This window comes from Schistocerca gregaria, chromosome X (genome assembly GCF_023897955.1).
Source record: "Schistocerca gregaria isolate iqSchGreg1 chromosome X, iqSchGreg1.2, whole genome shotgun sequence".
Lineage (NCBI taxonomy): Eukaryota > Metazoa > Arthropoda > Insecta > Orthoptera > Acrididae > Schistocerca > Schistocerca gregaria.
In genome coordinates, this window is record NC_064931.1 from 578,172,236 (window position 1) to 578,460,593 (window position 288,358).

The following is a 288,358-nucleotide window of genomic DNA, read 5'->3' on the forward strand; positions in this document are numbered from 1 at the left end:
GTGATCATTCAGCTTAAAGTCGCTCTGGATAGTTACGACTAAATGTTTTGCTGCAGATAATGTTTCCAGCAGTTTCTCATCAATAGTGCAGTTGTACAGTAGTCGCTTTATTTTCTGATGGATGTGTAGTAAGTTTACAGTTATTTACGTTCAATCCTCTGAAGGTCATTCTGCAAATCGATGCTGCCATCTGGCGTTGGTATTTTCTTAGAGACAATCGCAACACCTGCGAACAGTCTTAAAGAGCATCCGACTCTTTCAACTAGATCATTTATATCAACTGCAAACAGTAATGGTTCTTGGAGTACCCCCGAAATTAACTTTATATTTGTCAATTTTGTTCCGGCAAGAGCGATGTGTTTAGCTGCGTCTGCAAGAAAATTTGAATTCACCTGCAAATTTGGTTCGATGCTAGATAAGCTCGCACTTTTTTTCGCTAAACGGCAGTGCGGGAGGGTGTTTAATGCATTCCCGAAGTCAAGGAACACGGCACCAACCCGAGCGCCGGATGTCATGGAGGGACAGAACGAGCTGAGTTTTGCAAGATTTCTTTTTACGGAATCCATATTGATTTTTATAGACGAGACTTCCGTTCTCCGAGAACGTCATAATTCTTGAGCATAAAACATGTTCCATATTTCTACAACAGATTGAAGTCAAAGTTGTAGGTTTATAATTCTGTGCATCTTCATGTAGCCCTTCTTAAAAACGGGAATGACCATCGAGTTTTTTCAGTCACTAAATAACCTTCTTTGCTCCAGCGATCTACGATAAACTGCTGCTGGAAGGGGACCACTCACAGGTATCTGGCCTTAACGTCTTTCCTCTACTAAGCTATTTTAGTTGCTTTTCTATTCCTCGATCAGTTGTCTCAATATCTGCTGCTTCGACGTTCGTACGATGATTGAAAGGACTGTGTTACCTTCTTCCATCGAGAAACAATTAAGGAACACCGAATTCAGTTGGTCGACCTTATCTCTGTTATCTTCCGTTTCGATGCCGGTATTGTCTTTGAGTAAATTAATAGGTGGTTGCGAACTGCTTACCGTTTGCACATAAGACCAAAATCTCTTAAGGGTTTTACTTGGATCGACTGACACAATTTTACTGTAAATTCACTGAATTGTTATCTCACTGCTCTCTTTACGCCCATTTTCGCATCGTTCAGACTTTGTTTGTCATCTAGGATTTGACTTCTCTTGAATCTGAACTGAAGCTCTCTTTGTTTACGGAGCAATTTTCCAACACAGCTATTAATCCAATGTTGTCCTCCACATATCTTAAGGGGCGGCGTTCATGAAATTGACCGAAAATGTCAATTTTCAATTTATTTTTTAATTTTTAGTAGAACTTATGGATAATAAATTCGCAAAGTGTCAGTGATGAAATCGTATCCGAAGTACCTGAAAAAGAATTAAGTCATCCTGTCTGCCAAACCCACTTTTTTTGAAGCAATGCTCCAATATATACTGGCTCGGTGGGATAACAGCCCCTACATTCACAAGGAGAGGCTACCAAATTGTATCTTGGAAGATGTTAAGTCTTATGGCCAATCTTGAACTTCTAAAACTGTATTGATGGCGAAAGCCAGAATCCAGATGACTCTCTAAATTTACTCATATGGAAACGATGCTCTAAAACCACATTTTCCTCTGCAACAGTCGTCAGAATTGCTACTTATGATGCAGTTCTTGCATTTAATGGTGGGAACATAGGGAGGTATTAGCGAGAATTGGCTTTAATTTAGAACATTTCACTCAAGACATCTTGAGAAAAATAAATTCACTGCGTGTCTCTGCAGCTTTTTAAAGTCAGTTGAAGGCCTAGTAAAGGAAAGAAGGCAGAAAACAAGAAACAGAAGATAAATCTTGAAGGGAAAGAGGACGCTGAGCATAAATCTGGGGCCTTTTGAAGAGGTGACATAGGAAAAAACGTTTGGTTGAACTTAAAATTGCATTTCCTGAAGATTATGTTTTTTTAAAACTTTATGTGCCTTTTTCTCACAATCTATGAAGGCTAGAATTATGTACGCTTATTTTTATCAACCCAATAAATCTTGTCTCACGAGTAAATTTTGAAATTCTGAATGTAAGCTGAAATATGGGACAAAGTGCTTGAAATTTTGCACGAATTTTATGTTAAACTTACAGAATTATTGTTAAAAATTATTAAATTTCTCCTATTCGATGTATTAAAAAAATAGAGAGAGAAGCTTACTATATGCGAAGAGATTAGGCAGAGAAAAGTTTGTATAACCTGTCGAACAGTTTCTGAGAAAAAAGTACGCAGATTATTTTTAAATATTTTTTTTTAATTTCCGTAAAAAAGTTAAATATACATAATAGAAGGAACCTCGGCACCTATGAACTTCATCAGAACCGCCGCTGCTGTCAAGCGTAACACAAAACTTCATTGCCGTATCTGTAAAATTGTAGACTTGATGCATCTTTTGAGTAGTATGTGTAATTCATGAACCTCCTGTATTAAGACGTTGCTCAGAAAACGTACTTGTCTAAGGCATATTGAATGATGCTTTTGAATTTTTTCCATTTGGGCCCCACATCTTCGCCCTCGTCACTAATATTTGATGCTGACTACTCAGATACTTTGCAATTTGTATCCTGTTACTCATGCTAAGTAAAAATATCCTCTGCCTTTGTTAACACACTTTTTAATACCCGTAGTTATAATTACTATCACAACCTTATAGTGTGGCGCACCTACCGCAGAGCGCCAGGGGCCAGATGTCTGCTGGCCACAAAATTCAAATGTCCATGGCTCCATTCCAAGACAAGGGTCAAGAAATCGGCAAGCGGACCATCAGAGGGCGACAGCGGCCGCCACACCTAAATCTCACTGGTGGGCGCCAATCGTGACATAGTTCTACTTCTGTGATCTAGCCAAGTACCCAATCAGAAAGGTTCAGAACTCCAAATATTGAGAATTTAAGGTCGCGCTGGGGCAGCAGAAGGCAGTGATATCTCCTCCTCGGCACCTATGAACTTCATGAGAGCCGCCGCTGCTGTCGCCGTCCAGTCCGCCGTCCACCACCACTCTTCAATCAAAGACGTCTCACCTTCAGGGACCGAACTCTGCCACCTCGGCACGTCTGGACTTTTGTCATCGTTCAGTGGTTGTAGCTGGGAACATTAAGTTTTTCATGGCTCATGCTCGACTGACTTAGCTTTCACGACGATTGTACTCGATAGTGGCTTGTCGGAACTTTAACACTTGTTTTACATTTTTTCCAATTATTGACGTTTTGTAAGAATGTATTGGTTACTGCAGTGTTCTACAACAGCTCTTCTTGACACAGTAAATTTTATGAAGAGATATTTCATTTCTATGATGTTAACTGTTTAGTTTATGAAGACACTTCAAGAAATATTTTTTGTGTTGTTGCCAATATTTAGCTAAAGGCTCAGAACTGTGCGTATTCAATACATTCTTCCTGTTTAGATTCTGTGCATTAATTATGTTAGACATAATACTTATGATCACTGATACCTTCCTTTGCAGTAACTATCTCGGTAAGTTCAGGTCTGTTTGCTGCTAGGAGATCTAAGACGTTAGCTTCACGAGTTGGTTCTCTAATTATCAGCTCAAAGTAATTTTTGGACGAGATATCAAAAATAACGTTATTCATTTCCTTGTCTCTGGCACCAGTTTTGATAGCATGACTCTCCCAGTCTGTATCTGACAAGTTAAAGTCACACCTCCCATTACAAAATCATGATCAAGAAAATTACCAACGATATTCTGTAAGTTATCTCTGAAGCACTTTACCACTACGGCTCCTGACTCAGGCAGTCTATAAAAGCATCCAGTTACCGTTTTGACCCACCTTTGATGCTTACCTTCACCCACTAATTCGCATTCGGAATCCACGATTCCCTCGTTAGATATTATAGAGCTCTTTACTGCAATGAATGTGTCACCACCACTGGCGACTAACCCATCTTTGCGTTAAATATTCCAAACTGACCTAGAATTTCATTGGTATTCACTTTTAGTTTCAACCAACTATTTTCCTGATACTATCTGGGCGTTCTAACCATTAATAAGCGGCACTAATTATGCAACCTTTCCTTTGATGCTCCTGCACTTTATCAGTATCATATTTAACTTTTCTTATGTCGATTAAGCGAGGACAAGCATTCTCTGCGAACATTGTGGCTGATTTATCTTCGATTTTGGCCAAAAGTTCGTCTCTTATTTCAAAGAGGGTTTCTCTAACCTAGAAAACCCGCATGAGCACATCATAAATACTCTGCTACCCTAATAGTCGCTCTCAGCGTGTATCACACGCCTGCCCTATTAAAGGAAACCCTACAATTATCCACCCGACAGTGGAGGACGAGACACTCGCATCTGATACCGTTGCGTAGTTTCTGAGTCTGTGGTTTAGACATTCCACTCTACTCCAAACGAGAGGACCACGATTGTCCCTGGTTACGATGCCATAAATAGAGATTAGCCTGTACCCCACCTGTGATGCTTTTGGTGACTTGATCATATCAGGCATCCACTGGTAATAGCCATCGATGGCCTCAGACCTCAAGTGGCAAGCGTCATTCATGTCAACATGTGCCACTATTTTCAGCCGGTTGCAGCCTCCTCCACATCACAGACGAGACCACTAAGGAAAGAAACCGAGTCTACATGGCATTCTTCCCTGGCCTACATGGTATTTCCCTCAGGGGCCCCACATGTGCCTAATGTTGGAGCTCCCAGTGACTAGCATACCCAGCCTCAGCATTTGTCCGGTTTGAGCAGGAGAATCGGCTTCTGACCCAACAGGAGAAACATCCTGTGCTGGCTCGGAAGTATTATCAACACTCGGTAGCACCTCGTACCTCTGGCTATGGTGTAAGGATCCAGCCATACAGGCCATTCTCCCTGTCACCTTCCACACAGAGATATATGAACACATCACTGCCTGCCCCTCACAGACCGGTCATATGTTGCGTATTTGGAAGACATAGACACAACCAGATCACCAAGGGATTCCAACACCACCAAAGATGTCGTAGGTTCCATACATGGCGCCCCAATGTTGCCGCAGCTTTGTGCGTTACCCAGGAATCTGCTGACTTTTGTCAATGCGACTTCTAGTTGTTTACAGACAGCAGTGAGCTCTCCTTGTGTTTGCTCACAGCAAGCACATTCCCTAGTCATATTGCACAGTATAAAAAATTGATATGAGTTCTCAAGAAATACAAAAAAGATAGTGAAGACTAACTTGGAGATGCAAAAGTGAAAATTGCCGAACTGTGGTACTACTGAGGTTTGAATGTACTCAAAATAAAATTTGATCTGCAATGTTTTGACTACAGCCTGAGACCGTAACACCCACAAGCTCTTAAACTGGATGGAAAGTTCTCTACTTGAAATGTATGTATCAAAAGCTACTATGTTGCAGCAGGAAGTAAATATGCACTCTTAAAACGAAATGTATGTGTGAAATCTTAAGGGACTTAACTGCTAAGGTCATCAGTCAGATATGCACTCTCCAGTGTATTCATATAAACTATATGCTGTGTACTAACACGAGATTTAAACATGAAGACGCGACGTTGCGCTTCTAGTGGTGGAACATTACACAAGGAAGTCGCCTCACACAAGGATATGACTAAGATCAACGCAAAAAAAAACTTACAGTTATTTTCTAATAACTAGTCTACGCAGTAAAATACACAGGTATAGTTCACTTCTTCGCAGAAGTACACGGGAAAAAATTTAACTAAGTTACTCAGAATCAGACAATTGCGACTGTTGCTACGGCTACAGGTTCGACTACTCGCCTCAGCCTCAGTCGTTGGACTGCGTGTCCGAGCCGTGTTAGTTACGGTCACCTGATTAAAACTGAGTCACGTGATGGGTGACGTGGCGCTCCTGACGGCGGAATATTGTACCTGACAGCCGCTTCATACAAAGTTATGGAAAAACAAAAACTTAGATTAATTTGCTAAACACTAGTCTACACAGTAAAATACACAGATATACACTCCTGGAAATTGAAATAAGAACACCGTGAATTTATTGTCCCAGGAAGAGGAAACTTTATTGACACATTCCTGGGGTCAGATACATCACATGATCACACTGACAGAACCACAGGCACATAGACACAGGCAACAGAGCATGCACAATGTCGGCACTAGTACAGTGTATATCCACCTTTCGCAACAATGCAGGCTGCTATTCTCCCATGGAGACGATCGTAGAGATGCTGGATGTAGTCCTGTGGAACGGCTTGCCATGCTATTTCCACGTGGCGCCTCAGTTGGACCAGCGTTCGTACTGGACGAGAAGACCGCGTGAGACGACGCTTCATCCAGTCCCAAACATGCTCAATGGGGGACAGATCCGGAGATCTTGCTGGCCAGGGTAGTTGACTTACACCTTCTATAGCACGTTGGGTGGCACGGGATACATGCGGACGTCCATTGTCCTGTTGGAACAGCAAGTTCCCTTGCCGGTCTAGGAATGGTAGAACGATGGGTTCGATGACGGTTTGGATGTACCGTGCACTATTCAGTGTCCCCTCGACGATCACCAGAGGTGTACGGCCAGTGTAGGAGATCGCTCCCCACACCATGATGCCGGGTATTGGCCCTGTGTGCCTCGGTCGTATGCAGTCCTGATTGTGGCGCTCACCTGCAAGGCGCCAAACACGCATACGACCATCATTGGCACCAAGGCAGAAGCGACTCTCATCGCTGAAGACGACACGTCTCCATTCGTCCCTCCATTCACGCCTGTCGCGACACCACTGGAGGCGGGCTGCACGATGTTGGGGCGTGAGCGGAAGACGGCCTAACGGTGTGCGGGACCGTAGCCCAGCTTCATGGAGACGGTTGCGAATGGTCCTCGCCGATACCCCAGGAGCAACAGTGTCCCTAATTTGCTGGAAAGTGGCGGTGCGGTCCCCTACGGCACTGCGTAGGATCCTACGGTCTTGGCGTGCATCCGTGCGTCGCTGCTGTCCGGTCCCAGGTCGACGGGCACGTGCACCTTCCGCCGACCACTGGCGACAACATCGATGTACTGTGGAGACCTCACGCCCCACGTGTTGAGCAATTCGGCGGTACGTCCACCCGGCCTCCCGCATGCCCACTATACACCCTCGCTCAAAGTCCGTCAACTGCACAATCGGTTCACGTCCACGCTGTCGCGGCATGCTACCAGTGTTAAAGACTGCGATGGAGCTCCGTATGCCACGGCAAACTGGCTGACACTGACGGCGGCGGTGCACAAATGCTGCGCAGCTAGCGCCATTCGACGGCCAACACCGTGGTTCCTGGTGTGTCCGCTGTGCCGTGCGAGTGATCATTGCTTGTACAGCCCTCTCGCAGTGTCCGGAGCAAGTATGGTGGGTCTGACACACCGGTGTCAATGTGTTTTTTTTCCATTTCCAGGAGTGTAGTTCACTTCATCACATGAAAAGAACATAAACTAAACTTAATTACTATGTATCAGACAACTGTTGCTGCTCCCGCTAAAAGCACATCAGCTCGCCTCTGCCTCTGCCGCTAGCCTATTTCATTACTATACTGCTACTATATGGATTAAAACGTACTTTGCTAACTATTCTTGATCCCAAACGAGACCAACATATGGAACTTGACGAAAAAATAATTAACAAATGGAGAAGCTAAAACCTGTTGCTTCTGTATAATTCTGATCTGTTGCGTTAATCCAAAAATTCAGTCACAAGATCAGATACAAGCAGACAGCGATTTGTGATGAAAAAGTCGTTCACTCCTCATAGCGTTTTCAATTTTAACAAAGTTGAGTTCGTTTCAGGTAAAGTAAGACTTATTACAATTAAAAATCGGTAGAACAAGTCGAAAATTAATGTTCCATAATTGCAAAATAACTAAATTCCGAATGGAGGTTACACCAAAAATTAATCACAGGGAGGATTTTGAAGTTCAGACTGAACTGCCTAACGTAAAGTATTCAAAGAACACACATTGAAAATAATTTAAATTGTTCGCCAGCAATGCCCACGAATACCACAAGTCCATGACAAAAAGCTTAGAAATATGCTGATTCACTCGCAAGGCGATCTACTGTTGCATATACGTACTGTCTGTGCCACATCTCCACGCTCTCTACCAGACTAATGTCGAAACGCCAAAGAGCTTCAAACAAAAATAGACACCACTATGTAAGCCCTTACCTTGACATGAGTCAAGCTCACACACTACCGAATTCAGAAACGTACTTAAAACTACAAGTTCCACGCTAAATACATGTATTATACTTGAATTACACGTAAATTTCGTCACCTGTCTAGCACTGTTCTTAGTTCTTCTCTAACATAAACAATTTATTAACGTATAATGGTTCTGACCATGTAAACGCTACTTTACGTTGCTATGTTACTAATAAATATAAACAATTAAATCGAAGTACAATAATATATTCTTAATTATATCTACTTAGTAAACATGCCGCTTTTTCAATATTTCACATCTTCCTTCTGTGACATTCAGGTTCTCGTGCACAGGCATAATTCAGTACGGTTAATATTTATAAAGAAACTGCTATGACAGTTCGATAGTGCTCACTGACACCTGTCTGTGCACATCTCGTTTGTAAAAGTCGCTTTAGACGTTATTGCGATATAAATTTTTAAAATTTATTACATACATTAAACTAGCCTTAATTTTGTCTTTATAACCATGTTTCTACCTCCTCTGTTACAACTTGGATTTAGTTTTTATTAGATTTAGTCTTTTTTGCTATTTTATTCTGGCCAGCCACTTCGGTCATGGTGGTTATCTCTTCCACATTTTACGCCATTGGTTGGTTTTCCCAACTACGCTGCCGGACCCTCCATTATCTTAAATTCTTACACTCAGAGAATCTGCCAGTCACTGCACCTCAAAGGGTGCCTCTATCTATTGATCTATTGATGACATTGTTAAGCTCTTGCGGCTACTGAGCCCAAGGAGAACGGGGTTACCTGGAAGGTAACTCGTCAAATTGCTTCATGTATAACATGACCAGTGAATTTGAGATAACATTGTTGTTTGTCTCTGAACCTGGACTGCTTCTCTGATGCTTATCAGGTGAACTTGTACATTCCTAGCTACTCGATTAAACGCCATGGCACCCGGTTATACACACAAAAGACACTAACAATGGATTGGGTGTACGGTCCAGGAGAAACGAGACTCACTCAACCATTAGGGCTTCAGTCCAACGAGAATTTCAGCTAAGTTAATCATCATCAGGATACTTAATATGTCTCAGAATGTATACCTGATGATTATGAAAAAGGGAGGTAGTTTCGAAGATGTGTTGCGTATCCATAAATAGTTTGCTATTTACAGCACGTACACCAAAAGCTGTTTATTGCTCAAGGAATTGAACAGTGCTGATGGGAATAACCGTCAAGCTAAACAGGTACAGATAGCAAAAGTGGTAGGCGAGCACCACATTGGGACTGAATTTAGCAACCCGCTAAATTATAACAATGGAGCCATGCTATACAGAGATTGCACACTGACGTGCAGGAAACTGAAGTAAAACTAGGGAAAACGTAGAAGTGACAGAACTGAGGGACGTAATGAATTGGGTGAATGGTGAACCAGAAAAAACAGCTGCATTTGTTTTGACCTACGATTCTCGAACGTTGCCAGAGTACATGAAAGCTGAGTTCATTCACCTGAACCCAATGCAAGTGTCTCTACAATGCACACACTACCAAAGTCTATAACTGATGTACAGCAAGTGCAGAATGTATTCAAGCTGACATGAAGATTGATTACCATGCCCAGATCTTCTATTCTGAGTGCATTTTAAGGGCCGCCATGCTGTTTTACTTCAAAAATGGCTATGAGCGTTATGGGACTTGACTTCTGAGGTCAGCAGTCCCCTAGAACTTAGAACTACTTAAACCTAACTAACCTAAGGACATCACACACATCCATGGCACAGGCAGGATTCGAACCTGCAACCGCTGTATTACTGTCAAGTCACTGTGCACGAAAACGAACTTCAGGAGGTAAGTGGCAAGGACTGCCCTATTTGTAAGCCAAATAATTGTATGATACTCAGAAACACTGATGTTTGTAGCATCATAGGCTTCAGTGTCCAAACGTCGTTCAAAAGCTGAATTCGTGAATACAGGTTCTACCAAACGAAGCTGTCATGAACACTCGTACATAGAAATGCACATGCAATAGAGGAATTGCCATGATAGCAATAACTTCTTCGAAAGAACCGTCAATGATAAATTTACCCCTCAGTCCGTAAATTCCTATCCACGAATGGGTTCACAAAGTTAAACAGCGTATCCACAATGATGAAGTCACCATCATCTTCATTTAGGAGAAAGGCGTAGGTAAGAGATCTAGAATGAAAGAAAAGTACAAAGTGCAAAGGCTTTAGACCAAGTTGAACTAATTCTGGATACCAGGCCACGATGAACATGGACGTACAGATGGTTGTTGTTGTTGTTGTGGTCTTCAGTCCTGAGACTGGTTCGATGCAGCTCTCCATGCTACTCTATTGTGTGCAAGCTTCTTCATCTCCCAGTACATACTGCAACCTACGTCCTTCTGAATCTGCTTGGTGTATTCATCTCTTGGTCTCCCTCTACGATTTTTACCCTCCACGCTGCCCTCCAATTCTAAATTGGTGATCCCTTTATGCCTCAGAACATGTCCTACCAACTGATCCCTTCTTCTAGTCAAGTTGTGCCACAAACTTCTCTTTTCCCCAATCCTATTCAACACCTCCTCATTAGTTATGTGATCTACCCATCTAATCTTCAGCATTCTTTTGTAGCACCACATTTAGAAAGCTTCTATTCTCTTCTTGTCTAAGCTATTTATTGTCCATGTTTCACTTCCATACATGGCTACACTCCATAAGAATATTTTCAGAAACTACTTCCTAACACTTAAATCGATACTCGGTGTTAACAAATTTCTCTTCTTCAGAAACGCTTTCCTTCCCATTGCCAGTCTACATTTTATATCCTCTCTACTTCGACCATCATCAGTTATATAGCTCCCCAAATAGCAAAACTCCTTTACTACTTTGAGTGTCTCATTTCCTAATCAAATACCCTCAACATCACCCGACTTAATTCGACTACATTCCATGATCCTCGTTTTGCTTTTGTTGATGTTCATCATATATCCTCCCTTCAAGATACCATCCATTCCGTTCAACTGCTCTTCCAAGGCCTTTGCTGTCTCTGACAGAATTACAATGTCATCGGCGAACTTCAAAGTTTTGTCATCGGCGAACTTCAAAGTTTTTATTTCTTCTCCATGGATATTAATACCTACACCAAATTTTTCTTTTGTTTCCTTCACTGCTTGCTCAATATACAGATTGAATAACATCGGGGAGAGGCTACAACCATGCCTCACTCCCTTCCCAACCACTGCTTCCCTTTCATGCCCCTCAACTCTTATTACTGCCATTTGGTTTCTATACAAATTGTAAATAGCCTTTCGATCCCTGTATTTCACCCCTGCCACCTTCAGAATTTGAAACAGAGTATTCCAGTCAACATTGTCAAAAGCTTTCTCTAAGTCTACAAATGCTAGAAACGTGGGTTTGCCTTTCCTTAATCTAGCTTCTAAGATAAGCCGTAGGGTCAGTACTGCCTCACGTGTTCCAATATTTCTACGGAATCCAAACTGATCTTCCCCCAGGTCGGCTTCTACTAGTTTTTCCATTCGTCTGTAAAGAATTCGCGTAAGGATTTTGCAGCCGTGACTTATTAAACTGATAGTTCGGTAATTTTCACATCTGTCAACACCTGCTTTCTTTGGGATTGGGATTATTGTATTCTTCTTGAAGTCTGAGGGTATTTCGCCTGTCTCATACATCTTGCTCACCAGATGGTAGAGTTTTGTCAGGACTGGCTCTCCCAAGGCCGTCAGTAGTTCTAATGGAATGTTGCCTACTCCCGGGGCCTTGTTTCGACTCAGGTCTTTCAGTGCTCTGTCGAACTCTTCACGCAGTATCGTATCTCCCATTTCATCTTCATCTACATCCTCTTCCATTTCCATAATATTGTCCTCAAGTACATCGCCCTTGTATAGACCCTCTATATACTCCTTCCACCTTTCTGCTTTCCCTTCTTTGCTTAGAACTGGGTTTCCATCTGAGCTCTTGATATTCATACAAGTGGTTCTCTTTTCTCCAAAGGTCTCCTTAATTTTCCTGTAGGGAGTATCTATCTTACCCCTAGTGAGATAAGCCTCTACATCCTTTCATTTATCCTCTAGCCATCCCTGCTTAGCCATTTACACTTCCTGTCGATCTCATTTTTGAGACGTCTCTATTCCTTTTTGCCTGCTTCATTTACTGCATTTTTATATTTCCTCCTTTCATCAATTAAATTCAATATTTCTTCTGTTACCCAAGGATTTCTACTAGCCCTCGTCCTCTTACCTACTTGATCCTCTGCTGCCTTCACTACTTCATCCCTCAAAGCTACCCATTCTTACTGTATTTATTTCCCACATTCCTGCCATTTGTTTCCTTACTCTCCCCCTGAAACTCTGTACAACCTCTGGTTTAGTTAGATTATCCAGGTCCCATCTCCTTAAATTCCTAACTTTTTGCAGTTTCTTCAGTTTTAATCTACAGTTCATAACCAATAGATTGTGGTCGGAGTCCACATCTGGCCCTGTAAATGTCTTACAATTTAAAACCTAGTTCCTAAATCTCTGTCTTACCATTATATAATCTATCTGAAACCTTTTAGTATCTCCAGGGTTCTTCCATGTATACAACCTTCTTTCATGATTCTTGAACCAAGTGTTAGCTATGATTAAGTTGTGCTCTGTGCAAAATTCTACCAGGCGGCTTCCTCTTTCATTTCTTACCCCCAATCCATATTCACCTACTACGCTTCCTTCTCTCTCTTTTCCTACTACCGAATTCCAGTCGCCCATGACTATGAAATTTTCGTCTCCCTTCACTATCTGAATAATTTCTTTTATTTCATCATACATTTCGTCAATTTCTTCGTCATCTGCAGAGCTAGTTGGCATATAAACTTGTAATACTGTAGTACGCGTGGGCTTCGTGTGTACCTTGGCCACAAAATGCGCTCACTATGCTGTTTGTACTAGCTTACCCGCATTCCTATTTTTTATTCATTATTAAACCTACTCCTGCATTATCCTTATTTGACTTTGTATTTATAACCCTGTATTCGCCTGACCAAAAGTCTTGTTCACCCTGCCACCGAACTTCACTAATTCCCACTATATCTAACTTTAACCTATCCATTTCCCTTTTTAAATTTTATAACCTACCTGCTGACATTCCACGCTCGGATCCGTAGAACGCCAGTTTTCTTGCTCCTGATAACGACGTCCTCTTGAGTAGTCCCCGCCCGGAGATCCGAATGGGGGACTATTTTACCTCCGGAATATTTTATCCAAGAGGACGCCATCATCATTAACCATACAGTAAAGCTGCATGTCCTCGGGAAAAATTACGGCTGTAGTTTCCTCTTGCTTTCAACCGTTCGCAGTACCAGCACAGCAAGGCCGTTTTGGTTAGTGTTACAAGGCCAGATCAGTCAATCATCCAGACTGTTGCCCTTGCAACTACTGAAAAGGCTGCTGCCCCTCTTCAGGAACCACGCGTTTGTCTGGCCTCTCAACAGATACCCCTCCAGTGTGGTTGCACCTACGGTATGGCTGTCTTTAACGCTGAGGCACGCAAGCCTCCCCACCAACGGCAAGGTCCATGGTTCTTGGGGTGAGGGTACAGATGGTATGGACATGAAATAATGCCTCAGTGAAATAACAAGCAACGCGCAGCTCCAAAATAACCTATCTTGTAACAACTTACCCACCACCACATAACTAAAACAGTTCATAAAATACCAAATGTCATCGATAAGATGGCTCTCATTGTACAGCGAAACGTAAACGAGTTTAAGACAAGGTAGGTGACTTTGGAGCTGCTTATTGTTTGTTAGTTATTCCAGGCAGTATTTAATGTCCATACCACCAGTACTTCCATGTTCATCATTGTCAATGAACCGTTAGTGGACTTGTAAGATTTCTTGTCTTTTTTTATACCCTGAACTTGACTGTATTTCATCATAGTTAAACTCTTAAACTTGACTTCTTCCTTGGACTTAAACACAGCCGCGCGAGGTAGCCGCACGGTCTGTGGCGTCCTGTCACGGTTCGCGGAGCTTCCCCCGTCGGAGGTTCGAGTGCTCCCTCGGGCATGGGTGTGTGTGTTGTACTTAGCGTAAGTTAGTTGAAGTTAGATTAAGTAGTGTGTAAGCTTAGGGACCGATGACCTCAGCAGTTTGATCTTACCTCAAATTCCCAAATTTTTTCAACTCGTATTGCGCCTAGGTGTAAAAAACTTTAATTTTGGACTGTCCCGTTGGGACTTGAACTTTGGCCAGCCTCGTGCATTGTCTGTTTAGTTGTCACTGATATTTTCTAGCATTGTTTATTTGTTCCGTGGGCCCTCAGCCTTATACAGTATTTGTGTTTATTCGTTCTTTCACAAGAAATGACTGCACTCGTTCGGATGTTTAGCCTCGCTAATAATGCTATTGTCATTTTAAAACTAGAGAAGAGACTTCCTTTTCAATACTGTTTATAATAATTTAAAAAGAAGTTTTCTTTCTAAAATAATCAACTCTTACATTGTACTAAACACACAGCAGAGAACGTATTGTTAAACAAACGTGTTCTACCAGATCTCTGTGAACATTTGTTGTCCACCAGAGCAGGAAGGACATAACAGATGGGCACGCTTGGTAAATTATCCCATGTCTGTTGGCGATGAGGTATTTCTCTATGTTTCAAGTGCGTGTGACTTTTTTGTATTTTCGGGCTGTCTGCTGCTAGCTTCTCGTTACAAATCTCCAGCATATTGTCCTATCAATTGGCAACAACTATTTTCGGCATGGAAGCGACTTCCCAGGTCCTCTCTCTCACACACAACATGCATCAGATGCAAAGACGCATTTTGGAGAAGCCGACCAGCATGAACGTGACACTGGAGGTCCCAGCCACCGTCCCCGAGACTCCACCAGAGCCGACGACATGTAGAAACCATCGGCACTGCTTCCTGCTTCTGGCGGTGTGTTGCTCGACCCCGTGGCCAGTGTCATCACAACACCAGATGCCTCAGGCCAACAATGCTGTCGCTTCGCCAGGGACTTCAAATGGTTTAAATGGCTCTGAACACTATGGGACGTCTGAGATCATCAGTGGCCTAGAACTTAGAACTAATTAAACCTAACTAACCTAAGGACATCACACACATCCATGTCCGAGGCAGGATTCGAACCTGCGACCGTAGCGGTCTCTCGGTTCCAGACCATAGCGCCTAGAACCGCAGGGTCACTCCGGCCGGCGCCAGGGACTGCTGCCAACAGACTACACTGGCGCAGCTTCCTCCTCTGAATGCAGCAGCCGCATCTTCAACTCTGTCGATCCTCCCTTGTGGTTCTTCCTCCTTCTGTTCCCAAAATACTTCCATCGTCACATCTCGTCTTCCCTGCTTTGCCCCAGTCCCTACATACAACAAGTCCATATTTTTTGCTGCTTTCGATGCCTAATACTTGTACAAGTTCCACGATTTCCGTCTCTCTGGGTAATACACACATCAAAAAAGGTTTTGCATCACCCCGGTTCCCAGAAATCCTGAAGATAGACGTTGACTGTGGATATTGTATCACAGACACAGTCACCTTGACTGTTCAGAGATGACACTAAGCCAGCCCGAAGATGTAAACAACCATGAATGAGCAGTGCCAATTAGACGGAGGGGGATAGCCGAACAGTTCCAGTCATTCCACCAGGAAGGAGGTCTGTCGTTCAACCATACCTAGACGGTCAGTATCGCTGTTTGGTCGCGTCTGCGTTGCTACTTTGTGCCAGGAAGGGCTCTCAACAGAGGAAGTGTCAAGGCGTCTCGGAATGAACCAAAGCGATGTTGCTCGGACATGGAGGAGATACAAAGAGACAGTAACTGTCGATGACATGCTTCGCTCAGACCGCCCAAGGCCTACTGCTGCATTGGACGACCGTTACCTACGGATTATGGCTCGAAGGAACCCTGACAGCAACACCACCATGTTGCATAATGCTTTTCGTGCAGCCACAGGACGTCGTGTTACGACTCAAACTGTGCACAATAGGCTGCATGATACGCAACTTCACTCCCGACGTCCATGGCGAGGTCCATCTTTGAAACCACGACGCCATGCTGCTTGATACAGATGAGCCCGACCACATGCTGAGTGAGCCGCTCAGGATTGACATCACGTTCTCTTCACCGACGAGCGTCGCACATGCCTTCAACCAGACAACCGTCGGAGACGTGTTAGGAGGCTACCCGGTCAGGCGTTCAGCACTGCCCAGCAAGTGCAGCAAGATGGAGGTTCCCTGCTATTGTGGGGTGGCATTATGTGGGGCCGACGGACGCCGCTGGTGATCATGGAGGGCGCCGTAACGGCTGTACGATACGTGAATGCCATCCTCCGACTGATAGTGCACCCATATCGGCACCATATTGGCAAGACATTTGTCTTCATGGACGACAATTCGCGCCCCCATCGTGCAATTCTTGTGAATGGCTTCCTTCATGATAACGACATCGCTCGACTAGAGTGGCCAGCATGTTCCCCAGACATGAACTCTATCGAATAGGCCTGGGATAGATTTAAAAGGGCTGTTTGTGGACGATGCGACCCACCAACCACTTTGAGGGATCTACTCCGAATCGCCGTTGAAGAGGGGGATAATCTGGACCAACAGTGGCTTCATGAGCTTGTGGATAGTATACCAAGACGAATACAGGCAAGGGATATGCTACTGGGTATTAGAGGTGCCAGTGTGTACAGTAATCTGGACCACCACCTCTGAAGGTCTCGCTGTTTGGTGGTACAAACTGCAATGTTTGGTTTTCATGAGCAGTAAAAAGGGCGGATATGATGTTTATGTTGATCTGTATTCCAATTTTCTGTACAGGTTCCGGAACTCTCGGAACCGAGATGATGCAAAACATTTTTTGATGTGTGTATATGCACTCAATATCGTAAATATTTCGCTCCCAAGTGCTTCCTCACGACATGTTTCCCTTCGAAATGCTTCCACATAACGCATTTCCCTCCCAAATATATCCGCAAAAAACAATTTTAACTCAAGTGCTTCCGCAAATGCAACCACATCCCAAGTAATTGCGCAGTTTCCATCCTACCACACAACAAATTTTCATCGTAAGAGCCTTCGCTCAATAAATTCTGACCCCGAGTACTTTTGCGTGATGAATTCTCATCCCTAGAGCTACCATACACTAATCTTCCATCTCCATCTCGAAGTTTTCTGATACAGATTTCTACCCTCGATGTCCAGTATGTTGCTTACGTTGTATGGCCTCCTTATACAATGGATCCAGCCAGCGCACTCCTCAACCACTGCCAGAAATGCCGGCCGCTCCAGTCCACCCACACCAGTTGCACATATGAGGCCACTGAACTTCTCTGCTTCTACCCCAAACTGACCACAGATTGGTGGGTGGGGGGAGGAGGGCCAAGGGAACAGGGATTCTTTGCTGCTCCACACCCTACCTGAGGAGACCCAGCACTCTCCACAGTCGTCTAGATGCGATTCCACCTCTCCTTCCTTTTGGGTTGGGTGGGAGAGGGGAAGTGTGCTTTAAGTAGACCTAGCGCCTACCCAGCCGGCAGCCAACAACACATCCGAGGGAAGCGATTTTATAACTGCTAGGGCCCAGCTTCTCACATACACATGCAGCTTGGCAGTGATCCACCTGGTCATCAGACGGCATCCCCCAGGCGCCAATGGTGTTCACTGGCGGCACGAACTTATTTGTCCTCCATGGGCCACATGACTGAACGTAGTGCCCATGGTTTCCTGGTGCCCAGTCTGTATTTATACGTCCGAGAGTGTTTACTGGGTGAAGCGCCATATGCGGTCCCATTCCATTATTCAGGAACTCATATTGGCACCTCGACAATGATGACTCTTTGTTTCGAGTCAGTGATCGGTTAGTGCACTTGTAAGATTTCTTGTCTTGGTTTCCACCCTGAACGTGACGACTGTGTTTCACATTAGTGGAAATTTGAAACTGGAGTGTCCTGTCGGAATTTTAACTGGTACTAAGAGTACAAACTTTAGCTTTAGACTTTTCCATTGCCTCTGACTTTTCTATCAGAGTTTGTTAGTCCCAAGGCCTTCACCCATAGACAGTATTAATGTTTATTTCTTCTTCCAAGAGAAGTGACTGTTTTCGTTCAGGTCTTTGCCCTCCATAGTAATATTATTATTATTTCACTATTTGAAAAGAGGATTTCTTTTCAGTACTGTTTGTTCCTATTTAACAACAAAATGTCTTTCTACAGAAATTAACTCTTAGGTTGCATTAAAAGTCATGTCAGAGAAGACGTATTCTCTCTCATTAAAAAGAATGCGTGAACCTGGCTGACACATCAGAAAGTAATAGAGTGTCTACATAGCATTCATCACTTCCCGATATAGACATATCTACCAGACAGTGCAGTGCTCAAGAGAAAGCAACTAAAATGGACGTTGAGTAAGGCAGACTGAACGTTGTATAGGCAACTAGCTGTGTTAGAACCAATGCATACACCCAGAATATAATACTAGTCGTTTGTTTTTTGCATGGTGAATGGTATTCTACGCGAGTACAGTACATAACATTATAGAAAATCAAATTCTTAGCTTAGCATATATTACAAAAAAAAATTATTTCCCAGAAATCATAAACGCAGTAAATCTACAAAGTAAATGCAAAGTGAAATCATGTACAATACGTAAATATGTATATGAATTATAAAACTAACTATGCAGCCGAAATATTGTAGCTATGGAGTATTTTGAAACAGTTCATATGCCAAAATTTAACTGTGGTCTACCTCAGCACTATATATAAAATTATTTTATCACTGTGGTATGATTGGATACAGGTATTAAAAACATTAAAGTGTGACGAACAGTTTTATTTACAAACAAAACAGAGACATCATCAGTCAATAACGGAGTTACTTGATCTAACCGGGATAAAAATGATCGAAAAAGAAACTGAAGGTACCCATTGCTTTCCTCTGTACTGGAACATTTGTTGCGGTCACTGTGTTCATTGCACTGAAGGATCTGACACGTTGTTTTCACTTATGTAGGAGGCGAATCTTCCATTACACTTGTACCTTCTACTCAGGATTTTGACCCAATGTCTCAGGTACCTTTATGAGTGAAATGAAATTGACTCATTGAGGATACTGATATGTAAATCGCCCCATGTTGCGCACCAAAACGTAATGACTTGAAATTGTTTTGATTATTGAAAATGAGGTCACAGCACATAGGCTGTCAGTGTATAGTAGACTCAATTTGATTTGAATTGGAAACGAGCTTATCCCACGCTGGGTACTGAAATGTAGTAAATTGGAATTGAATAGATACATGGAGCTACATCGTTGTCATTCTCACACCAAGAATACAAATTTAATTTCAGAGTTGATTTCAATGATCATAGACATGATCATTGAACGACGGATTGGCAGCCGGCAGCCTTCGTGTCCTGTGCCCTGGCTCTGAGACAGCGATCTTCCTTTTTCACTGGCTGACCGCTGGTTTTAATACCTTCAGGTAGAGCGCGGTCTTGCAGCTGGCGCCCTGTTGAGATACTTGCACACGGCGTCCGTTGTGTGCAGTGATTATTTTGCAGAGGCGGTTTCATCGTAATGTTTTGAGGTAGACAAAGAAATGCAGCTGTAAGGTAAATGATTTTGTCACAGAGTGACGACAGACAACGGAATGAATGCAGGAATCTGAATTAAAGCATGAAAACTAAGTCTACAATAAGCTGACATGCCTCCAGAAGGCATAATTAAAAAGCATCGTGACAGAAAATTACGAAATTCGTTTCTTCTCAGGTATCTCTGGGCCCTCCTCTAACTTATCGATGATCATTATCTTCATTTACTGATTGTCAGATCCCTCACTGACTGTCTCCTCCCTCTCTCTTCATAGTATTTGGCTGTTTAGTTAATGGTCTTCCACTCTGTGCTCTATTGGGCTGAATTTTCTTTAGTATCGTTTTTGTCACTGGTGGTGGTGGCGGAGGAATAGCTCAAACGTTTGGCTCCATTCCTAACTTGTCCAGACGGCTGCGACCCAATAACCAACTTGTTTGTTTGTAACAGGAATGCTTGTGCTTTTCACAAGTGTTCTCAGTTGTTCGGCACCTTCCCTCTGCTGTCAGTCATACTTTAAAATGGGTTAAGTGGTTGCGACTTAAGTGGACCCATCATGTCCTGAGCGCCTGCAGGCAAAATATTATAGTGCGTGTAATTCGTGCATTAAATCTTCTCGCCCTATCTTGGACACGCGCTGACGTGGTGTTTAACCATAATTCCTCTTGACAGGTTTACCACATGACTGCTATCGTATCAGCCAAAAAGAAAAATTTGAATAATTAACGGCAAATTTTTTGATCTAATTTAAAATAAAGCTTCTCTGTGGCACATTAGTTCTGTTGTCTACTGAAGTTTCTCACAGTAGTTTAGAGCCTTTCGGTGTAACGCACTACTTACGAGGGTGAGTCAAATGAAAACCTTAAATATTTTTTTAAATATTATTTACTGTGCAGAATTGGTACAAAGCTGTGTCACTTTTCAACATAATCTCCCCCACGCTCAATGCGAGTCCTCCAGCACTTACAAAGTGCATAAATTCCTTTAGAAAAAAATTCTTTTGGTAGTCCACACTACCACTCATGCACCGCATGGCGTACCTCTTCATCAGAACAAAACTTCTTTCCTCCCATTGTGTCTTTGAGTGGTCCAAACATATGGAAATCATTTGGGACAAGGTTTGGTGAGGAGGAATGGCGCCACTCCTTGCTCGCTCTCCTCGTTTCCGGTTGGTGGAAGTGAACCCAGGTTTCGTCCCCAGTAACGATTCTTGCAAGGAAACCATCACCTTCTCGTTCAAAGCGCCGAACAAGTTCTTCACAAGCATTAACACGTCGTTCTCTCACTTCAGGAGTCAGCTGCCGTGGCACCCATCTTGCAGACACTTTGGGAAACTGGAGAACATCATGCACAATGTAGTGTGGTGACCCACGACTATTCTGTAAACATGCTGCAATGTCATTCAGTGTCACTCGGCGGTTTTCTTTCACTATAGCGTTAACTGCTGCAATGTTCTGTGGAGTCGCAACTCGTTGTTCCTGACCTGGACGAGGAGCATCTTCCACTGAAGTCACACCATTTGCGAACTTCGTACTCCATTCGTAGACTTGCTGCTGTGACAAACATGCATCACCGTACTGAACCTTCATTCGTCGATGAATTTCAATAGGTTTCACACCTTCACTACGCATAAACCGAATAACAGAACGCTGTTCTTTCCTGGTGCAAGTCCTAAGTGAGGAGGCCATCTTTATAGTGATACTGCGTAGGTATGTGTGCATCTGCACTATTCTGCCACCTACAGGCCATTCTGAACGCTGTTTGTAGCACGCTTACCAACTTACAGGATAACGGTGCGAAGTTTCGATTTGTTATTACAAATTTAAAGTTTTCATTTGACTCACCTTCGTATTCGTATGCACAAGAATATCGTAAATCTTTTGTTCCCTTATCTAAAAAAATTAAAATTTTTATTTAAGTTCTGTGGTTTATATGGTGACTTCTTCCACCAAACAGTAACTTCGAATCACGCTGTCCCTCGGAAACTGAGAAGACTAAATATATCCAGCCGACGTCCATAGAAGTTATCAGTCGAATTATCTCACTGTATAGTATGTAGGACATGACTTCCATAGTACAGGCGACCCAAAAGTATGCTCTTATAGCGATCTGTCGTTAATAGCGGTATAGGTCAAAGAAGCAAATTTCGGTTAGAAGCTGTATATGCCGGCAGGGTTATCACCTATTGACCTTTCAGTTTCCGCTTAACAGTGAGTTTTCGAGCTAGCTACAAACGTACACCACGCAAGGAGAGAAGTCATCACTCTGCTAGTAACAAGTGCGATGCAAATACACCCATCACTAAGTTCACCATCTGCAATGTGCTTCTTCTGTAGAAGAAGAAAGCGTCGTACAAGGTATTATGTAATGCTCAAGCTCACGGATACAGACGTGAGTGTGTAGCGCTAATGGGGAGAGAGCACTGCAACAAACAAAAAATTCTTTTGTAACGAATAAGGAATTGACTGCTCTGTAAGGGCCTGATGCAAATGTTATACCTTTTCCGAAAGTTCTGAAAGAACTTGTGAAGTGTAATGTTGTAAGAAGAGAAGGAAGGCACGACTAGCGTTCAGTTGACAACGAGGTCATTAGAGACCGACACAACTTCCTATTTGGCGCGGAAAATCAGGCGGGTATTTGTCCAATGAAACGTTCGAGTATCTTCCTTAAGCAGTTTAGGGAATACACGGAGAACATTAATTTGGATGGCTGACGGGGATTTGAAAGGCCCTTCTTCCGAATGTGATCCGTAGTGCTAACCTCCGTGCCAATTCGCTCAATACGTATAGTTGTGTCCTAGGTTGTTTTAAATGAGTATAAAAACAATTAAAGGTAAGCTAGAATAGACACTAAATGCCTCTGGTCGATCAAAGGCAAACAATTTCAATTCGCAGACTCGAGCCGAGAAATTGGACTACATAAGGTGATCTTCCCGCCGTATAAACCTCAGTTGCAGAGCCGCATGTTGTCTACCAACCTATAATGAACTAAATTTTCTTTACCCGCCTTATTATAATGTATTAGGCATCAGGCTGTGATCATTGTGGTTGTGCAGTGATCTTGCTGGAACTTACAGATCCCCAACTGAAAATAATTCACATTGCCCGTTTAATTTAATCAGCCCTGTTAATATCCGAAACTCCAATAGGGATACCCAGAGCCACTATATGTGGGGCCATTAAACCATAGATATATCATGTGAAAATATCATCTGGAAAACACAACAGTGTGGAAAACTAATTTGACAGGTTTTTGTGGCAGTCTTACACGGACCTCATATATTCTACCATATTCGTATACACAAATTACATACCCGCAACTATAATGTATAGTGTTTTAATAATTGATTCGTCTCACTGGACAAAGAGATATAGAACAATTCTTTACTTGTGGGAGTAACGAGGTAAAATCTTGAACCGATAGATACACAGGGAACAACATTCTTCTCGAACAGTAGGTGTCGCTGAGAATATTTTCGATGAGAATGTTAGTGGTTGTTCTGTACTATCAGAGAAAGAATTGCGCGGGTACATTACCGTATAAGCACAGCGATAACTACCAATGGTTTATCAAGTGTACACGAAAACAGTTTTAGAGGGCACTTAAGAGCTGAGAACGCTTAATCACATTCCTTGGATCAAATAACGTACTCTTTCTTTGCAAACTTAGTTTAAGTGGTACATGACTTAGAGGATTTTGGATATAAATCTGTCATTGTAGTTTATCTTCCTGAGGGAAGACGAAAGTTCTTTTAAAAGTGTGAGGGCGATTGACAAAAATATTTTTTCGATATGGCGTGACCCCAGTAAAAATTCATTGTTATTTGCAATATTCACTAAGTAATAAACGTGTTGTCAACAGATACAGAGAGATAATAATTAAAGATAAACTTTCAAAATGCTGTAGAAATAACACCACTGGTAATAATGACGTCAAATCGCAACGGAATATTATCGGAGAAGCGGTAAAACGTATGGCAGAAGATAAAAAAGTAGTGTGAAAATTGATCAATAAATGGCGCTGTATGTTTCAGAATACGTAAATGAAAACATCTGCCATGCGTACGATCCATTGAAATTGGTATATACACGCCGGATACACAGCTTTTCCTTCTTTCGCGTCTGTTGCTTTCGCCATAACTGTCTCAATGCCGGATAGCGCTCTGTTTGTAAAGCTGTGTTACAAGAATTATGACTGTGCAGACGGCGCTCTGCAGAAGTTCCGGACACTGAAGGGTTTGAAAAACGGCGTTGGTCTGATGACTGCCGTGGGTCTGGCGAAAATAATTAGGATATTCGAAAAGACGGGTTCTTTTGGTATGCAACCTGGTGGAGGGAGGAAACGAATTGATTCGACGTCAGTGGAGGCAGTGGCCACAGCAATGCAGTAGACGAGTTGTGCTGCGCAAACATATAGTGAACGGAGAATTGCCCTAACATTGGACATACCAGTGAGCACGTTGCGCAAAATCCTACGAAACATCCTTCTCTGCTATCCATTCAAAATTACCTATGTGCATGAGTTGCTTCCTGTTGACCTGCCAGCAAGAGAGACCTTCGCTTTAGAATTTCTTGCTCGCATGGAAGTGGACAATGATTGGCCGTGGAAGATTTCGTGGACAGACGAAGCCCACTTCCATCTGACAGAATATGTCAATACACATAATTGCCGAATATGGGCAACGAAAAATCCACACGCAAATCAACTAGTACCATTTCATCACCGTGCAGTGCGAGTTTACGGCACCATTTATCATAACGCCATATTTTTTTGAACAGACAGGTGCTTTCGGTCCTGTTACCTGTCCCGTCACTGGTAAGCGCTATGAGCGTCTTTTGCGCTACCACTTCATTCCAACTTTCCAACAGCGTGGATGTGTGGATGGAATCATTTTTACGAAAGATGACGCACCTCCACACACTGCAAATCCAGTTAAGCAGCTGCTGAAGCGCCATTTCGGAGTTCTAGAATTATCAGCCGCCATTTCCCAACAGCCTGGCCATCCCGATCACCTGCTTTTAATCCGTGTGACTTCTGGCTGTGGAGCTATCTGAAAGATGCTGTGTTCAGTGTTCCGACTGCAAACTTTGCTACATATCAGGCAGGCACTGCGCAACACATTCTAAACCTGACCCCGTAAACACTTCGACAAGTTGCGGAATATGCTGTTTCTATATTTCCACATGTTGCAGAAAACGGTGGACAGCATATTTAACATGTTTTGCTCCAGTTACACGGAAATTAATAATCCGATTTGATTTTGATTGATGCTTTTTATGCGGTTTTTGGTCTCAGGAAAATTAAAAACCGATGTCATTGCTGCTTTTCATGCGCTTTTTGGTCTCAGGACAATTAAAAACCGATTTTTCCCATTCGATGTGATACGACCTAACCGTTGTAGATGGGCCCACATAACTAACGGTATCACACCTGTACACCCATGTGCACTGAGTAGTACAGTTTGTTTGACGTCAAATGTGCACCTTAGGCATCGTTGTACGGTTCATTTGTCATTTGTAGTCGACTACCATCAAATTGTGATGCTTACAGCACCGTCTATTACTACATTTTGTAACTATTTATTTTGCTTCTTCCATACGTTTTCCCCCTTATCCGATAATATTCCGTTGCAATTTGACGTCATTCTGACCATTGGTGTTATTTCTACAGCGTTTTGAAAGCTTACTTTTAATTATAATTACCCTGTACTGCAGTTGTCGTACCTGCAATGTTTCCCAGCATGCTAATCACACCAAACAGTAAGCGATTGCAGCAATACAAGCAAAGGGATATTAATAAAAAATAGAAAAAAACAAGACTCTCATCTAGCGTAAAGTGTAAGTAATTGTTACCTCAAAAATATATGCTGGTTTTTAACTTAGCAATAAGTTCACCCGGAGTAGGAATAGAGACCTTATAAATTTGTGAATCTTCGCGATCAGTTTATTTAAAAATTACAGCAAAATTGAAACAAGCAGCTGGGTGTCGATATCAGTATTAACACCGTATCCAGAATGGTGGAAAGGTAGTTCACCATAAATTCTGTTTTACTGATACATAACCGTCATAAGCATTAGTACAGCTTAACGAAAATATCGGCACCAATGCCGTATCAAAATGAAGGACTCTTCAATAGGAATTGTGTTATAAATTAAATGACCTCATTCCGATGAAACCGGTGAATGCGCCCAGTCATTATATCTATGGTGAATGACCATCTCAATATAAGGAAAAAATACTTTCTAGCTGCTCTCTGTAAGATAATTTTATCTCAAAAAAAAATATTTTCAAATGGCTCTGAGCACTACGGGACTTAACATCTGAGGTCATCAGTCCCCTAGAACTTAGAACTACTTAAACCTAACTAACCTAAGGACATCACACACATCCATGCCCGAGGCAGGATTCGAACCTGCAACCATAACGGTCGCGCGGTTCTCTACTGAAGCGCTTAGAACCGCTCGGCCACACCGGCAGGCTAATTTTATCTCGTACTGTCCCTTTAGGAGAATTCTCAGGTTGTGAAAAGTATCAAAGTGTTGGTAAATTAAAAAAATTTGCGGGTACCTAATTCATGAAAAATACGCACGTTTATAAGCAAAACTTATGCATCAGGGTCCACTTGATGTCTGTTCTACTTCTGCCGAATTTGTAACGAAGTAAAGCGTTTGGTACGTATCGGGCTTCCCATGTGATCTAATGAATTCTCTAATTTACATGGATTTCTTCTCCGGTCTCATCAAACAACTTCGTTATCCCTTTGTTAGTGAGCCCGTGTCCGGAGTCCAGATGAAAATGCATAGGAATACGTTAAAACAATCCGTACGAAAGACAACGCTTAGAAACCTACTGTTAAATACTGAAGTACTGTTTATTTATATAACTTCCTCGAGGGCTTGCAAAGAAGTAATACCTCCAAATTTTTTGCGTGAAAACTCTTAAAGCTTTTTAAATAAAACAAGCGTTATCCACATTCTACATATTTATTCTTTATATCTACATTTTTGCACTCCTCTGCCGCTAGAGGGCTCCGAATTGTAACGTGTAACACGGCGGTTCGTAACGTAACTATGTCGGTGCGCGAGAAACAGCGTGCTGTTATCGAGTTTCGAATACGGAGAGTTTATTCACACATGGAGTACAAAGCTGTAGAATGTTAATAGTATTTGTTTTATTTAAAAAGCTTTAAGAGTTTTCACACAAATTTCGGAGGCATTATTATTCAGCACATCCTCGTATTATTCACTCTGACAAACCTGCTAAACATTATGAGAAAGATAATGAGGTCCATTCCGGTTCACTGTTGTGAGTTGTGCTGCCTGCAGCGTTTCCTTACAACGCTAATTACAAACATCACCTAATTAAAACACCTGCACAATTCTTAGAATCACGGCAGCTAATGGATTTTCGAGTCTGAATGCCTGCGGGAAGAAAACCTGAAAACCTTTCATCTACTCGACTTGTTGCACGAGTTTCCCGAATAAGCTTCAGGACTACTTGCAAGCCTGTTACGGTCTTGCTGTAGCGGTAGTGACTGTTTACAACTACTGATCCAATAAAAGTACTACCAGGCAGTGTATTTCACTACAACGCGGGAAAACGCGCTGTAATATGTAACACTAAAGACCATTGTTTCATTACATCCTGAAACAGTATGTAATTGACAAATAGTGATAGTGCATACTTATTAAATTATACTAGAGCTTTTTGGAAAGAAAGGTACGTTTAGACGCGAAATAGAAACCACAGCTAAAATCCGATAAAACTTTGCGCATATACACTCCTGGAAATAGAAATAAGAACACCGTGAATTCATTGTCCCAGGAAGGGGAAACTTTATTGACACATTCCTGGGGTCAGATACATCACATGATCACACTGACAGAACCATAGGCACATAGAGACAGGCAACAGAGCATGCACAATGTCGGCACTAGTACAGTGTATATCCACCTTTCGCAACAATGCAGGCTGCTATTCTCCCATGGAGACGATCGTAGAGATGCTGGATGTAGTCCTGTGGAACGGCTTGCCATGCCATTTCCACCTGGCGCCTCAGTTGGACCAGCGTTCGTGCTGGACGTGCAGACCGCGTGAGACGACGCTTCATCCAGTCCCAAACATGCTCAATGGGGGACAGATCCGGAGATCTTGCTGGCCAGGGTAGTTGACTTACACCTTCTAGAGCACGTTGGGTGGCACGGGATACATGCGGACGTGCATTGTCCTGCTGGAACAGCAAGTTCCCTTGCCTGTCTAGGAATGGTAGAACGATGGGTTCGATGACGGTTTGGATGTACCGTGCACTATTCAGTGTCCCCTCGACGATCACCAGATGTGTACGGCCAGTGTAGGAGATCGCTCCCCACACCATGATGCCGGGTGTTTGCGCTGTGTGCCTCGGTCGTATGCAGTCCTGATTGTGGCGCTCACCTGCACGGCGCCAAACACGCATACGACCATCATTGGCACCAAGGCAGAAGCGACTCTCATCGCTGAAGACGACACGTCTTCATTCGTCCCTCCATTCACGCATGTCGCGACGCCACTGGAGGCGAGCTGCACGATGTCGGGGTGTGAGCGGAAGACGGCCTAACGGTGTGCGGGACCGTAGCCCAGCTTCATGGAGACGGTTGCGAATGGTCCTCGCCGATACCCCAGGAGCAACAGTGTCCCTAATTTGCTGGGAAGTGGCGGTGCGGTCCCATACGGCACTGCGTAGGATCCTACGGTCTTGGCGTGCATCCGTACATCGCTGCGGTCCGGTCCCAGGTCGACGGGCACGTGCACCTTCCGCCGACCACTGGCGACAACATCGATGTACTGTGGAGACCTCACGCCCCACGTGTTGAGCAATTCGGCGGTACGTCCACCCGGCCTCCCGCATGCCCACTATACGCCCTCGCTCAAAGTCTGTCAACTGCACATACGGTTCACGTCCACGCTGTCGCGGCATGCTACCAGTGTTAAAGACTGCGATGGAGCTCCGTATGCCACGGCAAAGTGGCTGACACTGACGGCGGCGGTGCACAAATGCTGCGCAGCTAGCGCCATTCGACGGCCAACACCGCGGTTCCTGGTGTGTCCGCTGTGCCGTGCGTGTGATCATTGCTTGTACAGCCCTCTCGCAGTGTCCGGAGCAAATATGGTGGGTCTAACACACCGGTGTCAATGTGTTCTTTTTTCCATTTCCAGGAGTGTATATTGGGTAGTGTCTCTAATTTATCTGTCGATCGCGTCACGTCACTCTTTTGAATTCTAAGGGCACAGTGAGGACGTATAAATGCCTGGAAAATGGTGTCTCCTTCCAAGTATAGGGGCCTGGTGAGAGATTTCGCGTGATGTCATGCAGCGCACGTAACATAACTGTCATGCCTGTCCTTCGTGACAGTCCTCTAGGTTTTTGATGGGAAATGTTCGATCAGCCGCAATACACCCCGTAATTGGCTCCCCTTAGTTTCATCTCTACTCACATAAACCGCTGGCTATGAAGACAGCATTTCGACACAAACAAAGAGCTCTAGACCAGCGTAGACAATTGAAGGAAACCACCGGCGGCTGCCTTCTATGAAGAGGGTATTAGAAAGTTGGTACAACGCTACGGCATGTGTCTAAGTCGGGGCGGCGATTATGTAGTAAAGTAGATGGTAGGTCTTGCTATCTGGTACATATAAAATGTTTTCACGGTGGTTTCCATTTCGCAACCGATCGGACCTTACTTTTCGAATAACCCTTGCGTACTTTCATACTAAATGCTGGCCAACAAGTACCTTAGTGTTTATTAAAACACTTGCACAGGTTCACATTGGTCGAAAAGCGTTTAACAGTGATAGCGGTCAAGTGAACTGGTTTCTTCAACAAACGTGGCTGGCACTGCTGCAGTACATTGTCACTGCCTAGTGCGTTTGATGCAGAGACACTCACCTCCGTCCAGACAAATCGGCTACGCAGGCGATGGCAAGAAAATATAGCCTTTGATCAGATGTGATCTGTAAGCTACTTGCCTACAAGAATCGTGTCACCATTATGTCAGCTGTCGGGAGATGCACAAAAGTATTAAGATAGTTATCTAACGTGACCATTCAGCAGATCCTTAAAGTCCACGTCGTATTTTCCCTCAGAGCTGTGGATTGGCAAAAGCACCCGGTGAGGCTTTCCACAACAGATTGAATTACGTTTCTAAAGGAATTTTCATTTAACGATAGCAGGGGACGATAGAGAGAAGAAATACAAGAATCAGGGATGAAACAGGTTCATAGAAGGAAGCATTGGTAATAGCTACCAGTGTTAGCCGAAATGCAACAAGACTCTTCCCAATCAAATGGGGAGAACGGGCAATCAAAAAGCTAGGTGACTAACTGAGAACATGAGATGAGTACGGGAAACAGAAATTTTTAATATCATACCTCAATACACGGATTTCATTCTCTCACTCATTGAACTATTCATTCTCCAATTTGTCTTAGTTTCGGCACAGCACATTTTTTTGCTGATTCTCAATAGCGCCTGTGTAGTACACAGCGAAACATGGTTATCAATCTGCAGTCTGTAGCTGTCAAATAATTCAGCTCGGCGGTTTCGCTAGTCTCTGTACACGTTTAGTGTAGGCAGAATTCCACTGAGCTGTGCTCCGCACGTCAGAGAAAAATAGCCTACCCATTCTGTCGAGGTCACAATCGTTGACTTTGAATGCTGGCGCGTGGCTCCGCAGTAGCGGCCACCAGTGCAGCGCATAGCGACCGCACAGAGCAGGAATGTGGCTTCAAAGGCTCCCCGCGGCGTACCGCGATTACCGGAATGACCTGGTTCGCTTGTGGTCCCGCCAGAAGCAAAGCAGGTGTCGACATACCGCCTGTTTGCCGGGGCTTCGACAACCGCCTGCTACCACCGTCATTACGCATCAGCCTATATGCCAGATGCGTTAAACGGAATGCTCACGTAATGACACAAACGAACGTTTACACGCACAGGGACTGCATGCCCCGTATCTCGCTAAACTAGGCAAAGTATCTTGAGAGTTAAAATGTTGACAGATATCAAATATTTAAGAACTGTTTCACATTCATATGTTTTTATTTCTTGTGTCTATTTACGTCCCTTTGATCAAATGAGTGAAAGATAACTGTCGTGTTGGAACGAAAGCACTTCTCTCGCCACCTCGAAAGGAATAGTGCGGTGTATCACACGGCAGGTTTGTCACCATACCTCGCAGTGACATATGGAGTGATAGTAGAATGCAAGTAGGGTATATGCGCGAATTCAATTACTTTCATTGCGGCAAGTTCGTGGATGCCTGATGCATGGCACCTACCATCATCCAAGTCGTGCAGGTCCTTGACATTCGCGTTATACCGTATAAAGGATGTTTTACGTCTTGTTGGTATGGACTCAGGTCTGCTAACTTGGAATTGAAGCAGACTAAAATTTTTCATTCTTTTAACCTACAGTGAAAACAAAATTTGTGCCAAACAGGGACTCGAACCCGAATTTTTCTACTAATCGCGAGCAGACGTCTTAACCCTTATCCTGTCTGAGCACGTTTCTAGGTTTGAGTGAAAATTTCATTGTCGCTGATGTTTACAGCTATGCTTCACGAACACCACTGCCAGAGGACCTCCCGCAGAGACCGCGGTAGCTGCACTGGAGGAAGGGGCATTTTCATTATTTTGCAGAGTGAGAATATTCAGATGGTCCCCACTGATATCATTTCAAGCCAATACAGCTTCATGAATTTCGTGCCCAGCACTCATTTCTTTCATTTCCATTCAATTTATTCATCTCACTTCATTGTTTATGATAACTGTTGTTCTATAATTTTATTTGGCAGTTATTTTCAGCGAAATAATATTCCCAGTCAATTCAGTAAATGCTGTGATACCACCACACACTAAGTAAATTTAACTAAAAGCTACTATAACAACTTGTTAACTAAGATGTCTGTCCTTTAGTTTTGATTGAATCCCAGATTATAATTGACCGCATGTGTTCACAATAATAATAATTACTATTATTGTCTTTTTCATGATGTAGTTAACATTTGCACCTGCAGTGAAGTACGCTATCTGATCAAAAGCAGTTGTGATGCAGTAACAGCAGAATGACTAAGTCTGGAGAGCTCAGTGACTTCCAGCGTGAACTATTCACTGGATGCCACCTGAGTAACTAGTATATCAGACACATTTCAACCCTTCTAAACCCACTCAAGTCGACTGTTCGCGATGTGACTGTGAAGTGGAGCCGCAAAGAAACAAGCACAGTTAAACCAAGACCAGGAAGTACCACTCGTTTAGTGGCGGATAAGGACTGTCGAACATTGTGGAGGATGGCTGTAAGTAACTACATGAAATCAAGAAATCACTCGTGAGTTCCAAGGTTCTGCCGGTAGTTCAGCTAGCACAACGGTTGTACTTGGAGAGTTAAAAAGAATGGGGTATAATGGTGTAGCAGATCCCGATAAGCCATACATTTCAGTAGCCAGTGCCAAGCCAAGATTGAGCCTCTGTACACAGCGAGGCATCTGGACTGTGGAAGACTGGAAAACCAGTGATTTGGAGACGAATCACGCTATAATCTATGGCAATCCGATGGAAGGGCTTGGATTTGGTGAAAATCTGGAGAATATTATCTGCTCTCATGTTAAGTGCCAACAGTGAAGGACGGAGGTATGGGGTTATGTTACGATATAGGGGGGAGGGCGGTAGATTCATGGCTATGGTTTGCTCCCCCTACTGCTCTTAAAGAAACGCAAAATGCGTAAGGATATGAATAGATTTTAAATCATTGTGTACTGCATGCAGTAGAGGAAGGTAGGGACAGCATCAGTGAGAGAATATTTTGTGTATAATAATCTTCCTGAAATGGACTAGCCTACCCAGAGTGCGATCTAAACGCAATGTAACACCTTTGCGTTGAGTTAGGACATCCACATTGCTTCCCACAAATGGCTCCAAGAACTATGGAACTTAGCATCTGAGCCGGATTGTGTGACCGAGAGGTTCTAGGCACTTTAGTCTGGAACCGCTACGGTCGCAGGTTCGAATCCTCCCTCGGGCATAGATGTGTATGATGTCCTTAGGTTGGTTAGGTTTAAATAGTTCTAAGCTCTAGGGGACTGATGACCTGAGCTGTTAAGTCCCATAGTGCTCAGAGCCATTTGAACCATTTTTGAACTTAACATCTGAGGTCAACAGTCCCCTAGTCTTAGAACTACTTACACATAACTAACGTAAGAACATCACACACATCCATGCCCGAGGCAGGATTCGAACCTGCGACCGTAGCAGCAGCGTGGTTCCGGACTGAAGCGCCTAGATTCGCTCGGTCACAACGGCCGGCCGTTGCTTCCTACCAAAGCGTCTAACATCACTAACTTGGTTTTGGCTCTTGAGTAAGAATGGGCTACCATTCCTCCACAGACTTTCAGACGCCTAATTAAAAGTGTCTCCAGCAAATTTACAGCCATAACAGCGAAGGGTGGACACATGGCATATTAATGTCCACTCATGAACAGGCAGCACGCGGCACCACTCGAGCTTCTAGGGTCCATTTTCCTCCTTGTGTCCTCTGGTCTCTGTCGTGCAGCATATCGCGGAAAGAAGTTGTAACTCCTAGCACTCCCCAATGGCAATCACCCCACCACACGCCACTCAACACATGTCTACGCCACAGTCTTCACTAGTATTTATTTACATAATTAGTCCTTCACTGTGGCTCATCGCTCTCCTCTCTCTTCTTTCAAGAAAAATCTGCCGCTCCCTCATGGAAACCTTCTCGACTATGTTGTTTAATGTGTGTCATAGCGATTAGTCTCCCATTCAGCTCATTCGTATTTCATGTTACGTTTCTTAAATTTGGCTGGAGGATGAGCTCTTTTAACTTCAAGGGAAGTGTTTAATGACCTTCATTGAGGGGAAGCAGGCCCATAATTCAATAATTAATCGATTATATATGAACTCAGTTTGCTGTAGATGCACAGTTTCGCATTTAGTGTGGCATATTAATTGCGGTTAATAAGCAATTTTTTTTTGGATATAGGCGATATCCACTATCGCAAGACAACTGCTCTTAGACACGAAGAGGCCCCATTCCCCATTCCTTGTCATGCCTCACAACAAATAACTTCAACCACCGACTTATACAGCAGCATCAATAGTCTCAAGCAATTTACGCCAAATATGTACAGCTCCATTAAAATTTCTAAATTACGAGTCCATCAAAATGCCTTCCAGTCTAATTTCAGTGCTCATTACATCAGGCATGTCTTTCTCTTCGCCTATGGACAAGTGTGTTGGTGTGTTGTTTAGAATACTCTGAGGGCGTCAAGTGGAAGGGAACATATTGTAAGTACCGGATGTGGGACGTTTGGCACAAAAAAGTATTGGCTCGACAGCTCGGAGTTTTCAGATTCCCACACACGTCAGGTAGAGTGAAATCCGACCGCGCGCGACGGTCAAACTTCGGCATGGCCACTGGTCGTCTGAGCACGTGTTATGCTAGTTTTCGAAACGTTCAACTTATCTCTTTGTATCGTGGCAACCATATAATATACAGATTACCACGATACGACATTTTCCACACTGTGAACGCTGAACAGTTCGATACCACATATGCACCGTGACCAAGTAAAGTAACTGAGATTCGTTTGTATGATGACAACTAAAATGGATACATCTTCTAAAATTAATATTTAATTACCTAAAGAAGACACATAAAATCAAGGTATCAGAGTAAAAAGCTTTGCAAGATGATTCAACTAATACATCTCATTTTCTTGAAGAAATGTATAAATTCAACCAAAAGCGTGATTCATTTTTCAAATAAGACAACTAGACACAATAACAATGTAGCATATGATAGGATCCTGGTTTAAACACAACACACGTTTTGTATGATTTATTAAGTTACTTTCCGTCAAATTTGTTGAAATAGTTAGCAATTTTAATTCCATTCAAATTACGAGAAACATGATTGCACTATCAGAAAGTGGAGGCAGTTACCCATCAGAAAGATGGCACTATTAATAACTATTATATTGGTGTTAATTGCGGGCAGGGCAGTATTAGAGTGGAGTCCTACAGAAAGAGGAAGACCACAAGGCAGACAGTCAGACTGCAGGAACAAAAAATTGAAGAAATTTGCACGTCGCAGGCTTCAACTAACAGAGAGCAACAGGAAACGGAGAGGAATGTAAACAGCGACTGAAATTGTACTTGTTACTATCAAACAGGTCATACTTTGTATAGGGCGAATTAACTGAATAATAAATGAATAATTGCACGAGCTGTTGTAAAGGTCCTGTAATCGATACCCTTAGCATCTACCAGCACCAGCAGCTGGCGAACCTTAGTTGCAGAACAGCGCGAAGTCAGTAGTGGTTGGAGTCGGTCGAGTGAGCATTTGATGAAAGAGTTTGGGGACATGAATACGCGAAATTAAAGTTGAAAATGTTTATTAGTTGTACTGAGGGGCGTACTTAATTGATACAGGAATGTTTTGAGGACTGTGGCTTTTAGGAACGAATGGGTTTGAGATTTGTGAATTTCGTCAACGTGAATGAGATGGGTATTGTTAGGCGTGTTCTGTTAACGGAAGTTCAATAAACTGAGAAGATGGACATCATATTTTGTCGCAGAAGACCATTACCATAATTTATGATGCTTTTTGTGGTAGATATTTACAGAGACGTCACATACAATTCGGCTACATTTCATTAGCTATATCGATCGTAGTTTGTTGTAAGTCATCTCAGTTGTAGGTCCGACAACCGAAAATCTTTGGAACACAGTAGTTTTAATTAGAATTACCGAGCGGTAGCTTACACTATTCTTTGTACAAATTACATAACTCAAATTAAGCGGAATTATAACGCACATCTCCTAATGTAATTAGATTTCAGATATAGACACTTTAATTTTGTTCTGAGCCTAACGACAGGGCGGGCCTGAGGAGTGGTTGTACTCAGTCGTGTACCACAGTACACACTGGAACTGTGCTACAGAAGTGTACGTGTAAGAAGCCGGTTGGTGGTGAAATGCGAAATGGCAAGAGCCAGTGTACCAAGTAACGCTTTAGCCAATAGCATCATGCGGCCACTTCCGTGGCTAGAGTACGCTTCAGTTGCGGTGAACATTCATCGTCGACTTCTGTGTTAGCTTAGGTATGGTGCAGGTATTTAAGTATTTAGTGAACAGCGTTCCTTATGAGTGGCATAAAGCAAACACGTCAAATGGTTCAAATGGCTCTGAGCACTATGGGACTTAACATCTGTGGTCATCAGTCCCCTGGACTTAGAACTACCTAAACCTAACTAACATAAGGACATCACACACATAATGCCCGAAGCAGCATTCGAACCTGCGACAGTAGCAGCACTGCGGTTCCGTTCTGAAGCGCCTAGAACCGCTCGGCAACAACGGCCGGAAAAACACGTCAAATATAGCAGTAACAAGCGAAAGCGATTGTTTTGCGACCATATAAATTTTTCCAGAGAGTGTCAGATGCATAAACACTGGCTCACTGTGGTGCTAACTCCAGAGTTACTATTTACTAGGGTAGACTGGGGCCGGGGCTTGTGACGTGGGACAGCCAGAGATCACACTTGCGACGACGAAAAGTATTCTCTGTCCCTTTGCGTGAAGAAAGCATCTTACCCACAGCTTCTTACTTGTACATCATTATAGGGTATCGGCTGTCCGTCTCCGTTTGAACTTAGAGCTATTGGCCAGTATACTCTCATCGCTTACAAACATTTTGCTGCTGAGTCATAGTGTGTTTATGAGAATTGTTTAAATAAACCTTCAATTTTTTATTACAAACAGTTTCTCTCGGGTACAGTGGGTTGTAGTTGTGGTGGTGGTAGTAGTAGTAGTAGTAGCTTACCCCATTATCAGCATAACATTAATTTTTTGTGTCCTTTCAGGAAATCGGATGTAGTTGTAGTATTCATTGAACTGAAAGTAAGGGATACAGCCAACCTCCATTGACAAGGAACAGCCGCAAACAGTTATTGTTTACGTTTTAGTTTAAACGGCGATATCAAAGCCAGATCACAGGGAATGTTTGAAAATCCCAGACACAGGCAGGGGTAGCGTCGCACAGCGTGTGTTGCGTGGACGTCAGAGATGATTTATCGAGTTTCACAATGTTGTCTTGCTTGATGAATCAGGGGAGCGCTTCCTGCCCGAAATTTCTGAACATGATCGATACCGCTTATGGCTGTCAATATACGAGTATTTAGTAGCAGCAATTGTGTTTTCAGCGATTTGTCAATTACAAGCAAATGTTTTCGGCCTTCCAACAGATCAATTAGTAATGCAACAGCTAAACGAAGCAATATAAGTGATGGATTTGATTCCTCTGTGATACCTGTTTCTCCCGCCATAGGATTCGCAGATTATGTTCACTTGCAATATTGCTAATTTGTGCCACAACATTAGATATGTATGTTTAAAAATGACAAATTGTCGAAATTTCAATAACAACAAATAAATTTGTTTTTTTGATTGATGGGTCTTCTGACCACTTCGATGCGGCCCGCCACGAAACGAGAAGTGTAATGACAGATATGGGCATTATTTATCATACTTAAAACACCGGTGTCTTGTACGGCCAGATGCCGCATATACCTGCATCTGTTGGCAAGCTCGCTTCAATTATGTAACTTTTTCTGTCCTCGTCCTCTGTATTCCTGACCTCTCACAGTACTGTCGTTAGCAGGGTATCACCTATTTACTCGATGTAATCCCGCATCTCGTGGTCGTGCGGTAGCGTTCTCGTTGCCCACGCCCGGGTTCCCGGGTTCGATTCCCGGCGGGGTCGGGGATTTTCTCTGCCTCGTGATGGCTGGGTGTTGTGTGATGTCCTTAGGTTAGTTAGGTTTAAGTAGTTCTAAGTTCTAGGGGACTGATGACCATAGATGTTAAGTCCCATAGTGCTCAGAACCATTTGAACTCAATATAATAAAACACCAATTATTTTCTTCATTTCCTAGTCACGCTCGATCTCTCACTACCTACTGCCTTAACAGTCCAATCGTTATTCGCTACGCAATTTGTACGTCGATTCATCTCGAAAAAATGCAGTTGAGTTTATGGGCTGGAAAGTGACTAGCGTTTGATTACACAAGGCGAAGCAGATAGTACAGGCCACCCCAGATACATCCAACACGAAAAATTACATTGAGCTGCTGTTGTCGCTAAGGTAGAGAGGACAACGTGGAGGATTTTCTGATGTACGCAATTTATTTTTAGAGTTTGTAGCTGCTGAACTATTTCTCTGTGGAATTGGAAATAGCTTTTGAAGATGACTTCATCAGCATAACACCTGTCGATCTTCACGAAATAGTAACAATATAACATCGCCATTACCCACTATTCCGAGCCACAGCTCCCGGCTGGTATACACCTACAGAGCGGCACGTTAAGTGTTTATCTTTTCCTGTGTTTTCCTAATAGTATATTTATTAAATTTCGTGCGTGTTTCTCCTGTTTAAGAGGTTCAGTCTCGCGTTATTGTAAGGGTGGATTCATTCAGTCGGTAGCGCGATAACTGCTCAACGAACAGCCAACTACATAGCTCATTAACACATCAGCGTCCGTTGGTGACCTATCAGGAGGATAACAAGTTGCATATCTAGGATACTGTCTGCTTTCATAGTTTACTTCTTCAGTTAGTCTTCCTAGGATGATTATGAGGTGTGCATGCTGGATGTGTGAGGATCAAGGAGGAGCTGGCCGCAGTTCGAGAACAGCTGAGTGCGCTATTGGCTGCGGTCAGTCACCTTCAGGCTGCTGCCTCGGGTTGTAAGGAGATACTGGCGCGTCACATGGGACACCTCAGGTGACGCTTGTTTTGACCACGGGCTCTGCTTCTGAGTCACTTCCTAGTGCGATGGATCCGGAGTTACTTCCTAGTGTACCAGACGCGGTGGATCCGTCCTCATAGCAAGGTGAGTGCCGAGTGGTAACTAGTTTGCATCGCTCGAGGCGGATGGGCAATGTGGAGACTAGCGGCCTGCCCTCGCAAACTTATTCTGAGGCCATCCTCAGTTCATAAAGGTGGCTGGCGGAGGTGATGAATACTGTTGGCCTCGCACTTGGGGAGCAAGCAGAACCCCCAAATTGCTGCATTGTTCCCAGAGTTGATTGGGATCGTTTGGTCTGGAGACGAGTGAAGGGTCTCAACCAAAGGCTTCGTCGACTCTGTGACAGTCTTGGCTGTACAACACAGTTGGGTGCCTACGTAAAGAAAGCAGCTACTCGGGTAGCAGAGTGCTTGTGGAGTTCACATCAGCATTTTTTATGCTGGAGAGTAATTTGAGGTACTGTCATGAACACTCGACAGTCGATACGTAGCAAGGGAAATCAGACGGCGTTCAGAGTAAAGACACTTCGACTGTCAAAATTTTGTAAGTAAACTCTCAAAGTATTCGTAACAAAGTTCCCTAAATTTATTGCCCGCCAGGAAAATTCTAGAGCTCAAATTATTCCTGTGAGCGAGAGCTGATTGAAACACGAAGTGCAAAGCTGTCAGACATTTGGCGAGTAGTGGAACATATATCGGAAAGACAGATTATAGGTCATAAGAGGCGGACTGCTCATTCTAGTTGGCAAAAATATTGTCTCTGTTGAGGTCAAAGTGGAGTGCGACAACAAAGTTATTTAGTCACGTACAACGTGTCTTGGTGGAAACAATTGTCGGATGTTTTTACCGACCATTCGATTCTGGTGTGACAGTTCTACACTCATTCAAAGAAAGTCTACGGTCAGTAGCGCGGAAATCTCAGTTCATGCACCACAAATTGGAGGTGATTTTGTCTTAGCAAGTATAGACTCGAATGTCAATGGGATCTTCTCAAGGGGGTACAGACAGAAAGTCATCCGAATACTTTTGAACATGTTTTCTGAAAACTGTCTTGATGCAGCTAGCTCGGCAGCCCACACGCAGTGGAGATATATTAGACCTTATAGGAACAATTAGGCCGGGTCTTATCGCCGATGTTAGTATGGAAACGGGGGTTAGCGATCATTATGGCATTATAGCAACTGCAGTTACGGAACTTAATAAATCAGTCAAGATCGCTAGGAGAATGTTTCTGCAAGACAAATCAATAAGCAGTTGTTGGCATCTCATTTAGACAGTGAACTGACATCAATTAGATCCATTAAGATGGACTTAGAGGAATTATGGACAAAGTTTAAGCAGACTGTAAATCGTGGCTTGGAGAGTTACGTACCTAGTAAATGGATAAATGATGTAAAAGGCCCGCCATGGTTTAATAATGAAATTATAAAGGAATCAGAGGCTTTGGCACCCTCGGTTCAAAAGAGAATGCACAAATGACGACAAGCGAAAGTTAGTAGAGATCCGTGCGTCTGTGGAAAGATCTGTGCGCGAAGCACAAAACAACTACCACCGTCACATCCTAGTAAAACATATGGCAAAGAACCAGAGAAAACTCTGGTCCTATATAAAATCGCTAAGCGGATGGAAGGCTTCCATTCAGTTCCTTGTTTACCCGTTTGCTGCGGCAGATGAAGATAACAAAAAAAAAAGACGAAGTTTTAAATTTCACGTTCAAGGAATCGTTCACACAGGAGAAAAGCCCAAACGTACCGTCTTTTACCCATCGGACGGACTCCCACCTGGACGACGTAGTAATAATCGTCCCTCGCGTAGGGGAACAGGTGAAAGATTTGAAAGCAAATAAATCACCAGGTCCGGATGGAATCCCAATTCGGTTTTACAAGTAGTACTCTATTGCACTGGCCCCTTATCTGTCTTGCATTTATCGTGAATCTTCCGCCCAGGAAAAAGTCTCAAGCCTGTGGAAAAAAAGTGCAGGTGACTCCAGTGTATAAGAACGGCAAAAGAACGAACCTTTAAAACTACAGACCAATATCCTTAACTTCGGTTTGCTGCAGAATCCTTCAACATATTCTCAGTTCGAATAAAATAAACTTTCTTGAGACTGAGAATCTTATATCCACGAATTAGCATGGTTTTAGAAAACATTGCTCGTGCGAAACTCAGCTTGCCCATTTCTCACATAATATACTACGAACAATGGATGAAGGACAACTGGCAGATTCCATATTTCTAGATTTAGTGAAAGCATTTGACACGGTGTCTCTTTGCAGATGGTTAACGCAGATAGAGCATATTTAATATGTTCACAGATATGTGAGTGACTCGAAGACTTCTTAAGTAACAGATCCCAATATGTTGTCCTCGACGGCGAATGTTCATCAGAGACAAGGATATCGTCAAGAGTGTCCGGAGAAGTGTAATATGTTGTTGTTCTCTTTATACGTAATTGATTTCGCGGACAGGATGGGTAGCAATCTGCCGTTGTTTGCTGATGGTGTTGTGGTGTACGGTAATGTGTCGAAGTTGAGCGGCTGTAGGAAAATACAGGACGACTCAGATAAAATTTCTAGTTGGTGTGATGAACTGCAGCTAGCTATCAATGTGGAAAAATGTAAATTAATGTGGATGAGAAGGAAGAACACACCTGTAATGTTCGATTACAGTATTACTACTCAATTCGTTCAAACCTCTGGGCGTAACGTTGCAAAGCGATATGAAACGGAACGAGCATGTGAGAACTGTGGTAGAAATGGCGAGTGATCGACTTCGGTTTACTGGAAGAATTTTAGGAAAGAGTGGTTCACCTTAAAGCAGGCCGCATGTAGGACGCTGGTGGGACCTATTCTTGGGTAATGCTCTAGCATTTGGGATCCGCACCAGGTTGGATTAAAGGAAGACATCGAAGCAAATCAGAGGCGGACTGCTACATTTGTTACCGGTAGGTTCGAATAACACGTAAGTCTTACGGAGATACTTTGGCAGCTCAAGTGGGAATCCTTGAAGGGTAGGCGACGTTCTTTTCGAGAAACACAGTTGAGAAAATTTAAAGAACCGGCATTTGAAGCTGACTGCCGAACGAATCTACTGCAGCAGCTTACAATGCGCGTAAGGACTACGAAAGTAAGATTCGAGAAATTAGGGCTCATATCGAACCATATAGACAGTGGTTTTTCTCTCGCTCTATTTGCTGTTTAAACAGGTAAGGAAATGATTAGTAGTGGTACCGGGTACCTTCCGCCAGGCACAGTACGATCTCTTGAGGAGTATCTATGTAGATGCAGATGTAGAGACATCCCACCGTCAAGAGGAAAGATTCCATGACCGGCTGCTCTAATGCATCAAATGTAAGTAAACACGTAACGCAGGTCGGATTAGTGTGTTTACCTGTGCGCTCGAAGGTCAGCAGTTCCGCTTTTCTTATTGTGTCTACCACAGAACCTACTCATAATGCTCTTCAGACTTTTGCAATGTATACGACAGTTGGGAAACTTTATAAGGTTTAACTTTAGGCAGAATGCCGCCAGACTGTTAAAGCAATGGTGTGGTTATATGCTAGAATGCATGCCAGGCGTACCAAGTGATCATAACCTGTCTTTGAAAACGTTATAAAAGAGTTCATGAAAATGAAAGTGTGAAGAGTAAAATACGCAGGATGAATAATCGTTTACAAACCATTGATAGGTCAGTCTTCGCAATATGAACTATTCGTCAGCTGAAAATTCACACAGGTTGAGAGGTGGATAAATGACGACCTTGGTCTGTAAGATTGTGGCGCAACCGTTTCAAGAACTGAATCCATGATACCCTCTTTTATTTAAGGAACTCTAATCAGCCAAAGCACCTGCTATTCCTAACAGAAGTCCTGTAGCAGTTAGGGAAAGATATCCCACTGGACCACACTACGTAAGACATCATATGGTATCATCATGAGGATGTAGCGCCCATTGCGCATACAGGCTTTTTTAAAAGAATATTTGGTGATCGTTGGACCGGTCGTTCGGAAAACGCTGAGTGGCCTGTATCTTAACGAGATTTAACACCTCCGGACTTATATCTGCGAGGAAAATTGAAACGAGAGGTCTACAAGGAAACCGACGAATCCTGAAGGCGTGTTATGTATAGCAAGGGTGTGTACTGCGTCAAGTCCAGGTGAAACTCAAAGTGCAGTTCTATAGTACTGAACCGCTTTATAGCATGTGTCAGTGCCTAAGGTCAACATTTTGAATAGGATTACTTGATACGAGTCACAATAATAGACACACGAACGGTACCTGAGTAACGTGAGTTAAGTTTTCACTTCCATTTGCTATAGTAGGGCAGACCTTTATGCGATCTCCTCTCCTAATACCGATACATTGGTTTGTGATGCTGTTTTCTGGTTACAATTTGCTCAAGTTCCACACGTGTTATGTCCTCGTCCACGTCTCTTTCCAGTACCACAGAAAAAAACATACTGTTCTGTATTTAAAGTGAATGCCGTAGTTCAGCAGCTTACATACGTCAGAAAATTTCCTGCATTGTCTGTTATAGCTTTGCAAAATCCTCACCTCAAAACCGGTACGCATGCGTTACCAATATGTTCCAAAACGCCGCGCATAAAAACGGAATACTTCCGGAGCTCTTACCTCGGGTTCTGTTGCTGACAGAAAGGTAGGATCAAATGTTTTTGCTAGACCTTGGGCTAGGGATAGTTTTTCTACCCTACAGCAGGATCGGCTTACTGTAACTATTCCACAGTACAGGGTTAATTTTTTAATATTACGCATTCTTTCAGCTAAGCAAATGGAACAAATCGGTTGCTTCCTTTTGCATTAGATGTGGTCTAGGTGCGCCTTAAAAAGGGCTTATGGCGGAACCATTTAGTTCAAGAGCGGGTCTTGAAAAAACCATTTCGCCGTCGGTAGAGGATATCTAAATAGCTAACTGCAGAAAATTGTTCAAAGTTAAACGCTATACTCTCTAAACATATGTCTAGGTGTGACATCTTCCCGTTTCCATCCATTATCGAGAAACACGTCATGCACTTGGTTCTTTTGTACCAACACCGAACCGCGAATTCCAAGACGCTTATGCACACACATGGCTGTAATTTTTACGATATATTCGTAAGATCCCAATCTAGAACAACCTTCACAATTTTCTTAATATGTTTATCCGTTTCCGAGGTACAATGGTTTCAGTTTACGCTACTTGCACACGTAAAATACGCACGTAACATCCGTCTGAGGTGAAAACGTAGTTTATGCAGTGACGCATCACTCAAAAATATACTGTAAAGTGTCTCCGTTATCATCAGAAGGTTTCTAGGAACTCCATGTTGTAGCAGTGAAGCACATCCAAGTTTTTGTTCACATAAAATCCGGCCTGAGGTGTAAACTTATTTTGTGTTATTTCACAGTACTAAACTATCAAAATTTTACTGACTCATAAAATTCTTTTCATGTGAGTGACATGCCCTACTGTAGTAGGGAAAAGAATGGAGCCAGCGGAAAATGCTACTATGAGAGCACAAAAAAGCGAATATGCTCTTGTTTAAAAGACTCTAACTGAAAAGTGGTGTGTCAGTTGCACTCAACCTTCCTCAGCGTCTTTAAAACATTTTCCAAAAATTTTGGCATGCGAACATATCTGGGTTTCTTATGCTCAGAGAGAAGGAGACAGTAACAGTAGGAAAGTGACGGGGAAAGTAATATATACTAGAAGATAGAAGACTGTGGTATTGGTCTAGAAAGAGCTAAGGAGATAATGGCAATGTGAGAGAAAGAGAGGGATACGGTGTCAGTTGAACAAAGATGACAATGACAGTAGTGTTAGGGAAAGGGTGAAGGAGACAGTGCCAGTTGAAGAGGAATAAGGAGAAGGAGAATGTGCAAGTGAGACCCAATAATAATGAGAGACAGCGCCTGTGACAATGACAACGAGGAAGAGAGAGTTAGTGACAGCGAGAAGAGACAGGAGCAGTGGGAAGGAATGGATGAGACAGTAGCTGTAAGAGATAGCAAGAGGGAAACCGTGAGAGTGGGAGGAGACAGTAGCAGTTGGACAGAAGGAGTGAGACTGTGGCTGTGAGACATGTGGCACTAACAGAGAGACACAAGGAAATATCGACAATAAGTTGCGCTGAGTCAGTGGGTGAGAATGGGCAAGTGGGAGTGGATGGCTATGAGCGACTTACAGCCATGGACTAGTGGGTGTGAGTGAATTACAATGAGGGGAGATCGTTGAAGTGAGAGGTGAGTTGCATGTTAAAAAGAGAGCGAATACCCAAATTTTTGGAACATTTTTTAAAGGTGCTAAGGAAGTTAGAGTGAGGCAACTGGTACCCAACTTTTCAGTTAGTCTTTTAAACAGGACCGTATTCCCCTTTTTTGTTCTCCGATAGAAGCGTTTTTCAGCTGACATTTACTAGTTTCGAATATATTTCGGGTGTCCTGCTCTGACTCCCTAGCCTTGTGTGTAACACGTTAAAACTCATTAACTCAAACACGGTCACCTGTCTTTCATGGGAAGTGCTTTAGTACCTCAGCCACCCGAGAAAGACATGCAGACCAAACCGTAGGATTAACTGCACATACTTTTCTCATTATTTCTTCTGAATTCCAGAGAGGATCTGCCACGATGCTATCATCGCAGTACCTCCAACGAATTGGACGTATTTGTAGCCAGGACTGAGTGGGAAGCTGAAGCCCTGAAACGGTCGTCAAGACGTGCCCCTTCCCCCCGCGGCCTTAATGCAGAGGTAAGTAAACGTGCCGCGACGTGCAGCACGTGACTCGCCTGCTGATGCGGCCTCCCGCACCACAAATGCTACGGCTCGTTCGGCTTCAGAATTTTGCGAGAACGTGGCTCGAGGACAATGCCGCGTAGTTCTGCTAGTTATAAGCACAGCAACGTCTTGTCGACGACTAGACATATGAATTCTCAAACCAGACTTCTCACTGACTATTTGCTCTTAGTAATATAACACGTCCAGTCACGTTAATTGCCTACACGTGAGAGGCAGTTTTCAAATTCACGTAGCGAGCTTGGAATTAAATCGATCTTCGCCTTTCAAAAATCTCGCTGTCGGCGCTCTCCAACACGATTGTCGTGGTGGCTATAAGTCAATTTTTAGACAACTAATAATATAACGAGTATGCATAAAGTTTCTTTTTCCTTTTCCTTTAAAAATAGAGAGGCTTTCTCAACTGTTATCTCTGCTACTAATAACCACTATTACAACTTATTATACTTCGAACCGTTCAATCAGAGAACTGTCTACTAGCATTGCTATCGTTAATACGCTACCGAAAGCCAATCGAAGCGGTGATCGCGCGATTACCAGTATTTTTATTTATAGTGGCTATGACATAAAGATTAGCTTCCGAATTTCTCCATAGAACTGAAATTTCAAGAAACAACGCAACTTCTTCCACAAATTTTTGTTAAGAACTTACGAAATACAAAAATTCTCTTAGTTCTCATCATAATAATTATAATTAGAAGCTTCACACCCATTGATGGACAATCACTGTACTGAGCATTACAGTCATCAGGTATAGGTAAAGGGGTAGTAAAGTGAAAACCAGATAGATGGAAAAAAGTGTAAACTGTTTATTTTTTGAAAGTAATCGCCGTAACTGTTAACGCATGTATTCCAGTTTGAGACAAGACGATCAGCGCCTTCATGGAAAAATCTTTGCGGTTACCTGCGGAAGCCCTTCGGCCGTAGCAAATCGACGGCCACAAACGTCTTTCTTCTGGGTGTACGGAGGACGTGTAAGGCCTCCCTGCAAAACTTCTGCATCTTACTTTAAACAACCTTAGCAACATGTGGTTATTATCCTAAACCTAAATTTCAGTCTTACTTTGTTCCCTTGTAGTAAAATGTAATTCCTGATTTTTATAGTCTGTAACCGGCCTACGTTTCTTCGCCATACATCTCATAATCCCACAATATCATTCCTGGCATAACTTAACTGCTCTTCTAATTCTACTAGCATATCCTCGGATCATGAAGTTCTTAAATTCATTCTCCTTAAATAAAAAGTAGTTGTGGCAGTTACTACCTGAGGTCCATGTCATTGTTTATTTAGCCAAATTTTGTGTAGCCATGTGCAGATGCAGACGTAGCTTACTCCGTGGCCTGAAACCATTGCATAATTTTCTATAGTCAATGTGTTGTGTAGCAATATATACAAACAGTTCAGTCTTAAAGGAAGTTTTGAACCTCAACACATGCTATATGGAGGCCGGCCGTAGTGGCCGAGCGGTTCTAGAAGCTTCAGTCCGGAATCGCGCGACTGCTACGGTCGCAGGTTCGAATCCTGCCTCGGGCATGGATGTGTGTGATGTCCTTAGGTTAGTTAGGTTTAAGTAGTTCTAAGTTCTAGGGGACTGATGACCTCCGATGTTAAGTCCCATAGTGCTCAGAGCCATTTGAACCATGCTATATGGAGAGGGGCACAGGCAGCTGGTTCTCACAGTACGCAATGAGTTATCTGCCATGTTGCAGCGTACGTAAAGAGAAACTAAAACATACAACACACTGTGATGCTACTTCCATTCTTTTCCCTGCTGCAATATTAATGAATCTTTATAATATGCGTTTATGTAAAAGTATGCATTCACTGCATAATGGTCTCCTTCCCCAAAACACAGCAACAACAACACTGCATAAATTTACAAGACTAAATTTTCTGTAGTTAAAGGCAAGTTACAGTGTACATGTTATTACAATGTGCTTTAAGTGAATAGTAAGTGTACGTGAAGAATGAATCTTGCACTTGCGAGCAGTTAAGAACATCTGAGAATGTGAAATAATGTTGTGCACTACTGAAGTGAGTCAAATACACTGAGCGAATGGAGAAGTGTGAAAATAGCTGGTAACTACTTCGGAGAACCAATATCATCGAGCTGATACGTGAGACAAATAAAGATGTAATTATTGGAAGTTAATTCGGCATTTTGGAAATAATATGTTGCGAATTAACATAAATTCCGTTTGAGATGTATAATTTGTCACTTAAGGGAATTCTCTCGTTTATATGTGAATAAATACAACTCTCGTTGGCCACAACTAGAATCAAGCAATCAAAGAAGCGCACATTCCCGTGTTCTGTAGCGAGGAGGTACACTATTACAACTACAGATGGGGCTAATGATTAAACCATCAGTGCATAAGTTTGTGTATACAGTGCCTCCGATAATTTCGTTAACATGTTCCTATACAGTATTCCAATGAAAACCATAAGGTTGTGAACATTTAAAAAGCACAGAGGTTTTTGATGTCCAATTTTAACGAAAGTACGGATAAGTATTTTGATGAAGTGAAATAAGCCTTTCTTAGTACATGTCGTAAATTGTGTGACGTATTTCGCAAAAGTCGCCCATAAACGAAGTAACAGACTGCTTGGAATTTTTGGCTAGCATGTCAACAAATTGAACATCGAGTGAAATGATGGTTATTTATAAACTAAGTTGGGATTTAATGTCAGAATGCTGTGAGTTATATGTAGCTATTGGCTGTTAGTGTGAAAGTAGCAGCTTATGTTCAAGTAGCCAGAGGAAGACAACTTTAGTAATAGGCTACGGTTACTCTGGTTCATTGTGTTTATGTTGGCTGCATACATTAACATATGTTCAGAGGCAAACATATTGTCCAGTTTATTCATTTATGACCCCCACTCTCGCTTAATCTATTGTCATGCTAACTGGTTTATGACCCCCTGGGGATAACCCATCATTCAGAGAAACCCTCTCTCCCTCCCCCTACCCTTCCCTGGGAAATTGTCAAACCTCCCCCCTCCTATTCACCGATACAAGGACACTTTCGATGTATAATTAATTGAATAATTAATTAAACTGATCAATTAATTACCCATTATCATCTTGCGAAATTCCAGCCCTCCCCTCACCTCCCTATACTTCCTCCCTTACTGTCCATAACGTAATTAATGGAAAAATCTCTCAGTCTGTGTAGAGCTGCTGGTGTTGAAGGTGCAAGTATTTTCTGTCCACCAGCTACATGTACTAATTACGTAATTACACTGCTGCAGATTGCAGGTGTTGTCTTGTTGGAAAATTTTCACATGTATATTCACCTTGGTGTGCACGAATTGGCTGAGCTAGTGCACAATGCTGCCACCAGAGGATGCAGGCCTTGTAAAATACGTTGGAAAAAAGTAACTAAATATATAAATAGATCGCTTTTTTCCGATCGCGCAAGGGAACACCTCATTAAATCGGTGTCTACATAACTCACCGCATGTAATTATACTGTTATAGATGACGATAAACATATCTAGCGAAAAAGCAACTTCCTGATTGCACACACTTGCTTCTTCGAGCTCGCTGTCCACAGGTCTACCAGGCTATGACGGGGTCGCGAGCGCATACTCGTTGAACACCAGATAACAACAGCGGGAGTGCTGGGCTACCGTCAATAGCTGCCCCGGTGCCCTCCTACCTAATCGCCGAACAAAATATCAGATCCTGCCACCCCTTCGATAGCAGACTTACTCCCTGTTTTGCTCCCAAACACACATCTTCCATACCAGATCAATCACCTTAGTCCCCACAGACACGGGCAAGAGCCGACTAGCCAGTAGCCGGAATCCTTTCTCTGTACCCGCTGGTTACATGAGAATAAGCTGCCACTTTCAGTTGACTGCGGGCCAAAGACATTGCGAGACAAGCACTCACGGCTTGAACTTACGAGGAAATAAAGACAGAGGCAGAGTTTCTTATTGACCAAAATGTGGACCGAATTGCAACATATGGAAACTGGAAAACTCCGCAGCATTTTGGAGCGTCCCCAAACAGCTCTCGAACAGTGATGACCTCTACATTTAAACTCATGTTTCACAGTGACAGTTTAGCAGATACCCTGGTGTTTCATTTTCAAAGAGACCAAGAGCATAGATTCCTCATATTGGCAGAGCTTATTGCATCCAGTGATATGACCAGTGTTTCAGTGTCCTAGGAGGCAGTCACATAACAGCCAAGTCTTTGGATACTGTGTGTTTCGTTTTTATGGCTTACACGGCATAACCGCATGTGGAACGAGGGGTATTCTTCAGGACTTAAACCCATAGGTCATACATAGTATGGACTGTCAGTTGTCAATTGCATCGTTGGAGGAATGGAATGATTTTCATACTGAGCATGTAAGTATTCTCATTCATCTTCATTTTTGTCGTATTTACCTCAGTTTTAAGCATTTTCCATCAGTTTTCGTAATTTTACCAGGTTTCCCGTAATTTAAAAGTATTTTACCCATTTACTCGAGTCCCATATCACCATTCTCGATGACTCGTCATGTCAGCAAAACTTCTCGTCTCGTCGATCTCGTGATGCTATCAGCCACTGACATTACAGCATGATTTTTAATTTCTGTATCGCTGCTAAACCACCGCCGCCCATTAAACTGCGAGGTATATATACATGTGGACATATTGTAAACCTGTTACACTGCGTTCACCACGTAAGGAAAATACTACACTCCTGGAAATGGAAAAAAGAACACATTGACACCGGTGTGTTAGACCCATCATACTTGCCCCGGACACTGCGAGAGGGCTGTACAAGCAATGATCACACGCACGGCACAGCGGACACACCAGGAACCGAGGTGTTGGCCGTCGAATGGCGCTAGCTGCGCAGCATTTGTGCACCGCCGCCGTCAGTGTCAGCCACTTTGCCGTGGCATACGGAGCTCCATCGCAGTCTTTAACACTGGTAGCATGCCGCGACAGCGTGGACGTGAACCGTATGTGCAGTTGACGGACTTTGAGCGAGGGCGTATAGTGGGCATGCGGGAGGCCGGGTGGACGTACCGCCGAATTGCTCAACACGTGGGGCGTCAGGTCTCCACAGTACATCGATGTTGTCGCCAGTGGTCGGCGGAAGATGCACGTGCCCGTCGACCTGGGACCGGACCGCAGCGACGCACGGATGCACGCCAAGACCGTAGGATCCTACGCAGTGCCGTAGGGGACCGCACCGCCACTTCCCAGCAAATTAGGGACACTGTTGCTCCTGGGGTATCGGCGAGGACCATTCGCAACCGTCTCCATGAAGCTGGGCTACGGTCCCGCACACCGTTAGGCCGTCTTCCGCTCACTCCCCAACATCGTGCAGCCCGCCTCCAGTGGCGTCGCGACAGGCGTGAATGGAGGGACGAATGGAGACGTGCCGTCTTCAGCGATGAGAGTCGCTTCTGCCTTGGTGCCAATGATGGTCGTATGCGTGTTTGGCGCCGTGCAGGTGAGCGCCACAATCAGGACTGCATACGACCGAGGCACACAGGGCCAACACCCGGCATCATGGTGTGGGGAGCGATCTCCTACACTGGCTGTACACCTCTGGTGATCGTCGAGGGGACACTGAATAGTGCACGGTACATCCAAACCGTCATCGAACCCATCGTTCTACCATTCCTAGACCGGCAAGGGAACTTACTGTTCCAACAGGACAATGCACGTCCGCATGTATCCTGTGCCACCCAACGTGCTCTAGAAGGTGTAAGTCAACTACCCTGGCCAGCAAGATCTCCGGATCTGTCCCCCATTGAGCATGTCTGGGACTGGATGAAGCGTCGTCTCACTCGGTCTGCATGTCCAGCACGAACGCTGGTAGAACTGAGGCGCCAGGTGGAAATGGCATGGCAAGCCGTTCCACAGGACTACATCCAGCATCTCTACGATCGTCTCCATGCTGCGAAAGGTGGATATACACTGTACTAGTGCCGACATTGTGCATGCTCTGTTGCCTGTGTCTATGTACCTGTGGTTCTGTTAGTGTGATCATGTGATGTATCTGACCCCAGGAATGTGTCAATAAAGTTTACCCTTCCTGGGACAATGAATTCACGGTGTTCTTATTTCAATTTGCAGGAGTGTAGATTCTTCCAAGCATGCAGGAACTACTGTCATGAAATTAAAGTCAATGTAACTTTCTTTACGTAATTACACTGTTACAGATAGCCCTAAAAAATCTGGCGAAAAAACAACTTTACGACTGCACACACGTGATTCTTCGCCTATGCCATCCGCATACTGCCAGGCGATGATGGGGTTGCGGCTATACATCTGTTGAACGCTGGGAAGCAACAGTGGGAGTGCTGGGCAGCCATCGATAGTAGTCCCCTGTCGTCATCTATTTCATCCCTTTGATACCAGACTCACTCCCTGTTTTGCACCCAAACACAGATCAGTGGAAGCAGCTGCTCTATGTGTTCACCCTGCCGTGTAGATACTACTGAGTAAGTTAAAAATGGTTCAAATGGCTCTAAGCACTATGGAACTTAATATCTGAGGTCATCAGTCCCCTAGACTTAGAACTCCTTAAACCTCACTAACCTAAGGACATCACACGCATCTATGCCCGAGGCAGGATTCGAACTTGCGACCGCTGCAGCAGCGCGGTTCCGGACTGAAGCGCCTAGAAACGCTCTGTGTCTGTGGTTCTGTCAGTGTGATCATGTGATCTATCTGACACCAGGAATGTGTCAATAAAGTTTCCCCTTCCTGGGACAATGAATTCACGGTGTTCTTATTTAAATTTCCAGGAGTGTATTTATGTATTTAATTACTTTATTTCTTCCGAAACAACAGAGAATGATGATATTTTCATTCCACATTTAAAAATATGACTCTGACCGCTATGGGACTTAACTTCTCAGGTCCTCAGTCCCCTAGAACTTGGAACCACTTAAACCTAACCAACCTAAAAACATAACACACATCCAAATAAAAGAGAGATCCAACCCCTGAAAATTGAATTTTATAAATAAACGATATATTATTATGCCCTCTGTAGAGTAGTTGATTTTGCTGTTGTGTGATCCTTTCATTCCACCAACTCTGCGACTTTTCTGGGAGGTGAGGGGATCGAATGGGCGAGAGGTCGGGTGTGTAACATCCTCTGGCAGCAACATTGTGCACTAGCTCGGTCGATCAATGCACATCATGGTGAACACACATGCAAAAATTTTCCAACAAGACAACACCTCCAATTTGCAGCAGTGTAATTATGTAATTAGTACATGTAGCTGTTGGACAGTGTAATACTTGCACCTTCCACACCAGCAGCCCTGCACAGACTGAACTATTTTCGTAAGTTTTCTTTTTTTTTTGGTTGGGTAGGAAGTAGGACGAGGGAAGGGGAGGGTTAGGGTATTTCCCAGGACCGGTAGGGGTAATTAATTGATCAGTTTTATTAATTACTCTGTTAGTTTGATATCAAAAGTGTGCTTTATTGGAAAGGGAGGGGGAGGTTTGGAGATTTACTAGAGTGGTGGATTAAGGGGGGAAGAAGGGGGTGGATTATCCCCAGTAGATCATAAAGCAATTAACATAACAATAAGTTTCCCTGTGAATGTATGCTTGCCCCTTAATGTATGCAACCCATAAAAACGAAATATGCCACAGTGAATTAGTCCTACTGCTTACTTCACACACAAAATTACCTACACATCAGCCTGCTGAACTTGCTCAGTTAGTTTTTCGAGAAACTGATTCTAAAACAATTTACTAGGTATGCATCAACGGCAATTTGGCTTCAGAAGTCGCCATTCTACAACGCGACAACTCCTCTTGTAGTAGAACACGTAACAGACAGCTCCAACACCAGCAAAGCTACTCTACTTGTGTTCCTGCATACTGAAAATGTCATCGATTGTCTCTAGCATAACGCTCCCATCCGCAGACCTAGAGACGCTGCTTTCCACGATGGAGTTGTATATCTCATACATTTGTATCTCACAAACAAAAGTGTCAACACTGACATTCAGGACAAATAAGCAACACGACGTGGTATACAAGTTGGAGTACCCCCGAGGCAGCGTCATGGTTAACCTCTACATTTAAGATGTTCTAGCAACACATAACAAGATGGTTGTGATTTATACAGGCGATACTGCCATACTAGCGCAAGACTGGAAACCATTGACCTATCGACCCTAGGTTGGAGAAATGGCATGTCAGTGTAATGGTCGACAAGTTTGAGGTAGTTCTGTTGACGTGTAGAGTGAAGAAACTGCACAAACACCAACACCACTGGCGTATTTACCAGAAGGCTGAGTAGTCTGGAGATTTTAGGGGCAGCAAATCTGGGGCCAAAATTATTTATGTCTTACAGAAATTAAAAAGATTCATATTTATATGCCTATATGTTATTACGCCCAGACAAACAATTCAACATGTAATATGTTTCACGACTTAGGGAACTTTTTCTACAATTTGCGTAGTCACCTTTGGTTGCGGCGCTGGAACGAGTGACATGACCGTTCACTAAGTGTGTGTGCTCGCACGAGCGCGGCGCGGCCGCCGCCCCGAGGCGGGGTCCTGTTGTTGTAGGAAAACGCCGCGTGGTGGCATTCAGTTATAGAGAGATTCATATAGAACGGCAATACAAACAAGGATGTCCTGTCCCGTATTTTTTTCAAATATAAAAGTCGCCTCAGTTGACTGCGTCCTGAAATTTCTAATATTATGTGGCCACGATTTAACTGACGATTCGCGCGGTGGTTCCTGGGAACGGCCTTGTCACCACATTAAAGTTGTCGAGGGGAGAAGAGTGGCAAGGGGAAGGAGCGTCCGCTGCATGCAAAAGTGCTATCACCATTACCCTTTAGCGTGTGTACAGTACTAGTTCGCATCTACGGGCAACTTAACCTTGGCAGCGCTCGGAGACAAATTACTATCTTTCAGCTAGTGCCGGTGTTCTCTGCTTGTGCCGGCACAAACGCAGTCGTCAAGCTATTATGATAATATAATACGTACGAATATTTCTCTACCACATTTTTCTGGTTGTGTGCTGTAATTTTTCATAGTGTTCAGTGGACTGTATGAATAATTTAATTGCGTAGCATCACTGGTGAATACAAACTTATAGTAAGTAAGTAATCATAATATATTACAATAAATAATCCGTAACGAATCAGTACGACGTCGTTTATTTGATGAGTAGCTGTTTCGGAAGCTATGCACAGAATTTTTGATTATTTTGTTATTCATATTTAAATAAATTCCTTGTCCTAATGTTAGGTTATTATTCAATGTCCGATGTCTGAACAAAGAATACTTCTAACTACGTACGAGAAATAAAACTCCCGATGTAATCTTTTTTATTTCAGTTTTTGAATAAAAAATGGTTAGAATGAGTAAAGTGAGAAAGCGACTTAGTGGAGCTGAGTATAAAAGAAGGCAAAAAATAAAAATGAAGAACAAGAAAACTGACAGTTTTTTTAAAAGAGGAAGAGGATGTAGTGTTGAATGACCAGGATCTGACACAATATAATCTGGAAATGATGAAACTAGTTTGAACTCTGCGGTCCAACAACAGCAATCATCAGTTGAACGTTTACTTTTGAAGAAAACGGATATTTATATTTTTGGCGCAGAGACGGTGGAGGAATCATCAGTAAATATGGCAGTTGAAGATGCGTCTCCGAATCAGATGATAAGTAATGACCAAGTACAAACAACAGTAAATCTGAACAAAGATCCAGCAGAAGAGCTTCTGTAAAGTTTGGAAGGTAGGAGACGGATACTGGCAGAAGTGAAGCTGTGAGTACCGGACGTGAGTCGTGCTTCGGTAGCTCAGTTGGTAGAGCACTTGCCCGCGAAAGGCAAAGGTCCCGAGTTCGAGTCTCGGTCGGGCACACAGTTTTAATCTGCCAGGAAGTTTCATATCAGCGCACACTCCGCTGCAGAGTGAAAATCTCATTCTGAAAGATCCAGCAGTTCTCCCGTGTTTTCATGAAACAATCAGTACGCCGGGAAAGCTTTAAACTTTACATCAAAGATCCGGCTTTATGAGAACTCAACGATACCTGAAGGGACATTATCACAAGCTACTGCTTCGAACAAATCAAGTCCTGTGACTCTCTGAAAGTGAAAAAATATATGCTGATCAGCGTCGTTTCTTGCCAGTGAGTATCTTCCAAAGAAAGATGAAGAATAATGAACTGAATGACCGAAATTGGCTGGTTTATGGATCTGTATATTGCGGGCTCTGTTTGGCGTTCAATACATTGGAGAATAAGACTCAGTTTGAGAACGAAGGATTTAATAGATGGAAAAATGCAGAACACCGAGTAGGTGAGCATGAAAAGTCTGTATGTCATAAATCTAGTATCCTTGGTTTGAAAGTCAGAAGTCAGACTGACGGCCGAGTTGACAGTTTACTGCCTGTTCAGATTGCCCAAGAAATTATTTATCGGAGCAACATTTTGAAGAGGGCTGTTGTTGTGATAAAGCGACTGTGTTCACGAGGTCTCGGTTTCAGAGGAAAAAATGAAAAGTTCAGTTATCCGCATACCGGAGATTATTGTACGATTTTGAGACTGTCAGCTGAATTCGATCCTTTTCTATCCAGTCGTACTGAACGATATGGGAACCAATGATCTAAAAGTACCAGTAACCTGTCAAATGCCATTTGCAATGAGTTTATTCTCTTGATTGGTCATGAAGTCTTAAAACAGATTGGAGACGAGATAAGGAGGGCGAGACAGTTTTTCCCAACCATCGATTCAACTCGAAACACTGAGCATAAATACTGATGATTGTTGTGAACAATTAGGGCTCGCACAGAAAAATTTAAGTGCTCGTTTTTACCGTGCGCCGTTCGATAGTGGAACGGTAGAGAGACAGCGTCAAGGTGGTTCATTGAAACCTCTACCAGGAACTTTATTCCGAATGGCAGAGTAATCATGTAGATGCGATATGATAATGCCGCGCACCTGTCTGGTGTGTACAATGGCTTAAAGCCCAAAATTCAAAGTCAAGAACATATTTGCTGTTTTCGTTCCTTGCTCTGCCCACTCTCAAAATTTTGTGGCAAGTACGTTGGTTCAAGAAATCTATCTTTTTTTTTTAAGTCCGACTCAATGCTGGCAAAAATTAATGACTGAAACCCAGACAGAGGAAACGCTAGAGACAGTGAATCTGACACGATGTTCAGCTAGAGGACGCATGTAGAAGTCTAAGAGATTCTTGGCATGAAGTCCTTAAAACACTGGCATCAATCAAGGATTATTGTACCGAAAAACCTACAACTCGAAACGAAGCGATGGGAATACTTTAGAATTTAGAAAAACTGGAAACGGGTATAATGGATGTTGGGTAGAATGTTTTTTTAAGAATAAACAAAGTTAATGTTCAAATTGAGGCTTCTACCGTAGATTTGATCACTGTTGTCGAGATAAATGAATCTCTTTGCAAGTTTTTCGTAGCTGAAAGAGAAAATTTTAATTATTACGAAGAAAATACTATGTAATTAAGTGTGTCGAAGTAGTTTACAAAAAAAAAAGGGAAAATACAACCGAAAAGGAGAGAAATTTATGATGAAACACCCAATGGAGAAATGAGAATGACCGCGAGTGATACTTTCAGGGTTAAGACATTTCTCGTCCTCATTGATAGACTCGCAACCAAATTATGCAAAAAAAAGGTAAAACGACAGGATTTGTACTACAGGTTCAATGAAAAATTTTCATTTCTGATCAAAATCAGTGAACTGTCATCATCAACCCTTACGGAATAAGCCCTTTTCTTGGAAGAAATGTGTAATAATGATTCAGAGACTGACAGTTTAAGAATGCGCAAATTTTCCATGCCACCTTTCTTCTGAAAGAATGTTAGTAAAACCTATCTTCGTTTCTGTGAAAACAGAAGTTGCAAAACATTTATCCAAAGGTGGATATAGCAGTTCGTATGGCTCCATGTCTACCAACAACAAATTGTTCTGGTGACAGAAGTCTTTCTTGTTTAAAACGGGTGAAAAATTATCTAAGATCCACCTTAAGCCAAGAAATGCTAAACACCTTAGCTCTTTTTCGCATAGAGTCAGAACTAATGAACAGGATTTCATACGACAATATAATTGGTGATTTTACGAATAGAACATCGCGCAAAAAGGTATTGTAAAACTTCCATAACTTAATAAATTGAATTTCATCGCCATAATCAGTCGAATTGTTACTAGATAACTGACTATATTATTTCTAAACTGTAAATAAGCGGAATAAAATTACGTTTACCGAATGTGCATTATTGTGTAAGTAGTATTAAGACATCCTTTACCGCGCCTTATTAGTAATACATGATTGAGCTTCTTTTAGCTGAGAAATATACCCAAAAACTATTTCTTGTGCAGTCTTAACTAAATTTTGGTTGTAAAGATAAGCTACGAACTGACACACAGATTCCCCAGTTCACAATCATACTTATTTCGGTAAAAAGGTGATGTAATTACGACGATAGCACACAAATCATAAAGTTACAATTTTACTGACAAAAAGTTGTAATTAAAATGATTGTAAAGTAGGATATCGAAGTGTAGAGGTCCTTAGGGGCAGCGAAATTTGAATAGGCTACTACGCTACTGGCGGCAAATGTGTAAATCCGCCAGTGACGAACACCAAATGTCGTCCAAATATGCAGCTAAAATGATAATGCTAAAATGAGTGAGCTGATACAGTGATGGTTAAGCTGATGGTGCATCAGGCACTTTCATCAATGTAGTATTGAATAGTGGCTGTACTAGTTAACTGCTTTGGTGAAATCTACATTTCATCTGTAGACGGTAAATGGATGCCCATACACCTAGTGCAGGAATACTAAAGCATGTCGCGCATATAGCAGCTCAAGATATGCCGGTCTACTGTTACCTGCACTCAGAGACTCAGATGAAACCCTCATCGCGCATAAATTATCTTTCAATTCATGTCAAACTCAGGTTTCAGACAAGTGAACATAGCGAAATGATAGTCGTAAGACTCTTTCTCGAGCAGCGTTAGTGACCACTTTTGTAAACCCTCATAGCCAGTTTTGTAAACCATCGTCGCCAGTTTTCTAAAGGCCTCGTCGTTACCACTATAGAGGCCCAGTTGCCACTATTGTTACGGTTGGCCGAGTTTGTGAGTTCGACTTCTGGTGCAGTACACCGCTAAGACAATTTCTCTCTGCCACCTTATACGGATATGCCCTAGGGTAAGGTAACAGGATGGGAGGACAAGGGTTCTACAACACTCCAACAAATTGCTAACAAAGTCACACAAATAAGCTAAAAAGGTTCACTAATCTCTATGACTTGTTGAACAATGAAGTCTGCAACACTGCATGTAATATAACACTATAAAGGCCCTCAATGGCTAAGTGCAAATAATCGTAGATAAACTTCACAGTACATAGCAACTGCAATTTACAACTGTCTGTTCAATTCTAAGAGTTCACTAAACGACGTTCCCTGTCCAAGTCGGCCCTGGACGATGATCTATAACCAAGTGAGCGAGTGCTGCTCTTCTATCATTCGACTAGGCTTCTATCCGTTGTCGTCATTGGCGAATTGTACTCGGCCGGAAATTCGCCGAAGCGAAGTCGGTATCTTCATCCTCAGCGCCGCCCGTGACGCTGGCAGAACTCGCGCATGGGGCGAGTCTCTCTGACACTGGCTCCAGCTCACATATTTGCCCCAGTGGTGCTTTTGCTCTGGCTGTGTCTTGTTCAGTATTTACGAAGTGACTGAATGTCAAGAGCGCAGATCAGCATTTTCCTCCACTACACAAAAGTAGTACTTTAAGTCATTAGTGCCTGAATTAATTTTTGTTAATTTTTTTACATTGATTACTTCCAGCTTGTTTGTTACATTGAAAAGAACATTTAAAGTGAAAAAATAATACCATGCCACATATATGTAATGCTAAGCACTGTTGTGAGAAAATGAGACATGCATATCAAAAGATTACACATTTTTGTACTGAATGAGATAAATTATACATGAGTACAAATTAAAAATCAAAAACAAAAAATTACATGGTAGGATAGCAGCAAAACATTCTAAACACTGCCCTAAATTACACAGCACTGGGTACGTGCTGATGTCTTACTGTTTGTTCCAACACATTGTCTTCTTTTTTGGGTTCCCATATTTTTGCAATCAGGTACTTCATTCCATCAAACTGGATCCCATCTACTTTACTCCTGCAGTACAGGTTATGCCCAAGCACTCCTCAAATAGAGATGCACAATTTATGTTTGACACCTTTTCATTTTTTGTGTTGGAGTATCAATACATTGTGTATTGTGGCATCCAATAACCAACTGTATTGCCCAGTACTATTTCCTGTTATGGATATTTATCCTGTACTGATTCACATTTTGACAAATTCATTCCATGCATTTTATTGTTGTATTCTGTCAGAATGGAGCACTGAGGAACCTTGATGTGTTTCCTTGACTGCTGGAAGTATCTTTTAAAATTCATTATTGGGTTCTTGCAGGTTATATTTGATACTGGAGAAAAAATTGAACTGCCATACTGTTTATACAGAAACAGACCATTTTTCCATTGTATGGCAGAATGATTAGTCTCTCTTCCATCTTTCTCTGTTTCTTTCTTCTTTGGAAGGGGGTGTTTGGGGTCTTCAATTTTCTCTCTCTATCCAACTGCCTCCAATTAAAAAATTAAAAGGTGTGAACAAGTTGTCAAAATAGAAGTAAAAATTATTAAAAGCTAACGGCTATAGAAAGAAACTCTGTTGCCTGATGCTGCTACTTTCGGTTCTACAGCTTCATCGGTACTTCGCAGGCTACTTGATGGTGTGTGGCGGAGGGTACTTCTGCTACCACTAAGTGATACCCCCTCCCTATTCCACTCTAGAACGGTGCATGGGTAGTATAGTTGTCGGTTAAGTGTCTGTATTAACTCTAATTCCTCGAATTTTCTCATCGTGGTAATTTCGCAAAATGTATGTGGGAGGAAGCAATAACATGAAACTTCCTGGTAGATTCTGCTAAACAGGTCAGGTGGCCATTAGACGCAGAGGCGGCTACACGGATAGTGGGGCCTGTGTGGCGTGGACTGGGCGGTTTTTTTTAGGTTAGAGGGCCTCGGGGAACACAGAAAGCGTGCAGGTCGAGCACAGGAGGAAAGTAGATACAGGAACCATCGGTATAACAGTTGTAAATTGTCGTAGCCGTATTGGGAAAGCATCAGAGCTCTAAGCGCTAGTAGAATCACGGATGCTCAAATCGTTATAGAGAGTGAAAGCTAACTGAAGCCGGAGGTAAGCTCAGCTGAAATTTTTGCAAAGAACCTAACGGTGTTCAGAAAGAACAGGCTAAATACGATTAGCGGTGGCGTGTTTTTGTTGCTGTTAGAAGTAGTTTATCTTGTAGCGAAATTGAAGTAGGTAGTTCCTGTGAGTTAGTATGGATAGAGGTCATTCTTGACGACACGAACATAATAACAACTGGATTCTTTTACCGACCTCCAAGTTCAGACGGTACAATTGCTGAAAGCTTCAGTTAAAACCTGAGTCAAGTTTCAAACACGTACCCGACTCGTACTATTGTAGTTGGTTCAATTTTCCTCTCGGTATGTCGGCGGAAACACATGTTTAAATCCGGAGGTACTCTTCAAACATGATCAGAAATTGTGCTAAACGCATTCTCTGAAATGTATTGCGAGCGATTATTTCATGAGCCCACTCGAATAGTAAACGGTCGTGGAAATACACTTGACCTCTTAGCAACAAATTATCCTGAGCTAATAACGAGCATCAAAGCGAATACAGGAATTATTGAACATAGGGTTGTCGTTGCGAGACTGAATACCGTAAATCCACCAAAAACAAACGAGAAATATGTCTACTCAGAAAAACAGATAAAAATTCGGTGCGCGTTCCTGAGAGACAATCTCCACTCCTTTCAAATTAACTATATGAGTGTAGAGCAGATGTAGATTGAATTCAGAGAGGTAGTATAGATAGCAATTGAGATATTTACACCAAATGAATTAACAAAAGAAGAAGCTGATCCCTCATAGTATGCAAAATGGGTCAGAACAAGAGAACACTGTTGCAGAAAGAACGAAAAAAGCATGCCCTAATTTAAATGAATGCAAAAAAAGCCAATATTGTCGATCTTTAGGAAGAGCTCGAAATTTAGCGCGGACTTCAATGCGAGATGTTTATATCAATTTCCAAAAAGGAAATTTTATCTGGGAACCTGCCAGAATACCCAAGGAGTTTCTGGCCTTGTGTAAAGTATGCCAGCGACAAGACACAATCAATGCCTTCTCTGCCTGATAGCAAGTGAAATACGATCTTGACAGAGCTGCTAAAACAGACTTACTAAACACAGCCTTCCGAATTTCCTTCACCAGCAAGAAGAACTAAACATTCCAGAATCGAACCAAGAGAAGCTGCCAACATGAATAACTTAGAAGTAGATACCTTCGAGGTAGTGAAGCAACTTAAAACAATAAAAGTACGTCTTTTGGTCCAGACTGTACACCAACTAGTTTCCTTTCAGGATGCAATAGTTCCATACTTAATCATATACAGCCATTCGCTCGACGAAAGATCCGTTCCCGAAGACTGGCAAGTGGCGTAGGTAACGCCAATATTCAAGAAAGGCAAAAGGAGTAATCCCCTATATTACAGGCCCATATTACTAATGTCGATATGCAGTAGGATTTTTGAATATATATTGTGTTCGAAAATTATGAATTACCTGGAAGAGAACGGTCTATTGACACATAGTCAACATTAACTTAGAAAACATCGTTGTTGTGAAACAGAACTGGTTCTTTACCCTCTCGAAGTGTTGAGTGAAATCGGCAAAGGATTTCAAATTGATTCCACTACTTCTAGATCTTTAGAGGGCTTCTGACACCGTATCTCACATGTTGCTTGTAATACGATTGCGTTGTTATGGAATATCATCTCAGTTATGCGAGTGGATTCGTGATTTCCCGTCAGAAAGGTCACAGTTTGTGGTAATTCACGGAAAGAGATTGAGTAAAACAGAAGTGATTTCTGGCGTTTTCATGGTAGTTTTATAGTCCCTCTGTTGTTCCTTATCTTCTTAAAGGTTTTAGGAGACAATCTGAGCAGCCATCTTAGGTTGTTTGTAGATGATGCTGTCGTTTACGTCTAGTAAAGTCATCAGAAGGTCAAAACAAATTGCAAAAATATTTAGATAAGATATCTGTATGATGAGGAAATTGGCAATTGACCCTAAATAACGAAAAGTGTGAGGTCATGCATATGAGTGCTAACAGGAATTTGTTAAACATCGGTTACATAATAAATCAGTCAGATCTACAGGTCATAAATTCAACTAAATACTTAGGAATTACGATTACAAACCACTTAAATTGCAAAGAACATATAGTGGATGTTGAGGGGAAGGCGAACCAAAGACTACGTTTTATTGGCAGAAAACTCAGAGGATGCAACAGATCTGCTAAAGATTCTGCCTGCATTACACTTGTCCGTCCACTTTTGGAGTACTGCTGCGCGGTGTGGAATCTTCACCAGATAGGATTAACTGAGTACATAGAGAAAGTTCAATAAAGGGCACCACGTTTTCTATTACCGAGAAATAGGAGAGAGAATGCCATGGACATGATACAGGATTAGGGGACAGCATTAACACAAAGGTGTATCTCGCTGCAGTGGTATCTTTTCACGAAATTGCAGTCTCCTACTTTCTCCTCCGAATGCAAAAATATTTTGTTGACGCTGAACTACGTAGGGAAGAATGATCATCATAATTAAATAAGGGAAATCAGAGCTGGCACGGAGAGATATAGGTGTTCGTTTTATCCGTGCGCTGTTCGAAAGTGGAATAACAGAGAACTAACGTGAAGGTGGTTCGATAAACCTCTGCCAGTGTGATTTGCTGAATAGTTGTGTAGCTGTAGATATAGATGTAGATCTGTGTGCCGTATTAAAACTCCAACTCGGGACCTTTCTCTTTCATGAGACAAGTGTTCTACCGACTAAGGTACCGTAGCACGACTCACGTCCCGTCATCACAGCTTTACTTTCGCCAGTATGTCATCCTCTACTTCGAAACTTCACAGAATCTCTTCTCTGAAACTTGCAACAGTTCCATTCCTGAAAAAATGATATTGCGGAGACATGACTTAGCCACAGGCTGGAGGGTTGAGTTTTTCACTCTGCAGTAATATCTCGTCCGACTCTTCCTGGAAAATACTCTTTCCAAACTTCAGCGGTAAACACCTCTGTGATGCATAACGTGTCTTTCGTAGTGTCCGCTATTGGAGTCTTTTGAGCATCTTTCTGACGTTTTCCCGCGAACTAAACGATCCCGTGATGAAACACGCAGCTCCTCGCGCGTCTTCTCAGTCTTTTTTGTCTGGTAAGTTCCCAGATTGATGAACAGTACTCAAGAATTGGTCGAAAAAGTGCATCGCGAGCCACTTCTTTCGCGGATGAATTACGTTTCTTTAGGATTCTTCCTATGAATCTCAGTCTGGAATCTGCTTGTCCTACTATTGGCTTTAAGCGGTCACTCCACTTAAGATCGTCTTCCTTGATATTTTACGGTAGATACTACTTCCAGCAATTTGTCATTAATTGTGTAGTTGTACAGTAGTGGATTTCTTTTCTTTTGGATGAGCAAAATATTGAATTTATTTATGTTCAAGGTCAACTCCCAGAGCTTGCTCGATTCATCAATCCACTGCCTGTTATTTTTGAAGCCGATGTCGTTTCCTTGGGTTATAAATAAACGCTTATTCTGCGAGCCGTCTTAAAGAGCTTCTGACCCTTTCTTCTTTCACTCTAAACTGACATAGCGTTTTTACTATCTCGTGCGTTATTCATAGATCAAGAATCGATTATCTACAGTCCCACATTACTGCTCTTATACATTTAACGACCAAACAGGAACTTAATACACTGGTGTGCAAAACTTACTGACTAATGTAGCTTTCGCATGATGTGTCGCTGTCAAGTAACATAGCTGGATAAAACATACACTATACATATAAAACACAGCTACAGTATAGCACATAAGGCAACTGAAAGAAATAAATACTAAGACCAACAGAAATAGAACTTTTATTCGAATATAATAATGACACTGAAGTCACCGGGATTTATGATGGTCTGCTGCACATAAAAAAAGCGGATGTGGTTCATAATAGAGCGTGTGATTACCACGGACGGCAATTCATACTGTGCCACGCGCTCACAGTCTGGCCACAAGGTTGACATGGGCTTCTAGTGGTATGGTACTCCATTCCTCCACCAGCGCGGTCGACAGCTTGTCGACGGTGCATGTGGACGTGCTTCAATATACCTCCCCAACGCATCCCACACGTGCTCGATGTGGTTTAAGTCCGGCAACGTGCAGGCCACTTCATTCGAGGACTATCTTCTCGTTCCAAGAGTTCCTCCACCCGCGCCGTTCGATGCGGTCGAGCATTATGATCCATGAAAATGAAGTCAGGGTTGAACACAAATCTGAAAATATGCGCACTGGGAACGAGTACAGTGTCACGATAACGTTGACCGTTGTGTGCGCCGTGTACAAAGATTTGGAAGTGAGTAAACCCACTCAAAAGTATGCCTCCCCACTCCATAACACATGGACCACCAGACAATGCTCGACAATGTTCCTGGGTTTATGCAAGGGTACGTCCAGAATCAATACTTAGACTAAATCTGCTCTCTTTTGAGAAGAGCAGGCGCTACCATTGCCATTTGTTTCAGTGCCTATGCTCTTGGTACCATCGCAAACGGTACCGCCGATGAGCGGGTATCAGCTGAACACTATATACCGACAGTCGGGTAAAAAGACCACTCCCATGCAGCCGCCGCGCCACTGTGGAGTTTGAGAATGCGTGCTTTGCAGTCCTCTTAAATATGGTTGCAATTGCACCAGCTGTTTAACATGAGACGCTTCTTGCGATCAGCAGTGTCTGTGTTTCGGAACGCTCCCCTTTGCACGTGAATAAATGCTGTGAGCGATACCAAACTTTTGGGCAACACTCGTCACACTTCGTCCCTCTTCTAGTTTCCCAATGACTCTTCACCATGTGAAATCATCCAATTGTTGTCTCCAAACAATGTCATAATAGAGAAAATCACCACAGCTCACCCTAACTGCTCGCTAATTGACTCAAAGTGTCTTTTCCCGTTTATTTAAGTGCATCGTATAGCAGGGCCAGCCCCATTTGACCTCACGCCACATGACGTCCAGATTTTTGTGCACGACTGGGAGACCTCTGGCAATATGCTCCTGCACTTTTATTCATTTCTACCGAGGGGTTAACATGTACTGTTAGTTTATCTAACTAGTACTTAAGTTTTTCAGAATAGTGTTCGTATCTCACTCCTGATTCCCTGTTAGGTTTGCTATGTAATTTTTCTCCTGAATTAATCTGTCGCTTACAGTTAAAAAGCTCTGCCCCTTTTTAGCTTGCTCAGTTGTGTATTTCCTCATTAGGCTGATCTTTCACGAATGAATTTCTACCTACACTAAGGTACGATTAATACTCAGGATGTGTTGGACACCCTTCATGATCGCGTGTGTTCTCGTGGAAATTTGAGAAGATTCAATATGGGCGTGTTTTTGCGCTGGACAGTTATTCCCTCCCACGTAAATTGTGTGGTTGACTACTTCTGCACATTTCCCGTCATTATTTGGTTGGGACAACATTGATTCTGGTGTGTGTTGTCTCCATCTAGATGGTGAAAGAAAGGTGGAGCAGATGTATACCGATTCTCTAGACATGAGATACACCTTACTTCACTTTGTAAAGCAGAAGATGATCTGGAATCTGTTATATCATTGACATCGGTATCTGCTTAAAAAAAAAAGTGGCGCTACCATTTTCCTCTATTTTTTTCATGCAAAGAGCTTCACAGAAGAGATAAGTTTTCTAGTTACTCAGTGGTTTGAGCACATTCCTCCTCACTGAACGTTGCTAAAGTTTCGGATTTCTAGAGAAATAGTTTCCAGTCTTTATCTTCGGATTTATACTATGTAAGCGGTGGCTAGCATACTAGTCTGTGATTGATATCGAGAACTATCGAATAAGTTGTGTAATATTCTGGCAAACCATGTGATAATACATATGTTCTTGTAATCCCAGAGTATGGAGAAGGGTGTAGAAAACATGGCACAAAGGCAACAGGTCAGGGCTGCAAACTGTAACGTCTGTGGGCCGGGGGAATCAGCCCAGCCGTTGTACAACAGTCTGGACAGTGACCACTGTCCGTGGAGGGAGCTTTGAAAGCTTGTCAGACCAGTGTGTGTTAGGGGGCAGTTGACTCGTGACCGATGGCTGTAGTGGATGACCGACCGACCTTCTAGGAAATATGTGGTACTGCGACTGTTTGTACAGTGCATGTGCTTATCTTGTTTTAGGATCTGTCTGTCTTTGAAGTAGATGTAAGAGTGTCTAAGTGAGGGTATCTGGTGGTCACTAACTATATGTAAGATACAGAATAATGATTTTGTATGACGCAGGATACTACATAAATATGGTACATGGTGATATGGCTCTGTTGGAGATTGGTCTCACGCTAAAAAATTCGAGCTCTCCTCGACATTGGCAGAGCAGTGTAATTGAGGAAGTGTCTTTGGCGGTAGTTTCCGAATTTCATGATCTGTAGACCACTTTTCCTGTATGTTTTTTTCTATGTGTACGAAATAGTTTTGCTGCTGAATGTCTCTTAATTGGTCTGTCCACAGAGAATTACAGATGGTGGTCCCACAATGGCAGCAGCAGTTTGGCGACTTAACTCAGTGAGAGCCAATTGGAATGCTCCATTCATAAGACATCCTTTGTGTGGGGCATAGGAGCCTGCACTGGCTGGTTCGAACAAGAGGGGGAAAGTAATCTACAGAAAGTTCTGAGAGTAACATAATATCTTCCTTGTTCAAGTGTTCAGAGACATGGCACGATGCTGTCTCGCATCCGCCATTGCGGCTTTAGATCATCCCCTGAACAGCAGCCGTAGGACACCGAAAATTCACCAAAAATTCGAGCCATTTTTTCCATCTGTAGGCCACTGCTTCGAATTCTGGAGCCACGCACATGCTACAGTCACAGGTTCGAATCCTGCCACGGGCATGGGTGTGTGAGATGTCCTTAGGTTAGTTAGGTTTAAGTAGTTCTAAGTTCTAGGGGACTGAAGACCATAGATGTTAAGTCCCATAGTGCTCAGAGCCATTTGAACCATTTGAGAAGCGAGGAAGATAACGTCCCTGACTCCATATAAAACTAAGTCCACTCACCGTTTCAGAAAAGTGGTGAATACCACAGAAGCTGTAGAACTCAGAAATTTTTATCTCTCTTTGACAGTGCCTTCAAACGAGCAGCTAAACCTCGAAAAGTTGTGAGCATCCTGTTTAGAGCTACACATATATTTATTTCAACTTCCAAATATCGTCGTTTTCACGTGTAAAATCAGATATTTTGTAGGTGATATCGGTTTCGGGACCTGCTTCCCATAAAAGCATTTGAAGGGTCTCAGAGAGGTTTCACAAGTGTGCAGCAATCTTTTTAGAGTTCGTGTTCAATCGTGACGGTGGAGGTATTCCTCGAAAGAATGCGTGTAATTGTATAAATATTCTTGTACAATCTACAAAGCTTTCTCTCTCTCTCTCTCTCTCTCTCTCTCTCTCTCTCTCTCTCTCTCTCCTTCTTTCTCTCTCTCTCTGTCTCTCTCTCTCTCCTCTCTTCGTGCAGTGGCACATTTAGTTGCTGTGTCATCTTCAAGTTATGCGTGTGACAATATTCTGTAACACCAGATGTAATATCTCCCACAGAAGATTGTGTTCAATGACAAAGGATATCCGAGTGCAGGGGATGGGAAGGAGGAAGGCTGTGGGTATTTCCAAAGTGCATGGGCATTCCTATGGCTACTGTATGACTGTGCCTTAGGCCGATATGTGGCCTCTGGGGGCAGGGAGCACAGTACAGACATTTTGTCAACTGAACATAGAAAACAATTATGTCCATCAACCCAGTCCAGCGCTCAGACACAAACTGAATCCAATTCCCATCATTTTTCCCCAAACCGCCATCTTGGATTCTGTCACAGGATGGGAAAGGGAGAGGGCTGACAGTGCCCTCTGGTGGTGGTGTTTTAAACTAGGTCAGTTGGACTTCAGACCTCATGGTGAACACAATGGATGGATCTACCGTCTACAATGACTCAACTTGTTTAAATAAACAGTGCACGCTTACGTCTGTCCTATCTATCAGCCAAGTACAAACTAAGGCCTTTTACCATCAATTTCCAAATGTGGGAGGGGATGGGGAAGAGGAGGAGGGAGGAGGAGAAAGGGATTAGGTTAGTTGAGGTAGCCCAATTGACCTGTTTTACCACAAAAATTTGAATTTTCCACTTGATGTCACTGTGACATTGCCACTTCTATGGCCGCCATGTTGGACCCGCCATCTTGAATAAATTTGGCAACAATGCAGAGTGGGGCCACACAGGCTTTGCCCTACTACTCCTATTCTGTATACTCTTACCTTTGTTAACAGTCTGCAGTGGGGCACTGTGACAGATAATTTCCAGAAACCTAAGAATATGGAATCGGTCCTTCATCCTGGTTTGCAGCATATCAAACTAGAGAAGGTCAAGCTGATTTTCCCACTATCGATGCTTTCTAAAACGGTGCTGATTTGTGGACAGAAGCTTTTCAGAGGAAATTTATTATACTCGAACTGAGAATATGTACAAGAAATCTGCAGTTAAGGATGTTGGTCTGTAATTTTACAGTGCCCTTATTTTGCCGTTCTTATATACAGGAGTCACCAACGCTTTCTTGCAGATGCTTGGGACTGGTGCTAGGCGAGAGATTCGCTTTAAATACAATCTAAGTAAGGGGCCAGTGCTGTATGGCACACTTTGTACAATGGAATTGGAATTCCATCAGGACCTGGCAGTGTATTTGATTTTCATCTCTTTCAGTTGCCTCTCTACATCGGGGATGCCTATTAGTTCGTCCTACATCTACATCTACATCTACATGACTACTCTGCAATTCACATTTAAGTGCTTGGCAGAGGGTTCATCGAACAACAATCATACTATCTCTCTACTATTCCACTCCCGAACAGCGAGCGGGAAAAACGAACACCTAAACCTTTCTGTTCGAGCTCTGATTTCTCTCATTTTATTTTGATGATCATTCCTACCTATGTAGGTTGGGCTCAACAAAATATTTTCGCATTCGGAAGAGAAAGTTGGTGACTGAAATTTCGTAAAAAGGTCTCGCCGCGACGAAAAACGTCTATGCTGTAATGACTTCCATCCCAACTCGTGTATCATATCTGCCACACTCTCTCCCCTATAACGCGATAATACAAAACGAGCTGCCCTTCTTTGCACCCTATCGATGTCCTCCGTCAATCCCACCTGGTAAGGATCCCACACCGCGCAGCAATATTCTAACAGAGGACGAACGAGTGTAGTGTAAGCTGTCTCTTTAGTGGACTTGTTGCATCTTCTAAGTGTCCTGCCAATGAAACGCAACCTTTGGCTCGCCTTCCCGACAATATTATCTGTGTGGTCCTTCCAACTGAAGTTGTTCGTAATTTTAACACCCAGGTACTTAGTTGAATTGACAGCCTTGAGAATTGTACTATTTATCGAGTAATAATCGAATTCCAACGGATTTCTTTTGGAACTCATGTGGATCATCTCACACTTTTCGTTATTTAGCGTCAACTGCCACCTGACACACCATACAGCAATCTTTTCTAAGTCGCTTTGCAACTGATACTGGTCTTCGGATGACCTTACTAGACGGTAAATTACAGCATCATCTGCGAACAGTCTAAGAGAACTGCTCAGATTGTCACCCAGGTCATTTATATAGATCAGGAACAGTAGAGGTCCCAGGACGCTTCCCTGGGGAACACCTGATATCACTTCAGTTTTACTCGATGATTTGCCGTCTATTACTACGAACTGCGACCTTCCTGACAGGAAATCACGAATCCAGTCGCACAACTGAGACGATACCCCATAGCTCCGCAGCTTGATTAGAAGTCGCTTGTGAGGAACGGTGTCAAAAGCTTTCCGGAAATCCCAGAAATACGGAATCAACTTGAGATCCCCTGTCGATAGCGGCCATTACTTCGTCCTCCTCAATGAAGCCTGTGCGATGCTCAAACGAAGTATGTTTCTAAGCTATTACTGCTTGAACGATTTCTTGAATTTGAAATAATAACTTCAGCTGCCAAACCAGACTGATCAACGAGTGACTGAATATAAGTGTCTGACCTGCTTAGCGATTTTACGTAGTACCAGCATTTTCTGGAACCGCTCGGCCACAGCGCACGGCACTAAATGATGTCCAATCATTGTTTAAGTTGGGTCCTAACAACTCCTTGCGTGCTCTTTGTAGCAAAATTTAATTGACCTAATTACTTTAGTACTACGATGAAATCATGATCATTAACCTCTGTCTCTATACTGAGACCGTCGGTAAGGTCAGGCCAGTTTGTAGCTACTAGGTCTAAAATATTTCCAATGTATGTGGATTGCTTAGCTCTTTGTTGAAGCAGCTTTCAGTAAACAAATTCAAAAGTAGTTCAGAAGATTCCCTGTCAATACCCCCTGTGATCAATACATAGACGTCCCAGTCTATACTCGGTAGGCTAAACTCACCTCCAACTAATATTGCATGATCTGGGAATTTCCATACTGCCAAGCATAGACTTTCATTTAATTACTCTAAAATTGTTGAGACGGATTTGAGAACATCCAACAATTAAGTTTATTTGATCTCGACCTCTTATGCGCGTCCAGACAACTTCGCAGTGACACTCAAATTAGGTCTTAATAGAGACAATATTTTGTCGACTACAATGAACACTCCCCTTTCTGCGGTATCTAATTTGTCTTTTCTGCATACATTCCATGCCTCGCTAAATATTTCAGAGCTTTCTGCTTTGGATTTCAGCCAGCTCTCGGTTCCGAAAATTACATTACAATACTACTTGTTCCATAGATCATGAATACGACATTTCGTAATGATGTGGAACGTGTAAGTTTAACGTAAGTATTTTTTAAATTTTTTTTCAGTTATTACTTCACATCTAAAACTCCATCTGTTGAGTAGAAGGAGTTGTCATTCAGACAATCTTTTAATTTGTTTTTGAAAGTTGGTTGGCTCTCTGTGAGACATTTAATGGTATTTGGCAAATAACCAAAGATTTTTGTGGCAGCACAATTCACCTCTTTATGTGCCAAAGTCAGATTTAATCCAGAATAGTGAATCTCATCCTTCCTTCTAGTGCCGTAGCTATGCACTTCGCTCTTATTTTTGAACAGGGATGGGTTATTAATAACTGGTTTCATAAGTGAATATATGTATTGCGAAGGCACTGTGAATATCCCGAGTTCCTTAAATAAATGTCTGCAAGGTGATCTTGAGTGGGCTCCAGCTATTATTCTAATTTCACGCTTTTTTGCAATGAATACTTTTTCTCTTAAGGACGAATTACCCCAAGATATTATGCCATATGAAGCAGTGAATGGAAATAGGCATAGTAGGCTAATTTACTGATATGTTTACCATCAATTTGAGGCTGAGAAATTTCCCGGAAGACGGTAAATTCGGAAACGTTTTTACGAAAAAATTCAAATGGCTGTAAGCACTATGGGACATAACGTCTGAGGCTATCAGTCCCCTAGGCTTAGAATTACTTAAACTTAATTAACCTAAGGACGTTACAAACATCCATGCTCTAGGCAGGATTCGAACCTGCGACCGCAGCAGCAGCGCGGTTCCAGGCTGAATCGCCTAGAACCGCTCGACCATGGCGGCCGGCCTTTGTTACGAATACTGCAACGACTTACCGATAAAAGTTTGACGGTCGAAGTGTTTTTTCTCCGAACGCTGTTTCGTTTGCTGGTTTCATTTGCTGATTAGTTTTCATCAGTGTACCTCAATCTACCCACCTAGCTTGAGAAACCTCATGTGCACCCACAAGTACTCTCCTACCCGAGTAGCTCCTTCCTTTGTGTGATGCACTCCTGGCCTGTCTAGGGGAGTCCTACAAATCTCCACCAGATAACGTAGGTCCAGATATCTGCAGCCAAGACTGTCATAGAGTCGACTGAGCCTTTGGTTGAGTCCCATCATCCAGCTTCAAACCAAAGGACACTGATAAACTCCGCGAACTGTGCTGCAAATTGCGAGCTTTGCTTGTGCCCCACGCACGTGGGCAGTAATCTTCACCATTTTCGTCAGCCACCTTATGAAATGAGTATGGTCTCAGAACCGAAGTGACAGTAGTCATTGATGCCGACGGGATCCAATACTTGCAAACGACTGCGCCCTACACGCTCGATGATCGTAGGCGAGGCCTCCTCCACATTTCGGATGAGCCTCTCCCCCCCCCCCCCCCCACGCACACACAGAAATACTCAACACTAAGGGCAGATGCACCGCCTATGGATCGCTGCAAGGTGCCCATGGACGAAACAAGTTATACATTAGGTGTCCCATGCGAGGAGCCAGATCCTTCGACACCGATACAGCCCGAGGAAACAGCCTTAAGACGGCTGACCGTCGCCAGAAGCGTCTTCAACTGTTTTCGAACTGCGACCATCCTGCGTCTGTACGCAGCATGCACACATGACGCGCGGGGTAGCCGCACGGTCTAGGCGCCTCGTCACGGTTCGCGTGGCTTCCCTCGTCGAAGGTTCGAGTCCTCCCTCGGGCATGAGTGTGTGTGTTGTCCTTAGCGCAAGTTAGTTTAAGTTAGATTCAGTAGTGCGTAAGCTTAGAGCCCGATGACCTCATCAGTTTGGTCCCGTAAGACCTTATTACATATTTCCAAAAAATTTACATGCTCACATTCCCTCCATCCCAACACGACTAAATTATAAGAAACACACAGTGACACCTAAATATGCGACTTGCTACCCTTCTGACTTGTCGCTAAGTGAGTCTGAATCCTTATTGAGCAGTCTGCTTGCCGGTCAAAAGAAACGACAACTGAGCTACAGACTACCTGACTCTACACCTTACAGTTACAAAAAGGCGAGAATGCACCCCTTAAATAGAAACATACGCATGGAATATAAGAAATCATTACGAAGAAAACAATGAAAAATCTAAATACGTAACTTGCTTGTGTGACAGGCGACAGTAGAACCTGACTGAATGACTAGGCTGAAACGTACAGTTGCTGGCTCTTCAAAACAATACTAGTGACAAGCCCATTATAACCACGTTGTCTACAGTTGCAACTGGAAAGAAGACAGGTGCTGACAGGTGCAAATATTATTGAACTATAAGTTCGGTAAGTGATAGCTGCTAAACACTGAGTGGGATTATTTACAGAAGACTGGAAAGACTATTAGAAGCCAAAGTCGTGAAAGATCAGTTTGGATTCCGGAGAAATGTAGGAACATTGCAGGCAGTACTGACCTTATGGCTTATCTTAGATGATGAATTGAAGAAAGGCAGTCCTTGGTTGATACCATGTATAAATTTAGAAATAGTTTTTAACAAATTTGCCTGAAAAACACTCTTTGAAATCTTGAAGGTACCAGGAATAAAACATAGGAGTAAAATGTTACCTATAACTCGCACAGATACCAGCTTGCATTTATAAGAGTTGTAGGACTTCAAAGGGAGACAGTAGGATCTTCTGTATTATTTAACCTCTAAACTGGAGCAAGCAGTAAATATCACTATACTGAAATCTGAACAGGGAGTTACAGCCCATAAAGAAGAAATTAAAAATTTAAAGTTTGTTGATGCCACTGTAATTCTCAAAATACTTGGAGGGATCAACTGAACAGAATCGATACTGTAACTCTTCAGGCTTTCCTGGCGAGGCGTTATGCCGGCAGAAACTCGATTGTTCGGGAATTGATACTGCCTTGAAAGAGGTTATAAGATGAACATAGATAAGAGTAAAACAAGATTAGCGCAGTGTGTCCAGTTACATCAAGTGACGTTGAGAGAATAAGATTCGGAAATCTGACAATAAAAACAGTTCATGAGTTGACTGCAATGATGAATTACACCAGACGCGTTTCGCTTTTATTTACAAAGCATCTTCTGTGGTATTCTGTAAATTGAATACACACGTTTGTACATTTATTTAGCAAAAACTGCAGATGTGAAATGAAGCTTGTCGACAGCAACCACAGCTAGCAAGAGGGAAAGAAGCAGATTATGTAAAGTAACAGCGTAAGTAGCTTGCAGACCAACTTTTTAAAGAAAACGCTGTTTTTAACATAAAAGAATCAAAAAATAAAAAATAAATGTACAAACGCGTGTGTCCAGTTTACAGAATACCACAGAAGTTGCTTTGTAAATAATAGCGATACGCGTCTCGTGTAATTCTTTTTAATTACATTACAATCAGCTCAAGACAGATAACCGATAATAACAGATGTTAACAGCTGCTGCGGAAGATGGCCACACAAACAAACGTATTACAGTTCATGAGATTTGTGATTTGGGCAGCAAAGCAACTGATGATGACCAAAGAAGACAGGATATAGAAGGCAGACTATCAATACTAAGTAAAACTTCTCTTAAAAAGAAAAAAACATTTTCAGCATCGAACATTAGGATTTCTTTTCTGACAGTATTTGTCTCGAGTGCAGTACAATAATTGTGGCAGCGAAATACGAACAATAAAGAGTACAATCAAGAAGATTACAGAAGTTGAAGGGGCACTAAGTCCAGCCGGAAAGAAAAACAGATCTTTATGGTACAATTTGACTAAAAGAAGGGATACGTTCAAAGGACACCCTGAACTATCAAGGAATCGTCACTTTGGCAATGGGAGGACATGTTGAGGATACAATTTGTAGAGGGATCCAAGCGTTGACTGTGACAAGCAATATGAAGTGGATGTAGGTAGAGGTAGTTATGCAGTGATGAGGCTTTCACAGAACAGAATAAAGTGGAGACCTGCGACAAATCAGTCTTCAGAGCTAAGAGTACAACAACAAAATTTCGGTTGTTCAGAAACATTAAATTTATTTCGATATTTCCCTTTTCGGACCTTATGTTAGGGTTAATTTGTATAAATTCAAATTTCCCATTCCAAAAGTTGCATGGAATTTCATTTCATGCATCAAAAAGGCTTCCACCCAAGACAAAATTGATACTATTTAAATTTACATCACGTTACCCGAAAATATTGAAAAATATACACTCCTGGAATTGGAAAAAAGAACACATTGACACCGGTGTGTCAGACCCACCATACTTGCTCCGGACACTGCGAGAGGGCTGTACAAGCAATGATCACACGCACGGCACAGCGGATACACCAGGAACCGCGGTGTTGGCCGTCGAATGGCGCTAGCTGCGCAGCATTTGTGCACCGCCGCCGTCAGTGTCAGCCAGTTTGCCGTGGCATACGGAGCTCCATCGCAGTCTTTAACACTGGTAGCATGCCGCGACAGCGTGGACGTGAACCGTATGTGCAGTTGACGGACTTTGAGCGAGGGCGTATAGTGGGCATGCAGGAGGCCGGGTGGACGTACCGCCGAATTGCTCAACACGTGGGGCGTGAGGTGTACATAGTACATCGATGTTGTCGCCAGTGGTCGGCGGATGGTGCACGTGCCCGTCGACCTGGGACCGGACCGCAGCGACGCACGGATGCACGCCAAGACCGTAGGATCCTACGCAGTGCCGTAGGGGACCGCACCGCCACTTCCCAGTAAATTAGGGACACTGTTGCTCCTGGGGTATCGGCGAGGACCATTCGCAACCGTCTCCATGAAGCTGGGCTACGGTCCCGCACACCGTTAGGCCGTCTTCCGCTCACGCCCCAACATCGTGCAGCTCGCCTCCAGTGGTGTCGCGACAGGCGTGAATGGAGGGACGAATGGAGACGTGTCGTCTTCAGCGATGAGAGTCGCTTCTGCCTTGGTGCCAATGATGGTCGTATGCGTGTTTGGCGCCGTGCAGGTGAGCGCCACAATCAGGACTGCATACGACCGAGGCACACAGGGCCAACACCCGGCATCATGGTGTGGGGAGCGATCTCCTACACTGGCCGTACACCTCTGGTGATCGTCGAGGGGACACTGAATAGTGCACGGTACATCCAAACCGTCATCGAACCCATCGTTCTACCATTCCTAGACCGGCAAGGGAACTTGCTGTTCCAACAGGACAATGCACGTCCGCATGTATCCCGTGCCACCCAACGTGCTCTAGAAGGTGTAAGTCAACTACCCTGGCCAGCAAGATCTCCGGATCTGTCCCCCATTGAGCATGTTTGGGACTGGATGAAGCGTCGTCTCACGCGGTCTGCATGTCCAACACGAACCCTGGTCCAACTGAGGAGCCAGGTGGAAATGGCATGGCAAGCCGTTCCACAGGACTACATCCAGCATCTCTACGATCGTCTCCATGGGAGAATAGCAGCCTGCACTGTTCTAGTGCCGACATTGTGCATGCTCTGTTGCCTGTGTCTATGTGCCTGTGGTTCTGTCAGTGTGATCATGTGATGTATCTGACCCCAGGAATGTGTCAATAAAGTTTCCCCTTCCTGGGACAATGAATTCACGGTGTTCTTATTTCAATTTCCATGAGTGTATAATTAATTCTCACAATTTGTTTAGCAGTGTTTTCATGTTCCTGTGCCAGATATAAACAACATATTCGTGAATGTCTCCGTCTTGTATTGATTCTTCAATGACATTCTCTAATGGTCTTCATAGAAATTCGTTAAATACCATCACTGAATAATCTTCATATGAATTTACCATGATGATGTGGCGCTCATTTGAGCCAAATGTTATTCATGAAACAATGTACAATTTAGTGATAAGCATTTTACAGTTTATCCATCAATGACACCGTGTCTACCGGTAATCATTCTGAATTTGGTCCAACTTACGTATTGGAGGAAGCATCATCATAGCATCTACACAGTAATTTACTCGCACCTCTATTTTACTCTTTTGAGTGCATATATCTTCACTCGTCAAAACCTTGGTAAATCACTACATTCACTTCCGAGACGGTGATGGTACGAGTCTCCATCTAGACATAGGTGAAAGCCAGGATTTTTCTTTTCAAAAGGATACAATCTGTTTCCTTGCCCATCCTTCCCAAACCCAAACTTGTTCTCCATCTCTATCTTCCTCATCATCGATGGAATATTAAGCCGTAATCTTCCTATCTTCCTTTAAAAATATCACCTAACAGTAGTACGAGCTGCAGCAGCACAACTTTTATCTTCGAATGCAAATAACACGCTAGCCTCAATTGCAACTGACATAGTAGCACAGGTTTCTCTACATCGGTAGCATCAGCACCAACTTCACCACATCAACATAGCACACGATGAGTGACATATCAAACTGAAAATCCCAATACTTTGAACAACCAACTCACTCAAAAAAACATTTTTTCAAGTCTTCCAAATAAGACGGAATGCTGACATTTCACGCATCCGTATAGCCAGAAAACTGCTCACAAACCTGACAACACTAAACCATATAAATCCATCCAATCACAACTAAAACTCCTCCAACCCATTATTTTCTCCTATCCTAAGCTCACCAAAATCTCCTTAACTGTGGAACATTATTTGAAATCAAAATGTTTCTCCCAAATTTAAAATTTTCTCTGCTTGCATCATGCAAAGACTCTGCTCCTCTGTAATCTTTGATCGCGTGCATCTTTGCACTGTTCTGGTCTCATAATCCCTAAACCTCCCGAACATCCATGGCATTCACTAACCTTCATTTCAGTACCAACGGGGTAGGCCCTGAAATCACGTCTGACGAAATTGACTGAGAATTTAATTTTATCTTGTATTCCGAATCTGTTATCCCTTCTGCATCCCTAACAACTGATTCTATATTCCTTGTCCGTTTTTTTTCCATAATCCACATCAACTATACACTCCCTAATTACCCATGGCGCCCTCATCTACTACCGCAAACGTCTAGTAATTCCTACTCTGACTAAATAACAAGCATACCACTCCAAAAAATTCCTTACATAGAATAAGCACCTAACACAATAGTGAGGAACCCACCTGTCTTCATTACAAACCCCTTCATCTACTATAAAAATATCCTAACCTGAAAATTCGTAGTGATACTCGTTTAAATTAAAGAAACAGTTGCATCGGAATCACAAAACATCAGAACCTTAAAATTGGAAACATAAATGACCTCGATTTATAGCCATCTGGACTAGATTTGTAACAAACAAACTGTGTGATATATATAACAATAAATTACGAAAAGTACTGATTTTGTTGTAGGTAGAATGCTTGATCAAAGTAAACAAAATCTCATCTTCTTGTTGTACACTTATTCCAGCCGTTATCAAACGTTGTTTTCGGTTTAGGGTGTTGCATTTGTGTATAATTCAACTGTACTGGCAGTACTAGTCTGGAGTTAGCCTTTCTGGGACAGATCGTTGCTTGCCACTTTTGCATCAGCCATGATGAGCTCTTAACCTCTTGTCTTCCATACTACATGCTGTATTTCGATGATTCTTATAAATGAGACGTCTTGTTTTAAACTAGAAAGTCCGTGGAAACTGATTTAAATTGTTTTCATATTGAAGTATTTACACTAAAATACATTCCTGATTATACTGCAGTCTGAGGTGTGAATTAGTCGAAAGACTGCTAGAAAGATATATCACCGGATTGAACAAAATCAGCTTTTGCAAGGTGCTAATACACTGGGTATTAGAAAAATATATCTTTGAATTCTATTGAATTCCTAAAAGTATCAGCTCATTAGACAGATTCACGTTCTGAAATAAATACCTTGTTTCTTTGTGCAGCCTGAACCATATAGAATGGGCGAGGAGATCGACTGGGGAAAATATACTGGGCGTTCGCCATTGCGAGTCCTAGAATAGCAGCAGAGTCCAGGGAAGCGTAAACGACTTTGTTTAGGCCATAAAGACAGCACTAAAGTTTCTGCCGCCACCTGCAGATGGCAGGCACCGTGCCCTCTTATATTTATGCCAGGGAACAGCCAAATGCATGCATCTGCATGTTTCACTATCAAACTTTAATTTTGCATTTAATTTTCAACAAGCGGCAGAAATAACGTACGTCATTTCTGTGAGTACACTACTCACTTATCATATCGAAAAAGGACACTAATTATGATATAAAACAAAGGTGTACTTTTCTTCTCAGTTGCGTACATATTTAAACCGTAATATTATGACTCAACTGAAAATAATTCTTAAAACTTCTATAAGTGACCTTAAGATGATAAATATTTTGTGGTCTCTTAAAACTTCTGTCTTTGTCTCTCATAATACCCAACAGCCCGTGCTTGGTTTTCTACTGTGCATAAATAGCGTCTTCCTGGTGCTGTGAAATGACATTGTGATGTATCACTTCATTGTGAGTGAGAGGGTTGTAGTGAGCAGGAGACTTATGAAGACAGGAAAAGATACAATAGCACTCGTCAACTGTACCGAGAGCGAAGTAAAGCTCCAGTGTACTTGAGGCAGGGACTTGACCCTCGTTGTTCTACAGATGGTGACGGACAGAGCGCAATCTAGCGAGACTAAAGAAGGTTGGCAGAGATTTTGGTAAAATTAAAAGTGATTCTAGAATTTTTCTCAGGGAACAATAGTTGTCAAGTGTGTGTCCCTACCTTTTCGTGTGTAGTGTGGGAAAAGAGGGTCTTCTCCATAATCGAAAAGTGTTACTGACAAGCAAATCGATTGACGGGGCTCAAAACCAGATCTCGAAATCGAAATTAAAAAAGTCCTAGGTCAATTACATTTCCTAAATGCTTGGAGAGGAAACAAGAACACATTTACCTTACACTCCTGCAGTGGAACACTTTGTTTCTGCTGTTGATGTGAGAGACAATTCTACTTCTGTTGAGATAAGCTTTCTGTCTTTTCTGTGTAACTAGAACATAGTGTATGATCACCTACGCTGGTGGTGATGCAGAGACTAATGGAACAAACAGGCGGTTCCTGTGTTCGATGACGGTGGAGTTCGCGAAGTGAACGCCTAGCCAGAACCAAAATCCAGAGAGCAGCTAAAATTGACGTATGTGTGCAAATAAAGTCCACGGAGCGATCCAAATCAAAAAACTCAAAAATGGGCAAGGTAAATAACTCTTATATTTGCTACATACTGAACGCTTCAATTAACAGCGGGAACTAACGAATACGTGCGGGGGAAGGGGGGGGGGGGTAGGTGACACAGGCAGACAAGATATGGCTCGACCTACATATTTTCATTTACTTCTGCGTTGACTTCGAGTGTTGGAACTTTAATAGTGCCAATTATTTATTTACAGCTCGTACAAATACGGGTTTCAAAGTTTTGCTGACCTTCTAAGTAGTCACTAGCATTGTGTATAACCCGTTGCCAGCGATGTGGAAGTCGTAGGATACTCGTAGTAGTGCCCGTTGTGTTGACAGTTCGAGCGGCGCGGTCTATTGCCCGACGAATTTTTAGCATTTCTGAAGCGAGTGCCGTGAAGTGTTTCCTTCAGTTTAGTAATCTAATTGAACTTACGAGGGCTTAAGTCAGGGGAAAGCAGTAGTGGTATAGCACTTAGCAGCCCCATCAGTCAAACAAATCAGTGACAGTTTGCCCTGTACGTACTTGAGCATTGTCTTGCAAAATTATGGTCAGGTCCTGCAGAAAGTGTCATCACTTCTGTCTCTATGCAGTTCATTTTTGGAAAACAGCCTACGACCAGTTTAGAGACAGAAGTGATGACACATTCTGCAGGACCTGACAATCATTTTGCAGGACAATGCTCAAGCACGTGCTGTGCAATCTGTTACTGTTTTGTTTGACTAATGGGGCTGCTAAGTGCTACACCACCTACTGCACTCCCCTGACTCAAGGCCTCGTGAGTTCAACTCGATTTCTAAACTGAAGGAAACGCTTCACGCAATTCGTTTCAGAACTGCTACAAATTCGTCGGGCAATAGACCGCGCTTCTCGAACTGTCAACACAGCTGGCACTAAGATCATATTGTGGCTCTGTGGCTCTGAGCACTATGGGACTTAACATCTGAGAACATCAGTCCCCTAGATCTTAGAACTACTTAAACCTAACTAACCTAAGGACATCAGACACATCCATGTTCGAGGCAGGATTCGAACCTGCGACCGTAGCGGTCGCGCGGTTCCAAACTGAAGCGCCTAGAACCGCTCGGCCACGGCGGCCAGCCACTGATAAGAGTATCCCACGACTTCCACATCTCTGGCAATGGGTTATACCCAATTCTGGTAACTACTTTGAAGGTCAGTAAAAGTTTGGAACACGTACCTATTTTGTACGAGCTGTAAATAAATAGTTCCAACCCTCGTATGTATATGTGTCTGCATTATGATTCCTCGTGTTTCTGCTGCTCTTGCTACTAATTTTAGTGCAACTATTCTTGCTTCATATCCTCTTTTACTTGATTATACTACTGCGACTAGGAATGGGACATAGGCTGCTGTGAGGTACGTTGGCGTAATGGTTGGCTTTTGCTTCGGAACGTGAGCCACTGTGTTCGACTTAGTTCGTTTTTAGGACGTGCAAGGATACACGTAAAGGCTACGTTTGTGACGTTTAGTCACTCCTTGCACATTTAGGACGTTGCAGGAAAATGCTAATAGAGCCTTCGGCGCCTCACCGATTTCCTCCACTTAGCCGAAATCCTTCCTGCTCTACCTCTATGCCTAGCTGTTTATCTGCCTTTTGTGTTGTCACTTTTGAGACCTTGTGCAACACGTTACTATTATTTCTGTGCCTCTGTTAAGCCTCCTCAAGTCTTTCCTGGGTGAGCCGCACTGTAGACCCGTCTGCCCACTGACGGGCTTACCGCTCCTTTTGTGTATGTGGGGAACGCGGCCTCAGATTCGCTAGCTTCGGGCGCTGTCATATTTCCCTGATCGGTTCAGTCGTCCCATCAACTGTATCGTTCCGTTTTGCCGTCATTGAATATCGTGCCATCGTGCTGCTATCGTCTTATTACCTGCACCCACTAAGAAGTACAATTTTAATCACTGACATCTTTTTTACATGAGTTTATACAGGGGCACAAATATAATATACAATATTATTATTTGAATAAACAATTAGTCAATAGCGAGGTAATTTAAATTTACATATTTTGGAAATTCTATTTGTTTGCACAAGAAATATAAGAATATATAAGATTAATTTTTGGTTATTATTAAGTACACACAAAATATTATTTGGGCTGCTCCCCTGTCCTCCGGGTGCCTTTCATATTTAGGATAAATATTTTGATTAGTACAAACAATGTGTATTTCACAACGAAAGTCATTAGCATTGACTAAATTTCAAAATCTATGACTCTCGTTAATCATTTCGAAAATGTACCGGCCAGCATTTCTACTCTACTCTTATGCTAGTTACCCTCTTTTTGGTAGATGCTGTATGCTCGAAAGCATTGGCTACCTCTTTATCTTAGCTGGACAAGGATGTCATGTAGTTATTCCTGTGAACATAAGAAACAGAAAGTGCGACTGTGTGCAGATTTTATAACTGTCCAAAAACTTTTATTCTCGTTTATTGCCCGCCGCAGTGGCCGAGCGGTTCTAGGCGCTTCAATCCCGCCTCGGACATGGATGCGTGTGATGTCTTTAGGTTAGTTAGGTTTAAGTAGTTCTACGTTCTAGGGGCCTGATGACCTCAGATGTTAAGTTCCATAGTGCTCAGAGCCATTTGAACCAGTTTTTCTCGTTTATTCCCAGCTTCCAGTGGTCATTCCTCCAATGCTGTCACTGGTATCGGTTCTGTTTCTTCACGATTTTTTATGGCTATAGATAGTACATGTGACATAATTTCTGGTATCAGCAGAAATATAAATTATTGGTACGATACCATGATCACTGCTCCAAGGCACGATTGCCACGATCTCGCTATTATTACTTCATACATTTAACAGACATTTCCGGAACTACTTCTGTGACTACTACTGTTATAAATCCATGTTACCCATCTTTATTTAATGACGCGCGAATAAAGTACTGCACTTAACGTCCTCACGTCAAGTTACAACAATATGACATCCCTGGGGCGCGTTCTAACGCCATGGCGCAGATCATGCCATCTTACAAGTCTTCCGCCTCTGCTCGACGATTCACAACTTCAGTTTACACAATTAACGGTGCGCTCTTACGTCCTTACGTTGAGCAGGCCACCTTCTCTTACACGTCTTCCTTCTCTTCTAATAGTAATTCCTCTAAGTCTTCATATTCTAAATTACTGACAAGACTGAATCCGACTTTCTTTTCGGGCTGTTTCTTAGTCCTGCCCAACCCATGGCCCAGTCAGTCGTGATTATCTACTTCTTCAATTCGTACAGGACCCAGATTTGGCGGTATTGTCTCTATTCCTAGTTACCTATTATCTTGGTGGTTGCCTTGCCATCCTTGGTTGTCACGTGGGCGGTTGCCACCATTATTATTATTATTATTATTATTACTTCACTGTGCCCCATTATTCCAAGATTTCCACTTCAGTTCATGTGGTTCCTACTGTCTCTTCCGTAGTTTTCCAGTTGGAATTGTTTCCGTCTTGTTTTCTTGGATTATGATTTTGTTTCTGCTGTCTACCTCTATCATTTTGCCAATTTTGGCCTCTGTTATTTCCGTTGTGATTCTCGCGTCTCCCATCTGTGTTTCCCACTGATTTCTCTTGTTTCTTACCCGCTGTTCATTAAAAGCAAAGTCTTATTCCCATAACATTTCTTTAAATAGTTCTCTATTGTGGGATACGGAAGTTCTAAGGAATGACGAGATACGTTTGAAGTTCTCTAACACTATAGATACAGCAATAAGGAATAGCGCAGTTGGCAACACAGTTGAAGAGGAATGGACGTCTCTAAAAAGGGCCATCACAGAAGTTGGGAAGGAAAACATAGGTACAAAGAAGGTAGCTGCGAAGAAACCATGGGTAACAGAAGAAATACTTCAGCTGATTGATGAAAGGAGGAAGTACAAACATGTTCCGGGAAAATCAGGAATACAGAAGTACAAGTCGCTGAGGAATGAAATAAATAGGAAGTGCAGGGAAGCTAAGACGAAATGGCTGCAGGAAAAATGTGAAGACATCGAAAAAGATATGATTGTCGGAAGGACAGACTCAGCATACAGGAAAGTCAAAACTACCTTTGGTGACATTAAAACCAACGGTGGTAACATTAAAAGTGCAACGGGAATTCCACTGTTAAATGCAGAGGAGAGAGCAGATAGGTGGAAAGAATACATTGAAAGCCTCTATGAGGGTGAAGATTTGTCTGATGTGATAGAAGAAGAAACAGGAATCGATTTACAAGAGATAGGGGATCCAGTATTAGAATCGGAATTTAAAAGAGCAGAAGGGATAGATAACATTCCATCAGAATTTCTAAAGTCATTAGGGGAAGTGGCAATAAAACGACTACTCACGTTGGTGTGTAGAATATATGAGTCTGGCGACATACCATCTGACTTTCGGAAAAGCATCATCCACACAATTCCGAAGACGGCAAGAGCTGACAACGTTGTTCTGTCTGGAGTCCCTCCTGATTTCTACTGTGCATTCCGTACTATTAACCAGGTGTGCAGTAGTGGCTGCCATCTTCAAGTCACCTCCCCTCTCGGTTTCGGCAGTCGTGGTACTTTTCGTCTGTGATTTTACTTCATCAGCTGGTTGTTCCACTTTGTTTTCCAACCTTTGTTTAAATTGTTCTAATTACGCAGGTTCGTTCGGCGCAGTCTCTTTCATACGTAGTTGCGTCTCTTCAACTCGCTTTACTCTTGTCTGTAATTCATATATTAAGCATTCTCCTATTTTTTTCTACTTTGCGTCTCCTCCTTAATAGCACGAACAATGCGTTTCGCTTTTATCGCTACCTATTTCTCTTCTTTCGCCGTTCATTTTTCCTCAGATATCTCGTGTTCTTGTCTCTATTTCCAACCAACTCCTCAACATGGACAAACAATACGAATTAAACTAAGTGTACTTGATGATGTCAGTCACACTGATGATTCAGTAATGAATTAGAACCCATTTGATATCTCCTTGTAATCGCTTAATCAAGTAATATTGGAAGGAAATACTTCTTGTAAGGTGAAAAAGTTCTCAGATATGCAGTGTCTAGAATAAGAATATTCCAGTGCAGAGATTTAGGGACACTGATTTTTTTTTCCTGCTGCTTGATAAAATTCAAGAAATTGTAAAAAAACTTTACGAAAAAGTAGACGGGATATCACAAACAGATTGTACTGTTTTCCGGGTTTCTTGTTTGCAAAATAAACATCTCGCACATTTTTCACAGGAGATAAAAAACATGAACGGTCCAGATCACTAACGACTGTATAGCCAAAGCACTATACTTTAGGGAAACGGGATATTAGACAAGACAGTGCTTATCGGCAGTCTATCTAAATAGACGATGATCATATCGTTACATACTCTCTACAAGTGTATACTGTATTAAAGTCTGTGGTGTTTCTGAACTCGCATTTCATGGACTTTACGAATACAGTGACTCATCAACTCCAGTTCTCTCGATTTCACTACTGAATTTGATGGTGCGCTTAGTGATTATCTTTCGAAGGCAACTGATTTCAAATGCACATGTAAACATAATCAAAATTTTTTGCTTACAAGTATGCTGGAGATTTATCATGACCGAGTAATATATAAAATTCCTGGCACCTATTTTGTGTCACTTATCTCTGATAAGACAATGATATTTCAACAGTTTCACAGTTTGTCATAGTTATTAGATTTATTTTCTCTGAGGGTAAACCTACAGAAAGGTTTGAGCCTTTCCTCACTTCTCGCAGAAATAACCCAAAAACGTTAGCAGAGTCGCTCAAAGAAATTATACTGGATATTTCGGATAATCCAAATAAAGTTATTCCTCGGAGCTATAATGGTGCAGCTGTTATGAGTGTTCATTATTCAGGTGTACAGACTCCTGAAACAACACTTTAAGTATGCCTATTTTGTTCTCTGTTATGCCTATAAGTTGAATCTGATTTTAACCTAAGCAACGAGTCAGAATATGGACGTTTGAATTTTCTTTGCTGACCTCAGTGAGATTCTCAGTTTTTTACATCGTTCTTCACAGCGAACAGCTATGTCAATTGACATACTGAACAGAAAAGTCCCTCGTGTTTAAACCAAGAACTGTTCAGCATGTGTAGTAAAATAGAGATTCACTTGTAGAATGCCTGGAACAAACTGAGCTTACTGAAGCAACAGGGTTCTGTCTGAAATCAAGGCACCCATCATTTCAATTTTTGCTGTCTGTATTTAACCATACTGTGCCACATGTCGCTATATTGTACAGTCAGTTACAAAAATGAGAAGCTGACCCACTGACTCTACAACAAGCGGAAGAACATTTAAAAAATGTATCCGAGATAGCATCATTGACGTGACTTTCACATGCACAGAGCTACTACATTCCACGAAGAGACAGAACCAGGGAAATGTATTCCAAAAACTCTTGTTGCAAAAGAAGTGTGAGCTAATTATCACTTAGGTTGCTGAACGCTCTGACTTTACAGGGTATCTCGTCGCTGCAAATTTATTGAATTGCGAATATTTTGTTTCGTATGTAGATCAATTTCCGCAAACGTTGCTGCACAGACCTTGCAAATTATATCTCTTCCTTCAAAGCAGTTAGCTCAGAACAGGACTTCAAATACTGTATATGAGGAATGAGTTAAAAACGCTCACAGGTGCTGTTCCCCTTCTGTAATTCCTGTTCGAAAATAATTTGCAGGATCCTTTTAGTGTAAGAATGAAACTCCTGAAAGAGATTGTTACCATATCGTCTGTGGTGGAACGATGTTTCTCTATGTTGAAGAGAATAAAGGATTTGCGAAGTCCTATGAGTCAAGAGCGGCTGATAGCAGCAGCAGTGCTCTCCATGGAGAAGGACTTCGTGTATAGCATCGTAGACTTCAATGAATGCATCATTCAGACTGTTCTTAATGGCTGGGGAATGGATCTATTATAGAAACACTCATTTTAAGGGAAGAGTATTTTCAAACAGCAACTATTTTTTATTCACTATAGTCTTTGTGTGTGTGTGTGTGTGTGTGTGTGTGTGTGTGTGTGTGTGTGTGTGTGTTTTAGAGCTTACATGCACTCAATGACGAAGATATCATCGCCATTACTAGCATTTTTACGTCAGTTTTTTGTTTTATGGAGCAAAAACAACTAAGGTCATACGCACCCTCTTCAGTTATTTGAAACATTGTAGCGAACCCCCTAGAAAAATATTCCACCAACCACCAGTAAAGGATAATTATCTAGTATAATTATCCACGGTTTTCTCAGATTTGATAATAGTGATTCTACGAACCACTTTGTAAAGGTAAAGTGGTTCGATTTTTCATGATAATCTTTTATATTGTTTGATTTCAAAATCAGGTGATTGTTTTGGAGGAAACTTTGCGAGGTGGAGTCATGCAGAGTATCGTTCGTCCAGTCCTGCTTGACAATATGACTAGAATTGATCCACGTTTCATTAGGGTAAACCATTTTGTCGATATTCATGCCACAGGTCTGTATCAAAAATCAGCGTCACCATGATTTCTTCATCAATAGCTTAAAGCCACAGAAATGGCCATAGTGAAAGCCAACTGCAGGCTGACTGAAACTGAAGCACAGTGCAAGCGGGAAGTGTTGTGGTGCTGTGGCTAAGGTTTGGTAACTTCGATTGTTTGATGTGGCTACAGGTCTCGTGAATAGTCTTAATGTAGTCAGCGCCTCTCACCTGGACTTTCTCCCTATCACTTCAGTAGTATCTGTCATTCCTCAAGTAATTTTTAACAGACTATAACGACACGTACAGAAATTAATTAAGTAATAGTTGATAAGTACAAGTTAGTATAAAATTAGAATTATACAGCATGAAAGCTGAAAAGGCACGGTGTATAAATACTAACGGGGTAGCCCCTATCTGAGGAAAAAGGCGACCACAGAAAATATAAAATTTTATTCCTCTTACCGTTATTGTGTCAAGATATGTTAATGTAAGAAGTGTTACTCAGTAAACCAAGGGTTTCCTAGAATACGGTTCGCAAGCCGTTCTCTGGCACGAGTGCCATAGCACTTAGCCTTGCTTCACATTTCTCACACCGTCACAGCATAGTGTGAGGCCGAGGAGAGGGAAGAGAGGGAAACTGGGAACGCCGCATTTAAATGGCAGTGCAGTCGCGCTGGTTTTTTATTTCACCTTTTGCAACAACATAGATCACAAACAATACAAATTTGCAGTATTATTTCATTATTCTTAGCGCAGTGAAGACATAAGACACGTTTTATCTGGTACTAACAGTCGAAATACGAACAGACGCAGACAGTTTCATAGATTTTCGCACTCAGTTTATCACATCTTGGACAGCGTTAACGTAACAAAATTTGTTATTCAAACAGGAATTGCCGACCGCGGTGGCCGAGCGGTTCTAGTAGCTACAGTCTGGAACCGCGCGACTCCTATGGTTGCTGGTTCGAATTCTGCCTCGGGCATGGATGTGTGTGATGTCCTGAGGTTAGTTAGGTTTAAGTAGTTCTAAGTTCTAGGGGACTGATGACCTCACAAGTTAAGTCCCATAGAGCTCAGAGCCATTTTTGAAACAGGAATTACCACGCAGGACAGTCAGTCATATCTGCTCATACACAGTGGGTATTTCAATTGCGAAGGCAAACAGTCTCGAAAATAAGTGTAAGATTCACAGTGTCCTCTAAGCGTCTAGAACACTATCCTAAACTTGCACGACAACAATGAATTCTTCAAGCCTGGCGTTCTCTTTAACGGCAGTGAGCTTAGGGAACTGGAGTGTGTTTGTCAGAACGCGTCAATCCTATAACACGACTTTCTTTTTAAATGCATCTTCTTCAAATCAGAAAGAAGTTTTTCTCACACTGCAATGTCTTACTGTGGCCAGTGAAGTCCATTTAAATGCGAGGTCCGGAATCGATTCCGGGTTATAATTCTCGATCCTGCTCTCCTTTTCTCCTTGATAAATGCGACAATAGCATGTTTTAAATCGAAAGATCGTTTCAGGTCTGTTGTTTGACTTAACCAACGTACTTAGCTGTAATATCCACTGTCCAGTAACATTAATGTGACTGCCTTTCAAAAGCCCGAATTGCTACCTTTTGTAGGGCGGACCGCTACCAGACATGCAGCAAGAGAGTTAACCAGGTTCTGGGAGGTACCGACACAGATGTGGAGCCACGCCTACTCCAGTGCCGTGGCCAGCTGCACTAGGTTTCTCGGTTCCGCAGACAGCCCTACAGAGGTGGTCCCACAGAATCGCGATTGGGGCATTTTGTGGCGAGGGAAGTACAACAAACTCATTCTGGTGCTCTTCAAACCAAGTACGCACAGTGCAAGCTGTGTAACACGTTGCGTTGTTCTGCCAGTGGATGCCATTGTTCTGAGGAAAAACAAACTGCATGTAGTGGTGTACATGGTCCCCAAGAATAGATGCACGAGTAACAAGATCACCAAAGGAATGCAAGGGATCATTCCCCAGATCAAAGCACTACCTTCTCCAGCCTCAACTCTTCCAACGATCCGAGGATGGAGCATAAAACGTTTTTCATTGAAAAGACCACCTGTCGCCAGTCAGTGGACGTCCAGTTACGGTACTGGCGTGAAAATTCCAGCTTTGTCGCCTACGAACAGCAGTCAGCGTGAGTGCATCAACCAGGTGCTTACTGTGGAGACCCACACGCAGCAACGTTCGCTTAATGGTCCTTGAGGAGGCACAGTTGTAAGCCCATTGTACCGTCTGGGCGGTCAGTTGCTCAACAGATTCATATCTATTCACCTGTACACATCTCCGCAGCCGTGGCTCACTACTCTCCTCTACGGCCAGTAGTGCGTGACACCTGCCTCCATGCCGGTTTTGAATAGCGCCATTTAACCATTCACGGTACACTTTAACCACGACGCCACACAAACAGTTTACAGCCGGCCGCGGTGGTCTCGCGGTTCTAGGCGCGCAGTCCGGAACCGCGCGACTGCTACGGTCGCAGGTTCGAATCCTGCCTCGGGCATGGATGTGTGTGATGTCCGTAGGTTAGTTAGGTTTAAGTAGTTCTAAGTTCTAGGGGACTGATGACCACAGATGTTAAGTCCCATAGTGCTCAGAGCCATTTGAACCAAACAGTTTACAAACTTAGCCGTTTCGGATACGCTTCCAAATTTTCGCCCGTAAGCCAATGATCAAGCCCTTTTGGACGTCAGATAAGTAGTACCGTTTCCGCATCATGACAACCACTGCACTGTTATCCGTCTTCCCCCCCCCCCCCCTCCCCTGCTCCCCCTTCCTCTGCCCACCTTATATCGGTCCGTTTCCGCATTACGACAACCACTGCACTTTTAACCGTCTCCCCCCCCCCCTTCCCCCCACCACTTTTCCTCGACACACTTTATATATTGTCCATTCTTAGTGCTGCCACCTGCCCTCTGTGAATGGTTCTTCCACCTTGATGTCTAACGGAAGTGATGGTCACACTATTGTGACTGGATTATGTAAAACGTCACCATAGCGTTCGTTCAGTTCCATCGAAAACTGTTGTAACTGACAGTGGACTAATGCGTGCGACTTTAGATGTTTTACTGTTCATACCAACAATTTCTTCACCTGCTGCATGCCGGCAAATTTAGCACAAAGTTCCTCTTGATGTTTCACAGCAAATCTGCAGAATCCATTGCTTTTGCGACTGCATAATACATACTGAGAATTCTCATCCTTCTCTTGTGTCATCATCATTCATTGTCAAAGGCTTGTGACGACAGATCGCTGGACTGCCTCACATAACAGCAGGGGACGAGCGGTCGCCTCTTAGACCCCATGGGAAAGTGCAACGAGTCTGCTGAGGCACTAAAAGGTTGTGTTCCAATGGCTACTGCAGTGGCGAAGATCCCCAGTGTAACGATAGTTAGTCGCTGTCGGCTAGAACCAGCTGCCACCATCCAGGTGTGCGAGTGGGCCCCACCAGCTGTTGGAAGCCCTATGGCAGCAGCCTGCCTAGAGAATGGTCCAGGCTATGCCGAAGCCTCAAAACACTCCTCTCTACCTTCACAGAGACTACACAGCTGTCGTTTTCATAACAACGAGGCCCCCAAATACATGAGTAGTCTGTTGTGAGTAAACAGTGCCCCTTATAAACTATGCTCACGAAACCTGCGTTGAAGTGCACCCACCTGGTGGGGCATATTCAGACTCCTGACTACAAAATGCTATCTGTGGACAAACTGTCCTCGAATAATCGATCAAATATATGAACGCATTCAAATCAAACCAACTGTGTAAAACGTCATAAAAGTTTTTTTTTTTCTTCAGATCAAAATTCAATTGAAAACAGCCAACAACGGAAAGTGTTTCATTTGTTGTAATAAATGTCAATTTTCTCCTTCTAAAGTGTAAATAATTGTAAACGGGTAACCATTGATTTTAATTTTGTTAAGATTATTTCATGTTTGTTGTCTTTATTAGTTTTCGTTCATAACTATGCAGATTTAAAATTTCGTAAATACTGACGTTTGTGCTGGTTAGTGAGAGATTATGAGTCCTGAAAAGGACGTGGACAGACTGTTACGCGACCGTTTTTTTCAAAAACTCTACCGTAACTGATACAAAACCAGAATTAAAAAGACGAATCAAATCGGAGTAATTAAAACCCATGGTTAAATGAAATGTGCATTAGTACCAGTGATTGCCAGTAGTTAATTAAGAAGATGGCAGTTTCATAATGAATTACAGGTTCACCTAAACAAGAGTCTCCACGTGAGTACCGAGTGAGGTTTTATTTTTATTTACACGCCAGGTTCCGAGGGACCAAATTGAGGAGCAAATCCTCACGGTCATGGAACGTGCCAGTACATTAAATTACAGTATGAAAGTAATAACAGATAAAAATAAAATGTTTATGAACCCGAAAAAAGTCAAGCTATAAATATAAGTAAACGCAGTCAACAATACAACAAGTATCATCTCAATTTTTCAAGGAACTCCTCGACAGCATAGAAGGAGTGACCCATGAGGAAACTCTCCAGTTTCGATTTGAAAGCGCGTGGATATCTGCTAAGATTTTTGAAGTCTAGTGGTAGCTTACTGAAAATGTATGCAGCAGTATACTTCACACTTTTCTGCACAAGAGTTAAGGAAATCCGATCCAAATGCAGGTTTGATTCGTGCCTATTATAAAAACTGAGTGAACGCTGCTTATTCTTGGAAATAAGCTAATATTGTTAACAACAAATGACAGTAAGGAATATATACATTGAGAGGCCAATGTCAAAATACCCAGACTCGTGAACAGGGGTCGACAAGAAGTTCGTGAACTTTCACCACTTATAGCCCAAACCGCCCGTTTCTGAGCCAAAAATATCCTTTTAGAATGGGAAGAGTTACCCCAAAATATAATATCATAAGACATAAGCGAATGTAAATAAGCAAAGTAGACAAATTTTCGTGTCGAACGATCACTCACTTCAGATACCGTTGGAATAGTAAAAATGCCACCTAGAAATTTCAACTTTGCAGTTTCACTAATCACATGCCCATTCTGTGAAATTAAAACGCCAGGTTTTGTTGAATTGTGTGTTAGAAACTGTAAAATCTGAGTCTTACAGAGTGGTTAGCACATTGGACTCGCATTCTGGAGGACAGCTGTTCAAACTCGAGTCCAGACATCCAGATTTAGGTTTTTTGTGATTTCCTTAAATCGCTTCAGGTGAATGCCGGGATAGTCCCTCTCAAAGGACACGGCCGACTTCCTTTTCTATCCTTCACTAATCCGAGCTTCAGCCCCGTCTCCAGTGACCTCGTTGTCAACAGGATGTTAAATACTAATCTCCTCCTTGCCTGTGTGCGAGCAGAAGTGCCGCAGGTCATTATAGCCAGGAGAACTCAGAGAAGATATTGCCAACACTTGTGGGGGTCAACGCAGTGCGCTCAGTCAGACTGGCCCACGCTTCGAAGAGCCAATCTGGGTGTTGACTGGTGGGCTGATTTTAGGGAGGGGACCGAACAGCGAGGTCATCGGTCCCATCGGATTAGGGAAGGATGGGGAAGGAATTCGGCTGTGACCTTTCTAAGGAACCATCCCGGTATTTGCCTGAAATGATTTAGGTAAATCACGGAAAACCGAATCAGGCTGGCCAGACGCGGGTTTGAACCGTCTACATCTACATCTACATACATACTCTGCAATCCACCATACGGTGCGTGGCGGGTGGTACCTCTAGCATATTCTCTCCCTGTTCCACTCCCAAACAGAACGAGGGAAAAATGACTGCCTATATGCTTCTGTACGAGCCCTAATCTCTCTTATCTTATCTTTGTGGTCTTTCCGCGAAATATAAGTTGGCGGTAGTAAAATTGTACTTCAGTCAGCCTAAAATGCTGGTTCTCTAAATTTCCTTAGTAGCGATTCTCGAAAAGAACGCCACCCGAGTTCCTGAAGCATTTCCGTAACACTCGCGTGATAAAAAAAATGGCGTGTGACGACGGCCTCCCGCCGGGTAGGGCGCTCGCCTGATGCAAGTCTTTCGATTTGACGCCACTTCGGCGAGTTGCGCGTCGATGGGATGAAATGATGATGATTAGGACAACATAACACCCAGTCCCTGAGTAGAGAAAATTTCCGACCCAGCCGGGAATCGAACCCGGGCCCTTAGTATTGACAGTCCGTCGCGCTGACCAATTTTTTTTTTTTAATCTCATTTTTGTTCGCTTTCGTTCGTTGCATCTGCTCGGGGCGGACGTCACAATACATCCGTTTAAGTTCGTTGTTGATCGATTAACTCAGTTTTTTTATTACAGAGGGTTGCTAACCCTCTGACCGAACACGCTGAGCTACCGTGCCGGCGACCACTCAGCTACCGGGGGCGGACACTCGCGTGCTGATCAAACCTACTAGTAACAAATCTAGCAGCCCGCCTCTGGATTGCTTCTATGTCCTCCCTCAATTCGACCTGATACGGATCCCAAACGCTCGAGCAGTACTAAAGAATAGGTCGTATTAGTGTTTTATAAGCGATCTCCTTTACAGATGAACCACATCTTCCCAAAAGTCTACCAATGAACTGATGAAGACTATCCGCCTTCCTCACAACTTCCGTCTTCCTCCCGAATGCGAGTCCAGTGTGCTAACCACTGCGTCACCTCGCATCGATCAATCTGGGTGTCAGACGCTAAAAGTCACAATACATATGACATGTCTCATGATGACAGGATACTGTAGTCTATTTTTAACGAGTTCTGTGTGGAAGGATGGATGTGAGATTATTGGCAAAGGCAAGCAAGAAAACTTTTGTGAACAGTACTGTAGAAAGCATTACTTCTTAGAAATACACTGATCACTATACAGGGTGTTACAAAAAGGTAAGGCCAAACTTTCAGGAAACATTCCTCACACACAAAGACAGAAAATATGTTTTGTGGACATGTGTTCGGAAACGCTTACTTTCCATGTTAGAGCTCATTTTATTACTTCTCTTCAAATCACATTAATCATGGAATGGAAACACACAGCAACAGAACGTACCAGCGTGACTTCAAACACTTTGTTACAGGAAATGTTAGCGAGGATACATGCATCCACCCTCCGTCGCATGGAATCAATGATGCGCTGATGCGGCCCTGGAGAATGGCGTATTGTATCACAGCTGTCCACAATACGAGCACGAAGAGTCTCTACATTTGGTACCGGTGTTGCGTAGACGAGAGGTTTCAAATAGCCCATAAATGAAAGTCAAGAGGGTTGACGTCAGGAGAGCGTGGATGCCATGGAATTGGTCCGCCTCTACCAATCCATCGGTCACCGAATCTGTTGTTGAGAAGCGTACGAACACTTCGACTGAAATGTGCAGGAGTTACATCGTGCATGAACCACATGTTGTGTCGTACTTGTAAAGGCACATGTTCTAGCAGCACAGGTAGGGTATACCGTATGAAATCATGATAACGTGCTCCATTGAGCGTAGGTGGAAGAATATGGGGCCCAATCAAGACATCACCAACAATGCCTGCCCAAACGTTCACAGAAAATCTGTGCTGATGACGTGATTGCACAATTGCGTGCGGATTCTCGTCAGTCCACACACGTTGATTGTGAAAATTTACAATTTGATCACGTTGGAATGAAGCCTCATCCGTATAGAGAACATTTGCACAGAAATGAGGATTGACACATTATTGAATGAACCATTCGCAGAAGAGTACCCGTGGAGTCCAATCAGCTGCTGATAGTGCCTGCACACGCTGTACACGGTACGGAAACAACTGGTTCTCCCGTAGCACTCTCCATACAGTGACGTGGTCAACGCTACCTTGTACAGCAGCAACTTCTCTGACGCTGACATTAGGGTTATCGTCAACTGCACGAAGAATTGCCTCGTCCATTGCAGGTGTCCTCATCGTTCTAGGTCTTCCCCAGTCGCGAGTCATAGGTTGGAATGTTCCGTGCTCCCTAAGACGCCGATCAATTGCTTCGAATGTCTTCCTGTCGGGACACCTTCGTTCTGGAAATCTGTCTCGACACAAACGTACCGCACCACGGCTATTGCCCCGTGCTAATCCATACATCAAATTTACAATTTGATCACGTTGGAATGAAACTAAAATGAGCTCTAACATGGAAACTAAGCGTTTCCGGACACATGTCCACATAACATCTTTTCTTTATTTGTGTATGAGGAATGTTTCTTGAAAGTTTGGCCATACCTTTTTGTAACACCCTGTAGATAACGCCTGAGAGAGGAGTGAGGAACAGCACAGTCTATGACGCCTCTGAAGTGGTGGGACTCCACTATCAAACTCAGACACTGCAAAACAAAACGGTCAACACAATGAAAAAACCGCTGTGATTCAGTAACTGAGAAGTGAGAGAGAAACACGGCTGTGCTTCAGAGGTCCATCTTCAGAGTCTACAGAAAAAGACAGGAAAAGAGAGCAGAATACATTTTTTTAGTGTCAAATGTTAGGTAGCTTGTTACTGGTTAACCGCCTGAAATGACAGTAAGAGTAGGGTGGCAGCATCTTTCAAAACAGGTTTTCAGTAGTCGGCACTCTGAGTATTTATCGCTCAGGCAGTCAAGGTTTTGTGACGATAGACAAACTCATGGAGAGGAGTTTTCCTTCTAGGAAGCAGACGGGAGTAAGTTACTGCTCAGCCGAGACTCCTCAGCTGAAAGTCTTTCTAGCCAGTCGTCTCTCCCCCCCAGGCGGCTCTTCGAGCAGACTTGATGAAGTGGGGACTTAGGGTACTTTGCCGGCTCATTCGAACTTCTGTGCAGACGCAAGTTGTTGGTACTAAACCAGTGTTCGATTTTGCAACCACTTTATCCTCCATCTGTAACATGGTGAAATCTAGTCGCTACAGTGAGACGAACTGTAAGGAAAGTCCAGGCATTTTCTAGGAGATTCAGTAATTTCAAGCGTCACTTCAAGTTTATGGATCAATATGTTTTCAACTCTGGTCATAGATGCAAGCGCATACCCTTCTGTTACACTCTCTGTCTTTAAACACTACCTTTCTACAATTACAGTACAATTTTCTCGAATATAATAAATTTATCTTGATACGCGTTTATATGAATCGCATTCCAGATTTATTGTCCAGGCTTTCCAAAGTTTATCAAATTATTTTTCATTCATTTTAATGTAATAAACTGAGTTAATCGTTATTGTTGTTTAATTTCGTGGACAAAGAACGCCTTGATCGTTATTTTGGAGGGAAATGTTTTGATTCTCAGATAAATAGGGCCACTTTCCATACCTCTAATTTACATAACAAGCATTTCCCCCACCTACCACTAACAAGACACGGAACGTGGTGAGGCCACGTAGACTACCATTTCCAGCACCAGGAAACAAGGAGAGAAAGTGAAATAAAATTAGTCCGCAACATCCTATTACAGATTCATAATGCAGACGATATGACGAGCTTATTGGTCCCGAACTCGGTCCTAGTAATTGCCTAATTAAAAAAACTCACTAATTAAATCAATCAGTTTGAGTTTTAAAACTAATTTTCTACTGCCAACAAAAACCGCCGATGTCATGCCTACAAGGTGAAATATTTTCTGGCTGGGACTAAACGTTTTCCCGTTCACCATCCAATTAATATTAAAATTGCTCAAGATGGCGTGTTTTCTTAAAGTTGGAACTATTACTTTCAAACCCGATGAGATGCCGCGCCGACACCAACTGTATAAGAGTTAGAAGATATGGTCCACAAACAGGCGTTGTAAACTTAACTCCAAACGGTTGAGCGGCTCCGCCAGACTGGGGCTGCCGGAACCGTCACCGCCTCCTTCCAAAGTTATGTTAGCATTGGGAACCTCTTCGTCTCCGGCAGAAGTATACTGTGGTACCGCTCCCAACGTAAGAAAATCGTTGAAAACTGATTTCTGGGTCCAGTCATATGCAGTTGCTTGAAGGTAGAGGACGTATCTCTCCATCAGTAGTCGCAACGTGGAAGTTAAGGCTATCTTAGCACACGCTTGTCTCTCTATCACCTTGGAAGTATGAACGTCTGTGCAGTAGATAGCACTCGAGTAGTATGATAGGCGATCGCGAGCTTTTAGCAACTATAATAGCTGCTGTCACTCAGTCACACCGATTTCACCGCTCGCATTTGGCACTGCCGTAATGAAGGAATACTTACCGTGCCTCCCCAATTTATGCTGACGTATCTCGACTTCCCGTTCATTTCTCATTTTCGAGGTTCAAGTCTCTACATTAGTCCTCTCTCCCTCGCTCTCTCTTTTCTGGTTTTCGATTTCATTGTGTTGTTGAACTTCCTCGCATTATACATTTTGGATTTACAATATACTTTCATGTTAAACCTCACCGAAGGCCTTTTATTTAACTACATCTTTCCCTTCTAGCTTTTTTATTGACTATATCATCGACTAGACAACCAATTCCTGCAAGTAGATGACGAAGATGGATGCCTACACAGTCTAGGGACAGGAGATTTGCAATGTCAGATGAGAGAAACGTGCTAGGCTATCCTTCACTCCTTTAATCATATTTGACACTGACGTGACTACAATATAATCGCACCAACAATCTATGACGACCCAGACATAAAAACCAGTCCCTACAATATGACGTGTTGAAAAGAACCTGTTCACTTGGCACTTTAATTTTCCCCTTATATTTTGTTTGAAGTAAACTGCGATATTTATCTTTGCCATAATTTATGCGGGTCTGCTATAATCTGTTTAGATTAATCGTCAAGTCTGTAGCTACCACTTTGTTAGGTCACTGACGCAAGTTTGCGTCTTTGGCGATTCTGTTCGCTTTCCACCAGTGGGTATAGATCACGGGTAGCAGACCCTGTCTCTCGTCTTCTTTGAAAGAATATTAATCATTTCTATTTTACTTTCGAGCATAAGTGCTGTTCAGGATCAGTTGGATGCTTCTTGGTGGACCCATGTTTTGACAGAGAACAGCTTTTGTCTGGTGGGGTCCATGTTCTCGTGTAAATACTGTCATGAGTAAGGAATCCGGTGAGACCAGTTCAATCTATTTTTTGTGTTGAAGTTTAGTTCTTGTGACGAGGTTAGATTAAAGTTGCTAGCTTGCGATTACTCTACTCGTAGCCTCGGGCTAAAGCGTAGTAACAAGGGAGCTCTTATGCCGCTAAAATGTAACTGGATGGAAACTGATTGTACCATCGTACATTATTTTTAACTTCGTCATGCTCTGAGTTCAAAAGTGTTATCCTCTCCAGATGTATAAAATAGTTGTTGTGAATGACAATTCGCAATTTTTCACAAACACAACTTCTATTTATGTAAGTTTACAAGGTTGATGACTGAACAGCAAGGGAAAGGTAACAATAACGATGCCAGTAAAAGTCTCCTGATTGAGGCAAACAAAAGTTCACTTCTAATTTTCCACAAAGGTTCGTGGTAACACACAAACTAGTAAAAGTCCGATTCAGAGACTAAGACGTAATCTTCAGTGATCGAAATCCATGTGGTCGGCATCCGGAGTGAACTGAACTTCGAGGCTGGTTCTAGTCCCTAAATGGCTGTCTCCAGCCAATCAGGTTTCGGCGTAGTGTTACTTCCTACAGGCCATGGCTCGAGCTTCCCCTGCAGTAAGTAATGCTCGGAATATCTGTTTCCATTATCTTGTATGTAAATAGCCGATGTTTACCATGGTGCAAAATGGTTCACATGGCTCTGAGCACTATAGGACTTTACTTCTGAGGTCATGAGTCACCTACAACTTAGAACTACTTAAATCTAACTAATCTAAGGACATCCCACATATCCATGTGGGAGGCAGGATTCGAACCTGCGAACAGACTGTAGTGCCTAGAACCGCTCGGCCACCCCTGCCGGCTTTACCATGGTGCTTTTGGTACGCCTTGGACATAGACAATCCGATCCTCTGTGGTGTAATATGGGTTGCCGGGGGGGGGGGGGGGGGCTACCTTGGCTCCGGCATAACAATAGTTTTCACTTATTCGACAAATGAGACATAAGAAGACAATGTTTCTATTATTTGGCTAAAATCTAAATCTTGTACTTGCACGGCTGCAAAATCATTTCCTTGTATTCAGTGACTATATACACTCCTGGAAATGGAAAAAAGAACACATTGACACTGGTGTGTCAGACCCACCATACTTGCTCCGGACACTGCGAGAGGGCTGTACAAGCAATGATCACACGCACGGCACAGCGGACACACCAGGAACCGCGGTGTTGGCCGTCGAATGGCGCTAGCTGCGCAGCATTTGTGCACCGCCGCCGTCAGTGTCAGCCAGTTTGCCGTGGCATACTAAGCTCCATTGCAGTCTTTAACACTGGTAGCATGCCGCGACAGCGTGGACGTGAACCGTATGTGCAGTTGACGGACTTTGAGCGAGGGCGTATAGTGGGATGCGGGAGGCCGGGTGGACGTACTGCCGAATTGCTCAACGCGTGGGGCGTGAGGTCTCCACAGTACATCGATGTTGTCGCCAGTGGTCGGCGGAAGGTGCATGTGCCCGTCGACCTGGGACCGGACCGCAGCGACGCACGGATGCACACCAAGACCATAGGATCCTACGCAGTGCCGTAGGGGACCGCACCGCCACTTCCCAGCAAATTAGGGACACTGTTGCTCCTGGGGTATCGGCGAGGACCATTCGCAACCGTCTCCATGAAGCTGGGCTACGGTCCCGCACACCGTTAGGCCGTCTTCCGCTCACGCCCCAACATCGTGCAGCCCTCCTCCAGTGGTGTCGCGACAGGCGTGAATGGAGGGACGAATGGAGACGTGTCGTCTTCAGCGATGAGAGTCGCTTCTGCCTTGGTGCCAATGATGGTCGTATGCGTGTTTGGCACCGTGCAGGTGAGCGCCACAATCAGGACTGCATACGACCGAGGCACACAGGGCCAACATCCGGCATCATGGTGTGGGGAGCGATCTCCTACACTGGCCGTACACCTCTGGTGATCGTCGAGGGGACACTGAATAGTGCACGGTACATCCAAACCGTCATCGAACCCATCGTTCTACCATTCCTAGACCGGCAAGGGAACTTGCTGTTCCAACAGGACAATGCACGTCCGCATGTATCCCGTGCCACCCAACGTGCTCTAGAAGGTGTAAGTCAACTACCCTGGCCAGCAAGATCTCCGGATCTGTCCCCCATTGAGCATGTTTGGGACTGGATGAAGCGTCGTCTCACGCGGTCTGCACGTCCAGCACGAACGCTGGTCCAACTGAGGCGCCAGGTGGAAATGGCATGGCAAGCCGTTCCACAGGACTACATCCAGCATCTCTACGATCGTCTCCATGGGAGAATAGCAGCCTGCATTGCTGCGAAAGGTGGATACACTGTACTAGTGCCGACATTGTGCATGCTCTGTTGCCTGTGTCTATGTGCCTGTGGTTCTGTCAGTGTGATCATGTGATGTATCTGACCCCAGGAATGTGTCAATAAAGTTTCCCCTTCCTGGGACAATGAATTCACGGTGTTCTTATTTCAATTTCCAGGAGTGTAATTGCTTATCAGTATCCTTATTTCGATTTTTCTTCAAAATATAAACAATCATTACTTGTATTAAGTCAATAGAGCATACCACGTTGCATGGGCGTCATGTTATTGAAACCTGTGGCATTGCTTTATGACGCACAACCACTTGAAGCTTATCACAAGTCAATCACTGAACTCCAATCTCACAAGACACAGATAATAAGTGACTCTTGTTCGCATGTTATCAATTTCCATTTGAGTCAGACATTGTGTTACTGAATTTTGTTCACTATTATGATGTTACGTAAGAATGAGAGTCAGGATTTAGATGCTCATTCAGGCCATTTATCTATTTTTGTATGTCAGATCGAGAACTGAGGATACATCGTCACTGCACGGATAGTTATCATGAGAACAAAGCTAAAACATGTTCAGATCGGTTCACTGAGTTTACTAATCACTGCTCATTGTGGCAGATACACGTATAGCGATACAAATCTGTATATTTCCCGTTGCACTGAATTCAAAGATGTATTTCTATTCCATTTCTCGCGTCAGATAGCGTCCCCAAATAGTTTCTGGGCATGAGAATTATACATTTGCTTCATCTGAAGGTATCAGCGTTTGATTACCGCTACTTATTGATGATAGTCCTTGCTTTCTGCGCCACATACACGGCTTTCATTACTGGAGACACCGGCGATGATCTTGAAACGTCTCAATGTGAGCCCTTCAGTTGGCTCTATTGAGCTGATTTCGGTCTTTCTACACTTCTTAGCACTTCTGTTTGTCGGGGCATCTATGATTTTGATTCTGGGGAGAAGGATGAACAGCAGAGTGTTTCATTAGACATCCACAGTGGCACTTTCGTACTCAGATGATATATTTCCTCAACGTATATTATACGTTTCACACATCTGTAGAAACGTTAAGTGTGTATATGCTCCCATAACGATATTTATTACTTATCCGTGCTATATTTCTATTGTCCATGTTTCCCTTTTCCTACCCCGTATTTTCATCTACTAGCCAGCTTTTGTGTAGAGCTTATATAGCTTTCTGCTGAGCCAAAGAGACATTAGGGGATACTGGCCAATAGCTATTGTATACACTGATGAGCCGAAACAAAATGACCACCGACTTAATAGCTTATTTCTCTGCCTTCGGAAAGAACTAAATCCCTGATTCTGCTTGTCACGGCTCCAACAGTTTGTTGCTTCAACAATGCACTATGAACAGCGTCCTCTGAAACACTAATTTGTGCACTATCACTGTGCTTTTTCGCCAGAGATGCCACAGATCACCATCTATCTTACTTTTGCTGGCCTCCAGCCACCACGTTCTCTGAAGAGTCGTGGACATCCAACCATTTAGTTGCAAGTGGTAGTTTCACTGTGCTACGTCTTTCGGATGCTCACGACAGTAGCACGTGAACATTCGACCAGCTTCGCCGCTTTCGAGATACTCGATCACAGGCTCTGCGTAATAATAATTTTCCCTTTGTCAAAGTCGCTTATCTCAATGGATTTCACCATTTGCAGTCTATATCTTTGCGAGGCTGATCCCCGTCCGTGTCCGCTCCTCTTACACACGCTTGATACCGCGTCATGTGCCCACAACGCCACCAGGCGGCATCGAACGTCGATGTGGGCAGGGTTCATAATGTTTTTAGGCTTTATCAGTGTAGGCTGGTAAAGGTAGCCAGAACTTATTTCCCCTGGCCATTTCCGCTGCTATCTGAAGTGTCCACAATTTTCAACACTTCTACAACAAACACATGAGCATGTAGCCAATCGTCTATATGTAAGAGTACAATGAATTCAACACAAATGGTCTTCGCTGACAGTCAAGAGAAACAAGTAGCCAACTTTGTAACTCTTCCCTAAATAAGTTCACAACCAAACGGAAGCCCTTGAAACAAAATGAAGGCTTTCTCAGTCAGAGTTCGTTCTCTACTAGTTGACTATTAGATGTTTAAATCTTCGCTCTCCTCCAGCGGAGCACATTGGATCACATTAACGTTTAAATTACCATCTTTACGAGTTCACAGTTTATACAGTCTTGTCAAGTGAGTCTGACAGAATACCAATAGGTCCGCGAGCAGGTCCCGAGATCCCTAGGTGGCGACCTGGCATGCGGTCGTCAGTGCTGGATCCGGAGCAGACTTCCTCTCTTCGTAACCGCCGTGGTCGTCGCGGACACGGATATGAATACCCGCATGGAGGAGGTACACTTCTTCCTCATTGGCTGCTCGTGACATTGCCGGATGCAGCAAAAAGTTCGTGGTATGACCGACCTCTCTTGCTGACTTACACGCCCTCCGTACAGTGATCCATGTGCAGGTCGCTCTGCACTGAGTCGGAACGTCGTGTCGTTGCAGGAGCTAAGCTGGCAACCAACCAGACGGCAGTGTATTGCCGTATGGCGTCGGCGCTTGACGGCTTTTGCGATACGGCATTCCTCTTCCCCTCCCAGAGTGACAGTGGCGAGGCGAAGACAGGTGTTTGGGTCCTCGACGAGGTCAGTGGTGTTTCCCTGGCTCGGTCGGCGAAGTGAAGACGGAATAGGATCGACTTCCATCGGAGTGTCAGGCTGTGGCATTGGACGCGTCCCGTCCCACTGAAGAGGAAAAAAATGGTTCAAATGGCTCTGAGCACTATGGGACTTAACATCTGAGGTCGTCAGTACCCTAGAACTTGGAACTACTTAAACCTAACTAAACTAAGGACATCACACACATCCATGCCCGAGGCAGGATTCGAACGTGCGACCGTAGCGGTCGCGAGGTTCCAGACTGTAGCGCCTAGAACCGCTCGGCCACACCGGCCGGCACTGAAGAGAAGCACCGAGGTTGACATGTCCAGGGAGCCTGTCGCCATGCTGGGCGTCTGGAACAGAACATTGAGACGAATTTTTAGGCGGTGGGAGAGAGCTACGCCGCTGTCGAACCTGACATGTGTCTGCGACCATGGGAGCCGTCTTGGAATGTAACTTCCAACATAGCACGGCCAAGGACGCGGGACTCTGTACCGGGGAGCCAGCTGGGATGACTGCGTGCAAAGTGCGGAGCGCACACTGGGTCCTGCAAGAAAAAGCAAACATCAAGCCTTTAATTGAGTACTGCAGACGCTAAGGCTCGTGAGTATCAGAAGAAAAATGAGTGGTATGGTGTCGCTTCCTCTAGTAATCTAGCAATGATTGATTCCTATTGTTCATGCATATCTCACTGAATTTTTACAATGAATCTGTAAGGTTCATGTAATTTGCCCCCCCCCCCCCCGTCCGCCTGGAATTGTGGGAAAGCTATGAAATACGAGAGTTTGTGTTCCTTGTCAAAACAATGTAACAAGTTGATCCAGTAGTTATATGTAAATGTGAACAGAAGAGAGAGGACCGGTAATCATAGACCTACTGGTTGTCTCATGTGTTATTGATAAGTAAGAAATCCAAGATTTATGTTCGGAATGAAAGTAGCTGATCCCCTGGCATACCGACTGTGGTGAAAAAAGATGGCGGGAGAGAAGATCCTTAATCAGTTTTTTACGAGATCGGTTACCATGAAGGTGAAGTATATCAGGGTGAGGATAAGGTGTCCTTAGCGATTCCACATAATCTTTGTGAAATAATTGTATCATTAATAGAATTAACTCTAGAAGAGGTGTGTGTTACTTACTCTGTGTAGTAGCTTAGATGTATGTGGATGTGCTTGTGACGTGCTAAGGCTTGAAAACAATTTATTATTAATTAGTACTAACAATTATGTTTTTCTATTGTGTGAATAATGTGATAGATGTACGTGTGAGAATTGAACAATCAGGTGCGAATGAGTACATGAAACTGAATACACAGTGATAAGGCATAACAATATGAGGTATAGTTGATACAAATTCTCCCAGCAGGCGATAGCAGCGTCACCTGGCGAGGAATGACTGCCGCTCAGATACACGCACGATGTATGTAGTATCAGTGAGCGTGCTTCCCGTGTGTAGAATGCGTATGGCGCGCGATCTATCTGAGTTTTACCTAAGACAGACTGTGATGAGCCAGAGGCTCGGCACGACCATTTCAGAAACTGTACGACTTGTCGGCTGTTCGAGGAGTGCTATGGTGAGTGTCTTCCACGCGGTGAAAACAAGGTGAAGCCACCACAAGACGTCGTGGGGTTGGGCGGCCACCCCTCGTTACAGATGTCGGACGCCGTTGGCTGAGCAGACTGGTAAAAGAGGACAGGCGGCGAACTGTGACGGAACTAACGTCAGTCTTAAATGCCGGGCTGAGTACAAGTTCGTCTGAACACACAGAGCACCGAACACTCCTAACGATGGGCCTCCGCAGCCGACGACCCATGCGCCATGTCACAAGACCAGCAACGTAATGGAGTGGTTCAAGGAACACAATGGTAGGTTCCAGTTGATGTGCTGGCCCCCCATTTCGGCAGATCTGAACCCAGTCTACATCTACATCTACATCTACATCCGTACTCCGCAAGCCACCTGACGGTGTGTGGCGGAGGGTACCCTGAGTACCTCTATCGGTTCTCCCTTCTATTCCAGTCTCGTATTGTACGTGGAAAGAAGGACTGTCGGTATGCTTCTGTGTGGGCTCTAATCTCTCTGATTTTATCCTCATGGTCTCTTCGCGAGATATACGTAGGAGGGAGCAATATACTGCTTGACTCTTCGGTGAAGGTATGTTCTCGAAACTTCAACAAAAGCCCGTACCGAGCTACTGAGCGTCTCTCCTGCAGAGTCTTCCACTGGAGTTTATCTATCATCTCCGTAACGCTTTCGCAATTACTAAATGATCCTGTAACGAAGCGCGCTGCTCTCCGTTGGATCTTCTCTATCTCTTCTATCAACCCTACCTGGTGCGGATCCCACACTGCTGAGCAGTATTCAAGCATTGGGCGAACAAGCGTACTGTAACCTACTTCCTTTGTTGTCGGATTGCATTTCCTTAGGATTCTTCCAATGAATCTCAGTCTGGCATCTGCTTTACCGACGATCAACTTTATATGATCATTCCATTTTAAATCACTCCTAATGCGTACTCCCAGATAATTTATGGAATTAACTGCTTCCAGTTGCTGACCTGCTATTTTGTAGCTAAATGATAAGGGACCTATCTTTCTATGTATTCGCATCACATTACACTTCGCCACATTGAGATTCAATTGCCATTCCGTGCACCATGCGTCAATTCGCTGCAGATCCTCCTGCATTTCAGTATAATTTTTCATTGTTGCAACCTCTCGATACACCACAGCATCATCTGCAAAAAGCCTCAGTGAACTTCCGATGTCATCCACCAGGTCATTTATGTATATTGTGAATAGCAACGGTCCTATGACACTCCCCTGCGGCACACCTGAAATCACTCTTACTTCGGAAGACTTCTCTCCATTGAGAATGACGTGCTGCGTTCTGTTATCTAGGAACTCCTCAATCCAATCACACAATTGATCTGATAGTCCGTATGCTCTTACTTTGTTCATTAAACGACTATGGGGAACTGTGTCAAACGCCTTGCGGAAGTCAAGAAACACGGCATCTACCTGTGAACCCGTGTCTAAGGCCCTCTGAGTCTCGTGGACGAATAGCGCGAGCTGGGTTTCACACGATCGTCTTTTTCGAAACCCATGCTGATTCCTACAGAGTAGATTTCTAGTCTCCAGAAAAGACATTATACTCGAACATAATACGTGTTCCAAAATTCTACAACTGATCGACGTTAGAGATATAGGTCTATAGTTCTGCACATCTGTTCGACGTCCCTTCTTGAGAACGGGGATGACCTGTGCCCTTTTCCAATCCTTTGGAACGCTTCGCTCTTCTAGAGACCTACGGTACACCGCTGCAAGAAGGGGGGCAAGTTCCTTCGCGTACTCTGTGTAAAATCGAACTGGTATCCCATCAGGACCAGCGGCCTTTCCTCTTTTGAGCGATTTTAATTGTTTCTCTATCCCTCTGTCGTCTACTTCGATATCTACCATTTTGTCAACTGTGCGACAATCTAGAGAAGGAAGCACAGTGCAGTCTTCCTCTGTGAAACAGCTTTGGAAGAAGACATTTAGTAATTCGGCCTTTAGTCTGTCATCCTCTGTTTCAGTACCATTTTGGTCACAGAGTGTCTGGACATTTTGTTTTGATCCACCTACCGCTTTGACATAGGACCAAAATTTCTTAGGATTTTCTGCCAAGTCAGTACATAGAACGTTACTTTCGAATTCATTGAAAGCCTCTCGCATAGCCCTCCTCACACTACATTTCGCTTCGCGTAATTTTTGTTTGTCTGCAAGGCTTTGGCTATGTTTATGTTTGCTGTGAAGTTCCCTTTGCTTCCGCAGCAGTTTTCTAACTCGGTTGTTGTACCACGGTGGCTCTTTTCCATCTCTTACGATCTTGCTTGGCACATACTCATCTAACGCATATTGTAAGATGGTTTTGAACTTTGTCCACTGATCCTCAACACTATCTGCACTTGAGACAAAACTTTTGTGTTGAGCCGTCAGGTACTCTGTAATCTGCTTTTTGTCACTTTTGCTAAACAGAAAAATCTTCCTACCTTTTTTAATATTTCTATTTACGGCTGAAATCATCGACGCAGTAACCGCTTTATGATCGCTGATTCCCTGTTCTGCATTAACTGATTCAAATAGTTCGGGTCTGTTTGTCACCAGAAGGTCTAATATGTTATCGCCACGAGTCGGTTTTCTGTTTAACTGCTCAAGGTAGTTTTCAGATAAAGCACTTAAAAATATTTCACTGGATTCTTTGTCCCTGCCACCCGTTATGAACGTTTGAGTCTCCCAGTCTATATCCGGCAAATTAAAATCTCCACCCAGAACTATAACATGGTGGGGAAATCTACTCGAAATATTTTCCAAATTATTCTTCAGGTGCTGAGCCACAACAGCTGCTGAGCCCGGGGGCCTATAGAGACATCCAATTACCATGTCTGAGCCTGCTTTAACCGTGACCTTCACCCAAATCATTTCACAATTCGAATCTCCGTCAATTTCCTTCGATACTATTGCACTTCTTATCGCTATAAACACGCCTCCCCCTTCACTGTCCAGCCTATCTCTGCGGTATACATTCCAATCAGAGTTTAGGATTTCATTACTGTTTACGTCTGGTTTCAGCCAACTTTCTGTTCCTAGTACTATATGGGCGTTGTGACCGTTTATTAATGAGAGCAGTTCTGGGACCTTTCTATAGACGCTTCTGCAGTTTACTATTAGCACATTAATATTGTTATTCCTTGTTGCATTTTGCCTACTCCTGCCTTGCCGCGTCTCAGGAGGCGTCTTGTCGGGCCTAGGGAGGGAATTCTCTAACCTAAAAAAACCCCATGTGCACTCCACACGTACTCCGCTACCCTCGTAGCCGCTTCCGGCGTGTAGTGCACGCCTGACCTATTCAGGGGGACCCTACATTTCTCCACCCGATAGCGGAGGTCGAGAAATTTGCACCCCAGCTCTCCGCAGAATCGTCTGAGCCTCTGGTTTAAGCCTTCCACTCGGCTCCAAACCAGAGGACCGCGATCGGTTCTCGGAACGATACTACAAATAGTTAGCTCTGATTCCACCCCGCGAGCGAGGCTTTCCACCTTCACCAACTCCGCCAACCGCCTGTACGAACTGAGGATGACCTCTGAACCCAGACGGCAAGAGTCATTGGTGCCGACATGAGCAACAATTTGCAGTCGGGTGCACCCAGTGCTCTCTATCGCCGCCGGTAGGGCCTCCTCCACATCTCGGATGAGACCCCCCGGCAAGCAGACAGAGTGAACACTGGCCTTCTTCCCCGACCTTTCCGCTATTTTCCTAAGGGGCTCCATCACCCGCCTAACGTTGGAGCTCCCAATAACTAATAAACCCCTCCCCCCGTGTGCCTGCTCGGACCTTGCTGAAGGAGCAGCCACATGTCCACTCACAGGCAGAGCGGGCGATGCCACACGGCCAGCCTCCACATTGACCCTCCGCCTCGTGCGCCGCGAACGCCGCTGAACCCGCCACTCCCCTTGGGGAGAGGGTGGCCCAACCGCGCCCGGTACCATCTGGGCTGTGATTGGACGTGGCTTCAAGACGTGGTGCTAAAGGTGTGTTGTTGTTGTTGTTTTTGTTGTCGTCTTCAGTCCTGAGACTGGTTTGATGCAGCTCTCCATGCTTCTCTATCCTGTGCAAGCTTCTTCATCTCCCAGTACCTACTGCAACCTACATCCTTCTGAATCTGCTTAGTGTATTCATCTCTTGGTCTCCCTCTACGATTTTTACCCTCCACGCTGCCCTCCAATGCTAAATTTGTGATCCCTTGATGCCTCAAAACATGTCCTACCAACCGATCCCTTCTTCTAGTCAAGTTGTGCCACAAACGTCTCTTCTCCCGAATCCTATTCAATACCTCCTCATTAGTTACGTGATCTATCCACCTTATCTTCAGCATTCTTCTGTAGCACCACATATCGAAAGCTTCTGTTCTCTTGTTGTCCAAACTAGTTATCCATATTTCAGTTCCATACATGGCTACACTCCAAACAAATACTTTCAGAAACGACTTCCTGATACTTAAATCTATATTCGATGTTAACAAATTTCTCTCTTTCAGAAACGCTTTCCTTGCCATTGCCAGTCTACATTTTATATCCTCTCTACTTCGACTATCATCAGTTATTTTACTTCCTAAATAGCAAAACTCCTTTACTACTTTATGTGTCTCATTTCCTAATCTATTTCCCTCAGCATCACCCGATTTAATTTGATTACATTCCATTATCCTCGTTTTACTTTTGTTGATGTTCATCTTATATCCTCCTTTCAAGACACTGTCTATTCCGTTCAACTGCTCTTCCAAGTCCTTTGCCGTCCCTGACAGAATTACAATGTTATCGGCAAACCTCAAAGTTTTTACTTCTTCTCCATGAATTTTAATACCTACTCCAAATTTTTCTTTTGTTTCCTTTACTGCTTGCTAAATATACTGATTGAATAACATCGGGCAGAGACTACAACCCTGTCTCACTCCTTTCCCAACCACTGCTTCCCTTTCATGCCCCTCGACTCTAATAACTGCCATCTGGTTTCTGTACAAATTGTAAATAGTCTTTCGCTCCCTGTATTTTACCCCTGTCACCTTCAGAATTTGAAAGAGATTATTCCAGTCAACATTGTCAAAAGCTTTCTCTAAGTCTACAAATGCTAGAAACGTAGGTTTGCCTTTTCTTAATCTTTCTTCTAAGATAGGTCGTAAGGTCAGTATTGCCTCACGTGTTCCAACATTTCTACGGAATCCAAACTGATCCTCCCCTAGGTCCGCATCTACCACGTGTACATATCTAAAGGTGTACACAAAGGCTATTAGGAGGTTCTTGCTGATCAGTGTACGTGTGTGTGTGTGTGTGTCTGTGTGTGTGTTAACGAAACATAATCTTACACCCACATGAGCTCACCCTGTCCAGTAATATATTTTGTGACGTTATTATAATGGGAGAGCAAATGTAGCCTTAAGATGTTTCTGATAAGAAGCTCACTTATGAAATTATACTTTGGGTAAAATAATTAATGTATTATTGGCTTAAGATAATTTTTTGAATTATATCGATGTTGTGAAGTCTATCCTGTGGAAATATTTCGTATTTCTGTAAAAGTGTTATATATGAAACATTTATGTGGATAAATGTATATCACGAGACCTACGTGGTAAATGATAAAGTCAACATATACAAGTCTCAGCTGAACTGTCACCAGAACTGGAGCACCGAGCCAGCCCCGGCAGCTCCGATGTCACGGAATCTCCCATCTGAGGGTGGCCCAGATCTGCGGCATTCCAGTACCCAGAAGACATTAGACGTCTTATCCGCCGTGGGAGATCAGTCAACACACTGCCCATTAATTTGTCGTTTCTGTTTACTGACAGACAATGACTGCAGACAGTGTGTATGCACTGTATGTTCAGTTCCCATTAAGAGACGTGGCTGGCTCGACTAGGCAACACTGGGTTGTGAAGGAACAAGATATCCGTTACGCTCAGGAGGGTATGTCCAAGGAGGATGCTGTGACTGTCTCCATCAATCAGGGACGCACTGCCAGCCAGTCACACGAACTCTCGACCCTCACAAAGAATGCAGCATCGCACATGCACGACTCGCAGACACACAATTGCCATCAAAAGGCGTGCTTGGCTCGGCCCGGCAACTCAGTATTATGGAAGAAATTGGGACACTGAAACAGGTGTGGCTTTGACGGCGGGTGCCATCGGTGACGTCACACCCCATCTGTAAATGGAATGTCAGTGGTTGTCGAACTTGAGACAAGCATGGCTCTCCAACTCAGAGGCGTATCACACAGCGCGCTGATGTATCTCTTCAAGCCTCCCCAAAAAATCCAGTGAAGCAGATATAAGAGGGACGTTATCGGAGAAGAGATTTGAGTGATGAGGTGGCAAATGTAGTAGCTGGATGTCAATAATCACTTCCAGGTAGTCCCTTCGAGAACGGACCTTTTCCCCAGGCCCCCTGTGCCGTGTAACTGACAAGTGAAACATTCAGTGCAGCAATAAAATCAAATAGCCTGTGTGTGCGCGTGTGCGCGTGTGTGCGCGTGTGTGCGCTTGTGTGTGTGCGTGTGTGTGCGTGCGTGCGTGTGTGTGTGTGTGTGTGTGTGTGTGTGTGTGTGTGTGTGTGTGTGATCTTGAATAGAGTTTTTAAAAAGAGTTTGGACTTCAGGGTTTGGGTAAAGCAAAGAGACTTTACTGAATTAGCATCCTCAAGTAAGGTTATTAATTTTTAATAATCATTGATGAATTTATTTTACGTTGGATCAATTCTTGATTAATGTGAAGTGAAGGAAACTAGTTGTCACAATCCACAATACAATATAATAGAACATATTTATTTTTATTGCTTTTGTACTTTATGGTATGTTATGTGTCACATGGTAGATAATTTTTTGCTTTTTTTCATGACTTGATTTTATTAACAAAAGGATTTCTCCAAAAGTACGGAGTCCATAGTCACAATAAGAAATTGTATGGTTGTGAAATCAAGTAGTTTGTTGGGTTCATGCTTTTCATTGTAATTACCTTAGATTATCACTGTTTTTTAATACAAGCCATACTGTATCTGTTTCGTGAAGGTCTTAATTATGTAGGGCATGTTGAACATACATGGTATTTTCTACTATTATAATTTTGTGAGTATACCTTTGGTCCAAATGTAGTGCATATTATGCCTGTATATTAATGTAACTTCTGATGTATCTTGCGTTGTTGTACAGTCTGTGTATGTTTATTATTATTATTATTAAATTTCTGTGGAATTTCTCCGCTTAATTGTTCATGAATGATGGTTTTGTTGGTGTGCCGTAGTTTTTGCTGTTCGATAGGGGGTCTATATTAATATTCACACTTACAGCTAAATAAAGAATTTAGACAATAGTGATTAATTATAATATAAATTAGATTTGGAGTATAGGATATGTTTAATCTGCTTCACGAATTGTTATTTTATCTGTTGATTCTATGGTTATGGCATTGCAGATTAGTAGAAAAATGTTTGGTATTTTCTTCCCAAGGCAAGAGCACTTCCTGCTCATCTTTGGTAGGCAGGGTGTTATGAAGCATCTCTTCATAAATCACTTCATTGACTTTTAAGATTGATACCTACTTTTATATTTCTGAACAGCATCGCTTATGTATCGATACTTCTATAAATTCAAACTTAGAGAAAGATGATCAGCTGTTGTGGCAGCCATACTGATATTTCGATAATAAATTACCATTTATGAATAGTATTTCATATCTCAATCATTGTCCAAATTAGATAGATATATACTAAGATTTAAATTTGAGACAGAAAATCACTGATCGCATATTTACGTTGTCACCCTATCTTTTCCTTGTTCCTCGTTGTCAGCTTGGAAGCGTATCTATCGTGTGCTGGAGTTTCTATACTATGTCTATGGACTTGCACTAATTTTCTCGGAATGTAGGGACTGCTAAACCATCTTTGCGAAGTGGAACTCTTCTGAACCAGAAATACACCGACGAGCAATGAAAAGTCGCTTTTGTTAAGTTTGCACAGGTGGAATATGCATATTGCCTGTGCGCCAAGCTACGGACGGCAGTAGGGACTGTGGATGAGTAGCGAACAGCCTCATTGCTCTGGGAATCGTCGAACCTGTAATAGTGAATTAATAGGAAATATTTAGTTAGGTTTATCTCTTATCAGCTGAAGTTCAGTAGTTGGACTTTTATTGTGCGTTTTTTCTTTGTGGTGTAAATTATGGATAAATTACTTAACAAGTATGGAACTTCAGACGGTTTGGCACTTAGGAGCAGGTAGACAATGATAGACACTGTAATTGCTCAATAACTAGCTCGTGACTACGTAAAGTCCCTGTTACAGAACGAAAAATTGACCCACCACTGAGTTTTTAAAAGTGAGGGCATGTTTTAGTGCAACAGAAGTACTCAAATCTTGACCGATTGTTTTTATCTCTTCCATACTTTCTGATATCTCCTCCTCTCAACTAATTTTCAATCATCAATGTTCAAGTTGAGTTTCATTACCTACATGCAGATTGGCAAATTGAAATCGTCAAATTATGCAACTTCTAGTGTTTTACGTTACAAATTGCTCCCTATGTATCTAAGGACCACTAAGCACGTACGTTAGTAATCTCTAAAGAAGACGATAAACTATCATATCAAACTTTTCGAGACATATATTATTCGACATTAATATGAGATTTGTCTACCCTTCACCTATATGACGGCTTGAAATCTGCTGGTGACACTTTCAATGAGGCATCTGAAAGTTTGTGGAATAATGGCCACTCATTCTTCTTAACGGGCCGAAACCAAAAATGTAATGATGCTGAACGCTAGGGTCTGGAGGGACACGATAACTCATCCCAAAGGCGTTCCATAGGGTCCGGGTTGGGACTCGGGCAGGCCGGTTCATTTCGACGATGTTTTTATTCACAAACTGTTGCCTCACAGGTAATGATTTATGACAGTGTGCATTGGCATGCTGATACGAACAATCATCGTCTCCAAACTGTTCCTCTGCTGTACGAAGTATACAGTGCCCTAAAATGTGTTCGTATCCTTATGGATTTAGCGTTTCCTTAAGAGTAGTAGGAATACCCCCATACCGTGACACCGTCTACTCTGTACTATACTGTTGCCACTACACGTGATGGCAAGTAACGTTCCCCAGGCACTCGTCAAACCTAAACCTTTCCATCGGATTGCCACAGGATGCAGCGCTGTTAATCACTCCAAATCACTGTTTTCACTCATTCACTGTCAAGTGGCGTGGCTCAGCACTGACCACTGGAATGTGTGGTTTATGAGGAGCTGCTCGGCTGTTGTAACTCATTCCCTTTTACTCCCTACGCTCGTCATTGAGCTAGCTGGACGGTTGGTAGCACTTTGGATTCCTTTCGTTTATTTCATGTGACTTTTTACACTCCGGAGAAGTCGAAGGTTCTTGTCTGTCAGTGCATGTGGCCCACCTAATCTTGTTTTATCTTCGGTTGTTCCTTCGTGTTTTCACTTTGCAGTCACGTAACCAACAGTAGACTTGGGAAGATCTTGAATGGTTGAAGTTTCCCTGGTGGGTTTGTTACGGAGTTGACATGTAATGACTAGTCTACTTTTGAAGCCACTGTCCGACTCACTTTGCTCCTACTGCTTCTCTACTGACAACATAATACTCCCCGCCTTTTTATACTGGCATGCCCATGTCCCGTGACATCTGGTGGTCAACACCGCATTTCTTAGTGGTGTCCGGATACTTTTAATCAGATAGTGTATACCTTAACCTACCTCAGCATGGGATACCGATACATTCAACGTTACTCCAACGTGCGACGAGTTATCTACATCATATTTCTTCCAGTAACTGCTACATACTTAATTCTCTGATAATTTCAAGTAAACAGCATTTGACACCAAGTTATACTGCAGTGCCGCTGCTTCATTGACTCAGTATCCTGTTCTTTCAAATAACCATGCATTCAGATCTTCGATTCTGGGACGAATTAAGCCTTATGGAAACCCAAACAATATGGAGCTACGCCTAATGTTCATGACCATTGTACAGTGCTTCTTACAGTCCCGTAGCGATCTCTTCACACCGGATTATTCCGAACCCAAAATACGCTTTCTGCGAGCGCGCCTCCTCGCTGTGGCGACCACAGACGTAATGGCACCGCTTTATACATAAAAAACTGATCTCTCCCGGCCGCAGTCGAAAATGGAATATACCTCCGACTCACATGTATGCAATGAATACGGATTTAAATGTCATCTACACACGAGTAGAGTCGACTGCATTTCAGTTCACCGATATTGGAGTCTAACAATCATTGGCTAACAGCATCGCTGATGCACTATTTACTGCAAAAATTTGAGGAGAAATTGCACAGCATGACCATGGATCGGTTATACATAATAATCCACGAAGTTTCAGTGAAACTTTACTACCACACAATACTAAAGCAGAAATGGATAGTCTTCATTACCGGCACAAGTTTTCATACCGGCCACATACAGAGTGTTCATTTTAACTGAAGACATTGAAATATCTTGAAAACTACAGATCGGATGAAAAAAATGTTAGAGTTCTAATTTGTTTGTCTCGGAGAGGGACCTCCAGTGATACCACCTCGAACCCCAACTCACCCTATGCGTGGGTGGCGTGGGGCACCTTTGAAATTTACAGTGGGAACCCCTGTTTTATTTATTGTAGAATACGATTATGTGGCAAAATCACATACGTTTTCTCGAAAGCATTTTTTTTTGTTTCCCCATAGATGGAGCTGTTATCGGATGAATAGAAATGGGCGTACAATCGTAAAGTATGACATGTTACTCAATGGCCTTTGAATATCCAATGGCACGTGGGACCCAGCATCCAAGCTGCGAGAGCAGGACAGCCCAGTGTTTCATAATTTCCAATTTTAATCCCCATTCGCAGCGTGAAGACACGGTTGGCTGCATCAGAAACGCCTGTGTTGACATTCCTCAAAATATACTTCTGTCCTGTGTATTGTCATTTGAAAAGGGGATCACTATGTGCATTGAAGTTGGCGGTACTACGTTTGAACACTTACTCCAATTGGAAAAGTAGAGTAGCGTTCAAGTCGAGCCATGACCATAATGGCGCGTCAAGTAGTGGTGCCCTATTCGGTATGTCGGAACATTGCGAATGGGGTTTCCAATTAGAAGTTATTAAATACTGGCCTGTTCTATCTTCGCAGCACGGAGGCGGGGTCCCTCGTGCCATTGGATATTCAAGGGCCATTGAGTAGCGTGTCGTAAATTACGAATGTGTACCCACTTCTATTTCTCCGACTACTGTGCCATCTGTGGCGAAACGAAGAAAATGCTTCAAACAAAACGCATGTAGATTTTGCTGTAGAATCGTAATCTGCAATAAAGAATGGAGGTTTGATTGAAGTTTTCAAAGTTTCCCCCCGCCATCCACGCACGGGATGGGTAGGGAGGGATCGCGTGTGGTGTCATTGGAGGCACAGAGACAAACACATTGGAACTAACTTTTTTTAGATCGGATGTGTATAGTTTTAGAGATATTTCAATGGCTTTAGTTAAAATGAGCATCCTGTACATCGACTGCTGGACGAACGGTATGCTGTTTATCTATACCCAGTAGTGTGAAATGTGATTCGTAGTAGATTTGAATAAAAACCACTTATGATCCGTACATCTGGTTATAGTACGAGGGGTGTTCAGTAAGTAATGCAGCCCGCATCTCGTGGTCGTGCGGTAGCGTTCTCGCTTCCCGCGCCCGGGTTCCCGGGTTCGATTCCCGGCGGGGTCAGGGATTTTCTCTGCCTCGTGATGGCTGGGTGTTGTGTGTTGTCATTAGGCTAGTTAGGTTAAGGTATTTCTAAGTTCTAGGGGACTGATGACCACAGCATAGTGCTCAGAGCCATTTGAACCATAACTAATGCAACACATATTTTTTCTCGGCCAATTTCAGTTGAAGAGATGTAGAATTTTCTGTGGGACACCGTGAAACATTCTCGCTTCAGACCCTACACTTTCAAGAAGTTCCGATAGGTGGTGGTACTATACGCAGCCTTCAAAATGGCCTCTGCAAGGGAGGTGTGTTCCAAGCATCATTTCTTTTGGTGGAAAACCAGAGCATTGCAGATATTCATAGACGTTCGCAGAATGTCTTCGGAGACCTGGTAGTGAACAAAAGAACGGTGAGTCGTTGGGAGAGGCGTCTTTCATCAACACAATGTCGCGCAAACTTGTCCGACCTCCTGCGTGCCGGCCAGCAGCGCACAGCTGTGACTGCGTTGTTGGAACCTGTCGACACTCGTTCGAGATGATCGAGGGCTCGCAATCAAACACCTCGCTTTTCAACTGGGCGCCTTTGTTGGTAGTGTTGACACATGCGTCCATCAGTTGGGATACTCAAAGGTGCGTGTTCGAAGGGTTCCTCGTCGTCAGAAGACCATAAAGAACATCTGTTTGGTCCAATGAAGGATGCACTCCGCAGTAAGCACTACGTAGATGATGGGGAGGTTATTAATGCAGCAAGATGTTGGCTCCCACGTCGATCACTAGAGTGCTACCATGCGGGTATATCGACCTTCCCAATAAGGTAGCGTGAGACCGTCCCACTGAACGGAGATTATATTCAAACACAGAGATTTGTAATCAAAAGAGTGTGGAGTAAAATTGTGTATTGGAATTCTGAATAAAACCAACCTGCTTTTAGAAAAAAAAGAACGTGTTGCATGATTCATTAAACGTCCCTCGTAATAATAACTCTGTGTGGCTCTACGACCTGGTTCAAGTCTTTCGATCGGTCGCCACATCGGCGGCTTACGTGTCCCAAACCTACCCCAGTAATCCTCCCAAGGAAAGGGGACCTACAGTTTAATGTGGTATAAGAACCACGAATCATTCCTGGAGAATCTTCGCATCACTGATAGGTGAAGTCTAGGTTAAAGACATACTGAAATGTTCCGTGGCCCGAGCCGGATTCGATATCGTGATCTTACGGTTTTCAGGAACGCGTTTTACCACTAGTCCACCACGCCCGACTTATGTATGGTGGCAGAAAGAATCACACGTTTATCGAAAATCGGCAGACTCGATTCGAGGGCGCTACTGTCTGTCATCCGAGGACCGCATATACTAATTCCTGACAAAATGACCTGATCTCAGGAAAACACTCGAAAGTATGAGGTCTCAGTATTTCATACCGTCATACTTTGCCGCCTATACTTTTCAACTCAGCGATATGCAACACCAGCCTAGTTAGTCGACTGGAAGGATCTTCCACAACGAGCATCCACTTGAGTGTTGCATGATCGATAACCATCTCCCACACAGGGAACAGCAGAAATTGTCGCTGTATGATTATGCTGAGATGTAGTCGCTTTTTGAACGGTGTATGCTGTAGCATATTTTGGTTATTCTATTTCCTAAGATTATTGATAACTCAAGGTGTCGCATGGCAAGGCAAATGGGTTCTATAATCGGGATACGTTACAACAGGACGTGATCCCCTTCATCTTTTTAATGCTTCCTCACACTCAATTTCCAGAGAAATTTCACTACTTTGTCATGTACGTGAGGAGCTACGCAATCTTTACAAAGTCAGGAATAGGCTCCTATAAATTATCACGACTAAGGAGAACCGCAAATGTTTCCCTGTACTACTCGTAACGATTTGACTGACTGTTTGTAACAGTGGGGGGGAAATGGTAGGACTCTACGATGATTGACGATAATTCCTAAACACTTCATTGATTCCTAAAAGTTGGTGTGCAAAATTCGTCATTTACGCTGAAATTAACCTTACATGTACTCCATAATGGAAATTAAAAACCGTCGCTCCAGCCATCTCCACATGCCGTCAGAAGCAACACTGAATTAAGACAAAAGTCTATTGCACTGCTGTTGCTTGAGTATTTGTTCCTCTAGCAACCGGTCACAACGCATTGACATTGCCAAAGGGAGCACTCATTCTAGCGCATTCTCAACCTGAGATGCTGTTATGCCATAAGCCGGAACATACGGACTGGTCTTTGCAATGACCCCACGTACGCGCTGAGGCAACCACAAGCGAGATTAGCACCACGTCACGAACTTTCAGGTCACGATGTCCCACGACTGAGACAGACCCTAACCACGAGGGGCGACCCATAGGATTGTGGTGTACCTGCTCTAAATGTGTGACTCCATTTCAAACTAAATATAGGTGGCTTGTTCCCAGAAGAAGTTTCCGCAACCGCAGAGGGCGGTGACTCACTTCGGGTATGCAACACGTCACGAGCATCAACTTTGGCCTCTTTGGAAGTGGTGGTGGTTAGTATTTAACGTCCCGTCGACAACGAGGTCATTAGAGACGGAGCGCAAGCACGGGTTAGGGAAGGATTGGGAAGGAAATCGGCCGTGCCCTTTCAAAGGAACCATCCCGGCATTTGCCTGAAACGATTTAGGGAAATCACGAAAAACCTAAATCAGGATGGCTGGAGACGGGATTGACCTCTTTGGAAGTGGATAAGTCATTAAATCCTGTTTCGCAGAGACCAAAGCAGAACTCAAAGCGCCGAAAGTCAGTCTAAACAACTGCAGAGGTTTGCCGTACCACAGTTACAAAACGTAAAAATTCTCTCCGCATTGAAATCAGGGATTGATGGACTCATTACTTCCGATAACCTATTCGCGACGGCATGGAAAAGATAAAGTGGTGTTTCTTTTCTACTGCGGTCCTTTAGTGGTTTTAGTACCCATTTTAAGCAACATTGACAATGTTTTCTAGCACCTGAACATTTATGCGACTAGAAAATAGCTATATTTTAGGCGTGCAGGTTTGCTGCAAGCAGGCAGCCACAAACATTAAACTTCAACTCACTCAAACGTTACTACTAACCATATAGTCACGTTTTTTGATACTAATGGCCATAAAAAGAGCAATACCATGAAGGTGCCATACAACAAACGCCAAATAGGTATGAAGTATATTACACGATAGAATATGCAAATCATCAGCGTTTCAGCGCAACTGAACAAACTAGGAGTAACTCGATCTATATTCTGTATATGGGATACGCAACGGGTTTCATACTCACAAATTGCATTTGGATGTTAGTTGTTTACGATACGATGGTGCTATGCCTCGTGTAAGAAGGAGAAACATCTACCAGCACTCCTCGGAATTCGACAGGGCAATATCGTGGCCTACGACGACTGCGGTTTATAGTTCCGCGTTATTGTTGCTCCCTTTCCAAGTAAACGTACGACTGCCATTCAAATATGAAACTTCCTAGTTGATTAAAAGTGTCTGACGGACCGAGACTCGAACTCGGGAACTTCGCCATTTGTGGGCAAATGTTCTGAGCTACACAATCGACACACGCCCCGTCCTCGCAGCTTTACAGTCAACAGTACTTCTTCTCCTAACTTCCAATCTTCACAGAAGATCTTCCATCTTACTTGCAGATCTAATATTCCAGGAAGAAATGATATTATATTAACATGGGTTAGACACAACCTCGAGTCTCAATCCATCACGCAGCTTTAAACTGCCAGGAAGTGTCATATCAGCGCACCCTCTGGTGCAGACTGGGAAATTCATTCTGGAAACATGCCACAGGCTGCGGCTAAGCCATGTCTCCGCAATATCCTGTCCTCCGAGAAAACTAGTCCCGCGGTAGAGTTTCTGTGGAGTCTAGAAGGCAGAAGATGAGGTACTGGCGGTAGTAAAGCTGTGAGGTCGGGTCGTAAGACGCGCGTGGTTCACTCAAGCGGTCGTACATGTGTCCGCAAAAGGCAAATGTCCCGATCTCAATTTTCGGTCCGGCACACAGGTTTAATCAGCTAGGAAGTTTCATATCAGCGCACACTGCGCTGCAGAGTGAAAAATTTGTCATAGTCATTCGAATATGCAATCTATGGGATTATTATTTATTTATTTCATTAACAGAACGAAGTAAACCACCGACTTGGAATGTAATGTGGGTCGGATGCTTCTAAATCTAACAGCAAAGACTCCTTAGTATTGCAGTCTTATTGGTATACAGTTGTTAATGCTTTTTTAAATAATATAAAAAACATAATATATAAAAATTTCTCCAAGGTTACCAAGAATTGAATACTTAACAATTGTTAAAGTGGTTCTATATAATTTGTTTCTGCATAGTTGGGGGGAATATAATTTATATAATGCAAATGTAAAAAAATAATGTTATACAATGTGGTGAAAATAAGTTGCAATATGTAGAGGGAAGTGATATACTACATTTGGGTGTGTAATGCAGTAGTAGTAGCTTGTTGGTTGATAAGAGACTATTTTTACTTATTTCGGGTGCAAAGGTCCCTGCAGGACCTCGAGCTATTCTCATCTGAAATGGTTTGTGTCTATATTTGTTTACTGTGTTTGTGTGTGTTGATATATTACTTTCAGTACTGCATATTGGTACACTACATGACATTTAGAAGTTGTTTGTTTGTCTTATTGTTCGTAGTTGTGGTGTATTCTGTATCATGCCTTAGATAGATACACCTGGTATTATACAGATTTAATACGGATTGAGAATTTGATATATGTAATACATACCTTTTTTGCCTTACACGAAGAATAAACTTTTGGTTATAAATCTGTTAGTAGAAACAGACTGTAGTTCATTGCTACTTGACTGCAGTATTCCTTAAATAACTAAATACATTACATTTCTAGTTTTATGCATACTTTATACGGAAAATATATTTTATATATAAAATTAATTGATTGTAGCTTAGCCGGCCGTTGTGTCCGAGCGGTTCTAGGCGCTACAGTCTGGAACCGCGCGACTGCTACGGTCGCAAGTTGGAATCCTGCCTCGGGCATGGATGTGTGTGATGTCCTTAGGTTAGTTAGGTTTAAGTTATTCTAAGTTCTAGGGGACTGATGACCTCAGACGTTAAGTCCCATAGTGCTCAGAGCCATTTGAACCATTTGATTGTACGAGTAGCTATACATAAAGAAGAGAATATACTTCTGTCTACACGTAATAAGACGCATAATACATTACTCCTTATGTACAGTGTACTTTAAACAATACACAATGTGTCGCTGGCGAGGAGGAGTCTCGGAATGAAAATTCTTCGAGCTTTCTCCTCCCAAGCGACGTTACCTTTATTACCAGAGTCTTAGTATGTAGTGTTGGTGTTTGTTTTATGGTTGTTCCTGCCTGTTGTGTTATTAATAAAAATAAAAATAAACGAAAAATAAATAAAAATAAAATCTATGGGTTCAGGAGGGCCATACTCAACATCATGCATGATCTCAACAGCCCCAAGCGACTAGCGCCCGATAGGGTAGAATTATTAATCGGATGGACATGCAGTAGGGGGGCCTACTGTACAGCCATGACATGTGTCTTGAATCAGGATATGTGCTTGTTTGTAGTGCGACAAGTATCCACTCGCACAGAGCAGGATCTGGAGTAGCTCGGCGACCACTACTTCGGCTTCCTTTCACGAGGCAGTAGGAGGCGGTTTGTCGACAGTGGTGCGCCCAACGCCATCGCTGGACACTGGACAGGCAGCATGTCGTCTTTTCAGATGAGTCCCGTCTCTGCGTACAGCATCACGATGGAAGAATGTGTATGAGGAGGCTCTGAGGAGAACGAAAATTGCGAGATTTAATTCGTAGTCCCAATACGTGCCCAGCAAGTGGCATTAAGGTGTGACATGCCACTGAGTACACAACACGGTCTTATATGGTGCTAATAGCTGGTAATTTACAGCCTTTATAAATTTTTGTCGCGTTAAGTCGAGGGACTGTGCCCTGTTTTCGAGATCACTCTGGCGTTATCTTTCAACAAGGTAACGGAAGACTGGATGTTATCTGCGCTATCTTGACCTACCTGGATGCAGGGGGTGTTCGACTGTTGCTCTGGGCACCACATTCTTCATATCTCTCACTCACGGAAACCGTTAGGTCACGGGTTGTCCAAAGACCGGCATGCCACACTGACCAGCCAGTACGATTGATGAGTTAGGGCTTATAGTTGAAGCAGCATTGAATGACGTACCCGTATATGTCATCAAGGCTCAGATTGATTCGATTCCCAGCCAGTCTATAACTTTTGTTGCTGTCAGAGAAAGCAGCTCGCTACTAAATTTCGCACACAACACATGCCAAATTCACTTACAAATTTAATCACGTATTCTTCCAACTACACTGCATACACATAATAAATATAAATTCGATATCTTTCCTCGTGGTGCTGTTTTATTGGTCAACTGTGTAGATAAATTAGCCCAATTCTTCTTTGTCTGATTTCCACTTATTCGGGTTACAATGTTTTCACTACATAAGTCACGTTAAAACACCACAAAGTTTTTAAGTCTAAGCTGATTTCTCCAGCCAAGTTTCAAAATTTTACTTTTACGGTTCTGTCGAAAGAGTGAAAACAGCACCAACTGCAATAAGATCTCTCATGAAGCGACCGGGGGCTGTAATACTTTATCGACAGCCACAGGAGGATGGAAGGATCTACATCTACGTGGATACTCTGAAAATCACAATTAAGAGCCTGGCAGAAGGTTCATCGGACTACCTTCATTATAATTCTCTATTATTCCAATCTTGAACGGAGCGCGGAAATAACGAACATCTATATCTTTCCGTGCGAGCTCTGATATGCCCTATTTTATTATGATGATAATTTCTCCCTATGTATGTCGGCGTCAAAAAAAAAATGTTTTCGCATTCGGAGGATAATGTTAGTGATTGAAATTTTATGATAACATTCCTCCACATCAAATCCTGTATCATGCCCGTGACTCTCTCTCCCCTACTTATCGATAGTACAAAACTTGCTTCTTTTCTTTGAACATTATCGATGTTCTCCGTTAATCCTATCTGGGAAGGATCCCAGACCGTGCAGCAGCACTCTAACAGAGGACGGACAGGTGTAGTATAGGCAGTCTGTTTAGTAGATCTGCTGCATTTTCTAAGCGTTCTGCCAATAAAACGCAATCTTTTATTTTCCTTCCTCATAACATTTTCCATGTTGTTGTTTTTTTCAATTTAAGTTGTTCGTAACTGTAATTCCAAGGTATTTAGTTGAATTTACGGCCTTTAGATGTGACTGATTTGTCGTGTAACCGGTATTTAACGGATTCCTTTTTCCACTCATGTGGATGAACTTGCACTTTTCATTATTTAGGAGAAAGTATTCATTGCATAATGGAAAAGAGTCTCATGCTGGGAAGAATATAATTCGATGAAATAGACACATGTCGAAGATATCGACTTGGCGAAGTTCATTATGATGAGTATAAACCATATTGTTTCTAGAGGAACTTCAGTTTTGATTTTGGCATGGGTTTCTGATATTCAGATCTTTGAACCGCTATACCGAGACTGTATTCTCTCTTTTCAGCTTACCAAGCTTGTCACAAAAATCCAGTTTATAGTCAAGTGGTCGTCTCTTGGAATTTTTTTCAGTGCTATCTGGTTGTTACGGGTATTTATTTACGATTATGTTTATTTATCAGTTTACCAAAGTAGTAACTTTAGAAACGTTCTATCGACAGGCGACCTGTTTCAAAAAATATTTCAGTGACATACTGAAGCAGTGCAGAAAGTTGATCTAGGCCTTCTTCCTCGCCGAAAGTGGTGCAGTTACGTTGCAGCTGGCGGGATCGCTTGAGTCGCAAAGTCCTGGGTCGAATGGAGCGCAGCAGAAACATACCTTCGTGACACCATATTATTAAGAAGCGGCGGATCAGTATGTTATTGTGTTTTAGCGACAGAATCCTATCAGGTTGTCCCAGATGCACTACACACACAGAACAGTAACGCATGTAGCAGCTTGTTAAAATTATACAGTCACTATAATCGATTTGCATGTGGTCATGGAAGGAGACTCCTCGAAGAGCGCTAAAATTGCAACACTAAGATAGTGAATCTCCGGCCAATTCTTCTACTCCAGAATGGGCAAGGAAAAATAAATTTACTCATATGTTCTTTTTGAGACCTACTGCATGTGTTATATTCATAAATTCTGAAGGTATGTGTTTTATTCACCAAAGTATTCACCAAATATATTTAATATCAAACATAATATAGTGGCAGGAAGAGAATCCACTACCACCGAAAGTAGTTGCTGTTATGAGGTGGATTCCTTGCAAACAGCAACTACACAGCCTTGTTACATATCCAGTCAGGGTTAGGCAACAGCCGAACGTAAAATATGGCAATACAGATTAGTGTAATCTACAATAATTTTTTAAAGGAAATGTTATACTATTGTACTCTGAATATGGTGCGTGGCAATAGCTTAAAGTTCATTTGCTCTGATCTGTCCAACTCTGTTTTAAGTCCTGAATCCAGTGAAGGATGACTAACATAACTTGTAGAATGTCCATATGGTCTCTTCTGGGCGCTGACTGTAGGTAACTCCTGATGCTGCCGTGAGGCATTGTGTTGATACTTTCGCACTAACTTCTGAGTGGATCCGTGGGTCTCTTTATACCCACGTTTGGAGGATGGATCTCCTCTTGAAGCGGTAATGTTAGTACGCTTCACTACTGTTGTCGATATGGAAATGATATAATAATGCAAAATAAATAACGTTTACAATAATCTATGACATCACAAGATTTTCTTCTCTTGCAATCATAAACCGCGGTCAGTTGGCATAGAAACATGCACCACTGTGTTTTGTATCAGGAAGCACTCTCATGTGTCACACTTCCTCGCCCTATCTTTACCTCTCCTAGTGTGTATAAGGGCATGACATGAGAATATAATGGGATGTAGGTAACTGAAGGACTAACCCAAAAATAGTTAGAAAGCAGTAGGCTTGTCAAAGCATAGCATGAGAAAGTTAAGCACAGAGATTTCCTCAGGGGGCCATAGGAAGATCGATTCGGACAAGAGCAGAAGGCGTAGATTGACCTTCAGCCAGTGGGTGATCAGTGGTTTGAAAAAGGGACCGTTGTTTCCGGAAAACAGCCATGTTCCGTCACTGCTGCCAGTGGGTCGAGCTGAAGAGACGTGCTGTAGCTGAGCTCCCGTTGATACGAGGTAAGAAGTTGAATATGAGTTACATCCTTGTCGATAGGACTCACGATGTGTTATTTAGGGCTGATTTCGTTATTGAAGTGTGAAATGTCGATGTTATTATTATTATTATTTTGGCGGAATAAGATGATGAGCGAGTGTTAGTTGCAACCATCTTTGTACCAGTGTTGACCATCAATCTTGCACCTTACGGGACGAGTTTAAGAGTGTTAAATAGTGGTATTTGTGAAAGCGTGTGAAGATATTTCTTTGCTAACGTAATTTTGTAGAATGGAGGTAAATTTTGAATCTGTTTTCTTTGTAATGGAGTCTTGACCACAGGTTCGCGCCAATTCTGGTACGACAAAGTAACTGCGGAAAATACATAGGGCTGAAAACGGTCAATGATAGCAAACATTCAGGAGAGATCATAGAAAGCAGGTTATAATACTTTTGGTTAATATTTAGACGAATTCGCGGCACTTTCTTTGTAATTTGTGTCCGCGTCACGTGTCTATGCGACCTCCAAAGAAAGCAGTAACTGTCAGAATATCGTGCTTGGTGAGTATTTATTCTGGTCAGAGATTATTAGAGATAACATGAATTGAGGGATAGATATTTTACTCGATTAATTTGAGTGTTCGGTTGACTCTCTTTGTGGTCCGTGGTGGATGCATTGTGCTGTCAACTTGTGTGTAAGTGGTAGGCACTGTATTGAACAAGGCACCCAGCTAATAACACAGTGTCCTAACTCGTATTTAAAGTAATACGGAACATTTTGATATGGTTTTGCTCGAACTCTTAGGGGACTTGGTAGTTCGCCTGCCGTGCGAAATGAGTATAGTGAGCAGGAACACTACAAATGTACACTACTGGCCATTAAAATTGCTACACCAAGAAGAAATGCAGATGATAATTGGATATTCATTGGACAAATATATTATGCTAGAACTGACATGTGATTACATTTTCAGGCAGTTTGGGTGCATAGATCCTGAGAAATCTGTACCCAAAACAACCCCCCCCCCCCCCTGGCCGTAATAAAGGCCTTTATACTCCTGGGCATTGAGTCAAACAGAGCTTGGATGGCGTGTACAGGTACAGCTGCCCATGCAGCTTCAACAGGATACCACAGTTCATCAAGAGTAGTGACTGGCGTCTTGTGACGAGCCAGTTGCTCGGCCACCATTGCCCAAACGTTTTCAATAGGTGATAGATCTTGAGAATGTGCTGGCCAGGGCAGCAGTCGCACATTTTTTTGTATGCAGAAAGCCCCGTACAGGACATGCAACATGCGGCCGTGCATTACCCTGCTGAAATGTAGGGTTTCGCAGGGATCGAATGAAGGGTAGAGCCACGGGTAGTAACACATTTGAAATGTAACGTCCACTGTTGAAAGTGCTGCCAATGCGAACATGAGGTGACCGAGACGTGTAACCAATGGCACGCCATACCATCCCGCTGGGTGATACGCCAGTATGGCGATGACGAATACACGATTATGTGCGTTCACCGCGATGACGCCGAACATGGATGCGACCATCATGATGCTATAAACAGAGCCTGGATTCATCCGAAACAATGACGTTTTGCCATTCGTGCACCCAGATTCGTCGTTGAGTACACCATCGCAGGCTCTCCTGTCTGTGATGCATCGTCAAGGGTAACCGCAGCCACGGTCTCCAAGCTGATACTCCATGCTGCTGCGAAAGTCGTCGAACTGTTCGTGCAGATGGTTGTTGTCTTGCAAACGTTCCCATCTGTTGACTCAGGGATCGAGACGTGGCTGCACGACCCGTTACAGCCATGCGGATAAGATGCCTGGCATGTCGACTGCTAGTGATACGAGGGCGTTGGGATCCAGCACGACGTTCCGTGTTACCCTCCTGAACCCACCGATTCCATATTCTGCTAACAGTCATTGCATCTCGACCAACGCGAGCAGCAGTATGTCGCGATACGATAAACCGCAATCGTGATAGACTACAATCCGGCCTTTATCAAAGTCGAAAACGGGGTGGTACGCATTTCTCCTCCTTATACTAGGCATCAAAACTATGTTTCACCAGGCAACGCCGGTCAACTGCTGTTTGTGTATGAGAAATCGGTTGGAAACGTTCCTCATGTCAGCACGTTGTAGGTGTCGCCACCGGCGCCAACCTTGTGCGAATGCTCTGATAAGATAATCATTTGCATATCACAGCATCTTCTTCCTATTGGTTAAATTTCGCGTCTGTATCACGTCATCTTCGTGGTGTGGCAATTTTAATGGCCAGTAGTGTAACTTGTGTCCACGTCACGTGTCTACGCGACCTCCAAAGAAAGCAGTAACTCTAAGTATATCATGCTTTGTGAGTATTTAACTGTGGTCAGAGATTATTAGAGATACCATGAATTGAGGGATAGATATTTTACTCGATTAATTTGAGTGTTCGGTTGACTCTCTTTGTGGTCCGTGGTAGATGCACTGTGCTGCCCACTTGTGTGTAAGTGGTAGGCACTGTATTGAACAAGGCACCCAGCTAATAACACAGTGTCCTAACTCGTATTGAAAGTAATATGGAACATTTTGGTATGATTTTGCTCAAACTCTTAGGGGACTTGGTAGATCGACTGCCGCAAGGAATGAGTATAGTAGGCAGTGGCACTACAAATGTAGTATGCGGACAGTTAAGTTGGAAATGTGGTTCTCGTGTGCCACAGATAAATCCCTGCAGTCGCACTGCTGCCTGTGTCCTCGATGGCTCAGTCAAAGCCGGCACGGTAGCTCAGCGTGTTCGGTCAGAGGGTTACGTGCCCTCTGTAATAAAAAAAAACTGAGTCAATCGATCAACAACGAACATAAATGGATGTCTTACGACGTCCGCCCCGAGCAGATGCAACGAACACATGCGAATAAAATGAGATTTTTTTTTAAAAAAAAAAGTCGGATAGAGCGTCTGCAATGCAAGCCAGAGGTCATGGGTTCGAGTCCCGATCCGGTCATACATTTTCAATTGTCCCAGTTGATATTTATCAACGCCTGTAAGCAGCTAATGATTCGGATTTCATTGTAATTTTATTTTCATATGGTTTTTGTCTGAATTTTGTGTATTTTTGAATTTGTTTCTTTGCGAGGGAAAGATACCCACTTGCTTAGCTAGTGTCAGCTTGGTTATGGGAGTGTTACAAGCAAGTAATTACCTATCTCCACGCTTAATGCGTTTGTTGAAGGTGTGACTGGCGTTATCCGTTGCATTTCTTAACTTATTAATTCCCAAAATCATGCATGCCAAGGGATAGCACATACATAATACTGACATCACAAACAAATTGCTTCTTGTACCTGCAGCCAAACCAAAAGCAAAACAAAAAATTTCAGCGACAGACCACTAGGGTAACCGTGCAATCTTGTGAAGTATTTGTGTGATGTTAGGCGGAAATATAACAAAATCCGTGTTGTGTGCCCCCTCTGTGGCGTCTGAGAGGTATGTGGCGATCTCTGGAGGTTGATCTTTGTCGTATGACGCCCTCTTGGTGTATGGCGCTGTCCCATATCTCCAGGCGGACACAGCAGTATGTTAACAGCTTAAGAGCAACAGTTACATAGTTTGTGTCGCAGCGTCTAGTATGTCCAAGCAAAAAGAAGAGATACACTGATAGGACGACAGAAAAAATGGTTCAAATGGCTCTGAGCACTATGGGACTTAACATCTGAGGTCATCAGTCCCCTAGAACTTAAAACTACTTAAACCTAACTAACCTAAGGACATCACACACATCCATGCGCGAGACACGATACGAACCTGCGACCGTAGCGGTCTCGCGGTTCCAGACTGAAGCGCCGAGAACCGCTCGGCCACTCCGGTCGGTGGACGTCAGAAACTCCAGAAATTATGATACTGGTTGAAATAGCACATAACAATTACGGAAGTGCAGTACTTCTTTAGAAACCATACCTAAATGTATGTCGCGTTTGTCACGCAGAAAGAAACGACATTGCGACATTATGATCGTTAGTGTAGTGGTATGCGACTGTTTTTCGCAAACTGTACCTTAACTGCTGTAAAACCAGAAATAATAAAACAAATCAAATCGTAGTAAATTAAGCTCCACTAATAAATGAAATATGGATCAGTACCAGTGCCTGCCAGTACTTAACTCTGTAAACTACAATTTCCTGTATTGAATCGCATGCATACGTAAATAACAAGCCTCTATGCGAGCATCTTGCACTTGTCTATAGGCGAAAGGATGCACCATGTGTCATAAACCGGCAGGGAAAACAGCCCCCGCAGATTTCGCGGAAGGTTCACTGAGGTGCTCCCTGTATTGTCGGACAGGACTATGCTTTGAGGTAAGCCGACTTGGCGCCAGCTACACTAAATATCACAATGGAGATTGCATCCGTAAGCTGTGCAGGGACTACGGAGAGTGTTGTTAGCAAGCTCTGTGTGGTCTGGGGTTGGATGCTGTTTTGGCAGAGTCCCAGAGAACTATTGTGGAGATATTTGGAGGCAGTCAGAAATTGTCGAGATACACGTGACTCTAAGGTAACATCTGAGAGTGAAATGGGAACCGCAGTGCTTAGGGTCCGTTGAAGATTGTGAGAAACCCGCACCTTGTTCAGATCCCTCAAGAAAAATGTTTAACAGACTGTGCCAACAGTTACCATTAGTTAACCTAAATAATTTAGAAGTGGGAGTAAGTAGTAGTCGAGAGTAGCCAGAAAGGTAGAGAGTAGCACCAAATATAACGAATTTAACGACTGGTTAACCATGTGAAATGAGTATAGGGAAAGGAGAGACCTTCTTACTGGTTGGCACTCACAACATTTATCATTTAGCCAAACAAAATTATGTGATGCTAGAAAAAGGCACGGAAGTACAGTGGGGAAGGTAAGTTCACTGGTAGAGTTCGCAGACGACTTCAGATTTCATCGTCTTGATGGACAGGCACTTTCTTTGGCAGACTTCACCTCGGCTCTCATCTGGCTAAGTTGAAATTAGATGTAGATGCAAGTTGTTGGTACAGAGGCAATGACTGTTTCTGCAGCTACTTCAACGGTCCCAGTCCGCAGCTCGTGGTCGTGCGGTAGCGTTGTCGCTTCCCGCGCCCGGGTTCCCGGGTTCGATTCGCGGCGGGTCAGGGATTTTCTCTGCCTCGTGATGACTGGGTGTTGTGTGGTGTCCTTAGGTTAGTTAGGTTTAAGTAGTTCTCAGTTCTAGGGGACTGATGACCATAGATGTTGTGTCCCATAGTGCTCAGAGCCAACCGTCCCATGCATATTAACAATATGTTGACAGCCAGCCGCAGCCGCGATGTGAACTGTAATGGAAAGGTGAGTCATTTTTTAATGATGCTCAGTAACCTCAATCTTCACTCTGAAGACTTATTATAGGTATAGGTTCAACATGCTTTCAACTCTGGCCGTAGATGCAAACGAATACCCTTCAGTAGTATTCTCTATCCTTTTGCACTAACCTTCGGTAGTCGCAGCATGGCCTCTGCAAATGTTAATGTTTTATTCAGATACGCAATCATGTGCATCGCATCCCCGATCCCATGTCCATGATTGTCAGTGATAGTTAGTTTATTTTGAATTTTCATGTAATAAACTGATTTAATTGAGACCCTTTTTTAATTTCATAGATAACGAATTCCTTGGTAATTTTTTTGGTAGGTCAGTGATTTAATTATGTCAGATATGCAGGGCATTTGAATATATCACTTTCATGAATCTCATTTTTAAACCACCACCTCTAATAAATACTAAAACCGACATCTTAGAAGAGCTCAACGTCATTAAAATTACATATTTTTATAAACTGTAACAAGAAGAGTTCAACTTCACTCAACCTGCAAACTTTAATAAAAACAAGAAATCTTTTTTAGATGTGTTAACTTGCACACAGCTGTACTGAGCTGTACGTGGGATGTAAATAGTGTAAAGATGGAAACAGCGTGAAGAGTCTAATGGCATGGATTGAAACCCAACATTTTTCCTTATTCACAATATCACGCGTTCTCTTTCGGGTCCTCTGCGACCTCCGACGAGGAGATGAACACGCTGACCACCACCACCACAGTAACTTCACCGGAGTTAACTCATGTCGACAGCAGTTTGCACTATTCCCATCGAGATCGCTGTACGCTACAATCGTGTTGTTCCTCTTGTTTTGATGTGGCGCTAGTCACAGCCACCCATATTGCAGCAATCCATTATAATGTTCCTTTGCAGAGTTTATTTTGTGCTAGACTTACTTTGCTAATACTCTCCTGGAAATTGAAATAAGAACACCATGAATTCATTGTCCCAGGAAGGGGAAACTTTTTTGACACATTCCTGGGGTCAGATACATCACATGATCACACTGACAGAACCACAGGCACATAGACACACGCAACAGAGCATGCACAATGTCGGCACTAGTACAGTGTATATCCACCATTCGCAGCAATGCAGGCTGCTATTCTCCCATGGAGACGATCGTAGAGATGCTGGATGTAGTCCTGTGGAACGGCTTGCCATGCCATTTCCACCTGGCGCCTCAGTTGGACCAGCGTTCGTGCTGGACGTGCAGACCGCGTGAGACGACGCTTCATCCAGTACCAAACATGCTCAATGGGGGACAGATCCGGAGATCTTGCTGGCCAGGGTAGTTGACTTCCACCTCCTAGAGCACGTTGGGGGGCACGGGATACATGCAGACGTGCATTGTCCTGTTGGAACAGCAAGTTCCCTTGCCGGTCTAGGAATGGTAGAACGATGGGTTCGATGACGGTTTGGATGTACCGTGCACTATTCAGTGTCCCCTCGACGATCACCAGAGGTGTACGGCCAGTGTAGGAGATCGCTCCCCACACCATGATGCCGGGTGTTGGCCCTGTGTGCCTTGGTCGTATGCAGTCCTGATTGTGGCGCTCACCTGCACGGCGCCAAACACGCATACGACCATCATTGGCACCAAGGCAGAAGCGACTCTCATCGCTGAAGATGACACGTCTCCATTCGTCCCTCCATTCACGCCTGTCGCGACACCACTGGAGGCGGGCTGCACGATGTTGGGGCGTGAGCGGAAGACGGCTTAACGGTGTGCGGGACCGTAGCCCAGCTTCATGGAGAGGGTTGCGAATGGTCCTCGCCGATACCCCAGGAGCAACAGTGTCCCTAATTTGCTGGGAAGTGGCGGTGCGGTCCCCTACGGCACTGCGTAGGATCCTACGGTCTTGGCGTGCATCCGTGCGTCGCTGCGGTCCGGTCCCAGGTCGACGGGCACGTGCACCTTCCGCCGACCACTGGCGACAACATCGATGTACTGTGGAGACCTCACGCTCCACGTGTTGAGCAATTCGGTGGTACGTCCACCCGGCCTCCCGCATTTCCACTATACGCCCTCGCTCAAAGTCCGTCAACTGCACATACGGTTCACGTCCACGCTGTCACGGCATGCTACCAGTGTTAAAGACTGCGATGGAGCTCCGTATGCCACGGCAAACTGGCTGACACTGACGGCGGCGGTGCACAAATGCTGCGCAGCTAGCGCCATTCAACGGCCAACAGCGCGGTTCCTGGTGTGTCCGCTGTGCCGTGCGTGTGATCATTGCTTGTACAGCCCCCTCGCAGTGTCCGGAGCAAGTATGGTGGGTCTGACACACCGGTGTCAATGTGTTCTGTTTTCCATTTTCAGGAGTGTACATTTGAATTTCGCACTTGGTTGTTGTTTTAGACTGTTCTCGTGAGCTCACGATTTCTTGACCATTCCACACGTCTCTGCAGTACGGATGGTATCTGGATTTTCTTACGTCTTCTGCGAAATTACGAGACTGGGAACTTTCTAACAGCTTCTCTGAACTTTTGTGCATCATATATAGGAACACTGAGAGTGTCAGTGGATATATGAAAGTTGCTGGCGAGGAAACACTCAGTATGTCGTTATGGACAAGCAGTTGTTGGAATTGAGACAACAGCAAATTCATCTGGAACAACAGCTGTTACTGCGGCAGCACGAATAGCAAACACAACAGTTTGTTCATGAGCAGGAACAGCAGAAGCAACGGCAGCAGCAAACTGAAAAACAAATGCCGCTATTGCAACATTCAGTGTTAGAAAATGTTGCACCATTCTCTCTTCCATAATTTCGACTGATCACGTCTCTGCGTGGGCATTATTCAAGTCATTCACTCTCTGACCGCAGTTGCGTGGACTTCAGTGGTATTTATGACTTGCTGACTCGCCATTTTGGTCGGCAACGTCACGCTACGCAACTCATTTGCATTTTAATCAATGAGCACGCGTGACAAATTGCCGACCTCCAGGGTCTTAGCGAAAATTACATTTTTTCATGCAAAGAGAGTGAAGAAAGGCACATGGATTCGCTAATTAAAGATCTGGTTGAGTATGATTTGACTTAAATGATCATTAGGAGAGCGACTTGTGATGTACATATTTTTTATTTAATTGTCCTCATCGCAGTTTTTTAATAGATTCACCAGTTACTGCTATGCGATAGGCATCTTCAGAATCTACAATAGAAGTAAATGAAGAAAAGCACTTTTGTCTACTACATTAAGAGCTTGAAAAACAAAACAGAAGTTATAACATAAACACCTCTCTTCTCCACTGCAACAAATCACAACCGTGTACAAATAAAAAGTCATAGCTGCCACTTACGCTTGAACCAGTATTTGTCGGATTTAAATGCTATCCTAAGGGTCGTTCTTCCATCATAACTTACAGATAATTTTACAAAGTTATTGATTTAGAGTTACAGTTCTTAAAGATATTTCACTTGTATAAAAATATGCAAAAATATATTTTATATTTATTATTTATTTATTCCAATAACCCTTTTGGAGGGTACGATAAATCAGATTTGGTTTTGTTTCTTTGTGTTTAATTTTCGTTTCTCCGAGATTTCCTTCATCCGTCAAGAGTATAGTTCATTTTCTTCCTGGGTCCACTTTCTTTCTTTTGCAGACCTCTTTCGCTACCGTATTCCTGCCTTTTGTGTTGCTTTTCTAAAAAATATTCTATTATATATGTCCATTTTAAGTCCTGTATGTTTCATATCTTCCTCAACTACGGTGAACCATGTTGGTTTGGATTTGTAGCTGTTTAGTAAGCTGAAGATCGGTATATGCGTCCATAAAACTGTAGTCTTGTCTTCCTCATCACATCAGTTAGCTTTTCCGTTTTTAAATACAGCCCTCTGTTATCTCTTAATTTGTATTCAACATTACTATGACTTCTAGGTCCCAGTATTTTCCTAAAAATTCTAACTTAAACTTTTTCCAGTTTTTCAAGATTCCCAGTTTTTGTTATTTTAAGTGTTTCTGCTGCATGTAGTGTTTCAGTCGTTATCACTGATTGGTAGTGTCTTAGTTTTGTGTCTCATGAGGAAGCTTTTGTCTTATAAATGTTTTTTTTTTCATTTGAAATGCCCTTCACATTTTATGTATTTTATTTTCTGTGGTTATCTCTCCTTTCACATTGCTTCTTATACATTGTCTTAGGAACTTGAGATTATGTTTTAGATATTGTGCTGTTATTAATATTTAAGATTTGGAGAGGCTTCATTGATATTTGTCATAAAAGTCTTTTTTTTAAAACGATATTCTTAGTCCAATTTGCCTGCTTGCTTCCATAGTTATGTAATTTGTTCTTCGGCGCTATCCAGGGATTCAGTAATTAATGCCACACCATCTGCAAAAACAACACGACCTTTGGTGACTTCGATATGGTTTCTTTCAATTGTTTATGTTTAACCACATAAAAAACCTGTTAGTCTTCTGACTGTTTAAAGAACGCTCAAAATTTCATTATAGAAATCAAGCTAAACCCGAGTACGTTTCGAGGGCTCTGAAATGAGTATTTATAAGAAAAATATATGGAACAAACTTCGAAGATATGTATTTATATTGTGGTTAGACCAAGAAGTAATAAAAATGAAAAGCAAATCGGAAGTGACAAAAAAGGAAATCTCAGCAACCTTTCAACAGACTAACAGAGGACGGGGAATTTATAGTAGGTAGGTAGTGACGTGTCGCGGTCGTCACTAGATGGCGCAAGCTACTCGTAATTCCATGTTAGTTTATCTTGGCTACAGTTTTTGTCGTATGTGCGGCACACAGGGTAGCGCGCTGCTCCCTGCAGGAACGTCCGCTACACTGAAAAGCACAACAAGGACTGCATTCAAGATAAACTAATATTGAGCTACGAGTACCCTGCGCCATCTAGCGGCGACCGCTACTCTTCACCACCTCCACATTCCAGTTTATGCCATCTCTCATTTATTTTATTTAAATGTTGCTGTAATTTATATTTTCTGTCTCTTCTCGTCTGACCTGATTTCCATTTTCATTTGTATTTCTTATTGTTCTAACCGCAATACAAACAGGAATATGAGAAACAGACTAACATACATGTTCTAGAAGTTTGTTCAACATTCTCCATTACAAATAGTAATTTTAGAGTCATTGCACCCCCCCCCCCCCCCCCCGCAAGCAGTTTCTTGCTCATCATTTACGACTATCATATCGAGGTAGCTAACACAGTAAAGTAGCTTTGACTAAAATCACCTACCAATCACCCAAGAGAGAGGCTTCAACGGGCAAACTACCGACTGGCAGAACATGGAGACTACACCTCTCCACTGTCCTTCATACATACATTTCTCTGATGACCCCATCCTTTGTTATGCAAATGTTACGTGGATACCCGCACCGCCCCAAGTTCTGTAACTCCCTCCCTATCAATACACGCATGCTTTCCGTCTCGCTTTCCGCAACCACTCACCTTTACCAACTCATCAAATTCCCACCTCTCCTCACGCACATTGAATACCTCCGAATAACCTACATCATCCACAAACTCGACTCCAACAACTCTAGTGTTTCCCCTCTCCTTTCCAATCTCACTAACCCCCCATCTGCTCACAGTCCACATCCTGTCCCAGCGATATTTCAAGCGTCTCTATCTCTCCTGCACCACGAACTCTGCCAGATATATGTCCATCATACCAACACTGAATCCACCCCACCCTATCCACCATCCCCCCCTCCAAGGGCTCCCTCCTCATCCTCTCCCTATTCCTTACCTACTCCTTTTTCCATTCTCTGTCAATCCCCACCCCCTTTTCCTTTCTAATTTACAGATCCCATTGCTAGATACTCCTCTCTCTTTGTCCCCTATAGCCATCCCTATCTCATCACTACCTCTTTCCAGTACTGAGATCTCATCAACATCACTCTCCTATTACCCTCCATACCCACCTTTCTTTTCATCAACACTCTACCATCCCAGGGTTGGTCCTTTTCCAGTGCTACACTTTTAATGGTCAGCGTGTTTTTTGAGTGCTTTCCGAGTGTTTAGTGTACTTCAAGTGTTTCTTAATTGTTCTCAGTGTTTTTAAGCAATTCATGAAGAGAGCATTATTTCTTAAATTTTCTGATTAACATCACCTTTTCATAAATTTTAAATTCATGATCATTATGTCTCCTTGTTTTGTGTTTAGCAATTAAGTTAGAGAATAATGTGTACTAGCAGAAGAGCGGGTTGACTGTACCTCTACCAGCCTCCTCCCCGCCCCCCCCCCCCCCCCCGCTCCGCTACATGGGGGGGGGGGGGGGGGACGGGAAGAGGAAAAAAATCCCCTTTCAACTGTTGAAACAGACTGGCTAGGATACTCCATAGTGCTACATCAATAGTTCGCATTCACCTCCCTTAATGTCTTGCAAAGACTGGTGGGTTACTGTCCTAGGTTTTTCATCGATACAACTATATATCAACCAGTAACTTCTCCACCTTTCTTCCGGTGATCATCTCCTTGTATCTCCACGTCACCACCCACCACCACCACCACCACCACCACCACTATTGACACCTGCTCCTTCCAATCTCCTACAATCATCATATGGAGGTCTTCAGTATTCCAGCAGATTCGTCCCCCCTGTCCTGGTCTTCTCCTCTCCAGGCACACAGTCCTCAGCAGCATCACCTTCGGATCCAGCAGCTGCATCACAAGGCCCAGCAACATCGAGAGCAGCATCAACATCCAAATTGCAACAGTATGTAGATCCAGCTACGCCATCTCGATGGACTCAGAAGCATGACTCTCAACAGATTCCTAGAATGTGGTATCTTCTTTGTCCAAATCCAGCTCCAAAGAATCCCATCACCAGTTACCCCTCCAGTTGTGCCTGCTACTACTTCATTGCCTACACCCATTAGGAAGTCGTCAAAACACCTCATCACTGACACTGATCCCACTGCTAATCCCAAAAGTAACCAAAACAGAAAGCTCAGACTTTACAGTCTCTCAAGCCAACCCACCTGAAACCATATCTACACAGGTTCATACCTTCCTCCATTCTGGACTCCAACTTCCTCAAGTCCAAAACTCTCCTCCTCGAAACCTGAAAATATATCTCTTCCTGTCCCATCACTCAGATAATCTCCCAAAAAGACTCCATCCGATTTAAATCCCCTGATCTGGACTTATATTATATATTCTTATTTACATACCACTGAGTGTGTTTTTAAGAACTGTACCGCTAAATGAACCTTCTTTTAATTACTTTGCTACTTTGTACAATTATATGTACGTAATGCGTGCATCAACGATCTCTAGGCCGGGATTTGTCTCCTATATATACTGGTTGAAACATGTATGGCAACTCTGATTTTCACTACCTTTTACAAGGTTACAACTTGTTGCAGTGCAGCAGGATGAGAAGTATATTTTATTTGTACCATAATTCCTGTTTTGTTTCTAACCTCTTAATGTAGTAGACTTCGCATAGCCGAAACCGGTAAATTGTTCAAAAAACTTGGCGATCAAAGAATTACAGAAATTTTGTTGTTTGTCTCCTCCCCCCCCCCCTCCCACTTGTTAACCAGCATCAGTGTTGGGTACACTAGTCATGAAACGACAGTAACTCGTCCTGCTACAGTACGAACAATACGATAGTGCAGTGCCTGTCTTATTCCGAAATACGATGCAATCTTTCTTTGGACATGCAAGCATGTCCGACAACAGGCGTTATGAAAAACATTATATGTACCCACAGTTGTGAATAGGGATAACCATCACCTGTATAATGGATGACGACAGTAAAAATTTGTACCGGTCCGGTATTCGAACCTGGATTTCCCGCTTTCCGGGAGCGGTCGCTTTACCACGAATTCATGTCCGAAGTAATATTGCCTCATAATCTGTAATAATACAGGCACTGCAATATCGTAATTATACGCTGACACCGGGCAAGCGACATTTTTAGTAAAATGTGTCCTCGTATGGGAATATACATAATGGACGTACGAGTACAGGTTGTAGACACACGCTTGACGACATATGGAAGATTGGGTCTAGCCGTGAGGCGTGCCCAAATAGCCAAATGTAAGGCGAGCACTGGAGGTAGGCAGGGAATTGGCTTCGAGTCCCGGTCCGGCACAAATTTTTAATGTCGTCATTCCATTATACGGCTGATGGTTAACACCATTCGCAACTGTGAATACTTTCAATGTATGAAAAACATCTTACCCAGGCAGAAATCTGCGAAAAGCTGCCACGAACTTGATACATCAGTAGTTAGCGATAAGCACTCAACAACTTTGGTAGTTGCTGGCGACTCGGGACAGAGTAGTCATCGTTAGTCCCAGGTGGTGCATGCAGCTCCAGCAAAGGGCGTCACATCACGTTGCTGTGTCTCGCCCTGACTGTTGCTAGTAAACATCCTGCCCCTGCCCCCGCCCTCTCCCTTCCACCCCTCGAAACTACGCAAATCATATCCTGAGTGCTACAGCCAACATAGCCGCAACCACTGTCCGCAACGCATAGCAGTGTGATGTGTTTGAACAGGAAGGGACACCTGGCATCCGTGTACCTACGTCGGTCAGCAGCTTCGCCGCGATACGACATACACCTGTAAATATTGCGCCAGTGTCCACGGCGCCTACCCAAACTCTAGCCTTACTGATGATTACTTTGCAAATTAGCGCGTGCAAATAGGATTTTCAAAATGATAAAGGCGCAGTAGTATCACTCATCAATTTGGACATTGCAAGCGTCAGAGTTCGACACTGCTCGAAGCCCATAGCAGCAAGTGGTTGTATATAATAAGCAAGTAATGCCTCACAAAGGCCAGAACAGCGTAACACCTAAGTATAAAAATATGTGTAGATTTCAAACACTATTAAGCATACTATCTAACATTTTAGGGCTGGATGAATTTTTATTATTTGGTTTAAAGAAGAATTAGTTAATTCAGCCACGTTTCTGACAAACTCGCTCGATACTTTTCACCATGTGCAATAAAGGTAAAACAAAATTTGACAGCAAACTATGGCTGACTCACCCTAGTAATCTAATCAACTCAGTGACCTAAAACAAAGGCAGTTATTAAGAAACCAAACATGGCGACATGCATTTGATTTGATTTCAGAACGACATTGAATGCTCAGTACAGTACAGATTTATATTCGATTCTACATTCTGAAGAAATGGTGATCAGGTTAGCTGGGGACCACAATATCTCAAAAATACATTTAGCAGACACATATCTGCAGCTGCCAGTGGACGTGGAAACCCAAAGGATTCTTTCAGAATTTACAAGTACGATCATTTGGAGACACAAGCGCTCTCCGCATTTTCTAAAAGTACGTAAAGCAGTTTATCAAAGAGATTCCTAAATGTGCTGCTTATTGGAATGACATGGTCTTTGCAGCGGCTAACGGGAGCAACACTTGCAGATCGTAGAAGCACTTTTTCAAGTGGTTTCCTCTCTCATCTCTGTAAGTGCAGTTTCTTCAAATGGATCAAATGGCTCTGAGCATTATGGGACCTAACATCTGAGGTCATCAGTCCCATAGAACTTAGAACTACTTAAACCTAACTAACCTGAGGACATCACACACATCCATGCCCGAGGCAGGATTCCAACCTGCGACCGTAGCGGTCGCGAGGTTCCATACTAAAGCGCCTAGAACCGCTCGGCTACAAAGGCCGGCGTAGTTTCTTCCCGTCAAAAATTAAATACCTTGGTTACTTATTAAGCAAAAAGGGCTCACGCCAGAAGTAGATTACTTTGATGCCATATATGAATATTCAGCTCCCTAGAAAGTGAAAGAATAGATTTAGGTCTGGGTAATGTTAAATACTACAGCAAATTTTTGCCTTAATATGAACGAATTGCTTACTTTTTAACCAGTTATGGAGGGAAGACATCAGATTTGTAGCGTCCACGATCTGACAGAAGGATTTCATGCAAACAAATCAGTATCCAAAATCTATGCCTTGCCTTACCCTCATGCTTGTGACAGAAGCGTCGCAATATGGAACTGTCGTGGTGATACCACATAACCAGTTGTGTACGCCTCCTACACGTTATCAGAGGGGTATGTCAGTTACTTTCATATTTTTTAATTACTTTTATTTTGTATTTCGCTTTCAGTAGACATTTTATATACATTTTTTCCTTTAAACCATAATGCTGAGTTATAATAACACTTTTGAAATTTTATATTCACGTATTGTGTTTTACAGTCAAATATACCAATTGATAAGCAACATAAGCTCTTTTGTTGTATCTAGGTAACAGATTAGAGGAAAAGGGCGACTGGGTAAACTGCCAAATTGAGAAAGTGGCACTGGTCATTAGATTTGAGATCAAGAAATTTCATGTTTAGTTGTATGGCACGAAATATCACTTGACCACAGACCATAAAATCTCCCTGTTTGGCCCTCAGGCCAACCCCAGAAAAGATGGTCGGGCTTTTGCAGTAGTTAGCACTATTTATTAATAACTTCAGTTACAATATTCATTATCATCGCACCACTCAACATGCCAACACTGCCATCCTCTTCTGTCTAACCATAAGTCCTGATGTTGACTTTGACTGGTAAGACCAGTATGTTTCCAGACTAACGACATCATGACCCTTGTATTGGATGACTCCTGTGGTGTCACCGCCAGACACCACACTTGCTAGGTGGTAGCCTTTAAATCAGCCGCGGTCCGGTAGTATACGTCGGACCCGCGTGTCGCCACTATCAATGATTGCAGATCGAGCGCCGCCACACGGCAGGTCTAGAGAGACTTCCTAGCACTCGCCCCAGTTGTACAGCTGCCTTTGCTAGCGATGGTTCACTGACTTCTACGCTCTCATTTGCCGAGACGATAGTTAGCATAGCCTTCAGCTACGTTATTTGCTACGACCTAGCAAGGCGCCATTATCTGTTGCTATTGGTACTGTGAATCATGTAATGCCAAGAGCGACGTTCGTCATTAATGGATTAAAGTTAAGTATTCCACCAGCTACGTCCGTTTCTCTCAATTCTAATTCCCTTGCCATGTTCCAGACCTCACGCCAGCCTGCGTGAGCTAAAACGCGTGCATTTCGGCCTCCTTTACTAACACGGTTGGCTCTCCTGCCAACCACAACAAATCCTACATTAGATCCTATGAAGTAGAACTCCCCCCCCCCCCCCCCGAACTACCCCCTCCCCCGCGTGTAGTGGTTGACCACATGAGGTGGCTGGAGCACCTGGTTTCCACGCTTATTTTTCATTGAACACCATCGATGGCGTACTCCTCTTGGCCACCGAGGAAGCTGAGTGTATCTTCATCATCCTTCCCATGTTCTGGCCCTGTACTCTTCAGATGCTCCACCAATCCCACTGGTGGATTTCGCATATGAACACATTGGCTCAACATCCAAGCCATAAGCCTGCAATCTAGTTAACAGTTCGTTTCGTTTATTGTATACTGGAGTGACATTGTAACTGTATCTGGATTTCTGTCTTCGTTACATAGGTGTACCAAGGTCGTCCCGCGCCCTTGACAGAACTGTCAAACTTGTGCCCCCTCCCCAACCCCTTCTGTAAAATGACAGCTCTGCAATTTTTTCTAATTAGATGCAGCAAAATGTTATAATTTTTTAAGTACGTATGAAAAATGAAGTATTATTGACAAATATTACTTAAATAAACTATACCTATATAAAATATTGCACCCAGCAAATTAAATGTATCAATGTACCAAGTAAATCACAAAGTATACGCAGTTTCTAAAAATAATTAAAGGAAAACAAAATATACATTGTATTGTATACGAGGCTACTGTAGGATGTACAACAAAGAAAAGATAAAAGAATTTCAGCGCACAACTTGGCTATTTAAATAAACACAAAAATTCGTTGGCTATTTCCCAACACATAAATACACCAATAAAATGGAACCAACTCTTTTTTAGGCTTTGCGGGACCATGCATTTTAAGGATCGCGATATGTGTAATTACGATGGAATGCGATTTTTATTTAGTAGAGGACGATGCGCCCAACATTCGTTATAGATGCACTTCAAAACGATTCACGCTTGAACTAAATTAATTAAGCATTAAATAATTTAATTAAGTTTTAAAATTAATAAATCATGCTATTGGAACGATGTCTGTTCAAGATGGATCCAGACTTGTTGCGTTGCGTCAACAAAACAATTTGAAAATCATATCAACTCTTTGAGGAAACATCACAAAAAGCGAAAGACCTGGAGCTTTCCAATAAAATTGTTTGGTGAATATCAAATAGATCACTTTGCCATCACGTGCCGTTCACAATCCGCAGAGATGAGAAAGTCTTCTGGGCATTCAAGTCAAATTTACCCCAAACAGGTTGTACCGCAAGATAATCACATCCAGATATTCCATATAAAAATTATCTAAGAAACTAATATGAAAGAGGCTTGGGAGAAAGAAAAGAACAGTTAAACCGAGATCATACAGAAAGCCAAACAGATAATCTCACAGAAGATAAATACGAAAAATCGCTGGTACTACTCAGCCTGTAAAGACACTTTGGAAAAACGAAAGAGAGCCTACCAGATATGTATCGGAGAACTATAACCAAAATCACAGGATGGTTTTCGAACTTGAACAAAGAAAATATGTCATTAGTATGTCTTGCTTAGCTTCCGAGGACGATTTATCTGTACTAGAGGACAGTTAAATCACACACACGAAGTAGGGGAAAATAAAAAAGGTCAGACACTGCAAATATCTTCATAAGATCATACAACCAGCGGGGCTAGAAAAGGAAGCACAGATAAATCGATCACAGAAACTCAAGAGAGCGAGCAGGAGAAAGCATGACAATTACAACAAAACATCCTTGTCCAAGTATACAAAAGTTAAGACATTACAGCACGGTGATCAAATATGGAGCACTGTAGGCAAGCGAAACTTTAATTCATATAAGGCACCCCAGAAAACTTCTTGAGAGAAGAAAGAAGGATTATGAGGAAAATTCTTGACCCAAAAGAAACAGAGGACGCATACATGTGGAAACCTCATATATCAACAGAGCAATTACACAAAATTATGACATACACCAGAAACTTAAAACTTGTTACATGGATCAGAAAAACTCAAAAGGATGTAAAGAATGCCCAGATAGAGGCACTGGGAGTAGTAGGCAAGAATTCGTAAAATTAAAAGGGAAAACTGTTGGGTATTACAACCAGAGAAAGAGGTTTAAAAAAAAGTTGTCGAGAACGAACTTGCCGAATTAGTATAGAACTTCCGACTCCAGGCAAATCGAAGGAGGGAACACAATACAACAGACTTCAAAACTGTGGAGAAAAAAAGTGTGCAATACTCATAATGTCGTTCAAAGTGACAACAGAATCGACGAGAAACATATGAATTTGTTAACAGGACATCCACAACTGAGCTGCATCATGAGAATGAAAATATCCGCTTAAGTTGTGACTTTGTTTTATTGTAAACACGACTTGTTTCGGGAAAATTATATTTCCATCTTCAGGTGCACAAATTTACTGAAACAAGGGACGAAATATACACTCCTGGAAATTGAAATAAGAACACTGTGAATTCATTGTTTCAGGAAGGGGAAACTTTATTGACACATTCCTGGGGTCAGATACATCACATGATCACACTGACAGAACCACAGGCACATAGACACACGCAACAGAGCATGCACAATGTCGGCACTAGTACAGTGTATATCCACCTTTCGCAGCAATGCAGGCTGCTATTCTACCATGGAGACGATCGTAGAGATGCTGGATGTAGTCGTGTGGAACGACTTGCCATGCCATTTTCACCTGGCGCCTCAGTTGGACCAGCGTTCGTGCTGGACGTGCAGACCGAGTGAGACGACGCTTCATCCAGTCCCAAACATGATCAATGGGGGACAGATCCGGAGATCTTGCTGGCCAGGGTAGTTGACTTACACCTTCTAGAGCTCGTTGGGTGGCACGGGATACATGCGGACGTGCATTGTCCTGTTGGAACAGCAAGTTCCCTTGCCAGTCTAGGAATGGTAGAACGATGGGTTGATGACGGTTTGGATGTACCGTGCACTATTCAGTGTCCCCTCGACGATCGCCAGAGGTGTACGGCCAGTGTAGGAGATCGCTCCCCACACCATGATGCCGGGTGTTGGCCCTGTGTGCCTCGGTCGTATGCAGTCCTGATTGTGGCGCTCACCTGCACGGCGCCAAACACGCATACGACCATCATTGGCACCAAGGTAGAAGCGACTCTCATCGCTGAAGACGACACGTCTCCATTCGTCCCTCCATTCACGCGTGTCGCGACACCACTGGAGGCGGGCTGCACTATGTTGGGGCGTGAGCGGAAGACGGCCTAACGGTGTGTGGGACCGTAGCCCAGCTTCATGGAGACGGTTGCGAATGGTCCTCGCCGATACCCCAGGAGCAACAGTGTCCCTAATTTGCTGGGAATTGGCGGTGCGGTCCCCTACGGCACTGCGTTGGATCCTACGATCTTGGCGTGCATCCGTGCGTCGCTGCGGTCCGGTCCCAGGTCGACGGGCACGTGCACCTTCCGCCGACCACTGGCGACAACATTGATGTACTTTAGAGACCTCACGCCCCACGTGTTGAGCAATTCGGCGGTACGTCCACCCGGCCTCCCGCATGCATACTATACGCCCTCGCTCAAAGTCCGTCAACTGCACATACGGTTCACGTCCACGCTGTCGCGGCATGCTACCAGTGTTAAAGACTGCGATGGAGCTCCGTATGCCACGGCAAACTGGCTGACACTGACGGCGGCGGTGCACAAATGCTGCGCAGCTAGCGCCATTCGACGGCCAACAGCGCGGTTCCTGGTGTGTCCGCTGTGCCGTGTGTGTGATCTTGCTTGTACAGCCCTCTCGCAGTGTCCGGAGCAAGTATGGTGGGTCTGACACACCGGTGTCAATGTGTTCTTTTTTCCATTTCCAGGAGTGTAGTGCAAGTCCGTGTAGTGTACATTGAATTGTAAGTGGTCATTCACTGACAACCACACTCGAAAAAGTGCAATCGGATAAGTCAGTTTGGGAAAAGAGGGACAACGGTAAGGGAAATGAATTGTATGGGTGCCTCGAACTATGTGGGCTAAAAACGGGTAAAAGTTTGAAGGCACTTAAATCGATTAATAGAAAGAGAACTTACGTAGTCAGCTGCGAGATGGTCGCATGCCGGATACACCAGTTTGCACTGTGGAACAGGCGGGCGTGACTGTGTGGCACGGAGTGTTGCGAGCGTGCAGTGCGCTATGAAATCTCAGCTAACGACTGGTCTGTGCCCGGGAGAACCATCGTGTGACGAGAGAGAGAAATGAAGAGCTACGACACCTGACTAACGTGAATGTTCACAAACTGTTAAAGCTAAAAACAAAAACTTAAATAAGGATGAAAATACAAAAGATTTTAAATCTATAGTGCCATGATAAAAGGATAGGTAGTACAAAAAATATTAATAGTACTTCATTGGCAATAAATTAACAGTACTAGTGTCGTATGAGTACAAACATAATAAAATAATAAATGTAATATTTATAAAGACGGTCATACAACGACATTAGGAAAAGTGTATAAAAATTAGTGGTACTAATACAATGTGTGTAGATCCATGATGAGTCTTGGCGAATAAAATAATATTCGCAAAAGGCTATTGTAAACGACATTACTAACTAGTCGCTTTGTAAATAAAAACCGCCTTTTTCTTCCTGCAAAGTATATTTGTGTTCCAGATGTGTTTCGCCGTTTACATTTAGGAATCATCAGTATAATTGCGAATGATACAGTTTCATTTTTGTATGCGATATTAGTAAATCATAAAACAGTTCCACTCTTGTTTTTTTACACAAATATGTGATTAATTACAGTTAAGTGGCTGGCATCTGCGTTTCCTCTCATCTAGTCACATGCTGGAGGTAGCACTATAACTTCATTTACGAAACGTAGGGACATTTTCAAGCTACAGACATGTTTCTTCATATTTTTCATGTTCTTTACGCTGTACTTGCTAGAAATAATGGCCATACAAACAGGACTAATATTGACTAAAATGGATAAAGGGCCCTACACACGCACCAGCTGACCAACCGACAAATTGGACGTGTGTAGGCGTTTTGATCGACCAACCGACGAACTTTCCCTGTTGAGATGTCGTGCGGGTGGGACCACGACCACACGACAACCGAATGCCCCGCCCCCCCCTTCCCCCACCCCCCTCCCCGACCACCATCTACCCAACAAATTGTGCCGTGTGTAGGAGCGCTGCCGTCTTTTGTCACTCTTAGCTGCCGAGTCCGGAGGAAGTCGCTCACAAACGCAGTGGTGTTGTACCACCACTCGGCCAAGCCGCGGTAAGTCAGCGTTGTCGGATGTCACACACCCACATGCCGGGGACACCTGGATGCCTTGATCGTACTGCCACCGCGTATAATCAGCCATAGTAGGGAGCCGCAATGGAGGAATTTGAAAATCACAAAACAAATCTGCTTACTCCAGTCCTAATTCAACTAAAAAGGATGAGTTGTCAAGAGAATAAAAATGAAAATGATAGAGAAAAGGGTAAGGTGGGGGAATGAAGGGGGCAGAACAGCAAACTCCTGTCACTAGTTTGGTGTTAATAATAATACTCAGTACCATTGTAATCTAAAGCAACAACAGTAAAAAGGAAACTGAAAACAAAAATAGTTTCAGTGATGTAGAAGGGAAACGCCTAGAGGAATGGGCATGTCATAATAGATGAGGGAATACAGAATTTGGAACAATTTAAAACATGTGAAAGTAGTTGATCTAGTACGCAATAAGTAAGATGTAATAATCCCGAAATGATGTCTGAGGAAAATAGCGTAACGATTGAATGTTATTTCAGGAAGTTGTAATTATTCAACAGAACCCAGTGCGTTGTTTTTTCGTTAAGAGAGCATTACAGGCTCTAGTGTAAACTAGCCAGAGCAGAACTCATGGCAAGCCCTTCTGTTTGTTTATAGACCACGTCGTTAATCTTAAAGTAATTGTGCTCCAAAATTATTTTAAGCGTGGCAAGTCTCTCATCGATAACTATGAGCTCTGCAGTGGAGAATTCTCTTAGGGTAGTGTCAATGATCGTGATGGTTTCTTTTGTCGGAATGTTAGTCTAACACATTTGCGATGTCTAGACTTGCAAAGTACGTGTTACAGGTAATGGCTACTTGATACAGGTACTTAATGAGTTCATCTTTATTTTTAACATTGTAAGTGATAGGAAAATAGTAACTTTATACAGAAAACTATTTAACTCCTTTGCCAGCTAATAGTAGGATTAATTGCGTGGACAATTGGCCGCAGGGGAGAAGTCAGCTTTCGCATCTCAATTACACCCCGTAAGGAAGCTGCTTTAGAATTTATTGACAACAGCGTCTTTTTTTAATAAGGTTTAAGAAAGTAGGTGTTTTCCTAGGGATACTTTTAGTTTTGGTAAAGAATTTGGTCAATCGATCGTTTTTGGGACTGAGTGATCTATAAAATCCCATGGAGTCCTTAACTTGTGTACTCTGTTTCGAAAGTTCGCAATTCATGGCTTTTGTTAAGCTCAAAGTTGAGCTGAGTCTTGGTGGAAAAATCACATCTAGCTTGATCAAGAATGCCAGCTGTGAGAGCTACGAGAGTAGTGGCTGCTTTGTAACCAAACATGGAACTAGTGTTAAAGGACATACTCTTTTTAAGGAGATAGATCTGAATATGACTGAAGTTTATATCGTTCTGCATTTCTATTTTTTTGTAAAACCGGAAGCTACATGGTTCCCGATTGGTAAACCTCATACCTAATCCCTCAAACTTATTCTCATGGGATCGGCATACGTTGCTTTTCAAGTCATCAGTAACATGTATGCTGGGCATATGTACAATGTACAGTTACAAGAATTAAGCCTAATTTCAAGTTGACACTAGGTTTTCTTGTTGGGAGAATCGTTTTTGTGTATGAGAGTCTAATTTCTTTAGTGACAGCTGTCTTTATCAACTAACATACATAATTTGGCGAACGAATGTTAGTCCTGTTAAATAATCACTTGATGAAATTCAGAATAACATTATTTTTATGCACATTTTGTCGAAGCTAATAGCTGCTGACGTTGTAAAAATCTTCTTGTGTAAGTTGAGGAGGCTGTAGTAGATTCAAACCGTCAAGTGAGGCATTTTATTGCACATGATTTTGTTAACAGAACATCAACAACCGAGCTGCATGACTGAAAATATTCGCTTCAGTTGTTATTTTGTTTTATTATAAACACGATCTGTTTTGGGAAAATTATGTTTCCATCTTTTGCTGAAAGAAGGGAAGAACTATAGTAAACGTCCTTATAGTATACATGGAATTGTAAAAAAGTAGCTACCGATGGTAATTCACTTACAAGCACATCCGAAAAAGTGCGATCGGGTTAGTCAGTTTAGGAAAAAGGAAACACGGAAAGGAAACTAAATCGTAAGGGGTCTCAGGCTATGTGAGTGAAAAACCGAGCAAAAGCTGAAAGCACTAAAACCGAACAATATAAAAAGGAACGTTCATATTCAGCTGCGTGGTGGTCACATGCCATGGACACCAGACTGTATTGTGGAACAGGTGGATGAGAGGCCGTGGTACGCAGTCGTGAAAGTGGCCAGCGTGCCATGGAAGGTAAACTAGTGAAACGTATGAGTGCCCAGAAAGAAGAGCAATCATGTGACGCACGAGGATAATGAAGAACTACTACAGTTGTCTAGCCCGAAAACTCACAAATAGTTACAATTAAAAGCAAATATAGAAAGTAGGGTGGAAATATAAAAGATTATAAAAGTCCCTTAACGAAGTGACTGGCACCGCAAAAACCGCTATTAGTGCTAAATTGGTAATAAATTAATAGTACCAGCGCCATATGAGTACAAATATATTTACACTTGGTGGAAAAATAATGTTAATGAAAACGGTGATAAAACGACATTAGGTAAAACACATAAAAATTAGTGCTACTAATGCAATGTGTGCAGAAGCATGATGATTCATGGTGAATAAAACGCTGATCGTAAAAGACATTTCAAACGACACTATTAACGTTTGCTATGTAGCACTCCATCCACATTCACTCAGAATCGCACAAAGTAAGAAGTAGATTACAGCAGATCCGTCCGCAGGCGTGTGCAGGTTTTATGCGTTATAAAACACAACACCCCCGTTACACATAACGAGGTGGGCTGGCCCCAGGTGAATTGTTGAAATACTTGACACAACATAACCTAAGCAGAAGAGGGCGAAAACCTTTCCACACCAGCAACCACAAAAGTATTTATTATATGTCCCACAAGGCATATCAAAGGTTAAGCAAGTGCAACCCATGAGCATGCAAATGCCTAGCCAGTTTAGCCAGTTTTGTATTGAAATCATCTTGAGTTAGTATTTGCAGTATTACCACCACAGGTTTGTGACACTTCGGACGACATCCGAAATGCTGTATGGGGTCCTCAGTTCAACTTCATGTCAGGACAGCGTACCCTAAGAAAATGGTTCAAATGGTTCTGAGCACTATGGGACTCAACTGCTGTGGTCATTAGTCCCCTAGAACTTAGAACTAATTAAACCTAACTAACCTAAGGACATCACACACATCCATGCCCGAGGCAGGATTCGAACCTGCGACCGTAGCAGTCGCACGGTTCCGGACTGCGCGCCTAGAACCGCGAGACCACCGCGGCCGGCTGCTCTAAGACACTAGATGCAGAGCCACTGGGCCGCGCGGGATTAGCCGAGCGGTCTCAGGCGCTACAACCGTGGACTGTGCGGCTGGTCCCGGCGGAGGTTCGAGACCTTCCTCGGGCATGGGTGTGTGTGCTTGTCCTTAGGATAATTTAGGTTAAGTAGTGTGTACGCTTAGGGACTGATGACCTTATCAGTAAGTCCCATAAGATTTCACACACATTTTTTTGAACAGAGCCGCTGGGGGACTAGCCATACACTGGAACATAGCGTGCCAGCCACAGCGCATCGACAGTGGGTCGCACCTGTTCCATCACGCCGTTGCCTTAGATGCTGAATCCGGAGGATGTTGCTGAAAGAAGCAGCAGCGTTGCACCATTGCTCGGCCACGCCGCACTCTGTCAGCATTGCACACACACACACACACACACACACAGATGGAAGACAACTGGATGCCTCGACCATACAACCGTTGCTAGTAAGGAAAAACAGTGGAAGGCAATAATAAAGGTATCTGAAAAGCACAAAACAAGAGACTACTGATACCAGTCCATTCCACTGCCGTCACGATACTGATGTCCCCTTGTTAGAGAAATGTCTGAACCTGCAACCTATGGTACAGTCAGTCAAGAAAATTTAGTTGTTGAATTTTTTAGTCATGGAAAAAAGGCTTCAATGCGGTGCTCTTTGTAAGGTAAATTTAATTACAAGTATAGAGACAGTAGATGCACTATGTGATCAAAAGTATCCGGACACCCCCAGAACATACGTTTTTCATATTAGGTGCATTTGCTGCCGCCTACAGCCAGTTACTACATATCAGAGGCCTCAGTAATCATTAGACATCGTGAGAGAGCAGAATGGGGCGCTCCGCGGAACTCACAGACTTGGAACGTGGTCAAGTGATGGGATGTCACTTGTGTCACACGTCTGTACGCGAGGTTTCCACACTCCTAAACATCCATAGGTCCACTGTTTCCGATATGATAGTGAAGTGGAAACGTGAAGAAACACGTATAGCACAAAAGCGTGCAGGCCGACCTCGTCTGTTGACTGACAGAGATCGCCGACAGTTGAAGAGGGTCGTAATGTGTAATAGTCAGATATCTATCCACACCATCACACAGGAATTCCAAACTGCATCAGGATCCACTGCAAGTACTATGACAGTTAGGCGGGAGGTAAGAAAACTTGGATTTCATGGTCGATTGACTGCTCATAAGCCACATATTGTGCCGGTAAATGCCAAACGACGCCTCGCTTGGTGTAAAGGAACGTAAACACTGGATGATTGAACAGTGGAAAAACGTTGTGTGGAGTGACGACTCACAGTACACAATGTGGCGAACCGATGGCAGGATGTGGGTATGACGAATACCCGGTGAACGTCATCTGCCAGCGTGTGTAGTGCCAATAGTAAAATTCAGAGGCGGTGGCGTTATGGTGTGGTCGTGATTTTCATGGAGGGGGCTTGCACCGCTTGTTGTTTTACGTGGCACTATCACAGCACAGGCCTACATTGATGTTTTAAGCTCCTTCTTGCTTCCCACTGTTGAAGAGCAATTCCGGGATGGCGATTGCATATTTGAAGAGGATTGAGCACCTGTTCATAATGCACGGCATGTGGCAGAGTGGTTATACGACAATAACATACCTGTAATGGACCTACCTGCACAGAGTCCTGATCTGAATCCTATAGAACACCTTTGGGATGTTTTGGAACGCCGACTTCGTGCCATACCTCACAGACCGACATCGACACCCCATAAACCTTCCAGCACCTGATTGAACGAATGCATGCGAAGGTGGAAGCTGTCATCAAGGCCAAGAGTGGGCCAACATTATATTTCATTCCAGCATTACCGATGGAGGGCGCCACGAACTTGGTTTTTCATTTTCAGCCAGGTGTCAAGATACTTTTGGTCACACAGTGTACGTTGCACTTCAGAGGAAGTGGGAGTCACGATTGGCTAGTGTCTGTTAGATGTATGCAGTGTAACTTTAAGGTAATTCAGCACCGTATACAGAATGAGTGTCAGTAATACGTTTCACACGTAAAAGCTATGGGCATACGGCTAGTCAGTGATAAGAGTAGAAATGGTTAATGATTAGAAGTTAGAACTAGGTTATTATATTTTATTTTCTGCGTTATTTGTATTTCAAAGTTAGTATCGGGAACAACAAGGTTTCCCCAGAATCAGAGATACGAGGTGTGTCAGTACTAGAGGCAGTTTGTGAATTATTGGAAAGGGTAGAGCAGATGACAACAGACAATACCGAATTATGTGGTCTAGTGGAGTCGCAGTCGCCACGTGAGTTATAGATTCGTCAGCCATAAGTTTAGATGCTTCTTTCTCTGTCAAGTCAACTGAGGATGTGGAAGCATTTGTGGAAGAACTTAAAAATTTTACAGAGATGAAAGGATAGCCTGACGCAGAACTCTTAAGGGTAGCGTAACTGAGATTAACAAGAGAAGCAAAAACTTATGCGAGGAATACAGAGGCATCTGAGTGAACTGGAAGGTTTTAGGAATTTCAAGGGATTGGTACACAGATATACGAAGTATAATAGCGCCAGACATTTTAATAAACAGTTGGGCAAGCTGACAAAGAAGCATGCGCAGTCGGTGGAAGAATTTTCCGACAGAAAAAGGAAGATCAATGGGTGTACTTACGAGTTGGGACAGAAAGCTATGGTGAATGAGGTGATTTTACCAGAGGCTGAGTTGAGGGCACCTGACGTATTTTTAAGAGGATTACTTTCTGAGATGTGAAGAAGAGTACAGACAGGAGGACTGACTGACTTTTTCGCAGCTGTCAGCTTAACATATAATGTGAAGAAATTGACACGTAAGAAGGAGTGCAGATTACAATGGACATTTTTCCCAACCAACATAAGATGTTATAAGTGTGGACAAACGAGGCGTATGAGGAACCAATGTCGCCAGCCTCAGGACAATGGAAGTAGAGGCAGAGGTCACAGTAGTTTCAGAAGTAGGGGACCATGAAAGAGTCAGGCGTCAAACGCCAAACGGAACTCGTGGGTCATCTACAGGAGACCACTAACTTGTGATCACATTGGCAGTCCTTCACGTTGAGAATAAAATTCTTTGTTGAACATAAAATAATTTTGTGATGTTATGGTCTTGAGTATGGATGTTATTTCATTGATGTGTGTGTCTTGTTGTTTTAATCATTGTGTGATGATGTTGAATGTTTCATTTATTGGAATACAAGTATACATTGATGTATTCCAATAAATGAAAGAATCAACATCATCACCCAAAGATTAAAACAACAAGGAAACACACTAGACACACACATCAATGAAATAATATCCAAACTCAAGACCTTAACGTCACAATATTATTTTGTGTTCAACAAATAATTTTATTCTCAACATGAAGGACTGCCTATTGGATCATCAATTAGTGGCCTCCTAGCTAACATACTTATGAACAACCTGGAGAACATGGTCTTCAGATACATAATAAAACCAAAAGACTACAAAGTTATTTACTGGTACCGTTATGTTGATGACGTAATATGCCTGACTCATGAACCACATAACACACATAGATCAGCTACACAATGAAATAAACAACTTACACCCAAAAATTAACTTCATATTAGAAACAGAAACTAACAACACACTACATTTTCGAGAACTCACCAAAACAAACAACACACACAACTTCAAAACATTCAGGAAACTGATAGCCACAAGCACCAACATTCACAACCTATCGAACCAGCAACTGACACATAAGCAAGCAAACTTCAGATTTATGCTCCATAGATTAAACAGAACACCCATGAACAACAGGACTAGAAAAAAAACTAAACACAATAAAACAAATAGCAGCAGAAAATGGTTATGATGCCCATATGATAGACAAGTTAAATCAAAAAATAAATAAACAGTACAAAAATGAACATACTGCACACACACAATCCTCACCCAACATAGAACAACACAAAACACAAACAGTGACCACACACAAGACATAACAGAGCAACAACACACACACAAAACGAAATGGCGCGTACTCAACTACAGTAACAATGTTGTTAACAGAATAGCCAACATATTAAAGAAACAGGGACTCCAAATAGGATACACAGAAAAAGATCAGAACACAAGAAACACCCACTGATAAATTTACAGAACATCTCAGAGCTTTAAAAAGCAACAGCTCCCATAGCACATTCGCATAGTACATTTGCTGACCACCTTATAGCCCACAATCACCACCCAACTACAATAGAAACAGACTTAAGAATACTAAAACCCAGCCACAGCCTATACAGCAAACTGACTATTGAGGAAAACGTCCACATACAAAAGACAACAGCAGAAGAAAAACAGGTCATAAATGAATACAATACACTCTGCAAGTGTAACATAACATATTAAAGGCACTTAACAAAAAAAAACATAAACCAATTCCACCAACACACACACACACACACACACACACACACACACACACACACACAAAGATAAAATGTAAACAAAATTCAAATTTGGTGCCAAACTCTCTGCGAACAAATGAACACTAACTGGGCTGGGACAAACAACAACCACAATAACACTATGTTTTGCTGAAGTGCAAAGTGCCTTTACGACCTTATTTGTGGAATTACGTGGATCTTGCCATTGGTGGGGAGGCCTGCGTGCCTCAGCGATACAGATAGCCGTACCGTAGGTGCAACCACAACGGAGGGGTATCTGTTGAGAGACCAGACAAACGTGTGGCTCCTGAAGAGGGGCAGCAGCCTTTTCAGTAGTTGCAAGGGTAACAGTCTGGATGATTGATTAACCTGGCCTTGTAACACTAACCAAAACGGCCATGCTGTGCTGGTACTGCGAACGGCTGAAAGCAAGGGAAAACTACAGCCGTAATTTTTTCCCGAGGGCATGCAGCTTTACAGTATTGTTAAATGATTATGGCGTCCTCTTGGGTAAAATTTTATGGAAGTAAAATAGTCCCCCATTCGGATCTCCGGGTGAGAACTACTCAGGATGACGTTATTATCAGGAGAAAGAAAACTGACGTTCTACGGATCGGGGCGTGGAATGTCAGATCCCTTAATCGGGCAGGTAGGTTAGAAAAAGGAATGGATAGGTTTAAGTTAGATATAGTGGGAATTAGGAAGTTCGGTGGCAGGAGGAACAAGACTTCTGGTCAGGTGACTACAGGGTTATAAACACAAAATCAAATAGGGGTAATGCAGGAGTAGATTTAATATGTGTCGTTGTTGTGCTCTTCAGTCCAGAGATTGGTTTGATGCAGCTTTCCATGCTACTCTATCCTGTGCAAGCTTCTTCATCTCTCAGTAGTTACTGCAACCTACATCCTTCTAAATCTGCTTAGTGTATTCATCTCTTGCTCTCCCTCTACGATTTTTACCCTCCACTCTGCCCTCCAATGCTAAATTTGTGATCCCTTGATACCACAGAACATGTCCTACCAACCTGTCCCTTCTTCTTGTCAAGTTGTGCCACAATCTCCTCTTCTCCCCAATTCTATTGTATACCTCCTCGTTATTAGTTATGTGATCTACCAGTGTAATCTTCAGCATTCTTCTGTAGCACCACATTTCGAAAGCTTCTTTTTTCTTCTTGTCTAAACTATTTATCGTCCACGTTTCACTTCCATACATAGCTACCCTCCATACAAATACTTTCAGAAACGACTTCCTGACACTAAAATCTATACTCGATGTTAACAAATTTCTCTTCTTCAGAAACGCTTTCCTTGCTGTTACCAGTCTACATTTTACATCCTCCCTACTTCGACCATTATCACTTATTTTGCTCCCCAAATAACAAAACTCATTTACTACTTTAAGCGTCTCATTTCCTAATCTAATTCGACTACATTCCATTATCTTCGTTTTGCTTTTGTTGGTGTTCATCTTATACCCTCCTTTCAAGACACTGTCCATTCCGTTGAACTGCTGCTGTAGGGCCTTTTCTGTCTCTGAGAGAATTACAATGTCATCGGCGAACCTCAAAGTTTTATTCCTTCTTCATGGATTTTAATTCCTACTCCGATTTTTTCTTTTGTTTCCTTCACTGCTTGTTCAATATACAGATTGAATAACACCGGGGATAGACTACAACCCTGTCTCACTCCCTTCTCAACCACTGCTTCCCTTTCATGCCCATCAACACTTATAACTGCCTTCTGGTTTCTGTACAAATTGTAAATAGCCTTTCGATCCCTATATTTTACCCCTGCCACCTTCAGAATTTGAAAGAGAGTATTCCAGTCAACATTGTCAAAAGCTTTCTCTAAGTCTACAAATGCTAGAAACGTGGGTTTGCCGTTCCTTAATCTAGCTTCTAAGATAAGCCGTAGGGTCAGTATTGCCTCACGTGTTCCAATATTTCTACGGAATCCAAACTGATCTTCCCCCAGGTCGGCTTCTACTAGTTTCTCCATTCGTCTGTAAAGAATTCGCGTAAGTATTTTGCAGCCGTTACTTATTAAACTGATAGTTCGGTAATTTTCACACCTGTCAACACCTGCTTTCTTTGGGATTGGAATTATTATACTCTTCTTGAAGTCTGAAGGTATTTCGCCTGTCTCATACATCTTGCTCACTAGATGGTAGTGTTTTGTTAGGCTTGGCTCTCCCAAGGCTGTCAGTAGTTCTAATGGAATGTTGTCTACTCCCGGGGCCTTGGTTCGACTTAGGTCTTTCAGTGCTTTGTCAAAATCTTCACGCAGTGTCATATCTCCTATTTCATCTTCATCTACATTCTTTTCCATTTCCATAATATTGTCCTCAAGAATATCGCCCTTGCATAGACCCTCTATATACTCCTTCCACCTCTCTCCTTTCCTTTCTTTACTTAGAACTGGGTTTCCATCTGAGCTTTTGGTATTCATGTAAGTGGTTCTCTTTTCTCCAAATGTCTCTTTAATTTTCCTGTAGGCAGTATCTATCTTACCTCTAGTGATATGCGCCTCTACATCCTTACATTTGTCCTCTAGCCATCCCTGCTTAGCCATTTTGCACTTCCTGTCGATCTCATTTTTGAGACGTTTGTATTCCTTTTTGCCTGCTTCATTTACTGCATTTTTGCATTTTCTCCTTTCATCAATTAAACTCAATATCTCTTCTGTTACCAGAGGATTTTATTAGACTCGTCTTTTTACCTACGTGATCCTCTGCTGCCTTCATTATTTCATCTCTCAAAGCTACCCATTCTTCTTCTACTGTATTTCTTTCGGCCATTCTTGTCAATCGTTCCCCAATGCTCTCCCTGAAGCTCTCTACAACCACTGGTTCTTTCAGTTTATCCAGGTCCCATCTCCTCAAATTACCACCTTTTTGCAGTTTCTTCAGTTTTAATCTACAGTTCATAACCAATAGATTGTGGTCAGAGTCCACATCTGCCCCTGGAAATTTCTTACATTTTAAAACCCGGTTTTTGAATCTCTGTCTTACCATTATATAATCTATATGAAGCCTTCTAGTATCTCCAGGGTTCTTCCATGTATATAACCCTTTGTCATGATTTTTGAACCAAGTGTTAGCTATAATTAAGTTATGCTCTTTGCAAAATTCTACCAGGCGGCTTCCTCTTTCATTCCTTACTCCCATTCCATATTCACCTACTACGTGTCCTTCTCTTCCTTTTCCTACTGTCGAGTTCCAGTCACCCATGACTATTAAATATTCGTCTCCCTTCACTATCTGAACAATTTCTTTTAACTCATCATACATTTCATCAATCTCTTCGCCATCTGCGGAGCTAGTTGGCATATAAACTTGTACTACTATAGTAGGCGTGGGCTTCGTATCTATCTTGGCCACAATAATGCGTTCAATATGCTATTTGTAGTAGCTTACCCGCATTCCTATTTTCCTATTCATTATTGAACCTAATCTAATTCCCCCAGCATCATCCAACTTCATTCGACTACATTCCATTATCCTCGTTTTGCTTTTGTTGATGTTCATTTTGTATCCTCCTTTCAAGACACTGTCCATTCCGTTCAACTCCTCTTCCATGTCCTTTGCTGTCTCTGACAGAATTACAATGTCATCGGCAAACCTCAAAGTTTTTATTTCCTCTCCATGGATTTTAATACCTACTCCGAATTTTTCTTTTGTTTCCTTCACTGCTTGCTCAATATATTTCAGACAAGAAGAAAAAAGAAGCTTTCGAAATGTGGTGCTACAGAAGATTCGATGGGTAGATCACATAACTAATGAGGAGGTATTGAATAGAATTGGAGAGAAGAGAAATTTGTACCATAACTTGACTAGAAGATGGACTCGGTTGATAGGGCATATTCTGAGGCATCAAGGAATCGCCAATTTGGTATTTATTGGAGGGCAGTATGGAGGGTAGAAATCGTAGAATGAGACTAAGAGATGAATACACTAAACAGATTCAGAAGGATGTAGGTTGCTTTAGGTACTGGTAGATAAAGAAGCTAGCACAGGATAGAGTAGCATGGAGAGCTGCATCAAACCAGTCTCTGGATTGAAGACCCCAACAACAACATTTACGTGTGCATCATGACACCTCACCATAACGCTGAGAATAAAAGGGCTTGCCACACGAAAACGCAAGTAAAAATGAATATGGGCTCAAAATATCGCGACAAACTATGTAAGGGGTCCGGCTTTTATGGACCTTACATGAGTTTCATCCATAACAACAGTACAATACAGTATGAGATCCTCAGAAAATAATAATTAAATTATATCAACAAAAAGCAATTGCAGTTATCTCATGTACCTAAAACTAACAAAACAATATTTACCAATATAAGGACAGGGGCATGAATAAATAAGTTAAAGTGAAATGCATTTTGGATACGAACCGAACAGGTGGTTAATGGCATCGGAAAACCCCACTTAACAAGAGAACGGCGAGCTGCAGCGCAGAAAGCGATAAGGCCACAAAAATACATTGTTCCTTTTAACGTAAATACGGCTGGGACCGAGGGTAAGTGGCTGGACGGCTTTAACAAGGCTAGGCTACGACCCGGCAAGAAAAATAAATTCCATCTCTAACAAGACGGCGATTGGCTGAAGCCATACTGGGCGATGCAGACACGACACGGTGGGGCGATTCCCATTATATAAAAGCTTTTTGAGAACTAAGATTTCTAGATATCTCTCTTGTCTCACGGCAGACCACACAAATGTGGTGACAGATAGCAACGAGCTGCATTGACCAGCTACGACATCGTAGATGTAAATGAGCTAATAAAGATTTTATTAATCATTTTTTCCGATGATAAATTTTTTTCAAATGTAGCAATAACGATTTTAATAATCGTCAATTCAATATCTCCAAGAGTTAAACATTTTGTTATTGAGTGTCAAAAGTAGTTGCATATGATTGTTGTGTATCACTTGACCCCTGGAAGCACAGTTGATGAATTATATGTAGAATAAAAAAGTGAATAACTGTTTTGTCTTTCTAGAATAGACCGCAAACTTTCACTTTTATTAATTCATGCATTCTAGTTACGTTACAGCAGCATTTCTAATGATTTTTGTTATGAGCTGTACCTGATATTAGCTGCCTTGCAGGGCCATATTTCTATAGAATGTCTGTTTAACACCCTGGGCTTGAGAAGACAGTTCAGATGTTTTTTTTTTCCATTTGTGCACTAAGTGGTAAGCTAATTTTGCACACATTGGTCCTCTCGCTGTGCAGATACGAAGTGCGGACAATCTCACAACTAAATTACTTTAGATGATAGGTTAGCTCCCAACGAACTTTCTCATCAACATCGTTTGGTTGCAGATGACAAGCTACCTGTAATAAATAACACACAAGTGGTCCTGAAAAATCATGCACACCAAATATAAAGGTATAAACAAACTATTTTTAAACTAAATATCAACATTATTTTTTAATCATTTAGTAAAAATTCTCACATTACAGATTAAATAAAACGGAAACCCACTAATGATGCCACAGTGGTGGTGAAACATGTTTCGGCACTAGGAAAAACGGTGTTTTGCATAAGTGGCGGACCTCACATCCTACAATTTCAACTGCAAACATGGTAAACACAAGGAGCTTCAAATCCAAATGATGAATAGGCTCCATAATATATCAGCCTATGAGTGATGACGTCTGAAACAGTGACCATACTAAAAAATACTATAAGCTCCAAACTGAAATCGTCTTTTGTAAAGGAACACTTCAAACAGCTCAGTTTATACTCTCTTCCATTCTCAGGCAATGAAGTTGATAACAGGAACTTAAACCAGCAGGAGCGGCCTTCAATCCTGGAGGCCGTTAAGACATCTTCCATTACCTATTGTAATGTTAAGGCAAATCACATTTTTCATCAGATTGTAATGAATAGCAGACAAATTTCTTTCGCCAAAGCAAACAAGAAAAAGGCAAGGAAACAACATTGTCAAGAAAATACAAATTTTTTCCAGCTAATAGAGGAATTAAAACTCTGTAGTGGAACGCAGGGTTGATAAGGCAGCTGGCCTGTATTATTTGCGACTTTAGGAAATTAAACATTTTGGTCCCATCACAAATAACTGTTATTACAGTCTTGAACAACTTAAAGATACCAAAAATTTGGAAGAGAGCTAAGGTAGAACTATCTTTAAGCTCGGCTAAGAGTGAAACAACCCAAAAATGTATCTGGAGATACGTTATAATGCCACCTTTACAAATGCAAAGATTCTTGAGAAATTTTGATACTTCCCTGATTCTGGAATACACAAAATTTTCGCAGGAATGTGCTTCACATCTCAAACACTCAATCTGAACCAACAAATAGAACAACACATGACAAAAGTCGTACATGAGCTGCTTTCATATTCTTGACAGCGGCGTAAAATTCTGTGAGCCATAGTCTTTCATGAAAAAAAGTCTATGATACCAAGAAGGACTATTTCATAACTTTCGTCACCATAAATCTCCTTCAGAATTGCATATTATTTATGGAATCCCGAGGCCAGAGACGCAGATGGAGGAGACAGGAAGGTGGCTTTCCGCGATGAAGTATGGTTGAGTCAAGTTAGTTGAGGACATATACAAATAACCAACTCCTTCCTCAAGAGTCTCGAATTTTCATCTACGCTAACTCACATTAGGTAGTTACATGTCCACAGATCATTTGAAGGATTCTTTTATGGAAATAATGTGGAACGAGTAAGTTTCCAAGCTATGTATATATGTTTAGAGTAACGTTAATGAAAAATAGTTTTTGTGTTACAAGTTAACCCAAGAAATATAAGACTGTAGAGGAGAAGTTGTTGACTCCCCTACACATTCTCTCTACATGCTATGAAAAGAGATAACGCAAACCACTCCAACTCAAACGGAAACATTTATTTTGCGCCAGGGGCGCAGGTAGCCAAAAAAGAGTGTAATCCTCTTCTGCGAAGAATAAAGTAGTGGAAAACAGCACAACTTCAAAACTACGTGGAGTTACATTGGGCTGCACCGGGTCGTTTAATCAGCATTGTTTGAAAACCAAGCTGAAAGTAGCTGTCAAAAATAATGTTGAGTTCAATTTGATGGAAACAGTTTGGAGAGCACAACTAGAAATTCTGCGAAGTTTGGCACTTGGTTTATGCTCATATACAACTTGACGTACATGTCCTGTACGGTGCAGATACCGCAGCAGAAATGCTATAAGGACGCTTAACACTTTCAGACCTCATACGCACAATTGCGTGGGTTTGGTTTTTGGCAGATTACAGCAACATGGTTAAAGCGCTACCATTGAGACCTGGTCCACACAGTAGTGCAAGTTTCAGGGAGCGCGCTATGGTCCATTTTAGTTAGTACACTCCTGGAAATTGAAATAAGAACACCGTGAATTCATTGTCCCAGGAAGGGGAAACTTTATTGACACATTCCTGGGATCAGATACATCACATGATCACACTGACAGAACCACAGGCACACAGACACACGCAACAGAGCATGCACAATGTCGGCACTAGTACAGTGTATATCCACCTTTCGCAGCAATGCAGGCTGCTATTCTCCCATGGACACGATCGTACAGATGCTGGATGTAGTCCTGTGGAACGGCTTGCCATGCCATTTTCACCTGGCGCCTCAGCTGGCCCAGCGTTCGTGCTGGACGTGCAGACCGCGTGAGACGACGGTTCATCCAGTCCCAAACATGCTCAATGGGGGACAGATCCGGAGATCTTGCTGGCCAGGGTAGTTGACTTACACCTTTTAGAGCACATTGGGTGGCACGGGATACATGCGGACGTGCATTGTCCTGTTGGAACAGCAAGTTCCCTTGCCGGTCTAGGAATGGTAGAACGATGGGTTCGATGACGGTTTGGATGTACCGTGCACTATTCAGTGTCCCCTCGACGATCACCAGAGGTGTACGGCCAGTGTAGGAGATCGCTCCCCACACCATGATGCCGGGTGTTGGCCCTGTGTGCCTCGGTCTTATGCAGTCCTGATTGTGGCGCTCACCTGCACGGCGCCAAACACGCATACGACCATCATTGGCACCAAGGCAGAAGCGACTCTCATCGCTGAAGACGACACGTCTCCATTCGTCCCTCCATTCACGCGTGTCGCGACACCACTGGAGGTGGGCTGCACGATGTTGGGGCGTGAGCGGAAGACGGCTTAACGGTGTGCGGGACCGTAGCCCAGCTTCATGGGGACGGTTGCGAATGGTCCTCGCCGATACCCCAGGAGCAACAGTGTCCCTAATTTGCTGGGAAGTGGCTGTGCGGTCCCGTACGGCACTGCGTAGGATCCTACGGTCTTGGCGTGCATCCGTGCGTCGCTGCGGTCCGGTCCCATGTCGACGAGCACGTGCACTTTCCGCCGACCACTGGCGACAACATCGATGTACTGTGGAGACCTGACGCCCCACGTGTTGAGCAATTCGGCGGTACGTCCACCGGGCCTCCCGCATGCCCACTATACGCCCTCGCTCAAAGTCCGTCAGCTGCACATACGTTTCACGTCCACGCTGTCGCGGCATGCTTCCAGTGTTAAAGATTTCGATGGAGCTCCGTATGCCACGGCAAACTGGCTGACACTGACGGCGGCGGTGCACAAATGCTGCGCAGCTAGCGCCATTCGACGGCCAACACCGCGGTTCCTGGTGTGTCCGCTGTGCCGTGCGTGTGATCATTGCTTGTACAGCCCTCTCGCAGTGTCCGGAGCAAGTATGGTGGGTCTGACACACCGGTGTCAATGTGTTCTTTTTTCCATTTCCAGGAGTGTATTTCGTCCGCAGAGCTGCGCTGTGTGGCAGTTAGTTTCAAGTTCTTGTGACGACGTCACGGAGGTTTTGTTAATTTTTATTATGTTCTACTTGTCTTCAGAGCGCATAAAAATTTAGACGTATAGTTGAATGATGAATAAATCAAATATAGTGCATAAAGATTGTTCGTTCAACACTATTTCCACATCAGATGCTTCGATAATCAAAGTATCACAGTTATGTGAGTTAGGTTTTTACTTCATTTTTCTTTGCCGATTTCAGTTGTTGAGGTTAATAGTGCCCCTTTTTTTTTTAGATACGCTGACACAGGCAGAGACTAAGAAGAAAATAGCTGAAAGTAGTAGTTCATGTGGTGAATCTGATAACTCTGGGGAGCAGCCCCTACTTCAGAACAAGAAGGTAGAAAATTTAAGTGAAAGACAAGAGCAAATGCAAAATAAGCAGGTACCACAGTGTGCACAACAACTGAATCTAGTGACAGCTAGAAAACATTTGTGGAGGAAACGTCCTCTTCCTTCACAAGGCCCTCCAATATCTGATATTTTCCATGAATTGCCAGTGACTCCTATGAAGTACTTTCAAACCTACTTTCCTGAGGATTTTTATGTGCTTGCATCCAAAAAAAGAAAACATGTATCATTTATTTAAAACTGGGCACGTTTTGGGAGTTACCGCGCATGAGGTAAGAAAAGTTTTTGGCGCACTCATTCTAATGGGCATACGAAATACACACGTATGAGAGTGTATTGGCAACGTGGATTTCGCCTTCCATCAATAGCAGACAATATGACAAGGGACCGTTTCTTTCTACACGAAAGTCCGTGCATGTCGTTGATACAAACCGTTTTCCAGAAGGGAACGTGAAGAATGTTCTCTGGGAAGTTCAACCTGCAATAGACTTTGTGAGGAATGCCTATGTCAAATTACCTAACCTCAGTGGAGGCCATTACTCTATCGATGAGTAGATGATACCTTTTATTGTTCGTTGTTCCTTGAAGCAATATGTACCAAACAAACCAAGGTTTAAAAATTTTTGTTTTGGCAACTAGCAAATGATTAGTCCTAGATTTTGATATTTACTGGAGAAAATCAACACCTCTGTCTGAAAAAAACTATTGTGTAGGACCTAGTATTGTGCTTCGACAGATTCAAAGACTAGAGAGATATTCTTATCTGTTCGTCGACAGATATTTTACAAACATTCCACTGTTGGAAGCCCTGTGAGAAAAAGGAATGTATGAAATAGGAACAATCACACGCAATAAGTTCGATATGTGCACCTGACTGAGGAGAAAAAAATTGAAAATAGATGACATGGAAACAGTCTACAGGGACGAAAACAATACTGTCGTCATTCACTGGAAAGACACAAAAGCAGTGGCAGTGCGGTCAAACTGTTTTGGATCTAATCACCAGTTACAAGTGTAGAACGGTGGAGCAGAAAGAACAAAGTGTACGTCAATGTTCCTTGTCCATCAATTGTTACATAGTGTAATATGAGCATGAGAGGAGTTGACATTTGCGATCAGATGATGGAGGCCTACAGAATATTTATAAAAACAAGGGATTGGACTCTGAAATTCATAATTCGTCTCATAGATCCTGCTTGTGTTAATTGCTGGACAGAATACAAGGAAGCTTGTCAAGTTGCTGGAGTACGTGAGAGGGATAAACTAGATCTTTTTGGTTTCAGAATGGCTCTTAGAGAATCACTTTTGCTCTCTGATAAACGAAGGCCTTCCACAGAAAACGATGATAATGATGCAGCACAGGTTCCTGAGAAAAAATACCGACCTGCTAATCAGCCTTGTTAGGACAGAAGGCTCATTGAATACGCACACTGGCCCACAGTTGATGACTTATCTACTGAAGGATGTTGTAGAAATGCAGGCTGTACAAAGCGAACAAGAACACGGTGTACGAAATGTAATGTGTATTTGAGCCTTTCAAAAAATTCAGACTGTTTTTTAACATACCACACACAGAGCTCATAATTCTGTAGCATGTAAATATTAATTTATAATTTGTTTCATATCAAGTGGGAGTTTTCTCTTGAAAGAAAATGATGTCTCAAAATTTGAAAATGTGTTTTGATTTTACAAATTCATTTCGAGTTTACATTGTATCATTATGGTGATTTTTTTCATGAAGTACACTTTTTCTATATTTGAAATTAGAGTGACTCATTTCTGGCAAGTTATTACGGATTAAGCCTAACACTCACATTTGTGTGGGGGCCAAACTTTCTGGGACAATTTAAATATAGACATTCTATTGGGTTTTCCTGTACCTGCAATTTTCTGGTTTTTTTTTTTTTTTTTTTTAGCAAGACATTCAAAACTCATCACTTTCGACATATAGTTTTCTATCAGGTCTGAAAGAGTTAAGACACATTTCGGTCAAACGATCTTGAAAAGTACAAAGTGTCCAGTATGCCCCTAGTGACGTCATCATTCTTTCCAGTGACATCATGCATGATGATATCAGTGACCTTGAACTCATGACATCACTCTTATCAGTGATATCATCCATATCAGTGATATCATCCTTATCAGTGATATCATCCTTATCAGTAGAAAGCGATGCCCCTTTCCCTCTCCCATCCTTACCTCCTGCCAAAGAAACAACCAACGAAAGGTCCAAGATGGCGAAAATAGCCCAATTCTATTGGTGACAAATTAATAACCTCCTCCCCTCCTTACGTCCAATTAATCACAGAACAGCGACAATCAAAATCAATTTCAAGATGGTGGAACCTAGCAAGTATGCTAATAGAAATTAAAACACATCCCCACTTTCACCCCCCCCCCCCCCCATTTCCAGTCAATATTATCACAGTATTAAAAATCCAAGATGATGGTAATAGAGCAACTCTATGCTTTATACCCCTCGCCCTCATCTTTCCAGCCAGTCAGAGTGTAGTATTAAAATTATGCACTAGATACGCCATAAAATTACGTAAGCTCCATTTGAAACTCAAAGATATTTATTATTTCCTTGAAACTCAAAGGCATTCGTTATTTGTGGCATAAAACTGATGTGTCACATTGTGCGGGTACATACTTAACTTTTACGTAATATTATAAAGGATAATGGTGTTGATAGCTTATTTGTAAAACAGCTATCTAAATTCAGTTATAACGAAAACATCAGTCTTGATCGCCAAATAGAAGATAATTTATTAGTGGTGACTGGTTTCAATCAGTACAAATCATTTTCAGACCTGAGGACACTTCCTTCAGTGATCTGCACAGATGCTGAACGGAGCCAAACTGTATGCCAGAAGTCACATTCGTCAACTGCAGTTGTAGTTGTCGTTTTACACTGATGAGCCAAAACATTATGATCAGCTCCTTAATAGATTGTTTGTCCGTCTTTGGAACGAAATACATCACTGATTTTGCACATCTGGGATCTGGCAGTCTCTTTGGTAGGTTTGTGGAGGTACGTGACATTAGATGTCTAAGCACAGGTCATGTAATTCGCGTAGATAACGGGCAGCTGATTTGCGTATGCGTTTATAGCGCCCGATAACAACCCAGATGGGTTCTATAGGATTTACATCAGGCGAATTCAGACGCTGAGATATCAGTTCTCCTCAAACCACTGTAGCACGACTCTGGCTCCGAGACATGGACAGTTATACAGCTGAAAAATGACGTCGCGGTCGGGAAGACATTAAGCATGAAGAGATAACAGGTGGTTCGTAGTTGACAGCTTGTCTTCGATTACTACCACAGGTCCCATGCAAGCACAGGAGAATGTCTCCCATAGCGTAATTCTGTTCCCATCAGCCTGAGTGAGCATTGAACGTTTCGAGCCATCTTTCACCTCGATGACGGTGTTTGTGAATACGACTAGCGACTTAGTGTCGAAAAAATGTGATCCACCCCAAGAGCCGACACGTTTCTATTGATCGACGGTCGAATCCCGAAGGTCCCGTTCCCACTGCAGTCGTAACTGACGATGTCGTTGGGTCAACATGTGAACACGTTGGGGTGGTCTGGTGCAGAGCTTCATGTTCACCAATGTTCGATGAACGGAGTGCTCCGAAACAGTTAAGCGTGCACCGGCATTGTGCTCATTCGGCAGAGATGCCACAGATCACCATCTACCCTACTTTACAGAGCAGACTAGCTTCCGAAATCCAGGTTCTATGAAGAGTCATAGACGTCACCCCATTTAGCACCTAGTGGTAGTTTCAGTGTCCTACCTCTTTCCGTAGATGCTCACGGCAGTAGCACATGAGCATTCGACCAACTTCGCCATTTTCGAGACACTCGTTCACAGGTTCTGCGTAATAATAATCGGTCCTTTGTCAGAGTCTCTTATCTCAAGGGATTTCCCCATTTGCAGCCCATATCTTTGCTAGGGTAATCCCCCGTCCGTGTCTGTTCCGCCTACATACTTTTGTTGCCGCCTCACGTGGCTGCAGCGCCACGAGGAGCGGTGGGCAGTGGTCACAACGTTTTGGCTTATCAGTGTATACCAAGAATATTTGTAACTTGTGGTGGACAACATCTTTCTGGTGGAGCACAATTATACATGAATAATTAATATCTTTGACCGTGGAGGCATTGTTTAATATTACATCAGTGATATATATGTGCACACACTTTTGCTTATTAGGTGTTAGGTGTTATGTTTTAGGCTTTGCCCGTCAGGTATTTTCTAGTATCCATTAGACGTTAGGAATCAGGCGTTAGGTGCTAGCGTTTAGGTGTTATCCTGGACGTCCATGGGAGCCGTATTTGTCCGACTAACAGGTTCTCCGTATGGTTGTATGACTATGCCCGACCGATGAACTCTTGCACTGCAGCCGAGTAACATTCGACACACGACCACAAGCCAACCAGTCGTGAGACAACAAAACATCTTGACTGGACAATGGACAGTAATCTTTACTTGCCAGAAAGTGCATACTCCAAGTGCAAAAGAACCAACCTGAAGCGAAGAATGTCCTGGGTCGGTCCTATACTAGCCAAACGAAGCAGACTAGGAGAATTTCTTCGCCTACATGAAGAACTGAAGATGGGAACGGAATTTTTTTTTTTACTTCTGCAGAATGAACATGGAAACATTTCAGTATATCCTCGCAGCTATTCAGCACGCAACTCGGAAACGGTCGAATATTTGGGGAAATATGCAGCGGTGAGGAACGTTTGGATTTAACATTGCGGAAACTTGTACACTCATTCAGTGGCCATGTATGATAAGGTACACTACAGGGCTGTTCTTATAATAATATTCCCGACGTGTATTACAAAACAGTTTACGAAAACTATTAACAATAGTGAACTCGTTGTCATATCTAAGTATATTGTATACGGAACAGATAAAACTTTCCCTTATGCATCTGTACTGTTGCCTGCGATATTTGACAGGTAGATGGCTGAAGTCTGCATAGGGACCGTTTCATTTGCATCAATCACGCGGACGTTGTTACGTTTTTTATAGACGTATCTTCGATTAACTTTCCTCTTAACGAAACTAAGTGCACCAGAGCGGTGTGTATCCATAAAATTCACTGCCTGATAACAGAGATATACTTTAAGAGAGAACGGTGGTAGGCACTGCTAGTTCTTCATCAAGAAAAACTTGCAGTTTACGTAGAACTGCAGGTTTCCTGTATTCCAATTTTCTGTACAGGTTCCGAAACTCTCGGAACCGACGTGATGCAAAACTTTTTTTGATGTATGTAATACGCCTGGAAAGTTTACGGAGCCACAATTTATAATCTTCTTAATTTTTATATAAATGGAGCTACGTTTGCTTTAGTTACTGAAAAAATTTTAGCTCAACTACATCTAAATCTTAACGGCTAGAATTTTCAGAATGGAACTGGCAGTAGAACGTGACCTCTGAAAAGTCTCTTTAAGATTCTTTGTAACCGCTCTTGCTTACAACACAGTCTTGAAACTTGATGCATCTGTATAGAAGTATGAATGTAATCGAATGCTGTAACTGTAACTTTCTATTACAAATGCAGATGATACTTAACCTACTATGAAACAGCACGTTTCCGTTTCAAATTTGCTTTTTAGTAAATATCTTGAAAACTACTAGAGGTAGCTTACTGGTGTCACATATATAAGATTTTTAAATGTAACTGGGGTTACATACGAAATTTTATCTCTGCGTCTAATATTGATTAAAACGCCAATTTTGATCAAAGTATTGCTCTCATCAAGTTGAGATTTTTAAGAATTAATTGTGACATACATTTGCATGTTAGCTCGCAATTTTTATTATTTAGCACCATTTATTTTTTTCTTAAGTTCGATATTTCGTGTAACATATTCATTTAATCGTTCTGAGACCTTAGAATATTAGCATCAATATATTGAAGCAAAAGCTGATAAATGTTGGAAAGGTTATTTTAATTTTAATTTGACTCTTAGATTATGGTGCAGTCCTTTGTATGTTAAGCACAGGCGCGTTAATTTGACGTGGCCAACTGGAGTAAGCCACGGCACACTGGCCTCTGTACCTCTTACAGTGATACAGCTCTTGTTTCGCCTCATCAACCTTACTTGTTTTTCAGAAAAAAATTATTTCCGATCACAATTAAATACGAGGGTCGGAACTTAAATAGTGGCAACACTGCTGTGGAGACACTATGCAATGGAATCTACTATTGTCGCTGATAGCACACGTTGTTGACATACCTACCTTACCTCCGAGCAAATGGACTCGCCCGTCCCACGTCACCGGCGTGAGCATAATCGAGGGAAACAGTCACTTGTGAGCGAGTGGTCTAACATAACGGTGTCACTACGTTTTCGAAACAGGAACAACGGAGTTGGATCAAAATTGAGTGTGCCAGAAGTCGTACAGTACGACAGTGTCATCAAGGGTTTTAAGAGGCGTGCGGCTAATTGGCATTGCCGTACAGAACAGTGGCATAATTCCCCAGAGAATTGTATGAACTTCCTGAAAACACAGAAACAATCAAGAAAAATCATTCGCAGTGAAAAACGACAGTATGATAAACGGCGACTGACGGAGATCGAATTGGACTTCACGAATAACAATACAAGAGACTTCTACAGAACGTTCAGAGAAAATATGACTAGATATCAACCACCCAACTTGTGCTTCAGAAGACCGGATGGAACCCTAGAAATCAGTACCAAAAACAGTTGTGACATTCTGGCAAAGTACTTTGAAAAACACGGAACCCACTACGGAAAAACTAATGACAGAAACGAGCACGTACAATCCAGATAGTGAACCTCCAACTCTAGAAATAGTTAAAGAAATAATCAAGTTACTCAAGAAACGTAGAGCACCAGGAGAAGACGGCATCATCGCGGAAATCTGGAAGTTACAAGACCCAGAACGCACCAAAGACATCCACAGGTTCTTGGAAGATATCTGCGAAACCATGAAAATTCCTGACGACTGGAAAACTGCCCTGACACACCCACTACACAAAAATGGTGACAAGACTGACCCGAACAACTACAGAGGAATATCCCTACTACCGGTCACATACAAGATCCTCTCTAAAGCTTTACTAAACAGACTAGAATGCCAGACCGACCACTTGATTAGGGAATACCAAGCAGTCTTCCGTAAAGGGCGGTCTTTTGTGGAAGAAATTTGGAACCTGAAAATGACTTTACAACACAAACAGGACCTTTGTCGACTTCAAAAAGGCGTACGACTCTATCGACCGGAAAATTCTCTTCAAAATTCTAGCTGAATACAAAGTAGACAACAAAACACGGACTATCATAGAGCAAACCTTGACCAACACGACCTCCAAAGCAAAGATCTGTGGGGAACTATCAGAGCCCTTTGAAATTCGCACAGGTGTCCGACAAGGCGATGATCTCTCACCTCTCCTTTTCAGTCTAGTGTTAGATAATGTAATCACAACAGGGGATAACCTTAGGATACCTACAGATTAAATGTCTGGCTTTTGCAGACGATTTGGCGATTGTCACGAAAGGCATAAACGAGACAAAACAAGCTACTGAAAAGCTACACGTAATCGCTTCCAACACTGGACTACAGATCTCTTATGAAAAGACACAGTTTTTGAGCACAAAGAAACTCTCATCTCTGAACACATAGTACGGCAAACTTCAAATACCTCGATGAAACAGTAAAAATGAGCGGGCATAAAAGAGACTCAAACGAAGAAAGAAAAACTAAACTGTACATGGAATAAAAAGTAGTGTGGAATAATTACAAGAAGTTTATCTCACAAAAAGCCAAATTACTCCACATCGACACGGCGGTTCTCCTCGAAGTACTGTATGCAGCAGAGACCACACTAATCCTAGGGCATACACGTATCAGACAACCAGAAAACGTAGAAGGGAAAATACTTAGGAAAATATTTGGTGCAACTAACAACAATGGAATATGGATCAAGAAACCTACAGAGGAACTATACAAACATACGGAGACAATCACAGAAAAGATTAGAAAACGCAGACTACAATTCTATGGTCACCTATACAGAATGCCATCTCACAGAATAACCACACCAACCACAATAAACGACAGAATAAAATTCAGAAACATCATTAAGAAAACTAAACTACATGACACTGTGCCGATAAAGCGGAGTTATTGAACGCAGTTTTCCGAAATTCCTTCACCAGGGGAGATGAATGGAATATTCCAGAATTTGAAACACGAACAGCTGCTAGCATGACTTTCTTAGATGTAGATACCTTAAGGGTTGCGAAGCAACTCAAATCGCTTGATACGGGCATGTCTCCAAGTCCAGATTGTATACCGATTAGGTTCCTTTCAGATTACGCTGATACAAGTGCTCCCTACTTAGCAGTCGTATACAACCGCTCGCTCACCGATAGATCTGTACCTACAGATTGGAAAATTGCGCAGGTCGCACCAGTGTTCAAGAAGGGTAGTAGGAGTAATCCATCTAACTACAGACCTATATCATTGACGTCGGTTCGCAGTAGGGTTTTGGAGCATATACTGTATTCAAACATTATGAATCACCTCGAAGGGAACGATCTATTAATACGTAATCAGCATGGTTTCAGAAAACATCGTTCTTGTGCAACGCAGCTAGCTCTTTATTCGCACGAAGTAATGGCCGCTGTCGACAGGGGATCTCAAGTTGATACCGTATTTCTAGATTTCCGGAAAGCTTTCGACCCCGTTCCTCACAAGCGACTTCTAATCAAGCTGTGGGCCTATGGGGTATCGTCTCAGTTGTGCGACTGGATTCGTGATTTCCTGTCAGGAAGGTCGCAGTTCATAGTAATAGACTGCAAATCATCAAGTAAAACTGAAATGATATCAGGTGTTTCCCAGGGAAGCGTTCTGGGACCTCTGCTGTTCCTGATCTATATAAAAGACCTGAGTGACAATCTGAGCAGTTCTCTTAGGTTGTTCGCACATGATGCTGTAATTTACCGTCTAGTAAGGTCATCCGAAGACCAGTATCAGTTGCAAAGCGATTTAGAAAAGATTGCTGTATGGTATGGCAGGTGGCAGTTGACGCTAAATAACGAAAAGTGTAAGATGATCCACATGAGTTCCAAAAGAAATCCGTTGGAATTCGATTACTCGATAAATAGTACAATTCTCAAGGCTGTCAATTCAACTAAGTACCTGGGTGTTAAAATTACGAACAACTTCAGTTGGAAAGACCACATAGATAATATTGTAGGGAAGATGTGCCAAAGGTTGCGTTTCATTGGCAGGACACTTAGAAGATGCAACAAGTCCACTAAACAGACAGCTTACACTACACTCGTTCGTCCTCTGTTAGAATATTGCTGCGCGGTGTTGGATCCTTACCAAGGTGGGATTGACGGAGGACATCGAAAGGGTGCAAAAAAGGGCAGCTCGTTTTGTATTATCACGTAATAGGGGAGAGGGTGTGGCAGATATGATACGCGAGCTGGGATGGAAGTCATTAAAGCAAAGACGTTTTTCGTCGCGGCGAGATCTATTTACGAAATTTTAGTCACCAACTTTCCCTTCCGAATGCGAAAATATTTTGTTGAGCCCAACCTACATAGGTAGGAATGATCATCAAAATAAAATAAGAGAAATCAGAGCTCGAACAGAAAGGTTTAGGTGTTAGTTTTTCCCGCGCGCTTTTCGGGAGTGGAATGGTAGAGAGATAGTATGACTGTGGTTCGATGAACCCACTGCCAAGCACTTAAATGTGAATTGCAGAGTAATCATGTAGACGTAGATGTCGATACACTGTGACAAACGAACAGTGGTAAAATAGACCGAAGAGTGCAAACAAGATTACAGCCGGCATGAGTTTGCATGAGGCTTACCTATTATCCTGAATGGTCCTTGATAAATATGCATAAACTTCTTTGTGTCCGCTAAAACTGTCTTAGCTTTTTCTTCAGTTTTGACTAACACTAGTCCACCAGTCTTAAAACTAGTGGTGGAAAGTTTCGCGTCATGCCGTTTTTTTTGCTGTCCAACGGTCTTTTACGTATGTTTGCCAAAGACTGTGCTTTATTTTCATCTATAGAGCTCTGAGTTAGAACTGGAAAATCAACAATGTTTGTTAGGATGTAATGAGGCTCCTGGTTAAGTACTAGCTCACGTGGAGTGTATCATGTTTAAGGTTGTTGATGATTTCTTCAAAGTTTTTGATATGATCGGCCCAAGTTGAATGCTTCCTGGCACAATACGTTCTGCACAGCCTATTTAACTCGCACATTACCCTCTCGCTCATATTTCCCTGTGGAAAATACGCCGAGATCCTTAGATGAAGAACTCCAGCCTTTTATAGACATGCTTTAAATTTTTCAGTTACAAATTACGGTCAATTATCCGATAACAAACTGTTGGGCTTGCCAATCGTTACAAAATAGTCCTTCTCCAGCTTGTTATCAGCGTTTTGGCATTAGCTGTCTTTATTGGATATGATTTGCCATACTTGCTAAAACCGTCAGTCTCTACACTCCCTTCGATGTTGGAAGGCAACCGAAAAGATCGGTTATAAATAATTTCAGGAGTTCAGTTGGTTCTCCATTGTGCATATCTACTTGCACAATACCATTTACTGCACGTACCGTCTGACAAACAGCACAAGATGCTAGCCATCTTGTTGTTCTAAAATGCATGATGTCGAAAATCCCCTTCTCACTTAATTTAGCAATGCATTTCTTGACTCCGTATCGTATATACACGTAATCTTCAAGCAGATCCACATGTTGGGATGGAAAACATAGCTTCCAATCTGCTGAATTTATCTTCTTTCTACAGAATCAAATTCCTCTAGAATGAAATTTTCACTCTACAGTGGAGTGTGTGCTGATATGAAACTTCTTGGGAGATTAAAACTGTGTGCTGGACCGAGCTTCGAACTTGGGACCTTTACCTTTTGCTGGCAAGTGCTCTACCATCTGAGCTACACGAGCGCGACTCACGACCCGTCCTCACAGCTTTACTTCCACCAATACCTCGTCTCCTACCTTACAAACTTAACAGAAGCTCCTGCAAAATTCACAGGAGAGCTTCTGTGAAGTTTGGAAGGTAGGACTGTAACATAGCCTCTATTTCTTCCAGGATATAGTTTTCTTCCACATACTTCTGATATCGTTATACGTACGGAAAGCTGGCTGAAGCCAGAGATAAATTCTGCGGAAATTTTTACAAAGGAAAGAAGGTGTTTAGATAAGATAGATTGCATGCAGCCGGTGGTGGCGTGTTTACCATCTCCCGACTCATGAGCATTAGTTCAAAATGGTTCAAATGGCTCTGAGCACTGTGAGACTTAACTGCTGTGGTCACCAGTCCCCTATAACGTAGAACTACTTAAACCTAAATAACCTAAGGACATCACAAACATCCATGCCTGAGGCAGGATCCGAACCTGCGACCGTAGCGGTCGCGCTGTTCCAGACTGAAGTGCCTCCGGTATGATGATGGCATTCAAACAGAGGATGCCACGCGTAAAGCTGAAATAGTAAACACCTTTTTCCAAAGCTGTTCACAGAGGAAGACCGCATTGCAGTTCCCTCTCTAAATCCTCGCACGAACGAAAAAATGGCTGACATCGAAATAAGTGTCCAAGGAATAGAAAAGCAACTGAAATCACTCAACAGAGGAAAGTCCACCGGACCTGACGGGATACCAATTCGATTCTACACAGAGTACGCGAAAGAACTTGCCCCCCTTCTAACAGCCGTGTACCGCAAGTCTCTAGAGGAACGGAAGGTTCCAAATGATTGGAAAAGAGCACAGGTAGTCCCAGTCTTCAAGAAGGGTCGTCAATCAGATGTGCAAAACTATAGACCCATATCTCTGACGTCGATCTGTTGTAGAATTTTAGAACGTGTTTTTTGCTCGAGTATCATGTCGTTTCTGTAAACCCAGAATCTACTCTGTAGGAATCAACATGGGTTTCGGAAACAGTGATCGTGTGAGACCCAACTCGCTTTATTTGTTCATGAGACCCAGAAAATATTAGATACAGGCTCCTAGGTAGATGCTATTTTTCTTGACTTCCCGGAAGGTGTTCTATACAGTTCTGCACTGTCGCCTGATAAACAAAGTAAGAGCCTACGGAATATCAGACCAGCTGTGTGGCTGGATTGAAGAGTTTTTAGCAATCAGAATACAGCATGTTGTTCTCAATGGAGATACGTCTACAGACGTTAAAATAACCTCTGGCGTGCCACAGGGGAGTGTTATGGGACCAATTGATTTTCACAATATATATAAATGACCTAGTAGATAGTGACGGAAATTCCATGCGGCTTTTCGCGGTTGATGCTGTAGTATACAGAGAAGTTGCAGCATTAGAAAATTGTAGCGAAATGCAGAAAGATCAGCAGCGGATAGGCACTTGGTGCAGGGAGTGGCAACTGACCCATAACATAGACAAATTTAATGTACTGCGAATACATAGAAAGAAGAATCCTTTATTGTATAATTATATGATAACGGAACAAATACTGCTAGCACTTACTTCTGTAAAATATCTGGGAGTATGCGTGTGGAACAATTTGAAGTGGAATGATCATATAAAATTAATTATTGGTAAGGCGGGTACCAGGTTGAGATTCATTGGGAGAGTCCTTAGAAAATGTAGTCCATCAACACAGGAGGTGGCTTACAAAACACTCGTTCGACCTAGACTTGAGTATTGCTCATCAGTGTGGGATCCGTACCAGATCGGGTTGACGGAGGAGATAGAGAAGATCCAAAGAAGTGCGGAGCGTTTCGTCACAGGGTTATTTGGTAACCGTGATAGCGTTACGGAGATGTTTAACAAACTCAAGTGGCAAACTCTGCAAGAGAGGAGCTCTGCATCGCGGTGTAACTTGTTTCTGGATGAGGTATCGAATATATTGCTTCCCCCTACTTATACCTTCCGAGGAGATCACGAATGTAAAATTAGAGAGATTAGAGCGCGCTCGGAGGCTTTCAGACAGTCGTTCTTCCCGCGAACCACATGCGACTCGAACAGAAAAGGGAGGTAATGACAGTGGCACGTTAAGTGCCCTCCGCCACACACCACTGGATGGCTTGCGGAGTATAAATGTAGATGTAGATGTTCGATTGTTTTTGTACACTCCTGGAAATGGAAAAAAGAACACATTGACACCGGTGTGTCAGACCCACCATACTAGCTCCGGACACCGCGTGAGGGCTGTACAAGCAATGATCACACGCACGGCACAGCGGACACACCAGGAACCGCGGTGTTGGCCGTCGAATGGCGCTAGCTGCGCAGCATTTGTGCACCACCGCCGTCAGTGTCAGCCAGTTTGCCGTGGCATACGGAGCTCCATCGCAATCTTTAACACTGGAAGCATGCCGCGACAGCGTGGACGTGAACCGTATGTGCAGCTGACGGACTTTGAGCGAGGGCGTATAGTGGGCATGCGGGAGGCCCGGTGGACGTACCGCCGAATTGCTCAACACGTGGGGCGTCAGGTCTCCACAGTACATCGATGTTGTCGCCAGTGGTCGGCGGAAGGTGCACGTGCCCGTCGACCTGGGACCGGACCGCAGCGACGCACGGATGCACGCCAAGACCGTAGGATCTTACGCAGTGCCGTAGGGGACCGCACCGCCGCTTCCCAGCAAATTAGGGACACTGTTGCTCCTGGGGTATCGGCGAGGACCATTCGCAACCGTCCCCATGAAGCTGGGCTACGGTCCCACACACCGTTAGGCAGTCTTCCGCTCACGCCCCAACATCGTGCAGCCCGCCTCCAGTGGTGTCGCGACAGGCATGAATGGAGGGACGAATGGAGACGTGTCGTCTTCAGCGATGAGAGTCGCTTCTGCCTTGGTGCCAATGATGGTCGTATGCGTGTTTGGCGCCGTGCAGGTGAGCGCCACAATCAGGACTGCATACGACCGAGGCACACAGGGCCAACACCCGGCATCATGGTGTGGGGAGCGATCTCCTACACTGGCCGTACACCTCTGGTGATCGTCGAGGGGACACTGAACAGTGCACGGTACATCCAAACCGTCATCGAACCCATCGTTCTACCATTCCTAGACCGGCAAGGGAACTTGCTGTTCCAACAGAACAATGCACGTCCGCATGTATCCCGTGCCACCCAACGTGCTCTAGAAGGTGTAAGTCAACTACCCTGGCCAGCAAGATCTCCGGATCTATCCCCCATTGAGCATGTTTGGGACTGGATGAAGCGTCGTGTCACGCGGTCTGCACGTCCAGCACGAACGCTGGTCCAACTGAGGCGCCATGTGGAAATGGTATGGCAAGCCGTTCCACAGGACTACATCCAGCATCTCTACGATCGTCTCCATGGGAGAATAGTAGCCTGCATTGCAAGGTGGATATACACTGTACTAGTGCCGACATTGTGCACGCTCTGTTGCCTGTGTCTATGTGCCTGTGGTTCTGTCAGTGTGATCATGTGATGTATCTGACCCCAGGAATGTGTCAATAAAGTTTCCCCTTCCTGGGACAATGAATTCACGGTGTTCTTATTTCAATTTCCAGGAGTGTATTTCTACAGCTTCTCTGAACAAGCGCGTGCGATAGTGCTTCTCTACAGCCAGAACTTCCGTGTCGGCGAATTTTATTATGTGGTCGGTCTCATTCATTGCGTGCTGTGCTACAGCCGATTTCTCCACCTGCCCCAACCTGCAATGTCGCTTATGCTCTTTGATCCTGGTGTTAATTGATCGTCCAGTCATTCCGACATAAACTTTTCCGCATGTGCATGGTATACGGTATATTCCCGACATTGCAAGTGGGTCCCTTTTCTCATTCGCCGATCTAAGACACTCGTTGATCTTCCTTGTCAGTTTGAAAATCGTCTTTACGCTATGTTTGCGCAATGTACGATCGATTCTGTCCGTCACTCTGGGAATGTATGGCAGAAAGGCCGTACCCGACATTTCTTTTTCTGGTACCTTACTTCTAATATAATTTGTGGAGTACCCATTGCTCCTCAGAACAGTTTCCAGTTGTTGCATTTCTCGTCTGAGATGCTGCGGCTCACATATTCGTTCTGCTCTCGTTACGAGCGTTTTAAAATGTGTTCTGTTTCCGCCTGGTGAATGCCAGTTTCCCCACAGACGAGACTTAGTTTCCCACACGCGGCCTGTTGTATTCATTCGATACAAAATCAGATCGGATAGCATTTTGCTCTCTCTCTTGGCTCAACGGTACATTATTTATATTTCTGCCTTCGTCATAATAATCACTACGAAAGCGCTGTGGCTGTCTACCTCCGCTTCCTCTGTCACGGTCTTGACCACGATAATTAGATCGTGTATTCTGAACTTCCAATACTTTTAACATTCATGTTCTCACTGTCATTATTTCGACTGCTTATATGACTGTCAGAGGACCTCTCGTCAGCACCTGCTCGTCAACAGCAGCTACTCTTTCCATTCCCTCCAGGTACTCAGTATACCTATCCACGTTATCGCTAAGTGCGGCAATGACTCTTTTCTGCCAACACCATGGCAGCTTACCTTCTAGTCCCATGATCATCATTTCCGGTTTTATCTTTTCTGTCAGAAGTGACAGCAGTGACACCTACTTTCTAGAGAACTCAGTAACTGAATCACGACGTCGAGTAAACTTGTTGCCACTTCAAAATTCACTCAGAACATCGATTTGTTTGTTGTGTGACCAATATTCTTTGATAAATGAAGTTTTAAATACAGAAAGAGTTTTGCATCTAATCATTATGTCAGCTGACCATCAGAAAGCATCTCCTGGTAAATGACTTCTTACAAAAGAAATTTCCTCACATTCTGGCCATGCATCTGTTAAAATATCCTCAAAATCATTGAAGAGCTCTAACGGGTGAATTTGTTTGTCTGGATCAAAACGTACAAATTGACGACATCCAATAAAAGCTGCGTCAACTGAAGCAACACGCTGTACAGAAGTATTACAAGAGCTACCCGACGTTACTCTTTTTTCTATGTTATTAATACTATTATTTAATTCTTCTGCTTGTAGTTCTACTGCCTGCATTCTGTCAGAAATTTTTGTCAACATCATCTCATCATTTCACACAATCAGATTTTATTTTCTTAATATCCTTCTGACAAGCATTTACTTTGTTAGTGACTTCTTCAAACCTACTAGATCAGTGCATGGATTCATTGCCTAATATTTTTCACAACCTCTCTTCCATATGATCATTTGCGTCTTTGAAATATTTACGAACTTCACCAATTTCGGTGTTGAAAATACTGTGCAGTTTAGTTAGCTGTTGCCCTACTTTGACTTGCAGATCACGGTGGTTAGAAACAAATTTATAATTGAAACTACTGAGTTTTGAGGCCATTTCATCCTTTTGCTCTTTACTACTAGATTCAGTCTTATTGTTGAATTTTTTATGATGCGATGCAAGTTTAGAAAACAGTAATTGAATCCGATATGGTGCCTATACCTTGTCACTCGGCATTTCAACCGGTTTAAGGGAGTTTCTAGCATTCCCTGATTTGGCCGAATTTCAGAAATATTGAATTCAGTTCCATTACCTGATAACTCTGTTAATTTTAGTTTTGCTTTTTTGAAATAGCTTCAATTATATCATCATCAGAAAATGGTTCTAACTTGGTAGTAACATTGAAATTTACCTCCGCAGTGTACCAGCGCACGTAATGCCACGCTTTAGGACGTAATGCAGGCAGCAGCAGCTATGGCGGTGAGGATGGCAGATCCACACAGTTCCTTGAAGATGAACCGTCTTCTTACAACCTCAGCGCCGGCGGCAGCCGAGATGTTGTGTCGTTTCCTTACCTCCTTCGGTCACGTTCAAGATTACTGTGCCTAAAATTCACAATTTAGCTTCCACATTCGCGAGCAAATCTGAACACTGTTCTCCTACTGGTTTCGGCATATTTCAATTCGGTATCGTGTTAGTGCCTACCGAGTTTCCTGTTTTGTACCAACCAATTTCACAGTTCAGTTTCCTGGCTGATGCGTCATGCGTGATGTGGGGTGGAGGGTAAATCCTCATTATGGTCGTTGCACACTTAAATTGTTTGTGTGTGCCTTAGACCTACCTTCGCCTTTACAAAAGTTTGAAAACTACTTTTGCGGTCAGGCACAAAGCGATGGAGAAGATAGCGATCATAATTTTCAGTCTGTAAGTCCTTATTACCCCTGTGTTCACAGAAAGAAAATGTTCCTACTTGCTATTTATTCAGCGGGATCAGGATCTATAACTATAAATAAAAGTTTTCAGTTTTAACTAACTGATATATTCAGTAAAAGTTCACGCGCACAAAATATAATAATATTCCTGATCACAATAATAATATGCTTGTCAGAAGCAACACTATTCACAGTTCAGAGGCGACATCTACGGGAAGTTCAAAGTAAAATGGTCTATCGCCCTGACTTTTAATCACCAAAAGTTAGTTGGTCACCTTAAAAGTAGAAAAAAATCTCGCCACTTGCCAAGCGGTTATGTCAACATTACGAGCTACAACAAACAGTTACTTCTGTGAAATCTAAGCGATCAAATGGCTCTGAGCACTATGGGACTTAACTGCTGAGGTCATCAGTAAACCTAGAACTTAGAACTACTTAAACCTAGCTAACCTAAGGACATCACACACATCCATGCCCGAGGCGGGATTCGAACCTGCGATCGTAGCGGTCGCGCGGTTCCAGACTGTAGCGCCTAGAACCGCTCGGCCACTCAGGCCGGCTAAGCGATCCAGGACGGTGTACAGTCCTCACGAATTCATTTCCTATTTTACCGAAAACACTTTTGGTAGATGCCGATCTCTGACGTCATCCGAGACAGAGCGTACACAGGTGTTTGACTAACGCGGACACATTGATATCTCGGTGCAAAGTGCCCTTTCCAAATGCACTACACTGCACACTACACGTTTCCTTACGAGCAATCCGTGGCTCTTGAGTCGGCAGGGTGAGCGACAAGCGCTATTCCTGCAAAGCGTGGTTTCGGAAATGAGAGAGGACTGACTTAGCTAGACTGTCCTGTCGGATGCATACATCCATTGACTGATTTTTTAGGCTAGCAACAGGTCAGGCCATCGTGTCGTTGGCCTGTGGCTGTGGTGGATTGAATGGCCCAGTGCCTGAATGAGCCTATTCTGAGACCGACTGACGAAAAAGGTCCCTGAGAAGTGGGATACCGGTCTGTTCGTGTAATTGGGCAGTCGGGTAACGCCATGGCAGTCGAAGGGCGAGCCAAAATTCTCGGCTCTGCACCCTCTGAAGCTCAGCAACGTGTGTGTTGGCAGCATTCCCCCACACCACGGCAGCATACTCCAGCAATGGACGAACCAGTGCTAGGTATATGGTGACGCCATGGCAAGGGGGGAGGCAGAGGGTACAGGACACGAAGATTCCCTGCAGCTCTATCCTTCACCTCCTGGCTGTGGGGACGCTAGGGTAGCCTCTGGTCGAGGGTAGCCCCGAGGTATTTGGCCGTTCTACTCCGTGGGACGGGGCCTCCAGCTATCGTGACTGGCTCTAAATCTGGTGGTAGCAGTCTTTTCGTGAAGATTACTGCTTGGTTCTTCGCAGCATTAAATTTGAGCCGCCACTTCGTGGACTACTTCCCTAATGTTTCACACCCTAACAGGAGACGGCATTTCATTTCGATCACCTAAAAACTCCGAACAAGTAGCGCAGTGTCGTCGGCATAAAGCGCCAGCGACACCCGCGGATCATCGCTGGTGTAAAGGGAGTACAGCAGGAGACCTAATGCGGACCCCTGTGGCACCCAACCTGAATCGGTCGTTCTGTAGAGACTATCATCCAAGTACACGTGGAACGTTCGGTTTTCCAGGTAGGACTTTAGTAGCACCCCGTGCGACAACGGGACCCCGTGCACAAAACGTTTGTACACGAGGCCGTCATGCCACACGGAGTCAGAAGCCCTAGAAACATCCAGGATCACCGCCCCAAGGTATCCCCGGGTCTCCAGGGCTCACATGGCCTCCTCCACAAGTCATATGAGCTGATGAAGCGTGGAGTGACTCTTGTGAAATCCGAACTACTCATCGGGAAGCAAACGTTCGGTTTCGCCGTGCCTGAGGAGCCGTTTGGCGTATAATCGCTCAAAAAGTTTCGAGAGCGTCGGCAGAAGACTGGCAGGGCAGTAATTTGCCGCCAGACGAAGATCCTTGTTGGCCTTGGGGTTTGCTACCACTTTTGCGTGTTTCCACGCGGAAGCGTAGATGCCTGTGCGCAGAACTGCGTTGAAAATGTCAGTCAAGTTTGGTAGGCCCCTGCCGGCAGTTTACGCAAGAGGATAGCGACGATGCCGTCCTCCCCTCTCGCCTTTTTAGGACTGAGTGACCGCAGCTGTGCGGCCACTTCTACCACCAAAATCGGTTCTATGTCGTCCCCATCTCCCCTGTCACCCAGGAAGATGGGCAGTTGTGCTTCGACTAGGCGAATGTGTTCCACGCCGACAACGCCTTCCATAGACGTGAAAGACGCCGCAAAGTGGTCCGCCAACACATTGGCCTTTTCATCTGGGCGCCTAATGACGTCTCGTTCGACCTGATTAGGCGGAACGCACCACTGATGTCGCAGGAATGATTTGGCCACGCGCCAGGAGTTGCCATCTGCAGGATCCAGTGTTGGTATCTGATCTGCCCATTCCCTATATCGGTGGGCCTCGACCGCCGCCTTGACCTTGCGACGTAAACGTTTTAATCGAGGTTTGGTGCGTGGCTGACACGTGAGTTGCCACTCACGGAAGAGTTGATTCTTCTGCCGAATAGTCTCCCTAATTTCCGGCGGAAGGTGGCAAGTGTACACCGGTGGATGTTGTGGTGGAGGTGGAGAAGCTGCCTCAGCGGCCGGTGCAAACCTCCTTTGTTCAAAAAATGGTTCAAATGGCTCTAAGCCCTATGGGACTTAACATCGGAAGTCATCAGTTCCTTAGAGTTCGAACTACTTAAACCTAACCAACTTAATGACGTCACACACATCCATGCCCGAGGCAGGATTCGAACCTGCGACCGTAGCAGCAGCGTAGTTCCGGACTGATGCGCCTAGAACCGCTCGGCTACCGCGGCCGGCCCCTCGTTTGTGGATGCAGAATTCTCATCTGCTACAAATATCAACTACCCTAATTCCTACTCTCTGGCGTCCCCTATGATCTCACTACACTTTTTTTGATTCAGTTTGATTTCGTGTCTTTCAACAAACGATTTTGTTACGCACATAATTCCAGTACCGCAGATAAGATATTGGGTTTAGCGACACAACCAACAAAAAAACAAGGAAGTTCCCACTCTGGTTTTGGAAGTCTTTGCTTTTTATTCAGAGCAGGTTGTTCCACTATTCTTGTAACTGTCTTGTGCTTATCTATTTCAGTGTTGAATAAGCCGGCTATCGACTGACTCGGCAGCGCTCCGCGGCGGCTTCACCATGCAAACTGAGTTGAAGCGATTTAAGAATAGCTGGACGGATACACCATGCAAACACACTCTGCACATCGTTTTGAACGCCCGCGATTTTCCGTGCGTGTGAGGCCCTGATATATAGAGTGACTATGGTCGCAATGTATTTAATTGTAATAAATATAGAAGGAATCCTTAATTACTTTTACACAAACTGTTATAACAGTTATACTAATTAAGCCACCGCGGAGATCGATCTATCGTACGTTAGCACTCATCCAATTGCGTCGAATGTGCTACTCACATGTTTATTTATGCACATAATTAGCCAATGAGAGTCGTCTCAATCAGATTATTAATTAAAGTCAGTAGAAGTAATTACACAAAACAGATGCACAAAGAGTATTTCAATTTGTGTCGTGGAACATAAGCAAACGTTATGAAAAACTCTTGGATGGAAATTTTTCAGAGTTTTGCCGGTTTTGGTTAACTGATTTGAGTTTTTCATAGTGTCGCCCATAATTTAAATTCTGCCATAGCTACACTATTTTTGGATGATACCTGCGAAAAGATCTTCCCATGGTGCGCCACTTTTATGTATACTGTTAACGTTCAACGCACAGTTAATTAAGACTAAATACTGTTGTCATCAGATTTCAGCACTGAATGTTCATACCTTCTGTTTCACATAAGTGTACTCCATTAGCAATCAAAGTAACTAAAAAAGTACATAATTTCCAGAAAAAGGGCATAAACTCTTTGTTACTAGCCCGAAGATTAGGTTGGAAAAGGTGCGTGTAGCAAATGAAATTTTGACGAAGAAAGTGACGAGGTTGTTTTCTCTTGCGCCACGCAATGCTTGCGGACGCTGCGATCATTTCAGTAACAGCATGAGGCAGCAGATCATGGCGGCGCAAAGGTTTGTGGAATTATCGCGTCGCAACATTGGCCACCCATCACTAGTGGTCGTCGCCTTCACAGCAGCAGCAGACGACGGTCGCAGAAATAGGACGAGTGCAAATAGTATTTGCATATTGCTAGCCGTAGCCGACGGTATTAAACAGTCACCCAGTATATGTGATTATGATTAGGTAGAAAGTGAGCATGGGAGACCGAGCATGTCTGTATGGGAAGAGACTGGTTATATATATTGTACAAGAACTAACAGGGAAAACAGTAAATCTGATGAACTGTAAAGATTGAAATGAGGATATTAAAGGTAAATTTGATGGGATAAATGGTAAATCTGAAAAAGTCAGGCTTTGCTAGAAGAAATTAGTACTCAAGTATCTAAGGGTGAGTATAAGCTGGCAGATCACATAATTGCAGCACAGAGAGCTTTTAGGGAAAGCATCAGTGCTTTGCAACTAGAGTACTAGAACAGAACCGTAATCTGCGCTTGGTAGAATTACCAAGAATGTAGGTCAGGTGGTATAGTGCCAGATAGGGACGAAAACAGAACTCGATACTGTAAAGTTGGAAAATGGCAAACACTGCTGTGAAAATGGAGGAAGAGATAATGGAGGAGGGGATAAATTCAGTTAAAAATACTTTTCGTAGCAACAATGAACCAAGGGGGACAGAGGGGAAAGTGAGCACTAAGAAAGTCATTACTGTCCAGCTCAAAACTAAAGTATTTTAGCGAGGAGAACAAGTATCATGTTGTGGACTGTAAACGTTTTGTAAAGATTGTTTTGCAGAAGGAATGACCGGCGACGCAAAACACTTCAAAATTGGGGGAACTAGAATGCGGCGTCGTTTTGCTACTATGCCACGAGTGAAGCACTACTGTTGAATAAAGACAGTAGATTAGAAAAACAGATTCAACTGCATAAATCCTTCCTAAAACGGCCATATTATCACAGTGGTCGTGGAAGCTTGTGAGGCATCTGTAAGGCCGAACTGTAGAAATTAGTGTATTTGGATAAGAAGCTAAGAATTCTTACACACATTTCAAATTTGAAGAGGCGCTTGCCAGAGTACCTGCAGTGTGATTTAGTTCACAGTCCCACAGAAGCGATGAAAGAATTACTTGATTTCATGGGGCGCATGGATAATATGATGCGCTACTGAATTAGAGAAAACGGCTGACAAAAGGACAGTGGGAACAACTGGACAGAAAGAAAGTGAAGAATAATGTGAGCTTCCAATATGAAGCATTTCTAGTAGTATGTGAAGAAGTTCCACTAAAATTCAAGCACTCCTAGGAATAAACAGCGAATTATAAATGTAGATAACAGTATGCGCATTGGCAATGGGCACCAAACTGATAGTCAATTGAGGCAGCAGCCACGAAACTAAACTTTCTACTGACTGGGGTCCGAAAAGGGAAGAGAATGAATGTGGCAATGAATAGTACCGGAGATAATACACATAAAACAGGTAGCAGTAACCGTGGCAAACGAGAAAAAGAGGCGCATGTGTTATAATGGACCGGGTTATGGGCAATGAGGACTTATACGAAGGCTGTAGACTGTACGAACGAAATGGCAACAACAGGCAGAAGCAATGCAGAACTTCGGTATATATAGGGCGTTTCAAAAATGACCGGTATATTTGAAACGGCAATACAAACTAAAACGAGCAGCGAAAGAAATACACCGTTTGTTGCAATATGCTTAGGACAACAGTACATTTTCAGGTAGACAAACTTTCGAAATTACAGTAGTTACAATTGTCAACAACAGATGGCGCTGCGGTCTGGGAAACTCTATAGTACGATATTTTCCACATATCCACCATGCGTAGCAATAATATGGCGTAGTCTCTGAATGAAATTACCCGAAACCTTTGACAACGTGTCTGGCGGAATGGCTTCACATGCAGATGAGATGTACTGCTTCAGCTGTTCAACTGTTTCTGGATTCTGGCGGTACACCTGGTCTTTCAAGTGTCCCCACAGAAAGAAGTCACAGGGGTTCATGTCTGGCGAATAGGGAGGCCAATCCACGCCGCCTCCTGTATGTTTCGGATAGCCCAAAGCAATCACACGATCATCGAAATATTCATTCAGGAAATTAAAGACGTCGGCTGTGCGATGTGGCCGGGCACCATCTTGCATAAACCACGAGGTGTTCGCAGTGTCGTCTAAGGCAGTTTGTACCGCCACAAATTCACGAAGAATGTCCAGATAGCGTGATGCAGTAATCGTTTCGGATCTGAAAAATGGGCCAATGATTCCTTTGGAAGAAATGGCGGCCCAGACCAGTACTTTCTGAGGATGCAGGGACGATGGGACTGCAACATCGGGCTTTTCGGTTCCCCATATGCGCCAGTTCTGTTTATTGACGAAGCCGTCCAGGTAAAAATAAGCTTCGTCAGTAAACCAAATGCTGCCCACATTCATATCGCCGTCATCAATCCTGTACACTATATCGTTAGCGAATGTCTCTCGTGCAGCAATGGTAGCGGCGCTGAGGGTTTGAATTTTGTATGGATAGAGGTGTAAACTCTGGCGCATGAGACGATACGTGGAGGTTGGCCTCATTTGGACCGCAGCTGCAACGCGGCGAATGGAAACCCAAGGCCGCTGTTGGATCACCTGCTGCACTAGCTGCGCGTTGCCCTCTGTGGTTGCCGTACGCGGTCGCCCTACCTTTCCAGCACGTTCATCCGTCACGTTACCAGTCCATTGAAATTTTTCAAACAGATCCTTTATTGTATCGCTTTTCGGTCCTTTGGTTACATTAAACCTCCGTTGAAAACTTCGTCTTGTTGCAACAACACTGTGTTATAGGCGGTGGAATTCCAACACCAGAAAAATCCTCTGTTCTAAGGAATAAACCATGTTGTCCACAGCACACTTGCACATTATGAACAGCACACCCTTACAGCAGAAAGACGATGTACAGAATGGCGCACCCACAGACTGCGTTGTCTTCTATATCTTTCACATCACTTGCAGCGCCATCTGTTGTTGAAAATTGTAACTACTGTAATTTCGAAAGTTTGTCCGCCTGAAAATGTACTGTTGTCCCAAGCATATTGCAACAAACGGTGTATTTCTATCGCTGCTCGTTTAGTTTTTATTGCCGTTTCAAATATACCGGTCATTTTTGAAACACCCTATATAAATTAGGATTGTTTATTCAGTCACAGAGATCGTGGTGAGAGTGACTCGGTTAGTTTGGCAGAGCTAGAAAACCAGGCAAATACAACGGTGAGTGAAGTCAGTGCTTATTCTGATGATGACACACGGACAGTGGTTGTTCAGGAGTCGCAAATTTTATCTGCTAACGAACAGGATGTGGAACATGTGGCAAAACCAACGAATACTGGGCATGCAATGGTGCTTACTTGTGCTGACGAAAATCTTAAAAATATACAGCAGGTTGCTACAGTGAATCGTCTTCAAGAAAATGGTAAAAAGTTAAAACTTTTGTCGTTGTGGACGACAAAAAGCCGTTAGTTACTGACAACGATATTCACTTTGGTTGGCTTAGCAAAGACGAATGGATTATGATTCTAGTGATTAATTTTGCAGGCCATAATGGAGAACATGTTCCAAGGGGTCGCTTGTTTTAATCATAAATGTATGTCCAAGTGATACGAAATGTTATTGCCCTTACATAAAGAAAACTCTTATGTTCTCAATAACCTTCAAATCGTGAGGTACACCCTTAAGTTTTACATATGATATTAGTGAATTTACTCATGGCACTTTTGTTGCCTATATCAGAGGTCACTTTCAGAACTCAAATTAATTAATTTACTACGACGGAATTTTAAATTGCTGGTGTATCCATGTATCACTACAATAAAATAAACACAGTGGGTAGTTGAAGGAATGTGAATGAGAACAGTGAAGTATTTAAGTTAACAAAAATAAAGACAACTTTTTATTCATCCATGTATAACTGCAATCGAGCTGATAAATCTTAAAAGAAAAATGAGAAACATAAATAAGAAGAGGGATCGTATTTGATTGGCAAAGCATTTATTGTGGCGGAAACTATGCAAATTCTCCCTTATCCCTTCAATTAATCCTTCTTACAACGCAATCTGACTTTGCTTACATGAAACCACTGTGAGGCTATTCAAATGGAATCAGTTACGACCAAGTGCGTCACAAACTATGGTTCACGGAGAACAGGGAGCCGTGAATATCATTTAACAACCCTTCGCCGGTGCAGCAATACTTTACCCTTTCACCTTGATTCAGGGAGCAGCAGAAAACGACACGCTGCGGGCGATAAGCGGCGTGCTGCAACAGCTGCAATGTTCTGACGCGTCCACGAAAACTTGCAAACTACGCGGACTGGCGTTCTGATTATTAACACGTGAGAAACTTCCCTGTCAGAGCCTGGAAATCCCGGCAGATTTCAGTGTGACGTGCACCCGTTCACTGCTCTGGCCAACTAATTTGACTCATAGACACCACCAATTTGACTCACAGACACGACGATGCGTGCTGGAATTGTCAAGCGCCAGACAGCCAACTTAGGACGAATAAGTTCACCATTATGACACATGATATGTCCGAGATGATATTTAGTTCCACTGGCGGTACAGTTGGAAACTGCCTCTGGCTCTTAGTCCACCACAAGTCGCAGACATCAAGTCTCAACAACTAGTGAATGACCTGAAGTTCTCAACCAGAGTAGGACTAGAAGACGAAGAAGGCAAAGAATCATAATCACACAATCGCTTTCCACCAAGTCTCGGTATGGGAGCTGAATTAGCAGAAAAACCCGACTTCACATTGTACAAAAAAATCAAAGTATCCTCTACCCATTGAATCTCCCCTCTTGACTGTTCTGTTGGACTGGTAGCCAATCCAGACACAGCACCAGGGTTCCCACGCTGGGGGAGCAAGCCGCGGCTTTTCATATCCTGTGAGGAGCCAATCAGCGACTCACAATCACTCTTGTGTGAAAAAACAAGATTCTAGACTAGAAAGGCGTCGTTTCATGGTAAGCATGGCTATGTTTCGCCAAAAATGTCTACCAAGACGGGACTATGGTCCCTCATTTACACAGAGATCTAATGTTTGCAGGTCGACCATTTCCAATTTCTGAATGAATTCTGTTAAGCTTCCCAGGCAGTCGTGCCCATGATATATATGTTTTTGCCACTCGCTAAAAGAACATGGCGACTTCCTGGCATTAGAGGAGTTACAGTCTTTCCTCCACTAAACACAGGCACCGGCCATTCTGTTCGTATCGTCCCAGCTTCTACCATAAGAATGCTCGTAGTTTTCTGACCGTCCTACCATTTGCACAAAAGCTCATATTACAGCAGTCTCTGTGAAATGTCTTCGTCCACACACTTTCCGCCAACTGGCCACTATTCCAACAGTCTGTCGCCTGATCCAGGAAGAACATTTTGCGAACCGGCGCCCTCCTGCTGAGACCCTAAGTGGGAAGAGTGGAGTGCCACAGCCCGAAGTTCCTCTGCAGATGCAATTCACAGAGCGCTGCTTCCCCGAATCACTCGCACAGCTACGTCGCTGGACACAACATTTATGGCCCACAATCGATCTTTCTCCCTGTGCTCTGTCGCCTCCACTATGGCCCCTCGGGTACAAGTTCTCTACAGGCTACACATGCAGTTATATGAACATTCTGCACACAATTTCCTCATGTAAAAAAGTCATAAACCACACATACCAAATGTAGTACTGGGGAACATGGAGATCATGACCTAAAACATGAATATTAATCTGACCGACAGTGTAGTTAATGTGAGAGAGTGGCATGCCACCTCTCAATGTTGGGACCACAGAGGTGGCATACATAAAAAAAATTAGAGTAGTTATGAAGTTGTACAGTCTCGAAAAAATCTCTCCAAATTTAGGCAAGCTTTTAATATAATTGAAATTGAGCTTATATCTTTGTGAAAAATATATGTGTTGACAGCTTTAAGGGAATTGAAAGTGATCTGATTGCCGAAACAGAATTGAAAAAAGAAATGAAAATCCAGACTGTGATACATGCGACAGTTAACGATGTTGAAGCAGACTGTTTGGTCGACATAGACAGAGATGCATGTGGTGTATTGGAATCATTCTTCAATGACACAAAGAATAAAGACAGTGTGATTTAATCTGTGACGTGTGTCAAAATAAAAAATGCAACTGAGAGGTACAGGATACTAATAAACAGTAAGTTCATTCCTTAAGTTAAGATCAATGGGGTGACATACGTGCATGGGTTTTTTGTCATACCTAATTTTGATAGATACGTATTTTTTGATGACGCAAGTGGCAGATATTTTCTACAAGTGTCGGTTTACAGAGCTGAACGCTGGCATAAACCACAAACGAGTAAAATTTAAATATTTTTCAATGGGAAAGAGACTAGTGGGAAGCCTCTGCATAGAGAGATGTTAGTAGTTTATTTGTTTGTTTAAATTAATTGGTTTATCTGTAGGTTTATTTCGGAGACTGGAAGTATCTTTGCTTTGCAATGTTTATTTATTTGTGTTTGTATCAAGTTGTAGTGTAGATTTTCTTTTGTTTCGACTATATCTACATCTAAACTCTGCAAGCCAACTTTCGCTGTGTGGTGGAGGGTACTTTTTGTGCGACTGTACGCGGAAAGAACGATTTTGCTGGTAAGCCTTTGTGTGGGCTCGAATTTGTCCAATTTTTCTCTTCATGGTCTCATTGCAGTTTAGTGACAGCGGCTATGTTAGTGTTAGAAAATGTTTATGTACCAAAGAATTTGGTTGGCATGCAGTTCTGTTGTCTGACACAAGCAGTGTCCTGACCGGTGTTCTTTCGCTGTGAAGAGACAGATCACAGCAGAAGAAATAAAAACCTGTAATTGAGTGTTTTATTCTCTGCACACTCGTTGTCAAGCGCCTGATGATTTTTTTTTTGTGGAAATTTGGTCTGTCAGGGGTGGGTTTAAAAAAAATGGTTCAAATGTCTCTGAGCACTATGGGACTTAACATCTGTGGTCATCAGTCCCCTAGAACTTAGAACTACTTAAACCTAACGAACCTAAGGACATCACACACATCCATGCCCGAGGCAGGATTCGAACCTGCGACCGTAGTAGTCGCGCGGTTCCGGACTGAGCGCCTTAACCCCGAGTCCACCGCGGCCGGCTGGGGTGGGTTTACATGGAGTTTGAAGGAGCCTTAAGTTGAGTAGCTAATGGGTCGTTTTTGTTTCGTTGTAAGTGGATGATCTTGCTGGCATGACGGAAGAAAAAGTTCTGGTGGTACTGTGGTCACTGTCACGTGAGAGAGACGTGCACGAGAATTAGATGTGGGTGCATGCATTTTATAGTGAATCTGTGCAATGTAACCTGAGTTAAAAGTAAATTCAATGCTTTTTATATATGTAAAATCCAAAGACGCCTGACGGTAACGTGTAAACTATTGCTAAATAATATCCACATTATAATGAAAAGAAGCATTTAATACCGAGAAATGTTATTGTTTTGTGAATTATTCTATTTCTCTATTTGATCGGCTGAATTCGTACAAATTTTTGAGTGCAGACACTGAAAGAACTGTGTCCTACAGGTAATATCTCTGTAATTATATGTTTATTTTATTCACAATTTTTTATACTGACTCACATTCAGCTACACGCAAGATAAAACGTTATCCTTAAGAATAAAACTTAGTAAGTTTTCAGTCTTTTGCCGGTTCTGGTTAATTGATTTGAGTTTTTTAAAGTTTCGCCCATAATTTAAATTCTATCAGAGTTACACTATTTTTAGTTGACATCAGCTTAAAGAACAGCCCATTTCCTATGAGAATGAGGTGCGACTTGTATGTATACTTTTAATGTTTAAAGCATAGTTGCCTAAGACTAAATATTGTCCCCACTTACTGAAAACTGCTATCACGTTAGTTAAAAATGTGGGCGAAATTCACCCAATAACTTATTATAATATGTCATTTTAATCGGCATGCACCTTGTGGTAGCTCTAGTTTTAAGATAGCATTCAAGAATAAAATGAAAATGAAACGATCGTATGGCACTGATGGCCAGAATGCCGAGCTTGGGGAAGTTCGGCCGCCGAGTTGCAAGTCTTCTCAGTTGACGCCACAATGGGCGATTAGCGTAACGATGATGATGACAACATAACCTCCCCCCCCCCCCCCCCCTCCCTTGCAAGTGTAGAAAACTTCCAATCCTTCCAGGAAACGAATCGGGGCGCTAACCACCTAGCTAATGAGGTGGACTACGAACAGAAAGTTTTAATTTGGACTGGTGAACGATCTGACTGGTTCTTTGTCGCAACTGGCGGTAATTCCGGGCAGTGGTTAAAAAAGATGGCCCCCATCTTGGCCTACGGTTAGTCGTCCAGACGCGGTTTCAAGAGAACTGCATATTTTTCGAACTTAGTTTCGCGTCCTTGGGCACTTGGAGTCGTAACCTTAACTCAGGTGCCACAGTATGGACTCAGAATATTTCGTGTCTGTGGATACTTGCACTTCATTTACACACGATATCCATTTAACATGTATTTATCCTTATTATCTGTATCAGTAATAATTATTTTAATTTCTGTGGTGACAGACGACCTGTAGCCAATTTGATCACTACCCTTACGACGGAAAGACAAGCCATAGATATTATACAGCGGTCGCATTGACAATTTAATTTGTTATCGTATAGGAGACTAAATTTAAATATTGATCACTCAGGTAATATGAAATTTGTTCTTGTCGCTCTTTCTAAGCAGAAATATCATCCTAACTTTCCTGTTCCTACAACCTCCTAACAATTGTATTCAGTGATACTGTAACGGCCTTATAATTACTGACTCCCTGTCCTACGCCGAGTAAAAAAGTTCTGGTCCGTTGGTGACAAGGAGATATAATATATTATTTTCGCAGGTTAGTTCCCTGATTAGCTGCTGAAGGTAGTTTTCGGAGTAGGTATTTAGGACAACTTCACGTGTGTAGTGGCGTCAGAATGGTCCCAAGTGCTGTTGATATCGTTATAGGCCATGATGTTGGTGCAAAATAGAAGACAGGCAGCAGGTACAATGAACCAGTTCCCTGTTCGTCTAGGAATCCTACAGGAAGTGAGAATAACGAAATGGTTATTTAATAAATTTCGTACAGCAACCGAAGGTGTGGTCTCGGTGGTGTGTGGTGTCTTAAGGCAGCCGAGCCTGCGTCAGCAGGCATACTGGCCGTACACGGAAGCCAGTGGAGTCATTTGCATTACTGACCTTATGCCTGAAAAAGTGCAGTGGCTCGTCAACAGCCCAAGGTACAGGAGGCCCGAACACCAACAGCCGGTGACAGACGGTCAGGAACGATGTACCCTCAGGCACTGTCGCTGAACCAGTGACTCCTGGGTGATACCTCAGAGTTGCCTGAAGTCGACTACCACTAGGTCTCCAGCTGAAAGGCACCAGTTCAGTTGTCGGCAGCATCAGGACTAGGGGCAGCCAATAGACCGTGGTTAATGGAGACAGTGCTTAGTAGTAGTTGAGGTTAAATGACCCTCATCAGATCGACAATAGGCGTGAAGTACTTTTCAGGGTGTAAACAGATACCACATGCCCGGAGCAAGCAATATTTATGTCGCCTCGCGCCGATCCCGTTGTGAGAGCATGTCACTTCTGATAACGTAAACTCCAGAACCGGCACATGCCAGGCATGGGGTAATCCAGCGCACCACTGCAGCGGGACGGCCTTTGTACTAAGCTATGTTGACAATTTTCCAGCACTGGCAGCAGCAGGGCGAAATGTGTGGTAACAGGCTCACCTCAGTTCCTGAACCCAGGCTTTCCCATGTCAATTCAGCACCTTTCCATGTTTTTCCAGTAGAGTGTGTTGGAAGCCTTCTGGTCCGCCTATGCGCAAGTTATGGATGGTGGTTTGGAAAGGTAGTGGTGCAACACATGATTCTGTCCCTACTATTTTCCTTAATCAGCTGAGTCTCCCAGTCTATAGCTGGTAAGTTGATATCTCTTCTCAACACTACAATATAACTGGGAAATTTACAGATAATCTTCTCTAAGTTTTCTCCTATGTGTTCCACCATTACCGATCCTGATACAGCAGGCCTATAAAAGCATCCGGTTAGCATGTTTGATCCACCTTTAACACTTACCTATATTATTTCGCGTTCGGAATCTGTAGTAACGTCATTCGTTATTGCCGTACTATTCACGGCTATCAACATGCCTTCACCAACGATGTTAACCTATCTTTGTGACAGAGATTCCAACCGCAATTGAGGATTTCATTGTTATGAACATCTAGTTTCAGGCAGGTTCCTGACCCTAGTATTATGTGAGTGTTTTTACCGTTTATAAGCGAGACTAGTTAAGGACGTTGCCATTGATGCTCCTGCAGTAAACTGACACTGCATTAACATTTTCCTTCTCCTATCTGCCATGAAGAATGCTAGTCTCTTTAATTAATTGGGATGGTATTCTTCTCCGTCTGAAGTCAGAAAACGTCGTATCGGGAAAGTGGGGAGGATTTCCGGTTCCCAAAACACCCACACGTGCACAAGATAAGTACTCTACGCTTCCTGCGTGTAGTGCAAGTCGGACCTATTAAGTCAGCCCCTACAGTTCTCCACCCGATTGTGGAGGTCGAGAAATACGTATTCAAGATCGTCAAGTTGCTGCGAAACTCTAGCTCTGCTTTCATGCCACGCGCGAGGCTAGCTATCTTCACGAAAGCATCCAGCCGCCTGTAGAATCGGAGGGTGGCCTCTGAACACAGACGGCAGGCGTCATTGATACATGAGCTACGATTTGCAACTGAGTGCACCCGCTGACCTCAATCGTTGCCAGTAGAGTCTCATCCACGTCTCGGATGTGATTCCCCTGCAAGCAAACAGAGTGGTCACCGGCCTTCCTTCCCGACCTGCCCACTATTTATGTAAGAGTCTCTATCACCCGCCTAACGTTGAAGCTCTCAGTGGCAAGCAATTCCACCCACTGCACTTATTGCCACCTTTCAGGATGAATGGCCTCAGCCCCAACAGACGAGGCGTCACGTGCTGGCTTAGATGAGCTTCAGCAGTAAACAATGCCTATTAAATGTCTTCAAGGCGTAGGGGGACAGCCGTGCGGCCAGTGCTCACTTTTTCAGCCCTTTTCTAGATGTGAAAATCGGAAGGCGCGGCGACATCGGCGATCTCAGGCGACACTGTGTAGATGCAGATGTAGATGTAGACATAGGCTGCAGAGATGCGAAACGTTCGTCTCATGTGCACCAACGCAACCGCAGCCGAGAATAGCTTGAGGTTGGGTTGTTTGGGGGAAGAGTCCAATCGTACGGTAGCGTTCTAGCCTCCCGCGCCCGAGTTCTCGGGTTCGATTCCCGGCGGGGTCAGGGATTTTCTCTGCCTCGTGATGACTGGGTGTTGTGTGAAGTCCTTAGGTTAGTTAGGTTTAAGTAGTTCTGAGTTCTAGGGGACTGATGACCATAGATGTTAAGTCCCATAGTGCTCACAGCCATTTGAACCGTTTTTGAAGAGACCAAACAGCGTGGTCATCGGTCTCAGCGAATTAGGGAAGGACAGGGAAGGAAGTCGGCGGTGCCCTTTTAGAGGAACCATCGCGGCATTTGCCTGGAGCGATTTAGGGAAATCACCGAAAACCTAAATCAGGATGGCCGGACGCGGGATTGAACCGTCGTCCCGAATGCGAGTCCAGTCCACGGCGCCACCTCGCTCGGTGGTCCGAGAATAGCCCTCCAGCCTGTCAACAGTGGCGAAACACAGCTTCTTGCTGTTTGCAGACAGTGGTCATTTCCCTCCACATCCGTACACCACAGGGACAGTCATTATCCATCTTTAATCAGTTTTCGTCTATTCCATAAGTTATACACTGTTAACCCAAGGAGTCGCTCGATGCAATCTAAGTTCTGCTACTATGGTACCACCTCTGGTTTTAACTACACTAGAAATTCAGCTCACATAAAGCAAATGCACTAAAAATTAACGTATAAACTTATAACTGTTTGATATACAATACTCAACAGAGTAAAATACATAGATATAATTCATCTCTTCTCATAAGAACCTGATACAAATACTAAACTAAAACCTACATATAAACATAAACTGCTCCTCCTAGCGTGTCCATTCTACTCTGCAAACGATCACAAGATTCAAACCGCAGCAGTCGACAGTCGAACTTACGGTGGCGTGAAGTTTCACTAGAAAGTCTGCACACAGAATGCAGGTGCACCAAAATTTATACAAAAACTTAGAAAAAGTTGCTATATAGCAGTCCAAAAACTAAAATACCCGGATAAATTTCACTTCTTCGCAGAAGCATGTGAAACTAAACGAAACTAAATCCTATGTATAAACACAAACTCCTGCTGATGGTACATTCATTCTACTCCGCGGTTACAAAAGGAACATTTCAGCACTTCCTCTGAATGTCATCTGTTGAATTTAAATGTTTAAATAGTTCTCCTTGCATTAATTTCTCATTTCTTCAAAGTAAAAACATCTCTCATTACGTGGCTACGTAAGCATAATGTTTTTTCCCAACACAGGCCTACTGAGAAAACATGATTGCAATACAAGAATTATAAAATGGAAACAACAGCCAGTTACCTTTAAAATCCCCTTTGGAAAGTCACAATAACTGATTTCAGACTTTGAAAATCCATCTTCAGACTGCTGATAGTCCTCGTCTTGTAATTTAGTAGTGGAACACTCCAAAAATAATAAAAATGCTTGCATTTCAAGTCCAAATACTAAGTAGGAATACATCGTAAAAAATAAATTTATCTACAAATGGCCTTGTATAGTTAAGTAATCTATTTGACAAGTGATGTGCGGATATTACGTTTCAAAATTGTCACAATAATTTCATGTATATTACTTTTGCGACATTATAGAAAGTGTTTCGACAATTATCTACGATTACTGATTAACCACATGCTACAATTTTCAAACAGCTGTACAAATCTCCATGCGGATTTAGGTTTTTCGTCCTTACCTGAGAGGGCCGAGATGATTTCATTGAAATGGTTTTCTTTCTCATTATTCCACAATGCCAGATTATGTTCTGTAGAGGTCTGATCCCATACTCGTACAGTCGTCAGGATCTTGCCTAGCAGGGATATGGTGAGGAGGATCTGTTTCCGCTCGAGATTACCAAGAAAATATGATCCACAGTGACTTGTTCATTAATCTGAAGTACAGAATTGTCTTCCCAGGGCGATGGCAGCTCAGTTGGGCTGGCGTGCACAGACCCCGTCGGCAGTAGCCGACAGGCGTCCACACGGCAGTAGCGCTGCGCAGACGATGTCTCGGATGACAGCCGTTATGTCGCGGTAAATCGATGCCAAAGACGTCGTATCAGGCGCAGCCCACGGTCGATGGTGACGGAAAGCAGCAGTGCTAACTGATCTCTGAAGTGCTCTCATTGACGCTAAAGATGTGCTCCCAGCTTACCCGCCTTCCAGCCCAACCTCAATTACTCGTCATGTAGACTTCGCCCCGCGGCCTCCATTTAAGAGGCAGATCCAGCAGCATCAGTGTCAGCTGCAAGAATGGGGCGACAGGCACCCATGCCTCCCCTCACGATGGCAGCTCGCAAACAGCTTCTTGGTCCCATTTTTCAAGTCGTCAGTAGGCCAGCAGGTTGGTGGCAGTTTCTGCACCATATCAGTGATAACCCGGAAGTTGGCAATGCAGATTTCAGTGGCACTCCAGCGAGGCTTGCGGCTCCATAGTTAATCATAGATGGTTAGGCGAGCAGAGGGTCGACTGAGAGGAGCTCCTACGTTAGGCGCGTTTTGTAGCCCCTTAGACAGACAACTTTCAGGACTGGAAAGAACGCCAATGTGCACTCGGTATGTTTACAGAGAGGCCTCATCCGAGATGCGCTGGCTGCTATGCCTGCAGGTATCAAATGTGTAGAATGCACTTGTCGGCAAGTTGTGGCTCACGTCGGTACCAACGACGTCTATCTCATGGGTTCTGAGGTCATCCTCGTTTCATACAGGTGGATGGAGGAGGTGGTCACGGCTGCTGGCCCGACACATGGGATGCAAGCAGAGTTCGCAGATTGTATCATTGTTACCAGTGTTGATCGGGGTTCTTTGGTCTGAAGCCGAGTGAAGGATCTCAGCCAAAGGCTTCGTCGACTCTGTGACGGTCTTGGCTGCAGATTTCTAGACGTGCGCAATCAGGTGTGGATTTACAAAAAAAAATGGTTCAAATGGCTCTGAGCACTATGGGACTTAACATCTTAGGTCATCAGTCCCCTAGAACTTAGAACTACTTAAACCTAACTAACCTAAGGACGTCACACACATCCATGCCCGAGGCAGGATTCGAACCTGCAACCGTAGCAGTCCCGCGGTTCCGGACTTCAGCGCCTAGAACCGCACGGCCACCGCGGCCGGCGTGGATTTACAGGGTGATTCTTTTAACTGTGGACAAACTCCAGGGATTGAGCGATGAGAGGATGGTAGCAAAAAGGTCTAATGAATTTGTGTCCGAAAATGCATGGTTTTCGTGCTAGAGACCATTCAATCATGCTTTGTCACAGGGACGTCAGTCTAATACTCGTTGTACCATGCAGCCACAATTACAGTACGTGTTGAAAATGGTTTCCATACGCCTCAATGCACGAATGTACGCGCCGTAGCATGTTCTCTGTCACACGTTCACATCGGCCAAGCTGCATCCAAACAGTGTCAAAGGAATCTTGAATACACTGCTACAGTGTCTCCATATATAGAATGAGTTCTACATACACGATATTTTTGAGATGGTCCCATAACCATAAATCACACTGGGTTGACGTTAGGTGAATGAGAAGGCCATGCAACTGACCCCCTCATCCGATCCATCGGCCAGGGAAGACACGATTGAGATGGATCCGGACACAAACGGCGAAGTGGATAGGAGCACCATCATGTAGCAGCCTCATAACCCTTCGAATCATCAATGGCACTTCTTCCAGAGGGGTAAATAAAGTCACCCGCAAGAAACGCCGATGGTTACGGGCTGTTAGGTGACGTGGAAGGAAGACTGGTACCCAATTACGGTCGCCAATTATCCTGGCCCACACATGCCATCTGCACCGATGCCGATGATTCGCTGTCACCATAACATGGGGGTGCTGCATATTATCCCACAGATGACTGTTACGAAAGTTGAAGGTGGACTCATCTGTGAATAGGATGAATGACACATATCCCGGAATCGTGATTGCCCGGTGAAGAAACCAGTGACAAAACTGCTCCATATGTGGAAAGGATTTCGCTAGTAAGCCCTGCACACGCTGTAAATGATAAGGGCAGTAACAATTCTCATGGAGAATGTTCCACACAATCTTCTGGCTTGCCCTGTACTGGCGGGCCAACTACCTGGTAGTGACACAGTGGTCACCTTCCACAGTGGTTATCACATTTTCCTCCAAGTCTGGTGTCCGAACATTTCAGGAACGTCCTTCATTATTTCCTGCTTCCTGAAACGACCATGTCTCAGATAAACGGCGAAAAACTGTTGCAAACATCGAATGCTGTGATTGTTGTCGGCGGGGACAGGTCTTCTGATACAACCTTGCTGCCCACATCCATTTGCCATTTGCCTTTCCGTAAGTAAACACCATGTCGGCAACCTCTCGATTCTAATTCGGAACTATTGCGTACAGCACTGTATCATATCCACTACAAGGTGAGCCAGCAAGAGAAGTGAATCGGACACAACCTTACCAATTATTATGGCATGAGATGGCGCTAGATTATGAAGTACGAGAAACAGTACCGCCCTCTACGAGGAAACCGTGATTACTGTAACTGTGGCTGCGTGGTACAGCGAGTATTAGACCCCAGTCTCTGTAACAATGTATCATTGAATAAACGGTCTCTAGCATGGAAACCATGCATTTCCGGATATAAATTCATGCCTGACCTGTTTTGTTCCGTATCCTTTCATCGACCAGTCGCTAGAGTTTGTACATGATGGAAAAAATCACCCTGTATAGGACCCCCCTTGATAGGTCAGTGGTGCACTACACAAATGAAGTTGCTACTGGGGTAGCACAGTACTTGTAGAGTGGATATGAGGTTCCTTTTCAAGTTAGGTGGTAGGTTAAGGTTCTCTGATGAACACTTGCCAGACGATTTGCATTTAGCAAAATCAAACCGCGTTCACAGTGAAGACACTTCGACTGTCAAGATTTTTTCTGTGAATTATCAAAGTATTCGTAACAAAGTTCCAGAATTTACTGCACTCCAGAAAAGTTCCCGCATTCATATTGTTCTTGGGACCAAAAGCTGTCCCTTTTCAACCTTTCCGTTTCCATTAAACAGATAATACGTGGAGAAGACAACCGACCGTTTCAGACACCCTCGGACCTCGATGACGTATCCCAACAAGTCAGCGGCCGCAGGGCACTGTTTGTCCGAGAATCACGCGATGGAATACGAACGTGCCAGGATCTTGGCACAGACTTCCAAATACAGGGACATCATCGTTAGAGAAGCCATATAAATTCGCACCATGGACTATCTCATCAACTGAGATTGAGGGTATAATCATCGCCATCGCAGACGCCGACGCTACGGTCGACGCAACCGCCGACGCGCGGTCGTGGGTGCGGACCGCAGAGAGAGCGGCTCGAAGGGCAGGGGATATTAGTCCGCCGCGCGTCCTCAGATCAATTCCTCAGCGCACCTGACAATGACGATATGTCTGATCTCCGAAATATTGTGCACGTTGCACGCTATGAACCGGCAGTACACCCATGGACTGTTCGACAAATATATCTCTTTTTCAGACTAGGAGGGCTAAATAAGTTCCGATCGGTCGCGAAATGGAAACCACGGTGAAAATCAAAAATGTTTTATTTGCAATAGTTAACTACAAATTACAGCCACTTCTCTACATAGTTGTCTGTCCGATTTAGACATTTGCCGTAGCACTGTACCAACTTTCCAATACCCTCGTCACAGAAGGCAGACGCCTGTGCTTTCCTCCAATTCTCTACGATCATCTGCAGCTCGTTGTCTGTGCCAAAAGGTTGTCTTCATAGCCAGCGGTTCTTATAAGCAGACATGAAACTCAGGACAGGCCAATTACAGTGTGTGTTGTGGGTGATCAAACACTTCCCATCGAAAATACTGCAGGAGCATCTTCATTGCCCCTGCAGAGTGCGCCCGAGAATTGTCATGAAGAACGAAATGCACGACAGTTATGTCATGTGGGGTGCACGACATCAGGCTAAATCTCTCTCCAGGCTCTCATACTTGGAAGGAGACACTATTTTCTAGGCATCTTTACGTTCTCACTGTAGGGTCAGAATTGAAGAGGGCGACGTGCTACGATCGACTGGCATACTAGGGACACTACCCAACACATCTCTGCAAAATTTCATCGGTTTTTCACAGTGGTTCCCATTTTGCGACAGATCGTAACTTACTTTCCGAATAGCCCTCGTAACACATTAGTTTATGAATTCAATACTACAGACAAAAATAATCTTCAAAAAGGTAAGAAGTCCCTTTCTTTGATCCACAAAGGTGTCTGTTATTCAGAAACACGCATTTTCAATACCTTGACAGCTATCATAAAAGTTAAATTACTAACCAAGTTCATCCGATATTACAGTGCCTATGTTGTTAGGAAGAAGAACGCTGCAATGTTTCTTCGGACATGCATGCATGCCCTAAGGAACGGGCACTGCAGCGACTACAGCCGTTACAAAATACGTGAAATAACCATCCGCTGTACGAAGGAATGACAATGAAAATTTATTTTAAAGGGGCATGAGAGGGCTTCGATCTACCGGTTACAGAGCATTTTCTCTTTTTTTCCGTGAGCGATTGCCTTAACCGTTTTTTTACAATAACCTTTATTTGTATTTTTTACTTTTACACAAAAGGAATGTACAGGGGAAAACATATGATAGCTTCATACATTATGTGTGACATCATAGAATTAACAAACAATTAAGACTAAACAAGATGCCTTGTAGGCGAAAAATAATGATGTGGAATTAGCATCAATAACAAATAAAACACAAGTGGAAATAAAAACGCCCTCGCGTTCGGCGAAACAAAAATAAGAAACAAAGGTATCCGCACACCGCCAACCTGTGGGTAGATATACTCAGAATCCCAAGTCAATCAGCCATGTTCGGGTAAGTCTTCTCGAAAACTATTCTATTTTGTCGGTACACTGCTCCGAGTCCACGTATTACATATTCACATTGAAATCACCTCATACTAGGGACATCCTAGCTGCACGGGAGGTCCAAAAAAGCACTACCCAGAATGTTAGCATAGTATTAATGATGTCTCGGTTCAGCGCGAGAAAGGTAAACCGACCTTGCAAGAATGTGAAAAAATGAAGAACACTCTTATCTCCTTCGTGAAACAAGTAAGAGGTCGGCAGGGATTTTACCCAGTTCACTGTGTTGATTTTCGTACGTGGGAAATAGGTCTCATCTGGGAACAGAAGTGACTTCGATGCAATGGCATGGAGAGCCGTACATACAAGAAGGGCAAGCATATTCTGTATCAACTGCCACACCTCTGCAGTCGATATTCATGCGCGTCAAGTTTGTGACACTGGGGGTAAAGTGGCGAATCTGTCATGTTTATCACTTTGGTTATCCGTGCACGATTCACAGCCAGACTGAAACTTCCATACGTCGTCGTTCCTGCGTCACAACCTGTACTAGCATACACATTATGCAGGTCCCGTACAAAGGGGAACGTTTTAACTGAAAGTCGCTGCCCAGCATCGGCGGATAAATGCGATATTGCAGTGCCTGTGTTGTTAAGAAGAACGATGCAACGTTCCTTCGGATATATATACATGTGCGAAAACAGGGTTCGAGTCCAGGTCCGTCTCAAATTTTCATTGTATTCACTCCCTTACACAGCTGATGGTTGTTCGCATTTGCAACTGCGAATTCATTTCATGTAATCAAGTTCTGTTTAAGAGTCTACGGGATTTGTTGGTGGCCTATTCCTTCTGTTCCATTGACGAACTTATAAGTGTAATCGACTTGTGTGCACATATTAGTAACAATAACGAATAATGTATTTCGTAAAATCTGACTTCTGCAGATTTTCAGTGCAGTAAAGTGATAAAGTTAAATACGTTTTGTAAACCGATTTGCTCTTTGACGATAGTGGCTACACTAGCCTTAGAATTACCACAAACATCTCAGTATAATGCACATTTACACGTGGTGTTACAAGTTAGTTATTTCTGGAACGAATTTTTCATCCTCCAGCGGATTGTGCACTGACGTGAATCGTCCTGGAAGATTGAAAATATGCCAGACCAGGACCCAAACCTGGGACCTTTTCCTCTGCAGACAGTTGCTCTACCAACTGAGCTATGCAAGAACAAGTAGTCCTGTTTGTTGTCTCCTCTTGATTGAAAGTAATTTAAGATTTTTTAAATTGTTGCTTTTCAGTGAGAACCAGTTTACTTAGAATCTGTGGCAGAGACATAATCATTTTTTTAAAAATATGTCTTACGTATTCTTGTTTTCTGAGATTTTCTACATCCGTGAGCATCTCTTCACAATTGAACAAAACCAATCTTCTCTTACAGACGACTGCAGCATTTGTCTGACGCTTGATGATCGTCTTGGAGATGGCCAGAAGCAACGCACTTATCAATTATGCACTCCCACAAATTCAGAAGGGAGATGGGCAGGAATGTTTTGGGCGACTTCTACATACGGATATCGTGTGCCTCTCATCATTATGGAAAGCAGTATGTGGACTGTGCAGCATCAGGTCACGTTCCTCCAACGTTTTATCCAAGTCTGCAGTCACCATTTCGGCGATGAATTCGTCATCCAAGACAATAATGCATAACCACATTGTATCCACCTCTTGAACACCTTTTCCAGAAGGCAGAAATCAGCCAAACTGAATAGCCTTCGGTATCTCATGACATGAAACTGATAGACGATGTTTACTACTAGTTGAAACATGCAGCACACCGTTTCAGTAACACTCCTCGCACATTGGAGGAGCTCAAGAGGTTTGCAGTTTGCAGTAGGAGTGTGGGACAGGCTCGTAGCAGTGTCTTGAACATTTGAGTGTCGTAGCCTGGAACAAATTTGGCAGGGCCTGCCTGAAGCATGTAGCATGTGGAAACTAAGATCGAAACAAAGTCGTAGGCAGAAGACGTAATAGAGAGCGAACGTGACGACTGTAAGTAACGCGAGTTCAAATCAGTACCAATGAACGAAGCAGATTCCAGTTGAAAGCTTTGGTTCAGAAAGCGAGGTTATAATTTTATTTGAGAATCAGCTTGCAGATGCTTCAACATCAAAACACAAGCTGCCGATACAGCATCCAGGTAGAGTATTTATTTCCTCTTGCAAGCCACCAGTCATTACCATGTTACATGTTTGCTGCGACCCATTGCGTCGGTAGCCGAATGCAGGACTATCTGCCGCAGAAATTACATCGCTTCCGCTCTCTGGGTCTGTATCAAAGATCCTTGAGTGGCAGGCTATTAGAAACACTTTGTGGACAACCTACCAAGGAGGATCCACCCATATTAGTCATGCAGGGAATGGAGAAACGTGATAATGAATGTTACTAAGTAGCAGATTTGGATTTGACTGATATGTAAAGACGTGCACTTTCAAAAAAATGCCCTTTGTTTACTTTATTTATTACTTCACAGTTCATGTATCTTTTTCCGTTTCATAAGACTTATTCATTCCTTTCCTGCTCCTATTCTCAGACAAGTGTGTAGGCATCTTATCAACTCGGACACACTGTTTCGTTCTAGCTCACAGTCAATGGGTTAATCATCGACATAAATAAACAAACATCTGTGCAGGCGAAACGTCAGAGAAACAACTAAACGTCCATCAGGCTAAGATTCTGGGAAGAACATCAGCTGATACTATATATCGATAGATGGGCCTCTTAGAGTTAAAAACAAATGGATTTACAAGTAACTAGTTAATAACTTTGCCAAATACAATTTCATCAGTACTGCATAGCTCAAATTACTTTCTGAAAAGCGGCATTCATAATATATGCCGATTCCATTGGCACGCAACATATGCTATACCAGTGACTCATTAAAGCGACTAGCCTAGGAAAGCAAGGCCATTTTCAATAGTATTTCTCATCTTAGAATTTGATCAAATTTTTAATTTAAAACTTAAAAATGGACGATTTGTTATTTGGCAATTTTTTCCTCGTCGTCTCTACGAGATACGTACGTATGGCGCTGAAGGATATTGACAATTTCTGCCCTGAGGTGCTGTTCTCTAGGTTGTCTAAAAAGGTTCTCGCGAGGCTTCGCTGCCAGGGAAGGTTTATCAACATTTTCATTATAATCTCTCGCCAGTCAAACAGCCCGTGACCATTTTCTTAACCAGTTAGTTCGATCTTTTATGGGTGCTGTACACTTGAGCATATTCAGTTATAGGCCAAAAAATTATTTTATATAGAATATCTTTTCTAGAAAACTGACTGTTACCATTATCTTACCTTCCTCCCTCGGTTTCAAGACAAAGTAAAGCAAAGACATAGCACCTTCAACAGGATAATCGTTGGGGCACAGTAGTGTGTTGCTCATATTGTAGCTGTTAATAGGTGGAACAATACATTATTACTTATGAGATGTCATCTCTGTCTAATACTTCGTCGTGTCTTTAGGCTATACGACGATTGCACTCATGTAATTGTCAAGCTGACGTCACGTTCCATTGACTCCTGGAAAATCCCCAACACCATTCCGCAACACCATTCTGTAAAAGAAATACACTGACGAAACTAAAAATTGCAACACCAAGATGGATTTGCGCAACATAAACAAAAGTTGGTAGACGTGTTTCTACATCTGGAAGGTTATGTCTATTCAAATTTCTCACCAGTCGCATACGAGTGCCGCCAGTAGCGCCACTATGTGGATGCAAATCAGGTTTGCTTTAAAATTTTTCAAATGGCTCTGAGCACTATGGGACTTAACTTCTGAGCTCATCAGTCCCCTAGAACTTAGAAATACTTAAACCTAACTAACCTAAGGACATCACACACATCCATGCCCGAGGCAGGATTCGAACCTGCGACCGTAGCGGTCGCGCGGTTCCAGACTGTAGCGCCTAGAACGGCTCGGCCACCCCGGCCGACCAGGCTTGCTTTAAATACACGCTGTAAGGATCGTGAGCGTTAGTTACCTTTGATATTGATCGTGGTTAGTTGATGTTATCTAGGAATGCATTTAAGGTGGCAAAGACGCTATTACAAACACCTCACTGAGTTTGATTCAAAATGGCTCTGAACACTATGGGACTCAACTGCTGAGGTCATAAGTCCCCTAGAACTACTTAAACCTAACTAACCTAAGGACATCACACAAATCCATGCCCGAGGCAGGATTCGAGGACTCGAACCTGCGACTGTAGCGGCCGCACGGTTCCGGACTGTAGCGCCTAGAACCGCTTGGCCACTCCGGCCGGCCTCACTGAGTTTCAGCGAGGTCATGTAATAGGGCTACGAGAAGCTGCACGTTCCTTCTGTGATACTGCAGAAAGACTTGACAGGCATGTAGCCATTGTACATGATTGCTGGCAGCGGTGGTCGCGAGAATGTACGGTCGCAAGATGAAGGGACTCCCGACGCCCACGCGGCATTACCGAGAGAGAAGATCATTGTGTTCGGCGTACGAGTCTTTCACATCGTACTGCGTCTGCAACAGCAATTTGAGCAGAAATTGATACCACAGTGACACAGCTAACTATAACAAATCGGTTGCTTCTAGGACAGCTCCGAGTCCGACGTCTAATAGTGTGCATTCCACTGACACCAAACCACCGCCATCTGCGACTTAAGTGGTGTCAAAGGAGAGCTCACTGGAGGGCAGGGTGTAGGTCTTCTGTATTTTCTGATGAAAACTGGTTCTTTCTCGGTTCCAGTGATGGTCGTATGTCAGGTACAAGTAGACCAGTTGATGGCCGGCAAACAATCTGTTTGCATGGTGGGCACACTGGTCCTAACACTTAAAGCTGTGATCTGGGGTACGATTTCGTACGACAGCAGGAGCACTCTCGTAGTTATCTCACATACCCTGACTGCAAATTTGTACGTCAATGTGGTGATTCGACCTGTTGGACTGCCATTCCTGAACAGTGTTATAGGGGGTATTTTCCAACAGGATAACGCTCGCCCGCATACCGTTTTTGTAACCCAACATGCTCTACAAAATGTCGACACGTTCTTGGACTGTCCGATCACCAGATCTGTCTCCAATCTAGTGTCATCCACAACCAGCATTAACCGACCGTCCCAGTATTAACCGACCAAGTGCAACAGGCATGGAACTCCATTCCACAAACTGACATCCGGCTTCTGCATGACACATGTACACACGTTTGGATTCTTGCATTCAACATTCTTGCGGTTACACCGGTTATTAATGTTCCGGCATTTCACATTTGTAATGGCATTACTCGAGCTCACATTATCCGGTGATCTTGCAATATTAATTACTTAAATATGTTACCTACACTAATGTATTCCTGAAATTTCATTACTCTATATTAATTGATTTTTGGTGTTGCGATTTTTACCTCCAGTGTATGTACGAACGGAATACAGTAATAGGTACGCCACTGGCTTAAATATTTCCTTACTGAAAGAACCCAGTATATACTTTTTACTGGTGAGACATTCTCAGAATCAGAAGAAGTGATTTATTCACCACAATTGTAATACAGTCGTTACTATTCACGGTATATGTAAACGCTCTGGCAGTAATGTGCAGCCGGCCGCGGTGGTCTAGCGGTTCTAGGCGTTCAGTCCGGAACCGCGCGACTGCTACGCTCGCAGGTTCGACTCGTGCCTCGGGCATGGATGTTTGTTCTAAGTTCTAGGGAACTGATGACCATAGATGTTAAGCCCCATAGTGCTCAGAGCCATTAGTAATGTGCAGCTGGGTAACTACCTTTAAAAATATTTACGATATACGGGAAGACGCTGATAATCCTGTGAGTAGATAATACTGTGATATATTAATGGACTGAGATCCGCCTCGATTGCGAAAAAACACCTAGTGTTTACCTAGGTTTCGGTGTAGATAACTACACCTTCTTCAGAACAATAAACTCAAAAGTGTCTATAAAGACCTTTGTCAATAATTAAAAGCTCAGCATAGCTATATATTTATAAAAGAAAAATAAATATATAAATATATAGCTATGCTGAGCTTTTAATTATTGACAAAGGTCTTTATAGACACTTTTGAGTTTATTGTTCTGAAGAAGGTGTAGTTATCTACACCGAAACCTAGGTAAACACTAGGTGTTTTTTCGCAATCGAGGCGGATCTCAGTCCATTAATATATTAACAAACGTTTGCTGACGCGCTGCAATGTTGAAGGTTCATAATACTGTGAGTTGCGAAAACTGGCATTTGACCGTCAACATAAAAAAAATTAATGTAATGCGTTTAAATAGACAGAAAAACTTAGTATCGTTTGCTTTGATGTTTGTGTATTGATCAATGGAATCACTTTCAGCCGTAAAGTATCGTAGAGTATCTCCTCGGAATGTCGTTGAGGTGAAACGACGGCCGTATAAATCTTGTTGCGATAGAAGGCAGAAGCCCCACTCAGAGATATGGGAAGAATCTTAAGGAAGTGCAATTCCCCATGAATGAGAAGTTCTATTAATGGTAGAGAGAGAGAAAATATCCAATAGTATTGCACTCAACGTCGAGTGTTTGGTTAGACAGTGTAAGAACGTCACAGAAATGCTCCAGCAAATGAGATGACCCTACAATAAAAGCGCTGTGCATCGTGGAATACCTTCGGTATTATTCCCTTCAGTTCTTAGAGAAAACTAGTAATACTTGTAACGAAATATTTCCATAAATTAGAAGAGGATCAGCAAGCTTAGTCTAAAGTTGTTTGTTTACTCTTCCGTAAAACAGTGCACCAGCCGCAATACAGCCCCACTATGTATGCTAATCTCGGGCGTTAGATGAGTTAGTTGATGTTCATATGTAACTGAAAGTCTCCCTGACTATTGTCGATCTATTCGAAATTGCTGCGAATGTATGAGTTGGCTGGGCTACCGAGGGTCATGTATCAGAGACACTAACGATACGTGAAGCACCATCCACTGCTATGGAACCTCTCTACTCTAGAGGAAGTGCAATATCTGTCTCTACTCGTTCACTTCACTTCGAGGGGAACGTCAATGGTAGGATTACGTAAACTGTAAAGACAAGATGGGGAGGAGGGATAACTAAGAGTGTTACACCAATCCCATTAAGGAACAACTTCGAAGTCATTTCTTCCACTGAAACTTTAAATGAGCCAGTGAAACTCACTTCATTTCCTGGGAAACCTGCTGTGTCCTCTGTCAAAGGAGGCAAACGCAAAATGGTAGTGCCTCATTAATACTCGCCAGTTCAGGAGTATCGCGAATAGTGGTACGCCTTAAGGAAATAGCAGCAAATGGTGGACAGAAACACCAGGTGGAGTCAGTGTGTATGCCTGTGGGTCTCATTCAACATGCCGAAGAGGCTATTCAGACAGCCATTGAGGTAACAGAGTGTAACCAACTGCAGATTGTGGCTAATATTAGTAATGAATCAATGATACTCCAAATTCAATAGATTTATTGTTCTTGTTATCAGTAAGGTCAAAGGTCAGGTTAATTTCCCGGCCGTTATGTGACTTGTTTCCAAAGTCAATCCCCCTTCCCCTTTTCCCCTCCCATACCCACGCAACCTCCTCCCATCCCCTCTCCCATGCCCCTATACATTCTCCTTTTCCTCCCTGGGACAAGGGATACATTGTTATCTATAAGTCACCCACTTGGCCTAACATTCTTATTCCCTATCGCTTATGTTAATGAACTGTCATGTTACTGATGTAATTTACGACTGACATCATTACTTATTACCCAATTATAATGAATTTCCCCTGGCATCAGCCCCACCACTCCCTTGGTCTTTCTGACCATCAGGTAGAATTCTCCTCACTTGTGTTTTGTCTCTCATCCCATACACACAAACATGACATGTGCTACAACCTTTTATGTAATTTAGTTCTTCTGCAATTTGTAGCAAAGTACTGTGCCCAATGGCATTTCTGCAAGCAATCCGCCGCCTTCTTCAACGGCTGTCTACAGATTTTGGGGCTATTCATTAAAAGTTTACTGATTTTCCAAAATACCCACTTTTTGAGATCATAAATACGAGACTTTAAATTCTTAACGATTATCACAGGGTATTCTTTAAACAAATTACACTAATATCCCACGTTTTAAATAATTTACAGCTTACTGTGGCCTAAAAAAATTACACCTAACATCGATTAGATGTGCACTAATCTGGTGCTTAGGTATGTTAGAAAGAATGTCCAAGACGCTATGAAATCACTATCAGGTCACCTAAGAGGAGTCTGACACCACAACATTACTGTGGAGTTGTAAGTAATGGTGGCAATTAGGAACATTCCTGTAGCTATGTCGCACACTTCAGGACACAAATGCAGTATATCGCTAAATTATGCTGCTGTTACCTCTAATATAAAATGGAGTTGGTCGTATGCACTTTATTTAAAACTAGCAAAAAGCAAATTCTTCCATGACCCATAACATAAATGTGTGCAACTGATCTTCTACGAGAGCCTGGCCAGTGTGACAACCGACAGCCGCTACACACCGCCGTCCCCAGTTCGGATGCAGTGAACGCAGATGCGTCGCAGCTGCCACTGCCTGTGCGGTCCCCCATTACAAGATGCGGCACACCGCTATCACCAGAGGTCACCCACTCCGCTAATCCACCCAGCCACATAAACCGAGTCTCTGCAAGCCGGCTGTTACGGAGTGCGGTAGATACAACCTTCCTATTAGCGCTGACCACCGCAGGTCTAACAACAAAATTTATTATCCAAGCGAACATGCTACACTCTGAGCGACATGCTGTCTATATACTCTGTCGGATTAAAAGTACCTTGACATCTACTAGTAACAGTACTGCTAATGTAGTGGTGCTTGGTAATTTAGTTATGGCTGCCAGTGTCTCTGGTTCAAGTAACCCGTATAGGATGTATAGGATAGATACAGTATTGGGCAATTACCAAATTCTAATGCAACAATCAAAGAAATTGAAGTGCTGCCGGAAATAAGCAAATCAGGAAGGCAGGATATGCCGTACATCTAGAAGACTGTAGTTTTAATAGCGAGGACATAGAAGAAAGGAAATTAATTGTTCTCCGGAGATCAAATAAGCCTCGAAGCTCCACCTTAGTTCCTCTCACATACGAGAAAAGATATTTTTCCTACAGCTTCAAGTTTCACAGAGATGAGTCAAACAATAGCACTTGAGTCTACAAGCTAGCGTTCCAATTACCCACTTACAACTACTTTACAGTGTAAACATCCAATAGAGACAAATGTAGAGTCGTGATTCAGAAAACATATATTCATGTGCCCAATAATAATTTTTGAATATACATTTGCGCACACGAAACAATTCTTAATGTTTGCTCTGTGTATTTACGATAACAACCAGCTTATTATTTAAATGCAAATTTTAATCAACGTCCAAGGCATTTAATTCCTTCTCCAGTCAATAATTTGACAAATACAAACAAGGTATGTTGTCGAATTCCAACACATATCTAATTTTTTCCCGTTCAGCTGTCTCTCTTATGGTTTTAACAATCAGATCTGCTTATTCTTGCAGTTCATTTAGCCGAAAGAATTCGATAATTTTAATTTAGCCTCTTATCTCCTGCGTTACACTGTTGTTAAAACATTCTCCATCTTCCTAAGAGTACGTTGGCAGTTCTTTTGCCCCACATTCTTGCAACATTTCTGGGCGAAGCTTTAAGTTTACAGACCGATGACCGTAGCAGTCTGGTCCCTTTAACCCCCACAAACCAACCTTTAAGTTTACAACTTTACTAATGGAGCGTACATAAAATGTAGTTATTTCATCATATTTTACCTCCGAAAAGGGCTATTCTATTGCTGAGTCCACAATATCCAGTCCTCTATATTTAGATACAATTGAACCACCCCGTTTAAGCATATCCTGATAGTATTGGAGCTTTATAAACAGATTTTTCGTGCTTAATTTAACATAATAAATGTGTTCCAATCCATCATTTTTGGCCAGCACTCCAACATATGACCACTTACCATCGGTATTTACAGTAAATGTCACTATCTTATATTCCCCACGTGTATTCAGATTTCTCTATACACTACGTTTAATGCTGTATGTTCTCTTGTTGCACTTATGAAATGGCTTCCTCCTTTTCCAGTAGCCATTAATATTCTGTTCTGGCAGACGTGTTGCCTATATGCTCCATTTTTCTGTTTCTTTATTTTTTTATTCGTTTTTTCCAGTTGCAGTATGCTCTCCATACGCATAACACTTTCACTGTGCTTAAAAGCGTAATCTCTTTAATAGGGCATAGTCTACATCTGTTTGATACACTCATTCTTTTTCTTAATACCCGTAGAATAATAGAATTTGCGGGAACAGTAACAGTTTGGAGTACTTTCCTCTTAAGTGCTACGGAATAACGAGTTGTACAGTCCACCACGTATTATCCAACACAACTAGGCGGTAATAGCCCTCCCAATGCAGATATTACAAAAAAACTGGTAAGATAAACGAAATTCACAAGGACTGTTATCCCCAATGAAACGTTTCTTAACAGCGAGAATATGGGGAATGATAGATTAATAGCTTGTCAGAACAACGATCAAATAGGCATTCTTACTACACCTCTAATTATACTTTGCTTAATATAGCATCCACAGATCGGTATTACATCATACAATAGTATCTTACCGTGACGTGATAAGAAAAAAAATTGGTTCAAAGGGCTCTGAGCACTATGGGATTTAACATCTTTGGTCATCAGTCCCGTAGAACTACTTAAACCTAACTAACCTAATTACAACACACAGTTATCCCGAGGCAGAGAAAATCCCTGACCCCGTCGGGAATCGAACCCGGGAACCCGGGCGTGGGAAGCGAGAGCGCTGCCGCACGACCACGAGCTGCGGACTGACGTGATAAGACAACAATTTCTTAATCCTTCCCGCATGCTGTTCGAGGGTATAACGGCTTTGATATAGGATTTCGGCTACAGTAGCCTTTAACTTATCCTACACATTCAGTACGAATGTGCATAGTGTAGTCATTTTAGAAGCAAAGGCATCACCTACAAATCTGTCTGAAGATGGGGCTGAACTGTAGTTAGGAGCCTCTACGTGACACGTTGCCCTGCTACACATAGACTGACCTGATAGTTAGAACTTTCACCCGTTTCTCCTAGGCTATGCTAGTCTCTGTATCGAAAAGCAAGATGTGTAAGACCTGCAGGCCACCTTACGTTCGGGATATGGAGCGTAGAAGTGATATTTAAGGCATGTCGATCCTCTATTCACATGGAAAGAATGAGTGTCCGTAAAAACCCCATATTAGTGCTAGTCCCTCGTCAGAGGAAGTAATACACTGCCCGCAAAATACTCTTCCCAATTTTTCCACCAGTAAACTCCTCCGTGATACGCAACGTCCCTCTTGTTGCGACCGGCACTGGAGTCTGTTAAGGGGAGTACGTATGGTGAAATTGGCCAAAAAGTGACATTTTCTGATTATTATCTCTTAATAATATTTTATCTCTCCTGAATAATTTAATTCCAATTGGAAGTGTACTTTTTGTCACTTCAAAGTTAATAGTGCAAGTGTAAAAAAAAATACGGTCTTTCTGTATTGACTTGCTATCTGTGGAACTATTCAATCTACAAGGCTGGGGTTTTCAGCTATTTATTCTTTGAGTTCATGTTAAGAGGTTGGATGCAGTATTGCACGTGCATTTACTTTGTGGGTGTAGGTGTCTTATAGGTGTTGAGCTATAAACATAGTGGTTTGGTATACGATTACACGTTCGTATACCTCTTTTCAACATGACGAAAGGAAAGAGTTCTTGTAAGAAGCGACGTTTCCGTGGAAGTCAGCATACGACTGGATCCAGTACTGATCCTCAAGTAGATGTTTCATAGACACACGAAAAGCACACGCCTACTAGTGGTTCGAGGAGGAAACTTGGAAACCATGAGGATTTATTTATTCACAAAGGAGATCATGCAAATAGTTTAGGATATGTTTTGATAGGTTTGGGTGTTTTAGGACAAGTTTTACAAGATTCTGTATCATGTAAGGTATGTGGTGGGCAAATTAGCATCTTTGAGGACACATCTGCAAGGACTGGATTATCTAATACACTTCTTGTTCGGTGCAAAGTTTGCAGGCTCTCTACGTCATTTTGTCCGTCCCCGGTAGCCGAGTGGTGCCGGCACGGTAGCTCAGCGTGTTCCGTCTGAGTTAATGGATAAACGACGAACTGAAACGGGTGTCTTGCGCCGTCCGCCCCGAGCAGATGCAACGAATTAAAACGAACAAAATGAGATTTTTTTAAAAAAGTGGTCAGCGCGACAGAATGTCAGTCCTCAGGGCCCGGGTTCGATTCCCGGCTGGGTCGGAGATTTTCTCCGCTCAGAGACTGGGTGTTGTGTTGTCCTAATCATCATCATTTCATCGCCATCGACGTGCAAGTCGCCGAAGTGGCGTCAAATCGAAAGACTTGCATCCGGCGAACGATGTATCCGACGGGAGGCCCTGGTCAAACGACATTTACATTTATTTACGTCATTTTGGACTTCTCAAAAGTGCAAGAATGACTTGTTTGACAGCAATGTTAGATTCTTGTATGGAATGAGATGCATAAGTAAAGGACTGACTGCTGCTCATGTATTACGTGCGACGTTGAACTTGTCAAACCCACCAACTAAATCCAGTAAGTACACAGAAGTAATTGGTGAAAGTGTCAAATCTGTTTCTGTTGTTTCTATGAAAGCCACTACTAAAGAAGCAGTAACATTAAATAACACGACAAATTTATCTGTGGCCGTTGATGGCACATGGCAGAATAGAGGCCACACGTCTAAAAATGCAGCTAACTAAAGGCTGCCATCAGTGTAAATCAGTTGACAATGAAAATAGTGAAAGTCATAAGACAAATAGACAAATTGTGCCAAGAATTATGAGGGAACTATTGGGGGTATGGAGGCTGCTGCAGTTGTTTCTATGTTCAGACGCTCACGGCAGGAAAGAGGTGTGTGCTACACTGAGTACTTGGGAGATGGTGATTCGAAGGCCTTCAAATCAGTCGTGGGAAGCCAATCTTACGGTGAAAAGCATATTTTGAGGTTTAAATGTGTGGGCCACGTTCTAAAACCAATGGGAACACGCCTTCTAAAATTGAAACTGACAAAAGGAAAAGAGACTTCATCCGATGGAAAAACTCTAAATGTTAAAGGAACACTTACAGACAAAAACATTGATGAACTCCCGCAATAATATGGAACGGCAGTAAGGAACAACACACATGACCAACACGGAAAGAAAAGAGCAGTGTGGGCTACATTCTTCAACAAATCATCCACTGATGATACACCTATACATGGTATTTGCCCACCTGGTGCTGATTTATGGTGTAAGTACCGCGAAGCTCAGGTATGGGGTACAGAGGAACAATTTAGGCACAAAAACAGCATACCATCTGCAGTGATGGAGGTAATTAAGCCATTATGTAGAGAGTTAGTTCATTCTGATCTTCTTTCAAATGTATCAATGGTCGAAGGCAAAACCCGAATAAGTCCTTCGATAATGTCATTTGGGCCGCATACCAAAAAATGTCTTTATAGGCATGAAAACTCTATGCTTGGGTGTTTTTGATGCCGTGATAACGTTTAATTATGACAATGAGGGAAGAATTAGGGTGCTAGAGCAGCTTAGTATCACTCCAGCAGCCAACATTCTGCAAGCCGTCCAGCGAATAGATCGACTCAGGATCATGAAAGCGTAGCGTGAGGACAGGGGAAATCACTAAAGAAGCAAAAGGCAGGAAAGAAGGAGGCTTCTAAGTTTGCAGGATGATTAAGTGCACGATCCAGATAACGCTGATTATGAGCCTGGCTGTTTCTAGGTGCTGGCATGGCTCCATACGTGAGTTAACATCAAATAAAATGTTTAAACTTGATTTCCTGGAAATAACATTTTTTAAATATTTGATCCATTATCTCAGGAACTATTACAGATACAATGTCTTATTATACACTATGTCACCTCAGTATATTGCACCTCCTGAACCACCAAAAACATCTCTACTTGTAACGGTTTTTACTTAGAGAAGGAACAGGGGACTTTTTTAAAAAAAATTGAACTTTTTTTGAATACTCATAACTAACTAATTCTTTACCTGTATATTCTGATACTGGTTCAGTAATCAGAAAAGGAGTGAAACTATACTTCCTAAAAATTTCAGATCTCTGTCTCTCAAAGGTTCTGAGATAATAGGTCATCAATATTTCAAACTTAACGCAGAAGGCATAGGACGTACGTACTCCCCTGAAGTATCTTCATAATAATCCCACTATGAAACGTGCCACTCTTCGTTGGATTTCCTATTCATCCAACCTAGGGACAGCCTCAGACTGACTAACAATACTTTTAAAAAATCGAACGAATATGTGTTTAGCAAGCCACTTTTCCTACTATTTGTCTTATGGGGTCATTACACTCTAGACCAGTCTGACGGTTACTCCTATGTATTTGACAACTGCTAGCGATTTATCAGCAACTGTGTATTAGAAATGTACTGGGTCTATTTTCCTATCTATGTGCAGTAGTTACGTTTACCTGCGTCTAGGTAACTGCAGCTATCATCCATCCTCTGCGGTTCGCTATCTTCTTATAAACAGCCACATCATCTACGGCCTTGCACAATAAAGTGATACATACTGCAAAACCCCATTCTACATGTAACATTTTCGAAGATTTTTATCTTACATAGGAATCACTGACCAATACGCGAAGAGTTCGGACGGCTCCTTAAAAAAAGCATGCTGCCTAATCAACACTTGCACTCCCCTCAGTAAATTTCAACCTACCTAAAAATAGCCTTTTGGAACATTTATCAGTCATGTGATGTATTTAACGTGACTTGTGTACTTTATGTATCACGTCAATAACGAAAAACCAATTACATCAGTTGCAATTAAATATTTCACTAACGATTCTCGAACATTCTGATGTAAACACTGTTGCTTTTCAGTCATTTTGCTACTACGAAATTATCGTACAGAACTTTAACCTGAAATTCCGCTTTGGCGTTTTGTACTGTACCTCAGTTAATGTTAGGAATAAAATCCAACTTGAAATGAAGTTGTGATTAATGATTTTACGATAGGTATTCTTCCTGCAACTTCATAACCAAATTTTCACACAAAAGTCGAAAAAACACTATTTAGATATTTATTCAGAATGAGTCATCATTTGTTGTCTTTAAAACTGTGCTAACAGCTTCAAGTAAATCATTAACTTTTTATTATAAAGCAGTAAATGTAATTCCTTTTGTCAACAAGAAAAAAAAACATATGTCGTTATATATTGAGCGGTGCAGAACACTTGAAGTCAGTCGAAGTTTGGCAAATGTAATGACGCAAAGTCTGTAACAGTTGCTGTGTTGTCAGTCATGTTGCTAGAAAACAGTTTACGTGTGAACATCTTTGTAAATACTTACAGAAAGTACATCTTCTGTTAAAAGGGTTCATCTGTCTGTTTGGAAGATATTATTTTAACATCCAAGTTTGCGTCAAGTCCGAAATCCAGGCAAATCTGCAATTTACATCCTCTAATGGACTTCATTGGTGGAGGAGATTCGACGGTTCAAAGCTAAGTATTCCACTGCAAAAAAACTACATCACTCTCATACTGCAATGACTCTCTCGTAATGAGAAGTATTTCAGCCTGAACTGCAGTTGGAGTAGCGTTAGACATTCCATATTCATCTGTCCACAAAATATGGAAAAAATCAGAATACGAAAGGGTGATACGGGATACTTCCATTTACCGTATATATTAATGAAAAATGGCCACATGTTAGCTTACTTCTAAACAAATGATGGTTTCCAGAGTGTTTACTACACTATGAAACATACGAAAAAATCTGTTTATAGAACTTCCATTCCATAGATCTTAAGGAAAAAACCACCATTAAATTCTATTGTTCCCACAAATACTGTTATTCCACAGGTCTTAAGAAAGACAAGCAGTGCATCAAATAGAGGAAGGTTGACCCATATTAAAGAAATTACTCATTAAAGTGCATTTAATGGGGAGAAAACTGGAGATGGGAAAGGATGAGGTGAGAAAACGAAAAAAAACTGCTGAATTTGGCGAAAACAGTTACCACGAGTGAAAAATGTAGACTACTACCGAAAAAGGGCAGGCTGTTGCCGATGTGTAGGCAAGTCTTACTTTATACAGAGCATATGGAAAAAAATATGGATACAAATGGACTTGTCGAAAATGACGTCATTTAATACTACACTAGGAGTGTGTCGTTACGGCTGAGGCATTGACATTCCCTTGTGGATGTCAGAGAGACCTGTACTGAGTGACCTTACCAGTAAAAGATATCTTCCGATAGGACCATGTAAATTAAATTATGGGTGTCGTGCAACGGATAACTTAATAAACTGAATTTATGAAACAGAGTTGGACCTTGTGCACGTGAAACATGGGTACTGTAGCTCACAAAATGGTAAAAATTATGACTTTATCAGACTACTGGATGAAACAATGGCCACTATAAAACCATATTTATTACAAGGCCTGGTAGACTCAATTAAACACAAGTGCACAAAGACAACAGACTGCTATGTTAATTAAATGTCATCACATGTTCCAATGGAATTAATATATTAACACTTTGGCAGAACTGGATCATGATTCTGAGGTGAATACGTTAGAGTCAACACAATATTTGTGGAAATAAGTAAGTACGCAGGAGTCACAGAGTGATTTCCGAATGTTAATCGAGGAGGAAAGGAAGAGCTACAGGAAGAATCACGCCTGTACCTACTACCTTAATTGAAACCATTTTAGGCCTGCGGTTGCTAATAAATGTACTTGAATTAAAAACATGAAAGTGCCAACGTCAATCAGAAACACTCATGTACATCCTATAAGTCAGTTATCTAACACTGCTGTTGCTCACCATACTTGAAGTTACCAGTGGCAGGGAACAGTTGTATTCGTAACTCCAAAACTATAAGCTATTTGATATGCATCAGAGGCTGCTCTCCCTCAGAGCCTGGAGTCGAGGTCCCTCTCTCGCACTCTGGCATCAAAGGTGTTCCACCCAGAGCCCTCCTGCAAGACGAAGAAGAAGCCAAGACTGAAACTAAAGTTCTGTACTGCCTCTGTGAGTGAGTGACTCGTGCGTGACTTTCATCTCCAATAACAGCGATCCTCCCAAGTACCGACCAGTCAGATATGTTCTAATAAGGCAGCAGTCGCCAGTGCATATTCAAGTTTAATGTAATTAGTCAAGAGTGGGTGTTTTTAGTCTTAGAGCTCATAAACAAGCAGCCTCTGACTCTCACTATGAGGCCTATTTTGTGTTTCAGCGAATAAAGCCTTCTCCTCGAATGCGCAAGCGAGTTCTGTTCATTCACTCCGTAATTTATTTATACTAACCAGTGGTAGTTGCTCTTACCATTTCTTATCAGATTCAACAATAATTCAGTTAGCTTGGTGCCAGCCTGACAACTGTTGGTGCTGTGCACCCAAGCACCAAAGAGCAGGATGGTATCTTCTCAATAGATCATACCTCTGAAGTGTCCCCAGAATACAGGCTTCCTGCAGGCCACAGCCCATTATGGTACTGCACGCCCTGTCTCTCTTAGGTAGCAAAGCACGTCCCTGGCGTTGGCGGGCATGTCACTCGATAGCTTTCCATCACACAGGATACGGACAGACAGTGGCTTTCTGGCAGACCTCACCATTCACGCAATGTACAGGGTCCAGTGGCCTCTGCCTAGATTCTCCTCCTCCCTCACAGTGGCAGTACGTGTCTTTTGAAAAGGACTGCGGCTACTTAATGGCCAAGCACTGGCTTTCTCTCCTGGCAATCCATTTAGATTAGATCGGTTTATCAATTTAATGGAGTTTTGACGAAAACGGTCACATAAAAGGAGATATAAAGATCATCTGCTTAGAAACGCCCATTCTCATTTGGACCTGCTTGCAAATGGTGTGTAAATTGTATCATTAAGTGGTGGACTGGGCACTGAGGATCTTCCTATTACAGGGGTATTAAGATGAGAGATCCATTAACTGCTGTTGTGCCCCACAAATACCGTTATTTCATATAAGATAAGTAGACGTTTTTCTGTATGTTCTGGATAGTTTATATTGCGTTACAGATAAAATCACAAATTTTGTGGTACAGTTAGAAAAAAAGGCTTCATACTTATACACATCCAAAGGATATAGCTCTGTTTCTTGTTAAAGTGATATACTGTGCATCAAAATTCTATATCGAGACAGATAATAAATGGATAGGTCAACTCTACATACGATTACACCACAATCTTAACACATCCTCTGAAAATACTGACCAGTAACAAAGATTCTTGTTGTATTGTCAGAATATGGAACTGACAGACAATATGGCAATTGCGTTGATGGAGGGAGTCCTTCATACGATTAAGGAAATAGCATTGTATTCCCTAGAAGGTACTATTGCTAAAACTTGCTGTATCATCCGGTAATATATAGTTCGCGATGTGGCAATAGCACTTCAAAGGCAACATGTACACTCCACTAAGCTAGTAGTGACTCGGTGCAGTGTCAGGATGTATTATATAGCAAAATATTTGATTCCGTCACCACACAAGCCAACCATAACGTTTGAATTATATCTAATCGTCTTCACCCATATTTATCATATTACTTAAAATATCACACTGATTTTATTGATGTGTTTAGAAACAAGCATTTTACTGTGGAAGTAATTGTAATTTCTTTGCGGGAAGGGGGATAATTTAAACTCTGCATGCATATCTTTACTTTAATCAGGGGGGGGGGGGGAGGAGGAGAGTATACATGGTGTCATGAAAAAACTGACATTTCTCCTACACGGGATTAATAAGGCGACGTCATGTGCCATATTGGGAAAAACTGGCAAAGAAACACTGCAAACTGGAAACCATTTCGAAAAAAGTAGGAAATCCATGTAAAGCAGAGTTGATTTATATTAAAATAGTACAGTTATCTGGATCATTCCAACAGCTTCTCGTAGACGACTATTAGTTTACGGATTTAGATGTAATGCTAGATTTTGAGAGGTATTTTTAACAAAATGGATATTTGTGACTATTCAATATCAAACCGTGACTTCTGTATGCAGAAAGGAGAGTACCAGGGGAATAGTGATGTTATTGTAAGCGACGATAAGCCTGTTTAAGATGGAAAAGTTCCAGTTGTAGAGTAAAGGTTCATAACAAACATATATGCCAAATGAGAAGGCCAGGAGTGAGTGAAATTGTAGGTAACCGTTTTATAATGTATTCCGATACGCGTCTAATAGAAACTTTTACTTTTCCCTTATATAAAGTATATAGTTTTCAGTTATAATTTATAAGTATGTTATGGATTGTGCGATTGCTATGCTGTATTTAACAGTGTTCTGTAATTTGTCTGCTGTGCAACAGGAGAACCCGAAGATTTACTGGTACCCAAGTAAACCTTCCAGACAATCAAGTCCAAGAAATGGGTCGTGAACGATGTTGTGTCTACATACAAACACTTACGTATCTCTGCTGCTGTAACTTAATTCAGCAACAGCAGTAAAAAAATACATATGGCTCACTTATTAACATCACTTGGGTATCAAGTGACAGTGTCCGTATAATGGTATGTGTAATGTATGCTGTCTCTCTTTAGTAGATTTCCCACATTTTTCTAAGTGTTCGTGTGATAAAACGTGGTACTACAGTGATATACAGCAATACACACAGTAGTTTACGTTATACTTCGGATACGGAGGGCTTGAAAGCTAAGTAGACATTTTGGACATTTTGATTTCATGATACAGAGTCACATATACTTCAGTGGAGTTAACAGAAAATGCTGGATAATTATGGTAGCGACCATGTCACTCCTCACACTGGTAGCATTAAGTATCTAAGACTTCACTGGCGTTGTGTATTTTGGCATATTCATTTGTTGTGCACCTTTACTCTACAACTGGAACTTTTCCATCTTAAACAGGCTTATCGTCGCTTACAGTAACATCACTATTCCCCTGGTACTCTCCTTTCTGCATACAGAAGTCACGGTTTGATATTGAATAGTCACAAATATCCATTTTGTTAAAAAATACCTCTCAAAATCTAGCATTATATCCAAATCCGTAAACTAATAGTCGTCTACGAGAAGCTGTTGCAATGGTCCTGATAACTGGACTATTTTAATATAAATCAACTCTGCTTTACATGGATTTCCTACTTTTTTCGAAATGGTTTCCAGTTTGCAGCGCTTCTTTGCCAGTTTTCCCCAATATGGCACATGACGTCGTCTTATTAATCCCGTGTAGGAGAAATGTCAGTTTCTTCATGACACCATGTCTACTCTCCTCCTCCCCCCCCCCCCCTTGATTAAAGTAAAGATATGCGTGCAAAGTTTAAATTCATAGAACGATGTTAAGTAAGTGAATATCATCACTTTCATATAACTTACACGATGTAAGCAGTGCACACCAGGAAAGTTGCCTGGAAGCGTAACTGTTGTTTATTCCATTTTGAATTTGCATTTGGAGTGATATCTCAGGCAACCATGGGGGCCCATCGTGATGTAAATCGTAAGTTTACACCCAATGTAAATATTGTATGTGAATGATGGGTGTATACGCTGATGAGCCAAAACATTATGATCACCTGCTTAATAACTTGTTTGTCCGTCTTTGCAATGAAATACATCACTGATTCTGAGTATCAGGGATCCGACAGGTTGTTGATAGGTTTGTGGAGGTATGTGGCATTAGTTTTCTACGCACAAGTCATGAAGTTCGCCTAAATAACGGGCCGCTGATCTGCGTACGCCTTGATAGCGCCCGAGAGCAACTCGGGCAATTATACTGCTGAAAGATTACATCGCCGTCGTGGAGACGACAATTGACCAAGTGTAGCAAAAATGTGATTCACCTGAAGAGCCACCACGTTTCCATTGATCGACGGTCTAATACCGATGGTCCCGTTCCCACTGCAGTCGTAACTGACGATGTCGTTGGGTCAACATGTGAACACGTAGGGGTGGTCTGCTGCAGAGCTCCATGTTCAACAATGTACGATGAACGGTGTGCTCCGAAACACTTGTGCATGCACCAGCATTGTGCTCTTTCGACAGACATGCAACACATCACCATCTACCCTACTTTGCAGAGCAGACTAGCTTCCGAAACCCAGGTTCTATGAAGAGACATAGACGTCAGGCCACTCAGTACCTTTTGGTAGTTTCACTGTCCTTCTAACCGTCTGCGTAGGTGCTCACTACAGTAGGACGTCAACATTTGGGCAGCTTCGCTGTTTTCGAAATACTCGTTCACAAGCTCTACGTAATAATAATCTGCCCTTTGGTAGAGCCATTTCTCTCAACTGATTTCCCCATTTGCAGCCCATAGCTTCTCTAGGGCCATCCCCTTCCACGCCTGCTCCGCTTATGTGCCTTTGTTACCGCGTCACGTGCTCGCAACGCCACCAGGTCGCATCCAACGTCGATGTCGGCAGTTGTCATAATGTTTTGGCTGTTCAGTGTACGTGCGTGTGTAATTCAATGCGTATCAAAGGCTGGCTGACGTGGCATAAATAAAAGAAAGTATAAGAAAAAATACCCAAAGTCTACATGTTTACCTCATGTTAAAGCACTCGTCTTGTGAAACTGAGTGCGCACTGCGATGCACTGCTGAGGCTTATTGCCATAATTCTTTGTCGCGGACTTCTTATGGCAGACTTCGCCATGCGACGCAAAGAATCGAATCCACATGTAGGTTTGATTGAAGGAAAGTGAAAAGCTGAAAGTTGAGTCGTCCGCTGCGCTGCTGGAAGAACATATTGTATGCAAAGTTGAAATACTTTTACGGAAAATGTTTTACTTGAAGCATAAAAAATAAAACACATACATAGAATTCGAAAGGATTTTTAACTATGCAATTGTTCTCAAACGACTGCAGTGAAACTATTAGTTAAAATATCTCTTTATTTCAGATTGTAAGTTTCACACCACAGCCTGATGTTAAGGTGGTTATTTTTTCTTTATTGCTCATATTTATTACGATACTTCAAACTTGAGAAACTCAATGTCCATTGTTCCAAGAACCTGAAGTGAATTAAAGGTGCCGAATTGAGACTGGAAATCTGAGGGAAGCAGGAACTGACAGGCTGAAGTTATAGTCATGTTTCAAACTGCGTCCTTAACCATCTCAGGAAGTATTTTCAAATCTTCTTTCCATACTCAACAAATTTCTGAATTCGAATCAAGAAGATAGTGTCCATGTCTTATGACGTTAAGACTGTATACGATGAATGCTCACTCGCATCGTGTGCTGTTCTACTAGGTACATATTTGTCAAGTGCTTGGTCAATTATTCTTTTAAACTTCAGCCACATGCTCCATTCCACTGCAAAAGGTATCAAGTTCTTGATTGAGATATGTCACCACTTACACTTTATTTAGTTTGGTGAACATATACACTCCTGGAAATTGAAATAAGAACACCGTGAATTCATTGTCCCAGGAAGGGGAAACTTTATTGACACATTCCTAGGGTCAGATACATCACATGATCACACTGACAGAACCACAGGCACATAGACACAGGCAACAGAGCATGCACAATGTCGGCACTAGTACAGTGTATATCCACCTTTCGCAGCAATGCAGGCTGCTATTCTCCCATGGAGACGATCGTAGAGATGCTGGATGTAGTCCTGTGGAACGGCTTGCCATGCCATTTCCACCTGGCGCCTCAGTTGGACCAGCGTTCGTGCTGGACGTGCAGACCGCGTGAGACGACGCTTCATCCAGTCCCAAACATGCTCAATGGGGGATAGATCCGGAGATCTTGCTGGCCAGGGTAGTTGACTTGCACCTTCTAGAGCACGTTGGGTGGCACGGGATACATGCGGACGTGCATTGTCCTGTTGGAACAGCAAGTTCCCTTGCCGGTCTAGGAATGGTAGAACGATGGGTTCGATGACGGTTTGGATGTACCGTGCACTATTCTGTGTCCCCTCGAAGATCACCAGAGGTGTACGGCCAGTGTAGGAGATCGCTCCCCCCACCATGATGCCGGGTGTTGGCCCTGTGTGCCTCGGTCGTATGCAGTCCTGATTGTGGCGCTCACCTGCACGGCGCCAAACACGCATACGACCATCATTGGCACCAAGGCAGAAGCGACTCTCATCGCTGAAGACGACACGTCTCCATTCCTCCCTCCATTCACGCCTGTCGCGACATCACTGGAGGCGGGCTGCACGATGTTGGGGCGTGAGCGGAAGACGGCCTAACGGTGTGCGGGACCGTAGCCCAGCTTCATGGAGACGGTTGCGAATGGTCCTCGCCGATACCCCAGGAGCAACAGTGTCCCTAATTTGCTGGGAAGTGGCGGTGCGGTCCCCTACGGCACTGCGTAGGATCCTACGGTCTTGGCGTGCATCTGTGCGTCGCTGCGGTCCGGTCCCAGGTCGACGGGCACATGCACCTTCCGCCGACCACTGGCGACAACATTGATGTACTGTGGAGACCTCACGCCCCACGTGTTGAGCAATTCGGCGGTACGTCCACCCGGCCTCCCGCATGCCCACTATACGCCCTCGCTCAAAGTCCGTCAACTGCACATACGGTTCACGTCCACGCTGTCCCGGCATGCTACCAGTGTTAAAGACTGCGATGGAGCTCCGTATGCCACGGCAAACTGGCTGACACTGACGGCGGCGGTGCACAAATGCTGCGCAGCTAGCGCCATTCGACGGCCAACACCGCGGTTCCTGGTGTGTCCGCTGTGCCGTGCGTGTGATCATTGCTTGTACAGCCCTCTCGCAGTGTCCGGAGCAAGTATGGTGGGTCTGACACACCGGTGTCAATGTGTTCTTTTTTCCATTTCCAGGAGTGTAAATCTCTCTATCACTCGTTTTCCCTTTGTACCTTGGTAATCATTCTTGCTGCAACTGCCTCATATTCACTGATAACAGTTTCAGTGTGGACATCCTCAATAAGGTCATCTAATGTATTTCCATCACGTGTTAGCTTGTGAACTATCGGTTCTAGGCAGATTTCAGAGACGTTATTTAATAACGCTCCACAGGTCGTTCTGTCACTTACAGGACAATAATTTCCCCAACTTCTTGATGCATGCATGTCCGAAGGAACACAGCAGCGTACTTCTAAACAACACAGCCACTGCAATATCATATTTAACCCCCGATATAGTCCAAGTGAATTTCAATTAAAATGTCTCCCTTGTATGGGAATATAAATAATGGAGGTAATATTGCAAGTTGTAGACACATAGTTGACGACATATGGGAACTTGGGTCTAGTCGTGAAATGTTCTCGAATAGCCTCATGACAAGGCGAACACTCGCATAAGTGGAAAATCACAGCTGACTGTTGTCCATACTACGAATACATTTCATATATTTCATAATAGCTGTGGACGCTGCAATTCCTGTTCCCTCGGGCATGCATGCCCGAAGGAACATTGCAGCGTACTTCTGAATAACACAGGCACTGCAATATCATAAATGTATGCATCTATCATTGGGGATCATGTCTACCCCTACACGCAGTTTGTTTTGTCCTCAACAAGATGGCACCTTCCAGCACCACAATGCAACGAGTCATACAGCTCGCAATGTAGTTGCATCAGGATGACCACTTCTGACAAGTGGTCACAGTAATGCTACTAGACCGTGTATGCTTTGTGGCTATTTACTTCCCAAGACTCCCAAAACTCCCTTGGTTTTGCTACTATCAGATGGTCTCCTTTTTACTCGGGTTTTGTTCCTCATTCGAGCCAGTCCGGAAAAGAACACAGGGTGGGTATGCTAGCCATTAGGAGCTCGAATGTTCCTCGCGTAGTGGAGCCCCTCAGGGAGATAGCAGGCAAGACGGGAAAGAATTCCAATGTGCATTCAGTATGTTTGACGGGAGGTCTCATCTGTGATGTGGAAAAGGCCCTGCCGGCGGCTATCGAACACACTGGGTGCAACCGGTTGCATGTAGTGGCACATGTCGGTTCAAATGGCTCTGAGCACTATGAGACTTAACTTGTGAGGTCATCAGTCGCCTAGAACTTAGAAATAATTAAACCTAACTAACCTAAGGACATCACAAACATTCATGCCCGAGGCAGGATTCGAACCTGCGACCGGAGCGGTCCCTCGGCACATATTGGCACTAATGATGTCTGCCCCTTTCGTTCTGAGGCCATCCTCGGCTCCTTTCGGCGGCTGGCTGATGTGGTGAAGGCCACTAGCAACGCACGTGGGGTGGAGGCTAAGCTGTCTATTTGTAGCATCGTACCCTGGGTTGATTGCAGTCCTCTGGTCTGGAGCAGAGTGGAGGGTCTGAACCAGAGGCTCAGACGGCTCTCCGACGGTATCGGATGCGAATATCTCGAACTCCGCTATCGGGAGCGCAATTGTAGGGTACTCCTTAATAGGTCACGAGTGCACTACACGCAGGAAATGACTACTAGGGCAGCGGAGAAAGTGTGGCGTGCACATGGGGCTATTTTAGTTAACCACAGGAGAATTCAAGGAAAGGTCCCAGAATTAGTATCGCTTATTGAAGGTCATAACGCACAGATAGTGTTGGGAACAGAAAGTTGGTTGTAACCATACGTCAATGACAACGAAATCCTAAGTTCAGACTGGAATGTTTATCATAAGGATATGTTAGGCGCCAATGGTGACGGCGTGTTTATTGCAGTAAAAAATTCGATAAAATATAGCGAGGTTATCACGGATTCAGAATGTGAATTAATCTGAGTGAAATTGCGTATCAAAGAACGGTCAAAACTGGTGATCGGATGCTTTTATAGATCAATTGGATCAGGATCTGTAGTTGTAGAGCGCTTCGGCCAGTACTTGCAAAATATCTTTAGTAATTTTCCTTATCATGCCGTAGCAATAGGGGATGACTTCATCTTGCCGGGTACAGATTGGGAGTGACATGCCATCAAAACTAGTGCGAGAGACAGGGAATCGTGTGGCATTGTTCATAATGTCTTGTCCGAAAATTACCCTGAGCAGATAGTTAGAGAACCAACTCGTGAGGGTAACGTCTTATACCGCCTGGAAACAAAGAGAGCTGAACTTTTCGAATCACTTAACGCAGAGGAAGGTATCAGTGAGTATAAGGCTGTGACAGCATCTGTGACAACGGGTCCTACAAGGAGTGTCAAGAAAGGTAGGAACACATATTTCCCACTATCCTAGATATTTTACAGCAGACACTGTCTCCAGCTGCTCGTCATCAATAGTGTAGCTGCACGGTAGCAGATTTCTTTTCCTATGTATGCACAATATGTTACATTTATTTACGTTCAGGGTCAACTGCCAGCATCTGCACCATTCATCAATTCTTTACAGGCCGTTCTGCTAATTCGTGCTGTCTTCTGGCGTTGCTACTTTGGTATAAACAACTGCATCATCTGCGAATAGCCTTAAAGAGCATCCGACGCTAGGCGCGAATTTATTAGCACCACTTCATCATTTACACACAGGGTCAAGCGAAATTCGCGTTCTCGAACTTCGCAGCGCGACTCCTCGCATGCTGCGATAAAAATATATATATATATATATATATATATATATATATATATATATCTTACAAAATGTCTTCCAGCAGAAAAAGGATGTTAAAGAGTGGCAATCTGGCAACACTGTATCCATATGTACGGTAACTAACTCTGACAGCAGACGTTAGCTCTGCTGTGCAGTTGGTGCAGTGGGCAGAGTTTTGGGTTAGCATACAGGAGATGGATGATTCGATCCTGGGTTGTGGCATACTTTTTTATATGGTGATTAATCAGTCAACAGAGATTGCAGAGGGTTCTCTAGAAAATATTTGCACTTACACACTGCAATCGTAGTAATGGAAGGTGATCAGCTTTGAAAGGAGCCCTTTACACGTCGTAGGCGTGAATTTATTAGCACCGCTTCATCTACTAGATGCGAAACCTGTTTTCTTTGTGTCCTCCTCCAGTGGTCCCATAGATTAGTACCAAATATTATTCTTGCCTCGTTCAGGTCCATTACATTTCGTTAAGGCCTTACGTTACCAGCAGGACTAGCAACGTGCTTTGTGAATAATGTCCAAATTCGGTTACTATTTGTGTTATCACCATGGTCCCACTAATTATGCCTTTCAACGTTGAATCTGGTATCCGCGTGCTGTTTAGTATGTATCTCAATGCATTATCATTATTATTATTATTATTATTATTATTATTATTATTAATATTAATATTCTATCGATGGGATTGTGGAAATATCACGTCTATTACCATCAGGGAAACAGTGTAATTCGAAAACGTACATTTCACAATTAGCGGTGTCGAGATGAATCATGCATGCAGAACAATGTCAGAGGGGTAGTGCACGTTAGGTGGAACAGCGCGGAGGACGGACAGCGTGTCTATACTAGGGACTAGTCGCGAGCGGAGTATCGATTCCGTGACAGTCTCCAATGTACATGCGTACCCGTATGTAATTTTCTCATTGTAAACCGCCAAACAAGTGTGGCAGACGTATGACATACACAAACGATGAATATGTGGATGTGCTTCTGGTCCTTCGCGCAACTGATAACTGGGCTGGCGTTGCCACTCGTGAATATGCTGCTGGATATCCTCGTTGACACCATCCAGATAAAAATGTGTTTCATCATCTGGGGCTGCGCCGTCAGGAGTCAGGTTTCCTCCTTCCACCATCACGTGACAGAGGTCGTCCACGGACTCGCCTAACTCCAGCTACTGAGGAAGCTATTCTGGAGGTCATACACCAAGAACCTCAGCGAAGCACACGTAGCGTAGCAAGGCAGCTGCGTGTCTCGCATTGCACGGCCGTTAACGTGCTGCACGAACATGGGTTGCATCCTTATCATTATGCTTTCATGCAACACCTCCATCCTGTAGATTATCATCAGTGGATACAATTCTGTGAATGCTTCCAATAACAACAGGAAGCTAACGATGACTTTGTGAACACCGTAATATGGTCGGATGAAGCAGCATTCACTCGTGAGGGTGTCTTCAATATGCACAATGCTCACTATTGGTGTAAGGTTAACCCGCACGTCACCCGCGACCGTGTATATTAAGTTCGCTTTGGTATCAACATCTGGACCGGAGTGTTTGGGCCCCTACATGTTGCCTTACCGGTTGCCAGCACCAAGGTATCATGCATTCCTCTCGAACTAACTGCCTGATGCGCTGGTAGATGTTCAACTACATGTTCGTCAGAGGATATGGTTCCAACATGATGGTGCACCTCCACACTCTGGAATTAATGTGAGGCAGTATTTGGACAGAATAGTACTACGGAAATGGCTCGGACGTGGAGGTCCAGCTGTATGGCCACCACGTTCACCTGACCTAAATCCCCTGGATTTCTTCCTGTGGTGACACCTGACGTGTACTCTACTCCGCCGACGAGTGTGGAAGGATTGGTAGCGCGTATTGATGCTGCTGTTGTTACTGTGGACACAGCTTTGCTGCGAAGAGTCCAGAGCTGTATGATCCGGCGGGTTGCGCAATGTTTGGACGTGCAGGGAGGTCCCTTTGAGCATCTGTTGTTCTGAGGACAACGTATTCTGTTGTGAATGTCATACGGTCATTAATATGAACGTTATTATTGTCGTTGGTTGCTAATTTGCGACATCTGAGCGCTCATATTACATGTAGTATAAATGACAAGTAGATGTTGTGTTATTGTACTGTGCTATCAGCTTTAGCATATCGAAATTGATATTTTTGTTGTAGTTATTCTGTCCTATGACAAGTCATTTGTTTCAACTGTCCATTTCTTACTTGTCTAACCACGTATTTGTTATGTTCAGTGTTACAAAATGTTGTAAATTTAAGATACAAATGACCCAGGAAACGGTGTATATTACAGTATGAATGTCAAAATGAAATTAGCAAATAAAAGAAATGCGCCCTAACCCAGGATCGAACCCTCGATCTTCTGCATGTTAACCCAAAACTCTATGCACTAACAGTCGCTGACAGAGTTATTTGCCGTACACGTGATTACAGTGTTGCCAGATTGCCACTCTTTAACATCTTTTTTCTGACGGAAGTATTCGCCGGAAGAAATTTTGTGACAGAGGTTTTCTGATCGCTGGCGTGTGATGGGTCGCGCTGCGAAGCCCGAGTGCGCGAATTTCGCTTCAACCTCTATACTGTAAACAGGAACGGTTCTATCACACTTCCCTGTGGTACTACGGATATTACATTTACATCTGACGATTTAGTTCCCTTAAGAGCGACGTGTTGAGTTCTATCTGCAAGGAAGTCTTGAATCCAATCGCAGGTCTGCTCCGATACTCCGCAAGCTCGTACTTTTTTTCATTAGACGGCAATGCGAGACGGTGTCAAATGCCTTACTGAAATCAAGGAACACCGCTTCAAAATGAGTGCTGTTGTCCACTACGCTGTGGATCTCATGGAGGAACAGAGCGAGCTGAGTTTCGCAGGATCTCTGTTTGCGGAATTCATGTTGATTTTTATAGAGATGATGTTCATTTTCCATCATGTTTTAAGACTGATTATGCCTTTCAGCGTTCAGTCTGGAGCATAGGCCCCCCTTAGAAAATTCCTCCATGATCACCTATTCAGTGCTATCATTGGTGCCTCTTCTGATGTTAAACCTATTACTTCAAAATCATTCTTAACCGAATCCAGGTACTTTCCCCTTGATCTGCGCCGACTCCTCCTACCCTCTACTGCTGAACCCATGAGTCTCTTGGGTAACCTTGCTTCTCCCATGCGTGTAACATGACCCCACCATGTAAGACTGTTCGCCCTGACTGCTACATTTATAGAGTTCATTCCCAGTTCTTCTTTGATTTCCTCATAGTGGACATCTTCCTGCCATTGTTCCCATCTACTAGTACCTGCAATCATCCTACCTACTTTCATATCCGTAACCTCAACCTTGTTAATAAGGTAACCTGAATCCACCCAGCTTTCGCTCCCGTACAACAAAGTTGGTCGAAAGATTGAACGGTGCACAGATAACTTAGTCTTGGTACAGACTTCCTTCTTGCAGAAGAGAGTAGATCGTAGCTGAGCGGTCACTGCATTAGCTTTGCTACACCTCGCTTCCAGTTCTTTCACTATGTTGCCATCCTGTGAGAATATGCATCCTAAGTACTTGAAACAGTCCACCTATTCTAACTTTGTTCCTCCTATTTGGCACTCAATCCGTTTATATTTCTTTCCCACTGACATTACTTTCGTTTTGGAGATGCTAATGTTCATACCATAGTCCTTACATTTCTGATATAGCTCTGAAATATTACTTTGCAAACTTTCAATCGAATCTGCCATCACAACTAAGTCATCCGCATATCCGAGACTGCTTATTTTGTGTACACACATATTAATCTCACCCAGGCAGTCTATAGTTTTCAAAATATGATCCATAAATAATATGAACAACAGTGGAGACAGGTTGCAGCCTTGTCTTGCCCCTGATACTACTCTGAACCATGAACTCAATTTACTGTCAACTCTAATTGCTGCCTGACTATCCATGTAAAGACCTTTAATTGCTTGCAAAAGTTTGCCTCCTATTCCATAATCTCGTAGAACAGACAATAACTTCCTCCTAGGAACCCGGTCATATGCCTTTTCTAGATCTATAAAGCATAGATACAATACCCTGTTCCACTTATAACACTTTTCCATTATTTGCCGTAAGCTAAATATCTGGTCCTGACAACCTCTAAGAGGTCTAAACCCACACTGATTTTCATCCAACTGGTCCTCAACTAATACTCGCACTTTCCTTTCAACAATACCTGAAAAGATTTTACCCACAACGCTGGTTAAAGTGATACCTCTGTAGTTGTTACAATCTTTTCTGTTTCCGTGTTTAAAGATTGGTGTGATTACTGCTTTTGTCCAGTCTGATGGAACCTGTACCGACTCCCAGGCCATTTCAATTATCCTGTGTAGCCATTTAACACCCGACGTTCCACTGTATTTGATTAGTTCTGACTTAATTTCATCCACCCAGCTGCTTTATTGCACTGCAATCTATTGATCATTTTCTCCACTTCCTCAAATGTGATCCTATTTCCATCATCATTCGTATCCCATTCTACCTCGAAATCCGAAACATTACTGATCGTATTTTCACCTACATTGAGCAACTCTTCAAAATATTCCTTCCATCTGCCCAAGGCATCCACAGGATTCACCAGCAGTTTTCCTGACCTGTCGAAAATACTTGTCATTTCCTTCTTACCTCCCTTTCTAAGACTCCAGAATGGTTTTCCATCAGCTTGACCCATAGTCTCCAACCTGTTTCCAAAGTCTTCCTAAGATTTCTTCTTGGATGCTACAATTATCTGTTTGGCTTTGTTTCTTTCTTCAACATAACTTTCTCTGTCTACCTGAGTTCTAGATAACGTCATAATTATTGAGCATGAAACATGTTCCATAATTCTACAACAGATTGACGTCAGCGATATATGTCTATAATTGTGTGGATCTGTCTTGCGGCTTTTCATAAAAACGGGAATGACCTGCGCTTTTTTCCAGTCGTTAGGAACCTTTCGTTGCTCAAGCGATCTAAGACAAATTACAGCTAGAAGGGGAGCAAGTTCTTTTGCGTAATCTTTATAGAATCTTATAGGTATCTCATCTCGTCCTGAAGCCTTTCCACTACTGAGCGATTGTAGCTGCTTTTCAATTCCGCGATCGGTTACCTCAATATCTGCCATTTCGATGTTAGTGCGACGATTGTAAGGAGAGTCAGAGTTAAGATCTTCCGTGGTGAAACAACTTCCGAAGACCGAATTCAGTATTTCGGCCTTCTCTCTGTTATCTTCCGTTTCGATACAGGTGTGATCACTGAGAGAATGATTAGATGATTTTGACCCACTTACTGATTTTACATACTACCAAAATCTCTAAAGGTTTTAACTTAGATCTATTGACAAAGTCTTACTTTCAGAAGCATTGAACGCTTCTGTCATTTCTCTCTGTACGCTCATTTTCGCTTTGCTCAACTTTTGCTTGTCAGCTAGGTTTTTACTACTCTTGAATCTGAGATGAAGTGCTCTTTGTTTACGTAGCACTTTTCTAACACGGCTATTAAACCATGGTGGATCTTTCCCATCTCTCAAAACTTTACTCGGAAAATACACTATGTGATCAAAAGTACCCGGACGCCCACAAAACATACGTTTTTCATATTAGGAGCATGGTGCTGCCACCTACTGCCAGGTACTTCGTATCAGCGACCTCAGTAGTCATTAGACATCGTGAGAGAGCAGAATGAGGCGCTCTGCGGAACTCACGGACTTCGAACGTGGTCAGGTGATTGGGTGTCACTTTTGTCATACGTCTGTACGCGATATTTCCACACTGCTAAACATTCCTAGTTCCACTGTTTCCGATGTGATAGTGAAGTAGCAACGTTAAGGGCCACGTACAGCACAAAAGCGTACAGGCCGACCTCGTCTGTCGACTGACATATACCGCCGACAGTTGAAGAGCGTCGTAATGTGTAATAGGCAGACATCTATCTAGATCATCACACAGGAATTCCAAACTGCATCAGGATCCACTGCAAGTGCTATGACAGTTAGACGGGAGGTGAGAAAACTTAGATTTCGTGGTCCAGCGGCTGCTCATAAGCCACACATCATGCCGCTAAATGCCGAACACCACCTCACTTGGTGTAAGAAGCGTAAACATTCGACGATTGAACAGTGGAAAAACATTGTGTGGAGTGACGAATCACGGTACACAGTGTGGCGATCCGATGGCAGGGTGTGGGTATGGCGAATGCCCCGTGAACGTCATCTGCCAGCGTGTGTAGTGCAAGAGTAAAATTCGGAGACGGTGGTGTTATGGTGTGGTCGTGTTTTTCATGGAGGGGGCTTGCACGCCTTGTTGTTTTGCGTGGCACTATCACAGCACAGACGTACATTGATGTTTTAAGCACCTTCTTGCTTCCCACTGTTGAAGAGCAATTCGGGGAGGGGATTGCGTCTTTCTACACGATGGAGCACCTGTTCAAAATGCACGGCCTGTGGCGGAGAGGTTCCACGAAAATAACATCCCTGTAATGGACTGGCCTGCACAGAGTCCTGACCTGAGTCCTACAGAACACCTGTGGGATGTTTTGGAACGCCGACTTTGTGCCAGGCCTCACCGACCGAAATCGATACCTCTCCTCAGTGCAGTACTCCGTGAAGAATGGGCTGCCATTCCCCAAGAAACCTTCCAGCACCTGATTGAACGTATGCCTGTGACAGTGGAAGCTGTCGTCAGGGCCAACACCATATTGAATTCCAGCGTTACCGATGGAGGGCGCCATGCACTTGTAAGCCATTTTCAGCATAGTGTCCGGGTACTTTTGATGACATAATGAACTTGTCTAGGGCATATTGAACGATGGCTTTGAATTTTTTCCATTTGTTCACATTTTCGTCCTCATAGCCGTATATTTGATGCTGACTGCTGAGGTATACTGAAATTTATATTCTGTCACTGTTGCTGCGCAAATATATCTTCCTAGTTTTCTTAACATTCCTTGTAGGACCCGTTGTCACAGATGCTGTCACAGCCTTATTATCACTGATACCTTTCTCTACGTTAACTGATTCGACAAGTACAGGTCTGTTTGTTGGCAGGAGGTCTATCACATCACTCCCAGTCTATACCTGGCAAGTTGAAGTCATCCCCTATTGCAACGGCATAATAAGGAAAATTACTAATGATAGTCTCAAGTTCTGTCCGAAGCGCTCTACAACTACAGATCCTGACCCAGGTGGTCTATAAAGGCATTCTAACAACATTTTTGACCGTTCTTTGATACACAATTTCACCCAGATTAATTCACATTCGGAATCCGTGATAACATCTTTAGATTCTATAGAATTTTTTACTGCAATAAAGCCGGCCGCTGTGACCGAGCGCTTCTAGACGCTTCAGGCTGCAACCGCGCTGCCGCTACGGTCGCAGGTTCGAATTTTGCCTTGGGCATGGATGTGTGGGATGTCCTTAGGTTAGTTAGGTTTAAGTAGTTCTAAGTTCTAGGGGACTGATGACCTCAGATATTAGTCCCATAGTGCTCAGAGCCATTTGAAAAATTTTGCTGCAATAAACACGTCCTGACCATTGGCACCTAACCTATACCTACGATAAACATTCCCGTCTGAACTTAGAAATTTGTTGTCATTGCCGTCTGGTTTCAACCAGCTTTCTGTTCTCAATACTATCTGTGCATTATGACCTTCAGTAATACTAATTCTGGGACCTTTCCTTGGATGCTCCTGTGATTAACTAAAATCATATAAATCTTTTCTATCTCTGATCTGTGAGGACCAAGGTTCTCTGACGTCGCTGTGGCTGATTTAACAGGCAAATCGTCTTTGCTCCCAAGGGAGGGGTTCTCTAACCTAAAACAGCGGCATGTGCACGCCACACTTTCTCCGCTACCCTAGTAGCCGTTTCCTGCGTGTAGTGCACTCGTGACCTATTAAGGAGAACCCTGGAATTCCACACCCGATAGCGGAGTTTGAGTTATTCGCATCCGATACCGTCGCAGAACCGTCTGAGCCTCTGGTTCAGACCCTCCACTCTGCTCCAGACCAGAGAACGGCAACCAACCCTGGGTACGATGCCACAAATAGACAGCTTAACCTCCATCCCACGTGCGTTGCTAGTGGCCTTCACCAAATCAGCCAGCCGCCGAAAGGAGCCGAGGATGGCCTCAGAACCCAAGGGGCAGGCATCAGTCGTACCCACAGGTGCCACTACATGCAGCCGGTTGCACCCAGTGCGCTCGATAGCCGCCGGCACGGCCTCCTCCACATCACGGATAAGATCTCTCGGCAAACATGCCGAATTCACACTGGAATTCTGTCCCGTCTTGCCTGCTATCTCCCTGAGGGGCTCCATCACCCGACAAACATTGGAGCTCCTAATGGATAGCATACGCACCCTGTGTACGTTTCCAGACTGGGCTGGAAAATCGTTGTTTTTAAAGCTCCGAAGCATCAGATTTGTACAAATATAATCTATGTCAAGTATTATTTTTTTAGGCCACTGTAGGCTGTCGATTATTTAAAACTTGGGATATCAGTGTAACTTGATTAAATAATGCACTGCGATAACCGTTAAACATTTAAAGTCTTGCATTTACAAACTAAGCAAAATTGTAATGAATAGCCCAGAAACTGCAGACAGCCATGGATTAAGGCGTTGGACACAATACTCTGCCCCAAAAAACTTTAATTTCCTAAAATAATGAGCCACATGTCAGGGGTGTGTGTAGAGGATGAACAAAACTCAAGTGAAAAGGAGTCCGCCTGGTAGTTAGCAAGACCAAAAGAGTGTTGGGAAGCTTGGGAAATAAATAATAATGATAGCCACAATGTATACACGGTCCAGTAGCATTACTGTGACCACTTGTCAAAAGCTTGAATAAACACCTTTTACTGTGCGGACGTGCAAGGAGAGTCAGTGAGGTTCTCTAAGGTACTGACAGGGATGTGGAGCAATGCTGAGTGCTGTAGCCAGCTGCACTAGGTTTCTCAGTTGAGGATCCATGGCGCGAGCAGCCTGATCGAGGTGGCTCCCAGAATCTTAACTGAGTTTAAATTAGGGGAGTTTGATGGCCAAGGGAACACGGTAAACTCATCCTGATGCTCTTTGAACCATGCAACTACACTGCAAGCTGAATGACTCGTTGCATTGTCCTGCTGGTAGGTGCAATCTTGCTGTGGAAAAAACAAACTGTATGTAGGGGTAGACATGATACCCAATGATAGATGCAAATATTTATGATATTGCAGTGCCTGTGTTATTCAGAAGTATGCTTCACTGTTCCTTCGGGCATGCATGCCCGAAAGGACAGGCATTGCAGGGACCACAGCTGTTATGAAATATATGAAATGTATTCGTAGTATGGACAACTGTCAGCTGTGATTTCCCACTTATGCGAGTGTTCGCCTTATCATGAGGCTATCCGAGCACGTTTCACGGTCAGACTCAAGTTCCCATATATCGTCAACCATGTGTCTACAACCTACAATATTACATCCATTATTTATATTCCCATACAATGGAGACATTTTAATTGAAAGTCGCTTGCACTATATCGGCGGATAAATATGATATTGCAGCGGGTGTGTTATTTAGAAGTACGCTGCTATGTTCCTTCCGACATGCATACATCAATAAGTTGGGAAAATTACTGTCTTGTAAGTGGTGGACGTCACAGGACGTCCTGTGAAACGTTATTAAATAACTTCTCTGAAATCTGCCTAGAACAGATAGTTCACAAGCTTACACGTGATGGAAATACATTGGATGACCTTCTTGAGGATGTCCACACTGAAACTGTTATCAGTGAATATGAGGCAGTTGCAGCAATAATGATTACCAAAGTACAAAGGGAAAAGAGTGGGAGAGAGATTTATGTGTTCACCAAACTAAATAAAGTGTATGTGGTGAAATTTCTCAAACAGGAACTTGATACATTTCTCACTGGACGAGGTCATGTAGGACATCTGTGGCTGAAGTTTAAAAGAATATTTGACCAAGCACTTGACAGATATGTACCTAGTAGAACAGCCCACGATGGGAGGGAGCATCCATCGTATACAGTCACTATAAAGAAACTTCTAAAGACACAGAGAGTACTGCAGAGTAGGTGTGAAACAAAGCATAGGGCTATAGAAAAATGCTGAATGAGACACGTATGACTGTCAAGAGGTCAATATGAAGCCTTCAACGTCTACAGTAGCAGAATATTGGTGAAAGGCCTATCACAAAACACAAAGGAACTCTGGTCATATGTAAATACTGTTTGTGGTACCAAAGTTGTTATTCAGTCACTGATGGACAAGACACAGACTGAAATCGATGGTATCAAATCAAAAGCAGAAATATGTAACTCAATCTTCAAATTCTCCTTTACAAACTAAAATCATGCAGTACTGTCTCAGTCCAATTCTCGTATCACTACAAAGCTGAGTGATATAGGTTAGTGTCAGTGCTGCTGAGGAAGATCTGAAATCGGTAAAACTAAACAAAGCTCCCTAGGGCCTGACGGAATCCCTATCAGATTCCATACCGACTGGGTTAGGCACAGCTTTAACTATAATACACCATAGATCACTCTACCAAAAAACCTTTTCCAGTAGTTGGAAGACAGCAGAACTCACAACCGTCTACAAGGAGGGTAGTAGAAGTGAGCCACACAACTACCGTCCAGTAATGTTGACGTCAATTTGTTGTGGAATTATAGATCATATTCTGAGCTCAAACAGCTTAAACGAAATGGCCTTCTCCACATCAACCATCATAGATGCCGTAAACATCATTTATGTGAACCCCAACTTGCACTTTCTCACATCCCATCCTGAAAGCCATAGATCAATTCAGTCAGGTAGATGCAGTCTTTCTTGAACTCCGAGAAGCATTAGATTCAGTAACACACATACATTTATTATCGAAAATACGATCGTACACGTTATCAAGCAAAATTTTGGACTGCATTGAGGATTTCTTGACATTGAATACAAAGCAAATAGTCTTGGCTGGAGAGTCTTCTACAAATTTAGAAGTAACTTTAGATGTTCCTCAGCGAAGTGTCCTGGCACACTTGCTGTTCATTTTGTATGTCTATTACCTAGGGCTATTTTCTTTTCAACCTCCGATCGTTCGAAAAATTCAAACAACGATGAAAATACGGCGAAGCTTTGCGCAGATGGGTTGCGTAGTGTCTCTGGTACGCCCATGTATCGCGTCACGCCGCACGTTTAAGTTCTGAGCACATGTGGGCATTTAAAAAGTCTAGAATAGTAATGTCTCGCGTCAAGTGTGAATTGCTTGTTGAGGGGTTTCGCCTGATTTCATGTAGCCCACATAGCGAAACTGTCATCCGTTTCCTTCTTCATGGTAATTCTGGACCGCGCACAGCAGCTGCAACGAAGATACCGCTGCAGCGTTTTCTGTGGAAGGTGTTTGATCACTCATCATATATCCCGGGCAGTGTTTCCTTTGATATTCATCTGTTTGTTCACATCAACCACCGACTATCACAACAGTATTTTCGCACAGACAACTTTTTGCATACGAGTGTAGGTAGCCGACGCAAACCACAGGCGGCTGCCTTCTATGACGGTAGTATTGGAAATTTGGTACCAACCTATGGTAAATGTCTCAATCGGAACGGGGATTATGTGGAGAAGTGGCTCGAAGATGTAGCTAAATGCTTAAAATAAAACTTTTTTTTTTATCTTAACTGTGTTCATTCGGATCGTGAAAGGATTTCAAAGTGATGCATGGATTGGAAAATTGATTTAAAGGTTGAGAAATGTAAAATTGTAACCTTCACAAAACTAAAACACGTACTGTGCTATCACTACAACATCAACAAGTCAGAAATGGAAACTAATCGTTTGCAGGGATATGAAATGGAAAGGTCACATAGACTCAAAGGTAGTTCAAGTAGGTGGAAGACCCCATTTCATTGGTCGATTACTAAGGAAGTGTCAGGACTCTACAAAGAAGATTACTTACAAAAGACTCGAGCGACCCGTCTTAATATGCTCAAGTATGTAGGGCGTGTACGAAATAAGACCAATTGGGGATATTGAACGTATACAAAGCAGAGTAGCACGAATGGTCACAGGTTTGTATGAACCATGGGAGAGTGTCACTGGGATGATGAAGAAACTGAACAGACAGACGCTTGAAGATAGACGCAAATTATCCCACGAAATCCTACTTACAAAGCTTCAAGATTTCGTAACATACTACAAGCCCCTACGTACCGCGAGGACAAGCTCATACTAACTAAGGGACTTAACAAGGCTTTCAAGCACTCGTTCTTTTCATGCCACATATTGAAATGGAACATGATAAAGCCCTAATAACTGGTACAATGGGAAGCACTCTCTGCCATATACTACACAGTGGCTTGCAGAGTAAGAATGTAGGTGTGTCTGTAGCTATCTCTGTACAAAAAGTTTAAAACCGAGAACTGGCATTGTTAGAAGCGTTAAAGTACTCAGTGCAAGGCAAGGTGTCGATTATTGAGTAAAGATTCTTCTTTTTTAAAAGTATGCTGTGATAAATTTTCTATCAACTCTATTCTGCTTCTTGCTTGCCCAGAGACACAGGTTCTTGCCAAGGAGGCTAAGGGACATTTAATTCTGTTAACGTCTCCCTTTGTGCCAAAGGGCGGCCGTTCACTTCATTACAGGCGAAGTTGATAACACCTTTGAAACTTCCAGATTCTTTAGCTTCGGCGGAAAGAGAGATAACTAACAGTAATAAAGATCCTGGAGATCGGAATGTGTTCCATTAAGATTAATTGAGATACCCTGAGCCAACTGACTAATGCTTACGATGTCGTACTGGAAACATACTGCAAAGTGGGCAAGGAAGGAAGTCTCGGTCTATATCATGTCTCTAAAAGAAACTTAAGTTTCTTCATTGTTATCATACACTCTGAACAGTTCTTAATGGCATAAATTCATTTATAAACTCAGTGTTTCTCCGGGAGTGTAAGGTATCGGATCACATCTCTTTCTGGTTCTGCAAATATAATTTTATCAGTTGTCGGTACAAAGCTTGCTTATTTACTACTTTAATTATACAAATGACTGAAATCTGCGAATCTTAACAACTACTTCACAGAAGACAGATGGTCCATAATAACTAGAATGATTCTTCCGAGGGTTATGAAGTAATAAAATAAAGCCATACTGTGAAATTAAGGTTGTAACAGACCCGTGACAACCAATATCGATGAACAATTACCCACATAATCTTGAGCACGAACAGGCACTCTTCTGGAAACTAATAAAGTAAAGTTGAGATTTGTTTATAATCTATGGAATAAAGATGTACGTTCAGCAACATGTATCAACTCAATGTAAGCAGAAATATCAAGAAAAACTGTTTTTAAAAGCATGAAAATTTCTTACTGGTAGGCTACATATACTAAACTTTAGAAGCAACAACCAAAATAAAAGTATGAATGTAATGACCAAAAATAAAACCTAGGCTTATGTCTGACCCATGACAGCAAAACTTACTTCATCCATACTTTGACATTAAAATCGTACATTACATCAAAGACCATTTGTCGGTATTTTCAGCGCCTTCAAACACTTCGATAAATGGTATGAATATATCATATACTTTTACTCTACAGCCACATGTCTTAGTTGGTGAACGAAAACATATAAATCAAACCTACATTTCACAATTTTTTTGGTATACTTTCTGTTTTTAAAGTATATCTAAGAGTACACGTCACTTGTACCTAAATAGCTATTAACATTTGTAGGGAAGCAGCCTATTCACGCCGTATAAATTCACATCAGTCTTTCCATTGTGTGCCAGCCAGTCCGCTGTAACTAGCTCTGACGTCATAAATGTTGTGCAATACTTTAAAAATCAAGTAAAGAACCTGAGTAATACTATATCATTATGTGTTGAATATCAGTTCAATAACTTTTACCACTTTCGAAATTTAGACGTTTTTCTGTAAAAATCATTGGCGCTGCAGAAAAGAGCAGTAAACTTAAAAACTTATATTCAGATTCCTTTTGCATAACAATTTAGTAGAAACAGTATTCTGGATCTCATAAATTAAAATTTTAGTAGAAATTCATGATTTTCTGGTTTTTGTCTTAAAAATTAAGGAAGCAAGATAGATTAACCACGTGAATAAATAAAGCTAGGATGTTTAAATTTAAGAAGAAAGGAGATACGCTACAATCATAAAGATGTGAAAAGTTTCAACTGAATAACTATAAAAATATAGCGATAGCGTATCTCCAAAGGGCAAGTTCAGAGCTCGTCTACTACGTGTAGTGTAATTAAATTAATTCTCTCGCCCAAAATATTGTACTTAGCCACGTCAGACTTTTATTATGATTACTTATCTATGTGCTGACTGCACATTTAAATTGAGAGCTTCATTGGCCATCAGCAAAGGAAGCAATGATTTATTTAATAACTTAAAGTGGCTAGTCGGGACAGCGAATTTAATCAAGCGTTCCCTTAGCCGTCCGCACTGCGGCTTTATATGTAAGAACGCTGCGCGAGAAAGAAAGGCCCCAGTTCTCTCCAGACGCGGATCAGCGCACCCCCTGTGCCGGGAGTTGCGTCGCGTCGGTATCATTGCTATAAACAGCCTTGGATGCCGTAATAAGTTACTCGGGATACGCGTAACCAAGAAATCATTTTCGAGTGAAGTGTTAATTCTGGGATGACTTTAATGATCTATCTTCAGTTTGCGTATGTCGTATTTTCACGTGCCGCCGCGGGACAGACATTCTACCATTATTTAGCGTGGCGTTTGATGAACATTATCATCAAATTATGGAGAGCATTCACTTAAACATTTAATTGGAACAGTTATAGTTGCATCAGCGCATTAGACTCTGAACTGCTCTGGTAGTTGGATTGTGTGGATTCTTTTTGGTCTGTGACTTTCAGAATATAGTGAACATTTTTGAAAGAATCGTTTTTGATTATGAATCCCAGACAATCTCCTAATTCCTCAGAGCTATAAGCTATAGCTATAAGTGTATTTCTCAGATGAAGTGGGCACTAGGAATTCTAATTACAGGCTTCACGTTTTGTTAATCACTTTCTGGTTGCCAATATTGTAGTTAGTGACCCAGTGTTAAATACGGCAAACAACAGCATTAAATAAAACATAGGAACACATTTTAATAACAACAAAATTGAAACTTCCTGGCAGATTAAAACTGTGTGCCCGACCGAGACTCAAACTCGGGACCTTTGCCTTTCGTGGGCAAGTGCTCTACCAACTGAGCTACCGAAGCACGACTCACGCCCGGTACTAACAGCTTTACTTCTGCCAGTATCCGTCTCCTACCTTCCAAACTTTACAGAAGCTCTTCTGCGAAACATGCAGAACTAGCACTCCTGAAAGAAAGGATACTGTGGAGATATGGCTTAGCCACAGCCTGGGGGATGTTTCCAGAATGAGATTTTCACTCTGCAGCGGAGTGTGCGCTGATATGAAACTTCCTGGCAGATTAAAACTGTGTGCCCGACCGAGACTCGATCTCGGGACCTTTGCCTTTCGCGGGCAAGTGCTCTACCAACTGAGCTACCGAAGCACGACTCAGGCCCGCTACTCACAGCTTTACTTCTGCCAGTATCCGTCTCCTACCTTCGAAACTTTACAGAAGATCTTCTGCGAAACATGCAGAACTAGCACAAAATTCCATACGCCGCCCCACATATGGTGCATCGTTAGAAAAGATATTCCATCATTTTTCATTCAACAATTAAATTCCACCCGCCGCCCCACACATTGGTAATGATTACACGAACCAAAGAAAAAAAAGTATTACTTTTTGTTAGGTACTAGCTCTGTCTTGGAATTTTTTAGGCGCAGAACACAAATCTGACCACAGTTTTCTTCTATCAAGTACACTTTTACCATCATATGACTTCATTGAACTAGCAACTTAGCAATTCACACGTAATTAGAGTGGAAAATAATATAATTTTTTCAGTATGGACAAATGTGTTACTGAAGTATATACACGGATAAACCTCTTTCTTACATGGGAAGTATATGGCAGTTGTAGTTTCTTCTTAGGGCGTCTAATATAAATTTCCTGCTCTGAAATCGCTGTTGTACGCCTCTGTGAAGTGGCCAGCTGTAGTCTCTCATCATATTGGAATTCCAGCAGCCCTAATACTACCTTCCCATTACTTTGATGTCTTAATGAAGCCACTTCCTTGTTCTTCTCTGACATCACAAATATTTTCAGAGGAAAATGTCACGGTGATTTTTCAAAAAGTTAATCTTGAAGCTAACCAAATAGCCGAACGTCTGTAACTTTTTCAGCATGTTGACTACAACAGAAATACAACTTGAGTGCTTTTTAGTGTTTAAGACTCTGATAACAACGTCCGTAAATGATATCCAAACCTACTTCTCACTTAAAGTAAAATTTGATCCTAAGCTGAAATTAACACTCTTTCCAAATGTCAGACTCAACATAAAAGCATTCTTTTAATTTCACTTCTGCCACATGATCGAACTATTCACAGAGATATTTGAAACATTGTCCGTCTTTCCCTAAGACTTTCAGACACTGCTACGTTTGTCACAACTTTATGTATAGAGATTATTAAAAAATTGTTTTCGGATTCATGAGTTCCATGCGTAAAACTTTCTTCTCTCCAGTCTTCAAACATTTTCTTGTAGGCCAGCTGATTATGAAACCATGTTGATACCTAGCCCTACTATCTCTGTCATAAAGAAATGTCAGTTTATGTAGTAAATGAAATATATGCGTAATTAAGGTTGCTTAAAATGTATGTTTTTAATATTCTATGTTAATTGTAAAAAATAATCGTGAGTGATGCAGCTTTTTTGTAATCACACTAAGAACCATCTTAACAAGACGTTTTCATTAAAAAAGTTTTTTCTCCATCGTTGGTCTGTGTTATAGCTTAATACAGGCCAACTGGAAGCGTAATATTTCTACCATATAGGCACACACTGTTTTGTCGAACGTTAGTTTCGGGCATAAGCAGTGAGATAAAATTGTAAATTTAGGCAATAGTTGCAACTGAATTTACACCTTCCTCTAGGAAGGACTGAACATGTTATCTGGCAATGAACCATAAAATTCTTCAATACGCTTTAGGGCACCAGGAAAGTCTTACGGAAACAAATTAACTTCAATTCCGTTAAATATACAGATATCATTGTCTTAACCTAACCGTCCCACCGTTTCCCGCATACTGACAAGAAAGTCTTGCATGCACTGTCAGCTTATCATAGACAGTGGTTACCTGTCTCAAGCATAGCAGTGGTCCAGTGTTCCAAGGTATTTCGTTTAACCTTTATTGAATGCTAAACTACAATATGGCTTCCAACATGTGTAATTATTTGCAAAATTAATGAAAGAGTAATTATAAATGCAAACCCACCTAATTAGGGTACAACTGCTATCATAAACTGTTATGATAATTATTAGAACCATCACACTTACAAAACTAATCAGAGGCAAATACTTTCAGAAAAGTCATGTAGTAATTAACTACCACTCCTAGTTGTCGGATGCACGTAAACCTCCCTGTGACTCTTTTAAAATTAATTTGTTGTATCTTCTCATTTCTGATTTCACGAAAGGCTGTTCTTTTGTTAAAGTACATTTTTCTTCCAGTATTAACGGTTATTTTGTTGCTGATAGTTGAAGACGGACGCAAATACGTGACGACCAAAAAGAAGGCAGATGAAAGTGCAATATCCCTTGTTTTAGAATTTCCGTGCAATTTCTTTATCTTCAGAAATGACATTTGCCCTAAGTAATGGATCCTAATTCATTACAGTAACTGTTATTTATAATCTTAAGTAAACTCATGGGCACAAATACAGACGAAGGCGGTTTAACGCCCAAGTGATACAAGCTCGATGTGCCAAGCTGAAAGAGGCTCCAGAGGCGCTACAGCTGTCAGTTTTCTATACAGGACTTCTCACAATAAGTAGCGGCCGATTGGGGCACCAAGCTGAGAGGGCTGCCAGAGGGGCCCAAATGCAAGATTGTATTGCGCGCCTATCACAATTAACAGCTAAAACTGATAGGGTGAAAGACTGCGACGGAAGCGGGAGGATGGGGCAGCGGGTGTGGAGAGGAAGAGCGTGCCAAGTTATAAGTAACTTCTAAGGAAAAATGTTCTCCAACCGGTCCTGAATACAGCGCTACTATAAATGATTCATTCGTTTTCAAAGTTCTATATTTTCCAAAGTATTACATCTACGAATACGATTCATGCATAAACAGAACCGTAAACTCGCCGGGTTTGCTCTGTGCCCACCAGTTGGCGTTACGAGTATAGTGCCTTGATAAAATGGCGACAAAGCAAGGAAAGAATTTTTGTATGTTGAAATATAAGAGATATTTATCGGTTATAAGAGTGAAGCGCGCCTTAAGAAGGAATTGTGGAAAAGGACCGCCATGTAAACAGAGCACTATGCGTTGCTATCGACAATTCAGGAACACTGGTTGTCTCTGTAGACAGAAACGTGCCGCTCGACCAAGTGTGCCAGAGGCAACTGTGGAGGGGGAGAGGGAAAGTTCCGTACGCAGTCCAAAACATCGGCGGTCCGCGCAAGCCACGGACGTAGAATACCGCAGTAAATTGTGTGGAAAGTTTTGCGACGGCGGTTAAATTTCAGAATGTACCGTCTGCAGCTCGTGCGACAATTAAAACCGTAAGATTGTAGACGGCACATTCAGTTTTGCATCACTATGCAAGAAATACCTGTGGATGTACGTTTCTGCTCCATGTTGATATTCAGAGAAAAAAAGTAACCTTCCGTTTATCTGGAAAGGTTAATAGCCACAGTGTGAGAGTGTGGGCAGAAAATCCTCGTGAAATTTTGGAGCATCAACGAGTTCCACCGTGGAGGTTAATGTTTTCTGTGCAATGTTAGAGACGAAGCTGTATGGGGCGTTTATCTTCTGTGAGAAGACTATGACGGGTACGTTTTATATTGATATGTTGCTGTTGTGGTTGTTTCCACAACTGACTATTGATTCAGAGCATTTCATCATCCAAAAAGACGGGACATTCCGTCTTTAGAGCATCTGTGTTCGTCGCTGTCTCTGCGACGAACTTCCACATCTATGGATTGAACGTAGTGGTGACGATGATGTGGCTTTGTTTCAGGGTCCCAGACCTACCGCCTTGTAAATGTGTCCTTTGGAGTACATTAAAGGCCATGTTTACGCAACCCCACTACAAACGACTCTGGAACAGCTCAGAGAATGCATCAATGTTGCTGTGATGATCACTGACAGAATCTTACTGCATAGGTATGGAACAAGTTTGGCTACAGCTTGGACGTGTGTCGTACGACTAGAAGGAAACTCCTATGACATATATAAAGGTACAAAATACAAAGGTGGTCAGTTTATAGTCCTATTCATGCAACAAATACATTTTTTCATGTAATATTTTTCAAAATAGAGAGCTTTGAAAATAAGCGTTTATAGTAGCCCTGTCTTGTATTTTATAAAGTGAAGCGAAATAAACAACAATTTTCAAGTGCTGCTATATTGGAAATATCCCATTCTTGCTCAAATTAAATCGGGGATACTTAATACTGAATAAAAAAAAAACCAGCATTCTTAGAAGTTACACGTAAGTTCGATACTTTTATGAGACAGGTACCACGAGTAGTTGTGAGAAGCATTGAAAACTGCAGAGGAACTCGCAATCCCAAACATGTCAGATGCGGGGCAATTGTATTATTTATCACTAATAATCTCTGTGATTCCTCATCTAAAGGAAACTGCAGGCAAGAGTCAGCTAGGTCGATATTTGAAAATCATTCTCCCTTATAAGTTCACAGAAAAGTCGCCCGAAGGTTTCTAGTTGTAGAGATCAAGGTTTGAAATTTATTGTGGCTTTACATACCCAGACACAGCATCTTTCCTCCAGAGCAGATTACCAACTTCTGGGTTATACTGTTCCTACACTCCTAGCGTTTGCAGTACATACCGTTCTGCTTCGACTCTTCCTCATAATATATTATTTTTTTGTTTAGCCGAAAAGGATCAAAAATTTCTGAACGTGCTACTGCTGTCACGTTGTATAAGCCGGATTTATACGGCCAGTTTTGTGCAACTGGGGAACAGTTAACGCCAACTGAGAGTCCCAGTAAATGTTATACGAATGCATGCCAAAAAAACTGTCTAAAGCCAAAAGCAAAAGACTTGGAAATTTGAAACTGCACCTTATGTGGTAGCAGATGGAGCCTGATATTTACGGCAGAATCATTCTAATGCTGAAAATAGTACTGCATCCACTGTCAGTTCTATGGTGTCTTGAATTGAAAACCCAAATGATGAGACTCCACCGTGGCCAAAAATGTTCTGGTTCGTGGATTAAACTACTGCTAACAAAGTCAAACGTAGAGTAACTTTTCTATAAGTGAACTTCTATAAGATCAAAGCTGTCCTTAAGAGCCGGCCCGGGTGGCCGAGCGGTTCTAGGCGGTACGGTCTGGAACTTCGCGACGGCTACGGTCGCAGGTTCGAATCCTGCCTCGGGCATGGATGTGTCTGATGTCCTTAGGTTAGTTAGGTTTAAGTAGTTCTACGTTCTAGGGGACTGATGACCTCAGAAGTTAAGTCCCATAGTGCTCAGAGCCATTTGAACCATTTTTGTCCTTAAGAAGAATCATCTGACAGTTACAGTTCATCAGATTTGCTCTCATCGACAATACCAGCCGTATAAATGCATCCCTAATAACTAACGGTACCACTGAAACTGCACTCATGTGAAATTTTATTTCTTTTGATTTAATTTCTGAATCAGTTATCAGTACTTGCGATGAATGAAACTAAGGCACGTTCCAGGCTGTTTCTGTGTCGTACATCACAGCCCAAGACTTCTGATCACTGACTGACATAGGGAGTGCTTATAATTAAACTTTCACGACTTGAAAGGGTCACCTCGAAAAAGCAGTGTTCGTAGGACGGTGAAACGATATACACTCCTGGAAATTGAAATAAGAACACCGTGAATTCATTGTCCCAGGAAGGGGAAACTTTATTGACACATTCCTGGGGTCAGATACATCACATGATCACACTGACAGAACCACAGGCACATAGACACAGGCAACAGAGCATGCACAATGTCGGCACTAGTACAGTGTATATCCACCTTTCGCAGCAATGCAGGCTGCTATTCTCCCATGGAGACGATCGTAGAGATGCTGGATGTAGTCCTGTGGAACGGCTTGCCATGCCATTTCCACCTGCCGCCTCAGTTGGACGAGCGTTCGTGCTGGACGTGCAGACCGCGTGAGACGACGCTTCATCCAGTCCCAAACATGGTCAATGGGGGACAGATCCGGAGATCTTGCTGGCCAGGGTAGTTGACTTACACCTTCTAGAGCACGTTGGGTGGCACGGGATACATGCGGACGTGCATTGTCCTGTTGGAACAGCAAGTTCCCTTGCCGGTCTAGGAATGGTAGAACGATGGGTTCGATGACGGTTTGGATGTACCGTGCACTATTCAGTGTCCCCTCGACGATCACCAGACGTGTACGGCCAGTGTAGGTGATCGCTCCCCACACCATGATGCCGGGTGTTGGCCCTGTGTGCATCGGTCGTATGCAGTCCTGATTGTGGCGCTCACCTGCACGGCGCCAAATACGCATACGACCATCATTGGCACCAAGGCAGAAGCGACTCTCATCGCTGAAGACGACACGTCTCCATTCGTCCCTCCATTCACGCCTGTCGCGACACCACTGGAGGCGGGCTGCACGATGTTGGGGCGTGAGCGGAAGACGGCCTAATGGTGTGCGGGACCGTAGCCCAGCTTCATGGAGACGGTTGCGAATGGTCCTCGCGATACCCCAGGAGCAACAGTGTCCCTAATTTGCTGGAAAGTGGCGGTGCGGTCCCCTACGGCACTGCGTAGGATCCTACGGTCTTGGCGTGCATTTGTGCGTCGCTGCGGTCCGGTCCCAGGTCGACGGGCACATGCACCTTCCGCCGACCACTGGCGACAACATCGATGTACTGTGGAGACCTCACGCCCCACGTGTTGAGCAATTCGGCGGTACGTCCACCCGGCCTCCCGCATGCCCACTATACGCCCTCGCTCAAAGTCCGTCAACTGCACATATGGTTCACGTCCACGCTGTCGCGGCATGCTACCAGTGTTAAAGACTGCGATGGAGCTCCGTATGCCACGGCAAACTGGCTGACACTGACGGCGGCGGTGCACAAATGCTGCGCAGCTAGCGCCATTCGACGGCCAACACCGCGGTTCCTGGTGTGTCCGCTGTGCCGTGCGTGTGATCATTGCTTGTACAGCCCTCTCGCAGTGTCCGGAGCAAGTATGGTGGGTCTGACACACCGGTGTCAATGTGTTCTTTTTTCCATTTCCAGGAGTGTAGAAATATCTGTAACGACATGCGACAGAGAAGTAACGAATAAACCATGGAAAGAAACAAACTTAAATTTCACCATGGGAGGCTTCAAATCTGATGGTCTTGGTGGTTACTCAGTTGGGAACTCCCGCGTCTGGCCATCCTGATTAAGGTTTTCCGTGATTTCCCTAAATCGCTCCAGGCAAATGCCGGGATGGTTCCTTTGAAAGGGCACGGCCGACTTCCTTCCCCGTCCTTCCCTAATCCGATGAGACCGATGACCTCGCTGTTTTGTCTCTTCCCCCCATACAATTCAATCAGTTGGGTACGACTGGGCAATGATTCGGTTTGGACCTGGTAGAGGCCGACGGCCAATTGCGCAACAAACTGTTCAAGAGGTACTGTTGCCATGGCGGAAAATGTTCGAAGCTACTTGCGATCTTCAGGCAGTGCTGTGAACAATTTCGAAATGGTATCCGTACCAGCTTCACATTACTCACCAAGTTTTCCCACCTGACACAGACAATCAAGTAGACTTTGCTTTTACGTTCCTTGCTTGGGTTGAAGTTGACGACATGTGGCCCTAGAACATTTTTTCGAGTGAAGAAGAACACTTTACAGTCACTGGGAACACTCACAATTGTAGCATTTGGCGCTCGTCACCGCCAAAGAATGTTTATGAAGCTTCAGTGTGTACTGTACACGTCACTGTGTGATGTGACTTCGCGAAACAGGTCATGTTTCGTCCATTTTTCTTTGTAGAAATCGGACCCCAAGGACTAAGGATATGCAGCGTGGATGCCACACGTTACTATGATATGCTTCACCAACATGTGAGCCGGCCGTTGTGACCAAGTGGTTCTAGGCTCTTCAGTCCGGAACCGCGCGACTGCTACGGTCGCAGGTTCGGATCCTGCCTCGGGCATGGATGTGTGTGATGCCCTTAGGTTAGTTAGGTTTAAGTAGTTTTAAGTTATAGGGGACTGATGACCTCAGATGTTAAGTCCCATAGTGCTCAGAGCCATTTGAAACATTTGAACCAACAAGTGGTCGCTGCTGTCCGGGACATTGGTGTTTTCGAATGAACTGTTTCGATGCAAGGTGAAACTCCACTTCACACTGCTCGTGAGGTCACTCGGCTACTCCGTAACACATCTGGAGAAAATCGTATCACTGGCCAATAGTTCCAAACTGCGTAACCACCAAGATCACCAGATTTGAGCCGTTCGCTGTGGCTGAGCGGTTCTAGGCGCTTCAGTCCGGAACCGCGCTGCTGCTACGGTCGCAGGTTCGAATCCTGCCTCGGGCATGGATGTGTGTGATGTTCTTAGGTTAGTTAGGTTTAAGTATTTCTAAGTCTAGGGGATTGATGACCTCAGATGTTAAGTCCCATAGCGCTTAGAGCCATTTGAACCAGATTTTAACGCTCTCATGTGGAAATTAAAATGTGTTTCTTTCTATGGTTTATTCGTTATTTCTCTTCCGCGTGCTCTTGCAAATGTTTCCACAAAGTTCCGTTGTACAACGATCACTCATTTCTCACGAGGGCCCTCTCATGTAGCGAAAGTTTAATTATAACTACCCTGCACACTCCGTAAGTCTGCTGTTACGTAGCAATAACGATGCTCAACTCGTTTGTATGGGCACTCACGATAGGCGGGTTTCCGAAGACAGCCTTCACAAGGAGGCAGCTTCTGTAGGCTCCATGAGCTTGCATCTGTTCCTTGATTTCCGAAAGACATTCGCTAAAGTTTCACACTGTCGTTTAATGAAAAAAAGAGCTTACCGAGTACTGACTAGATTTGTAATTGGATGCAGGACTTTCTTACAGGTAATACTCAACACCACGTTCTTAACGGAACAAAATTTACATATGTAAAGATAATTTGAGGAGTAGCCCAAAGGAGTGACATAAGGCCGCTACTGTTTACAATTTATATTAATGATATAATGGATAATCTTCGTGAGGCTATCTGCGGACGGTGAAATTTCTGTCAACTATATTACGTTAACGGTCATAGGTCACGTCAAGTGTCCCGTGTTCCTATTTTTAATTGGTCTTCCAGCGGGTAGCACGCGTCAGTTACAGCTGACAATTAAGTAATTGGGGTAATGGGCCAATAAAACCGGCTTTAGATTTTCGAACAATAAATCTATAGGTGTCTTTGTAACCGTTTGACCTCTATTTTTAATTTACCTGAACTGAGAATAAGGGACACTATTTTAAACTTTCAAAATTGGTGAGGTTTCTGGGTCTCATTTTTCACGAAACACTTACTTGGCCGCCAACCTGAACGACTTATAGGAAATTTATCTCAGAGCACTAAATATTTTAAAATATTAGTCACAGTTCTTGTGAAGGAGACAGAACATATCTGATCCTGTTTTATCGATCATTTGTACGGCCTCAGTTTGCCTATGGATGTATGATCTACGGGTCAGCCACAGATTCGAATTTAAAAATTTTAAATGCCACCTGACATGTGGAAAATAGCCTGGACACTGGGGCATTTAGGACAAGACCTATTCCTAACGTCTGCGCTGAGGCTGACGAGCCACCAATTCATATCAGGAGGCAATTTCACACGGTGCGACAGGCGTACAAAATGTAATCTTCTCCCTTCTCACCAGCATTCCACTTCGTTGCTCGCCTGCCTTTCGAAAGACTCTTCCATATCCGACGGCGAACCAGGGGGCCTTTTGGGATTCGTTCAAACGATTTCCTTTCAAGAATTAGTTTTTTACGCAAAGGCAGGAGTAAAAACTCCTTTCCCTTCCAAAATTATTTTCATATTTACAACGGTCAAGAAGTAATGCATTCCAGCTGTAATTTTTCAGTCTGTTTTTGTAATATTTTCCGTAGCACAGCAGTTTTACTGAAGTACATACATACGGCTCAAAAAAATGGGATATCCATGACTGCTCAGTAACCGCGTCTTCATGTATCTACTTCCTGGTCAGTATGATTTATACTACTGAACTATATAGAGTCCTGAAAACACAGGATCAGACGAGGTGTCATCGAAGCAAGAAGTCTCTCATCTGCAATGATCCAATGATCCAATTAATACAGGATAAATTGCTATTTCTCCAACAGCAGGGGAAGCAGGTATCATTGTGATGAATATCAGGACATTTGAGAATTTGGGGAAGTGAGCTAGCAGAGGGAGCCTACGGGGAAGTCGGTGAGACTCTCTGTGGCGCAGGGGAGACCGGGACGGAATGGACTATAGAGGCAGAACTGTCTCGGTGGTCTAATTTCATCTAGACGCCCTAGAGTTCGCTCAGACTGACAATTGTTTAACAAACCAGTGTCTGTTATGGTTTAGTTAGGTTGCAACTGTTGTCACGAACCAGTACGTAGTCTGCCCATAAAAGTGAGCGAATTCGCTGCTCTAACTTACCCGACGTTTCCCAACTAAGCCAAGTCTGTCATAGTTTTTTCTCCACAATTAATGTCTAGTCCACCTAAACCAAGATGTTCTTAGCTGTCTTTGTGTACAATGCAGTTCCGAAAAAAAACTGTGTACGGTGTTTACTGAATAATACATTAACAGATATCCGTTTGGAGCGGAATGTTCTATTGATATAGTCCGTTCTGCCGCTGTCACCTTTTATTCTTCATTTGACGACTTCTATCGCAAGTTTTGTCTTTCTCGTTTGTAGATGGTACTTCATTATATACGGAAAACGGAGAGACAAAATTGTTCGACGAAAAACATTGAACAAGCTGTTGAATCTGCAATTAATAAAACAATGACCCACGAAGAAGCATTAAAACAATTTGTTGTGCCTTTGAAAACTTTAAAACGATACGTAAAAAATAAAAAGGGCAATCCTCTTTCAACAACTGACAGAACCTGGGGAAAATATCAGTGTGTTGTCAATAAGGAAATGCAGAAGCGACTTTTTGGTATAACTGAGGGACAACTGTGCAAATTGCCTTATCAACTCGACGACGACTGAATCCATTAAACAAATAAACGGAAATTGCTGGAGGAGGTTGGATCCTTGGCTGTCTGGCTCGCCATCCTGGGTTTCAGGAAACCAGAAGCCACATCCGGGGTGCGTGTTATGGGATTCAATGACGTTGCAGTATCAGTTTTCTAACTTATTGACTAAAGTTATCGACGAAAAAAAATGTAACTCGGGAAAGAATTTACAGCTGTGGCGAAACCGGTATCACATCGCTCATAAATTACTGCAAATAAAGAACAGCATCAATTTGGAGTGCTCACATCTGCAGAACGTTGAATTAAAATGGCAGCTGAAATTTGCTGTTCAGCGGACGGAAGAGTCATGCCTCCGATGGTGATCTATCCCAGGAAAAGGAAACAGCAAAAATTCTAATCTGGTTTGTCACCAGGAGGTTGAGCAGAAGCTCGTGAATCTGGATGGATTACAAGCGAAATATTATTGTGCTGGTTCCATAAATTCATCGACATATCTAATGCTAGAATAGAAAATCTTGTTATGCTGCTCCTTGGTGGGCATGCCTCTCATACGAAAAACTTGGATGTGGTCGAACTAGCTCGAAGCAACGAATTTCAACGTCTTCTCAGACGATAATTTTCTATCAGTGATGACGACTGAGATCCCGATTGAGGCAGCAGCCATTACCACCGACAGTCATTCAGTAAATCTTTCAGCAAATACAGCTGCTAATGCTTCTATTGACACCTCAAACCCACCTCCCGAATTCATACAAGCTAACTGCAGTGCCAGATTACAAACTACAGAGCTGAAACCTCGACCTCAGCGTTCTATGAAGCCTGATACTCCAAATGCAGCCACCAATAACGCCACTGGGTCAAGCTTATTACACCAAGACCCAGAGCTACACCAGCGCAGAAACGAGTGACAAGGTGAGACGTAAAGCCGTTATTCTCACATCATCTCCCTACAAGAATGAACTGCAAGAAACGGTCAAAAAAGTCTCGGAGGTAAATAGAACAGAACAAAAATCAGGCTAATAGCTCGAAGAAAAGAAGAAGGTAAAGGGAAAGGTCTTCAGTCAAAGAATAAGATAATAAAAGAAAAAGAAAATGAAACATCCGAAGACGACCAAGATGCAGTATGTATATATTGCAAGGGATTACAGTACACTTTAACTAAGGATTGGATTGCATGTCAGAAGTGCAAACAGTGGGCTCACAACTCGTGTGGTGCCATAGATAGTAATGACGATGAAGCCGAACTTACTTGTAAGATGTGTCATCCAAGCAATATAAAAAAAATTTCAAAAACAGGGAAACGGGGTCTATTCCGCCCCGTGTATGGGGCAGAACGGACTTAAAGACATTCCATTGGTTTACTGATATAACAAACGAAAGATTTTATTTTATGTTATCTTCATTCGCAAATTGTATTATAAAAACCTTTTAACAAAACGGTTCCTAATTTTTCAGAACTTTTTTTCATCACTGAGACGTCAAAAATTTCCTCCATACATTACACGGGCTGTTCCGACCTGCCTCCCCTATTCCTTCAAGCCGCCATCTCGCCGTTGAGTCAAAAAGTCATGTAACTGTGGAATGAGAATGGCAAAGCATAAGGCACAATAAGCTGCATGCTGCGAAGTCAACTATCTGGCCATTGTGCGGCTCTTACCGCTCACTCCAGTGGGATGAAGTCACTATGAGCTGTCTCTGTATAAGATACTATACATTAACACTCCATCGAGCAGATTTTCCAGTTTGTGACGCGCGTGGCGTACGACTCAGTATAATCAAAGTTTTATTAGAGGGCACTATACACCTGGACCCGAGGACAGTGGCTGATGTAAGTGGGGACCTGCCCACTGTTTTAGGTAAGGATTGTGTTACAAAGCTTTTAGAATTTTATGCATTGCTCATCCTTATTTTTGTAGTGATCAGCCAACCACACTGCAGTGGTCCAGACTGCTGACCACTACATGGTCACTCAAGGATAACACAATGGCCTCCTGGTCGTCAGGATATCTAGTATGGTTTGACCTCAGGGAATGGATAATGCTGGGTCTGTGGCGACAGTGAAACCTGACAATGCTCTCAGACGATGAAAACCTTTTATCTGCAGCGCATTCTAACAGCAAAGTCGGGTAGTGCCTGAGACCAGGAAGCACTGCAGTACTGGCAGCAGACGGCTGCCTGCGCTTGCTGAGGACAGCAGCAAGTGTTGGCAGCCCAGGAGGCGGCTAGCCCAGGTCGAACTCAGGACCTCTGGCAACGATGGAGAGCTATGTGCTGGTAATTGCTGCGTGGCTTAACGGGTGGTCCCAATTTGAGTCCAAGATTAGCAGGCTAGATGGTGGTAGCAGGCCCATGACTGCGTTTAGTAGCATATGTAGTCCGTGAAGGCCGCCAGCTAGTGCGGAGACTGCATCGGTGGCAAGGTTGTAATCAAAGTCAGAATCTAAGTTGAAGCACATCACGGCATCGACACTAGACACACCAGAATCCTAATCGGAAATGGGTACAGGACAGGTCTAACGTCCATTGACTGACAAGTCCTTAGTGCAAGTGATATTTGGCTGGGCTTGAGGCCCAGATATACTCCTGCATTTGGTGTTGTGACAGATATCCCCGATTGTTATCATGTACACCTGAAAAGCGTTGCCTCAGGCGTTGGTAGCAGAACTGAAGTTACTGCCACTCCGTTCTTCTTATTTACAGTCACTACTCAGCGTCGCAGTGTTGTTGTCTTTGGTCTGCCCATTTGGCAGCAGTACCAACCATCTCATAAGGATAGAACTTTGGGGATCTGGGAGGAATCCTACGAAAATAACGACCCACTCTTTCTCACGTGCTATCCTCCTTCACTCTTATACTTAACCTTAACAACTTACCACTTATCTTCTTTAACCTAGTTAACCCATCCTACACACTTCGCAATGTGGTCTACATATTGCACAGACCCGTTCAGCTGTATTTCATAAGCTTTGCGATGCCACTGACGTATTTAATTACAGACACTTTCGCAGCTATGCCTGTTCCGCTTAATGCTACTCTACAGCACTCCATAATTCTTCTTCGTCACAATTCCATAATATCTGATACGTTCTTCCACTATGTCTTACAATGGTTCGGATAGTTATCGTATATTGATATCCTGCTATTATGTGCACAGTATTCGAGAGATCTGGGGCGGTATAAGGATCTACATCTACATGAATTCTCTGCAAATCTTGCTTGCCGCCAGTGTCACATGATGCAAAGGCAAAAGACCGAAACCATAAGAGATTTTCACAGCACTGATCTACGTTTCACATCGTCAGCGCTATACTACGGATTATAGTTACCTTACTAGAAAATAGAATAAGCAGTAGGTGTGCGGTGCAGAAACGAAAACAGAACTCAAAAGCTCGGAACACTATTGAGGCACTCTGTTGACACCAAACCACACATGTACTGTCGTAGAACCTTGGAGAACTCCAAAACCCCTAATTTGCATAAGAGCATTATTCAAAACAAAATTCGTCTACAGTTGTCTACAATATACACTGACTTCCCTGGCATCCACAGTCTCTCTCATCTCAACCAAGCACTCCCTTTTCATTGCCTGCGAAATACACTTTCCTCTGGCATACCCAACACACCACATTGTGTGATTATGAACACAAGGCAGCCTGATCCGGTAGTATACATTCCGTCAAAAAGCAGTGTCATTGGCTCATCCCTTAGAGCCTTCTCAGGTACCATAGCTCAGTCTACAACAAACATAATGGGAAACAGGACAAATTCAAGGAGTAATAGATATAAGGACCCCGCGAGTGGTTATACAACGCACATGCCGGAACTAACTTGCGTTGCTGATGACCATTGCACCTTAGCCAACCCCCTTCTGACAAAAAATTGTAGCTGGTCGCGCTGCTGACTGCTACATAGTCACCCACGGATAGCCTTTAAGCCCCCTGATCATCAGGAGGTCAAGTACGTGAGGCCTCAGGGAATGGGTAATGCCATGTCCGTAGTGACAGTGAAGATAGAGAACGTTCTGAAGAAGATCCACATCTGTCTTTGGCAGCGCGTTCTATATATCTAAGTTGGCCAGCGCCGAAGGTCAGGAACTGTTGATCGGTGGTTATGCATCGACTGCAACACTGGCAGCAGCTGTCTGGGTAGCCTTGATGAGGAACACGGGGTCCACACAGGCCCACAGAACAGAGGTGACCAGCAGCAGGTGTTGTCAACAGCCCAGGAGGTAGGTAGCTGGGCTCATGCCGAGGCGATGGAGTGCTGGGCGCTGGTGTGAACTGGTCGGCCCTAAAGGGGTGGTCCAGTTCAACGCCAGAGAGTATCAAGCATTAGAAGGCCCGTGACTGCAGCTAGCAGCAGGTGCGGTCCGTAGAGGCCGCCATCAGGTGTGGAGTCGAAGTCAGGACAAAGTTAAAGCGAAGCGTGACTCCAGCGGTAGGTATGTCAAAAGCCCAGTCTGACATCGAGACAGGACGGGTCTAATGTCGAGTGACAAGCGACAAATTCCGATTGGAAATGATCTTTTGTTGTTCCAGTGGCCCAGATGTACTCATCTGACCAGTGTTGTTGTAACAAAAAGTACTATTACGTAACGTACAATTGAAAAGCGCTACCCAAGGCGTTGGAATGGAACAATCTGGTCTGTTGTAGGGAATCTTGCAGAGCACATAACGCTAAGGTGGCAGTATTACTGTAACGGCCCATCTCTCTAACTATCGTGGCTCTCTCCACCAGACGCTGTAACAACACATGTCTGTCGCAATCTTTTAATCACTTTTCCTCTGCTCCTGGATCTTCAGCTAATCTTTTATGTACTGACGTCGTAGGCAGTTTTACCTTATAAGTATGTCTTAAGTTTGCCCAAAAGAACAACGTAGAAATTATTTAGTAACCTAACCTAGCCTAAACTTTTTTTTTACCTAGTACGGGTGTTATGGACTTCTACATTGTATGACCAACATCCTCTAATCATCATCTTCTTTATCATCATTATTTATGTATCTTTCGTTCCCTTCTTTCCATAATTTCCTGTTCGAAATTTTGAAGTTTTTCACCTTTTGTAAGTTTGACGGCCGTATTGGACGCCACCGAATGCTAATGAGCCCCTACTCTCACTCTTCTGTGACAGTTTACAGTTTCTTGTAAGTTTCCTTCATTTCCTTCTCATTCTCCTCCTCCTCTTGCTGCTCATCCAACTCCTTCTCCTCCAACATCAACATCTTTTCGGGATTAGAACATGACTGGCATCAACTCAGCCTGGATCTGTGCTTGGTTTATGTAATCACGCTGCCCTCCATTCCCTACCATATCACTGTAATCTAAGGTGGAGGAAATGTTATACACGTTATCTGTCTGTATATTTTGTGTTCTCTCGCATACATCTGAGGGCTACGCGGGCATACGAGCGTGGCGTACCCGATTCTATTGTAGATGCCACAGGTACTACGGTACTTCCAACCAACCGGTTTTTTATCTTGGTACTTCCGACCACACCCTCCCCTACTGCTGATTTGCGTATCCCGATGTGCTGTCGCCACGAGTCAGACAGTTTCCTCGCAGACAACCTTCATTTCCGTGCGGATGAGTAAGAGACGTAGATGTTTAAAAATTGAAAATAGTGGAATTATGTTTAACAGCAGTATTCTTGCCCAACTAATGAAACAGATTTTCAGATCGAAAAACGAAACCATAACTGCAGGAAAAGATTCCTAGAAGAAAAGATAGTGACTGTCTTCCAAACTGTTAAAGAAGAATTTCAAGATCAGGAAGATAAAGATTTAGTTTTTGTTGCAGATATACTCAATTGTGATAACACAAAAACTAGATAGTGCAGAGGAAGAGGAGTAGCTACTGGAACGAATCAGAGCCCTGGTTCTAGTTCGGAGATTCAACTAAGTGAAGGCATTTTCAAAATAACGGAACTTAGGCGTAAAAACTATTTTCAAAAAAAATTGACGGTAAGTTTTTTCTTGATAAAAATCCGGTACTTGGTTGTGAAAAAGTGGAAAAAAATACTGTGTGAAAATCGATCTGTTTCTACCCACGAGACATTTGACAACTGTTCACAATAATTAAAATATGTGTACAAAATACACTTCGACATCAGAAGCACAGATGGAAAGAGGAATGTATTTCGTGTTTTATTTACTGTATTGCCAGACAAAACTCAAAATAAGATGGCGAGGTGAGAAGTAATTCCTCTGAACTTTTGATGTGAAAACTCATTAAGTTTTTTAAATAAAACAAACTTCATTGAAATTTTACGTCTCCATTATTCACGTCTACATATTTATTTCACAACAAAGTCACCCTGGCGACGAACACATTTCTCCCAACAACAGATAATTTGTTGATACCGTCACTGTATAATGTTTGACTTTCTTGGCGGACCCACAACCTCACCCCAGCTTGTGACGCTTCACCGTTATCAAAGTGAAGTCCCCGAAGGTATTCCTTAAGTTTTGGAAATGAATGAAAATCGGATGGGGTTTAGGCGGGAGTGTATTGGCGGTGATCAGTGACAGATTTAGAAATGGCTTTTAATCAAATCTTCACTGACATTAATAAATGGTTTAGAGCTAATTCACTGTCATTAAACTTTGAAAAGACCCACTATATACAGTTCATAACCTGTAAGAGATTTCCTTCCAGCATTTGTATAACATATGAAGACATGCAGATCGAAGAGGTTGACAGTGTTAAACTTCTGGGATAACAACTCGATAATAAATTCTGTTCGGAACGTCATACCACAGAACTGCTGAAGCGACTAAACAAATTTGTATTTACAGTGAGACTGATGTCACATCTAGGAGATATAAATGTAAAAAAACTTGCATACGTCGTTTACTTCCATTCTATTATGTCATACGTTATATTCTGGGATAACTCATCCAACAGAGCAAAATTTTTTAGAGTTGAAAAGCGTATAATAAGAATCATTTGTGATGTAAATTCAAGAACATAATGTAGAAACCTGTTCAAGGAACTTTATAGTCTAACCACTGCTCTGTAAGTTTATTCTTTAATGACATTTGTTGCAAGTAATAGATCTCTATCTCCAACCAATAGCTCAGTACATAGTATCAGTACTAGGAATACGAACAATCTATATATAAAGACCTATAATAATTTACTTTGGTCCAAAAAGGGGTCCAGTATTCAGGAACACACATTTTCAATAAATTGCCAGCAACCATTAAAAACTTGGTTTCAGGTAAAACACGGTTTCAACTGAGATTGAAGACTTTTTGATAGGCAATTCCTCCTACTCTATAGATGAATATCTTGACAGGTATTTTTAAGCCGTTATGCAAAAATGTCTGTTAGATTTCAGGTTTGACAGCACTTGGTCACAACAGTCAAGATTAGGCATTTTGTGTAAGACAAGTTTATTAAAATTACACACTTACGTTTCATTCTTACAGTGTATTAATTCTGTAAATATTAGTAGTTCCAGTTTACTGAAATGTATTCTACTCTGATAATCTCCTGATAAAAGATCGAGATAGTGAATATTATATTCAAATGTTTTTCTTTCTTATGTTATATTTTCTGATATGTTCCACACCCACGAGAATCATCAATTTTTGGATCTATAGAACGAAAACTGAATCTAATCTAATCAAAGTGAGCACAAGGCTTCGGATTGTTGCGGAAGTCGCAGATCTCGTGTGTAGTCTGTCATTGTCATGCTGAAGGAAAGAATGCTCCATGTGTGGACGAACTTTTCGGATTTTAAATTCGATTACAACCCACTGTTTCTCACGCACCGACAGAGTTACGTTACACACCGCCATGTTGCATACTAGAATTCAGAGCTCTCTAGAGGCAGAAGGCTGCAAATATGTAGACATACGCAATGGAGATATATAATGTTAATAACGTCTGTTACATTTAAAAAGCTTTAAGAGTATTCACATAAAAATTCTTAGGCATATGAAAGACTTCTTTTTCCGGATTGTAAAATAAGATGTCTGTCTGTACAGTCACCGAGAGCTGCGGTGTCGGACCTTTAAGTGGCTACAATTAAAGCGAAAACTATGCTCCCTGGAACATACCTTTCCGGCTGCAGCTTTTATTTCAACCAAATTATCAGAACTGCGATTGACGGAGGAATATAGGGATAGAGAAAAGGTTCGATTGTTCTGCCGTATGTATGTTGCTATGTTTCTTAAGCCTGAATAGTAATAATAGAGGAAGAAAGGTCACGTAATTCGCAGGTTATTTGCTCAACCAGTGCATGGAAAATCCTACTAAACAAACTGAAATGTGGAATATTTTTAACTAGCGGCACAGGACCACGACCGTTGTTGAATGTGGGCTTACAAAACTAAACTCTTCGAAAATAAAAAAATACGAACGTCTAATTTCTGATAATTAAGCACAAGACGGAAGCAGTAATTGGTGTTTGAAATTAAAGAAGATTCCATAAGAACGCCTTTTCAAAAAAAGGAAAAAACAGGTACATAAGTACTGAAAAAGTTAAAAGTCATTATAATAATATATAACTACTCAGGCGACTTACAAAAAAATTGAGTGTGAAAGTAAAATAAATGAAATACGATAATTAATCATTTTCTACAGTCATATTGTAGGAATTAAAGTTAAAAATAAGTAAAAATAAACAAGTAAACATGTCTAGGCACTATGTGCATGGCCAATCCTAAGTCCGGATAAAGTGGCAAAGGACGTTCTTATTGCTAAAAAGGTTGGAAAAATTACGGTTAAAATGTTAGTGGTTGGGAACACCACATTGACGTCACGGACCGCGAAGTCCACGCTCGGAATGGCCATAACACGTATCTTAGAATGCGGGGGAAACGAATGTTGAAACAGCCGCCAATAAATTAAATTTTCCTGTCAATTGATTTGCAGATAAATTAACTGTGAATAATCTGCCCTCGATTCCAGGTTTGAGTGGAAGACACCTATCATAGGATTCTAATCACTAAATTGTTTAAATATTCATGGAAAATAGGTTTCATCTGAATAGAAGCCTCCAGACAAGAAGATGATTTTAATACCCACATTGCTTCTCTGTCAAAAAAGTTAACGTTCCACTAACTCTTCTCGTGTCTGCGTGATTGTAAAAAGCTACAGTACCACGAAAGTAATCCCGTATTACACACAAAAAAACGTTTAACATTACAGTTACATTGACAAATAGAGATATCTGTGCTTCATCAGTCCTCATCCACAAAACATGGTTAGCATCGTGCGGCTTCTTTGTATATTAACAATTTCGTTATGCCTGTACACTACTGTATAATTCATTTAACAACAGTCGCCATATTCCGAAGTAACACTCATTTAAACTAGCTGCCTACTGCAAAATATACGTACATAGAATCTAACAGTATGCTTTTACTTTGGCTGGATTTTCCTGATTGGTGAGTGAGAAAATTAAAAGCGTTGGTGCGTGTGATATCGAAATTCTAAGCGGTTTTGCCAGAAATGTGCTTAGTGATATTGCAGAGCATGTCGGTAACTTACAGTCTCTTGTAGCAACGTTTGAGTACGATTTGCTTTGCCGTTGCAGCATCTACTGTACTTAATAGCCGCGATTATTGCCGCAAGGACTGTTCCACTAGAAGTTATAATGACGCGGACATCGTATGAATGTTTAATGAAACTTTGACGTATTATGTTGGTCACCTGAATGCACCGAGGTGCACTAACCGCTTGTGTAAAGGGATTGTGTGATGTGCTTCATAGTTCTGGCTCGTCTGAGATGTAAAGTTTGCAGCAATTTACTGGTACAGTTCGTGTACTGTAGTACGAGGCCACATGTATTTAGACGTGCAGAGAATGCTGACGCGGCTGTTTTATATGGAAATGTGACAGCTTCTGGTCCAGAATATCAACGAAGATTTACTGCATGAAAAATGTTCCGTGGAACAACGTGTGCTGGAGTATTCGACATACTTCACGGATGTGATTCTCATGAGACTATACACGTAGTATCGTAACGTCAGGATGTTACTAACTAAATTAACTAAAATGTATAAAAACATAATAGTCTTCGAGAAATTAAACACAATCGACGAGCAACTGTAAAAAATTTTGATGCACACTTGCGTATTTCACACACACAATGGTGGTGCGGGATGGGTATCCCTGCGGCCATCTACGGGTACAATGTCTTATGAAGATAACTTCAAGTGGTATGCGTTTATTAAAGAGTATTTCTAATGAAGACTTATTTTCATAAACAATGGTTACTGATGAACAGCCGTTTACGTGTGACAAAATCAAAATCAGTAACCACTCTCACACTAGATGAGATTTTCACTCTGCAGCGGAGTGTGCGCTGATATGAAACTTCCTGGCAGATTAAAACTGTGTGCCCGACCGAGACTCGAACTCTGCAAGGTTCGCAGAAGAGCTTCTGTAAAGTTTGGAAGGTAGGAGACGGATACTGGCAGAACTAAAGCTGTGAGTACCGGACGTGAGTCGTGCTTCGGTAGCTCAGTTGGTAGAGCACTTGCCCGCGAAAGGCAAAGGTCCCGAGTTCGAGTCTCGGTCGGGCACACAGTTTTAATCTGCCAGGAAGTTTCATATCAGCGCACACTCCGCTGCAGAGTGAAAATCTCATTCTGGAAACATCCCCCAGGCTGTGGCTAAGCCATGTCTCCGCAATATCCTTTCTTTCAGGAGTGCTAGTTCTGCAAGGTTCGCAGAAGAGCTTCTGTAAAGTTTGGAAGGTAGGAGACGGATACTGGCAGAACTAAAGCTGTGAGTACCGGACGTGAGTCGTGCTTCGGTAGCTCAGTTGGTAGAGCACTTGCCCGCGAAAGGCAAAGGTCCCGAGTTCGAGTCTCGGTCGGGCACACAGTTTTAATCTGCCAGGAAGTTTCATATCAGCGCACACTCCGCTGCAGAGTGAAAATCTCATTCTGGAGTGACATAGCTGTTACATATGGTACATGTAGTTCATCAGAAGGAGAAGCGAAATGAACTTATTAAACTTCCACAACTATGACATTTTTTAAATTGTCAGACTCCTCATAATATTCAATAATCTGTAAAGTGCTAATAGTCGTTGTTTCTTTAGTTATTTCTTTATTCATTTGACATCATATTAATAAACGAAGAATTGTTTGGTGCAACACATAGACAAGTCCAATTATTTTAAATTCAATAAATATCAAAATAATTGTGATTCTTGAGTTTCTCCCGGCGTATTTGATAATCAAAATCTCCACGGGTGTACTGCCGGTCTATAGTGTCCAACGGGCACAATATTTCGGCGATCAAACATGTCGCCATCATCAGGTGAACTGACGGACTGAGCTCCTGTGAACGTGCCGGCACGGAGATCCGTACGCTATGGCTGCTCAGGGGGAACTGGGTTCGGTCGCGGCGGCGGCCGATTTAAATACCCTCCGCCCGCGGCGCGCTCCCTCCGCCGCCCGCGCCCCGCGCCGCGGTAGCGCGGTGGAACAGATTTCGACGGCGTCTGAGATGACGTCGGTGTGATGGCTCTGTCCGCCGTTGTCGTCACAACTATGCGTTTGCTCGATTTACTCTTGATTAACCCAATCGCTGGTTCCCAAGCCTTGCTAAGATTATAGCCACAGTCACGGTTTATGAGGTCGTCCTGCTGACCGCCATGGATAATGAGCACGTCCATGGGCTCACGGTATGCGGTTTCAACGCAAGCGGTTTGGTTCCCCAACAAGGGGAATTCCGCCAATTCCTCCGCGATGAGGCGATCGACGTCTCTCTGCGAGACGTTTCTGAAGCCTGGTGTGGCCGTCGGGGTGGCGAACTATCGCTGCTACCGCACCGACCGGCCCACCCATGGCGGAGGCACCGCCATCTATGTGAAGGCTTCGCTGAAGCACCATGAAGTCCTGATGCCACCTCTTGCTACGGTGGAGGCCACTGGGGTGGCTGTCTCCACCACGGCGGGGGTCATTACCTTCATCGCCGTCTACAGGCCGCCGAGAGGCCATCTCCTGGAGGCCGACCTTGATGCCCTGCTGACGCTGCGTGGGAAGCTGTTCATTGCGGGCGACCTGAACGCGAAGATCCCGCAATGGAACTCTCGCGTTACCAACGTCCGTGGGCGGTGCCTTCTCCGCATCACTCAACGCCATGGCGCTGTCGTCCTCGGTCCGTTTGACCACACCTTCTTCCCCAACAGAGGCCACTCCGACGTGCTCGACGTCGCGGTCCTGAAGGGCGTTGGGCACTTTACGTCGGCTACCGTCCGCTGTGCCCTGTCGTCCGACCACCTTCCGGTTGTCTACGACATGGACATCGTCGGCGCCTCCCTTCCGCCTGACCGCCGCACCTTCCGCGGCATTGACGAGGCCAGTTTCGAGATGAACTGCTCGGTCGCTTCGTCGATGCCCCAGATCCTGCCCTGGATGGGGCCGATGCTGCGCTGGCCTTTTTTACGCGGCACACTCTCAGCGCTGCTGCTGCTGCGCCTCCCCGTCAGCTGAGGCGGCCTCGCGAGATGTCCCGGCAGCTTCCGCCGCACATCTTGGAGGCTATTACCGCCAAAAACCGTCTCTTCCGTGAGTGGCAGCTGACTTGCCAGCCTGCGACCAAGCGTCACCTCAATCAGGCACGGCGAGAAATCCGGGCCGCTATCGACCAACACCGGAACCGTGACTGGGCTGGCCTTGTGGCCACCCTCACCACGACTGATGGGAGTGCCTGGCGGACCGCCAAGCGCTTCCTCCGCCGCCATCAGCCTGTTCCTCCGCTCCACGTCGGCGGCGAGGTTGTCTGTGCCCCGGACGCCAAGGCCAACGCCCTCGCCGACGTGTTCGCCGACAACTCCCGCCAAGTCGCGGACGTCCTGGATGCCGACCATGTCCATCTCGTGGAAGACCGCCTCCCGGTTTTCCTCACCGCCAGGGCTGCTGACGATGTGATCCCACCCATCACCGCCGCTGAGGTTGGACTCCATTGCCGCCGCCTCAACCCCAAGAAGGCGGGTGGCTCCGATGGTGTCACGAACCGCCTCCTGCAGCTATTGCCACCGGCGATCCATCATTCACTGGCGGACACTTTCAACTGTGTTCTCCGCTCCGGGATCTTCCCTTCCGCGTGGAAGCACGCGGAAGTGGTGGCTATCCCCAAGGCTGGCAAGGAGCACTACCGGCCGATCAGCCTGCTCCCGTCTCTCTCCAAGATCTTTGAGAGACTGTACGTGGAGCGCCTGTGGCGCCACGTCACTGCCGAAGGGCTCCTTCCAGCGGAGCATTTCGGATTCCGGCGGGGCCACTCGACCACACAGCAACTATTACGCCTGGTGGAACAGGCGATGCGGGCGCTGGAGTCGAGGGAGTACCTTGGGGCGGTACTCCTCGACGTCTCCAAGGCGTTCGACTGCGTGTGGCACGAGGGCCTCGTGTACAAACTCCTTGTGCATGGGGTCCCGACGTCACACGCCCTTCTGCTGCGGTCCTACCTCGCAGGCCGCAACCTTCCACGTCCGGGCCGGCGGCGGCACCTCCACTGATTGGCCAATTCGTGCGGGGTACCGCAGGGGTCGGTTCTCGGCCCCCTGCTGTACACATTGTACACCGCTGACGCTCCGCGGGTGGCGCGCGTGGAGTTGGCTCTTTATGCCGACGACACTGCGCTGTTCACCCGCAGTATGAACGTGGTCGCGATGTGCCGCCGGCTCTAACTGGCGTGCGGTGTCCTGGGGGCGTGGTCCACCAAGTGGCGACTCAAGTTTAACGCCGCCAAGAGCCAGGCGGCCGTTTTCACTCGGAGTCGGCTGCCTCCTGACCTGCCGCCTGTCTCGATCTCGGGAGGCCCCATCCCGTGGTCACCGACCGGCACATACCTCGGTGTGACGCTTGACAGGCATCTCACCTGGCTGCCACACATCCGCGACATCAGGGGGCGGGCGATTGGGCGTCTCCGGGCGCTCTACCCGCTGCTGAACCCCTCATCCACGCTCCCCCCTCGGCATGGCCTGACCGTGTACTTGGCCCTCATCCGGCCGGTACTCGAGTACGTCGCTGTTGTGTGGGGGAATGCCACCCCATCGCACGTTGCGATGCTCCAGCGTGTTCAGAATCGGGCGCTGCGGCTCGCTCTCCACAAGCCGCCTCGTTACTCAATGAGGCTCCTTCATGAGGAAGCTGGCGTCCCGTTGCTGCGGGATCGCTTCAGGCAGTCCGCCAGGGTGTTCTATGCCTCTGCAGAACACTCTGGCAGTCGTCTTATCCGCGGACTGGGTCACCAAGTCCACCGCAGGCCAACCACGCGTTGGCCTGATCTGCTGCGGGAGTAGTTTCTCCCGCAGCCTCTATGACACTTTTGACGCAGCGTCCGCCGCCACGCGGCTGCTCCCATAGGCCAATCCTAAGCGTGAGGCCCCACTATAGTTCTAGAGGTCCACACAGGAACAGCAGCTTCGCTGCTTAGCCTGTCTCCCTCCTGGTAGATGTATCCAGAGAATTGCAGTGCAGTGCAGTGTGCAGTGCAGTGACCGAACCCAATTCCCCCTGTGCAGCCATAACGTACGGATCTCCGTGCGCGGCACGTTCACAGGAGCTCAGTCCGTCAGTTCACCTGATGATGGCGACATGTTTGATCGCCGAAATATTGTGCCCGTTGGACACTATAGACCGGCAGTACACCTGTGGATATTTTGATTATCAAATACGCCGGGAGAAACTCAAGAATCACGTCATACACCTTTACGGGGAAGATATGTATCGCAGCATGAAGAAATTTGAAAAGTTGCGCCACCGTAGATGTCGTTTGCTAAGTACTCTTGCCTTTCGAAAGAGATGTCGTTCCGAGAATATTGTTAAAATTTTGCTAAGGTTATGCATCACATCGATTCTGCAGCAGCTAGGAGAATCAAGAAACGAGCCAGCCTCGCATTGGTACGTGAGAGAGTGCAATTCACCCGCCAGAGCCTTGAGTTTATCTCACAGGAATTACTCAAATTGCATTTGCAACTGGCTACTAAGTTCACTTCTTTTTCCTGGGATTGGATTGTTGGTGTCACCTGGGTGTCAGCTGATTCCGCCCATAAGAAGGCTTCGGGACGTCAAACAGCTAAGTTTTCACGTCTCCTTGACAACCATCTCTCCAGGTTCCGTGCAAGACTGTCATCAATTTGAGTAGCATGGTGTTGAGTGATGATGCGGTCTCGGTTTTGCAGAAAGGTCTCAACTTCGCTCCCACCCCCAAGTTCACTCCGGTCGCAGAAATTGTTAGTGCTGTTGAACAGGTTGCAGCTCGACTTCCGCCAGAATCAGCCGAGGAAATACGTCGTGAAACTTGTCGTGCATTGACGAAATCCAAGCCGATGAAGTCAAATATCAGCAGTAAAGAGAGGGCGGCCATTCGTGATCTGAGGGAACGCTCTGAAATTGTTGTCTTACCGGCTGACAAAGGCAATGCTACAGTTCTTGTCTCCCATAAGGACTACACTGATAAGATGCAGAGCCTGCTAAATGACGATTCCTACCGGAAGATCAGCGTTGACCCTACAAAGAAGGTGGAGAACAAGACGAGGGTTCTTCTCAAGGACGCAGATTTACCGGAGGGTGACGCTAAGAAATTGTTACCCCAAGGTTCGGTACCGCCTAGACTATAAGGACTCCCGAAGGTTCACAAAGAGGGGGTACCATTACGCCCCATTGTCAGCAACATCAGGGCACCTACATATTTGTTGGCCAAATACCTGACGGGAATATTAAGTCCTTATGTTGGTAAATGCCCTCATCACATCCGTAATTCCGTGGATTTTGTTAAACGCCTTGATAGCTTCAGGTTGGATGAGTCAGATATCATGGTGAGTTTTGACGTCGTTTCCTTGTTTACGAGGGTACCCCTGCGAGAGTCGCTAGAGTTGATTGGTCAGAGGTTTGACGAGAATACCACTGAACTTTTTAGGCATGTCTTGACTTCCACGTATTTTCTTTTTAATGGAGAATATTACGAACAAACGGAGGGAGTCGCCATGGGTAGCCCACTCTCACCGGTGGTAGCGAATTTGTACATGGAGAACTTCGAGGAGGAAGCCCTGTCGTCATCCGAATGGAAACCTACTTGCTTTTTCCGTTACGTGGACGACACGTTCGTCATCTGGCCACATGGTATGGATAAACTCCATGACTTCCTTACACATCTAAACTCCATACACCCCAACATCAAATTCACTATGGAGACTGAAACGGAGGGTAAATTACCTTTCCTTGACGTCTTGGTCAGGAGAAGGGCTGACGGCACCCTAGGTCATGGGGTGTATCGAAAGACAACACACACTGATCTGTATTTGCACGCAGACAGCTGCCACCACCCTTCACAGAAGAATGGGGTACTTAAAACTCTAGTACATAGGGCGCGCACTATCTCTGACACAGAGAGTCTACCCCAGGAATTGGAACATCTGAGAACTGTGTTTCGAAAAAATGGGTACTCAGAGTGGCAGATCCAACGTGCTCTCCGCCGAACCACTGCAGCACAATCTGTTGAGATGGATGAAGTCACGAGGGAGGAGGTAGGCACTGCATTTATTCCATACACAGGCGCACTCTCGGGGAAAATCGCCCGCATTCTGAAGAAACACCGGGTCGGAACTGTGTTTTGTCCTCCGAATAAAACTCGTGCACTGGTGGGGAGCGCCAAAGATGACCTCGGTTTGAGGAAGGCCGGCGTGTACAAGATTCCGTGTCAATGTGGCAAGTCGTATATTGGTCAGACGATGCGTACCGTCGAGGATCGATGCCGTGAACACCAGAGGCACACTCGACTGATGTATCCGAGCAAGTCGGCGTTCGCTGAACATTGTTTGTCGGAAAATCAAGCTATGGAGTATGACCGCACGAGGATTCTGGTACAGACGTCGAGATACTGGGACAGCGTTGTTAGAGAGGCCATCGAAATTCGCATCAATGACGACCTCATAAACCGTGACTGTGGCTATAATCTTAGCAAGGCTTGGGAACCAGTGATTGGGTTAATCAAGAGTAAATCGAGCAAACGCATAGTTGTGACGACAACGGCGGACAGAGCCATCACACCGACGTCATCTCAGACGCCGTCGCAATCTGTTCCACCGCGCTACCGTGGCGCGGGGTGCGGACGGCGGAGGGAGCGCGCCGCGGGCGGAGGGTATTTAAATCGGCCGCAGCCGCGACCGAACCCAGTTCCCCCTGAGCAGCCGTAGCGTAAGGATCTCCGTGCCGGCACGTTCACAGGAGCTCAGTCCGTCAGTTCCCTGATGATGGCGACATGTTTGATCGCCGAAATATTGTGCCCGTTGGACACCCGTGGATATTTTGATTATCAAAATAATTTTTTGTTTAGAGCAATTCGTAAAGTGGATCAATGTGTTGAACGCTGTAACACGCAACAGAAAACAATATTGACACTAGCTTTCGAGCACTAGCTCCAGCGGTAGTACACACATTCACAAGCACATTAGGGTTTTTGCAAATTTTGGTGATAAATATATCACTAAATTAGTCTACTATGCCTGTTTTCTTTCCCTGCTTTCATATGGCATCATATGTTGGGGCAATTCGTCATTAAAAGAGAAAGTATTCATCTCACAAGAGCTTGTAATCAGAGTAATAGCGGTCTAAGACGCTGCAGTCATGGACTGTGCGGCTGGTCCCGGCGGAGGTTCGAGTCCTCCCTCAGGCATGGGTGTCTGTGTTTGTCCTTAGAATAATTTAGGTTAAGTAGTGTGTAAGTTTCGGGACTGATGACCTTAGCAGTTAAGTCCTATACGATTTCACACACATTTGAACATTCTGAAGAATAATAGCTGGGCCCACCCAAGATCACGTTGCAGACATTTATTTAAGGAACTCGGGATATTCACAGCACCTTCGCAATCCATATATTCACTTATGAAATCTGTCATCAATAATCCATCCCAATTCAAAAATAATAGCGAAGTGCATAGCTACAACACTAAAAGAGAGGATGAACTTCACTATTCTGGATTAAATCTCACTTTGTCACAGAAAGGGGTGAATTATGCTGCCACAAAAGTCTTTGGTCATTTGCCAAATAGTATTAAAAGTCTGACAGATAGCCAAGCAGCATTTAAAAGCAAATTAAAAAAATTTCTGAATGAGAACTCCTTCTACTCAATAGATGAATTCTTAGATATGAAGTAGAAACTGTAAAAAAAATTTTTAATAAAAATTAAAAAAATAAAAAATTATTTTAATTATTTAGAAAACTTATGTTAAAGTGACACGTTCCACACCATTACGAAATGTCGTATTCATGATCTATGGAACAAGCGTTAATGTATATATATATATGTATGTACGTATGTATCTATGTACATAACCACAAAGACCCCCAAACACGTACTCCTGTGGCCACGATAAGACTGTTACTGTATTCCGCGTATCGATCTCGAGTCATGTAGTTCCAAAGGGAGCATCAATGCCGAAGCCTTTCATAGGGGAGTGAGGAGAAAGTTTTAAGAATGCTACAGAGGCTCTAGCAGTTGTCGGCTATTAAGGGGATCATATAATTTATCCTTGGGCTGTCGAGGTGACAGTGGAACTACAGGATCAGAGAACAAGTCTGCAACTAATAAATGTAAAAGGGGAGAAGTTAAAGAGAAACACACACACCAGTCTGGTTCGACACAGTCGGCTCTGAAACAAGGAGTGGGTCCGGGGTTAGCAGGGTGGAGGACGAGTACAGCAGCGGAGGCAGCGACAGGGATGGCAACTGGAGGATGTCCAGAATCGGCGTTTTCCATGACCTATAGTAGGAAACGAGCTTTAAAACTACTCTCTCTCTTCAATTCTACCTCAATCCTAGTGCCAGAGATGATTTCCTCATTTATGTACTCCTACGAACCCATTGTCTGAAAGGTGCCTGTGCAGTCCGCGGAGATGGAGATGGAATGAAGTTAAATTATAAATAAAGTTTACTTGGTGCGGAAGTACAGCGATTTCAACTTCGACTCACTTCGTTTACATGGCTTATGGGGATATACTTGTCTGTAACTGACTACAAAATTTACCATTCATCTCACGGTTGTGCATTTCAACACACGATGTGAGAGACATCCTCATTTACAAAGGAAATTATGTCTACATTCATCTCCTGAAGCGACACCGTTATGCAGTTCAATGCATGATATGTGAAACGCAAGGTAACCTGATCCTAAATACAACACACATGAGATGAGACTAACATCATTTAGTGATTTATTAACTCTTAAGCAGCGTACATACAGTCTCAGTGAAGCTGGATTCTTTCATACTGGTAACGAAGATCAAAACGTGTATTTCCACTGTGATGAGGGGTTGAAATGTTGGGGGTAATCGGACGATCCATTCTCTGTGGTTTTCCAAGCGTTAGGTTGGATCCTTGTGAGGGGTAAAGATTTTGTAGGCACTACATGTCATAACAAAGACGTGTTTGTTACAGCAAAGCATGCAGACAATACTGAATTTCCTCCAAATTTTCGGGAAGTTATAATGAATGTTAACCCGAAAGTGATAGGTGCGTCGCTATCTGAACAGCAAGTGACTGCAAAGGGCTTTTGAGAGTGTTCATCCTTGTGGAAATTTTTTTCCAAGAAAGTACTGCTATTCTTTCCGTGCAGACACGTCGTTGTTTGCGTTAAATGTGCACCTTCACTTTCCCTGTATACTGTGTGTCAGAATTCCGTTTTAGCTACTGTAAGAGCGTATTAGTTATAATAAATTCGGTATCAAAGAAAAGTTTTGACATATAAAATGGATTATTGATGTAGAACAAGCGACGAATTCCAAAGGTACAAGAGTAAAATAAACAACTTCTTTATTATGACAAGGTACAAATGATCATTCTTCAGAGAAATAAGATTCGTATCCTGAGTTACAAAAGTTCAAATATATGAGGCACCTGGACGTAGGTAAGAGTCACTAGCATAGCTGTCAAACACAGAGGATTCACTAATGCCGTGAAGAAAGTGCGCAGCATAGTTTCTGAATTAGATCATGTCAGCATAGTTAATGTGTAAAAGTTATCACTTAGTAAATGAAACCGTATGATTGTTGTGTTCTTAAAAGTGAAGCATTGAATGGTCTGTTTCCGCGTCATCGTTGGCACTACTAAAGGACCCACAGCAAAGTTCCGGGCATAGCCAAGATGAATAGCAATCGGTCAGAATTCAGCGTGATGAGTCGGTGCCGTCCAGGAAAAGTAGTTAACAGCGAACGTGTCTCCTGCTTGTTGCAAGCTCTTTTATAGGCCGTATGAGCGTGGCCAAGCTATCATGTGATGTTGCTTATCGACAGGATCCCTCTCTAGTGCGACTTATTTGGTGAATGGGAAACTCTCTTCTAAGCTTCCTTTGCCCACGCAGTACGGCTTGCCGGCATATTCTCGTTGTATGCGCTGTAGACATGGAAACTAATGTCTTCCAGGTCTTCAGTCCCCATGGTGCAATGATAGGAGCTAATATAGCAGTTAGTATACATTTATGTGGTTTGTTAACTGTGAAAAATAAGTAACCATTTTTAAAAGAACGTAACTTTTTTATACTAGCAAGATAGGGTATGACACACATGTGTAACTCTTGATACTACCGCATAACCTAAAAAAAATTATCAATAGTGAAAATTTCCAGGCTTTAAGTACTTTAATAAGTAATAAAAAAACTTAGAGGTAGTGTAAAGTGTAAGACATCACACATATAACACCATAAATAACACCTTCCGAGATATCAATTCTGTCATTGTCTTTGGAGATGTTACATCTTTCACTGCTACCGTCTTTCGCCATCTTATGTGAGTATGTGTACAAACAATGCATGTCATTCTGTAGTTACCGGTAAGTGATATATCACAATTAAACGTCTTATTTCCTACCAAAATCGAACATCTTCTTCCTTCCTTCCCCAAAAATCGTGTGTGTGTGTGTGTGTGTGTGTGTGTGTGTGTCTGTGTGTGTGTGTGTGTGTGTGTGTGTGTGTGTGTGTGTGTGTGTGTGTGTGAGATGGTACTTTTATTAGATGCTGGTGTATTTAATTACAGGTTTTTACCGAGACATAGTTAGGCATGCAGCAATAGTTTGTATAATACATGAAATGGATTGAACTTTTTCTTGTGGTACATTGTCTTTGCCCCCCTCCCAAACTGGTGATGAAAAAAAAAGTTAGGTACATTATCAGATTCAGTACACTTAACATGCTTAGATGTCGTTGAACCGTTGCATTTTCTTGCATTGCTGAAGCATTTTAGAATATTGTGACATTTGACAAGCGTCATAGACAAGATAAAATACTGGATTTGATCGTTATAACGTTATGTACTTAACCTGAACTAGGTCCCAATCACTTGCAATAATTGGTATATTTTTCTAGTGATGCTTTATGCTCACTCTCCCCTCCCTTGAAACGTACTTTACAGGTCGCGATCATGTTTTTTTCGTAGATTTGTGTAGAAACTGAACACGGTGATAATCGACATAAATATCGGAATTTTTGCACTGTCGACGTAATTTCCTTGTTTTAAGGATCTGTTCTGTCTTACACGAAGTGTGGTCCATAGATCGAATTCTAAACCTTGTTGACAGTACAAAAACATGTTGTTGACAGCTACAGCATCTCATAGTATGGAGACCTAACATGTGACGCTTTTAAATAGTGAAGCCATCAGCTCGTGTCTGTAAACTAGAAAACAGCAGCTCATTTTATTTCGCGTTTGAGAGATTTAGGAACAAATTTAATGTAAAACTCATGCTCAGCAACCACATTCTCCTAATTCGTTGTTTATAGTTTATAAGAAAAAATTGGTTTTTATTTATTTATTTATACACTCTTTCCAGTATTCAGTAGCGAATGATAAATAGCTTCAAATTAAATCTAAGGATGTGTGTGGCAGGTGAGCCAGTCCATAAACGATTTTTCAGAACTCAGCAAAGAAAACATAGTTCGTCTTCTTTTTTACGCAATTCAGATACGTTGACGTATTTTTCGATCAATATATCGTTACTTTGGAGCACAGTCCAGATGAGACAACACTGTAATTGATTCTTTCATTTTAATACTAGGCCCTGATTGGAGAAGAGAAGAGGGAGGTTTGTGATGAATTTATTTTTTATAAATAATTCAGGTCATTCTGATACTTTAGAGAACAGTCGTAGTTAGAGTATTTTTATGCTAGTCTCTGACTGTAAGAGAAAAGATGAAGCTGGAACACTAAGCAGTGATTGTGCACCATTCTACTATGTATGTCTTTGACTTTCAAGTTCAGGTTATCTAATTTTTTACTGTACATCTGGCGCCATTGTATACTACTACTTTCTGATTGGTTGGGAAGAGCAGGGGTGAGGTACAGAGTACACAATTGGTGTCTTTTCATCAGCTTGCATTTGTTTACTCTGTGCTGTGACTGGCTGGGGATAAAGACGGGGAGAGGGAGGAATGGTCGTACTTGATGTGTACATCAGAAATTACGTCATTTGACACCATTTTTACGTATCATCTTAATAAGACACACTGACTGGTCTGGTTTTTAATATTTTCTCTAACACAGTTGTGCTGTTTCCCCGATCCTGGAATTTAGATACTGCACCATAATTGGGCTGGAGATAAGGGGAGAGTGAGAGGGTTTCTAACATCCCTTCAACAAAATTTAGCTATTTTGTGATACTATGCTCTGATTGGCTGGAAATATGAGAGAAAGAGGGTACAAACCATACAATTTGTCTGTTTCCATCATCTTGCATTTTTAGTACTGTACTGTGATTGGCTGGAGATAACGAGGACGAGGAGGAGGACATGCTTTTTTTATTATTTTTATTTTTGCTATCAACACCATATCGTATTTTTAATACTAATGATTAGAGTGAAATATGGAGTATTACACAGTGATTGGTTGGAGGACATAGTTTTTGATTTCCTCTTAACACAACTGGACTGTTTCACTTGGATTTTTAACACTACATTATGATTGGCTGGAAATAAGGGGAGGGAAGGCGAAAGCATGGGGCTTCGGCTTCCCACTGATAGGAATGATTATATCACAGATCACAGTGATGACGTCACTGATAAAAATGACGTCGTCACTTGGAAAATGAGTTTGGTGCGCCAGAGTCGCCATTGTAAGGAAAGAGTGTCAAGTTCGGCCTACTTATACTACTCGGTGTTTCTGCTAGAATGCGGTAATCTCATCAACGACAAGTTTGAGTGTTTCACAGTGAGTTCCTAGGACGCACAGGTGCCACTGAACTACACATATCATTCTTTAAGTCTAATATGGTTCAGTCGTCATTCCATCTCCAGGGTTTTCCCTCATGTGATGTTAATGTTACGATGTAGTTTCAGTCTTTTATGCGATTGGAATTATTTGACTTCGAATTTCTACATCTACATGACTACTCTGCAATTCACATTTAAGTGCTTGGCAGAGGGTTCATCGAACCACAGTCATACTGTCTCTGTACCATTCCACCCCCGAACAGCGCGCGGGAAAAACGAACACCTAAACCTTTCTGTTCGAGCTCTGATTTCTCTTATTTTATTTTGATGATCATTCCTACCTATGTAGGTTGGACTCAACAAAATATTTTCGCATTCGGAAGAGAAAGTTGGTGACTGAAGTTTCGTAAATAGATCTCACCGCGACTAGAAACGTCTTTGCTTTAATGACTTCCATCTCAACTCGCGTATCATATCTGCCACATTCTCTCCCTTATTACGTGATAATACAAAACGAGCTGCCCTTTTTTGCACCCTTTAGATGTCCTCCGTCAATCCGACCTGGTAAGGATCCCACACCGCGCAGCAATATTCTAACAGAGGACGAACGAGTGTAGTGTAAGCTGTCTCTTTAGTGGACTTGTTGCATCTTCTAAGTGTCCTGCCAATGAAACGCAACCTTTGGCTCGCCTTCCCCACAATATTATCTATGTGGTCTTTCCAACTGAAGTTGTTCGTAATTTTAACACCCAGGTACTTAACTGAATTGACAGCCTTGAGAATTGTACCATTTATCGAGTAATAGAATTCCAACGGATTTCTTTTGGAACTCATGTGGATCACCTCACACTTTTCGCTATTTAGCGTCAACTGCCACCCGCCACACAATACAGTAATCTTTTCTAAATCGCTTTGCAACTGATACTGGTCTTAAAGACGGTAAATTACAGCATTATCTGCGAAAAAACCTAAGAGAACTGCTCAGATTGTCACCTAGGTCATTTATATAGATCAGGAACAGCAGAGGTCCCAGGACGCTTCCCTGGAGAACACCTGATATCACTTCAATTTTACTCGATGATTTGCCGTCTATTGCTACGAATTGACCTTCCTGACAGGAAATCACGAATCCAGTCGCACAACTGAGACGATACCCATAGCCCCGCAGCTTGATTAGAAGTCGCTTGTGAGGAACGGTGTCAAAAGCTTTCCGGAAATCTAGAAATACGGAATCAACTTGAGATCCCCTGTCCATAGCGGCCATGACATCGTGCGAATAAAGAGCTAGCTGGGTTGCACAAGAACGATGTTTTCTGAAACCATGCTGATTACGTATCAATCGATCGTTCCCTTCGAGGTGATTCATAATGTTTGAGTACAAAATATGCTCCAAAACCCTACTGCAAACCGACGTCAATGATATAGGTCTGTAGTTTGATGGATTACGCCTACTACTCTTCTTAAACACTGGTGCGACCTGAGCAATTTTCTACTAATAGCTTTTATCTTTTGATGTATTTTACATTTTATTTTGGTGTAGTAATTTATAATTTATTGCAACACACATTACAGATGATTATTTCTCTTTCTTAGAATTAGATTTTAAATTGTGTCGGTATAGGTGATGGGCTCCGCATAGTTGCGTAATGTCACGTATGTTTGGTCCCATTAGTCTTTCAGAATTTAAAAAAGCGGAACTAATTTCGTTATTATTGATTTTTTAGATTCAACGGCAGTACTGCCATAGTAGATTCCTTTTAACGTAAGTTTCTTCAAAATTTCCTCATTCGTTAATAATATTTTAGACAGTCATCAGTAGAGGCTACTTACAGAAGACTGATTTGCCTTTGGTTTTCTTTTAAGACGCAATGATTGTTGTTAATCATTGTAAACTGCATTTTTCAAGTACCTTGTCAATTTTTAATTTGTGCTTTTTCTTAAATTATGTAATGACGTTTTCATATTTGAATTGATGTATATGTAGCGTAGAAATGTATGCCAAGCATCCGTTATCAAATAGTAGTCGTGAAAAGGTTTATACGTAGCATTTATGATCACCAACGAGACAGCGATTGCTCCCATATGTTACCTGTATTTTTCTTCTCTACGATTTTCACTATCCTTAAAGGATAATTTTATCTGACACAGAAAAATGGGGAGCTGTGTAACGTATCATTTCCTGGCCGCCCAGCTGTGCTAGCTCTGTTCGGTATCGCAGTCACGTCAGCCAGTCTTTTGTGGCGGGGTTTCTTGTTTGACCTGAAGATGTACTGGATTTTCCTTAATCCTCCTACATGGACGCCAGTTGGAGGCAACTAGGCTGGCTGAAGTTTCGAGTTAGGTAGCTTTCGGGATCACGGAGCTGCTTCTCCACAACGGAAAGCCTACAGAGTATTTCGAAGTGCGCTCACGTATGCGGACATTGATTTCTGCTCGAGAATTTTCATTTTGTTCTCTGAGAGTGTGGTTTAATGAGTGTGGACTTGTTCAGTAAAAAAATGACTCAGAGCTGAGAGTGGTGACAATAGCCAGCGAATCGTGTGGTTCGATAACAGTAACAGACTTGGCTAGGATTAATTCATACATATAAATTTCATTTGCTACCATGAAGGTTTCAGCGTGGTGTTTTTGAATGCCCTTCCACTACTGACTTTGAACTGTGTTCCTGTAGTATTATTATGGTAATTGATACGGCAGTTATTAGTAGCCAGAAGAAAGTGGTGCAATGAAATGCTAGTGGTGAGCCTCTCCAGTACAGTGGTCGGATCTGTGAATCATTCCTGAAAATAATTTCGTAGCTACAAGACTTCCAATTACTGACTTCAGTTTTAAGTCTGACACTGTCTCTTGTGTGGAAACGGGTATGGCGATCCGTATTTAGACAAATTTTACACGTATAGCAGTGTAGAAAATAAATCTGCGTCCACCGATAAGAGTTCCCTATTTAAAACAAATGGAGCAATAAGTCATGTGATTTGTCTCACCTGCCGTGTCGCGCAACACAAAGAGGGTGTGAATAGTAGTCGTGGCCACGAGTGGGATTTTGCGCGACACCACGAAAGCTTCGAGATCAGTCGAAAGAAACGTTTCAGACTGAACACCAGATTCTGCAGATAGTGAGACATGTGACAAGCAAGAGTCCTGCTACGGCGGTGCAGTTTCTTTCGTCCTTTTACCTGCACCTACTTATGAACTCGTTGCAGCAGATCGCCAGTAGGAAACCCGAGCAGAAACCTACCGTACTACAACTCGCACCAGTCTGCATACAACATAACTATTCTAAGAATCGGGAAAAGATCTTAATTATGAATGAAAGGTGGAAATACTGGCAGAACTTCGGTATATTCTGAAGTCGAGAATTACAAGTTCACTGCCAATCCCGTGCTAATCCTAACACAGTCATGCACAAACCCTTTCATTCACGTTAGCAAGATTGTGGTAACGTATTTCCCGAAATCTGAACAGGTACAAAGCTGTGAATGAAAATGCTCGCCACACTATTGAGTTTATCGGTGTCTAATGCACTCAAGTTTTTACTCACCGATCTGCTCAATATACCACGCGGAGTTACTGTCTTTTCTCATACACATAATTACTTTAAAAAATCCGTATTTTCTAAAAAAAACCACTCCGGAATAAATATACTTTCACTTTAAAGCACTTCTGAGGCATGTAGCACAACTAAAACGGGCAAACTATAACTTCCTTCGGTGCTTATACTACACATGACCATACCATTGGAAGGATGGGCTCCGACTGCTTTAGACTGCTGTAAGCACTCTCTATCTTCAAGAGAAATGACGCGTGAAGAATTCTCCGTTCTAATTAGTTTGTTTTCTTCAAGGCCAATAGAAAAACATTATTCTCGAACTGTACTTTATCCCGAAATAAATATTTAACATTCTGATATTTTGTATATACTTTACGTTATTAATTATTCTCATTGGCACTCAAATAAGCTTTAATTTTACCATAAACGTACTTAACATAGTGTCAGAAGTTCCATGCGGCTTTTCGCGGATGATGCTGTAGTATACAGAGAAGTTGCAGCATTAGAAAATTGTAGCGAAATGCAGGAAGATCTGCAGCGGATAGGCACTTGGTGCAGGGAGTGGCAACTGACCCTTAACATAGACAAATATAATGTATTGCGAATACATAGAAAGAAGGATCCTTTATTGGATGATTATATGATAGTGTAACAAACACTGCTAGCAGTTACTTCTGTAAAATATCTGGGAGTAAGCGTGCGGAACGATTTGAAATGGCATGATCATATAAAATTAATTGCCTAAGGCGGGTACCAGGTTGAGATTCATTGCGAGAGTCCTTAGAAAATGTAGTCCATCAAAAAAGGAGGTGGCTTACAAAGCACTCGTTCGACCTATACTTGAGTATTGCTCATCAGTGTGGGATCCGTACCAGATCGGGTTGACGGAGGAGATAGAGAAGATCCAAAGAAGAGTGGCGCTTTTCGTCACAGGGTTATTTGGTAACCGTGATAGCGTTACGGAGATGTTTAGCAAACTCAAGTGGCAGACTCTGCAAGAGAGGCGCTCTGCATCGCGGTGTAGCTTGCTCGCCAGGTTTCGAGAGGGTGCGTTTCTGGATGAGGTATCGAATATATTGCTTCCCCCTACTTATACCTCCCGAGGAGATCACGAATGTAAAATTAGAGAGATTCGAGCAGGCACGGAGGCTTTCAGACAGTCGTTCTTCCCGCGAACCATACGCGACTGGAAGAGAATAGAGTGGTAATGACAGTGGCACGTAAAGTGTCCTCCGCCACACACCGTTGGGTGGCTTGCGGAGTATAAATGTAGATGTAGATACTGAATTCCCCGTCGTACAACGTTCATCAGTATAACAATGATCTACATGAACCACATTCACGCATCATTCACACTACTAAAAGCATCTGCAAAACTGTACAAACATAAATAAACAAAAGAGTCTTTCTCCCGATACATAGGCTCTAGACAGGAGCGATATGATTATAAATTATTATACAGTTCTTTTTTCAAAAACTTTAGAGTTATACAAATTATCGATCATGGCTACAAATTTTAAATCTTTCAAACATTCTCGTTCCTATAAACTAAAATTCCAAATCTCTTTCTCCAGACTTGGCAGTCTACAATTAATTTTGCCCAATCTTTTGATTTCCTTATGAAAAATCATTTCTTACTTGACAAAACTTTTTCAACATTTCAAATTCATGTTTCATGAAAGTCTTTCGAAATTAACTACTTGTTCCCTTTTTTACTTAAAGGCACTGCGATTTGTGTCCTTCCGTTTAATAATTTTATTTTATCCTACCATTGCACCAGCACATCACTATCGTCTTTTCGTCACATACGTCTCCCTGGTTTTTGATTATGGCATCTTTGCATTGGAGCGCCCATAACATTCCCCCATTCTCCACATATCTGTCCTTCCAGTGTTTACATGCAACGTTGTCCCTGAAACCATACTTCCGTCTAAGACTACTTTCTTTACGTACCTCCTAATACACAATCACTTATTATTACAAGAAATTATTTGCAAATTTTATATTTCGTTTAATTTGATTTCAAACGAAAATATATTAACACAGTAGACCTTTTTTTACTTTAAGCAGCAATATCAAATCTACTAGAAAAATGTTTCAAGAATATATTTCCTTTAGAAGACTTAATGAGTTTTTAAAAAACTACATCCTATTGAAAGGAAAACTTGAACTTTTTCTTTACTTTAACTCAACTGGAGAAAATTTAATTGTGAAAAACACATTTCACACAAAGCAATCATTTACAAACATTTTATTAGATAGTAATCACTTTTATGTAGTGTCTCTTTTCATGACTTCTTCATTTTTTCCATTATTGAACAGAAATCAAAATATTTTATTTGCAATATATATATAATCTCCACATTCATTCATATTCCTTTCATAATAAATATTCTTCAGCTTTATCCACATATATTTTTCGTCATATTTGTTCAACTTCCTTTAACTATGTGGCCACAGTATATTTCTTTTCATCAATACAGCACCCCATTTCCTGACCATTACACTTTAGTGTTCATCATCAAAATTTCCTTCATTAACTGCACTTGTCACATCTGGTTACTTTCGTTTCCTTACATTTCACTCAGCCCCCAAGTCAGTTTTATATATTGAACAGGATATTCGTTCCTATCTGCCATTATTTTAACTGATACATTAGTGCTTCATACACTTCCACATACCTTGAAATAACTTTTTATATTACTAAACTCAATCCTTACTGTCAGCTTTCAGCAGGATAATGCACTCTTTCTCTACTTTCCCTTTATGTCATCACCGTCATACCATAATTTTTTCTAATGTCAACATACTTACGTCTTCACTTCACTCCATTACAATTTGACTCCCCTTTCTCTCACCATAGAACTTATTTCGTCAAAAGACACCATAATGTCCTCTATGGCTCTCAAACGTATTACCTACACTGGTAGAGAAGAAAATTAAAGATGATAGATTCAGCTCAGAATGACAAAAGAGGAAGATTGACAATACGAAAATAAACTGTAATAGCATTGTCAATAACTCGAGCATCAGGTGTTTGCCAAACACCTAGCATTGCATAGGTTGCAACGCTCTCTGAGGCCTCCCTATTTTTTCTTGTATCACCTTCATTTCCTCAGGATCCACTCCCACATCATTTTCGTATTAACTGTGGCCACTAAACCTTCCATCCTTCTGTAATACCTAATTGGTATACTGGCTACTTCTTCTTTGGTCAAATTATTTTTTCGAAAAAATGGTACAACCACATCTTTCCCATTTATTTCAAAAATTACTACATTTCATTAAAATTTAATTTCTCTTTGGGCTGGTTAAAGAAATACGCCAGTTGGCATTTTTATACATAGATCAGGGATTACAAGGAAGTTACGGAGTACTTTCACGCCATTTATTTTTACTGGCATCAAAACTTCGTGTTTAACAGCTTTTTTAACTTTTCCTGTAGCTACAATTATCTGCACGCCCATTACTGGTATTATTACAAGGTCATTTCTATTTGGAAACGATTCTGACCAACTTTTACTCACAGCACATAAATCACTGCCATTATCTGCTAAACATTGTACTTCTTCGTAACACAAATTCAGACTAATTACTGGCTGCTTCAACACCTTCCTTTCATTGCTAGTGACGGAACCCTCCTCAAACAAATCTTTCACAACCTCCTTTCTATCGAAACCTTCCCTGTTTCCAGAAATTACACAGATTTTTGCAGAATTACCTTCATCACCTTTCTTTCCCAAACTAACTATTGTGTCCACTAATAACAGCTCAAAATTTTTTCTGGCGTTTCGCCCTTCTCCCTTTCCTCTCTCTCTTCCTTTTTTCTACAATTAGTTGGCTAACCCTCATTTCGGTCACCATTTTCCTGACTCTCCCTTATAGCCTCACAAATGTCGACATTTATATATGCTAGTTTCTTCTGCACTGCCATCACTAATCTCTCGTAATTCTGCAGCTTCTGTACTTCCCCCTTCCCCAGAACATGACCCGACTTCAACTTTCTGCCAATCAGGTTCTACCACATTTTCCGCTAACACATCACCCATTTCGTCTGCAACACAGTGCTTGTTTTGTTAATGTTTATCCAAAAAATCCCCTAAACCTCCATTAAATGTACAGACTTTTATGTAGCTCGTTTCGTCTGTTCTTACTACCTTAT